This window comes from Taudactylus pleione, unplaced genomic scaffold (genome assembly GCF_031769625.1).
Source record: "Taudactylus pleione unplaced genomic scaffold, aTauple2 ptg000201l, whole genome shotgun sequence".
Taxonomy (NCBI): Eukaryota; Metazoa; Chordata; class Amphibia; order Anura; family Myobatrachidae; genus Taudactylus; species Taudactylus pleione.
The window spans coordinates 63,449,641-63,737,998 of record NW_028284603.1 but is presented as its reverse complement, the minus strand read 5'-3'; the positions used below and the strand labels follow the sequence as shown (position 1 = coordinate 63,737,998).

At 44.1% G+C, this 288,358-nt stretch overlaps 2 protein-coding genes and 1 pseudogene across 2 annotated transcripts; all 3 read right to left on the bottom strand.

Annotated features, from left to right (window-relative positions):
• Positions 1 to 68,274: 68,274 nt before the first annotated feature.
• LOC148518674 (U2 spliceosomal RNA) lies at positions 68,275 to 68,451 on the bottom strand (annotated as a pseudogene).
• A 68,550-nt stretch (positions 68,452 to 137,001) lies between these two features.
• GPATCH11 (G-patch domain containing 11) lies at positions 137,002 to 174,364 on the bottom strand. Its single transcript, XM_088477432.1, has 8 exons — positions 174,175 to 174,364; positions 167,246 to 167,472; positions 162,826 to 162,867; positions 159,647 to 159,767; positions 150,841 to 150,931; positions 149,857 to 149,964; positions 139,076 to 139,157; positions 137,002 to 137,616 (listed from the first exon to the last, which is right to left on the bottom strand). Exons 1-8 carry the CDS (start codon positions 174,240 to 174,242, stop codon positions 137,561 to 137,563), a joined length of 795 nt encoding a protein of 264 aa, XP_088333558.1. The 5' UTR covers positions 174,243 to 174,364; the 3' UTR covers positions 137,002 to 137,560.
• A 3,892-nt stretch (positions 174,365 to 178,256) lies between these two features.
• Positions 178,257 to 267,124, bottom strand: HEATR5B (HEAT repeat containing 5B). Its single transcript, XM_088477431.1, has 36 exons — positions 266,988 to 267,124; positions 265,417 to 265,575; positions 256,502 to 256,713; positions 250,540 to 250,648; positions 250,000 to 250,149; positions 249,327 to 249,498; positions 247,926 to 248,083; positions 245,280 to 245,529; positions 244,961 to 245,116; positions 244,618 to 244,868; positions 243,196 to 243,307; positions 242,373 to 242,525; positions 238,622 to 238,721; positions 237,001 to 237,110; positions 222,201 to 222,364; positions 221,160 to 221,335; positions 218,656 to 218,761; positions 217,386 to 217,576; positions 208,348 to 208,507; positions 208,009 to 208,198; positions 207,422 to 207,591; positions 207,072 to 207,216; positions 206,279 to 206,458; positions 205,576 to 205,827; positions 200,438 to 200,619; positions 199,689 to 199,757; positions 199,419 to 199,598; positions 191,937 to 192,174; positions 190,447 to 190,701; positions 190,182 to 190,309; positions 188,559 to 188,703; positions 188,082 to 188,354; positions 186,326 to 186,550; positions 182,667 to 182,818; positions 181,842 to 182,055; positions 178,257 to 180,026 (listed from the first exon to the last, which is right to left on the bottom strand). Exons 2-36 carry the CDS (start codon positions 265,540 to 265,542, stop codon positions 179,722 to 179,724), a joined length of 6,159 nt encoding a protein of 2,052 aa, XP_088333557.1. The 5' UTR covers positions 265,543 to 265,575; positions 266,988 to 267,124; the 3' UTR covers positions 178,257 to 179,721.
• Between the last annotated feature and the right edge of the window lie 21,234 nt (positions 267,125 to 288,358).

Sequence of the window (288,358 nt, the reverse complement as noted above, 5' to 3'; positions counted from 1 at the left end):
TGCCTCGTTGAAACAATCATCCAAGAATTATAAAAGATTCGCTGACAGACGACGGGTCGCAGTTCCTCTGCTGAGAGTTGGAGATAAAGTCTGGGTAGCTACTAGGAACATCCGACTGAAAGTTTCCAGTATGAAGCTGGCCCCACGCTACATTGGTCCGTACCGCATTCACAGAGTGATCAACCCTGTTGCGTATAAATTGGAACGCCCACCTCAATTGAAGGTATCTAATACCTTTCATATTTCTCTATTGCGACCTTTGGTGTTAAATCGGTTCCAAACCACCTCTCCTAAATTACCTCAAGTACAAACTTCTCAAGGTAGAGAATTCGAAGTTGGGAAGATTCTGGATTCTCGGTTCAGATCCAACATTCTCCAATACCTCATTGATTGGAAGGGTTATGGTCCTGAAGAGAGGGCCTGGATCAGAGCCACAGATGTTCATGCACCTCAATTAATTCGAGCCTTCCACATCAAATTTCCTGGTAAGCCTGGTGGGTGTCCGGTGTCCACCCTGAAAGGGGGGGTACTGTCAGAGTTCAGCCAGGGATTGGCCGACCCTTACCGTCCCGCCGGCTTCCTCTGACTTCCCGGGCAGTCGGGCGGCTGGCGCTGCGACATGGGAGAGGCTGAGCATTCACCCTGTAGCTGTGGTGTCAGGCGGCCCGGTGAGCGGGGATCGCAGTTTCCATCATGGGCGCCGCCATGACACTTTCCCTATGTCAGTACTTCCTTCCCTGAGTGGCCTGGCTGGTCAGCTGACGCTGTGGGCCTATCAGCAGGCTTCCAGGGGTATATATCCGGCTCCTGTGCTCCAGGTAGTTGCCTGAACAATCATTGTTGAGGCTTGTGTAACTAGAGGAGTCTCGTTCGAGGTTCCCGTGCTTCCAGTGTGTTTCTTCCAGAGCTTCTGAGCTATCTCATCACAGTGCCTTTACTATCAGCAGCCTGTGTGAAAGCTAACATCCATCTCTCCACAATGCCTTTACTAATCAACAGCCTGTGTGCAAGTTTAACCTCCATCTCACCACAGTGCCTTTGCCATCACAGCCTGTTTGCAAGTTAACCCTTCATCTCATCGCAGTGCTTTCACCATCACAGCCTGTGTGCAGGTTAACCCTTCGTCTCACCGCAGAGCTTTTACCACCACAGCCTGTTTGCAAGTTAACCCTTCATCTCATCACAGTGCTTTCACCATCACAGCCTGTGTGCAGGTTAACCCTTCATCTCATTGCACCCTAGTGCATGATCTCCGGCCGGCAATCCAGTATATACTTCGTGGGATATCCAGCTGTTACCTCAGCCTACCAATATATCTCCACACCTCTCTAGCCAGCACCTCAAGTGCCTTTCTCCAGCCAGAAGTTCTATCCCACTCCCCACGTGCCTATTCCAGGCATTACCCTTGGGCCACGGGTGTTTTTGATTCTCTTTTCCCTGCAGGCCTTGGTCACCAAGTCAAAGGACCGCGACCTGCTTACAGGGAGCCGCACAAGCCCATATCCCGCTTGGAGGGGTCACTGGTGAACACCTCCTTGTGGGTTAGACTCCGCACCATTGACTAGGTCTAGCCAACGACCAAGACTTGTGGATGCGGAGATCATACATCCAGGCCCCTCGCCTTCACCTCCTCCCGCAGCCTCTGATCTCGGCTTTCAAAAACCCGCCTCCCAGCGTGACAGGAGGGAGATACCGAGCGACACCTGCGATCAGCAAAAGAAGATCGTGGCTATTAGCGTCCACCACTCTGGTGCACCAGAGAGCGCACTACATCTATTTGGGACACTGCTATCTTTTATATTTTATTGTTTGAACAGTTACACTTTTCTGACTGCAACATTGGCCCTCATTCAGAGCCGTACGCTCTGAGCAGAGCGCACGCTCTGAATGAGGGCCGGGCTCCATGAAAATGGAGCGTCCTCCTGGACGCTCGTATAGCTGTGGGTCACCACCCACAGGCTATACGAGCGTGCATTGTGATGGCCGCGATGGTCGTGACCATCGCGACCATCGAAATTGCGAGCCGGAGCCTGCGGTTGAGGTTTTCAACCGCAAGCTCCGGAGTGATTTTGGCTCTATCAGAGCCAAAATCACTCCCACTGACATCACTAGTGATGTCAGTGGGCCGGCTTTTGACAGCACGCCCCCTTTGATCGGACACAACGAGCGAAGGACTTTCCTTCGCTCGTCGCGTCTGGCGCATGCGCACGACGGAGCTCCCTCCGTCGTGCGCATGCTCAGTCCATAGCATCGACCCACTTGCGAGCGGACAGCCGCTCGCGAGTGGGTCTGAATCAGGCCCATAGTTTGCTACAAAATGAAATACTGTTTACCTATAACTGGATGAACTTTTTTATACTTTTGTATTATTTGTGACAGCATATGCTGATTTGTTGAATGTTTAATAGACATAATAATGTTCAAATTATATTAAATCTTTACATACATTTACATGGGATCATATGAGTTTTGAGCGTGCAGCCAATATTTTTATAGCACTTATTTTGGAGATTTGGCACTTTCTTCTTGATTGGCAGCTGCACTCTACTAATAGGTTACATTACAGCACATACATATATTTTTACAGCCTCAGATTTATTAGCAGTCAAGCCAGGTGTAAAATCTCGTTCAAAAGGTTTAACTTCAACCCGTAGTTTTTGCAACTCGGTACCTACTTCCTCAATTACTAATACTAGTAGATCTTAAGAGCACTTATTTAACACGCCACACCATTTGACACAGAAATTTGGATTCCTGCGCAAATGGTTGGCGTGTTTTTGATCCTAAATCCATGCGGTATATGTTCTACCCGTGTAGAATTGAATCTATTTCACGTTTTTAATTTATTCAGCTTATGGAATTTGTCCAAAGGGGTTTGGGAGGGTATTTAGTCGAACTCTAATTAATTAAACAGTATTTTGTTAACCTCATCATCAGTGATTCAGCCTCACTTAATGAGTTATCATCAAAAGTCGCAAATCCATGAACCATTGTTCATGCACAAAACTGTTAAAAAATGGGAGCAAAGAACTAAGCACATAAACAAGAAGCACTCAGTACCTATATATAATCATAAGCAGCCTGAAACCAATTATCTAAAATCACCAACTACTAAAAGGAACAGTACATTGTAGCAAATCCACATCAATTTAAGCATTCCAATAGGAATGTGTTTGCAAAATAGCGGATTGTCTAAATCTCAGTCAAACACTTTCCATAGTAGGAGCAAAAAACCTTAAAACAAAAAAATTATGTCCATCACAATAATTTTGGCGGGTGCTGGTTTAGAGAGTACTTATCGTGTCCTCAGATTTAATCCAATGGAAAAACCGCACTCACGAGCCTTCAAATACTCCAGCTGCTGGGGTGCCACATCTCATGGAGTCCTGTATGTTTGAATTCCCAAATATAATTGTAGGTATATAAGAGAGCACTCACCAGACTTCTTAGATTTTATCACAAAAGATTTAAAGCATTTTTATTTAGTCCACATGTATAGTCGACGTTTCGGCTTCAAACCAAGCCTTTGTCAAGACTGACAAAACAACCCACCAACCATGGCAAACATCAAGATAAAAGTGTGTGCATCATAGGTACTATTTATACCATAGGCCTATATGTCATAGCTTACCATGTGGGACGCTACAGGAAGTGACATCATCGTGGCCAAATCCCTTTTCATGATCTCTACTTACTTATAAGTAAGTAACTATACGGGCAAGTAACTAGAGTGCAATCTATTTACCTCTTATCCTTCCAAGCGGTTTAGATCTACTTCTGTATCTTAACTGCAGCCGCTAACACCGGCGGTCCCGCTATCGGAAGTGCGGTAACAGGAAGTGACAGACGCGGATACGCATCATACGTCCCGCCCGCGTCATGGAACACATGGGATAATGGAGCGCACAAGTCAAATCTAAATTGCTAGACCACAATTAACAACTCTGGTGCTCAGCACCAGTGCTACGTTTCTGTATCAGGATTATCCCATATCCTCAGTATATAGTCCTACAAATACACACACATCACATAGACAGCACATATATAATACATATAAAAAATATATATAGAAAAACAAGTATAACCAAAAAACACACTTAATAGCTACAGGCTAACTCAGTTATTCTCTATCACAAACACTCTCGTTTAGCATATAGAGGTTATAATGTTTCAATTGTGAGAAATGAAGAGTCAACTACCTTGACATCTATAATGGTGATTATATACCGAGCACAAAAATAGGGGCTAAAAAAATGACTACAAAAGATATAAGGGTCTATTTACTAAGCAGTGTTAGGAGACAGAGTGAAAAGTGATAAGAAAGTGATAAGGTGCCAGTCAATCAGCTCCCAACTGTCATTTTTCAAACACAGCTTATGATATGACAGTTGGGAGCTGATTGGCTGGCACCTTATCACTGTCTTATCACTTTTCACTCTGTCTCCTAACACTGCTTAGTAAATAGACCCCATAGACTTTACAATACTTGAAAAAAACATTTTTAGCAGACAGGAAATATAGATAGAAATATTATATGCACAAAAATCATAGATAATAAAGTTAATCTGAAATAAGCAAAGAGAACTGATATAAACTATAACCAACTGGTATGGCATATAGAAATTATAACCAATTTTTTTTAGTCCCTATTTTTGTGCTCGGTATATTATCACCATTATAGATGTCAAGGTAGTTGACTCTTCATTTTTCACAATTGAAACATTTTTGTGTCACTCACTTTTTGCGCATTCTTTTCATTGCTCTAGCCATAGGTTTATGCTCTGATTCCTAAGATATTTATTCTATAATATTTTTCTTATAATTTGTTATCACCATGACACAATTATTAATATTTTTTTTGTCTTCTTTTCATTATGATTTTATTTCTCCTACTCTTCTTATTTTTTAACACCACACAATTCTGCATTGGTGTGATAATTATAGTATACACTCCTGCCCGTCCACTTCGCTCAACAAATGCATGCCGCCTCTCTTGCCAACTGATTATTTCCTCCCACTCTCACATCCAAGATTTTGCACGTGCTGCTCCCTACCTTTGGAATGCTCTCCCTCTCCCTATCAGACTCTCCACCTCTCTACAAATCTTCAAACGGGCTCTCAAGACCCACTACTTCATCAAGGCCTTCCAGCTCTCATCCTCACCCACCCCATGCCCTTTCCTGCTTACCTTCCCCTTCTGTGTCACGCCTGTCTGTCTGCCCCTCCCATTTAGAATGTAAGCTCTCACGAGCAGGGACCTCTTCCCTCATATGCTTCTTTTTACATTTTCTTCTACTCTTTACTCCCCATAAGAGCACCTAACACGTGACTGCCAACTCCCGGCAGCTTATTGTGAGTGCTTTAATCGCTATTGCAGCAATGTATATAAATTGTGTCCTTGTCCTGCACTGTAATGTACTGTATGCAACTAGTTTCTTGTTCACTTATTAGTTCTATGTACTATGTAAGGCGCTGCGGAACACTTGTGGCACCATATAAATAAAGGATAATAATAATAATCAGTACTTAACTTGGTATAGGTTTCAACGAGTCATATCTTCTTTCGCAACTAGATGTCACTAGAGTCTTGATTCTGGGTTACCACGATAAGATTATGTATTTCTTTTGAATTATGTTTTTTTATATGTCATTCAATATAGTTTTAACAATATGTAATATTTTTTTCACATTGGTATGTTTTAAATGTTTTTTTATTTTGCTATTTGTCACTCATTTTATAGTTTATTTCTGCTGCGAATTGCAGACTTGTTTTAATGAGGTTTTCACTTTATATTTTCCTCCCAGCAGCGGTGTCAGCCCCGGGACCTGGTGGACGTCACTTCTGGTATGATGTCATGACTGAAACCGGAAGTGGAGTGTTGGACGCCGGAGGAACAGGCAGCACGCTGCGGGATGAGCGCACCTGTTTGTAAGTACATAAATACACTGCGTATTATTGTTTTTCTGTGTGTCCTGATGACAGGGCTTTAACCCTGAAACGTTGTATTAAATCACCAGCTATTTCATGCTTTATATGTCCGGGAGTGCCACATTCTTCTTATGGTATGTGTGGAGGGGGCTCAATTCCCCAAGGTGAGCACCCTGGCAAGCTTCTCGTGAGCTCAGGTTTATAGGAGTGCTGGAAATTTGGAATTATATACAGTATATATAGATATATATTATTTTTCACAGGTTTTAGTTTAGCATCTAATTCACACAACACATACTGTGCTTACATGCACACAGCTGTTATCCCAGACGCACAACACATACTGTGCTTACATGCACAAAGCTGTTATCCCAGACACACAACACATACTGTGCTTATATGCGCAAAGCTCTTATACCAGACGCAGAACACATACTGTGCTTACATGAACAAAGTTGTTATCCCAGACACACAACACATACTGTGCTTACATGCGCAAAGCTCTTATCCCAGACACACAACACATACTGTGCTTATATACGCAAAGCTCTTATCCCAGACACACAACACATACTGTGCTTACATGCGCAAAGCTCTTATCCCAGACACACAACACATACTGTGCTTACATGCGCAAAGCTCTTATCCCAGACACACAACACATACTGTGCTTACATGCGCAAAGCTCTTATCCCAGACACACAACACATACTGTGCTTACATGCGCAAAGCTCTTATACCAGACACACAACACATACTGTGCTTACATGTGCAAAACTCTTATACCAGACACACAACACATACTGTGCTTACATGCGCAAAGCTCTTATCCCAGACACACAACACATACTGTGCTTACATGCGCAAAGCTCTTATACCAGACACACAACACATACTGTGCTTACATGCGCAAAGCTCTTATCCCAGACACACAACACATACTGTGCTTACATGCGCAAAGCTCTTATCCCAGACACACAACACATACTGTGCTTACATGCGCAAAGCTCTTATCCCAGATACACAACACATACTGGACCTCATTCAGAGCCGGACGCTATCAGCCGTTCGCTCGTACGCATTCGATTGTTTTAAACCACGCATGCGTCCGGTTCTCATTGCGCATGTGCGGTCGGATCATTGCGGTCATTTCTCAATTGCTCGTATACACAGCGAACAGGAAGTGACCTATGTCATTTGATTGACAGAATGTTCCGTTTATGGGTGGTAACGGGGGTGGAGATGAGAAAACGCAGGCGTGGCAAGGCATTTTTTGTGCGTACATGTATTATCTTGTGCGAACGTCCAATGTGGACGCTATTTTGTACACGTCACTGTGTGATCCAATTTCCATTAAGACTGCTCGCTCAGCTTTGGGTCTGGTATAGTCTACCGCAATGACGATGGTCTCCTCGTACTTCCCCGGACTCATCGATGGTGTTGCGATTAATCAAGTGAGGCAACAAAAACAATTAACTTTTAATTGCTAAACAGCTTCTAAGGTGTTTCACAAATAGACCTTTTTTAGTAGTTAAAAACCGAACGCAGGTGAACTACTCAGCTGCTAGTTTCTGGGGCATACAATCAATTAGTTAACAAATGTTTGGGCTTTTTGAGTGCTTTTTACATATTTGTAAGTGTTTATTTTGTAGACAAACAATATTGTACGCATGTTTTTGGGGTTTTTTTGGACCAAGAAACCAATCGTCCTTTTTTTTGGATAATTGTTAATTAAAACTAATAAATTGATTTTAACCCTTATTTTTTAGGCAAAATATTAAATGTTTATATTTCCGTTGTACTGTTTGTAAGTTTGTTAGAGGGATTACCTTTTAACCAGTTTGTGAATAAATCAACAATAGATTTTTGCAATTTTGTTTCCAAAGTGTAATAATTTTTTGTTTATTTTTGTGTCAAGTTTTTTTTTAAAGTAAACATTTTTTTTTTCATGGGACAAAATCTACAAATCATTTTGCACACACATCCACAAAATAAGTGGCATTTGAACAGAATTAAAACAAATAAAAACAATTCACAAGAAAGGAGATGGAGGTTTTTGCCATGCAGGAATATGGGGTAAACACAGAGATGGATTGTGGGGAAATTAGCCAGTGCTGTCATCGCCTTTTAGGCCGTTTGGCCGGGGGTTGGAGGGAGCCTGAACGGGTCCGGGAAGTCCTTTGGCTGGCCTGGCCAGAGGCAGATGTTGTGGCCTCTGAACTAGGCATAGGGCTAGGCACATTTGGAGGGATGGCTGTTGTTGTGCCAGAGGTGGAGGGTCCTGATGTTCCAGCAGGAAGGGAGGCCGGCTCCAACATGTGCTGGCAAACGAGCTGCTCCAGGGCATTTGCTATTCGCACGTTGGCCCCAGTATTTTCCGCAAGGGCCTTAGCAATGGTCACGTTGGCCGCAGCACTTTGCTCCAGGGCGTCCGCCACCCGTAGCAGATTGGCGTCCATCCTCAGCAGAATCTCGGTCTGCTGATCCGTTTTACCATTGAGATCAGTGAGGAGTGCTACTGCCTGCGAAGGGGAATGCCCTGGACTGTCCGCCACAGGGTCCCCAGCCGGATCTACTGCTTCCTCCCCTGCAGAGCCAGAAGAAATTCTGCGGCCAAAGCTCACCTCTGGAGCAGACTCATCTGCCTGTGTCTCTGTGAGAAAAATGAGAAAAGAGTAAAATTATAATCTAGATATTGTCAAAAACACATTTCTGAGTTGGTAACCTTACAACATTTACCTGGGGCAACATGAGGAGCCGCAAAGTCTGGCATGTCGGTATCCATGTTCGACACGCCAAACACCTCCTCATCCTGCACACACCCCTGGTCCAGCTCCTCCAAATCTGTGAGCTCAAATGACACAGGAGTGGGACCCCCACCTGTCCCCCCTGCATGCCTAGCCCTATCAGCCAGTTTTTGTTTAAGCCGATATTTGAAGTCGCTCCATCTGTTGGTTTAAAATTTGGCATTATTCCTGCAATATTTTGACCTGTAAACACTTTTTACTAAAATGTAGTTTTTACATACCGGCGTTTGACCTCCCGGGTTGAATGTTCAAACTCACCCACACCATTGACACCACTGGCTATGTCGTCCCACAGTTTCCATCTCTGGGTTGCACCCATATTCCTTGGTGCCTGTGCCAGGTTGTCATTGCACATTTGCACCAAAACCTCCATCTCCTTCCTTGTGAATTGTGGCTGCCTTTTTTTTTGGCCCTAGTTTGCCTACTAGGGCCAGCAGCCTCTTCCATGGCATCCTCCACACCTTTTTTTTAAAATGTTAAAAACGATTTTTAGTAAAATGTTTTAAAATGTAATGTTAAACATACGCATTTTCCCATAAAAAAAAAAACACTTACATGGTGCCTGTTGGCTAGTACTTTGCTGCTCTGTACTCATTTTTTTGGTCAATGTAGCAGACCGATTTTGGCCTTCAGTGATGTTTTTATACATGCGTCAGCATTATTCGGCCGCATCATTCCTTGTGCACTCCTATTGTCCGTCCTTAATTTGAGCGGGAAAATAAAGCCTATTTATTCTCTTGGTGTTACTCGAGTCGAAGTGGCATGTTTTGATTGTTGGAGGTTTAGCGTTGAAGTTGATTGTTGGCGATTGGTTTGTAGAAGGAGGACTGGTTTATTTTGATCTTTTGGCTTTTTTCCTTTGTTATTTTCCGTTAGCATTTTTTTATATTCTTCGGCTTTTTTGATTTGCATTTTTGAGTAAGTATTTAAAAAAACCACCGTAAAAAATAATAGTAAATAGTTTACATTTTTTTCTAATTTTTATTTTGTTTTACAGTTATTTTGGCAGTGACCGAGTGAAGTTTTTGAACTTTGGGATATTTGTCTGTTTTTGGTAAGTGTTTTTGGCTTCATGATTTTACAAATTCGATGTGTTGGTCTTAGCATATGTTTCGCTAAGTAATGTTGTTTTTTTTCTGTGAACAATCATGTCTTACCACTAAATGTAGCGTACTATTTAGCGAACTAATGTATCCTTATTTAACTGTAAAAGTAGCGTACTATTTAGCGAACTAATGTATCCTTATTTAACTGTAAAAGTAGCATACTATTTAGCGAACTAATGTATCCTTATTTAACTGTAAAAGTAGCGTACTATTTAGCAAACTAATGTATCCTTATTTAACTGTAAAAGTAGTGTACTATTTAGCGAACTAATGTATCCTTATTTAACTGTAAAAGTAGCGTACTACTTAGCGAACTAATGTATCCTTATTCAACTGTAAAAGTAGCGTACTATTTAGCGAACTAATGTATCCTTATTTAACTGTAAAAGTAGCATACTATTTAGCGAACTAATGTATCCTTATTCAACTGTAAAAGTAGCGTACTATTTAGCGAACTAATGTATCCTTATTTAACTGTAAAAGTAGCGTACTATTTAGCGAACTGTGTTTTCAATTTTTCTGTGTAAAATCATGTCTTACCACTAAATGTAGCGTACTATTTTGAGAACTAATGTGTGCTCCCTTCTCTATTTTTTAGAATACGAACTTTTTTTAAAATCATAGTTTTTTAAATTAATATCTTAAAAATGTTCAAATTTTGAAATGTAGGTTGATTTGCCCATGACACGTCCCAGGCCTGTAAGCATCTTTGGTTTTCTTGGAAAAGATAAGTATATTTTTCTTAACACATTTGTCTAAACCTATAACTACCTTGCTTAACATTTCTGGTTGATGTTGGTCGTATTATATTGGCCATGGTTCCAGAACCCGACCAACCTCAACTTCATCCCAGGCGTAGGCCTCGTAGGCGTGCAAGGCCCCAGATATATAGAACACGTGTCACCCTTTTTGGAATGCCAGATGATGAGGTGTTAAGGCGCTACCGTCTTCCACCACAAATCATCATAGACACTCTCTCATTAATAGAGAGTGATCTTGAAAGGCAAATTGACAGTCCTACAGCAATACCACCACTTACGCAATTAATGTCGGTGTTACATTTTTGTGCCTCAGGATCCTTTCAAACCACTGTGGGAATAGTCGCTGGAATTTCCCAATCCTCCTTTTCAAGGATCCTGAGGGCAGTGATGGAGGCCCTTTTCAAACACCTCCATCATTTTATTAAAATGCCATTGGATATGGGTTCCCTAAATGTGGTGAAGGCTAATTTTTATCAAATAGCTGGCTTCCCACACATCATAGGGGTTGTGGATGGCACTCACATACCACTTCAGCCTCCAGCAAGGCTGGAGGCTATATTTAGGAACCGCAAACACTTTCACTCGATGAATGTAATGGTGGTATGTGATGCCTCCCTCCAGATCCTGTCCCTGAATGCCAAATTCCCTGGCAGTGCACATGATTCCTTCGTCATCCGGCAATCAGGGATTTGGCACAAGCTGGTGATGCGTGGCTTCTGGGTAAGTTGATACCTTCTGTTGAAACCAATGCAAAGCTTCTTACACAATGGTCCTGATGTTTTTTTATCTGTTTTCACAGTAGACAGTGGTTACCCTTGCACGCCTTGGCTGCTCACTCCTTATTTGGCTCCCACACCAGGGCCACAAAGTCAGTATAATTCTGCACTTACAGCCACCAGGCAGGTGGTGGAGCGCTGTATCGGCCTTTTAAAAGGCCGATTCAGATGCCTCCACCGCTCTGGTGGCGACCTCATGTATTTGTCGGCTATGGTTTCGAAAATTGTGGTCCTGTGTGGGATATTTCACAACATCGCCATAAGGAGTGGTGTCCCAATGCAGCCAGAGGATGCCTTGCCTGAGGATGGCCCCCCCGAGGTTGGTCGGAGGTTAGTATGTGGGGGGCCGTACGCGATGAAGTTGTGGCCAGATTTTTTAGGTAATTATTTCCTCATAATGTTTAAAAATGCCACAATGTAGACATGTAATATTTTAAAGTACACTTTTAACTGATTTTTTGTGTTTTGTTTTTATTCCCTAAAATGACCATCAAAAACCATGCCTACTACCTGATCAACACAAATGACTTTATGTAGACACATTGGATATAACTTCGGGAACAATGATTTCTTCTCCTCATTTGTGGATTCATGTTGGCATGCTCCTTCAAACAGTTCCTGATTTTGTTTTTTGGGGGGTTTTGGTGTGTTTTTGACATGTGTGTGTGTGTTTTGAATTTTTGTATTTATTGTGTGTATTCACTTGGTGTTTATTATTTGTGTGTATTAAAATTTTATTTTACGTTCACCAACGATTTCCATTGTAAATTACAACCAAGTGTAACCTGTTTCTAAAAATGCAAAGTTGCTTAATGCCTAATACTGTAAGTTCTTATTTGGAAAAGTTTAGTACCCTGCTTTGTTGCTAAAAACAAACACTAAAGGTATTATGGTGAATCAGTATGTTTGCAATTGTAGGCCTAAGCAGGTAGTTTTAAATTTAACATTACCTACTCCAAAAAATAATCACATTTTGAGGTTACTTCTCCAAACCTATTGGTATTGTTATGTGTTTAATGTGCAAGCTTACATACTTACTTGAGCTTTCGACAAACGCATTTACATTTCTTTAAAAATCAGGGACAAATAGTAGACTTATGTAAGGTTCAACAATCTAAGATTTACACACAAGGAATGAGACTTAAATAAATCAAAATAAATTTTATTTTTTAAAACATTTTTGGAGGGAAACATAAAATAATTAGTGGCGCAGGCGCGCCAAAATGTGATCCAAGGCCACAAGTATGGCAACTACATGGCCCCTCAAATTCTGCAAGCCTGCATAAATTTCTTCGTTAAGCCTCTGGTCCTCTGTGGGTAAAAAAAATGGGCGGATTACTAAAATGACACCTTAATTTATATGTGAAATAACAACTAAAAAATCATACTATACAAAAAAAGGTGACCAAAAAAAAATACAAAACAAAAGGAATGCCAAACGAAAAGATTGTCGAAAAACAAAGACAAAAAATATTTGTCAAAAATAACATAAAAGAGAGTTACAACTACGCAAAAATACAACATTTGTTGGTACCGTAAACAAGAAAGACACAAGTATGAGTGTTTGGACATGTGTCATATGTGTAAGGGGAAAACATCCTAGACATTGTTTCACAAAGATATATATCAAAAACATTAGAAATACTTTACAATTTTGAACTGCACAGGCAAAAGGACAACATCAACCAAAATCAAAATAATGAAAAAACAGCCATAGTTTTAAAGGGAAACATACCGGTCATAATGGTGCCTGGTCCTGGAGCCCCAAAATCATCCTCATCAGAGGTGGGCCAGTGCAGCAGGGATGGAGGAGGGGTGATTTGGGAGGAAGTTGAGTGTGAGAGGGGGGGTTGAGGGGAGTGTGAATTTGGAGGGATGGGAATGTGAGGAGAGGGAGATGCCTCACGGTCGGCCAGGTCTGGGTTGGAGGGGGAATTTGGGGAAGAATGGGCAAAGGAGGTTTGGGTGGGAGTGGGGAATAGGGGACGAGCCCGACGTCGATGACGTTGGCAACGTTGTAGTCTACGCTCAGCTCCTAAATGATGTTGAAAAATTTATATTATTACATATTTCACTTTTTGTTTCAACAATTTACACACCAAAAAAATGTAACAAAAAAACAGGGCTATACAGTAAACATGCACACGCAGGTATGTCCAAAATAAAGAAACAGGGCTATACAGTAAACATGCACATGCAGGTATGTCCAAAATAAAGTAACAGGGCTATACAGAAAACATGCACATGCAGGTATGTCCAAAATAAAGAAACAGGGCTATACAGTAAACATTCACACACAGGTATGCTTACATTTTAAATATAATTAAAAAAAACACTTACTTTCCTGTATTTGCTGACGCAAATTGGCCAACAGGCGTGGGGATCTGCGCCCCAGATCGGACCACCTTCTTTCCAGTTGGCCGATATTCCTGTGGTAGCCGATCGTACAAAGGCGGCGCCGCACCTCCGCGTAGGTCAGCCGCTGGCTGGTCTGTGATTCTCCGGTCCATCACATCAGTGAGGACCAGGAGCTCACGTCTACAAAAAGCTGTGGCTCTCATGATGGCAATGATTTTTTTTCACAAAACAGTTTTGATTGGCTAATGTACTTTGTAAATTAACAGAAAGCATTCTATTGGTTATTGTATGAGTCAAGTGACCTACACCCTCACAAATATAATGTGAGTTATGATAGGCTTGATGCAGTGACATGCGTAAGCTAATTTAAATATTAATAAAAAAGATGAAAAATCGGGCTAGAAAAAAAACGAAAAACATGAGTAGCATTCAAACAAACTTTTCATTTTGAACAACCATCCCCTTGGTCCAACCGTACGTATTCTGCAGAAGCAATGACACACACTAACAATAATAAAGTTTATTGACATTGAAAAAAAAAAAAGGATTGCAAACATGCGAATAACAATTAAGCTAATTAATATAGTGATTGCTATTAATCGATTCAAGTATGTTTGCTGAATGAAATAGCAGGCAATCGAAAACTGACAGGGCCACTTCCGGGATTGACTTGTGCGAGCGTTCCCTGCAACCAAAGAGGAGACGGACGGTCGCTATTTCCAACGTTCGCTAGCTAGAGGAGGGGTTGGGAGAATATGGGGCGGAAGATTAGCTGCGAGCGAACATATGAGCGAGCACTTGAATTTACATTTTTTCGCTCATACGGCGGACGAGCGAACGGCCACTTGCGTCCGGGTCTGAATCAGGCCCTCTGTGCTTACATGCGCAAAGCTCTTATCCCAGACACACAACACATACTGTGCTTACATGGGCAAAGCTCTTATCCCAGACACACAACACATACTGTGCTTACATGCGCAAAGCTCTTATCCCAGACACACAACACATACTGTGCTTACATGCGCAAAGCTCTTACCCTAGACACACAACACATACTGTGCTTACATGTGCAAAACTCTTATCTCAGACAAACAACACATACTGTGCTTACATGTGCAAAACTCTTATCTCAGACAAACAACACATACTGTGCTTACATGCGCAAAGCTCTTACCCCAGACACACAACACATACTGTGCTTACATGTGCAAAGCTCTTTTCCCAGACACACAACACATACTGTGCTTACATGTGCAAAGCTCTTATCTCAGACAAACAACACATACTGTGCTTACATGTGCAAAACTCTTATCTCAGACAAACAACACATACTGTGCTTACATGCGCAAAGCTCTTACCCCAGACACACAACACATACTGTGCTTACATGTGCAAAGCTCTTATACCAGACACACAACATATACTGTGCTTACAAGCGCAAAGCTCTTACCCCAGACACACAACACGTACTGTGCTTACATGTGCAAAGCTCTTACCCCAGACACACAACACATACTGTGCTTACATGTGCAAAGCTCTTACCCCAGACACACAACACATACTGTGCTTACATGTGCAAAGCTCTTATACCAGACACACAACACATACTGTGCTTACATGTGCAAAGCTCTTACCCCAGACACACAACACATACTGTGCTTACATGTGCAAAGCTCTTATACCAGACACACAACACATACTGTGCTTACATGTGCAAAGCTCTTACCCCAGACACACAACACATACTGTGCTTACATGTGCAAAGCTCTTATACCAGACACACAACATATACTGTGCTTACAAGCGCAAAGCTCTTACCCCAGACACACAACACGTACTGTGCTTACATGTGCAAAGCTCTTACCCCAGACACACAACACATACTGTGCTTACATGTGCAAAGCTCTTACCCCAGACACACAACATATACTGTGCTTACAAGCGCAAAGCTCTTACCCCAGACACACAACACGTACTGTGCTTACATGTGCAAAGCTCTTACCCCAGACACACAACACATACTGTGCTTACATGCACAAAGCTCTTACCCCAGACACACAACACATACTGTGCTTACATGTGCAAAGCTCTTATCTCAGACACACAACACATACTGTGCTTACATGTGCAAAGCTCTTATCTCAGGCAAACAACACATACTGTGCTTACATGTGCAAAACTCTTATCTCAGACAAACAACACATACTGTGCTTACATGTGCAAAGCTCTTATCCCAGACACACAACACATACTGTGCTTACATGTGCAAAGCTCTTATCTCAGACAAACAACACATTCTGTGCTTACATGCGCAAAACTCTTATCTCAGACACACAACACATACTGTGCTTACATGTGCAAAGCTCTTACCCCAGACACACAACACATACTGTGCTTACATGCGCAAAGCTCTTACCCCAGACACACAACACATACTGTGCTTACATGTGCAAAGCTCTTATCTCAGACACACAACACATACTGTGCTTACATGTGCAAAGCTCTTATCTCAGGCAAACAACACATACTGTGCTTACATGTGCAAAACTCTTATCTCAGACAAACAACACATACTGTGCTTACATGTGCAAAGCTCTTATCTCAGACAAACAACACATACTGTGCTTACATGCGCAAAACTCTTATCTCAGACAAACAACACATACTGTGCTTACATGCGCAAAACTCTTATCCCAGACACACAACACATACTGTGCTTACATGCGCAAAACTCTTATCCCAGACACACAACACATACTGTGCTTACATGTGCAAAGCTCTTATACCAGACACACAACATATACTGTGCTTACATGTGCAAAGCTCTTATACCAGACACACAACACATACTGTGCTTACATGCGCAAAGCTCTTATACCAGACACACAACACATACTGTGCTTACATGTGCAAAGCTCTTATACCAGACACACAACATATACTGTGCTTACATGTGCAAAGCTCTTATCCCAGACACACAACATATACTGTGCTTACATGCGCAAAGCTCTTATACCAGACACACAACACATACTGTGCTTACATGTGCAAAGCTCTTATACCAGACACACAACACATACTGTGCTTACATGTGCAAAGCTCTTATACCAGACACACAACATATACTGTGCTTACAAGCACAATGCTCTTATACCAGACACACAAAACATACTGTGCTTACATGCGCAAAGCTCTTACCCCAGACACACAACACATACTGGACCTCATTCAGAGTCGGTCGTTGCGGCCGCACGGTCGTACGACCAACGACCGCAAAATCCGTTCGTACGGCAGGGCGATCGTAAACAAAGTGACGCCCATTCGTTAGCACTGCACCTCCTCTAGCTACCGACTGATCTGAACGAACGATCAAGTCAATCGTAGTCAGGCGCTGTCAGTCGCTGTATGCTAATTATGTTCTGATGTTTGCGGCCGTATGTGCTGTTTTGATGGTCACATGTCATGTTTACATGGACTATCGATCAGCTTGTTATTAGCTTGTTGGCAATTATATAATTAAGTGTTTAACTCTTGCTGTTATTTAAAACGAGTTTTTTCTCATGTGTCAATAAACTTTATTGTTCATTTCGTGTTTGTTTTCTCCATTCTTATTTTTTCACACAATCTTAAAAACAAAGTAAGGTTTATTAACTGTGAATGTCCGTTTGCTAATTGTGTTAACTTTATAAATGCATGTGCATTTTGCGTTAGGATCATTTGCACTCTTATGTTTGCAATTGCACACTGCATGTTGTAGCCAATCAAATGTCACCTTATTTTTCGGCACACATGATTAAAGGATTGGCCAATAGTGGTGTTTTGATGAAAGTGTAAATATTTTAGCCAATCATATTTTTTCTACCCCATGTATATTTCATGTTTTCTGTAAAAACACCCATTGCCATCATGAGAGCCGCAGCGTTTACCCGGAGAGAGCTGCTTATCCTGGTGAACATCATGGACAGGAGGATCACCCAGGCTGTGCCGCCCATTACAAATAGGGCAAAACGGGCTGCCTATGCGGAGGTGAGGCGAGCCCTCCTATCAGCAGGCTTTCGCCGAAATATTGCTCAATTAGAGCGTCGCTGGTTGGACCTGGGGCGCCGGTCGCCAGCGCTCCTCAGGAAATTGTGTTTGCATATACGCAGACATAAGTATGCGTTTTTTTTAAGTATTAATTAGTGGACTGTTAAAAATGTATGTTCCTTTGCCAATTATTTTAGCCAATGTTAAAAAACCCTCCTGTATGTTGTCCCTATTGTACAGAATGTGTACTTGTATTGTGTAACCGAAATTCAAAACTTTATGTTTGTGTTTTTATGTTTACATTTTAGAAGCCCAGCGGAGACAGAGAAGGGCACGGCGACAGAGAAGACAAGCTTCAAACCAGCAGCCCTCACCTGCATCTCCTCAATCCAGCCCTGCCTCCCCACCACCATACTCCCCCAGTAACCCTCCCTCCCTGTTCCAATCGTCCCCAAGTCTGCCTTCCTCCCCTGCCCACTCATCCCAAATGTCCCAAATATCCCCACCCTGTGATCTTTCTGCCTCCATTTCCCCTTCCACCATTCCCCCCTCTCCAGAATATTCACCCTCCCCCGAAGCTTCGCCGGCACCATCTGTTGGTGTATCTGATCACTCTCAGGGTATGTTTTTTTGTTTTTAATTTTTTGGGGTGTTGTTGTTAGCCATGTCTTTGTTTTTTTGTTTGTTTGTTTTTTTTATTTGCTGAATGGATGTTTAACATCATTGCGCAGTAATGCTGTTTTTCAGACTTACAACCTTATGTTTATTGTCTGGCCTATTTTTTTGTTTTGTGGTCCTCAAAATGTTTTATTTTTTTTTTATTTAAATATTTTTTGTAGTTTGAGGAACTAATGATTACATTTGGATTAGTATTTTACAATGTCCAAGAACCTGTCATCAAACTTGCCAAGGTGCTAGGAACCAGACTACCCTTGTTGATGTTGTGTACACTGTGTTTAAAATGTACTAATGTACTTAGGCAAAGTGATGTTTTTTATAGGCCAAAAAAAATTTTATTTTTGGTTTATCAACAACATTCTAGAAGTGAATACGTGCATTGTGTTTTAAGGATATGGCCATCATGACTTAAGAATACACCTCCCATTTTTTGTAACATCATCATAGTGGATTTTGGATTATGCCACATAGTTAGTGTTTACAATTTTTTGAACAACAGAAAAGTAGAAACCTATTAATAATGTTGTGTGTCTGATACTTTCAAACACACCGTAACATCAATGTGTTTAAACACTTTTTGGTACATTGAATAATGTATAATGTTCAAATGTTTCTAATTGTAATGAAGTATATAATCCGCATTTGTCACAATTTTTCAACAGATCTAACCCACATCCTGAGGGATATTCAGGAGGAGCTGCGCGAGACATCGGGCTACTTATTGCAGACCTACTGCTGCCTCCAAAGAATAGTGGGGCGTTTGGAGGATGTGTCGTTTTTTTTATGTTTTTTTGGTTACATTTTTATGACATTTGTATTAAAAAAATAAAAGTTGTGTTATTTCCAACATTTGTCCTCTTTTTTGCCAAACATTAAAGGGTGTAATTCTGCATGGGCAAAATTTTAGGAACAAATGTGGGTGCCTTTCCATAGTGTAAGAACTTAAAACATGTATTATTAAACCTTAGGAAAATTTGCTGTAATGTTGTTTATTTGTCAATTATGGTTTGGCATACATTATACACCTCAAAATGACTTACAAATTTCTCTAAAAAATAAGCAAAAAAATTTTTTGCATCATTTAAAACATTTATTACATAACAAACATGTTGCCAACAAGCTTTTAATGGTAAAAATAAAAACATAACAGATTCACACATAACAAATGTCCTAATGGTTTGGGCAAATTAAACATCTGGCTTAGTCAAACCTAAACAAGTTTAGTAAAAAACAAACTGATTTTGGAATGGAAAACATAACAATTACTAAAACAAAAGGCAAATTAACTAAACATGTTGGGGGATATCCATGCAAAATGTGTTAGTAGTCCAAAAACATACAGGGTATTGCCAATGGGTTCCATTTTTTATCCATGTTTTGGAAAGTGTTGTGATTTTCTTGGTCGGAAAAGAAAACAAAGGAAAAAGGGCCACATTAAAATACATTTAGCAAAATTGTATTTTCTTGTCAAAAAAATGTAAATATGCATACCTAAAAAAACGCAAAACAACATCATCGCGTCTGGCCCCCCCCGACATCATCACAACACCTTCCTCCGGGGGGCCATCCTCTGGCAAGGCCTCCTCTGGCTGCATGGGTACTCAACTCCTTATTGCAATGTTGTGGAAAATCCCACATAGGACCACAATGCGAGAAACCATATCCAGCGAGTACATGAGTGCACCACCAGAGTGATGGAGACACCAGAACCGGCCCTTTAAAAGGACGATACAGCACTCCACCACCTGCCTGGTCACAGTAAATGCGGCATTATACTGAGTTTGGGGCCCTGGTGTGGGAGTCAAATAAGGAGTCAGCAGCCAGGGCGTGCAAGGATATCCACTGTCACCTGATGGAAATGGGACACAAAAAGATATACATTTAACATGAGAACCTGTTTACACTATTACTAGAAAGACATACTGAATTTTTACTTACCAAGAATCCACGCATCACCAGCTTGCAGTGTGCTTAATTTGGGCCAAATCCCTGAATGCTGGATCACATACGCATCATGGCTGCAGCCTGGGAATTTGGCATTCAGGGAGAGGATCTGGAGAGAGGAATCACATAGCACCATTACATTTAGGGAATGGAAATGTTTGTGGTTCCTATATATTTGTTTCCTGCATGCAGGGGGCTGAAGTGCTATGTGAGTGCCATCCACTACCCCTATGACGTGTGGAAAGCCTGCAATTTCAAAGAACTTCTGCTTTACCACATCAAGGACTTCCGTATCCAAAGGCATACTAATAAAATGTGCTAGATGATTGAAAAATGCATCTAGCATATGCCTCAGGATCCGTGAAAATGAGGGCTGGGAGAGGCCACCCACCAGCCCCACAGTGGTTTGGAAGGACCCTGAGGCACAGAAATGTAACACCGCCAACAACTGTGTAAGTGGTGAGATTGCTGTAGGAATGTTTATCTGACTTTCTAGATCATTCTTTATTATTGAAAGAGTGTCTAGGATAATATTAGGAGGCAGGCGATAAGTGGTAACAACCACATCATCAGGCATTCCAAAAAGGGTGACACGTGTTCTATATATCTTGGCCCTTGCACGCCTCCTATGCCTATGCCCAGGAGGAGGCTGAGGAAGGTTGGTGGGGGTCAACATGGCCACTATTAGCTGTCCAACATCACTCTGTAAAGTTAAATTTATATTTTTAATTGGTTCTCCATAGTGTATTGTGAAATTTTGTGCAAAAATACTTAGCTTTATAATAATGGGGCATATTCTTACAGGGTCGGGTAGTGCCATCTTCGGAAATCACTACATGTGTATTTGTTGTTCGTTTTAAAAATGAGAGGGAAAAATAAAAATAAAACATTTTTTAAGGACAAACCAATATTACTACTTTTAGTGTTAAAACCATGCTTAATTTTTAATCTAGCAAATAGGAATTGTTGTTAAATGTACCAAATTAGAAGTTAAAAATAGAACAAAAAACAATATTCCACAAAAATTTTCTTTACAAACATAGATTAAACTACAAAATAACTGTATGTTTTAAAAAATAGACACTTACCTGATTCCAGACCAAAAAGGAGAGTTAAACATCTTTAAGAAATATTTAAAATAAAAATTAGATTAAAAAACATAAAAAAACAAAGATTCACATTGATGATCCAAGAATAAAAACAAACAAAATGCAGTAGGCTGGCACACTTACTTGATTCGTCAAATAACGTTGGATTTAGGAAGACAAAAGGCCGGCCAATCAAACAAAACAAAAAAATGGAAAAAGCCCAAAAACTAACGGTGTTTTGCAAAATCCAAAGCAATCAAATTTGACTAAACCAAAAAAAAAAACACAACCCCAAAAAAAAGGAACACAAAAACCAACACCACACAAAAACAAACACACCAAAACAAACACCAACACACAAAAAAAACACAAAAAAACAAACACACAAAAACACACACACACAAAAACAAACACACAAAAACACACACACACAAAAACACACACACAAAAACAAACACACACACAAAAACACACACACAAAAACACACATAAACAAACACACACACAAAAACAAACATACACAAAAACAAACACACAAAAACACACACACACAAAAACAAACACACACACAAAAGCACACACAAAAACACACACACAGAAACAAACACACACAAGCACCTCGCAATCAAAATCAAACAAACACCTCACAAACTACACACACAAGCACCTCGCAATCAACTTCAAACAAACACCTCACAAACTACACACACAAGCACCTCGCAATCAACTTCAAATAAACACCTCACAAACTACACACACAAGCACCTCGCAATCAAAATCAAACAAACACCTCACAAACTACACACACAAGCACCTCGCAATCAAATTCTAACTATTTTACTATTATCCAACACCTCCTGCACCACCAAACCCTCCAACTACAACCCACAAGTAAGGGAAAATTTGGCTTTGCCTTAAATAAAGAAACCAAACAGCAATTATTGAAACATGCAGGAAAGGTGTGCATTTGTAGTTAGGCAAATAGGGATGCATGGGTAACCAATCCAGGGATGCGATCACATCTAGCCCAACCCACGCAGTGATTAGGGAATGCAGGAAAGGTGTGCATTTGTAGTTAGGCAAATAGGGATGCACGGGTAACCAATCCAGGGATGCGATCACATCTAGCCCAACCCACGCAGTGATTAGGGAATGCAGGAAAGGTGGTCATTGTACATAGGCAAATAGGGATGCACGGGTAACCAATCCAGGGATGCGCTCACATCGGGCCCAACCCACGCAGTGATTAGGGAATGCAGGAAAGGTGTGCATTGTACGTAGGCAAATAGGGATGCACAGGTAACCAATCCAGGGATGCGATCACATCTAGCCCAACCCACGCAGTGATTAGGATATGCAGGAAAGGTGTGCATTGTACGTAGGCAAATAGGGATGCACGGGTAACCAATCCAGGGATGCGATCACATCTAGCACAACCCACGCAGTGATTAGGGAATGCAGGAAAGGTGTGCATTTGTAGTTAGACAAATAGGGATGCACGGGTAACCAATCCAGGGATGCGATCACATCTAGCGCAACCCACGCAGTGATTAGGGAATGCAGGAAAGGTGTGCATTTGTAGTTAGGCAAATAGGTATGCACGGGTAACCAATCCAGGGATGCAATCACATCTATAAAGAAGTCTGCAGAAGCAGTATTCTTCATGCTCTCTCACAGGTTAGCAAAATGGCAAGCGAGGAGCATGGTGAGCAGAGGCCAACTGAGACAGGTAAGTTCCAATCACATATTTTACACAACACAAGAACTGGTAATATTTCCCATACAATTGTTAAATTTTTTTACTATTTTTCAAATTTTTGAAGGTGCTGGGAATCAAAGTCCAGCAGTAGAGGAGGAGGAGGCGGGCCCTAGCAGGCCAAGGCCAAGAAACCCTCCATTTTCACGGATCGAGCTTGAGACATTGGTGACCATGACAATGGAGAACCTAGTCAATGCACCCAGAAATATGGGGGCTGGAGCCAAAGAGAGGATTTGGGAGGAGATATCCAGGGCTGTTAATGCTGTGGGGACAACCTACAGAATACAGAAAGTCGTAAAAAAACAGTAAGAAAATTATATTGTGAGTGTACTGAAGGCCAAAGCTGGATCTTATTTCTAAAAAATAACACTTAATTTTTCAAAAATAACATTGACAGCTGGAAGGATTTCAAATACCAACTGAAGAGGAAGCTACGGAGTAGGGTGGACCATGCTGCGGGGACAGGTGGTGGTCCCATCCCTGAGGAGCTGGCTTTGACAAGGTTGGAGACGTTGGCTCAGGGATGTGTGACGGAAGAGGAGATAGTCGGAGTGTCCACTATGGACACTGACATGGCCGACTTCAATGCTCCACATGTGCAAGAAGGTAATTTAATTTTGTAAGGCAAAAAGTATAAAGCTGAAACGTCTCTGTTTTTTTTTGTGTGGAAAAACAAATAACATTTTTAATTTTATATTCCAGACTCAGAGGAGGTAGTGCCTGCTCCTGAGGTCAGGTCTGGGTCCAGCACAGATGGGGACTCTGCAGGGGAGGATCCAAGTACTCCATCTGGGGACCCTGTGGAGTCGACTCCAGGGCAAACATCAGACCGAGCAGTGCCTCTTCTCACCAGGTTGGTCTCCCAAACTCAGGAGAACAGTTGTGTTCTTCTGAGGATGGAGACCACTCTGGTGAGGGTGGCGGTGGCCCTGGAGACCATTGCTGGGGCCCTAGATAATTTGGCCAATACCCAGGAGCAGGCCAACCCACCTGCCATGATGGAGCGAGACTCCCTTCCTCCCTGGACCACCACCTCTGGCAGCCCAACAGCCACCCCCGCAAGTATGGAGAGCCCTATGCCTAGGCCAGAGGAAATCCCATCTACCTCTGGCCAGGCCAGTCGGCGTGTTACACGCCAGTCGGCTGTCCATAGTTTACCTCTTCCTCCGAGCCGGCCCAAATGACGCAAGTAGCCCTGGATATCTCCTCCCTCACCTGTTGTCCAGTCCCCATATCTCTGGTCACCAATGTCTCAAGCTCTTTTTTTTTTAACCCAAAATTTAATTTATTATTTTAATTTCTTTATTTTAATCATATACAAATGTTGCCTAAACAATTATTCTTGACACTGTGATGAAAGGCAAATTTCACAAAAATAAAAAAATTTAAACCCAAAAATGTCTATCTTTACCTATATCAATGTATATAAGGTTTAAACAGTGTGATATCTGAAAAGGCTGCGACGCAAAACACAATGCTAGATGTTTTAAAAAGTGTTTGCGAAAAAAACTGTTTAAAAAGCACAAAGAAACATTTTGGTAACGAATTCACTAATGCACATGCAAGTGAAATGAGTTACAAGGTAATTAGCAGTGTTAATAGTTACAATGCAGCAATCTTAGCTGCTTGGTTTGTGTGGTTCCAAATCGAAACATCGCAGGTAACATCAGATTAACGATTGTACTGTTGTGGTTTACGGACGCTTCTTGCCTACCTTACCCTGGACGATCAGCCTGTTCGTAGAGTGACGTTTTCATGCATCCGCAATTCTTGGTCGTACGAAGCAGGTAATTTATGCACTCCCCTAAAACGCCTGGAAACGCTGAAGAACGCCTCTGTTTCCAGACCACCACCCCCGTATACTCCCACAAACGGACTTTCCTATCAATCAAATTTAGCAACCCACTTCCGTGTCGGAAGCCCTGCGACTGACAGTATTTGTGATCGGTAGCGCTCGTATGCACATGCGCACTGCTAGCTGTGTGCAGGAGCAGAAAGAAAAAAATCGTATGCGCACGACCACACGGCCGCAACTACCGACTCTGAATGAGGTCCACTGTGCTTACTTGCGCAAAGTTCTTATCCCAGACACGCAACACATACTGTGCTTACATGCGCAAAGTTCTTATCCCAGACACACAACACATACTGGACCTCATTCAGAGTCGGTCGAAGCGGCCGCACTGTCGTACACGAAAAGGGTCCGTATATGCAAATGATTCCCTCGCAAGTTACGTCCCTAAGTTCGGATCGGTAGATGGCCGACCAAGGGGAGGAAGCGGTCGGAAGACAAAAAAAACGCCCCCTTCTCTTACGCATTGCACGTCATCTCCGGGCATATAAGGATTAATCGAGACCATCGGCAATCATCGAAACTGGTCGTAGAGCTTAAGGTTGACCATACCCACTCTTAAGCTCTACGATCACGTCAGTGTAAGAACCTCCCATATCACATGTGCCATGACGCTACTTTGTTAATTATGCACTCCCATAATCCGTATGCACTCCCATAAAACGCCATTCACATAATTAGGCACGCCTGCGTTTGGATCTCCACTCCCCCGTTTACAAGCACCTTCCCCTGTTACCACCCACAAACGCCTCCATCTGTCACTCAAACTACCGACCTGGCTGTGTTCAAGGAGAGAGAAATTTCTCATCGGTGCGGCTAGTTTGCGCACGCACATTGCGAACTTTACTCATGCGCAGTATAGCGAACATCAGTGGCGTACAACCGTGCGGCCGCTTCGACCGACTCTGAATGAGGTCCACTGTGCTTACATGTGCAAAACTCTTATCTCAGACACACAACACATACTGTGCTTACATGCGCAAAGCTCTTACCCCAGACACACAACACATACTGTGCTTACATGTGCAAAGCTCTTATACCAGACACACAACATATACTGTGCTTACATGCGCAAACCTCTTATACCAGACACACAACATATACTGTGCTTACAAGCGCAAAGCTCTTACCCCAGACACACAACACATACTCTGCTTACATGCGCAAAGCTCTTACCCCACACACACAACACATACTGTGCTTACATGCGCAAACCCTTATCCCTGACACACAACACATACTGTGCTTACATGCGCAAAGCTCTTATCCCTGATACACAACACAAACTGTGCTTACATGCGCAAAGCTCTTATACCAGACACACAACACATACTGTGCTTACATGCGCAAAGCTCTTATCCCAGACACACAACACATACTGTGCTTACATGCGCAAAGCTCTTATACCAGACACACAACACATACTGTGCTTACATGCGCAAAGCTCTTATACCAGACACACAACACATACTGTGCTTACTTGTGCAAACCCTTATCCCACACACACAACACATACTGTGCTTACATGCGCAAAGCTCTTATCCCTGACACACAACTCATACTGTGCTTACATGCGCAAAGCTCTTATCCCAGACACACAACACATACTGTGCTTACATGCGCAAAGCTCTTACCCCAGACACACAACACATACTGTGCTTACATGTGCAATGCTCTTATACCAGATACACAACATATACTGTGCTTACATGCGCAAAGCTCTTATACCAGACACACAACACATACTGTGCTTACATGTGCAAAGCTCTTATCCCAGACACACAACACATACTGTGCTTACATGCGCAAAGCTCTTATCCCAGACACACAACACATACTGTGCTTACATGCGCAAAGCTCTTATCCCAGACACACAACACGTACTGTGCTTACATGCGCAAAGCTCTTACCCCAGACACACAACACATACGGTGCTTACATGCGCAAAGCTCTTATCCCAGACACACAACACATACTGTGCTTACATGCGCAAAGCTCTTATCCCAGACACACAACACATACTGTGCTTACATGCGCAAAGCTCTTACCCCAGACACACAACACATACTGTGCTTACAAGCGCAAAGCTCTTATACCAGACACACAACACCTACTGTGCTTACATGCGCAAAGCTCTTACCCCAGACACACAACACATACTGTGCTTACATGCGCAAAGCTCTTACCCCAGACACACAACACATACTGTGCTTACATGCACAAAGCTCTTACCCCAGACACACAACACATACTGTGCTTACATGCACAAAGCTCTTATCCCAGACACACAACACATACTGTGCTTACATGCGCAAAGCTCTTATCCCAGACACACAACACATACTGTGCTTACATGCGCAAAGCTCTTATCCCAGACACACAACACATACTGTGCTTACATGCGCAAAGCTCTTACCCCAGACACACAACACATACTGTTCTTACAAGCGCAAAGCTCTTATACCAGACACAGAACACCTACTGTGCTTACATGCGCAAAGCTCTTACCCCAGACACACAACACATACTGTGCTTACATGCGCAAAGCTCTTACCCCAGACACACAACACATACTGTGCTTACATGCACAAAGCTCTTATCCCAGACACACAACACATACTGTGCTTACAAGCGCAAAGCTCTTATCCCAGACACACAACACATACTGTGCTTACTTGCGCAAAGCTCTTATCCCAGACACACATCACATACTGTGATTACATGCGCAAAGCTCTTATCCCAGACACACATCACATACTGTGATTACATGCGCAAAGCTCTTATCCCAGACACACAACACATACTGTGCTTACATGCGCAAAGCTCTTATCCCAGACACACAACACATACTATGCTTACATGCACAAAGCTCTTATCCCAGACACACAACACATACTGTTCTTACATGCGCAAAGCTCTTATACCAGACACACAACACATACTGTTCTTACATGCGCAAAGCTCTTATACCAGACACACAACATATACTGTGCTTACATGCGCAAAGCTCTTATCCCAGACACACAACACATACTGTGCTTACATGCGCAAAGCTTTTTCCCAGACACACAACACATACTGTGCTCAGGGTTGCCTACCTTTAATATTCTCTTCCCGGGAGAAGCCCGGGTAAGAGAAGCAGCAGGGGGCCGACGGGGGCGGGGCTTGATGATTTGCGTCATTAAGCCCCGCCCCCTCACTGTAAAATTGCCGCGATTGGGCACAATTTACATAGGGGGCGGGCCCAAATGATGTGATTCATGCAGAATCACAGCTTAAGCCCCGCCCCCTTCACGGAGACCCGCGATTGCCGCGGGTATTCTCCTAATTCTGCCCACTTCACTAGGAAGTGGGCAGAATGCGGGAGAAATGCCTACCCTTCCGGGGGTGCGGGGGGTTACCCGAAAAATCGAGAGCCTCCCGCGAAAACCGGGAGGGTAGGCATGTATGACTGTGCTTACATGTGCAAAACTCTTATCTCAGACACACAACACATACTGTGCTTACATGCGCAAAGCTCTTACCCCAGACACACAACACATACTGTGCTTACATGTGCAAAGCTCTTATACCAGACACACAACATATACCGTGCTTACATGCGCAAAGCTCTTACACCAGATACACAACATATACTGTACTTACAAGCGCAAAGCATGCTTGCCAACTCTCCCTCATTGTCAGGGAGACTCCCTGAAATAGCAGCAATCTCCCTGTCTCCCTGAAGAGTCTACCAATCTCCCTCATTTCACCTTACCCCCATTTTGAAGCTATTATATAAAAGAAAAAACAGAGATATATACATTCAAATGGGATCATTAGTATAATTTCCCTGCATTGGTTATAAGGCACAATGATCCCTATGGTTACATGTATTTTCTTAGAAGTATCAGTGTGTTTTCATCAACAAGTAGAACTTACTAACTGCTTTGGGGCTCATTTACATGTGGATTTAAATCAATTTGATGACACGCCTCTTAGATGTAGCAGTACACGCCCACTTTACCGCCGCGCTCATAGGTGCTGCCTTCACAATCTCCCTGAAATGCTTTTTCAAAAGCAGGCAAGTATGGCGCAAAGCTCTTATCCCAGACACACAACACATACTGTGCTTACATGCGCAAAGCTCTTATCTCTGACACACAACACATACCGTGCTTACATGCGCAAAGCTCTTATCCCAGACAGACAACACATACTGTGCTTACATGCGCAAAGCTCTTATCCCAGACACACAACACATACTGTGCTTACATGCGCAAAGCTCTTACCCCAGACACACGACACATACTGTGCTTACATGTGCAAAGCTCTTATCCCAGACACACAACACATACTGTGCTTACATGCGCAAAGCTCTTATCCCAGACACACGACACATACTGTGCTTACATGTGCAAAGCTCTTATCCCAGACACGCAACACATACTGTGCTTACATGCGCAAATTTCTTATCCCAGACACACAACACATACTGGACCTCATTCAGAGTCGGTCGAAGCGGCCGCACTGTCGTACGCGAAAAGGGTCCGTATATGCAAATGATTCCCTGCAAGTTACGTCCCTAAGTTCGGATCGGTAGATGGCCGACCAAGGGGAGGAAGCGGTCGGAAGACAAAAAAAACGCCCCCTTCTCTTACGCATTGCACGTCATCTCCGGGCATATAAGGATTAATCGAGACCATCGGCAATCATCGAAACTGGTCGTAGAGCTTAAGGTTGACCATACCCACTCTTAAGCTCTACGATCATGTCAGTGTAAAAACCTCCCATATCACATGTGCCATGACGCTACTTTGTTAATTATGCACTCCCATAATCCGTATGCACTCCCATAAAACGCCATTCGCATAATTAGGCACGCCTGCGTTCGGATCTCCACTCCCCCGTTTACAAGCACCTTCCCCTACTACCACCCACAAACGCCTCCATCTGTCACTCAAACTACCGACCTGGCTGTGTTCAAGGAGAGAGAAATTTCTCATCGGTGCGGCTAGTTTGCGCACGCACATTGCAAACTTTACTCATGCGCAGTATAGCGAACATCAGTGGCGTACAACCGTGCGGCTGCTTCGACCGACTCTGAATGAGGTCCACTGTGCTTACATGTGCAAAACTCTTATCTCAGACACACAACACATACTGTGCTTACATGCGCAAAGCTCTTATCCCAGACACACAACACATACTGTGCTTACATGCGCAAAGCTCTTATCCCAGACACACAACACATACTGTGATTACATGCGCAAAGCTCTTATCCCAGACACACAACACATACTGTGCTTTCATGCGCAAAGCTCTTATCCCAGACACACAACACATACTGTGCTTACATGCGCAAAGCTCTTACCCCAGACACACAACACATACTGTGCTTACATGTGCAAAGCTCTTACACCAGATACACAACATATACTGTGCTTACATGCGCAAAGCTCTTATACCAGACACACAACACCTACTGTGCTTACAAGCGCAAAGCTCTTACCCCAGACACACAACACATACTGTGCTTACAAGCGCAAAGCTCTTATCCCTGACACACAACTCATACTGTGCTTACATGCGCAAAGCTCTTATACCAGACACACAACACATACTGTGCTTATATGCGCAAAGCTCTTATACCAGACACACAACACCTACTGTGCTTACATGCGCAAAGCTCTTATACCAGACACACAACACCTACTGTGCTTACAAGCGCAAAGCTCTTACCCCAGACACACAACACATACTGTGCTTACAAGCGCAAAGCTCTTATCCCTGACACACAACTCATACTGTGCTTAGATGCGCAAAGCTCTTACCCCAGACACACAACACATTTTGTGCTTACATGCGCAAAGCTCTTATACCAGACACACAACACCTACTGTGCTTACATGCGCAAAGCTCTTACCCCAGACACACAACACATACTGTGCTTACATGCGCAAAGCTCTTATCCCAGGTACACAACACATACTGTGCTTACATGCGCAAAGCTCTTATCCCAGACACACAACACACACTGTGCTTACATGCGCAAAGCTCTTACCCCAGACACACGACACATACTGTACTTACATGTGCAAAGCTCTTATCCCAGACACACAACACATACTGTGCTTACATGCGTAAAGCTCTTACCCCAGACACACAACACATACTGTGCTTACATGCGCAAAGTTCTTATCACAGACACACAACACATACTGGACCTCATTCAGAGTCGGTCGAAGCGGCCGCACTGTCGTACGCGAAAAGGGTCCGTATATGCAAATAATTCCCTCGCAAGTTACGTCCCTAAGTTCGGATCGGTAGATGGCCGACCAAGGGGGGGAAGCGGTCGGAAGACAAAAAAAACGCCCCCTTCTCTTACGCATTGCACGTCATCTCCGGGCATATAAGGATTAATCGAGACCATCGGCAATCATCGAAACTGGTCGTAGAGCTTAAGGTTGACCAAACCCACTCTTAAGCTCTACGATCATGTCAGTGTAAAAACCTCCCATATCACATGTGCCATGACGCTACTTTGTTAATTATGCACTCCCATAATCCGTATGCACTCCCATAAAACACCATTCGCATAATTAGGCACGCCTGCATTCGGATCTCCACTCCCCCGTTTACAAGCACCTTCCCCTATTACCACCCACAAACGCCTCCATCTGTCACTCAAACTACCGACCTGGCTGTGTTCAAGGAGAGAGAAATTTCTCATCGGTGCGGCTAGTTTGCGCACGCACTTTGCGAACTTTACTCATGCGCAGTATAGCGAACATCAGTGGCGTACAACCGTGTGGCTGAATCGACCGACTCTGAATGAGGTCCACTGTGCTTACATGTGCAAAACTCTTATCTCAGACACACAACACATACTGTGCTTACATGCGCAAAGCTCTTATCCCTGACACACAACACATACTGTGCTTACATTCGCAAAGCTCTTATCCCATACACACAACACATACTGTGCTTACATGCGCAAAGCTCTTATTCCAGACACACAACACATACTGTGCTTACATGTGCAAAGCTCTTATCCCAGACACACAATTCATACTGTGCTTACATGCGCAAAGCTCTTATCCCAGACACACAACACATACTCTGCTTACATGCGCAAAGCTCTTATCCCAGACACACAACACATACTGTGCTTACATGGGCAAAGCTCTTACCCCAGACACACAACACATACTGTGCTTACATGTGCAAAGCTCTTATACCAGATACACAACATATACTGTGCTTACATGCGCAAAGCTCTTATACCAGACACACAACATATACAGTGCTTACATGCGCAAAGCTCTTATCCCAGACACACAACACATACTGTGCTTACATGCGCAAAGCTCTTATCCCAGACACACAACACATACTGTGCTTACATGCGCAAAGCTATTATCCCAGACACACAACACATACTGTGCTTACATGCGCAAAGCTCTTACCCCAGACACACAACACATACTGTGCTTACATGTGCAAAGCTCTTACCCCAGACACACAACACATACTGTGCTTACATGTGCAAAGCTCTTATACCAGATACACAACATATACTGTGCTTACATGCGCAAAGCTCTTATACCAGACACACAACATATACTGTGCTTACTTGTGCAAAGCTCTTACCCCAGACACACAACACATACTGTGCTTACAAGCGCAAAGCTCTTATCCCTGACACACAACTCATACTGTGCTTACATTTTCAAAGCTCTTATCCCAGACACACAACACATACTGTGCTTACATGCGCAAAGCTCTTATCCCAGGTACACAACACATACTGTGCTTACATGCGCAAAGCTATTATACCAGACACACAACACCTACTGTGCTTACATGCGCAAAGCTCTTATACCAGACACACAACACCTACTGTCCTTACATGCGCAAAACTCTTATACCAGACACAAAACACCTACTGTGCTTACATGCGCAAAGCTCTTACCCCAGACACACAACACATACTGTGCTTACATGTGCAAAGCTCTTATACCAGACACACAACACCTACTGTGCTTACATGCGCAAAGCTCTTACCCCAGACACACAACACATACTGTGCTTACATGCGCAAAGCTCTTATCCCAGGTACACAACACATACTGTGCTTACATGCGCAAAGCTCTTATCCCAGACACACAACACATACTGTGCTTACATGCGCAAAGCTCTTACCCCAGACACACAACACATACTGTGCTTACATGCGCAAAGCTCTTATACCAGATACACAACATATACTGTGCTTACATGCGCAAAGCTCTTATACCAGACACACAACATATACAGTGCTTACATGCGCAAAGCTCTTATCCCAGACACACAACACATACTGTGCTTACATGCGCAAAGCTCTTATCCCAGACACACAACACATACTGTGCTTACATGCGCAAAGCTATTATCCCAGACACACAACACATACTGTGCTTACATGCGCAAAGCTCTTACCCCAGACACACAACACATACTGTGCTTACATGTGCAAAGCTCTTACCCCAGACACACAACACATACTGTGCTTACATGTGCAAAGCTCTTATACCAGATACACAACATATACTGTGCTTACATGCGCAAAGCTCTTATACCAGACACACAACATATACTGTGCTTACTTGTGCAAAGCTCTTACCCCAGACACACAACACATACTGTGCTTACAAGCGCAAAGCTCTTATCCCTGACACACAACTCATACTGTGCTTACATTTTCAAAGCTCTTATCCCAGACACACAACACATACTGTGCTTACATGCGCAAAGCTATTATACCAGACACACAACACCTACTGTGCTTACATGCGCAAAGCTCTTACCCCAGACACACAACACATACTGTGCTTACATGTGCAAAGCTCTTATACCAGACACACAACACCTACTGTGCTTACATGCGCAAAGCTCTTACCCCAGACACACAACACATACTGTGCTTACATGCGCAAAGCTCTTATCCCAGACACACAACACATACTGTGCTTACATGCGCAAAGCTCTTACCCCAGACACATGACACATACTGTGCTTACATGCGCAAAGCTCTTATCCCAGGTACACAACACATACTGTGCTTACATGCGCAAAGCCCTTATACCAGACACACAACACATACTGTGCTTACATGTGTACAGCTCTTATCCCAGACACACGACACATACTGTGCTTACATGCGCAAAGCTCTTATCCCAGGTACACAACACATACTGTGCTTACATGCGCAAAGCCCTTATCCCAGACACACAACACATACTGTGCTTACATGCGCAAAGCTCTTATCTCTGACACACAACACATACTGTGCTTACATGCGCAAAGCTCTTATCCCAGAAACACATCACATACTGTGATTACATGCGCAAAGCTCTTATCCCAGACACACAACACATACTGTGCTTACATGCGCAAAGCTGTTATCCCAGACACACAACACATACTGTGCTTACATGCGCAAAGCTCTTATCCCAGACACACAACACATACTGTGCTTACATGCGCAAAGCTCTTTTCCCAGACACACAACACATACTGTGCTCAGGGTTGCCTACCTTTAATATTCTCTTCCCGGGAGAAGCCCGGGTAAGAGAAGCAGCAGGGGGCCGACGGGGATGGGGCTTGACAATTCGCATCATTAAGCCCCGCCCCCTCGCGGTAAAATTGCCGCGATTGGGCACAATTTACATAGGGGGCGGGGCCAAATGCTGTGATTCATGCAGAATCACAGCTTAAGCCCCGCCCCCTTCACGGAGACCTGCGATTGCCGCGGGTATTCTATTAATTCTGCCCACTTCGCTAGGAAGTGGGCAGAATGCGGGAGAAATGCCTACCCTTCCGGGGGTGCGGGGGGTTACCCGAAAAATCGGGAGCCTCCCGCGAAAACCGGGAGGGTAGGCATATATGACTGTGCTTACATGTGCAAAACTCTTATCTCAGACACACAACACATACTGTGCTTACATGCACAAAGCTCTTACCCCAGACACACAACACATACTGTGCTTACATGTGCAAAGCTCTTATACCAGACACACAACATATACCGTGCTTACATGCACAAAGCTCTTACACCAGATACACAACATATACTGTACTTACAAGCGCAAAGCATGCTTGCCAACTCTCCCTCATTGTCAGGGAGACTCCCTGAAATAGCAGCAATATCCCTGTCTCCCTGAAGAATCTACCAATCTCCCTCATTTCACCTTACCCCCATTATGAAGCTATTATGTAAAAGAAAAAACAGAGATATATACATTCAAATGGGATCATTAGTATAATTTCCCTGCATTGGTTATAAGGCACAATGGCCCTCATTCAGAGCCGTTCGCTATTTGCGGTCGTTCGTTTAAAAACAAGGGGTGGCTATTCAAATGATCCGTACGCACATTGCAGTCTGTTCACACCTCTAAGTCTGAACGAACGAGCAAAACATACGCTCGTTTATTTGTTAAAAACGCCCCCTGGCCGCTTGCACCATACGTCATGTCCGCTATTTATTAGATTAATCGAGTACATCGACCAGCGTATGAACTGCTCGCTATTCTTGTGGTTGGTGTTTGCTACCACAAATTTGCGAGCAGTTCTGGCTATAAAATAACCCAGTGACGTGGACAATGACGCTGCTGTTTTAAATATACACACCCATAAAACGCCCGTTTTGACCTTTAAGCACGCCTGCGTTCGGATCTCCACTCCCTATTTTCAAGCACCTTCCCCTGTTACCACCCACATACGCCTCATTCTGTCACTCAAAATAGCAGGCACTCGCAATATAGCGTACAAACTATTTTCGGCCGCACTGACTGGTTCGCGCATGCGTACTAAAAACCGTACGCATGCGCAGATGTGCAAACATCGCTCGGAACGAGCGTACTGCCGCTAACGAGCGGCTCTGAATGAGGGCCAATGATCCCTATGGTTACATGTATTTTCTTAGAAGTATCAGTGTGTTTTCATCAACAAGTAGATCTTACTAACTGCTTTGGGGCTCATTTACATGTGGATTTAAATCAATTTGATGACACGCCTCTTAGATGTAGCAGTACACGCCCACTTTACCGCCGCGCTCATAGGTGCTGCCTTCACAATCTCCCTGAAATGCTTTTTCAAAAGCAGGCAAGTATGGCGCAAAGCTCTTATCCCAGACACACAACACATACTGTGCTTACATGTGCAAAGCTCTTATCCCAGACACACAACACATACTGTGCTTACATGCGCAAAGCTGTTGTCCCAGACACATAACACATACTGTGCTTACATGCACAAAGCTATTATCCCAGACACACAACACACAGTATTCTAATGTATTTCTCCAACATAAAGACACCATATTTGCATTTTTATGCGCAATCACCTTGTCCTGGAAATTTAGCATCTGAATAAAAATATTTAAAACATTTTTTTAGATTTTTCCTTTGATTTGAATGTTTATACTCTACATTCACAGAGCTTTCACCATCTCAACGGCAGGAAGATAACTTTTTCAAGGACTTACTATGAGTGCTTACATTACTTGTAAGAAGAGACAAATTGTAAAAAAAACTATTTTGATACAAAATAAAATGTCTAAAAATACTGCGACATTGATAATTTTTCAAAACCAAGTTGAAAACTCATCATTACAAATGTGAAAGTGATTTAGGGTCTATTTACTAAGCAGTGTTAGGAGACAGAGTGAAAAGTGATAAGAAAGTGATAAGGTGCCAGCCAATCAGCTCCCAACTGTCATTTTTCAAACACAGCCTGTGAGATGACAGTTGGGAGCTGATTGGCTGCACCTTATCACTTTCTTATCACTTTTCACTCTGTCTCCTAACACTGCTTAGTAAATAGTCCACTTAATGTTTGGTAAAATAAGAAATCTTTGTACCCTGCACTTTACATGTCTATTTCTTGTTAGGGGTTAAAGACATTGGACCTCATTCAGAGGCGGTCGCAAGCGCTGAGCGCTCGCAAACCGACTCGATGTTTTGGTCCTGCGCACGCACAGCGTCCGCACTGCGCGTGCTCAAGCCCCGGAGCGAGAGAGAAACTCTCTCGCTCCGGAGCTCACTACAAAAGGGGCGGCTGTCGATGTTGATCGACAGCTCTGCCAATTTTGTAGGCGGGGCGGGGGGGTGGCTACACAAATGGAGGCGTTCCTTATGGAACGCTTGCCGTTTTGTGGGCGGCCGCACTGACATCAGCAGTGATGTCAGTGGGGAGCTTCCTGCTCGATCAGAGCAGGAAGCTCCCTGGGGCTTGCGGTTGCCGAGACCCAACCTTAGGGTCTCGTCGCAAGCCCCGATGGTCGCAATGGTCTTGACCATCGCAACCATCACCCTGATCGATCGCTAAGCTTTGGTGGTAACTCACAGCTTAGCTAGCGACAAGGAGGCTGCACAGAAAAAAAAGAAGCACCCGCCCTCATTCAGAGAGAGCAATCGCTTCTTGCAATGAGGGCCATTGTTTATCAGTGGCAAATGCATGATTTCTTGAGGGGGGTTTCCAAATGCTTGATTCTAGAGTGAGTGTGGTCAGTCCATGAAGAGGGCATAATTAGCACTTATCCATCTTTGCATCATACAAAGTATATTGTGTGTCATAATTCCAAAATACAGTATACAGGACCAGCTATCACAGTAAGCCATTAAAGGCCATATTAAATGCGGCAGTAGGGCCATCCTGCCTTAGCTGAATGTTTTTGTTTCAGATGTGGGCACCATTTTAGAGTATGGGAGCAAGTACAGGAGTCTGGGGGAGCAGCAGAAAAACATAGCACTACCCTGGACATATACAGTATGTACATATTGGTCTCATTATGCACTGGATATTGTATTATTATCCAGTATTAATAATTATGCCTATAGATGGTCTATAGCAGTGTACCCCTAACAGTGCATGTTTTCCAGATCTCCTAGTTGGTGCATAGGTGTCTTTATTACTGCCTGACACATGTTACAAGATCCACAGGTGGTACTAATTATTTAATTTGTTTTACTGAGAAGAACATGCAGCGCTAGTAAAATTCTATTATATTACTCTTTCTACTGTGGTCATGGTATGGGCTGGGGAGAGGGGTTTCCAGGCAACCGGAACCCCCCCCCCCCCCCCCCTGCGTTTGCCTATGTGTATGGGAAAGTTTCTGCCTTCATCATCTTTTTGCCCCAGATTACAAAAAAACAATTGTTTATGAGGAGTAGGGGCTACATGATTATACTATAAAATTGAAAGGGTTAACATAAAAAAGATATATATAGTTAACACCTTTTCTTTGTATGATTGTGTTCGTATGTAGCTGGCACGTAAAGGAATATCACTGTGGGCTCTCTAACAATATACTGTATTTTATTTGCTTTTATTTGTGAATTTTATTTTATAAACACCACAGTATGCTACTATAATGACTTAATCTTCCATAGATAATGGGCCTGATTCAGAGCCGGACGCTCTGAATCAGGGCCCTCCTCCATGAAAATGGAGCGGCCTCCTGGCCCCTTGCATAGCTGTGGGTGACCACCCACAGCATATGCGAGCGGCCAAAAAGATGGTCGCGATGGTCTTGACCAGCGCGACCATCGGACTTGCGACGGAGACCCTGCGGTAGGGTCTCCCTGCCACAAGCCCTACAGTGATTTTGGCTCTATCAGAGCGAAAATCACTCCCACTGACATGTCAGTGGGGCCGGCTTCAGACGGTAGGCGTTCCCATGGGAACGCCTCCGTCTGGCCGCCATGCCCCCGGCATGCCCACCAAAGGGGGCGTGCTGTCAATCAACATCGACAGCACGCCCCCTTTGGTGCGAGACCCGGAGCGATGGAAAGCCCGGAGCGACCCGGGTCTCGCGCATGCGCACAACGGAGCTCCCTCCGTCGTGCGCATGCGCAGTGGGGAACATCGACCCACTTGCGAGCGTACTGCCACTCACGAGTGGGTCTGAATGACCCCCAATGTGTAGACGATAAAGAGAACAATACATTGGCTGTGTAAGGCAGACAATAGCATGGCCTCAGCTGAAAACTATGAAACATACATGTAAAATATAAAAATTATTTTGATGAAAATTCAATTATCAATCAGTCCAGGGTACTGTGGGTGTAGTAATGTTATTCCCTGTCTCCAAGGAAAATCTATGGGTAAAAATAAAAGTGACAATAACTTGTATAAATTGTTGGAAGTTCATATATATCAGATGTAATTGCTCAATCATTACAAATCCAAATCTAAAAATTAAATATTTTGCATAATGATGCCATAGATTCATGGTTATTGATGCCAATTCTTTTTTTATTATTAAATTATAGCAAGTTATCTAAGACAGAGTTAGAGAGAGTGAGGTAGAGAGTGAGACAGAGATAGAAAAAAAAAGAGAAAGAATGACAGTGGGCTCTAGTTACTACAATCCGCATATTGAATGCGGATTGTAGTGTGATATTACCGAGTGAATTTGCATTTACTATAAATCCCTTGCAGGGACAGAGCTTGCGATAAAGCTCTGTACCTGCGGATCCCATCCGCACTCTAGTCGCGGTATTTTTGGAAAAAATACCGCAACTAAGAGCCCGCGCATGCGCCGACCGACCACTGCTACTACCCCCCCACCGATGCTAAGCCCTGCCCCCTGGTGCTAAGCCCTGCCCCCTGTGATCGTGGACCCCCCGCGACCCCCCCCCCCCCCCCCGCGACCCCCCCTCCCTTCATTACACTTACCTGCATCCTCCTGGCCTCCGGTGATCTTCTACGGGCTTCCTGATCATGTGATCTCCCATACTGCACTGGGGCCCAATCACCTGATGACCGGGCCCCAGTGTACTATGGGAGACCAGCTGACCGGAGAGGAGCCATCACCGGAGGCCCGATCACCGGTCCCTGGATTCAGGTAAGTAAAAAAAAAAAATGTTTAATTTTTTTTTTTTTTTTTTTTTACAGGAATCAGCTTGCGGTCTATTTAGACCACACAGCTGATTACTGGTACCGGCTCCCACCTCTGCTCTCCCCGTTAGAGCAGAGTGGGAGCCCGGTAACCGGGGGAGACCCTGGATAACGCCACCTCCAGGTGGCGTTATTATCACAGGGCTTCCCCCGGTATTTTTTTACAATTTATTTTTAGTAACAATGGTCGGATCACATTTCCCATTACAATTATGGGAAATGCAATCTGCTTTACTAAAAATAAGTGATACTGGGGGTTGGAGTAGAATTTTACTAATTCTACTCCAATTGCCCTGTAATAACTACAGGTGAAACTAAAATAATGTGAAAAGGGTGTGAAAACACCCTTTTTCACTTTATTTTAGTAAAAATAATGTTAATAAATAGAGCCCAAAGTGTGTGTAAGAGAGAGAGAGTGTAATGCTGGGTACATACTGGCCTATATATATTGGCATATCAATTGATCAGCCAAAATATCTGCTGGCCGTCGGCCAGTTAGTACAGACAATATGTCGGTGAACCGCGTCGTTCACAGACATATCACATTGGTTGTGCTGCACAGCCAATGGACAGATATGTCTGCAACATATCTCTCCATCGGCAAGTGTGTACAGGCGGTCTGCAGACTGCCCGTACACACTGCGGCACCCTCGGGGAGGGAAGAGGCACCGCCCCCGATCCACCTTTCTGCAAGTGGGACCCTCGGCTGCTGGATAGATGTTGGCCATTCAGTGTGTATGAACAACCATCCTCTAAAGTTATATCTGCAGATCACTCGATCTGCAGATATATCTTAAGATAGAGATAGATTGTGATAGACAGAGAGTAAGAGAGATAGTGTGAGAAAGAGCGAGAGAGAGTAAGAGAGAGATAGTAAGAGTGTAAGAAAGAAAGAGTGATAGTGAGTGTAATACAAAGAGCGCTAGAAAGTGTGAGAGAGAGTAATAGAGATGGAGAGTAAGGGCTCTATTTACTACAATCCGCATTTTGAATGCAGATTGTAGTGTGATATTACCGTCTGAATTCGCATTGCGAATTCAGCCAATATCACAGGGATTTACTAAAAATCACTTGCAGGGACAGAGCTTGCGATAAAGCTCTGTCCCTGCGAATCCCCTCCGCACACTTATCACGGTATTTTCACAAAAAATACAGTGACAAGTGCCCGTGCATGTGCCGAGCTGTCATCACAAAGCCCCGCCCCCCATCGCTAAGCCCCACCCTGCAATTGCGACCCCCCCGACCTACTATTTTATTTTTATTTATTTTTTTGCAGTGTATCAGCGTGTGGTCTGTTTAGACCATACAGCTGATCACTGGGGCCGGCTCCGGGCTCTGTCTGATAGAGAAGAAGAGCCTGGATAATGCCACCTCTAGGTGGCGTTATTATCACAGGGCCTCCCTAGGTATTTTTTTCACAATTTATTTTTAGTAACTACCAGGCAGATCGCATTTCCCATGACAATTATGGGAAATGCGATCTGATTACTAAAAATAAGTGATAATTAAGGGTTGGAGAAGAATTTTACGAATTCTACTACAATTGCCCTTTAGTAACTTTAGGTGAAACTAAAATAAGGTGAAAAGGCTGTGAAAACACACTTTTTCACTTTATTTTAATAAAAATAATGATAATAAATAGAGCCTTTATAGGGAGTTAGTAAGATAGATAGCTAGATAGATAGATAGATAGATAGATAGATAGATAGATAGATAGATAGATAGATAGATAGATAGATAATGAGAGAGATAATTAGGGAGTGAGATTGGAAGAAAAGAGAAATATAGAGATATAGATTTTATTATAGAAATGTAAAAAATTAATATTTACTTACTTTTGAAATTTCAAATACTAAAATTAGGTTGACAATTTTTTTTGGAAGATTAAATATAGTTTAATTATACTATAGTATCATGTTAACTAAGATACTAAATAAATTATTTAAATAATAAAATACAAAAATCTGAAAAAAACTATGAAGATACAGTCAGGTGCATAAATATTGGGACATTGACAGAATTTTCATATTTTGGCCTCTATTCACCACCACAATGGCTTTGAAATGAAACAAACAAGATGTGCTTTAACTGCAGACTTTAAGATTTAATTTGAGGGTAATTACATCCAAATCAGGTGAACGGTGTACGAATTACAACGGTTTCTATATGTGCCTCCCACTTTTTAAGGGGCCAAAAGTAATGGGGCTATCAACTCAAAAGCTATTTCATGGACAGGTGTGGGCTATTCCCTCGTTATTTCATTATCAATTAAGCAGGTAAAAGGTCTGGAGTTTATGCTAGGTCTGACATTTGCATTTGGAATCAGTTGCTGTCGACTCTCAATATGAGATCCAAAGAGCTGTCACTATCAGTGAAGCAAGCCATCATGAGGCTGAAAAATCAAAATAAACCCATCAGAGAGATAGCAAAAACATTAGGTGTGGCCAAATCAACTGTTTGGAACATTCTTAAAAAGAAAGAACACACGGGAGAGCTCAGCAACACCAAAAGACCCAGAAGACCACGGAAAACAACTGTGGTGGATGACAGAATAATTATTTCCCTGGTGAAGAAAAACCCCTTCACAACAGTTGGCCAAGTCAAGAACACTGTCCAGGAGGTAGGTGTATATGTGTCAAAGTCAACAATCAAGAGAAGACTTCACAAGGGTGAATATAGAGGGTTCACCACAAGATATAAACCATTGGTGAGTCTCAAAAACAGGAAGACCAGATTAGAGTTTGCCAAACAACATCTAAAAAAGCCATTACAGTTCTGGAACAACATCCTATGGACAGATGAGACAAAGATCAACTTGTACCAGAGTGATGGGAAGAGAAAAGTATGGAGAAGGAAAGGAACTGCTCATGATCCAAAACATACCACCTCATCAGTGAAGCATGGTGGTGGTAGTGTCATGGCGTGGGCATGTATGGCTGCCAATGGAACTGGTTCCCTTGTATTTATTGATGATGTGACTGCTGACAAAAGCAGTAGAATGAATTCTGAAGTGTTTCGGGCAATATTATATGCTCATATTCAGTCAAATGCTTCAGAACTCATTGGACGGCGCTTCACAGTGCAGATGGACAATGACCCGAAGCATACTGCAAAGCAACCAAAGAGTTTTTTAAGGCTAAAAAGTGGAATGTTATGCAATGGCCAAGTCAATCCCCTGACCTGAATCCGATTGAGCATGCATTTCACTTGATGAACACAAAACTGAAGAGAAAATGCCCCAAGAACAAGCAGGAACTGAAGACATTTGCAGTAGAGGCCTGGCAGAGCATCACCAGGGATGAAACCCAGCGTCGGGTGATGTCTATGCATTCCAGACTTCAGGCTGTAATTGCCTACAAAGGATTTGCAACAAAGTATTAAAAAGTGAAAGTTTGATTTAGGATTGTTTAGTTTGTCCCATTACCTTTGGCCCCTTAAAAAGTGGGAGGCACATATAGAAACCGTTGTAATTCCTACACCGTTCGCCTGATTTGGATGTAATTACCCTCAAATTAAATCTGAAAGTCTGCAGTTAAAGCACATCTTGTTTGTTTCATTTCAAAGCCATTGTGGTGGTGAATAGAGGCCAAAATATGAAAATTCTGTCAATGTCCCAATATTTATGCACCTGACTGTAGTTTATATATTTGCAAGAACATATGTCAAAAATTATTTAAAAAAAAGGAATTTTGAGTTTTGAAAGATTAATAGTCATATATTTCAAATCATTCTGGCCTATCTATGACAAACTGTCAAATTATGGTGTTAGGCTTTTTTTTGGACAATGCTATGCTTCCAACTTTGTGGCAACAGTTTGGGGAAGGCCCTTTTCTATTCCAACATGACTTACACTCTCTCCAGTGCACAAAGCAAGGACTATAAAGACACGGTTTGATGAGTTTGGTGTGGAAGAACTTGACTCGCCCGCACAGAGCCCTGACCTCAACCCCATCGAGCACCTTTAGGATGAACTGGAATGGAGATTGTGAGCCAGGCCTTCTCGAACAACATCAATGCCTGACCTCATAAATGCTCTACAGAATGAAGGGGCACAAAATCCCCACAGAAACCCTCCAAAATCTTGTGAAAAGCCTTCCAAGAGGAGTGGAAGCTGCAAAAGGGGGACCAACTCTATATTAAAGTATATGTATTTAAATACAATGTCATTACAGTCCCTGTTGGTGTAATGATCAGGGGTCCGAATACCCTTGACCATATAGTGTATATATATATATATATATACATATATATAAATATATACATATAATATATATATATATGCATATATACATATATTACTTTTAGAGTTAAATAAATAGCAGTATAAATAATATACTTACCAGATATTCAAAAAGTGATCTTTAAAGTAAAATTTTCTCTTTCAAGCGTAGAATAAAAATAAAGATATATAAATTACAATCTTAGAAGGCACAACTTCAAATATTTAAATGAACTAACAAGTATGATCCAAAAACTTGTAAAAAAATATATTGGTATAGAAGTTTAGCAATTAGTGCTTATTCAAGGATGTAAGTTTAAATGGTAGGCAATTCCACGTATAAATTCCAAGCTATCCACAGTACTCAATTTTGCAACACATGTGCGCAGGGCAGTTTCACGTACTTTGGTGTCACGTTTTTCTGGGGTTCGAAGAACATTTGCTGTGATTTTTTTCTACAGTATATTGCTTGTTGCTCCATCAATAAACAATTTAACAGTCTGTAAACACCCAGTTTCTTCTTTCCAAGTTTATTATTCAAATGCCTGTGCTAGCCCTCTAATTTATTTTGAGTACGGGGAATTCCACCGACTATATTCTCATGGACTGACCACATTGATGGTGGAAAAAGAGAGGGCATTCTGGTTTGACTTCTAGAGCATTCACGCAAACGCCCCAGAACATAATTTTTCTCAAAATAATTAACTACTGGAGCAGCATTAGGAGGCATATCCGATTTCAGCTGCACAAACATCGATGGAATTTCATCTGCTGGCAGAAAGGCCTTAGTTTAAGAGCAAAATCATTATCTTATCCATACTGTGGAGACAGGTCTGAAGATTGAATTTTGCGCAATAAATTCTGTCCAAGATGAAAAAGACAACATTTGTGTGTACTACCTGGAAAATTTCTTTTGGCTGCCTGCATAGCTGCAATTTCAAAATCAGTCAATATAAATAATGGAGCAAACTGAATATCATAAACTTGTAAATCTTCAAAAAAAACATGAATAACACTCCTTACTCTTGCTGCTTAACAATCCATAAACAAGGGGAAGAATTCTGTGAGTGGTTTCCTCAATGCCAACCATAGCATGGATGGTATAAATTTGTTGGAATAAAGTAGGAATGTTTTAAAAGTTCTATCCCTAATCCAATAGGGAGTTGTTGTTTTTTTAAATTTATCTTTAGTACTGAATAACATGGTTCTCTCATTATGGAAAGTGATGTCTCAACCCAGAAAATTGGAACCGTTGATCTCTTACTTCTTGGGGTAATTCAATTTTCTCCAAAGAGCTAGGCTCTGGAGGGAAATCTAGTCTGCAAACCCTTTTTACCTGTTGCCTCAAAGCTTCCCTGTTTGGCATATATGCAGCACTGGTTGATGGCATTTCTGGTGTGACCCGCTGAATTATTTGAGGAGATTCATTGGTATCCTGGGCCCGTTGACTTATAGCTGCCCTAGCTACAGCGATACAATTTACTCTGGTCTTAGAACATGATTGTGTGTCCATGTGTGCATAAACGATGAGTTTTTCCAACTATCATGGTCTTTGCATGGGGGGGGGAGGGTTAGATTTAGGGCTCCCGGGGGGACAGGGTTAGGCACCCCCGGGGGGAGGTTAGGGTTAGGCTAGGGGGAGGGTGGGTTGGCGTTAGGCACCCCCGGGGGAAGGTTAGGTTTAGGCACTTAGAGGAGGGATTAGGGTTAGGCACAGTGGGGAGGTTAGGGTTAGGCACCCCTAAGGAGGGTTAGGGTTAGGGGGGTTAGGTTAGTAAGTACTTACCTAGGGACGATCAGGATTTCCAGCGCTGTCGGGCTGCCGCTGCCGGGATTTCTCCAGCTGTCTGCCTCACGCTGCCGGGATTCGAACTCACGGCCATGCGGCCGGCGGTATTTCATACCGCTTCTGACTGCTGTGGCTGTTGCTCAGCAGCCACGAGCAGTCTCCCACTGCAGTTCAGCACATGCTGTGTGCTGGGCTGCTGTGAGGGAGGGGGGGTGGCATCGGCACCGGGCCCGGGTAATTTGTACCTGCGCCATCCCCCTCTCGGTGCCCCTGTGAATAGTAACCCGTATTTATTCAAGCTATGTGCAGTGTAGACATGCAATTTCCCGGGGATATCGAGGCGGCTTAGGCATAAAGTTATTATATCACATATATCACCACATTCAAACATTTTTCCTGGACACACTTGGACACAGCGGATGCCGGTAACAGTATCTCATTTTAGATTGGGTTCACTGAAAAGTAAATGAATCCTGTCAATTTTTTTTGGCACTAACATGGAGAGCAGGCACTTCTGTTTTAGAATTATTCATTAAACAGCCGGATACAATATGAAAATCTTGTAGCAACTAAAGGAAAGTGGAGAATGCAGAGTGAGGATCAGCGAAGAAGAACAATAGTACATCATATGCCAATACCTTTAGTTCATGAGAGTAAATTTTCACCCCTTGTCAATCCTTACATAAATATTTATTTATTTATTAACAGTTTCTTATAGAGCGCAGCATATTCCATTGCGCTTTACAATTGTAAACATAAAAATGTAAAATAAGGGGGTCCAATACTAAGTTAAATAGGAGTGGGGAACAATGGGCACCCATGTCTCATACCACAATATAATTGAGAGGGATCAGTGTTCAATCCATTATAGTGAGAAACGAGGTGGGAGTCCTATATAATATTTGAAAGAGGTTAACAAAGTCAGAGCTAAAATGCCAGAGGTGAAGCACCCACAATAAATATGCCCAAGACACCCTATCAAATGCCTTTTGGCATTACAACTGTTTAAAATGTACAGTACGACTGTAATTAATTTGAAGTGACTTAGGGCCTGATTTAGAGCCGGACGCTCTGACCAGAGCGCTCGCTCTGAATCAGGGCCCTCCTCCATTAAAATGGAGCGGCCTCCTGGACGCTCGCATAGCTGTGGGTCACCACCCACAGCATATACGAGCGTCCAAAAAGATGGTCGCGATGGTCTTGACCATCGCGACCATCGGACTTGCGAGGGAAACCCTGCGGTCGGGTTTCCCAGCCACAAGCCCTGGAGTGATTTTGGCTCTATCAGAGCCAAAATCACTCCCACTGACATCACTAGTGATGTCAGTGGGGCCGGCTTCAGACGGTAGGCGTTCCCATGGGAACGCCTCCGTCTGGCAGGCACGCCTCCAGCATGCCCACCAAAGGGGGCGTGCTGTCAATCAACATCGACAGCACGCCCCCTGTGGTGCGAGACCCCGAGCAATGGAAAGCCCGTCGCTCGCCGGGTCTCGCGCATGCGCACGACGGAGCTCTCTCCGTCGTGCGCATGCGCAGTGAGGAACATCAACCCACTTGCGAGCGTACTGCCGCTCGCGAGTGGGTCTGAATGACCCCCTTAGTCAAGACAGCAACTAATTGATGCATATTGTGCACAGCAGACCTGCCTTGAACAAATCCTGTTTGATAGAACAGTAGTAGAGTGGGGAGAAGTAATTGTAGTCTTTGTGCTTGTATCTTAGAGAGAATCTTAAGATCTTGGTTTAATAAATAAATTAGTCTATAAGGCTGCTAAAGTGGGATTTTTTTGCCCAGTTTTGGTAACACCACATTGCTAGCCTGATTAATATCAGGGGGGGAGGGGGGTCCATGAACATCTAAGTATCATATAAAGATAGCAAATGAAGAATTACATGTGTAAACAACAATTTTTAATACCCTGCATGCAGGCCATGAGGACCTGGCATTTTGCCATTAGCTAAAGACTTTATGGTTCGAGATAGTTCAAGTTCTGATATAGAGTAAGTCAGTGACTCATGGTCAGAGTCTATAAAAGTTGGTCATTTGGTCTATGAAATTGTACTTTATAAAATAGGTTGCTACAGTATGTCAGTATCACCAAGAAGGAAGCCAGCGGAGGAGGTAATCAAAGCAATATGAACTGGTGCCCGTTGGCTTCTAACTACATTAACTAGGAGTTTAATTACCCCACCTAAAATATCAATGTTTTTGTGATGCCGGCCATGTTCCATGCATAAGGTGATGTACAGTCGCTTTGTTTCAACATAGGATTTGCAATTAACCACAGTATCAGACCTCAGTATGGTAGTATATGACTCTGACAATGTCAAACTCAGTTCCTGAAATTGCTGATTGAGTTGTTTTTGCTTACTGGCTACATAAGTAATGATATGGACATTTAAAACAGGTTTGGATGCCTCCCAAAATAAACTAATATCGTCCACATTTTGAATGTTGTAGTCAACATATTTTAAAAATTGCTGCTCTAAATATAAGTTAAAATCGGGTGAGGTATATAATATATGTCATAAATCTCCAATTAATGGAATATACCTTGACATTTGATAAAGATAAAGAAAACTACATAGGGGCATGGTCAGATAAAATAATATTTTCTACCTGAGAATCTTAGACCCTGGAAAGTAAACTAGTGAAGATTTAAAAAAAAAAACAATTCTAGTGGATGTGTGGTGTGGATGAGAATATAATGTGTACTCACACTCAACTGGGTGTCTTCAAGGATCTTTAGTTGTAATGAATCAGCCAGAAATGTTTGTGCAGATGGTGTGCTACCTCGCACTCTACCTGAGGATCCAAACCTGTCCTCAATGTGTTGCTAAAGTCTCTTCTTAACCACTTAACTCACAAATTCATTTTCCAAAAACCGCTCCAAAATGTCGGTTTCTTTTATGATTGAATTAAGTCAAGCACATAATTTATAATTTATCCATCACTATTTTATTTGAAAAAAATTTTTTTTTTAAAATACAGTATACCAGAAAATTAGCAATTTTTATGTTATACTGTAGTTATGGCCATTGACAGCTGTACCATTGATAGTTCAACCATCGTTAGAAGCCATCAATTGTTTAGTGATTGGTCGAGATCTGTGTAGACCACAACTGCCAATGTTTCCTAAACATCGATTGAGGGTTGCCATCGATGGTGCAACATTGATGGCTACCAGCAATGTCAAACCACTTGTTTTTAGTCAGACCATTGATGGTTTGCAAACCATCGATGGTCGGTTGCCATCCCCAATCAGAGGCTCTGCGACATCTATCGCTATATATAAATATATATATACAGATATGGAATACTTGGCACTCTTGCTTAATGCAAACAACTCCACTGGGTGCCCTCCTTCGTAAACAGATACAAAAAATAGCAATGTATAGGCGGCACTCGCAGCTGCAAAGTCAGTCAACAATCGGAGGTCCTGCTCCCCTCGAGTTCAACGTTTCAAATTTATTGTCAATTTTTCATCAGGAACATTAAAAACATACAAAATCTTACCTTAAATACATGTGTGTATCACCCACCAGACCATGTGCACACATCACCGCTTGTGTCCGGACTTCGGCTGACGTCACTGAGTACGCACCAAGTCGCGGCGGGTCTGATGCCAGATGCTAGAGAAGTTGCTTAGCAACAAAAGTTTGTGCATGTCCAACACCATGGTAACGGCTTAGGGCCCACACACAAGACTTGCGATGGGCTATCTGCAAGGGAGTAATAACACAACTAAGAACAAAGGCTGCATAAACATGGTGCACAACACATATAATCAAAGAAGCTGATAGCTATATCTAACTAGACATAATAGATTGTAAACAATTTACAAGAAACGAGACAAGGAGAGGTTCTCATTTAGGCCAAATGGTCTGACTGTATCCAAGTCATGGATCCATTTGACCTCTTTTTGCAATAACCTCTTATCGCGATCTCCTCCCCTAATTTCAACAGGCACAAAATCTATCATCTTATATTTTAAAGAAGCTAGACTGTGTTTGCAAACATTAAAATGCCGGGTCACAGGCTGTTCTGTTGGTCTGCCCTTTTCATCATCCCGAATGATGTCCTCATATACTTTGATGCCGACCACGGACTTCTGTCTGGGCCGGTTTGTGAATGATGAGGGTTGGTCTATTATGCCTATGTATTATTTGATCATAATTGACGCATATATGTCCTGATAACATGCCTCTGACTTGATAAAGTAGCATTGATATATACCAATATGCTATAATAATTCCGGAGTATTTTGTTAAGTTATGAGTTGATATAACTAAATGTGATCTGCATGTCTAATTTGATGCATTATTGTTGCATTGCCTCTTGTTTATGTGGTTATGTGTATATGTTACATTGTCGTCATGGCAACGGGTCGCACCTGTGACGTCACTAGTGGGCGGACTAGGGTTGTACCCGGAAGCTGTGGCGTCTTGCACGTGGTGGGGTGTAAGGGTATATGTAAGTACATTTTCTCAATGTCTCATTATGTCTTGAAAACGATGCAGTAAAGCATTGAAACGTTGACAATCATTCCTGTCCAGACTGCGTTTTTTGCCCTGGAGTGCCGCTGCTATGGTGACTATATTTGTTGGCTTCATAGCCTATTGCTGAGGGCACCCGAACTTTTTTATTGTATGGGAGTGCCATCCGTTACGTATTGTATATATACTGATATATATCGAACATATATATATACATATAACAGCTTCTGCTTACACACACACACATATATATATATATAGATAGATAGATAGATAGATAGATAGATATATACATAAGGATATATATATCGAACATATATATATATATATATATATATATATATACACACACACACACACACACACACATATATATATATATATATATATATAAAAAAGAAGTAGCGAGGGCACTAACCATTATTTATCAAAATAAAGGGCCTGATTCAGACCCACTCGTGAGCGGCCGTCCGCTCACAAGTGGGTCGATGTTATGGACTGAGCATGCGCACGACGGAGGGAGCTCCGTCGTGCGCATGCGCCAGACGCGACGAGCGAAGGAAAGTCCTTCGCTCGTTGTGTCCGATCAAAGGGGGCGTGCTGTCAATGTTGATTGACAGCACGCCCCCTTTGGTGGGCGTGCCGAGGGCGTGCCTCCCTGACGGGGGCGTTCCCATGGGAACGCCTCCCGTCAGAAGCCGGCCCACTGACATCACTAGTGATGTCAGTGGGAGTGATTTTGACTCTGATAGACCCAAAATCACTCCGGAGCTTGCGGTTGAAAATCTCAACCGCAGGCTCCGGCTCGCAAATTCGATGGTCGCGATGGTCTCGACCATCGCGACCATCACAATGCACGCTCGTATAGCCTGTGGGTGGTGACCCACAGCTATACGAGCGTCCAGGAGGACGCTCCATGAAAATGGAGCCCGGCCCTCATTCAGAGGGTGCGCTCTGCTCAGAGCGTACGGCTCTGAATGAGGGCCAAAGTCCTGTTTATTCACATACCACCAGTATCATATAGATGTAAAGTCTGACGTTTCGGTCCCCATATGAGACCTTTGTCAAGGTGCATCCATAACAATAAGTTATTCAAGCCATAAGAAAAGTGTAACAACAATCACCACAAAAGACAACATATATAACACACATAATGCTTACCAGGTGGAAGGCCAATCGATCACTTTGAGACTGCACACGCTGCGCTAACACGCACGCCCGAGTGGCCACGCCCACTAGCACAAACCAACTCCAAGCCTCATGTTGGAGAACCAATAATATGGCAGCAAACTACTGTGACATCATACAACAAGGTCACATGGGATAGGGCTGTACTAAACAGCATCTGCACACATATATCAATGTAAGTTAAACCACAACAATAAGTTGCTAGGCAACACAACGCGATGCGCAGTGTGGAACATCAATTCCCTGTCATCAATATTAAATTGGCCATAGTAATGCCCCTCTGCTTGATCATGTAATAAGGACTCACATAATCGATATGGCGCTCCCTATATATAAGCAAAATATAAGAACACATACATAATCATATAAAGACAAAAATTAAAAGATTTGTTATATATCAGCAATCCCTAAAAAAATATAGAAACACATTAAATAAGATTTGTTCGTTCAGGCCACGAGGTGCTACTGTGTCCAGTTCATATATCCATTTCTCTTCACGCCGTTTAAGTGCCAATTCCCTGTCACCACCTCTTGTTAGCGGAGGCTGCCAGTCAATGACCATACTCCGTAAACTGGCCAGTGCATGTCCTTGTGCCAAAAAATGTTTTGCCACCAGTTTGTTGGTGCTTCCCATAGTTAATGCTTGTTGCACTGAGCTTCTATGTTAGCCATCCGTTCACAGAAGGATCTTGTCGTAAGACCAATATACACTAAGGAACAAGGACAAGTAAGCATATAAATAACAAACTCACTGGTGCATGTGAGTCTGTGTTTAATTTTTATCATCCTGCCAGTTTGTGGATGCTTAAATGAATTTCCAGTAATTATACTGCGACACGTGATGCAATCAATGCAACGAAAAAAGCCTATGCGCATATCTTTCATATTGGAAGGCTCATTCCATATGGTAGGCCTCATCAATAATTGTTTGAGACTTACACCCTTTTGTAATGATAACAGGGGAGTCTTATCCTTAAATGGCAACGTGGTGTCGGTTCTTATAATTGGCCAATGTTGTGAATTGCCTTCTGTACACTGGTGGTATGTGTGTCGTACAAACTAGAGAAAATTATACGATTCTTCAATTTCTCACAATTGGTACGTTTATCAGGCAACTGTCAAAATTTTTTCTTTGCTTTAGCCAGGCAGGATTTGACAATTTTATGTGAGTACCCTCGTTGTAAGAAACGTAGTTCCATTTCATGCAACTGGAATTCAGCCACTTCCACTTCACTGTTGTTCCGCAACAACATCAAGAATTGCGAAATGGGAAGACTAGATTTTAAATGTTCTGGGTGAAAACTTGTTGCCAACAATAGCGTATTACGATCCGTTGGTTTCCGAAACAGTGTTGTGGCAATTTTGGTGCCCAACCTGAACACAGTCAGATCCAAAAAATCGACAGGGTCATTGTGTGCCATAAATGTAAACTTAATGGGGGTGGGAAAGTTGTTAAGTTCGCTCATCATAGTGACAACACCCTCATAGTCTCCAGACCAAATTATAAACAGATCATCAATAAACAGCTTAAAATATAAGATCTTATTACCATACTTGGGGAGGATATATGTCTGCTCAAAAAAGTGCATGTAAATATTCGCATACATCGGGGCCACATTCGACCCCATTGCTGTCCCTGATGACTGCATAAAGAAACCATCTTTATATTGGAAGTAATTATATTCAAGAACACATCTAAGTAGTACCAATAAAAATTCTACTGAGGGCATCACGATATGTTCCTTAATCAGTACAAGAGCCTTACGTACATGCCTCATGTAAAACAATCCAACATCAATGGTAACAAACATCATAGAGGGAGAGATCTCACCCACATCTTTCAATTTGCAAATTAAGTCACCCGTATCTTTGATATATGTGGGGATTTGATTGGCAAACACCTGAAGAAAGCCATTAAGATATTGAGCCAGTGGCTGTAAAATCGATCCCTGTGCCGAAATTATTGGACGTCCAGGTGGCTTCACCAAGGTTTTGTGCACCTTGGGGGATGTATACAAGATGGGACATACTGGAAACTGTACTTTCAAATATTTAGCGAGTGTCTCATCCAACCATCGATGTAAGATCGCATCATTGATAACATCATCTACTTTCTTTTTAATTTCATTAGTAGGATTATATGTTAATCTCTTATAGGTGATGTTATCAGATAATTGTCTACAAATTTCAGCATCATAGTCGACAAAATCTTGTAACACAATGGCTCCGCCTTTATCGGTGGGCCATATGACAAGATCACAATTGTTTTGTACATTTTTTAACGCCTTGCGTTCATCAATTGTCAAATTATCAAAATATTTTTTACAATTCGTTTTATGATCAACATTTGTTAATCGTTGAAAGGCCCTTATACTTGAATTAGTGGAATTCAGATCAAATAAACTTGGTTGTCTAAGAATAGGTAATATGTCATTATAGGGGAGTTCCTGCTTATCACAGAAAAACTCTCATAATCTGAGCTGTCTTCCCATTTTATAATGATCAACCGCCCACTGAAAATCACTATGCTTTTGAAGTGGCACAAACGAAAGACCTTTATTTAACAATGAGGTTTCACTATCTGATAAGGGGTATGATGACAAATTAAATATAAGATCACTTATTTTTTCCACCCTTCCTTTTTTATGTCCACCTCTTCTCAGGTGGGGTCTGACCCTCTGCCTCGTCCACTTACGGGCTGATGTTTGGTCCCCCCTAAAAAAGATTGTTTAAGGGGCAGGCTATCTTGCGATGTCAGACTCAGATGCTGATTGAGATGATTAAAAGTCTGGTTTGTTAAACCTCCTGGAGCGTATAAATCTTAATGGTCTACGCTGTTTAGATGTGTTAGAATCATCTATATACAGAATGCTGTTTATAGTCAGTATTAGCAGTCTCAAGTTTACATCTTTTAAATGCAAGCAATTCGCTGTTATAATTATCAAGATTAGTCTGTAACCTGTCAAACCATTTTTCAGTCTTGTCATCAGGTAGACATTTATAATAATTGTCAGAGAAAGTTTTAATCTCAGGTTTCAATATGGCTAGTTCATGCCCCACCTCCTCAATTACCAAGAGTAATAAATCCAGAGAGCATTTATTTAACACCCCGCACCAACGGCTACAAAAGACAGGGTTATTGCGGCCGATGGTGGGGGTGTTAGCAATACGGAATCCCCTAGGTATCCTTTTTGATCTAAAATACTCTGAAAGAAACTGCCCGTGTAGATTAAGATCAATTTCTCGTTTCCTTAGTCTAAGTAATTTGTGATAAATATCGACCGGGGTTTCAGCAGGTAACTCAGAGAATTCTATTTGACCAAAAAGAACCCTCTCAGCATCATCATCAGTTAAACTAATGAAGCGATTTTCAGCCTCATTCAGGATCTCCTCATCAAACACCCTAGAGGAAGTTTGGGACATGATCTATAGCAGATATGCTCAAGAACATCCACTAACACAGACAGGGAATTGGCACTTAAATGGCGTGAAGCGAAATGGATATATGAACTGGACACAGTAGCACCTCGTGGCCTGAACGAACAAATCTTATTTAATGTGCTTCTATAATTTTTTAGGGATTGCTGATATATAACAAATCTTTTAATTTTTGTCTTTATATGATTATGTATGTGTTCTTATATTTTGCTTATCTATAGGGAGCACCATATCGATTATGTGAGTCCTTATTACATGATCAAGCAGAGGGTATTACTATGGCCAATTTAATATTGATGATAGGGTATTGATGTTCCACACTGCGCATCGCGTTGTGTTGCCTAGCAACTTATTGTTGTGGTTTAACTTACATTGATATACGTGTGCAAATGCTGTTTAGTACAGCCCTATCCCATGTGACCTTGTTGTATGATGTCACAGTAGTTTGCTGCCATATTATTGGTTCTCCAACATGAGGCTTGGAGTTGGTTCGTGCTAGTGGGCGTGGCCACCCGGGCGTGCGTGTCAGCGCAGCGTGTGCAGTCTCAAAGTGATCGATTGGCCTTCCACCTGGTAAGCATTATGTGTGTTATATATGTTGTCTTTTGTGGTGATTGTTGTTACACTTTTCTTATGGCTTGAATAACTTATTGTTATGGATGCACCTTGACAAAGGTCTCATATGGGGACCGAAACGTCGGACTTTACAGCTATATGATACTGGTGGTATGTGAATAAACAGCACTTTATTTTGACAAATAATGGTGAGTGCCCTCGCTACTTTTATTTTCTACATATGTATGGGCCCTGGATGCTCCATGTGGTTACATTGAGGTGCACCCCTTTGGGTTGACGTTGGCTGCAGTGAGTGCGGACTATACTGGATTTATATATATTTATATATAAAACAGAAAAAAATGATAGGCACTCACCATTCAGTATAAAAGCTGATGTATTTACTCACAGGTACATAGTTACATAGTCATCGTTTCAGACCGCAGAGGTCCTTTGTCAAGACAGCACAGCCTTCACAAAGCTGCCACCAAGAGAACCCATGTCATAGATCACTTGTAGCCAACTGAAATCGCCATGCCAATTAATGGAACCACTCCCACCTATCACCGGGTATCAAACACCGGAAAGCACCCCTGCACTCATAGATAACAACAGACAATAGATAAACTCCAATAAGGCATCATCTTTAAACATATAAACAGTACTAACCAGCTCAAATGTCACACGCACGGGGAAACAGCATGTAACATATGTGTGTATAATCATAGCGCCAACCGGAAGTACAGTGGAACACATCACTCCCGGAAGTGTCAGTATGGGACAATATAGCAGCGCTAACTGGAAGTCATAGGCGTTCCACAATGTGGCACGCACCAATCCCGGAAGTAGCTGCAGGGACCACTAGAGCACCAACAGTGTGTGCTAAGAGATGTTAGGTAGTCATGGCCTCCGGGAATACATTAATACTACAATACATTGCTACTACAACAGGTAAATAAAGGTGGACATGGCAACAAATTAGAATAGAAGATAAATCAAAAAGCTTGGCAGCTACAACCAACTCGGCTAGTGCAATCGGCTACAGGAGAAAACCACACCCAGTGTAAACATATACATATAAAATGGAATCCTTAAGACATAAATATAACAATAACAAAAAATAATAAAGAATAAATAAATCCTAACCAGGTGAATACACATATTGACCTTACATATTACTGCATGCACCTAAAACAACTATGGTGCTCACTAATCAACTGTTCATTTGGTCAACAGCTGTAATCGGGGGCGCCGAGAGGGGGGGAGCGGGGACAAATTTCCCGGGCCTGGTCTTGCTGGAGGGGCCCGGCGGGGACTCAGGTCGGGCACCACTCTCCCCCCTCTTACATCACTCAGCAGCCCAGCACACACTGCTGTGTGCTGGGCTGCCCTGGAGACTGCTCATGGCTACTAAGAAGCAGCCACAGCAATCTCCTATGCCTGTGGGGGGAGCGATCAAGCTGATCGCGCCCCCCACTGGCAAAACTTTTTTCTTTTAGCTAAGGGAGCGTGGCCACGCCTCCTGCGATTAGGTCATGCCCCCTTTTTACCGGGGCCCCGTGCGGCCCTTGACGGGCCTGGCTGTAATCCAGCATTAATACAGGGTGCCAACATTGCTAGCTATACTGCAAAAATATAGATTTTTTTGTATATGCGAAATATTTAGATGTAATGAAATCAGAGAGGACTCTATTGCAGGAAAATGTAATATGGATGGTACTCATTCAGGCCTCTTGGAGCCACAGTGTCCAATTTGTATATCCATTGTGACTCACGCTTTTTGAGCAGGAGCTCTCTATCGTCCCCACGGGTAGGGTTTGGGATGTGATTGTCACAAGCCGGCCTGGAGACCCCAGAATCAGACCCCGTCGCTTACCTGTGCGGGCGCTGACCCGCGCTGTCTTCCGGCTCCCGCGCTGTACGCTCCTTCCTCTTCTCCCAAGGCAGTCTCCGCTGTTGTCCTCTGGAGGGTCCCGCTGCTGTGCTGCTCCCACGCCGGCTCCTGCTCACTGCTGGTCCCCGCTGACTACCTCCAGGAAGCGCTGTCCTCCGGTCCATGGGCGCGGCCATCTTGGATTGCCCATGTGACCCCACTACCACCAATGAGGAGCCTACTCCTTCTCTCTCAGCCTGTCAGCTCCCAGTGTCCACTATAAAAGGATCCCCAATGCTCACACAAGTTGCCAGTGCAACTAGTTTCTTAGTTTAGCTAAGTAGCCTTCCCACTGCGCTCCAGCCGTTCCACGTAGCCACTCAGCTACCAACGTCTACCCACGGTTATCCAGCCGCTCCACGTAGCCACTCAGCTACCAACGTCTACCCACGGCTAACCAGCCGCCCCACGTAACCACTCAGCTACCAACATCTACCCACGGCTATCCAGCCGCTCCACGTAGCCACTCAGCTACCAACGTCTACCCACGGCTAACCAGCCGCTCCACGTAGCCACTCAGCTACCAACATCTACCCACGGCTATCCAGCCGCTCCACGTAGCCACTCAGCTACCAACGTCTACCCACGGCTATCCAGCCGCTCTACGTAGCCACTCAGCTACCAACGTCTACCCACTGCTATCCAGCCGCTCCACGTAGCCACTCAGCTACCGACGTCTACCCACGGCTATCCAGCCACTCCACGTAGCCACTCAGCTACCAACGTCTACACACGGCTATCCAGCTGCTCCATGTAGCCACTCAGCTACCAACGTCTACCCACGGCTATCCAGCCGCTCCACGTAGCCACTCAGCTACCAACGTCTACCCACGGCTAACCAGCCGCTCCACGTAGCCACTCAGCTACCAACATCTACCCATGGCTATCCAGCCGCTCCACGTAGCCACTCAGCTACCAACGTCTACCCACGGCTATCCAGCCGCTCTACGTAGCCACTCAGCTACCAACGTCTACCCACGGCTATCCAGCCGCTCCACGTAGCCACTCAGCTACCAACGTCTACCCTAGGCTAACCAGCCGCTCCACGTAGCTTCCTAGCTATCTCGTTACTGCCGCATTCCTCAAACTCCTGTCAGTTCGCTGCACCCTCTCATGCGGAGAAACTTCATTAAGCCAAGCCTCCTCCAGCGAGCGTCTGCACCAAGTAATACAGATCCAAGGCCCAGTCCGGGAACACAGCTCCTAAATTCCACGCTTGTGACAGTTTGCACTGGCCAGATGGACTCGGCAAGTGGTCAAGGATCTGGGATAGAAGCCTCGCAGGATGTACTATCCCGTCTGGAAAGACAAGAGACCTCTCAGGCTCAGCTGATCCAATTTATCCAAGATATGTCGTCACGCCTGGACAACATTCAGTCCTTACTGGCTCATCCCGCTCCCGCTGGCTCCCAAGCCGCCTCTCCTCCTGTGGTGTCACCTGCTCCTCCGGTTCTACCTCCTGCTCGTCTTCAGCTCTCCCCTCCGAGCAAGTTCGATGGCAACCCCAAATTATGCAGGGGTTTTTTAAATCAATGCGAAATCCAATTCGAGCTACAATCCGCCAACTTTCCGACGGCCAGAACCAGGGTGGCATATATCATCTCTCTACTCTCTGGCCAAGCACTCGATTGGGTCTCGCCCCTTTGGGAGAAGTCGGATCCCCTGCTCTCCAACTACCCCGAATTTGTTGCTACATTTCGCAAAATCTTTGATGAACCCGGAAGAACCACCTCCGCATCAGCTGATATTCTATGCCTCCATCAGGGCAGCAGGACCATCGGCCAATACGTAGTCCAGTTCCAGACTCTGGCTTCAGAACTCAATTGGAACGAGGATGCCCTCATCGCTGCCTTCTGGAGTGGCCTTTCTGAAAGGCTCAAAGACGACCTAGCTTCCCGTGACCTTCCAACCAGTTTGGATGGGTTAATCTCTCTCTGCAACAAGGTGGATCTCCGTCACAGGGAGCGTGCCTTGGAAAGAGGCAGATTTGATCGTGGAAGGCCACGTCCAGTTTCCCGCTTACCCTCTCCTCCTCTGGGCGAAGAACCCATGCAGGTCAACCGCTCTCATTTATCGGCTGAGGAGCGTCAGAAAAGGCAGAGGCAGAACCTCTGTATGTACTGCGGATCTCCTCAACATTTAGTTAAAACTTGTCCCATTCGTCCGGGAAATGCCTCCTCCTAACTTATGAAAGAGAGGTTAAGTTAGGAGTTGCCATTGAATCACAAAGGAAGTCTGATTCCACCATCCAGGCTCATTTAAAGTGTCCTCGAGGTTCCAAAGCTGTATTAGCTCTCCTGGATTCCGGAGCTGCAGAGAACTTTGTCACTACTGAATTTGTCCAGAAGCATCAAATCCCCATGGAAGCATTGCCTCGAGTCATCACTTTAACCGCCATCGATGGTAGTCGCATTTCTAGTGGAACCATCACCCATCGTACAACACCACTTAAACTTACCATTGGGGTGCTCCATTCCGAACAACTATCCTTCCTAGTGATTCCCAAAGCCTCTCATTCTTTAGTCCTCGGATTACCCTGGCTACAGAGACATTCACCTCAGATCGATTGGACCACCATGCAAATAATCTCCTGGGGTTCCAATTGCTTCAAAGGTTGCCTTCAGCGGGTAATACCTATCAGATCTTCCGTTGTACGGGATTCTACAGACCTGCCCAAAGCCTACGATGGGTTTCAGGACGTCTTTAGCAAACAGAGCGCAGACCTGTTACCTCCCCATCGTGATTGGGACTGTCCCATAGATCTGATTCCCGGGAAGAATCCACCTAGGGGCCGAACCTATCCTCTATCTCTCCCTGAGACTCAGGCCATGTCGGAGTACATTACGGAAAACTTAAATAAAGGCTTCATTCGACCTTCCACGTCTCCAGCAGGGGCTGGATTTTTCTTCGTAAAAAAAAAAGATGGTGGCTTGTGCCCGTGTATTGACTACCGGGGTCTTAATGAAATAACTATTAAGAATCGCTACCCTCTTCCTCTCATTACAGAGTTATTTGATAGAGTCAAGGGAACCACAGTTTTTTCCAAACTCGACCTAAGAGGAGCCTATAATTTAATTCGTATCCGTCCAGGCGATGAATGGAAAACGGCCTTCAACACCAGGGATGGGCACTACGAGTATCTCGTTATGCCCTTCGGCCTCTGTAATGCTCCGGCTGTCTTCCAGTTTTTCGTCAATTAAATCTTCCGGGACCTCTTGTACAAGTGTGTGGTCGTTTACTTAGACAACATTTTGATTTTTTCTCAAGACCTCCAAACTCATCGAGACCAGGTCAAACAAGTCCTTCTGAGGTTGCGGTCCAATCAACTGTTTTGCAAATTAGAGAAGTGTCTGTTTGAGGTCTCAAGTGTACCATTCCTGGGATACATTATCTCCGGAACAGGCCTTCAAATGGATTCGTCAAAACTACAAGCCATTCTTGATTGGTCTCTTCCTTCTTCCTTAAAATCCATACAAAGATTCCTAGGATTTGTCAATTACTATCGCAAGTTTGTAAAAGGTTTCTCGACTCTGGTAGCTCCGATTACAGCCCTCACCCACAAGGGAGCAGATCCAACTATATGGCCTGTCGAAGCTACCTCTGCATTTCAACTTCTTAAGCAAGCCTTCATCTCCGCTCCCATCTTAAAGCAACCAGACTCCACCTGGCCCTTTATCCTGGAGGTGGACGCATCCTCTGAAGGTGTCGGTGCAGTGCTCTCCCAGCGATTTAAAGATGAAAAACTTCATCCCTGTGGTTTCTTTTCCCGGAAGTTTTTGCCTGCAGAGAAGAACTACACCATTGGAGATCAAGAGTTACTCGCCATGAAACTAGCCCTCGAAGAATGGCGATATCTTCTAGAAGGAGCTCATTACCCCATTACCATTTTTACTGACCATAAGAACCTCCTTTATCTTAAATCTGCAAATTGCTTGAACCCTCGTCAAGCCCGGTGGGCAATGTTTTTCTCCAGATTTAACTTCAAAGTCTCCTATCGCCCCGGTTCACAAAACCTCAAAGCCGACGCACTCTCCCGTTCCATGACGAGCAACCCTGATCTACCCATGGAACAGCCCCAACCAATCTTGAATTCCGCTTCCTTCGCCTCTACTCAATTATCTTCTATACCCCCGGTTGGGAAGACTTTCGTCGCTCCGGAACTCCGCAAGAGGTTACTGCATTGGGCTCATGCTTCCCGGTTCTCTGGTCACCTGGGTATGGATAAAACCCTAGAATTTATCCAGCGGTCCTATTGGTGGTCTTCGATGAAAAAGGACGTCAGGTCTTATGTGTCTTCATGCATCAAATGTGCCCAACACAAGATACCTCGGCGGGTTCCACACGGTCAACTCCAACCTCTTGCAATTCCATCTAAGCCATGGACTCACCCATCTATGGATTTCATCTCTGATCTTCCTCCATCTCGGGGCCACAACACAATTTGGGTTATCGTGGATCGTTTTTCTAAAATGGCTCATTTCGTACCACTTACTGGGCTTCCGTCTGCACCTCTACTCGCCCAGAGCTTTATAAAAGAGATCTTCAAGCTCCACGGCCTTCCTCAAGAGATCATCTCCGACAGGGGAGTACAGTTCGTAGCGAAGTTCTGGAGGTCACTCTGCTCAGCCTTTCAGGTAAAACTCAAATTTTCTACCGCTTATCATCCCCAGACCAACGGTCAGACCGAAAGGGTCAATCAAGACCTGGAACAGTTCCTGCGCACTTTTGTCTCCTCCTCCCAAGATGACTGGATTGAACTTCTTCCTTGGGCCGAATTTGCCCACAATAATCATTATCACACGTCCACCAGCTCAACTCCTTTTTTTACAGTTTTTGGTCAACATCCTCGAGTGCCAGATTTCCTTCTTCTTCCCACATTAGATGTGCCTGCGGCCAAAATGTCCCTTCAACGATTCTCCAACATCTGGGAAAAGGTTCGTTCCTCTCTGACTAAAACGTCAGCCCGGTACAAGAGATTTGCTGACCGCCAAAGACGAGCGGTTCCAAATTTCCGACCTGGGGATATGGTCTGGCTCTCTACCCGAAACCTAAGACTCCGAGTACCCTCGATGAAATTTGCTCCGCGATTCATTGGTCCATTCCCAATCATCAAAGTCTTGAATCCTGTGGCTTACAAGTTAAAGCTTCCTCCATTTCTTCGCATTCCAAGTTCCTTCCATATTTCTCTTTTAAAACCACTAGTCTTAAACCGATTTCAGAAGGTCCTGCCTAAAGCTTCTTGTGTTCAAACACAGCAGGGAGAGGAGTTCGAAGTTGACAGAATCTTAGATTCCCGTTGTCGATACAACCGTCTTCAATACCTTATCGACTGGAAGAATTATGGTCCGGAGGAACGAATCTGGATAAATGCCTCCGATGTCCATGCACCCCGTCTGGTCAAAGCGTTCCATGTGAAATTTCCTCATAAACCAAGGAAGTGTCCGGTGGCCACTCTTGAAGAAGGGGGTACTGTCACACGCCGACCTGGAGACCCCAGAATCAGACCTCGTCGCTTACCTGTGCGGGCGCTGACCCGCGCTGTCTTCCGGCTCCCGCGCTGTACGCTCCTTCCTCTTCTCCCAAGGCAGTCTCCGCTGTTGTCCTCTGGAGGGTCCCGCTGCTGTGCTGCTCCCACGCCGGCTCCTGCTCACCGCTGGTCCCCGCTGACTACCTCCAGGAAGCGCTGTCCTCCAGTCCATGGGCGCGGCCATCTTGGATTGCCCATGTGACCCCACTACCACCAATGAGGAGCCTACTCCTTCTCTCTCAGCCTGTCAGCTCCCAGTGTCCACTATAAAAGGATCCCCAATGCTCACACAAGTTGCCAGTGCAACTAGTTTCTTAGTTTAGCTAAGTAGCCTTCCCACTGCGCTCCAGCCGTTCCACGTAGCCACTCAGCTACCAACGTCTACCCACGGTTATCCAGCCGCTCCACGTAGCCACTCAGCTACCAACGTCTACCCACGGCTAACCAGCCGCCCCACGTATCCAAGGCCCAGTCCGGGAACACAGCTCCTAAATTCCACGCTTGTGACAGTGATCAATCAACATACACCTCAGTGTAGCTGCCGAGTGTCCCATAGCAGTAAAATGCTTAACTACTGGCTTATCCGAACACTTGGATTGTAATGCTGCACATATCGTGGAGCGTTGATGCACCATGCGGTCTACAAATGATCTTGTTGTCATACCAACATAATAGAGACCGCAAGGGCATGTTAGTATGTACATGACATAATCAAGGGTGCAGTGTAATCGATGCTGGATCGCTATCGTTCTACCATTATGTGGATGAGTGAAATGAGTTCCTGTCAACATGGCACAACAGGTAGTGCAATCTGCACATTAATAGTAACCAAAGCGATGACTTGGGAGCCAATGTGTCTTTGCCTCAGAAGGTTGTTGCATAGGACCATCACGAGTTGATGCAAATTAGGGCCGCAATGATACGCCATCATAGGTGGTTGTTTACTAATCCCATCAAAAGTGGGATCGAAAGTAATAATCGGCCAATGTTTTTTGATGGCCTTACTGGTTATATTGTCAGCTAGATTGTATGTCGCTGGATAGATCATCCGTGAAGGGTCAACTTTCTTTTTATTGGTAATATGTAAAAATCTCTGTCGTGCCTTAGCAAGGCATCTATCTATTACTGATGGTGAATACCCTCTCCTGCGGAAACTATCATGCATCTCAGTCAGCTGTAATTTGGCTTGTTCCGGAGAGGTGTTATTGCGTAACACCCGGATAAATTGTGATATCAGCAGAGATTCCTTCAGACTGCTTGCATGATAGCTTTTCACATGTAATAGTGTATTTTGGTCTGTAGCTTTACAAAACAAGGTTGAACTTAAGCCAGTACCTTTGCATGAAATAGTCACATCAAGAAAATGTATGGACTGCTTGTCCAGACATGCGGTAAAGCATATAGGACTGTCCAAGGCATTCAAGGTTGTGACCATCTCAAAGAACTCAACATCAGACCCATTCCAAATAAGGAACAGGTCATCAATGTATCTCTTAAAGAAAAAAATCTTAGTATCAAACTGACCCAGGATATGTTGTTGTTTATACAAATACATGTACAGGTTGGCATACGATGGGGCCAAATTGGACCCCATCACTGTGCCAGACAGTTGGACATAGTTTTCGCCACAGTATAAAAAACGATTAGAGCCAAGTACTAATTCAAAGAAACTCTATGGGAGGCCCTGTGTGTACACAAGTGCTTAGAAGAGCTCTGACTGTATCCAACACTGCAAAGTGTGGTATCATGAAATAGAGTGACACCACGTCCATCATGGCTAACCACATATCATCAGTCAGATTTTTAACTGCTAGAAATCTATCAAGAAAGTCAGTGGTGTCACGTAGGATACTCTCCATATGTTTAACATGTGGTTGAAAGAACTTATATATTAAGATGGCTAGCGGTTGCAACACAGAACCCTTAGCAGAGATAATGGGTCATCCAGATGGATCACCAAGGGATTTATGGATCTTCGGGAGTAAATATATTATAGGGCACACTGGATGTGGTACTTTAAGGTACAGTGCTACCCCTTCGTCGATCCACCCACGCTGAACTGCCCGGTCGATCACCATATCATCCTTTCGTTTGACATCCAACATAGGGTTGGTAGCCAACTTGGCGTATGTTTGTACATCATCCAACTGGCGATGAACCTCCCTGTCATAGGTGTGCCAGTCCTGAACGACAACTGCTCCACCTTTATCTGCTTGGCGTATTACTATTGATTTATCATGCATAAGGTTTTGTAATGCTAATCTCTGCAACCTAGTCAGATTGTCATACTTTTTATTTATCTGGCAAGACACAATGTCATGTTCAACCAATCGTAAGTATGTCTTGATGCTGGCATTGTTCGACTGCGGGTCAAATACACTGGGGTTTCTGAACTTACTATTGGTAGCCATGTCTTTCAAAAATTCAAGTAGATGCAATTTACGCCCAAATTTAAAGTGGTCAATATACCAATTGAATTCATTGTTTGGACTGTGGGTACAAAAGATAAGCCCAGTGCGAGAACTTTGCATCGGCAGTGGAGAGGGACCTACTAGATAGGTTATAAAAGGGTTCTAACTTTTGGGTCGCCCCCTTCCCCTCCTTCTGGTTTTTGCCATCACGTCTACTTGGGTATTTGGGATGTGTCTTTGGCCTGGTTCCTGACCTCTGCCTAAAAAAGCGGAACCACTAGTTGGCCTCTGGCTATTGGACTCAATCTCTGAATTAGACTGTGAGGGAGATGTATCAAATCAGGTAGGGGTTCTAAACCGTGTGAACCCCACACCCCGGCAGGGAGGATTTTCACCCCTGAGCCACCTATAAACATTGTGATTGTTAAGGTACTGAGATGGCTGGAATTGAAAAGTTTAATCTCCTCACGCACCTTTGTCAATTCTGTCCCCACTTCCTCGATGACAAGCAGAAGTAAGTCTAATGAGCATTTATTTAACACCTCACACCATTTGATACAAAATGCCAAATTGTTGCGCCCAATGGTGGGGGTGTTACTTACTCTAAATCCACGTGATATGTTTATTTCGGTAATAATCCGAAAGGAAGTGATCGTGCAAGGTCAGGTCAACTTCACGTTTTCTAAGACGCAGTAGTTTATGATATAAATCAGTGCTAGACTTGTCTGATAGGCTAGCAAATTCAGTATAATCAAATAAGACCTTATCTGCATCGTCATCGGTCAACGAGATAAATGTATTTTGTGCCAAGGCATAATCGAGGCATAATCGTTAGCCATAATCTCACACAACAGATGATATTATCATGGACCACATGTAAATAGATAAACAATTTGTAGATGAAACAAATGTCAGTAATTTTGCACCACCTCCTGCAAGCTGCTGCCACACCCACAAGATGGCTGGCAGCCTTCACTTCTCCATGCCTTGTCACTGCAGGTAATTAGTTTGAAACCTTCATTGAAATGCTAAGCAACCTTGATCAGAATGTTCACAGTGCCTACGGAATGTTCACACTGTCCACGGAATCTTCAGGAGAGGTTGCCATGGATCGTCACGGGCAAGAGAATTTTTGCAGTCACAACAGAATGTTGACAGACAATTTGAAAATACAAATTTTTAAACAACATTCTACTATGATGTCACAATCTTCTGATGCTTATAGGCATTGCACTTGATTACTGAGGTCCATTGGAGGGAGAAACAGATCACAAGATGTATTATATAAATGCTCATTCTAACAATTGGAAAAAAATAATGCTTCCAGCTGATCCGATGACAAACAAAGAGTCAAATTCAAGCCCCCGCCAATCCAAAATATAGAAAAAAAAAATGGTTGACAAAATGACTGAAATTTTCGAATTAGTCAATGTAAACATTTTCTTCCAAATTTCTATATGGGGACAAAGTTTGTAAAATATCCAAGTTGTCAGAATGAATAGAGGTTAAAACAATCAGGTACTATGTCAAGCGCTAACCTCTGAGGATAAGTATTCGTGCATGTAGTGTAATCACATCCAAATACCAGACACAATGGGGGATGAACTCATCCGTTATGAAAGTACTCAAATGAACTGAGGATGATGGTGTATATCTACTAACTTATTGTTATGATAATCCAAACAATCCTAAGGACATCCAAAAACGTTAATGTGATTTAAATATATTTATTAATAAAATTACACAGGAATAGTGTGCAAATCTGTTTGACCATCTATATGTGGCAGCTGTAGGCAGGGATCAAGTGGTGGGTTGTGTCCAGGTAAGTCACTTATGTAAACTTAGCATGCCCTGTATGATGATGAAGTAATGTCTATAGAGATGCGGCGTCCCGCGATCTCTATGGGCTGAATGCCTGGTGTCAAATAAGCCAATGGAGTGATGATAGTCGGTGGTATGTCGTTGCCCGGGATGTCTTCGGGCTAGGGGGGACGAACACGGGTCTGACCGGTGTGCCCCGGACCGTGCTGCCCACAGTGTGGATCTGATCAGCCGTGCGCTACTATGAAAGCGCCAGCCGCTCAGTCCAGCAGAGTCTAGGGAGGAAGCAAACCAGCTCAGGTGTGTGAACCTGACATTGGATGCCTCCTCCACTAAGCAGGAACTTACCTGGTCTAACCGCTCGTGAGTCGTCCTCGAGGGGCAATTCATGATTGCAAAGGTTCAATCTATGCATGTGGTTGCCATTGCAATGGTGCAAAAAGTGAAAAAGAGATGCCATGGATGGGGAAAAAATTCCAAATGCATTTGCAGTAGAAGCGTCCTGTGGGGTGGATAATCAGGACTTAAACTATAAAATACGTTCATTATTCAATTGATTAATCAATTACTCTGTAACAGCACGTTAAAGTTTTTTGAGTTCAGCCCAAGAAACAGGTCTGTACGGAGGCAGGAAAAAGAAACAGAGACACAGTACGGCATCATACGACACCAGAGAATCAGTTCTTGTTTATTATCACTAGTTACATGAACCAAGTGAAGTGTTAATAAGTAAAAAAGTGCAATCAGGTAAACACAGGACTAGTAGCAGGTGGGATTCACATATGATTGCATGACGTAAGACACAAGCAAAAGAGTAGTTTGTTGCATCTGGAAAAGAAAAGAGAGTCAAACAGTTAAATAGTTAATTTAAATTTTTGGATAACACATTAGGAATGGTGCACCAGTTGATGAAGTACTGCAATACCAGGTCAATGCGTGGAGTGGACAGAGCAAACTCTTTTTCCATCTCTCTGTTCTAAAAATTCATTTAATATATGGCCCCCATATAAAAGGCGTATCAGATATTAAACTGATAATAACAACTTGATCTTAACCAAAAGAACCCCCTATTAGCTCTAATGAGCAGCCTACAAGACCCTTATGATGCTCTGTCCAAGGTGCTTCCAGCTACTGCAGTGACACACAACAAGGCACGAATTTTTGCACCACTTTATTTTAGCATAGGCTACAAGCACTCGCACTTCGGAATTCCTTCCCATACTCTCTTGCTAGCTGCATGTTTTGCATTTACACCACCTCCTACAAGCTGCTGCCATGCCTTGTCCTTGCAGGTAGTTAGACAGTCTGAAACCTTCATTGAAATGCTAAGGAACCTTGATCGGAATGTTCACAGTGTCTACGGAATGTTCACGCTGTCCACGGAATCTTCAGGAGTGGTTGCCATGTATCGCCATGGGCAACAGAATGTTGGCAGTCACAACAGAATAAAGTGTATAATACCTGTGCACTGTGCACTGAGTAATGGTAATATATATATAAACCCACTTAGTGTCACTATGGTGAGCCGCTGCACATTCAGGTGACCAACCTAATGAGAATAGCAGTAATACAGATATTGGGGCAGATGTATGAAGCTCTGGGAAGTGATAAAGTGGAGAGTGATAAATGATCAGCCAATCAGCTCCCAACTGTAACTTTTCAATCACAGCCTGTAACATGACAGTTGGGAGCTGAGTGGTTGGTCATTTATCCCTCTGCACTTTATCGCTTTCCAGAGCTTCATACATCTACCCCATAGTGCTGTGCTCTACCTTGTGTAATGTTATGTTATGCTATGTTATAGATTAAACCTATATATTTTAATCACAATCTGTGACAACAAAAATTGAATAGGGACGCTAGTATATCAATAAGTCTTTGACTTGTGGCATTATAGTAATCACAGATATATTGTAAATGTCACAAGTATTAACCAGCATGCTAAAATAAAGCAAAATAAAATTCTGTAAAACAGTAACCAGATATCATTATCAAACACTGTGTAAGTGTATACATTTTCCCAGTCCTTAATAGTCATTGTTAACCCAGTCCTTTAAATGTCTTTTGATAGAGACAAGTCCCGATTATGATCAGACTTCTGATTTTTTTCTAATTTGTAAGGGATTGCTCGTATATAACCGTAGTAGCCGCGTCCCGCTGATGTTGGTATCAAACAAACCTGTGCACTAATCAGTGTGATCCAGGACCAGATATCATACTGTGGTTTGAAGCTTTGGGGTAATGCTGGGGCTCCAGACTGTGCTCCCTCTCTGGATTCCAGGCAGCCTTGGGTTTCGTCTCTTTCCAGATGTTCCCCGGGGCCTGGTTCTCATGGGGGTGCTGCTATCTTGGGAGGGGATATGGCTGGTTGGGGCTTGTGAGGGCCTGGCACTGGGTATCCCCTCCGCTACGGAGGATCACCTGGTATTCCCTGCACTCTGTCCCAGGGCCCATCCACACTGCTATAACTTTCTTCCGGGTTCGTACGTTCACGTGCTTGCTGCAGTGCTAGCGTTTGGGGTCCAGCTTTCTGCTGTCTGTATGTCTGGTGTATAATTGTTGAGTAGTGTGTGGCCCAACACATTTCAGCCGCCTTGCGGTTTTCCTCTGGGGAATGTGGTATCTTCCTCTCTCCCTTTGCTCTTCATATGCCTTTGTCCCCATTGGTTGTTTTGTCTATCCTTCCTGACTGTCCCTATTGGCTGTCAATCTTGTCAGTCTTCCTAGAGTACAGTATATTGGCAATCCTTCCTGGTTGTCCTCATTTGCTGCCAACCTTGTCAGTATATCAGTTGACCGTTATGTAGTTATAGTGTAGATAATTGTGCACCATAACTTTAAGAGTACAATGGCATTTTACTGAGAAGACTTGACTTGTTATTCAACTGTTCAGATGGCTGTGCATTATATTTTTATAGAAATGTACCTCTATTTTTGTGGTTTGCCGGTGTTAAGTCATAGTGATTATAATTATGAATACATTTTACTGATAGAGCTTGACTTAGCTATAGAAATTAATCTATTACTTTGTACTACCGAAGGTAGCTTGGTCTGTTTAATGATCAGGTTATATGTGGGTTGGTCTGCTTGTTGTTCCGAAAATAAACTTGGGTATAGGAGTGTGCAGTCATGGTGTACTTTATTTGGGTATTTTCATCCCTATTCCTAATGGTGGGTACACACCAACAACCGACCTATATTCTTGCTCTGTTGATAATTAATTCTTACTTTTCGTTATTGTTGAGGTTATAGTTATTATTATTAGTTGCAGATGGATGTAGTAATATGATAGAGGGCAGACAGGCTTAATGTTTCAATGGGGATATGTCCAAAGAAAAGTAGGATTAGGTGTCATAATGGGGTTAGAGATCTATTTATAAATAGAGTATGTGTGTGTATCATCTCGGTGTTTAGTTTGGGCCATAGTACTCGTATAGTACACCAGTTGCGATGTAGGATTATAATTGAAGTTCTCCCGGTATGTAGTTATTATCTATATGAACCAGTCATTCCGTCTGGATTGGGATATTGTTCATGCAACTGGAATATGTCAACTTCTCCTACTCCTTTTGTGTGCCATGTTATTTACTTTTTGCATATTATCGATTTTATCTCATTGTCAAGGTTGAGGGCCTGATTCAGACCCGTTCGCGAGCACATAGCGCTCGCAAGCGGGTCGATGGTAGGCAAGTGCGCACGCACGAACCACGGAGCAAGTGAGAACTTCACTCGCTCCGGGGCTCGCTACAAAATGGGGCGGCTGTCGATGATGATCGACAGCTCGCCCCATTTTGTAGGCGGGGAGGGGGATGGCTGGACAAACGGAGGCGTTCCCGAAGAAACGCCTGCCATTTGTGGGCGGCCCTACTGACATCATTCGTGATGTCAGTAGTGAACTTCCTGCTCTATTAGAGCAGGAAGTTCACTCAGGCTTGCGGGAACCGAGACCCGATCACAAGGGTCTCGTCGGAAGCCCGATAGTCTCGATAATTGCGACCATAGCCAGTCCACTCGCAAAACCTGTGGGTGGTCACCCACAGTTATGTGAACGGCCTGGAGGCAGATTTTTTTTAAATCCGCCCTGATTCAGAGTGATCGCTCGCAAATAGCGAGTGCCTCTGAATCAGGCCCTGAGTCCTGTGGGAGCAAAGGTTTTCAATTCATACATCCATCTTAATTCTGTCTCATTTATCCTGTGCATGTAGTTCCCTCCTCTCCAGTTGGGCTTTACCTCTTGGATGCCTATGAACTTCATTGACTCTGGATTGCTGTCATGGAAATCCCTGAAATATCTTGACAAAGGGGGCATGCTGTCACTCACCATCGACAGCACGCCCCCTTTGTAGCGAGACCCGGAGCGACGGCCTGGCCGTCGCTATCCGGGTCTCGCGCATGCGCACGACGGAGCCGGCTCCCTCGTGCGCATGCACACTGAGCCAACATCGACCCGCTTGCGAGCGCTCAGCACTCGTGAGCGGGTCTGAATCAGGCCCAGAGTTCCATTCAATAAAAACTGGAAAATCCTATACCATCAGAGAAAGACTTACTTGTAACAGTAAAGGAATTATTTAAGCCCGATGGTCGCGATGGTCTTGACCATTGCGACCATCTTTTTGGCCGCTCACTACATCCGGGGCAACAACACATGAGTAGAATCCGTTCTTGTGTGCTTTCATCTCTAAAGTTCTTTGTGTATATTTCTTGGGGTTGATGTGGTTCTTCACCAGTTTTTTCTTCAAATCAGGAGCTTTTCTAAACACTACTTTTGGCACTTTGTAAAAGGTCTGCCAATGTTTCGTCCTCCATCAGGATTGGCAAATGTCTTCTCAGGCTTGCCTGTATTTGTTTTGCCTCTCTCGAAGGGGGCAAATCAATTGGGTTTTTTTGGGTGTGCTATTTCACTGCCCTGTTTCTTTGCTGTCATCCTGGCTAGCCAACCTGCTGGTTAGGTCACAATTCAATTCTTCCACTTACAGTTTCATGTGAGCATGTAAAACTGGTGGGCGGCAATGAGCTTTTCTTCACACCATCTTGTATTGTGCGCCCAGACCCAGCGTCCCTCCGGCTGACTCAACCTGCGCTGAAGACCAGGCTGCCCTATTTTACCCCAGGTAACACCCTAATACTCTGGGGGTTAACTCGGCTTAACTAGGGAGAGATAGAGTAGCGGGGGGCGCCACCGGCTGCGGTCCAGGTAACTGGTGTGTAGTGCGGACAGTAAAACAAACACACCGCTGCTGGCGTGGCGGTGTGTTTGTTTTAGTAGCCAAGCACCCACGGCTGGAGCCGGGGTGGAGCTCACTCATGAGCTCCACCTTCTGGTTCTTGCTGTGGGTGAAGAGAGAGACGAGGAGTGGACGTCGGCGGGTGCAGGAGCGGGTATTCAAGTAAGTATTGTGTATTTGTTTTTGTCTGTGTATATGTAAGGGACACTCTAAAAGGGGCACTGCATAGGGGGACAATTACTGGGGGCACTGCATAGGGGGACCACTACTGGGGGCACTCTATAAGGGGCACTGGCACAGGTGGGACCACTACTAGGGGGAACTCTATTAGGGCACTGCATAGGGGGACTACTACTGGGGGCACTCTAAAAGGGGCACTGCATAGGAGGGACCACTACTGGAGCACTCTATATTGAGCACTAGTGGGGGCACTGCATAGGGGGGACCACTACTGGGGCACTGTATAAGAGGCACCACTGGGAGCACTGTATAAGGGGGCATTGCATAAGGGGGCACTGTATAAGGGGGCACTGCACAAGGGGCACTGCTGGGGGCACTGCATAAGGGGCACTACTGGGGGTACTGCATAGGGGGGATCACTACTGGGGGCACTATAAATTGGGAACTACTGGAGGCACGGCATAAGAGGCACTACTTAGGGCATTGTATAAGGGGCACTGCATAAGAGGCACTGTATAACGGGGCATTACATACAGGGCACTGTATAAGGGGGTACTGCATAAGGGGCACTACTGGGGCACTGCATAGGGGAGACCACTACTGGGGGCACTGTATAAGATATGGGGCACTACTGGGACACTGCATAAGATGCACTATTGGGGGCACTGTATAAGGGGGGCATTGCATAAGGGGCACTACTGGGGGCACTGCATAGGAGGGACCACTACTGGGGACACTGTATAAGAGGCACTACTGGGGGCACTGCATAATGGGCACTACTGGGCACTGAATAGGAGAGACCACTACTGGGGGCACTGTATAAGAGGCACTACTGTAGGCACTGTATAAGGGGGCATTGCATAAGAGACACTGCATAAGGGGCACTACTGGGGGCACTGTATAACGGGGCACTGCATAGGGGGACCACTACTGGGGGCACTCTATATGGGGGCACTGCATAGGGGGAACACTACTGGGGGCACTGCATAAGGGGCACTGCTAGGGGCATTGCATAGTGGGGAGCACTACTGGGGGCACCGCATAAGAGGCACTACTTGGGGCACTGTATAAGGGGCACTACTGGGGGCACTGCATAAGAGGCACTGTATAAGGGGGCATTACATAAGGGGCACTGTATAAGGGGGTACTGCATAAGGGGCACTACTGGGGGCACTGCATAGGGGGGACCAGTACTGGGGGCACTGTATAAGATATGGGGCACTACTGGGACACTGCATAAGATGCAATATTGGGGGCACTGTATAAGTGGCAGTAACTACTGTCCCTTCAGCCTCCGCGGTGGCTTGGGGGCGGTGCTGAGGAAGCCACACCCACACTGACTACTGTCAGTGTTCAGTGCAGTGTACTGTAAGGCTGCGCTGGAGTGGTGAAGTCACTGCCAGGCGAGTGGGAGCTGGTGGAGTTACAGCCAGGGGCTGTGTGTGTCAGTCAGTCACACAGTGTATGACTGTGAAGAGAGAGAGAACAAGAAGAGTGCTGCTGTCGAGTCAAGGTGAGTGGCAGCCGCTGCCTGAGGACCGCGAATGGCCTGCAGGAGCATGGAGGCCGGGAGCCAGTTAATCACCGGCGGTGATACAGGGCTGCCCACCCCAGTATCACAGCCGCTGCTCTGCCCACCCCAGTATTACAGCCGCTGCCCAGCCCTGTATCAGGCCTGGGCAGTGGCTGTGATACAGCAGGGCTGGGCAGGGCAGCGGCTGTGATACTGGGGTTGGCAGCGGCTGTGATACAGGGCAGGGGAGAGGCTGTAAAAAAAAGCAGGGCACAGGGAGAGGCTGCAATAAGGGCTGGGGGGAGAGCCTGTAATAAAGGCTGGGGAGAGCCTGTAATGAGGACTGGGGAGAGCCTGTAATAAAGGCTGGGGAGAGTCTGTAATAAAGGCTAGGGAGAGCCTGTAAAAATGGCTGGGAGAGCCTGTAATAAGGGCAGGGGAGAGCCTTGTAATAAGGGCTGGGGAGACCCTGTAATAAAGGCTGGGGAGAGCCTGTAAAAATGGCAGGGGAGAGGCTGTCATAAGGGCAGGGGAGAGGCTGTAATAAGGGCAGGGGAGAGGCTGTATAAAGAGCAGGGGAAAGGCTGTAAAAAGGGCTGGGAGAGGCTGTAAAAAGGGCATGGGAGAGGCTGTAGGCTGTGGAGAGGCTGTATAAAGAGCAAGGGAGAGGCTGTATAAAGGGCAGGGGAGAGGCTGTAATAAGGGCAGGGGAGAGGCTGTAATAAGGGCAGGGGAGAGGCTGTATAAAGAGCAGGGGAAAGGCTGTAAAAAGGGCTGGGAGAGGCTGTAAAAAGGGCATGGGAGAGGCTGTAGGCTGTGGAGAAGCTCTATAAAGAGCAAGGGAGAGGCTGTATAAAGTGCAGGGGAGAGGCTGTATAAAGGGCAGGGGAGAGGCTGTATAAAGAGCAGGGGAGAGGCTGTATAAAGAGCTGGGAGAGGTTGTAAAAAGGGCAAGGGAGAGGCTGTAGGCTGTGGAGAGGCTGTATAAAGAGCAAGGGAGAGGCTGTAGAAAGGGCAGGGGAGAGGCTGTAATAAGGGCAGGGGAGAGGCTGTAATAAGGGCAGAGGAGAGGCTGTATAAAGAGCAGGGGAAAGGCTGTAAAAAGGGCTGGGAGAGGCTGTAAAAAGGGCATGGGAGAGGCTGTAGGCTGTGGAGAGGCTGTATAAAGAGCAAGGGAGAGGCTGTATAAAGGGCAGGGGAGAGGCTGTATAAAGGGCAGGGGAGAGGCTGTAAAAAGGGCTCAGAGAGGTTGTAAAAAGGGCAAGGGAGAGGCTGTAGGCTGTGGAGAGGCTGTATAAAGAGCAGGGGAGAGGCTGTATAAAGGGCAGGGGAGAGGCTGTATAAAGAGCAGGGGAGAGGCTGTAAAAAGGGCAGGGGAGAGGCTGTAAAAAGGGCTGGGAGAGGCTGTAAAAAGGGCAGGGGAGAGGCTGTAGGCTATGGAGAGGCTCAAATATGATACATTTGGTGTTTTAGGCTCAGTCAGTGGGCTACATTGCAGTGCTGGCTATATATATTATGTTAAATTAAAAATAACAAAAGTGGGTACAAATCCCAAATCACCATGTCACCTGGCTTTCCCTTAGGAAGAGAAGGAATAATAACAAAACCAGGGTATATTTTGAATCTAACTTTACTATAGGTTCTCTCTTCACTAAATAATCAATACAGTACTATATTGATTATTTAGTGAAAACAAAAACTATAGTGAAGAGAGAACCTATTCCCTGGTTTTTTAATCAATCCCTTCCTAAGGGCATGCCAGGTGACACTGTGATTTGTACTACAAATGTGTGCTAAGGTGGGTACAGTACGCAGTGCACAGATTTATCTGCAGATGATGGTCATTCATACACCGAATGACCATTATCTGGTTCCAGACAGGGGGGACGTGTCCCGTCCCCCTCCCTGCGGTCTCCGCTTCATGTGTATGGGCAGCCGAGAGACCGCCCATACACATTGCCCAATACCATTGGCTGTGCAGCACAGCCAACGCAATATGTCTGTGAGCGACGTCATTCACAGACATATCACTGGAACTCACTGGCCAACGGGCACCAGATATATTGGCCAATCAATTGATCAGCCAATATATCTGTCAGTATGTAGTGTGCCCAGCCTAAGCAGTACTGATTTGCACTACAAATCATCAATATCATATGGCATTACCTTAGGAAGGGATTACAGTATTGGATTGTTTATTTAGTGAAAAGAGAACCTATACCTTTTTTTAGGTATATTTTATATGCTGCTGGTCTGGATATACAGTGTTATGCTTCAGATTGTTCTATTTTCCTAGTGCAGTCTGATGCTTATTATGAAATACAGGGCCTGATTCAGCAAGAATCGCAGCTCTGTAATCGCACATAAGGTAGCTGTGAAAATATGCTAATAAATGCTATTGCAATGCCATCGCACTGCCAACATAGAGGCGCCCACTTCCTCCCACTACTAAATTCGAACAGCCATATAACTTTGCAGTCCTGCGTCTACATCGGGAACATCGAGTAATATCGGTCCCTCAAGCAGATGTACAGTAGGCCTGACCTTACTTAGAAATTGCTAACCTCGTTGCACGTAGTTAGTCAAGCATGCCTGCGTTTCTTCAACCACTCTCCTGTCACCACCCTCAAATGCTGTCCTGATGTCACTCTCTCTGCGACGGCTCTGTAACTCCGTGAGCGATCACAGAGCAATCGCATGCATAGTACACAACAATCGGTCATCTGCATATGCTATCGCAATAGCGATCTTTACTGAATTAGGTACACAGTACATACTTCCCATATTCATATATGATGGTTGGTAGTAATCTCACTATTCAGAATTGTAAGAAATCCTAGACAGTGAGAGACCGGCCGGGCCCTACATAAATGTACCACAAGATCTTCACTGTGTGAAACTATTATGGAACAAGGAAATATAAAATTGGGGGATACTGGTCTAAAGTATAAGTATTGCCAATAATAAGTTCCTGGGATAAGAAAGACTTTCAGCAGAGACAGCTTTATCTAATGTTTGGTGCCAGCCTGGCACACTGGCACAGCCAGGTACTGTTGTTGGTGGTGGGGGAAATATTGTTAATGTGGTATATTAAGGAACATTCGGCATATGAAATGAGGGGGGAAGTCACTGAGAGTGACAGCAAATGGGGCTGGTTGCATTTCAAAGTTAATAGCTTGATGTTTTTATGGATTAGATCAAACGCCTAATTGAACATTTTGTGAAAGAAACTCAGAAGTCCTCTCTCAAGGGTCCCTTGTTAGTTTTCTATGTTGCTATACTGTAATGTGCAAGTATAGTTTGTTTATGTGCATGCCAAGCTTGACTTCAGTGTGAATTCATGTTTGGCATGCACATAAACAAACCATACTGGCACATTATAGGAAAGCAACCTGGAAAACTAACAAGGGTGCAAAGGTAGACTTCAGAATTGAGAAACTTTCTTCTTTCAATCTTTTACTGAATTAAACTCAAGGGGTAAATTCATACTTGCCTACCCTCCCGATTTGGTCGGGAGCCTCCCGAAAATCGGGTGCCGCTCCCGACCTCCCGGGAAGGCAGGCAATTCTCCTGGCTGCCGCCCAACCCTCCTGTCCCCCCCGCAATGACCGCTGCAACCCCCGCAGCAGAGGGGGCCGGTGACGCGATTCGCGTCATTTTGGTCCCGCCCCCTGCTACACAATGCCTATTTTATCGGCATTGCATAGCGGGGGCGGGTCCAAACTGACGCGATCGCGTGACCCTGCCCCCACCACGCTTTCAAGTGATGTCACCCGCCCGGCAACTCCCCCTTGTACCGGCCACGCCCCCCCTGTCCTGCCGATCTGGCTGCTCCCTCCCGGAAGGAGCAGCCAGAAAGTCGGCAGGTATGGGTAAATTTACTCAGAGGGTAGTTCTAGTTAAGAAGTGATGTTGCCCATAGCAACCAATCAGATTCTACTTCTCATTTATCTAGCACCTTCTAGAAGATAATACCTGGAATCTGATTGGTTGCTATGGGCAACATCACTTCTTAATAGAACTCTCATCTTAGTAAATTTACCCACAAATGTCTTTTACTGGCAACAGGCAGTTGATCTAATGGTTTAGCAACCCCTGTGATGTTCTATGTTGCTGCATAAAATTTGGATAGGCCCCTGCATTAGCCATATATAACAATGAGTAATGGTCTCTAGATGTTAAAAATTGTCTTTAATGTAATTCAAAATCTAGTATTTAGCAATAAGACTAATGCATTCATCCCAACTGATGACAGGAAAGTCTCAATATAAAGGACAGCTTTATGCTGCAGGTCAGAATTGTTTGTAATTACTTTATATTCCAGTGGTTTCTAAACTTTTTTGAATAACAGCACCCTAGAATATTAGCATTGTTTTCACAGCAACCCTAAGTCATACTTGCCTACTTTTGAAAAAGCATTTCAGGGAGATTGTGAGAGCAGCACCTATGAGTGCGTGTTACAGTGGGCGTGTACTGATTAATCTGAGAGGCGTGTCCTACATGTGATGGGCGTGTACTGATAAATCTGAGAGGCGTGTCCTAAACCTGACTTACATCCAAAGGTAAACCAGCCCAAAAGCAGTTAGTAAGATCTGTTTGTTGATGAAAACACACTAAGGGGGAGATGTATTAACGGCGACATCGCCGTTGCGGTACATCCCCCCCGACTTCGAGTACATACCGCGGTTCATTACCGCGGTATGTACCAAGGATTTCGCAAAGGACAGCCCTCTCGATGAGAGCTGTCCTTTGCGATGCGGCCGGGCAGAGGGACTTCCGGGTTGAACACCCAGAAGTCCTTCTGCGCATGCGCAGAAGGACGCGGGCCGCGGGGGCTCATGGGAGGGATCCGATCGGATCCCTCCCGGCCCCGAGCGTCGCGCTAAGAAGCCCATAGGCTTCTATTGGGTAACGCCTCCTGAAGGTGGCGTTACCTAGCGACGCGAAGCAGCAGAATGCAGCGCATTCTGCTGCTTAATACATACGGGGAATGCGGTAAAACCCCCGAAAACTGCATTTTCGGGGGTTTTACCGCATTTTGCCGTTAATACATCTCCCCCTAATACTTTTCAGAAATTCATAGGGATCATTGTGCCTTATAATAACCAATGCAAGGAAATTACACTAATGATCCCATTGGAATGTATATATCTCTGTTTCTTAATATAACAGCTTCATAATGGGGGTAAGGATGAAATGAGGGAGATTGCTAGACTGTTCAGGGAGATTGCTACTTTTCAGGGAGTCTCCCTGACAATGAGGGAGAGTTGGCAAGTATGCCCTAAGTTTAAGTTTGTTATTGAGAAATTCAGAAAAAAAATGAGTAAAATAGTAAAGTGAAGTAAATTGTGCTTATCTATCATCCTTAGGGTCAGTTATGTGGTGGTGGACAGGGTTTCACTTTTCTTTGTTCACATATTTACATTACATTGACCATAAATAATTTGATTTGGTGCTGGGACCACCAACCTAAGGTACCCCTGCAAGTGTCTCAGGGTGCCACGGCACACAGTTTGGGAACCACTGGTATATTCTTTTGCCAGTGATCCATGTATGCTGCATACCAGTCACTGGTGTGTAGGTGTTTGGTGGGAAGGTGGGATAAGAGGATGTCTAATTTTTTAAATACATGAGACAAGCCCCCTGTCACAACTACCAGTGATCCAATAATTTCAGCAGTGTAGGAATTTACATTCTGACAGTTGCAAGAATGCTTTCTGCACGGTAAGGTGGTGACAAGAGTTCTCCCTGTATTGTATATCAGTCACAAGAATGCTCTATATTGTATGGTGGTCAAGAAATCTCTCAAAACTACTTGATAGTCACTCAGATACTTTCTGTATTGTATTGGAGTCCAAGGGTGCTCTCTATATTATGTGGTGGTCACAGGGTTATTCTCCATTATGTGTCACAGTCAAAAGAATGCTCTCTGTATTGTGTGGCAGTCACAACAATTCCCTTTGTAATGTGTTGTGGTCACGTTTTATGTAGCTTTCACAAGGATAGTTACTCTGAATGCTTGCAGTAATGTGTGACAGACATAAACATGCTCTCTGCATTGTACATTGCTCATTAGGATGCTCTCTATTGTATTTTGGTCTTTTGGATGGTGTCTGCATTGTTTATAGATCACTAAAATTCTCTTATTATTATTAAGGTGACCACATCCCTATACTTATAATAGGCTGCTCACATCAGTCTCTGTCTTGATATTGCAGGCAGCAGCAGAACCACTTGCAGGATTGCATTGTCCTCTGATGAAGCAAATAGAAAATGTCGCACACCAGCAAAAAATCTGAGTGGAGCACACAACAGACAAAAACACAAGATGGAAAAAGAAGCTATTAAAAAAATACCCAAATTGGATAGATTTTTTCAATGAGTACAAACATTTTCGAGTTCGCAAACTGTGGAAACATCACCAAGTACAGACTGTATGGAAGTCCTTTCAATGCCCATGCTGGTGTCACGCTCAGAAAATGAGGAAGTATCAACGGCCTTAGTCACGGATAATATTAATAATGAAGATACCCTTCTGGCACTGCCAGCCAACAGCCAAACAAATATAGAAGTTAGTCAAGTTCCTGAACAAACACAGCCTCACCAGGATGACAATGTAGGCTTTCAATTACCAATTACTGCAGCACATCCCACGGACAGAGCACACTACCCTGTAAACATTGTTGATCCAGACATAAAAGCTTTCATCATAGAACATGGATCCTGCAGGCCTGTAGGGCCATTTCCATGTGATGAAAACCGTAAAAGTTTTACTGAGTTCCACTGTGAGAAACTGTCAGATTGTGGATTGAAAATACCAAGAATGTGGCTATTTTATTCACCAATTCTAAACAAAGTCTACTGTGAACCTTGTTGGCTGTTTGCAGAACGTAATAGAAAAGGATACCAAGAAAGCTGGGCATCATGAATATCTGCTTGGAAGGGACTGTCTCGAAAAGTGACGGATCACGAACACAGCACCATACATACAAGTGCTTGTTGCGTGTTTGATCAGTGGAGGTTGCATGGAAGAATAGACAAGGATATAGAGAGAGGAATACAAGATGAAAAAAACTTTTGGAAGAAAGTCTTGGATCATCTGCTAAATGTTACATTGACATTGGCAGTTTGTAATTTGCCATTCCGTGGCCATCATGAAGTTATTGGGCAGTCGTACAGTGGAAATTTTCTTGCAATTGTTGAGCTCTTGGCTGAATATGATCCTGTTCTTAAGGATCTTTTGGGGAAGGAGGTTGGTGCTGCTAAGCATAAAGTACCTAAGTCCAAAAATTCAAAATGAGTTCATTCAGGTACTTTCCTCACATTTGGAGAAGACATTGATGGATGAGATTGCTGAAAAATCATTCAATCCTTATGGACACGACGCAAGACATTTCTAAGTGTGATCAAATGAGTGAAATTTTCAGATATGTAACTGTAATTAAGGATGAGAGTGGCAGACCAACAGAGGTACTGATTAAAGAGACGTTTCTTGGATTCCGACGGATCACTGACCAAACTGCCTTGGGACTGTCTCACAAAATTCTTAATGGTTTACAAAAAAAAAAATTTGATGTGTCAAAATGTGTTGGCCAAGGATACGATGGAGCTGCAGCAATGAGTGTCATCTACAATGGTGTACAAGCTAAGATTAAAAAGGTAGAAGAAAATGCTTTGTATGTCCACTGTGCATCCCATAATCTGAATTTGGTTGTGAATGATGCTGTAGCAGAAATTCAAGATGTTCAAAAGTTCTTTGACATCTTACAAAAGTTGTACACTTTTTTTGCTGCAAGCATTAAGCGTTGGATTCTTCTCGAACCGTACCATGAATTTAAAAGCATGAATGTACATGGTCATCCTAAAGTGACATTGAAGAGATTGTGTCCTACTCCGTGGGCTAGTAGGTTTGATGCTGTAATGGGAGTGCTGCATCGATTTGTTGCAATGATGAGGGCACTAACACAGATTATTTTGGTAGGAAAACCAGATGAAAGAGCTGAGGCTAGCAGCCTGAAAAAAGCTATGGAATCTTTTGAATTTGTTTTCATCCTTGTTCTTTGGTACAAGGTCCTGAAATCAGTTCAAACAACTTCTTATTCCCTTCAGGCAGAAGATGTGGACCTATCAAAAGTGTGAACTTTCTGGCACAGGCTACCAATGACATGACTGAACTAAGAAATAATTTTCAGCCAACTAAGGAGGAAGCTGTGACATTAGCAAAAACTTGGAAGATTGATGCCAGTTTTAGCAGAAAACGCTCACGCGCTGTATCAAAACACTTTGATGATTTGGCCAAACACGAACCGTTCAAAGACCCCGAAGATGCTTTTAGAGTTAACGTGTTCTATGCCACACTCGATGTAGTTAACGCACAACTCAAAAACAGGTTTAAAGGTATGAGGGAAGTTGTAGATAGATTCGGCATTATTATACCTGCCAACTTGTTAAAGGCAATAGATGAAGTTGTAAAGTCGGCAACAAGATTGTAGAATTGTATCCAAAATTTTTGTCGTGCTCATTTGCTGAAGAGTTGCTAACCTTGAGAACTGCACTAAAGGTGGACATTCAGAATTTAAACAAGATAGCTGATTTTGCACATATTCTAATCGTGGAAAACTGTACTATTGCAAGCAGCTTTTGTAACATATGCACAGCTTTACTATTGTTCTTGACCATACCTGTCACAGTGGCTTCATGCGAGAGATCATTCTCAAAGCTAAAATTAAACAAGAATTACCTTCGAAGGAACATGTCTCAGGAGCGGCTGCAAGGACTTTCACTTTAATGTATAGAATGTGAGGCAGCTAGAAAACTTAACATGGATAAAGTTACTGATGACTTTGCTGAAGCTAAGGCATGGAGAAAGAAGTTCAGATAATTGTCAAAAGTCAAAAGGTATGTCTTTTTTGTTCTTCACAAGAAATGCTTTTTAGTTTTTAGTTTTACCAAAATGTCATTTGGGGGGGAAGGAAGGGGTGGGGGAGGCACCAGAAATGTTTTGGCAAGGGGGAGCAAAATTTAGTTATGCCACTGTAAGGGGCACTGCTGGGGGCACTGCATAGGAGGGACCACTACTGGGGGCACTGTATAAGAGGCACTACTGGGGCCACTGTATAAGGGGGCATTGCATAAGGGGGTACTGCATAAGAGGTACTACTGGGGGCACTGTATAGGGGGACCACTACTGGAGGCACTGTATAAGGGGGCACTGCATAGGGGGACCTCTACTGGGGGCACTGTATAAGGGGGCACTGCATAAGGGGCACTACTTGGGGCACTGCATAGGAGAAACCACTTATGGGGCACTGTATGAGGTACTACTGGGGGCATTGCATAAGGGGCACTACTGGGGGCACAGTATAAGGGAGCACTGCATAAGGAGCACTGCATATGGGGACCACTACTGGGGGCAGTGTATAAGGGGGCACTACATAGGGGGGACCACTACTGGGGGCACTACATAGGGGGACCACTACTGGGGGAACTGTATAGTAGGCACTACTGGGGGCACTGTATAAAGGGGCAGTGCATAAGGGGGCACTGCCTAAGGGGCACTACTGGGGGCACTGTATAAGGGGGCAGTGCATAAGGGGCACTACTGGGGGCACTATATAAGAGGCACTACTGGGGCACTGCATAAAGGGCAGTAGTACTGGGGGCATTAAGGTGTTCCCAGAGCGATGTAAAATGGTGGTGTGTCATGTTGACACCCGTTTTTTCAGTGGACATGCCCCTTGTGGCATGTTACCACGCCCACTTTTTCAGCACGCACATACTTAGAGGGGGGGCTACATATGACAGCTTGACCTGGGCTCCATATACCCTAGTTATGCCGCTGCCTACCACCACTGCTGCCACTGCACAGCCTGCTATAGCCCGCACTACCCCTTGAATAGAAGAAAGGGGGCTCGGTCACTACTACTGGCCGCTGCCCCTGACCCAGTTTCCATTAAGTAAATGGAGGAGGAAGCCAGGATCCGCATGGGCAGCTTCTTCACCAAACTACACAGGACCCGCCGTTCCCTACTGTATGTCACAGGTTCTCAAACTTGGTCCCCAAACATTGCATGTTTTCCATTATATAAAGGTCCCCGCGATCGGCGCCATTTTCACTCCGGCTGTGGAGAAAGAAACTAGCAGACATGTAGTCAGTCTCTGTCAGTCACTTGGAATATCAATGCATGTTACTCTACTATAAACTTCTCCCCACAGGTATTAGGATACGATGTGTTTATTTACACACACCATATTGTAAGAGGGTGCAGATATTTCAAATATTCATTCTGACATCGCTATATTTAATCCAATTTTATGCTCCATTGATGACAATTTTGCTGTTACCACCTCATCCTAATAAGTGGGTTTGATTTATTTCAATATCCTTATTTTGTGTTTGTTCATTTTGGAATATCAATGCATGTTATTCCACTATATAAAAAAAAATTTCCCAACAGGTATTAGGATATGACGTGTTCATCTATACACATTATATTGTAAGGGGCTGCATTGAGGGATCCTCCGTGAAGGAGGGCATTTTACATTAGTGCTTGTTATAATTCAATACATATTTCAATCATTGTTCTGAAACAAAAAAATTTCTGACCTATACTAATTTATGGTCATATTTATCTATGTTTATCTAAAGTACCTTTTATGAACAGATTGACCTTTATCTATAAATATTCGCCATCATCCAGAATTTTCAACTATATGAGTTTCCTCTAATAGCATATATCTGTCAATAAATACAGATAACGTATGTATGTTGTGTGTCAACCTTATATAGTATATGTTGTACGTCAACCCTATATTTTAGAAACATAACTATTAAAAGTTAAAATTTATTCTAAATTAATTTTTCTATTTTTCAATTATATTCTGAGTGCCTCCAACGAAGAGTCTTCTTTTTCTTCCTTTCCCATATATCTTGTCTTGTCATTCTGACTCTGGGGAGCACCGCCAACTATAAAAATTATTATCCAGATTACGGCACTACAATTCAACAAGTTGGTTTTCAATTAATACCTTCTACTATGTTAATTTTCTGTCAAAAATTCGAACTTGCTAGGGCAGTGTTAATTTAAAATCTCCACACAAAAATCGCCCTCCCATCTTTTAGTTGTGTCTAAAACTCAACTTCAACCACATATCACCGGTTTCACTAAGAGGCATACCGCTGAGAACCTCTTAGAAAAACTCAGGGAAATCATTGCAAAAAGGCTTACCCCACTTGGACTCTCCTCAGGATTTGTGATTTCTGACAATGCCACCAATATTGTGAGAGCATTATATCTGGGCGAATTCGAACACGTCCCATATTTTGCTCACACAATTAATTTGGTAGTGCAACATTTTTTTTTTAAATGACAGATGCGTGCAGGAGATTCTCTCGGTGGCCTGAAAGATTTCGGGACATTTTCAACATTTAGTAACTGCATTTCAGAGATTGCAGCATCAGCAAGTACTGTTGAATTTGTCCTGCCATCAGCTGAAGTAAGAAGTAGAAACTAGGTGGAATTCTACCCTCTATATGCTTCAGCAGATGGACAAGCAGCAAAAGGCCATCCAAGGCCACACAACAGCCTATGACATAGGGAAAGGAGTGGGAATGCACCCTAGTCAAGCGCAGTGGAGCATAATTTCCATGTTCTGCAAGGTTCTCAATCCCTTTGAATTTGCCACATGTGAAGTTAGTTCAGACACTGCCAGCTTGAGTCAGGTCATTCCCCTAATCAGACTTTTGCAAAAGCAGCTGGAGAAACTAAAGGAGGAGCAAAAACAGAGTGATTCCGCTAAGTATGTCGGACTTGTAGATCAAGCTCTTCATTTGTTTCGCCAGGATCCAAGGGTCATCAATCTCTTGAAATCAGATCACTATATTTTGGTGAACATACTTGATCCTAGGTTTAAGTCATACATTGTGTCTTTCTTTCCAACGGACACAAATCTGAAGAGGTGCAAAGAGCTGTTGGTGAAAAAATTGTCAGCTCAAGCGGCACGTGACACAGCAGCATCTCATTCAGTTTCTACGGCTGCCAGAAAAAAACTACATTTTCCTAAGAGACCCACTGCTGGTGATGCAGATCAGTCAGCAAAACCTAATGACATCTGGTTGGGTCTGAAAGAACTGCCTACAATTAGTGACATGTCTACCGTGACTTTGTCTGGTATGGTCACCATTCAGAGAATGGTGGATGATTATTTTAGGGATAGCATCCATATAGGCATGTCAGACTACTACTGGCAGGAAAAAGAGGTAATTTGGAGTCCCTTACACAAACTGGCTTTGCTGTACTTAAGTTTCCCACCCTCCAGTGTGTACTCTGAAAGAGTTTTCAGCGCAGCCGGGAACCTTGTTAGTGATCGGCATAGGGGTTACTTCCCCAAATGTGGAAAAGATGATGTTCATGAAAATGAATTACAAGTTCCACAAGGAAGACCTTTACCAGCAATTAAGTAAAAAAATACAGAGGCGCCTGTAATGGTGGATTCCAATGGGGACAAATTAATATTGTGTGAAGAAGAGGATGTACACACTGATGGGGATGATGATGACGATGACAACATCTGATCTTACCTATGTTGAAAAGCCAGTTTGTGTATGGGATCATTGCCACCAATGTTCACTGCGCATTGACAGCTTGTTTTGTGGGGGCCCAAACAAACAAATAATTTCAGCCACAAGTAGCAGTCCCTGTCGCTGAAGTGATTGGTTTGTTAAACTGTGAATGTCCTGTTTCATATACACAACATAAGGGTGGGTGGGAGGGCCCAAGGACAATTCCATCTTGCACCTCTATTCTTTGCATTATGTGCTTTTTGGGGCATTGCTGCCTGACATTTTTAATGTTATAGTTTATGAATGTGCAGAAATTGTGATGTCTACAGACAGCATCTACTGCATGCCCCTTTTTTGTTTAAATTCTGAACCACCAAATTAATGGGGTGGGCAATTATAAGGAGCAGCACAGAGCATATTCCTGCCAGGATGTGTGCAATAAAGTGCAAATACATTTAATACAAAAATTAGTTGTGTATATTGGTCACATACATACATATTTACATGGTACATACAGTGCGTAATGCAGGCTGAGGTAATCTGAAGCACGCCACCTGTTGTTGATAAATAACTTCCAGTAGGTCCAGCAAACATCACAGATGCTGGGAGTTCTAATTCAGCTGGAGAACTACAGGATGCTTTCCTCTGATGTAAACAGCAAGTCTTGGTCCCATTATCCCTAACAACCTCCTTGAGTACAAAGTAAACGTCTGTTTACAGTATGTTCTAGCAGCACCCACGCAAGCAAGGCCACCTCATTTCTATTAGATGTATAAAAATTAAAAAACCTCTACCAGATCAAAGATGTCAGGAACTGAAGAACTTAATCCTAGATTGATTTTCCTTCATAATTTTTTTTAAGAATCAAAACATTAAAATAAATAAATTAAAAACTAATCAATCCTTCCATCCTTTCCCTGTCTTCAGTCCATAAACATATTCCAACTCCGTCAGGCCTCTGACCTAGTTAAGGAAAACATTATTGGTTTTTAAACTTCCTAAGGGTCGTATAGTTTATTAAACTGCCATCCTCCCTACCACTGCAATGCCACTCTGTGCCATGTTGGAAGCTGAACTGCCACATGTTAGTGCCACACACTGCTGTCGCTTATCTTAGTCAGCCAGCTAGCTGAATGCAACCTTTTGGCCCTAAACTAGATTAAATCAATATTGTTAGCAGTGAGGTGGTAACAATTTACTGGAAATGACTGGAAATAGATGTTATTGAGGTTAATAATACTGTAGGAACAAAAACAGGCCCAAATGATGTGATATAAGCTGTTTTTATGATTTTGAAAAATATAGATCCAAAACCAAATCACGCAAGGGATGGCTTTGGCAAAACTAAATCCAGATCCAAAACCAAAACATGGGGGGAGGCGCACATCCCTAGTAATAATCTGTGGGGTGGGGAGTGAAGTGGGGAAATAAAGATGTGCAGTCTGCATGTAATAACCAGGGGGGGGGGCAGTGAAGTGGGGGAAAAAAGCTGTGCAGATGGCAGAGACTAGAATTAAGAACCAGGGGGGCGGCGAGTGACGTGTGGGAAAAAAGCTGTGCAGACAGATGGCAGAGACTGCCTATTTTGTCAATCCCGGGCACCACAATCTATGATGGCAGCCCTGGTGGCCGTGTGCAGAGCTGGATTAAGGGGGCGCAGAGGAGGCCAGAGACTGACCGCTGGCTGGTCCTGCATGTGACCATTGAGTTCCTACTGCAGTGTCTGGCAGTGCTATTGCAGTGGACACAGGGCCTGATTCAGCAAAGAACACACCCAGCAGCAGCGAAAATATGCTAATGAATGCATACGCACCGCCACAGCAGCACAAAATGCAGACACCCACCACAACATAAATAGATTAAGGGGGGGGTGACAGGGGTGGTCATCCCGGGGGCCCCCACACACAGAGGGGCCCCCACCACCAGAGCACGCTGACAGAGCACTTTCCCTCTGCTGTCGTGGCCGAAGTGGAGGTGGAGCCAATACGGCTAGCCCTGCCGTGATATGACAGGCGAATCGCAGCATTATGGCGCGAGGGGGCAGAGCCTAATGAAGGGAACGCAGCTACATAAAATGTATGTATACTGTTTTATTGTTTATATGGGTGTATGTATGTGTAGTATGTGTTTATGTGTACAGTATATACTGTATGTGTATGTGTGTTAATGTGTATATATGTTGTGTATATATGTGTTTTTGTGTATATATGTGTATGTATGTGTTTATGTGTATATATGTGTATGTGTTATTGTATATACAGTATGTGTATATTGTATGTGTCAGTGTGTATATATGTGTATGTATGTGTTAATGTGTATATATGTATTTGTGTGAATGTATGTGTTTATGTATGTGTGTATACTGTATATGTGTGTGTTAGTGTGTATGTTATATATAATATATAAGTTTGCTACATATATATATGTGCGGGTGCGTGTTTCACAGACACATGTATGTGTATATATATATATATATATATATATATAGTGTGGGTGTATATATATATATATATATATATATATATCCCACCAAACCTTCCTTGGAAAGAAGCAGGCAGCATTCCATCGGTCTTAATCAAACGATTTTAGTGCAAGCCGGCTTTGAAACGTTGACTGTTTTATATGCACGAAAATCGTTTGATTAAGACCGATGGAGTGCCGCCTGCTTCTTTCCAAAGAAGGTTTGGTGGGATATATGCTGTTATAGGATGGCACCCCGGCACTGATTGTATATACTGTATATTTATTTACACGGCTAAACCCGGGGCAAAACTTAATGCACACCCAGAACAATTGAATTGCAACACTGGGCGCTCATTAATTATCACGGCTTAAAAAACAATTGAATCGCCCCCTAGTCCCACACCCGAGTCTAGCTATCATATCTGCTCTGTTACTGGCATGTCAGGCATCATCCCAGCAGAAAAATCTGCTGCTGCAAACAGCAAACATCTACTGTGTGTTATATGTAGGTCTGAGAATACTCAGTGTAAAATTGAATATGAGATTACTGTGTTTGAGGTATTAAAGAGGGGGTTTAAGATTACTGTGTGTGATGTGACATATCGGGGGTTATGAGATAGATTACTGTATGTGTTATATGGGGTATATCAGATTACTGTGTGTGATCGAGGCCTGGCACCACAGGTGGAGGGGGAGGGCCGGGCTCTGGGTCAGTCCGGGCTCCATAGCAGCCGCAACCCCTGCACCTACGGTAATTACGCCACTGTATGGGGGTATGGGATTTCTGTGTGTAAAATGTTTATTGGAGATATGAGATTACTGTGAGTGGAGTTTTATGGGGTTACGGTATGAGATTACTATGTGTGAGGTGTTAATGGGAAATATGAGATTACTGTGTCTGAGGTGTTATATGATGGTTACGGTATGAGATTACTATGTGTGAGGTGTTAATGGGAAATATGAGATTACTGTGTCTGAGGTGTTATATGATGGGTACTGTATGAGATTACAATACAATATTGGAATAACCTTTGCGCAAGGGAGGAGCAGCTGGTAATCTTTTCCGTGTGTTATCAAACCGGATATACAATACACCTTAAATAATAATGAAAATCCCACGCCCCACTAAAGGGATACAATACAACAGTTCAAAGGGTATCAGTTCAACTATGTGGATATGCGAAAGTGTCTGTTGTCCACTGTTTCCAATAGTGAGTTGATATTCCTCTCCAAACATCAGAAAATCATCACATAAAAAGAAAACGACAGTACTTATAGTACCATACTAGAAGAAAACTAGATCTTTCTAAAATTAATACTGGATTAGCTAAATGGAAGGATACCTTTCCAGATCTAACTTTAAAATCCATTACAATATTTTTTGTCAAGCTAAATAAACAATTAGTCTCCGCCTCTTAGGCGGAAATGCACTACAAAATATTACATAGGGAATATTATACCCCAAGACTTCGATATCTAACTGGAGTATCAGATAACTCTAATTGTTTTAAATGCTCTGCATCTAAAGCCGATATTGTTCACTGTTTGTGGGCTTGTGATGTAGTTTTTGATGGAAGTACAATCCTTTAAGATATCGATGCCATGGGCCTTATGGCATTATTATCCTCCTTCAACCCCCTTGAGAACACCTAGAGGAGTTTGTTTATTGTTAGCTAGAATAGCAGCAGTTGCTAAAAAAACGATCCTAATGCAATGAATCAAAACTGGTCCCATCCCTTTAACACTTATGTTACCATGTCTAACCTATCTGTATCAGATGGACTGGAGTGAATGCTCTCTTGAAGTAGAAGCTAGAGCACAAAATAGTTTGAGATATGGCTCCCGTATGTTATTACTTTACCACCATTGACTAAGGACCATATGTGGAGAGTGGTGAGCTTGACCACTTGGTATAACATGGAGGTACTTGAAAAGGGAGCAGCACCGTTTTAGATGTGAGATACATCATTTAGGACCCTATTATTAGAATGGGGCCTACCTTATGTCATACTCCAGATTCTATATACAGGTTTGAATCACTCAGTATATCATGTTGTATTCCATGATGTGTCACTGTATAATACCGATTCTAATGTGAGATATTTGATTATAATCTTATTAGATTATTTGTTTTCCCTATGTCATGTCATGGATATACCTAGAAATGCTGTCTATCACTTTTGTTCAATAAAAAATATTCTAAAAACAAAAGTACTTATAGTGTCCTGATTTCTTCAATAAAATAGAGTAAGGTAGGTACAAGTCCTAAACCTCAAATGTTTCTTCTAATGTGCCTGTGAAATATCAGGAAAATGGAACACCCTTTTTGAACGAATATGTACAGTGATGGCGCTCACTTGTATGCTTACATAATTCTGTTACTCCCAGGCTCCCCTTCCCCAATCTACATTCCACACACCGTGCTAATCTCCTCTCCACATCTTGTACTGTGCTCCCCTTCTCCCATCCACATCCCATACTACGCTCCCCTTCTCCCATCCACATCCCGTATTACACTCCCCTTCTCCTATCCACATCCCGTACTGCGCTCCCCTTCTCCCATCCACATCCCATACTGCGCTCCCCTTCTCCCATCCACATCCCGTATTACACTCCCTTTCTCCTATCCACATCCCGTACTGCGCTCCCCTTCTCCCATCCACATCCCATACTACGCTCCCTTTCTCCGATCCACATCCCGTATTACACTCCCCTTCTCCAATCCACATCCCGTACTGCGCTCCCCTTCTCCCATCCACATCCCATACTGCGTTCCTCTTCTCCCATCCACATCCCGTACTGCATTCCTCTTCTCGCATCCACATCCCGTAGTGCGCTCCCCTTCTCCCATCCACATCCCATACTGCGCTCCCCTTCTCCCATCCACATCCCATACTGCGTTCCTCTTCTCCCATCCACATCCCGTAGTGCGCTCCCTTTCTCCCATCCACATCCCGTACTGTGCTTCCCTTCTCCCATCCACATCCCGTACTGCGCTCCCCTTCTCCCATCCACATCCCGTATTACACTCCACTTCTCCTATCCACATCCCGTACTGCGCTCCCCTTCTCCCATCCACATCCCATACTGCGCTCCCCTTCTCCCATCCACATCCCGTACTGCGTTCCTCTTCTCCCATCCACATCCCGTAGTGCGCTCCCTTTCTCCCATCCACATCCTGTACTGCGGTCCCCTTTTCACCCATATCTCATACTGCGCTCCTCTTCTCCAATCCACATCCCGTACTGCGCTCCCCTTCTTCTATCCACATCTCATACTGCACTCCCCTTCTCACCCATATCTCATACTGCGCTCTTCTCCTATCCACATCCCGTACTGCGCTTCTCTTCTCCCATCTACATCCCGTACTGCGCTCCTCTTCTTCCATCCACATCCCGTACTGCGCTTCTCTTCTCCCATCCACGACCCATACTGTGCTCCCCTTCCCATCCATATCCCATACTGCGTTCCTCTTCTCCTATCCACATCCCATACTGCGCTCCCCTTCTCCCGTCTACATCCCGTAGTGTGCTCCATTTCCCCTCTCCACATCCCGTACTGCGCTCCCCTTCTCCCATCCACATCCCGTAGTGCGCTCCCTTTCTCCCATCCACATCCTGTACTGCGCTCCCCTTTTCACCCATATCTCATACTGCACTCCTCTTCTCCAATCCACATCCCGTACTGCGCTCCCCTTCTTCTATCCACATCTCATACTGCACTCCCCTTCTCACCCATATCTCATACTGCGCTCTTCTCCTATCCACATCCCGTACTGCGCTTCTCTTCTCCCATCTACATCCCGTACTGCGCTCCTCTTCTTCCATCCACATCCCGTACTGCGCTTCTCTTCTCCCATCCACGACCCATACTGTGCTCCCCTTCCCATCCATATCCCATACTGCGTTCCTCTTCTCCTATCCACATCCCATACTGCGCTCCCCTTCTCCCGTCTACATCCCGTAGTGTGCTCCATTTCCCCTCTCCACATCCCGTACTGCGCTCCCCTTCTCCCATCCACATCCCGTACTGCGCTCCCCTTCTCCCATCCACATCCCATACTGTGCTCCTCTTCTCCCATCCACATCCCGTAGTGCTCTACCTTTCTCCCATCCACATCCCGTACTGCGCTCCCCTTCTCCTATCCACATCCCGTACTGCGCTCCCCTTCTCCCATCTACATCCCATAGTGTGCTCCCCGTCCCCTCTCCACATCCCGTAGTGCTCTCCTCTTCTCCTATCCACATCCCATACTGCACTCCTCTTCTCCTATCCACATCCCATACTGCGCTCCCCTTCTCCCGTCTACATCCCGTACTGTGCTCCGCTTCTCCTATCCACATCCCATACTGCACTCCTCTCCTCCCATCCACATCCCGTAGTGCGCTCCGCTTCTCCCATCCACATCCCGTACTGCGCTCCCCTTCTCCCGTCCAGATCCCATACTGCGCTCCTCTTCTCCCATCCACATCCCGTAGTGCTCTACCTTTCTCCCATCCACATCCCGTACTGCGCTCCCCTTCTCCTATCCACATCCCGTACTGCGCTCCCCTTCTCCCATCTACATCCCATAGTGTGCTCCCCGTCCCCTCTCCACATCCCGTAGTGCTCTCCTCTTCTCCTATCCACATCCCATACTGCGCTTCTCTTCTCCCATCCACGACCCATACTGTGCTCCCCTTCCCATCCATATCCCATACTGCGCTCCTCTTCTCCTATCCACATCCCATACTGCGCTCCCCTTCTCCCATCTACATCCCATAGAGTGCTCCCCGTCCCCTCTCCACATCCCGTAGTGCTCTCCTCTTCTCCTATCCACATCCCATACTGCGCTTCTCTTCTCCCATCCACGACCCATACTGTGCTCCCCTTCCCATCCATATCCCATACTGCGCTCCTCTTCTCCTATCCACATCCCATACTGCGCTCCCCTTCTCCCGTCTACATCCCGTAGTGTGCTCCCTTTCCCCTCTCCACATGCCGTACTGCGATCCCCTTCTCCCATCCACATCCCGTACTGTGCTCCGCTTCTCCTATCCACATCCCATACTGCACTCCCCTCCTCCCATCCACATCCCGTACTGCGCTCCGCTTCTCCCATCCACATCCCGTACTGCGCTCCCCTTCTCCCATCCACATCCCATACTGCGCTCCTCTTCTCCCATCCACATCCCGTAGTGCTCTACCTTTCTCCCATCCACATCCCATAGTGCTCTACCTTTCTCCTATCCACATCCCGTACTGCGCTCCCCTTCTCCCATCTACATCCCATAGTGTGCTCCCCGTCCCCTCTCCACATCCCATAGTGCTCTCCCCTTCTCCCATCCACATCCTGTACTGCACTCCCCTGCTCCCATCCACATCCCGTACTGCGCTCCTGTTCTCCTACTCACATCTCGTTCTGAGCTCCCCTTCTCCCATCCATATCTCATACTTCGCTCCTCTTCTCCTATCCACATCCCGTACTGGGCTCCTCTTCTCCTATCCACATCCTGTACTACGCTCCCCTTCTCCCAACTACATCCCATACTGCTCTCCTCTTCCCCTCTCCACATCCCGTACTGCACTCCTCTTCTCCTCTCTACATCCCGTACTGTGCTCCCCTTCTCCTCTACATCCCGTATTGCACTCCCTTCTCCTCTCCACATCCCGTACTGTGCTCCCCTTCTCCCATCCACATCCCATACTGTGCTCCTCTTTCCCATCCACATCCCATACTGTGCTCCCGTTCCCCTCTCCACATTCCGTACTGCACTCCCCTTCCCCTCTCCACATCCCATAGTGCACTCCCCTTCCCCTCTCCACATCTCATACTGGGCTCCCCTTTTCCTATCCACATCCCATAATGCGCTCCTTCTCCCATCCACATCCCGTACTGTGCTCCCCTTCTCTCATCCACATCCCGTTATGTGGTCCTCTTTTCCAATCCACATCCGTAATGTGCTCCCCTTCTCCTCTCCACATCCTGTACTGTGCTCCCCTTCTCCATCCACATCCCATACTGCATTCCCCTTCCCTTATCCACATCCCATACTGTGCTCCCCCTCCCTTATCCATATCCCACATTGTGCTCCCCATCTACATTGTGCTTACTGCTCTCCTTCTCCCATCCAACATGCCTCACTGTGGGCTCCCATACTTCCCCCTTGACACCTTGTACTCCACTGTCATGCCCCCCTCCTAATCCCACCACAGCTCATAGTAACAACACCCCCACAGCCAGCCGAGGCCCCCCTCACCTTGGAGTGCTCCCACTTACCTTACATAGAATGTTGCTGGCTGGAAAGGGGAAGTGACCCTTTGATGCTGCTGGGCAGTACTGGTGGAGACGCTGGCTGAGTGAGTAACACTGCGGTGGGGGCGGAGCTGCATGATGACTTCTCAGATCTCTCTCAGCCAGTGATCCAAAGAATCAGTTTAGACTCCTCAAACCACTGGCTGAAAGATCTGAGGAATCATCAGGTATCTCCGCACCCACCGCGGTGCTCAGCAACCACAGGTCCCAGCGTCACGGCAGTGAGTTTAAAATTGAACAAATATAGATTTAGGGCCAGCTGGTTCGGGGTTGGCCATGTCTGGGACTGGACCTGTATGTCTATGCAGCGTGTTGCTGCAGGAAACTGGAGCCCCCCAGTACTTAAATCAGCACCCTGCCCACAGGCCCAGTCTATCTGCCCCTGGGTGCTGGGTACAATACAGCGCCTCCCTGCCATACCGCTGCCTGTGTTGTGCCCCTAGGCCCCCCCCTGCCCCGGGCCTGGGTATGAGATTACTGTGTGTAAAATATAATATCGGTTGCGGTATGAGATTACTATGTGTGATGTATTATATGGTAGGGGTATGAGATTACTGTGTGTGATGTATTATATGGTAGGGGTATGAGATTACTGTGTGAGATGTGTTATATGGTTGAGGTATGAGATTACTGTGTGTGATGTATTATATGGTTGAGGTACAGTATGAGATTACTGTGTGTGATGTATTATATGGTAGGGGCATGGGCACAGAGAGGGGGAGGAGCGGGTACAGTTTACCCGGGCTTGCTAGAGGGGCCCGGCGGGGCCCCGGTCCGGCGTCGCCCCCCCCTCCCTCACAGCAGCTCAGCACACAGCTTGTGCTGGGCTGCAGTGCGAGACTGCTCGCGGCTGCTGCAGCAGCCGCAGCAGTCTCCTATGGCTGCGGGGGGGAGCGATCACACTGATCATGCCCCCCCTGCTTAGCACCGGGCTCAGGGGCTTACAGCGCCCCCTCGCCATGGTTGAGGTATGAGATCACAGTGTGTGATGTATTATATGGTTGAGGTATGAGATTACTGTGTGTGATGTATTATATGGTTGAGGCAGGGGCATCTTAAGAGAGGAGGTAGCCTGTGTGCACTCCCCGTGCGGGGCCCCCTCCTCTCTCCCCGGTGGCCGGCAACCGACTGCCGTGGCTGGCCAGCAACCAGAGCATTAGTAGATCCGGGCACTAGAGTGTGCCCGAAGTCTACTGCGCATGCACAGAACACTAGAAAAATGGCAGTGGCGGCCATTTTCCGGTGTTCTGAGCAGCGCTGACACCCGACGTGGGACCACGGACAGGTGAGTTTAAAATAATATGGGTGCAGGGTGTGTGGTGAAGGGCTCCCTGGACCTGGCGGCCCGTGTGCCCCGCAAACATTGCACCCATTATAGATACGCCACTGGGTTGGTCTGATATATTATATGGTTGAGGTATGAGATTACTGTGTGTGATGTAGGGGTGTGCACCGGCCACTTTTCGTGTTTTGTGTTTTGGTTTTGGATCTGGATCTTTCTTCGTGTTTTGGATCTGGATTGGTTTTGCCAAAACCACCCTTCCGTGTTTTGGGTTCTGGGTTTTGTGTTTTGGATCTGTATTTTTTTTTAAAAAAGCATAAAAACAGCTAAAATCACAGAATTTGTAGGTTTTTCTGCTCCTATGCTATTATTAACCTCAATAACCTTAATTTCCATTCATTTCCAGTCTATTCTGAACACCTCACACCTCACAATAGTGTTTTTATGTCCAAAAGGTTGCACCGAGGTAGCTGGATGACTATGCTAAGCGACACGAGTGGGCGGCACAAACACGTGACCCATCTAGGCGTGATACTGCAGTGGCAGACAGGATGGCAGTTTGAAAAACTAGGCCCCAAACTGTACATAATGCAAAGAAAAAAAAGAGGTGCAAGATGGAATTGTCCTTGGGCCCTCCCACCCACCCTTATGTTGTATAAACAGGACATGCACACTTTAACAAACCAATCATTTCAGCGCCAGGGTCTGCCACACAACTGTGGATGAAATGATTGGTTCGTTTGGGCCCCCACAAAACAAGCTGGCAATTAATCTGTCCCTGCACAAACTGGCTCTACGGAGGCAAGATGTCATCCTCATCCTCCTCATCCACCGATTCCTCACCCTCTTCAGTGTGTACATCCTCATCCTCACAGAGTATTAATTCGTCCCCGCTGGAACCATAGGTACATTCTGGAGGCTGGTCTCCCTGGAAGAGTTGATAATTCATTTTATGAACATCATCTTCTCCACATTTTGTGGAAGCAACCTCCTACGCCTTTCGCTGACAAGGTTCCCGGCTGCATTAAACACTCTTTCGGAGTACACACTGGAGGGGGGGCAACTCAGGTAAAATAGAGCCAGTTTGTACAGGGACCTCCAAATTGCTTCTTTTTCCTGCCAGTACAGGTACGGACTGTCTGACATGCCTACTTGGATGCTGTCACCGATGTAATCCTTTAACAGACAGACGCACGCTTGTCGCTGCTGCTTTGAGGATGCAAGTGCGGCTACAGCCCACACAATTCACAAAGACAGAAAAAAAAAAAGAATATTTTTATTGTTTGTGGAGCGCACTTTGAGGGTTACACCACCCTTTAACAGACAGACGCACGCTTGTCGCTGCTGCTTTGAGGATGCAAGTGCGGATACAGCCCACACAATTCACAAAGACAGAAAAAAGAAGAAGAATATTTTTATTGTTTGTGTAGCACACTTTGAGGGTGTCACCACCCTTTAACAGACAGACGCACGCTTGTCGCTGCTGCTTTAAGGATGCAGGTGCGGCTACAGCCCACACATTTCACAAAGACAGAAAAAAAAAGAACAATATTTTAATTGTTTGTGTAGCACACTTTGAGGGTGTCACCACCCTTTAACAGACAGACGCACGCTTGTCGCTGCTGCTTTGAGGATGCAGGTGCGGCTACAGCCCACACATTTCACAAAGACCGAATAAAAAACAAAATTTTTATTGTTTGTGTAGCACACTTTGAGGGTGTCACCACCCTTTAACAGACAGACGCACGCTTGTCGCTGCTGCTTTGAGGATGCAGGTGGAATCTAGACGGGATTTGGAACCGGGGACACACTACCTCCATCAATTGTCTAAATCCCACTGCACTAATGGCGGATACCGGACGCACGTCTAACACCAACATAGCAGTCAAGGCCTCAGTTATACGTTTTGCTTCAGGATGACTGCTGTCGTACTTCATCCTCATCGCTAGGGACTGTTGGAGGGTCAATTGTTTAGTAAAAGTAGTGATATTCCTACTTCCTCTCTGGGATGATGAACAACTCCCAGCAGCAGCAATAGCACTAGGAGGAAGTGGTTCTTGATCTTTCCCTATTTTATTTTTATCTGAGAAAGTTTGGTCCTCCATTTATGTTATATTGATATATACGTGCGGCTAAAGCGCACACAAACACAGAAAATATTTTTTTATTTTTGCTGGAGAGTAGTGCACTTTGTGGGTTACACCACCTTTTAAGAAATTAGCCAGCCGGCTCTTTACTTATGGGACACAGGCGCACGCTTGGCGCTGCTCCTTTGTTGATGCACGTGCAGCCACAGTGCACACAAGTCACAAACACAGAAAATATATATTTTTTTGGTTTGGAGTGTACTTTGGGGGTTACAGCACCCTTTAACGGTCAAGCCAGCCGGCCCTTTACTTATGACACAGGCGCACGCTTGGCACTACTTTGTTGATGCACGTGCAGCTACTGCGCACACAATTCACAAACACAGAAAATAATTTTTTTTTTGGTTTGGACTGGAGTGTACTTTGGGGGTTACAGCACCCTTTAACGGACAAGCCAGCCGGCCCTTTACTTATGACACAGGAGCACGCTTGACACTACTTTGTTGATGCACGTGCGGCTACTGCGCACACAATTCACAAATACAGAAAATAATTTTTTTTTGGTTTGGACTGGAGTGTACTTTGGGGGTTACAGCACCCTTTAACGGTCAAGCCAGCCGGCCCTTTACTTATGACACAGGAGCACGCTTGGCACTACTTTGTTGATGCACGTGCGGCTACTGCGCACACAATTCACAAACACAGAAAATAATTTTTTTTTTGGTTTGGACTGGAGTGTACTTTGGGGGTTACAGCACCCTTTAACGGTCAAGCCAGCCGGCCCTTTACTTATGACACAGGCGCACGCTTGGTACTACTTTGTTGATGCACGTGCGGCTACTGCGCACACAATTCACAAACACAGAAAATAATTATTTTTTTGGTTTGGACTGGAGTGTACTTTGGGGGTTACAGAACCCTTTAACGGTCAAGCCAGCCGGCCCTTTACTTATGACACAGGCGCACGCTTGGCACTACTTTGTTGATGCACGTGCGGCTACTGCGCACACAATTCACAAACACAGAAAATAATTTTTTTTTTGGTTTGGACTGGAGTGTACTTTGCGGGTTACAGCACCCTTTAACGGTCAAGCCAGCCGGCCCTTTACTGATGACACAGGCGCACGCTTGGCACTACTTTGTTGATGCACGTGCGGCTACTGCGCACACAATTCACAAACACACAAAAAATATTATTTTTTTAGCACTTGGGGGGAGCACCCCTGATGGATAGAGCACCCCCTGGACAACACTACAGCACCGCTTTAGGACTGGGACACTGCACAGGACTTTGGAGTGGACACAGCCCCTATGGAGAACTGACTGCACAACACAGTCCAGCCAGCCCCTATGGACTTTGAAGTAGTGGACACAGCCCCTATTAACAACAGCAGCACAGCACAACACAGCCAGCCCCATATGGACTTTGAAGTAGTGGACAACAGCAGCACTACACTACACTACACAACACAGCCCAGCCAGCCCTAACTCCCACCCTCCCTCTTCACTGTCCACAGCCAAGTGAGAAAATGGCGCCGACGCGGGTACCTTATATAGGATCCAAAACCCGCGAGACTCGGAAGGCGGGATGATGACGTTTTGCCTCGATTTCAGATCCGAGTCAGGCGGGAAAAGTCGAGCCTGACTCGGATCGGACTCGTATCGGGGGGGCTTGGGGGGGTTCGGATTTCAGAAATCCGAACCCGCTCACCCCTAGGGTGATGTATTATATGGTTGAGGTATGAGATTACTGTGTGTGATGTATTATATGGTTGAGGTATGAGATTACTGTGTGTGATGTATTATATGGTTGAGGTATGAGATTACTGTGTCTGATGTATTATACGGTTGAGGTATGAGATTACTGTGTCTGATGTATTATATGGTTGAGGTATGAGATTATTGTGTGTGATGTATTATATGGTTGAGGTATGAGATTACTGTGTGTGATGTATTATATGGTTGAGGTATGAGACTACTGTGTGTGATGTATTATATGGTTGAGGTATGAGATTACTGTGTGTGATGTATTATATGGTTGAGGTATGAGATTACTGTGTGTGATGTATTATATGGTTGAGGTATGAGATTACTGTGTCTGATGTATAATATGGTTGAGGTATGAGATTATTGTGTGTGATGTATGGTTTTTACTCTACAGTGATGCTAAAATGACATAGCATGGGTATTTTGATTTCAATACTGGTTTCACCGAGCCTGCACATCCCTAGTTTATATTAGTGTATGTTTTGTTAATCAGATGTATTTATTATATAACATGAACATGTGTGATTGTTATATTATTTTAAATATGAGTTTTATTCAGTCAGATGTAAACAAAATGTACAGGTTTATACAGCCGCAACTAGCATTCTCTTTAGTGCATATGTGCTTCTTTTTGTAGCTACAAGACTTGGTACTGTGTAAGAAAAGAGGCAAGGACAGGTGCTGGAGTGGGAGAGTAGACGAGGCATGGGGACAAGTAGGCGCAGGAAAAGTGTTGATGTTATTGCTATTTTTGTTATAGTGTTATAATTTAAGTTGCTAAAAAAGCTATAGAAATATATTTTAATAAGCGTGTATGTGAGGGGCTGGGTGGAGGGTATTGTGGGGGCAGGGGTGGTAGCTTTGCCTAGGGCACCTGGAAACCTTGCATCGACCCTGATTGAAATAGTGTTTAAAACCTGAATAAATAAATGGAGTAACCTTGAAAAATGACTCATATAGAAGGATATACTGAGCCCTATGAGTTGAAAGCGGCCACCCCACGGAGACAACAGCTATAGAGTTTGTAAATGGTAAACCACAGTCATAGAAAAAAACACAAATAACCAATTGAATAGCACCACAGCCACTTCCACTGAACATATGATGCATACATGTAACATGTAATTGGATCATATATGCTGTAAATATGAAAATGTTACATGTGTGTCAGACAATGTAAATGATAATATAAGGTGTGTGCTCAGTGTAACTTCCATCTCATTCCTAAGTGTCACTGTGTAATTCAGCAGCTTGTGAGACCAGGGCTGTGGTCCCTATTGAGCTTATGGCCTATATTGTGTCATAATGGTCACTCATTCATCATTACTTATGACATCACAGCACTGTGTGTATGCTGGATACAGCCACATCTCATCAGAGGTGTTTTTACCTTGGTGATTTCAGGTCACAGTATTTATTACAGAGATTTTAGTAAATGCTATAAGCATGGAGGAGGATGTGAGTAGTACTAGTTTGAAACCATCAAAGAAAACTAGAAAGCAGAGAAAGATTCCATCAGGTCTGAGTGAGAAAGAGGGACCCTCAGGAGGAGTGAAGAGGAAATTAGGGTACTGTAGCTCCAGTGGACAGGAGGGGAAGGCACGGAAGGTAGAGGCTGCCACCCCAGGACAAAACTGTCAGGGGCGACAGAGAAGACTGAGCAGTAGAAGGGAGGAGAGTGGCTCAAAAAAGGCAAAGCAAGACAGAGGGGACCCACCATCTCCCAGACAGGGATCAGAGCACGAGGAGCTGAAGAAACAACACAAAAGGAGACTCCTATGCGATGAGGAAATAGAGAAGAGCCAAAAGAGGGCTAAACTCATGGGTGTAACTACCATAGGTGCAAGGTGTGCAGCTAGCACCATTGGGTGTTATATAGGGACCCTTACTAACTTGTGTTATGGCGCCTTCAAACACCTAGTTACGCCCCTGGCTAAACTATTTCCTGGACAGAAGGTGAGCCGAGAGAGAGGGGAGAAACGGAGACGTGATTGTGGGGATGGAAGAAGAGAGGCAAAGATCCCTAGGGATGAGCATGTCAGCAGGCAAGGTAGGTGATGACATGGGAGAACTACTGTAATACACATATAATCAGCATTGTGAGTGCCAACCTCCCCTGTATCTTATGTATAACTTGGCTGCCACCTAAGGCCTTGTACAACTGGGACATTGTTGCTTGCTTTGAAAATATTAACTATATTTTTATTTTGTTTAAGGGGTCAGTATTGCATCAGTCAGGAGGCCCCTAACATCGCCTCTTTCCTCTCTTCAGTTTCATACTCTGCTGGGGGCTGGATGTTTTGGCAAGGTAGGTCATTTGCTTCTGGAGGTTTTCATTTCTAAAATTCATGCTGACAAGGATTTAAATAGAGGGCAAAGGGAAAACATTGGAACATTTTCTCCTTAGTCCTCTGACAATTAGAGGTCTCTAAGGTATTTAAGCAAACAGTATACAATATATATTTATGAGAATCAACCCTAACTGTGTAGCATCAGTATTTCCTCCCTCCATCCCTGAATAGCACATGGGGCCCTATCGTAGTAGTTATATATTCAGCAACATAGATGCATGCGTCTTAGTTTGTTTTAGTTTTTATTTCATTATTTGTTTTGCAGGTGATGTTGGCTACATGTCACAGCACCAACACATTAGTAGCTGTGAAACTCCAGAAGAAAACAGCTGCTAATAAAAAGCCTATACAGAGGGAGTGCCGTGTGCTGAACCTGGCCAAAGCCTGTCCCTTTCTCACCTCCGGTCTCTATTACTTCCAGACTGAGGTATGAAAATTAGGTTCCTTATTTTACTGATCACTGCACCAAAGTCTGATAACAACAAAAACTCTTTATTACACTCACAGCGATAGAAAAAGAACATATATTACCAGCTTCATTTATTATTATTATTCTGTGGATGACTGTCAAATCCATCTCCTCACTATAGCTTATCCTACCCCCACTGGGTACTAATAACTACCATCCTGTCCCAATAGTTACTATTGTCTCAGCTATGGCTCCCTTTACAGTGTAGGCATCTAAGCACAGAGCTCCCTATGCCCTCAGTTTCATGTTTGCACTTTCTCTATCAACATCCAATGTCCTTGTTCTGTTTCTATATATATTTATATAATTTCATTTATGTAGGATTTTCTATAGCTGCTGTCAGGTGCTGCAGAGTCCTGTGGCCACTTATAATCAGGCAATGATAATGATGATAATGATGATGATGATTGCTACTGATTTTCTGAAACAGGTGCATTGCTGCATGGTAATGGAGTTTGCCGGTGGAGGGACCCTCAGAGATCTGATGGCCAAACATGTCATCTTTGAGGAATCCGCAGCTGCGTAAGTCACATAGAGTACAGTGTATGATAAAGTAATGGTGTGAGGTTGTGTATCAGTCACTTGCAGTTTTCTCTACTCACCAGATAGTGTAGGGGAAATGTAATGCGAAGGTAATGACATAAAGGTGCAGTACATGATAAGGGATTGTGCTCCTACCCTCTAACAATATATATCTAGGGGGACACTGGTTGGTGAGGAGTCCACATGGAACACTTGATAATTGGCCCTGAGCACTCTATAAATACAATATGTGTAAGAACTGAATGCCTACCTCTGTGTGTAAGCAGGAATCGTTTGCATCACATTAGGCAATGCACATTAGGCCGGCCAACTGTGCTACAGGTCACACCTATACCTTCTACCTTAAATCATACTTGCCTACCCTCCCGATTTTAGCAAGAGGCTCCTGATTTTTAATGAAGCCTCCCGCTCCCCTGCAAAGTATACATCAACTCCCGGATTTTTTTATTATTTTTCTAACTTTGAATCGCGCATATGCGAGTCTTGGAATGCCAGGGGCGGGGCCTGCACAGGACCGACCACCGCGGGGTTGTAGGAAGCGGTGGCCTGATAGACAGCAGTGAGATCATCGGGCAGTGAGCCTGCTTGGCGGTATCGTCGGCATCGGTAAACAGCGGCGCTGCGGCTGTGGTGCTCTGATCAGCGGCACAGGTGTACACAGGTCAGCAGCAGGGGTGGCCTTTTCTCCCCCCACGGTGGCCTGGCCCAATGTAAGGAGAAGTATTATCATTAAAGGGAAGTGAATAGTGGCTAGTGGTGCTGCGTGTCACAGGCATTAACTGCACTTTGAAAGGGCACTCACTGACAGCCATCCATTTTAATCATTAAATGGATGGCTGTCAGTGAGTGCCCGTTTAGAGTGCAGTTAATGCCTGTGACAAGATATATATATATATATATATAATGGAGTATACAGTACATAGGAGGGAGAGTGAAGCAGCCTGCTCACAGCCAGAAGCTCAATCCGCCCAGCAACTACTGTCCTGAACCTCCAACCACTCCTCACATTGTAAGGTAGGACCCTCTCTCTCTCTTTCTCTCACCACACTCCCAGCATGTAACAGCAGTGCCAGACATTCAGAATGATATAATGTATTGACACCTATAGTCCCTGCTTGTAGGTTAGATGTGTTACATTACTGTAGTTTATAAGGACATAAAGCATTATATGCTGCTACACTACAACTCCAAGCTGGTGGTTGGGCATGCTGAGAGTTGTAGTCCACCAGCAGCTGATGAAGGAAAGCTTGGCTCCCCAGATGTCTCTGTGTTATCGGTCGGATCTCTCTGGCTGCTTCCTAATTAGTTTATTTCTACCTGACATGTGTTCTGTGGCTTAGGAAAGTGTGGCAGCAGACATCTAGTAATGTGAGGTTTTTTTGTGTGTGTGTGTGTGTGTGTGTGTGTGTGTGTGTGTGTGTGTGTGTGTAGAGCATCTAGTAATGTGAATGTGTCTATTGGTGGGTACACACTGGGCGATATTACTGAGCGACTGCACGATTACGACATCGTATTTGTGCAATCGCTCAGTAATCCTGCACAAATCGTGCACTTTTATGTCGGAAACGACCAGCGATGCGCACTCCCGCTGGTCGTTTCTGACATTGTCCATCGCCTGAACATGCAGCACAATCTGACGATAACGACAGATTGGCATGTTCAGGAATGATGGACAGTGCCTGCACTGAACGACTGATCGTTCAGTGCAGACACTACAGGGGATCAGGAATGACGGTACGATTATGATGTCGTAATCGTACTGTCTTTCCTGATCGCCTAGTGTGTACGCACCTTATGTGTAGGACATCTAGTAATGTGAATGTGTGTATGTGTAGGACATATAGGAATGTGAATGTGTGTGTGTGTGTGTGTGTGTGTGTGTGTGTAGGATATCTAGTAATGTGAATGTGTGTGTGTAGGATATCTAGTAATGTGAATGTGTGTGTGTAGAGCATCTAGTAATGTGAATGTGTGTATGTGTAGAGCATTTAGTAATGTGAATGTGTGTATGTGTAGGACATCTAGTAATGTGAATGTGTGTATGCGTAGGACATCTAGTAATGTGAATGTGTGTATGCGTAGGACATCTAGTAATGTGAATGTGTGTGTGTAGGACATCTAGTAATGTGAATGTGTGTATGTGTAGGACATCTAGTAATGTGACTGTGTGTGTGTGTAGAGCATCTAGTAATGTGAATGTGTGTGTGTAGATCATCTAGTAATGTGAATGTGTGTGTGTAGAGCAGGGGTTCCCAACCACGGTCCTCAAGGCACACTAACAGTCCAGGTTTTAAGGATAGCCATAGTTGAGCACAGGTGACTTAATTAGTATCTCAGTTATTTTGATTTAACCATCTGTACTTTAACATGGATATCACCAAAACCAGGACTATTAGTGTGCCTTGAGGACAGATGTTGGGAATCACTGGTGTAGAGCATCTAGTAATGTGAATGTGTGTATGTGTAGAGCATCTAGAAATGTGAATGTGTGTATGTGTAGGACATCTAGTAATGTGAATGTGTGTAGGACATCTAGTAATGTGAATGTGTGTGTGTAGGACATCTAGTAATGTGAATGTGTGTATGTGTAGGACATCTAGTAATGTGAATGTGTGTATGTGTAGAGCATCTAGTAATGTGAATCTGTGTATGTGTAGGACATCTAGTAATGTGAATGTGTGTGTAGGACATCTAGTAACGCGAGTGTGTGTGTGTGTGTGTGTGTGTGTGTATGTGTAGGACATTATTATTATTATCATTATTTATTTATATGGCGCCACAAATGTTCTGCAGCGCCTTACAAAGTATATAAACAAGTTGTAGACAAGCGACTTACAGAACAATACAATACAGGACCAGGACATGGATAATGTATATTGCTACATTAGCGACCATAACACCCAGATAAGCAACAGAGCATAAGCAACCAAGTGTTTAGGTGCCCTAGTGTTGAGTAAGAAGTAGATTAAACTAAAGTAGGGAGCAGCACAAAAGGGTAGAGGGCCCTGCTCGTAAGAGCTTACATTCTAAAAGGGAGGGAAAGACAAACAGGGGTGACACAGCTGTGGTAGATGGGGAGGAAGGAGCATGTAGCAGGGAGTTAGAATGATAGCTGGAAGGCTTTGATGAAGTAGTGGGTCTTAAGAGCCCATTCGAAGGATTGCAAATAGGTGGAGAGTCTGATGGGGAGTGGGAGAGAATTCCAGAGGTGGGAAGCAGTGCGGGCAATCTAGTAACATCTAGTAATGTGAATGTGTGTGTGTGTGTGTGTGTGTAGGATATCTAGTAATGTGAATGTGTGTAGGACATCTAGTAATGTGAATGTGTGTGTGTAGGATATATAGTAATTTGAATGTGTGTGTAGGACATCTAGTAATGTGAATGTGTGTATGTGTAGGGCATCCAGTAATGTGAATGTGTGTAGGGTATCTAGTAATGTGAATGTGTGTGTGTGTAGGATATCTAGTAATGTGAATGTGTGTATGTGTAGGATATCTAGTAATGTGAATGTGTGTATGTGTAGGATATCTAGTAATGTGAATGTGTGTGTGTGTAGGGCATCCAGTAATGTGAATGTGTGTGTGTGTAGGATATCTAGTAATGTGAATGTGTGTGTGTAGGACATCTAGTAATGTGAATGTGTGTGTGTGTAGGGGATCTAGTAATGTGAATGTGTGTGTGTAGAGCATCTAGTAATGTGACTGTGTGTATGTGTAAGACATCTAGCAATGTGAATATGTGTGTGTGTGTGTGTGTGTGTGTGTGTGTGTGTGTGTGTGTGTGTGTGTGTGTGTGTGTGTGTGTGTGTGTGTGTAGGGGATCTAGTAATGTGAATGTGTGTGTGTAGAGCATCTAGTAATGTGACTGTGTGTATGTGTAAGACATCTAGTAATGTGAATGTGTGTACGTGTAGGACATCTAGTAATGTGAATGTGTGTGTGTGTAGGATATCTAGTAATGTGAATGTGTGTGTGTGTAGGATATCTAGTAATGTGAATGTGTGTTTGTGTAGGATATCTAGTAATGTGAATGTGTGTGTGTGTGTGTGTGTGTGTAGGGGATCTAGTAATGTGAATGTGTGTGTGTGTGTGTGTGTGTGTAGGATATCTAGTAATGTGAATGTTTGTAGGGGATCTAGTAATGTGAATGTGTGTGTAGGACATCTAGTAATGTGAATGTTTGTGTGTGTGTGTGTGTGTGTGTGTGTGTGTGTGTGTGTGTGTGTGTGTGTGTGTGTACAGCATCTAGTAATGTGAATGTGTGTATGTGTAGAATATCTAGTAATGTGAATGTGTGTATGTGTAGGACATCTAGTAATGTGAATGTGTGTATGTGTAGAACATCTAGTAATGTTAATGTGTGTGTGTGTAGGACATCTAGTAATGTGAATGTGTGTATGTGTAGGACATCTAGTAATGTGAATGTGTGTATGTGTAGGACATCTAGTAATGTGAATGTGTGTACGTGTAGGACATCTAGTAATGTGAATGTGTGTGTGTAGGACATCTAGTAATGTGAATGTGTGTGTAGAGCATTTAGGTGGAGCTAGACACGCCCCTTGGAAGGAGCGGGCCACGCCCCCTCAACGTCGCGCTGCACGCGGCGCATTCTGCTCCCATCTGCAATCTGGCTGAAAGTGGTTTTCAAAAGTAGGCAACTATACCTTATATACTGTACATCAAAGGAAGAAATCAGTATAAAACCAACACAAATACAGGGAATACATATAAAAGCTACATAGATAGGGCCCTGGTCAGTATTAAATCCATGGCCCTAGCTGTGGTGAGGCAGCAATGCTGTCCACTATGCTGCAAAACCAGTTTCCTCATATGTTGAGTAATGTATGACATTTGTGCTTTGCTTACATTATAGTGTATCATGTATATTCCATCATGTCTCTCTGTCTCTTCCTATCAGGTTTTACTCTGCAGAGATAATTTGCGGAATCCAATTTCTGCATATGCATGGGATAGTCCATAGGTAAGTGCTCTATCTGCCTCTCAATCAGTGGCGTATCTATAATGGGTGCAGTGTGTGCGGGGCACATGGGCCCCTGGGTCCAGGGGGGCCCCGCACCGGCGCACACACTGCACCCAATTTTTTTTAAACTTACCTGTCCGAGGTCCCGCGTCGGGTGTCGCTGCTGCTCAGAACACCAGAAAAATGGCCGCAGCCATTTTCCGGTGTTCTGCGCATGCGCAGTAGACTCTGGGCACACTTTAGTGCCCGGAGTCTACTAAGGCTCCGATGGCTGGCTAGCTGCGTCAGTCGGCTGCCAGCCACCAGGGAGAGAGGAGGGGGCCCTGCACGAGGAGTGCACACGGGCCCCCTCCTCTCTTAAAACGCCCCTGCTCTCAGTATGCTGTTATCATTATATTATACTTTCCCTTTCTCTGTGGTTCCTCTGCTGTCCCACTGTAGTTATTATGCTTCTTGTTAAAATGTTTATTGTCTGCTAATTGAGTTGTACATTTCTTAAGTTGTGCAATTCAAAATACTGTTTAAGTATGAGGCCTTTTTCAAGATATGCTTGAAGTATGTAAGAACTACAAGTGACAATGTCCAAGAAGTTTATGACTGCCAAGGCTTGGTGACAGCTGTAGTTATACCATACTTGCCTACTCTGCCGGAACAGCCGGAAGGCTACCGAAAATCGGTGTGTGCTCTCAGCTGGCCAGAAAAGTGGGCAAGTCTCCAGGTAGACTACCTACCCCTGGACCTTCCCAACTCCCCCTACAGCGGGGGCGCCGATGACATGATTTGCAATGAATCGCGCTATCATGGCCCCGCCTCCTGCTTCACAATAATTGTAATTTTGGCATCGTGTAGCAGGGTGGGGCCATGATGAGGTGATGGCGGGTCATGTCTCACTCACTAAGCAGTGTTAGTGGAGATGCTGACAACACTAAATATAGGTCACCCTTCCTTAATAATAAGTTGCCCCCTTATCTCTACCTCTCTGACTACAGAAAGTAACAGATGACTCTGCAGTGACTGCATGTGGAAGCTGGCAGAGAGGCACTTGGTGGGGTGTGGGCAGTTGCAGTAGTGAATTTTAGGTGGCATAAGTAACTGTGATGCCCTTACTCATAGCCTTAGAGTTTCTCTCTCTGCTCATTGTGTCCTCTCCTATGTCCATTTCTGTCTATTTGTCACTATAACATGTACATACAGAACCTGTTATTCCTTTGTTTACCTCAGAGACCTCAAGCCAGCGAATATCCTAATCAGTAATGAGGGGCATGTAAAGATTGCGGATTTTGGCCTGGTTGTAGAGAACATCTATGGAATATCCAAAACTGCTGGTTTTGTCGGGACCATTAAGTATATGGCCCCAGAGGTAAGTTGTATCAGGAGGTGTTGTAGTAGCTTTGCCCACTAGCCCTAAAGTAATGAAGTATTCTAGTGATGTCTTAGAATTTATCAGACTACCTCTGCTATGGAACTACCGATCTCATCATGTCCTGTTACCAAAGCACTAAGGGCATTCTGAGACCTTTATTTCCACGACAGCTGAAGTGCTTCAGGTTACGTACATTGGGTCTGATTCACAGTCGTACAGTATTGTACAGCTACAGGGAAGCGACTGCGTGATACCATTCACCTTATATGCTAATGCAGCAGGAGGCGTTCTAGGAGAAAAGATGCTTCCTGCTAGAATCACCAACATCTGAGTGTTGCATCCTAATGCTGGGTACACAATGGGCGATAAATCGGATGTTCAATAAAACGGCTGATATATGGCAAGCGCATTGGTGGGTGTGTATCCCTGATATACATGTGAAAAACATCGTTCACGGCCATTTTGCATCGGTTGTACAGCACAGCTGATGGCCAATATATCGGCTCATCTGGCACTGTGTACGGGCAAGTTCAAATGTCCCCCCAGCTGTAACGTCAGAATGACACGTCAAGTGGCCAAACGATAAGTGTGTATACTTACCTGAATCAACCGCTCGGTCAGCATGACGGTCAATTGCCCATCAAGTTGACCTAGTGTGTACCCAGCAAAAAAACATGTCGCAGCCTATCAATCCGGCTGCTGCTCAGGGAGCACTGCGTGTGAGGTTGCAGAGCCCCTTCTGTACATGTACACACAGATCATGCTGATCTATGCAGTGCTTTGGTCAAACACGCTACTCACAGGCAGGTCTATTTATTTCATGCATTGTGCGGTGAGATTTCATTGTGATTTTGACCTATTTGACAATCATGATTCTTAGTAAATTTGTGATTTGTATTGGAGTCAATGTTAATGATACATTGTTCGGTCCGATGGTGTATAGTGCCAAATTGGTGTGTTAAGTCATGTTTCACCTGAAATTGGTGTTTTAATAAATCTCCAATTTGCAATATCACAACCAAATCGCAGAAAAACACCAAATGAACCAAAAATTAATCTTTGTAAATGTACCCCCCTTAGAGGTACATTTACTAGGTACTAATCAGCGCTTTTCAAAGACACTTTTCTGCTGTGCTTTCAGTCACTGGCTTTAAACGGGAAATAATATTAAATCCCATACAGGCCTGGTTTTGTATGTAACTGTATTGTCCCTTTACAACCAGTGGCTGACACCACAGAAGATGTGGAGACTGTGAGAAGCGCTGCTTAGGTAATTTGCTCCTTGTTCCTCACATGTACACATTACTTTATTTATTTTAGGCTTCACATAGAACTGAAGGTAAAATATTACAGAACTTGCTGAAATAAGAACAGATTTGTGTTATGCAAAATATTTACCAAAAGCTGCTCATCCCACTCTATCACATTTGTGGAAAAGTCCATTCCACAGGGAGATATTTCTTACAGGGATATAAGTATTTTTTTTTTTTTTTCTGTCTCTCACATCCCAGATCCTCAGGATGGAGCAGTATGGAGCGTCTGTAGATTGGTGGGCACTTGGCATCATCCTAAGCAGTATGCTGACAGGAAAGCCTCAATATGAAGCACCAGGCCTAAAATATTCATCCTACATGAGAAATATCACCTCTCAGAACACCTTGGATACAAAACAACTTACATACCCTGCTGCTGACCTCCTGACCAAGGTAATTATTTTACATTACAGGCGCGTATAGAAGGTGTAACCCAAAATATGCACTTTACCCTGATGTCACAGAACAATCACAATTCTACCATCAGCTCTGATCTTATAAACCTCACTAATTGTCTTGCTGTAAATTCTCATATAATAACTTTGTCCTATGGTTTCAAAAATGTACTTTCCCCCGATGTATCCAGCTCCAGAATAAGAACAGCGAATTGCGCCTTGGGGTGAGAGGAGACATCAGGGGTCACCAGTTTTACTCCAATACCAACTGGAAGAAATTGGAGAGGGGGAATATTACTCCTCCATTCCAGCCAACACTGGTAAGTATGAGACAGACAGACAGACAGACAGACACTTTTGTTACTTCTGTTATTATTAGGAAACTTTACATTTGTTTTTTCCCCTCAGAAAACTGATCTCCATCTACAACATCCAGAGGAGCCCATCTCAGTTTTGGTGTCCCCCAAGATGAGCTCCAGTCTACCGAAACATATCTGTATTTCTGGGATTCCATTCTGTCATCTGACCCGGGATAAGTGAATGATTGGAGGACTCTAGTACCGTTATCATATGTGTCAGGTGTGTAAATCACTGATCACAAAAGAGAAAATAATATACAGATATTAAGTACACATAGGGGTATTTACTAAAGTGAGAGTTTTTAGAAATGGAGCTGTTGCCCATAGCAACCAATCAGATTCTACTTAACATCTAACTAGCACCTTTTAAAAGATAATATAATCTGATTGGTTGCTATGGGCAACATCTCCACTTCTAAAAACTCTCACTTTAGTAAATATACCGCTTATTGTGTTTTTTTGTAATTGAAGGGTGACTTCTACTTATATACTGGGATGAGATCGGTTATGTAGAAGCCCCTGGAATTGAGGGTTTCCAAGTAAGAGGGTTTGTCTCATTAGGAAAATGACCCCAATCTTTCCTCGTACTACCCCTGACACTTTGTTACATTAAACATAGTATAAATTAAATTGAAAAATAGCCAATTTCAGTTAAACTTAATACAGGTTGAGTATCCCATATCCAAATATTCCGAAATACGGAATATTCCGAAATATTTTCAGCATGACTGAGATAATGAAACCTTTGATTTTTGATGGTTTAATGTACATAAACTTTGTCTAAGGCACAAATTATTAAAAAGATTGTATAGAATAACCTTCAGGCTGTGTGTATAAGGTGTATATGAAACATAAATGAATTTCATGTATGTACACAAACTTTTTTTGATGCACAAAATTATAAAAAATATTGTCTAAAATGACCTGCAGGCTGTGTGTATAAGGTGTATATAACACATAAATGCATTCTGTGTGTATATTTGGGTCCCATTTCCAAGACATTTCATTATAATATGCAATTATTCCAAAATACGGAATATTCCGATATCCAAAATACTCCTGGTCCCAAGCATTTTGGATATGGGAGACTCAACCTGTAATACACACTGAAAATATTAATGGAAGAGCTGACCTCTCACAGGTAAACCAAGTTGGTCTTGCCTTTTAAATTATTGCTGTTTTAAAAAAATATGGCTACAGCAGTACTCTACTGTTCCCTATACCTTGGAGAGCACTGTATGGAGATACAAGGATACAGGAGTGATTTGAACCAGTGCTTCACAGAGAAGACAGCCAGCCTATGTGTCAGAACCTAGGTTCTACTCAATATAGAACCAATAGATCAACTAGTATATATATATATATATTGTGGTGGTTGTGTGACACTGGTGCTATCCACATGTGATAATGGAAAGAGGTGGGGGAGGATGAGTAAATGACAAAAATATAATGGATTGTATTTAAAATGCTGTTTTCCTTATACGATACCTGGTTGCAGTGTTTTCAGCATGTCGTCATATAATATAGAGATAATGGGCACGATTCTATTCAACGTGATGTAAATAGCGCCGGGAGTGAGCTTCCGGAGCTATTCAATACACCACACTGCCAAGTCCGACTAATGATTCCTTCTCTCATCCCTCTGGGGATGAGAGAAGAAATCCGACAAAAGTCCCCGGCGCGATGCTGTTTTCTGCCCTTCGAGCCTGGAAAACAAGCTTCACGCCAGGAAGTTAGGTCGGGGAATGCCCGTTATCGCGCCTAAACACCCTGTTTAAGGCGCGAGAACGAGCCTTCCCCGACCTATTTACATTGCGTTGAATAGAATCGTGCCCAATAATAATAATACTAATTGGCATAAGTATATACAGTCAGGTCCATAAATATTGGGACATTGACAGAATTTTCCGATTTTGGCCTCTATTCACCACCACAATGGCTTTGAAATGAAACAAACAAGATGTGCTTTAACTGCAGACTTTCAGATTTAATTTCATGGTAATTACATCCAAATCGGGTGAACGGTGTAGGAATTACAACAGTTTCAATATGTGCCTCCCACTTTTTAAGGGGCCAAAAGTAATGGGACTATCAACTCAAAAGCTATTTCATGGACAGGTGTGGGCTATTCCCTCGTTATTTCATTATCAATTAAGCAGGTAAAAGGTCTGGAGTTGATTCTAGGTGTGACATTTGCATTTGGAATCAGTTGCTGTCAACTCTCAATATGAGATCCAAAGAGCTGTCACTATCAGTGAAGCAAGCCATCATTAGGCTGAAAAATCAAAACAAACCCATCAGAGAGATAGCAAAAACATTAGGTGTGGCCAAATCAACTGTTTGGAACATTCTTAAAAAGAAAGAACGCACCGGAGAGCTCAGCAACACCAAAAGACCTGGAAGACCACGGAAAACAACTGTGGTGGATGACAGAAGAATTATTTCCCTGGTGAAGAAAAACCCCTTCACAACAGTTGGCCAAGTCAAGAACACTGTCCAGGAGGTAGGTGTATATGTGTCAAAGTCAACAATCAAGAGAAGACTTCACAAGAGTGAATATAGAGGGTTCACCACAAGATACAACCATTGGTGAGCCACAAAAACAGGAAGACCAGATTAGAGTTTGCCAAACAACATCTAAAAAAGCCATTACAGTTTTGGAACAACATCCTATTGACAGATGAGACAAAGATCAACTTGTACCAGAGTGATGGGAAGAGAAGAGAAGGAAAGGAACTGCTCATGATCAAAACATACCACCTCATCAGTGAAGCATGGTGGTGGTAGTGTCATGGCGTGGGCATGTATGGCTGCCAATGGAACTGGTTCCCTTGTATTTATTGATGATGTGACTGCTGACAAAAGCAGCAGAATGAATTCTGAAGTGTTTCGGGCAATATTATATGCTCATATTCAGTCAAATGCTTCAGAACTCATTGGACAGCGCTTCACAGTGCAGATGGACAATGACCCGAAGCATACTGCAAAAGCAACCAAAGAGTCTTTTAAGGCTAAAAAGTGGAATGTTATGCAATGGCCAAGTCAATCCCCTGACCTGAATCCGATTGAGCATGCATTTCACTTGATGAAGACAAAACTGAAGGGAAAAAGCCCCAAGAACAAGCAGGAACTGAAGACATTTGCAGTAGAGGCCTGGCAGAGCATCACCAGGAATGAAACCCAGCGTCTGGTGATGTCTATGCGTTCCAGACTTCAGGCTGTAATTGCCTGCAAAGGATTTGCAACAAAGTATTAAAAAGTGAAAGTTAGATTTAGGATTGTTTAGTTTGTCCCATTACTTTTGGCCCCTTAAAAAGTGGGAGGCACATATAGAAACCGTTGTAATTCCTACACCGTTCACCTGATTTGGATGTAATTACCCTCAAATTAAATCTGAAAGTCTGCAGTTAAATCACATCTTGTTTGTTTCATTTCTGTCAATGTCCCAATATTTATGGACCTAACTGTATAATCTGTTATATGTCCTCAATTAGTAAGTGTTGCCACCTTACCAAAAAACAACAAGACATAGTGTTAACATAAAGTAACACATTTATTTATAAAAATACATAAAACGTACATGAAACATAAGGAATTGCAATCAAAATGCAAGAAAAAAGCGGCACAAATAGGGACTTTTATCAGATTGATGAATCATACACATCTCCCCATTTGCGACAACCACCTCCTTGCAGTTTTGGTAACTGAAAACAGAAGCTGGAATGTCAGAGTTTCGTCCTGTGTATAAATAACACCATGCCCGTTTGTTTCATCTCAGATGAATGCACATTTGCAGCGATCACATAAGCACCAGACTGATGTCAGCCGTGTATTAAATATAATTGTATCCACCTCTGCATAGACGGCAAATGTGTGTGAGGAGTAAGAGCATGGCGTACTGTACACTGCAGTGCATAGGCCACATCTCCCAATAGCTTATAGACGTTAGCTCACACTTTATACATTATTTTTCCTTGTCTGTACAACGATTACAAACAGGACTATAATCTTCTAATTAGAATTAGATAGACAGCATGACCACTCCTACTTTTCAATATTGCAATCTAGATGTGAAGATCTGACCAATGGGGCCAAATGTAATAGGGTGAGAGTTAGAAAATGTGAGTTTAGCAGTAAACTCTCACCCTATTACATTTGGCCCATGGTGTTTATTGTAGCGTACTTGTGGATTTCCTGGCTACCTCCTCAGAGACATGGCAGCCAGATGGACTCAGAGGGGAAGGGGGGTATCACCAGAGAGTGTATTTAAAATGCTGTTTTTCCTTATACGGTTGGGCGCACCACCCATGATGGCAGATTAAAGTCAGAGTCCTTACAATGCTGTACTGAGGGGAGGAATAACATAGCACCTCTTTATAATGAATTCATCCCCTAAGACACACTACAAGCAAATAAACATTATTTCTGGTGTTCTATAAGTCAGATTTCTAACTTTACATTTACACCAGTTTCTAATATAAAAATGACACAAAACCACTTAAACATAATGTAATATATGTAGAATACACTTTTTTAAAATAATTATAATATTTTATCAAAAATATAAACATGTGACCAGCGCTATAACATCAGAAAATGTAATAAGATTTGTCCAGCAGCCTTTCCAGGTCTGGGAGTATGTGTTATAATTTCAGCTTTAGGATCACACAATATCATGTACTCAATGGGGCAAATCTGTGTATAAGGTGAATATTGTCACAATATAGGCCATGGAATATGTCTTACCGTGCACTTACATCACATGCTGTAATGACTAATTACACACTTTTTTTTTTTACACACTTCGCAAAAAGTATCTTATTGTTACATAATTTATCATCATATGAGGCAAGACAACATTTCCACATGTGTCATAATAATGTTACTGAAGCTAATTATTGAAAAGTTTTTGCTTGATGTTCAATTTTAGATATTATTCAGCTCCTGTTTTTTGTTTTGTTTTAACAGGTGATTTTAACCAACATAACAATGGAAAAGAACTGGACGTTGTTTAGTGACCACCTACAGCACTTCACCTTTATATACATCTAAGACACATGTTTGCTGCAACTTTTCCGGGCTTACTCTGGCTCCTATGTAACCATCACAAGATTATTGGTGTATATACAGTTGGAGCTATATTCCATTCTAAGTCTGAAGATTATACCAATATTACCTTATACATTTTTACATGTGGTCTGTTGTTTATTACATTGGGGAATATGAGACATGACAGCTTCTGCTATACAAAGGGAAAATAAATGTCCCAGGTGGAGCTAAAATTAACTAAATAAGATGCGGCTGCCCATAAAGAAGGATCGTGCAGGACCTTCAACAATTCAAAAGGCAAGGACAGTAAGGACTGCGCAATAGCTACAACATACAAGTCTCTGTGCTAGATAAACAGCACATTTATTATAAATTCAAAAAATAAATCAAATATATGTAAAAGAAAAATAACAACATATAAATATATAAAACATCAAAAATCTTAGTATCCAGTTAGAGGCCTTAGGAAAATAAGTCCAAATTGTCTCAGATTGTGCTGGAGACTAAATAGATATAAAACACCAATGCTGAATGATTGTTCAAATAAGACAATTATGGTATGTAATAAGCCCGGCAGCAAGTTAGACGTCTCTGGTTGTTCTGTCATAGATTTCATATAAATGCTAATAGTATATAAGAGAGAATGTGATGACAGGAAACCAAGCACTGAAATGTTGCTCGGCTATTAGCATAACTGGGAATTAGTGAAATCAGTATCTCACCACTGGTGATTGTCCTGTGTGTGACTTTTTTTTAAGGTGGAGCATTTTGAGCTTCAGAAGACCATGTAATAGTACAATCCATGCAGGGTAGTGCTATGATTAAAGCAACAATTTTTGAAGGAAGAAATGGTAATAAATATCAAACCCAATGACATGCTGACCTTGAGGCCCTTTGGAATGAGACACTCGTCAAAAACTTTAGTTGTAAAAGGGACCAATTCCATCTCCTGTGGAGAGATTTACAGATCATGTTCCTCATCCCAAGCGATTGTAAATATTGTCATCCAGGTAGAATATGTGTTTTCCAGATAGAATACAATGGGCCAGATTTATTACAATCTGCTTTTTTAATACTAATGTGATGAATAATTTTTGCCTTAATTCGCAAGGTACTAATTTAGCAATCGCCCCTTGCCCAGAGACAAGTTCCAATAAGATCCCGTACTGGTGAAGAGTTGGAAGTAGAGATATAGCTTATGCTATTACTCAGCTTCTCTGCTACCTGACAAACCCCTCTAGCAAAGTCATCACAGTTATGGAACCATAGATAGACAAGCTGGGGGTTCTGCTGGTGTAACTGGTAGGGCAGGTGTTGCAACTTGGTCTGCATTGGCATCTAAAAGTTAGTCCAATTTTCCCTGAATTACAAACATTTCAGCCTACGTTCAGAATCGAATTAAGAGGGGTGGCACAGGGGGCAAATGCCCCAAGCCCACCTCTGCCACCCGCTGCTTGTGGAGTCAAAGCCTGAAACTCTGGAACCACCACCTGAGTCACACCCCTCCCCCTCTCCTGGCTTCTCTCTGCATTATAAGTATTGTGCTGTTGCTGAAGGGAGGGGGAGCCTGTGTCAGTGCGGCTGCGGAGCACAAAAATTGCACTGGCCGAACAGCGCAGCATAGCAACATGGTGTGACCCACAGACCTTAAAGCTGTTCAGCATCAGTCCAGGAAGAGTGCTGGCATTATTGGAGCACAGCAATTGCTACACTGACCCCTTCTTAAGGAGAGCTGAGCTGACCTGACAAGGTAAAATATGAATGTATGTTTGATGTTACATATACCTATAATCTCAGTTATCCTTGGCAGAGAGCCTGAATTATGAAGAAAGAAAAAAACTTGTGCTCTACAGTTTGTTCTAAGATTAAGGGGGGAATTCAATTTGATATGATAAATTCGTAAAGTTTTTGTGTGCAAACATAATGGTCTATTCGCCGGAATGAAACCCTTATGACTTGTACGTGCATTCCCATAATTCGGGCAACCCTACTATAAAACTAGCGAAAACACATTCTCCCAATAATACCCCTTTCACATAGAATTAGCGGGTCGCTCCCGGGATTTTGTACATGGTTCCATCCTGGGTGCAACCCGACTAATTGCCAAGTCGATGGTGTCACCGCCATCACGTGCTGAGGCGGCGCTTGGAGATGAGATCATCTCCAAGCGCTGGCTCCTCCTGTGCATTGAACAGGACCTGGGTCACATCGACCCAGATTACCCGTTCACACTGCATCAGGAGCCAGGTTGAAGCCAAGTTCAACTCTTCTCATGACCAGGGTTGAAATGCCGAGTGCCTCAACCGAGCTTATTTCAACCTGGCCCTTTCACACTGCACAGTAACCCGGGTTGCTACGTGTTCACATGCAATAACCCGGGTTATTGCTGCAAGTGTGAAAGAGGTAGCAGTTTTGCCTGTACCCCAAAAAAAGGTAAACTAAGTCTGTTAGTGGCCATAATCAAAGTATTTGGGGTTTTTGAATTGTGTCAAATGGCTGTTAAAAGCATTTTTCTAAGACAGTGAAAAAATTATAGAAAGTATGTATTTTTGGGCAAAATAAATGCTGTATGATATTAGATATCTGTCTGTTGCTAGAGATTTATTTTTGCTTCATAATCAATAAATATATATTGAAAAAAAAATGCTGTAGTTAAATTAGGGGTAAGTAAAAATGTAAGTATATTTTTGTGCCATTTTAGGCAAAAAAAATACCTGTCCCACTACTTTAAACCCATTTTCCAGCACTTTTTATCAGTCACCCCAAAAATGACGTCATTATTGGCCAAATAAATGTTTTGGCCCAATTAGTCATTAAGGAGGGTGCCCCAGTAGTTCTACACCAAGATCCCTACATTTGTACCTAAAAATAGTGATTTTGAAATGGTTTTCACCTGTTAATCAACAAACAGGAATGAATTTCTTGATGATGGCGATCTTCTTGTCTTTAGATGTTTCCCTCAAATAAAATGAAAAGTATAGCGTTGTCTGTTTAAATGAACTGTTCCACCACTTGTAACACTTGAAAGATCTTGTCCACAACTAATAGGTTCCCAATCAACAGATTATCCCCTTTAGGTTATATAATTACCAGATGAATATATGCATACTATATATTTATATAAAGCTCCTCATCCTCTGAACTGACAAATTATTTTTCCAAAAACCGCTCAGAAATTGTCTTTTTTTTTATGATTGAATTAGGTCAAGAACATCTTTTTAAAAACTTATCTAAAACAATGTTATTTATTTTTTCACACAGGATACCATAAAAATAGTAACTAATAATGGTAGCTATTGACAGGTGTACCATCAGCAATGGGGAAACCATTCATAAAAACATTCATTATTTGAGACTGCAGCCACCGATGTTGCCTTAACATCGAATGGGGCTGCCATCGATGTGCAGCATCGGTGCCTGTCAGCAGGGCAAAACCACTGTTTTTTTCAGACCATCAATGGTTTGCAAAACATCGATTGTCAGTGGCCATCCCTATTGTGTGTGTGTATATGTATAGTTATATTACACACAGTGTATATATATATATATATATATATATATATGTATATATATACAATTTCCGAAAATCCGGCACTCGGTAGTGCTAGTGCAGCTGAGTGTGCTCGTGTGATTGCTAACATATAGTTATAAGGGTCCCGAACAAAACAAGTCCCAACACGGCACTACTGGTACAAAATTATTGTATTAATGGTAGTTAATACATGTCAATACTTGCATCACATCTTCAACATGAATCATTAGTCATTTGCAACTCACAGACCACAGCAGCTTGAGGACGGAGTATTTTGATCCCGAAACGTCACGTTGCACATTATGCTGTGGATGTACCATTTATCATGTTGAAGATGTGATGCAAGTATTGACATGTATTAACTACCATTAATACAATAATTTTGTACCAGTAGTGCCGTGTTGGGACTTGTTTTGTTCGGGACCCTTATAACTATATATATATATATATATATATAAAACAAATAACCTCTGCCCTCCGCCACTCCAGTGCTCTCACTTAGCAGCTTGCTCCGGTGCCATCCCTAAGGGTCAGGAGAACCCCCACAATATTGACAGCAAAGACAATGGGCGGAACTCAGAGTCTCCAATCTTAAACAAATGACCCCATCTCAAGGGTGTTTATTAATAAAGTCAGTCGACGTTTCGGGGAGCGTCACCCCTTCCTCAGGACAAACAATCACAAACAATTGTTTGTCCCGAGGAAGGGGTGACGCTCCCCAAACCAGGGCCGCAACTAGGGGGGGGCTGAGGGGTCATGTGCTCCGGGCGCCATCCTGCAGCGTCACCGGCCACACACATTTCTGTGCCGGAGGACTGCAGATAGAGACCTCCGGTAGTGTGCGCGCCGGACATTGAAAAATCAGTGGAAGATCCCGCCCGCCCTCCTGCTGTCGGAAGGTAGGGTAAGCGCTCGGGGGGGGGGGCGGAGAGGGAGTGAGAGGGGCGGCAGTGCTGCACTGGGCGCACTGCCGTCTAGCTACGGCGCTGCCCAAACGGTTCCCTTGTATTTATTGATGATGTGACTGCTGACAAAAGCAGCAGAATGAATTCTGAAGTGTTTCGGGCAATATTATATGCTCATATTGAGATGAAGACAAAACTGAAGGGAAAATGCCCCAAGAACAAGCAGGAACTGAAGACATTTGCAGTAGAGGCCTGGCAGAGCATCACCAGGGATGAAACCCAGCGTCTGGTGATGTCTATGCGTTCCAGACTTCAGGCTGTAATTGCCTGCAAAGGATTTACAACAAAGTATTAAAAAGTGAAAGTTAGATTTAGGATTGTTTAGTTTGTCCCCTTACTTTTGGCCCCTAAAAAAGTGGGAGGCACATATAGAAACCGCTGTAATTCCTACACCGTTCACCTGATTTGGATGTAATTACCCTCAAATTAAATCTGAAAGTCTGCAGTTAAAGCACATCTTGTTTGTTTCATTTCAAAGCCATTGTGGTGGTGAATAGAGGCCAAAATATGAAAATTCTGTCAGTGTCCCAATATTTATGCACCTGACTGTATATATCGGGCACAAGGGAGGTAGAAGAGGTGGAGCTGCTCCTGGCCTGGAAGGAATAAGTACGAGGTGGGAGATAGCTGCCTGACAGAGAGCACCTGAACGGGGGAAGTGAGGCCGGGTGCTGGTGGGTGGTCACAGCAGCAGCCGTGGTTGGTTTCCTGGAGCCGCGGCTGGTGCATTCTGTGGAGGTGACGGCATCCAGGCTTGCAGCCGCGTGGAGAGGGAGATGTCGCCGGCCGAAGTCTCCTCACACAGCAGTTGCCGCAACTGGCTATCAGGAGTCGCTGCTGCTTACAGTGAGGTATCGGCTGCCCTGCAGCCGCGCCGCAGGGGGTGATGCCGGCATCCCAATCACTGCTGGCCACAGTGATCGGGACTCAGCAGCAGCCATGGCTACAGAAGCAGTGGCTGCTGCCAGAATGGATGTCAACCACGCTGGAAGGGGGGTGATGCCGGGTGCCCGATCATGTGGCCAGCAATGATCGGGACACAAAGGAGGGGGAGCCGCGGGTGTAGAGGGACCAGGAGATCCCTCTGAAATAGGTGGTTGCGGGAAGATTAGCTTCCTGCAGCCGCCCAGTGGGCATTTCTGACTGGTTGTATCAGATATGACCATGTCAGGTAAAGCCCAGTCTGGTATGGTCGTATCTGATACGACCATGCCAGGCAAGTGGTCAGGGCCGCCATCAGGGGGGGACAGCCAGTACTGCTGTACCGGGCCCGGACAGCTGAGGGGCCCGGACGCCGGCAAGCAGAGTTAATTGCTAATTTATTACCCTCATACAGGACAGCTGAGGCTGCTAAGTGCTGGCCGGAGAGTTCTGTTAAGAGTCATCACACACAGCTCAGCAGTGTGTGTGACTCATTCATTAATGAACTCTCCGGGCAGCGCTGCATGATCATCATACACACGCGGCACCAGTGTCCTGTTTCTGTTACTGTGAATCAGGAGCAGCTGCAGGAGGACCAGCTTATATAATAAAGGTAGGAGCACTGGGCCCCCTCACAGACAGCTCCCCTCTCAGGACCCTATCAAATTAGTTACTTCAATCACCTCTGCCTCCATAGTTGCTCCACCCTCAGCTCTCCTCCCCCTGCTCTCATTGGCCAGATATTGTGTGCACTGCACTGATTAAGGAAATGTGAGAGAGCAACTGCGGTGCACACACAGAGGTACCTCTGCCCCATCCCTCCCTCCTATACAATCTGCCCCATTGTCCCCTGTACTATGCCTATCTGCCCTCCCCTCCTGTACAATCTGTCCCCTGTACTATTGCTGAATCCTGCTCTGTCCCCCTCCCCCTCCTATACAATCTGCCCCACTGTCCCCTGTGATATTAATGAATCCTGCTTCTGTCTCCCCCCTCCCCAAATTTCTATCTCTGTACTCTCCCCATATGTGTCCATATCTGTGCCCCAGTTCCCTCATAGCTGTGCCTTTGCCCTCTCTCCATCTCTGCCTCTTCCTGCTTCCCATTTTTGACTCTGCTCCTATCCCATCTGTGTCCTTTACTTAAGTGTGCCTCTCTCTATTTGCACCTCTGCCCCTTGCCATGTCCGTGCTGGGCCTGATTCAGACCCAGTTGCTAAGGAGCGATCACTCGCTGCCGGGCAATTGTTGCTCAATGTGCATGCATCTAATTCGCAGTGCGCGTGCGCAAGCCAGTCTCTGCGATGGAAATTTACCCGCTACTTTGAGTGACAGATAGTGCCGTTTGTGGGTGGGTAACAGGGGAAGGTGCTTGTAACGGGGGAGTGTTGATGCGAACACAGGTGTGTCAGGCCAACAAAACGCAGTTTAAAGGGCGTGCATAATTAGCAAAGTAGCGTCATTGTACAGGTCACCTCCATGTATTTCAGCCAGCACTGATCGCAGTGCTTGCGGTGGGGTAAGTCTACCTCAAGGGCTGCGATCAGCTCCGATGGCTCTCGATGTTACCGATTCATCCAACAATCCCAGGAGATGACGTGTGTTGCGAGGGGAAAGGGGGCGTCTTAACACACTTGCGAGCGCTCAGTGCCGTAGCTCGCTAAGACATAGAGGGCATCCTTACGCGACGCAGTGCGATCACATAATTTAAATAGCCGGCCCTTTTTTTTGCAGCGAGCGAGCGCATCTTGAGAGCGGGTCTGAATGAGGTCCAGTGTTCCATACCACATACAGTAATTGAACCTCCGGATGGCAGGTTAGTACAGTTCTGTTGTAAATCATTAGGCTTTTCTCAATTTAAGAAACAAAAAATCTGTTTATTCTTTTTTAATATTTAAAGGAAATAAAATAAAAAATAAATATATATATATATATATACTTCAGATACCAGAGCTCAACCCCATCCCTTTGCGTCCACCAGACCTTTGGGGGGGGAAGAACAAAGGGGGTGGGGGGGGCCCTGCCTTTTTCATTTGTATCGGGCCCCACGATTTCTGATGGCAGCCCTGCAAGTGGTTAAAAGATTTTCTGTGATTACCAATAGTGTGACACTCCAGGAAACAAGGTGCTTAAAATCACTTTCCTCCACAGAAAGAGAACATTCAAAACTCCTTTTGATATTATAATTACCACAAAAAAAGGTACATCGCACTTTTCATCCATTTTGAGGATCCATCATCGTGTCATATTAGTGGATCCTCTAATTCACAGGTTCTCAATCTCGGTCCTCAGGATCCCAAACAGTGCATGTTTTCCAGGTCTCCTCACAGAATCACAAGTGAAAAAATTAGCTCCACCTGTGGATTGCAAAGGTGGAGAAACCACTCAGAACCCTTGGGACAGACCCCAATGGGCAACTGCTTCAAAAAATCCCTTAAAAAAAAAAGTTAAGTTGGGCTCTAGAACCCCAGTTAGATACCTCTTCTGGTGCTCCCAGATCATCTCGCAAGGAGTCTCGTAAGTTTAGAACGATCTTACATGAATTTCAGTTAATAGATACCTAGCGGTTGCAGCATCCTGCCGAGAGAGATTATACATTTTATTCTCCTCCTCATAAGTCATATTCTCGTATTGATTATTTTTTTATGGGTAATTCTCATTTAGATTTAATAGTAGATACGGAAATTGGCCAGATAACGGGCTCAGATCACGCTCCTATTTCCTTGCGATTGAGAGTCAGACATCCATCGCATCGTCACTGGCGTTGAATATTTAATGAGCAACTTCTTAGAGACACTAATTGCCGAGCTCAATTGCTAGAGGCTATTGATCAATATATAGGGCCAAATGTAATAGGGTGAGAGTTTAGAAAAGTGAGAGTTTCTGACACTTTTTAAACTTTGCCAATGTAATAGAGTCCAAAAACAAAGTAACAGAGCGAACTTGCATGTTTTTTTTAGACTTAGAAAACTCTCACGATTTAAAATCTCATTCAGATGATTTCCCATTTTGAAGATAAAACTCAACCAATGTGAGAGTTTACTGCTAAACTCTCACATTTCCTAATCTCTCACCCTATTACATTTGGCCCATAGAGTCTAACGTGACTGACAATGTTTTCCCGATTTCGATATGGGAGGCCCATAAGTGTGTTATCAGGGGCAGATGTATACAATTGGGATCACTTATTAAAAAGCAAAGAATGGAACGTAGGGACTCTTTACTTTCCAAAATTAAAACGCTAGAAGAGACACATAAAGGAACTCTTGCTCCTGATGTATACGTAGAATTACAAAGAGCTAGATATTCTCTTAATACTCTATTGAATGAGGGAGCTAAGACAGCTTTTAGACGCTGTCGCCATAAATATTATCAATTGGGGAATAAACCAGGGAAGGTTCTGGTGAGAGCACTTCGGGAACAGAGGTCTCAAACATATATTCAAAAACTTAAAAATAAGTCGGGTACCCTTTGCTCCTCTGACTCGGAGATTGCGAATGTATTTCAAAAATATTATTCTGATCTCTATAATTTGACCTCGACTCGATCTCCATCTGAATGTTTGCGACATGAGTTGGAGGTGCAGGGATATCTGGATGGCATTCAGTTTCCAGCTCTCTCTACTGAGGTGCTCCAGGCTTTAGACGTACCTTTTACGGAGGTTGAATTGTTGGATGCTCTTAAAGCGACCCCAAGTGGGAAAAGCCCTGGTCCTGATGGGTTCCCAGTTACTTATTATAAGGCCTTCCAGGATCGGTTGCTCCCCCTTCTTTTACGTGCCTGTAATGCTGTCTTGGCTGAGACTCCTTTCTCTGGCCAGTCCCTGGGCGCTCATATCACGGTTATACCTAAAGAAGGGAAGGATCCATGTCTCCCTGAAAGTTATAGACCTATCTCTCTTCTTAATGTGGATATTAAGTTACATGCTATAGCCAACCGTCTCAAGCAGTGGCTACCCAACATGGGCCCTGATTCAGAGCCGGACGCTCTGACCAGAGCGCTCGCTCTGAATCAGGGCTCACCTCCATAAATATGGAGCGTCCTCCTGGACGCTCGTATAGCTGTGGGTCACCACCCACAGCATGTACGAGCGTGCAGGATGATGGTCGTGATGGTCTTGACCATCGCCACTGCGAGCAGAAGCCTGCGGTTGAGTTTCTCAACCGCAAGGCCAGGAGTCATTTTGGCTCTATCAGAGCCAAAATCACTCCCACTGACATCACTAGTGATGTCAGTGGGGACGGCTTCTGACGGTAGGCGTTCCCTTGGAAACGCCTCCGTCTGGCAGGCACGCCCACCAAAGGGGGCGTGCTGTCAATCAACATCGACAGCACGCCCCCTTTGATCAGACACTACGAGCGAAGGAAAGTCCTTCGCTCGTCGCGTCTCGCGCACGACGGAGCTCCCTCCGTAGTGCGCATGCGCAGTGCATCGACCCACTTGCGAGCGGACAGCCGCTCGCGAGTGGGTCTGAATCAGGCCCATAGTTCATTCTGACCAGGTTGGCTTCGTGACGGGGAGAGAAGCCAAAGATAATACTATTAAAGTCATGATTTGATAGCATATGCTACCACAACTAAGATACCGATGGTACTTCTCTCCACGGACGCTGAAAAAGCTTTCGACCGGGTGGACTGGTGTTTTATGTTGGCAGTTTTGAGGCGGTTGGGCTTGGGTGAAATCTTCCTCCAAAAAATTATATCACTATACAGAGCGCCCTCGGCACGGGTCAGGGTCAATGGGGTTTTGTCGGACACCATACGTATCACCAATGGTACGAGACAGGGTTGCCCACTTTCGCCCTTACTTTTTGTAATTTGTATGGAAGCACTGGCGAGGGCAATCAGGAGTAATCCTAATATTACTGGCCTTCAGATTGGTTCTCAGGAATATCGTCTTGCTCTTTTTGCAGACGACCTGCTGGCAGTAGTAACAAATCCTGTGACCTCTCTCCCTAATTTGATGGAGGAGTTTGTTAGATTCGGTAGGCTCTCAAATTTCAAAATAAATTATACCAAGTCCACTGCATTATTACCGCTTCAACGGAGACTGTTTCAGCTCTTCCGACCTCATTTCCATTCACTTGGCATCCCACTCAGCTGAAATATTTGGGGATATTGATACCTAGCAGATTGTCCAATCTATATGATTTAAATTATGTCCCCCTTCTCAAAAAGATTAGATCTGATTTTTCTAGATGGCTTCCAAGGAAACTGTCGTGGCTGGGTAGAATGAATGTGGTAAAAATGAATGTACTTCCCAGATTATTGTATTTATTTCAAACTATACCTACAGCTTTACCGCCTCGCTTTCTCTCAATAGTTCACAATGTTCTGAGTGATTTTGTGTGGAGTGGTAGGAGGCCGAGGTTTAGGCACCAGGTTTTATTTAGACGAAAATCGCAAGGAGGTAGACAACTCCCTATGGTTACAGCATACTACCAGGCCACGGTCCTTAATAGAATTGTGGATTGGTTTCGTAGCTCACAAGAGAAACAATGGGTTGCTATTGAATCTGCCTCTACGAATTTATATTTATCAACTATTCCGTGGTGCAATAAAGTTGTCAGTTCAGATCATCCTACCGTGGGACCGACTCTTAAGTTGTGGTGGAAACTGAGGGGGAGGACTGGTGTTTCTTCCTTAGTTTCCCCCCTTACCCCTTTTATACATAATCCTTGTTTTACACCCGGAACCTCAGGTCATGTAGCGGTCAAATGGAGAGCCTTAGGTGTCACTAGGTTGGGAGGATTGGTCTCTGAGGGGGTAATTAAATCTTATATCACCTTAGCTAATGAGTTACAGTTGACTAAACAAGATTACTGGTTTTATCTGCAAATACGTTCTTTTATGTCCTCTTTAGGTGGGAGTGCCCAAATGGGGAGAACTCTGACTCCTTTCGAGTCTTTATGCACGGTTTATACCGCCCCTAAACATGTTATTTCTGTTATTTACCAAATTCTCCTATCCACTTCTCTCCCAGTTACTTCGACATACCAGGATGCTTGGGCTAAAGATATGGCCTCTAAGGGAATACAATTAAATTGGGATACAGTTTTCCAATACATTAATGCCTGTTCTACTAGTTTAGAAACTATGTAAACACAATTGAAGGTGTTGACGAGGTGGTACCGTTGTCCAGATGTTTTACATAAGTATTCCCCAGGAGTATCTGCTCTTTGTTGGAGATGTAAGAAAGATACAGGATCATTATTTCACATCTGGTGGGAATGTTAGTTAATTACCCCATTCTGGGAGGCAGTTATAGCTTTGGCATCAGAAATTCTTGGTTTTTCCGTCCCCACTGGCCCAGACTTCTGGTTACTATCCCACTCAGACATTCCTATTTCTCAATATAAAAAATCCCTTCTGAGACATATGAATAATGCAGCGAGAGCAGTACTTCCAGTTAGGTGGCATTCCCATTGTCCACCCACCATGTGGGATTGGTCAAAAATTAGATTTTTATATGTACATGGATGACATATTTCACTCTACCCCAGAAAAACAGTCTGCTTTTACTACCCGGTGGTTTAATTGGTTGGAATTCAAACTTTCTCCGTCATATAAGGAGCTCATCCCTCAGACTCCAGGCTAATGTTTATTATTTTTAGCTGCATAAGAGACTAACTGATACAAGGATTTGAGTGGATGCTGTGCTGCTACGCATTTGCTCTATTAACAGGAAGTAATTTGTATGTTTCTCAGGCTTGACCCGTTTGCACATCTTCTCACTTCAGTTCTTCCCTCTCCTTTTTCCCTTGTCTTTTCCTCCCCCCTCTGTATTGTCTTTATATTGGTTTTATGTTTTGACTATTTTGATTTTTGTATATTGTTGTTGCAATCTACAATGTAAGAGCAAGTATTTCTCTATATAAGTATATCTGTTGGGAATACAAATATTTCTTTCATTGAAAAATGTAAAGAATTTACAAAAAAAAAAAATGTTAAGAAAACCCCCCCAAAATACTTTGAATTTGGGGGCAAAAAAGTGCAAATTGGGGGACAAGTTCGCAAACTAGCGAAATAAGGTTCTGGGAGTGCACTAAGAAGAGGTCAAGTGTTTTTGGGATTGCAGGTGCATTTTTGGAGGTGGAATTTCACTTTATTTAAAAGTTCACTTTAGAGACATTAGAAGACGGTTGCACCCATTTTCAGGTAGCACAAATTTGACAGGACTACTTTATTTTCACCAAAAAATACTGCTTTAGGGCATTCTTCACCACTTGTGCAAATACGCTAATTAGTGGTAATTGTGCAACTTAAGTACCCCAATGTTTTTCATCTTTTTGGGGGGGGATCAGGCTGATTTCCCCGGTTCTGACACCACTTTCGCCTGTTCTGAGTTTGCGTCTTCGTTTTCACGTCTTTTGGAATTGAATACGGCGAATAGCGGGGGCGCACACGATTAGTTCCCGGTTTCTAAAATACGCGATGTAGGTGAAAAGTCTGGCAGGCGAAATTTTATCACGGTTGCGAAACTAATTGGATACCACCCTAAATGGGGAGCCCTGCTCGCATGGAGAGGAGCCTGGTGTGAGGACACTGGAGACTGTGAGCAGGGTGTGTATAAGACGGGAACAAAGCCGGCACGCACCAGCGGTTGAAGGAAATCTATGAAAGGAGCCCAGCACCGGACCATTAGGGCAATCCTGAGGGAGCCTTGAAAAAGGGGAGATCTATGCTGAGGCACTCACCGACATCTGTAGCTCACCCGTGGCTGTCAGCGCTGTGCGTATAGTGGCAGCTACAGATCTGCTTTCCCATGAGACCCACTGCCTTCCAGTGTGTGAGCGAGAGCAGACAGGGTGAAGCCGGAGGCAGGCAGGGAGACCAGCCTTCTCTACACACACCTCAGTAGTAGGAGGCGGCCTGGAGGTGGGATATGGACGGTGGAAGGTGAACTTCTTACCTCAGGAGTCTGGTGGCAAGGAGGTGCTCCGTCCATCCTCAGACAGGCAGAGGGAGGCAGCTGAAAAGGCAGGTCCTCCCCAGGGGAGCGGATAGACAGACTGACAGTAAGTGACACAACAACTCACCTTTGGAAGTCTGAAGCAGATGTCAAGAATGAGGTCTGTAACACCCGTAAACCCAGTCCCACACGGTATACCCACAGTTCAGCCAGCAGTCTTGACAGGACATGGTAACAAATGTCAGTTAGCCTAAATTCTCCCCAGTTAGACTGCATCAGTGCTATCTAGCTTCCCCTACGACCCTACAGGCAGGAACAGAATAAATTACCAGCAGTGCAAGAAAGGCTATATATTATTAACCAGCACAGGAAGGACTAAATATTATTTCCCAATGGATAATAACACGCAAATCCATTTTGTGAGAGATTCTTAGCCTGCAAGGATAGGAGCTGATAGGGAGAGAAAGAGAGACATTGCCCACTGCAAAGGATAACTAATCTCTACTGTGCAAAAGATACGTTACTGGTCGTTATCCAAGTAGCTGTAAAGGATTTTAGTGCTTGAAATCTCCAATTGTATCTGGGGCTCTTTCGAGTAGTTGCAGGACAAAGAGGCAGGGTTATTTATGTAATCTGCAGGAAATGAGTAAGCTAACATTTCTGTGCCAGATTGTTTTAATAACATATTGGTACAAAGGAACAATTATCCACTGTATAAGATAAATCATGTAACGGTGTGCAGCATCATCCTCGTCGAGATATAAATAACATTTACAACCAAGTTGGTACCAACTAAGGTAATTTCGTAAAGTGTACCACCTCTACAGGAAATGTTGGACTTTTGCTAGGTACAAGAATAAAGGGTGGTGAACCGCGCTCACTGATATGACTGTGGGGGTGGATTGAGGCAGGAGGGAGAGGGAAAGAGTAATGGGGGGGGAAGAGAGGTGGGGGGAGGGGATGTGCGTGTATCTGGAGGTATGGGGGTAGGGGGTGTAAGAGTGCTGCGCCTGTGGTAGGAGTACCTGTTCCTACCTAGTTTAGAGACTGGTAAAAGCTGGGTAAGGCGCGCTCTCTATATGGTGGGGCAGTGTGTAAAGTGCTTGGGTAAGAGTGATCTGTATGACAGAGAGACGTAGACGGTGGTGTTGGGTCAAGGTAATTTTATTGGTTTAAGGTAGGTAGGCACAATGCTACTAGAGGGTAATTGACCCAGGAGCAGTGGGGGGAAGAGCAGGATGGGTGCACGGGGGGGAAGGTGGGTAGACCCTTTTAGGGGGCTCCTTTTCCGTGCAGTTCTGGACCAGCACGTTGTCCCTGCTGGACCTTTGGTCGACAGTCTTAACGCCCGGCACAGTGTAGGTGGAAGTCTGGTAAGGATAGATGATGTGGCGGCGTCCCGCAATTTGTACAACTTACCTACCGGTAGGTGCCTGTGTAGGCGTTGCGATTTGGGGGTGGTGGTCGGCAGTCTCTGATGGTATACAGCGGCAGGTTAGATGGCCGTTCTGGTTGTGCTGCAGCTACTGGTGCGGCTGTGCCCCGTGATGGTGGCACAGTTGGTCTTGTTTGCGCTGGCAGGGTGGGTCAGCGTTGCTAGGTACATACTCACAGACATATTGGCCGATCATTTGATCGGCCAATATATCTGCTGCCCGTTGGCCAGTGTGTACCTACGATATGTCTGAACGACGTTGTTCACATACTTATCGCATTGGCTGTGCTGCACAGCCGATGGACAGATATGTCTGCAGACTTATCTGTCCATCGGCAAGTTTGTACGGGCAGTCTGCAGACATATCTGTCCATTGGCAAGTGTGTACGGGCGGTTTGCAGACCGCCTGTACACATACAGCGGCAGCCGCAGGGAGGGGGGCGAGACATGCCCCCCACCCGGACCCGCGGGCAGAAGCAGATGATGGCCGTTTAGTGTGTATGAACGACCTCATCTGCAGATATATCTGTATAGTGTGTACCCAGCATAAGAGTAAAGTGTTCTGTGAAATTCTGAAATATTGTTGCAATATGCTTACTTAAAAGTCTTAAGAGGTAAAACCAATTTTAATGTGAATGGTTGTATGTTACTTCCTTGGTCGGATGTGCTTGTTGAGCTAACCCATTTAAATCCTACAGTTTCTCAAGTTACTGTGAGCTCCTTGCATGATATTGTATGTTTAATAAATTGCAATTCATGTTTAAAACCAATCCAGTGCTCCTCTATGCCTGTACCTCCTCCTTACCTCTCTGAACCAAGAAAAAGAACCAAGAGACTTCGGATCTGGTAAACAGTATTACCCTGCACTATTTACTCAAACTGCTTGGGTGTCATATACTCCTTTAAGAAAGATGTATTTCATAAATGTCTCAGAATTATAAAACAATGGGTACATGTTCTGCTAAAAAAGTTATTGCTAAATATGCTTATGTATAAAGTATTCGACACAAGAACTGTTTCTTTAATCATTGTCACATATGTACTGTTTTTTTATTACCTCTAGCAGAGAAGTTGCTGACCTTTGACCTCTGATCTAAAAGTCACTGACCTGAACTCAAAATATCATTTGAGACATTAAATCTTTAATTCTCTCAGAAATCCGGCACGTCTTGGCCATCAACACTGCCAATTCTTCCGTGTACCCAATAAATTGTCCAATGCAAAGATACCTAGGAAAATTTGTTGGGCTACTATAATTCTCGGAGATGTGCACAGCTGAACATCGTGGCGGGATACTGCAGAGAATTGAAACCTTCCCCCCTTAGACTTTCCAAATGAACTTAAAAACATTAGTTCAGCCCAGAGAATGACTGCAATCTCGCTGCATAGGCAATGGGATTTTAAAGTGTGTCACTTCACTTCTGTCCAAAATGTGGGTTAAATGACAAAATGGCTATCCTTAGATATTATAAAAGGGATAAGGAGATTCCGGATTGGGTGTCATCAGCATAGAGGTGATAATGACGCTGAATTAGCAAATTAGATACTCAGGAGAGAAAATCAGACGGCCAAGCACAGAGCCCAGTGGGATGCCAACAGATAGTGGAGATGCAGGGCACTAGACTTTTACCCTGTGGCACGCTATTAAATTACAACATTACTTCTGGTATTTACATATTATGATTACCCGCACAGCCACAGACCAGGGGTGTGGGAAATAGACATAGTGCTATCAGCATGGGGCTGGATTTTCCTAGAGAAATCAGAGCCACAAAAAAAGTGGGCCCCCTTCCAGCTATAACCATGCCCACCAGCCTGGGGACCCCACACAACATTTTCCCCTTGCAATAGTGCCTAGTAAAGCCTAGTGCTAGTTAGTGGAAAATTTGTGGGAACCCATGCTCTTTGTCCCCAAACGTCTATATTAGGTTTATAGGACTAGTGCTGGTTATCAATTTTGGGGGGACCTCACTCTGTTTTTCTTGTCAAAAAAATACATAAAAGGCTCCACGGATCCATGCAGCAATTCTGAACCGCTGAATTTTGTGGCGGGATTGGGGTTCAGAAACAGACGAAGATCGATGTAGGTTCAGTTTAGAAGGTTAAAGCAAACTTTAGTGAATACAGTGGTTTGGACCATGAATCCATTAATCCGTGACAGATCCCATTGGTTTCTCAACTCCAGAAACACCACTGCTTACTAAATTTAGCCCCAGAACTGTTTAAAATTAGACAACAGAGTCCCTAAGTTATCTTAAGTCCAGTCATGTTCAATTTGCTTTGTAATGAGGTTTCTCTGTGGATAATTTTCAACCACACATGCATCCGACAGTACTACCCGCATTAGCCATCCCATTCTCTAATAAAACAAACAAAACAAAAACACACTGCCTAATAAACAAACCAGTAGTCAACCGTGAGCGGTGATAGTATCTTATCTATATATGGCTAGGATGCCAGCAATAGAGATGGAGAAGTAAGATAAGCGGTGAAGTAGCCACGCCTAGTATGATCTCTATAAACCTGGCTTATATACAGGGCCAGCGCTACCATTAAGCAGCTGCCTAAGGTCGCTGGCCACTAGAGGGTGCCACTGAGTCAGTTAAAATTCAAAATACCTTCCTTCACATTTTGCCAGCTGCAGCCGCCATTGTCATTCAGTCACCTCACCCAAACATCACTTCAGGCTCACTGGCATTGCTAGCCAGAGATCTCCCCACCACGCCCGCCCAGGCTGTCACTCATCGGTGAAGGCAGTGCACAGTTTACTGGTGTGCAAGCCCGCCCACTCGTCTATTCTCTCCTTCCCATAACTCCTCCTCTTCCTTTGCAGAAGACGAGGTAGAGGAACAGGCTTCCGGCCTGGCTGGGGCTGAGGTGAGAGTGAAAACAATATTAATAATTATTTATAAATAATACACAGCAATTACAAGTTTGCCTTAACCTGCTCCTGTTTGTCGAGAATATGATTTTGTTATTCCAGCGGCTTAATTCATCTTTGCCCAGAGCATTGCATTTCCATAAATGGATCCAGGCTGTCAGTGAAACACACATGATTGTCAGACACTCATAAAACATATTAATGTCCCAAACAATGCTTGTAGCTCCATTACCCCATATTAAGCCAGTTTCCACAACATTTGTCTTTCTAATTTGATTCTACCACCCTTCTCCCAAACTTCGTGAACACAAATATGTCGTACCCATGTACATTGGCAGTATATAATAAGTGGATAATTTGAAATGGAAATATACCATAGATCCTTGCCCCCTGCCCACCAGCTATTCCCTTACATGTGCCTCTAACCAGCAGCTTTAATCTCCCATGACCGTCTGTTAACCAGCTTATCTCTCACTATAACCCATGCCCACCAGCTATTCCGTCAGATTTCCCCTAACCACTAGCTTATCTCTCAATATAACCCATGCCCACCAGCTAAATCCGGCAGAATTCCCCTGACCACTAGCTGTTCTCTCACTATAACCCATGCCCACCAGCTATTCCGTCAGATTTCCCCTGACCACTAGCTGTTCTCTCACTATAACCCATGCCCACCAGCTATTCCGTCAGATTTCCCCTGACCACTAGCTGTTCTCTCACTATTGTACTCCACAGTATTACTGTAAAAAAAAATGTTGCTAGGATACATCCAGAAGGGAATGTGTAGGTAAAGCTGGTGGGCAGGTGCCATGTAGAGTGTAGGGAGATGGGTAAATTGTAGTATTTACATAATGGGATAAAGACAAATTCTTAAACAAGTCATCATTAAAAGTATGTTTTGGCATCTTATTGCAATAAGTTTTTTCTTTTTTTTTGCTCTGTTCTGCCATCTACCATTAGGAAAACATTATTATTTAAAGAATAATTTTTGTTATACAAAAAAATAAACTGTGTATGAGGGGCTACACTATAGGCATTGGATGTCGGGGGGTGGGGTGATAGACCAAAACTTTGCCTAGGGTGCCGTAAAACCTTGCATCGGCCCTGCTTTTATACAGTGGATTATAGTGTTAATATATGGGGAAAGATATACTTTAAACCATAGTACACATTTACAATGAATTTACCAAGATCACATTATACCATATGTATTTTCCTGTGGCACCATTACTTCACAGGTTACTTCAATTAAATAAAACATAAATACATGATGTTCAAAAAACATGTTTGCAAATTGACTTTGAGATGAAAGAAGTGTTATGACTAAAAGCAGCATCTAATTTGTGGACATCACAAGGAGAAACCTCAGAGCATTAACACAAATCTGAGAAAGTTGTGGAATTAACCTAACTGCCTCTCGGAGCGCTGGTAGTGTCACACAGTCACATGACATTTTGGTTAACAAAACAAAACTACAAAAATGTAAATTAAATATAAATTTAAAAACATTGCTGTCATAACTATAAAGTAAGATCTGGATACCTTTTAAGATATAAAGACATCCACAGCTGAGCCTAAGCAGCTTTCAGGGAGGCAAAGACCTAGAGAAACAAAAAAAATATGTGGAAGGGGTGCCAGTTGGAAAACTTTTTTATTTTATTTTTTTTTAATATAAAAAAAAAAGTTAAAATGGGTTTTTACTATTTGCATATTAAGATGTGTTTCAGAAAGAACTGAACAAACAGTTGCATTTTTTTTAAATATATAGAAAGATGGCAGTCATTCAGATCATTCTTTATTTAACATTAAGAGTGCCAGTGCCAATTAGCTAGCAATTCATGTGAACATGGAGTAGGAGTAGAATGTGTTGTACTTTAAACTGTTTATTATACTATAAAAAAAACAAAAACAAAACAAAGCAAAATAAAAAAAAGGATATAAATACATATAAATGTACAAATCTAACTTTTAAGTCCATTTTTGTGGGGTTTTCATCTCATTTGTCCCAAAGGTCTAATAAAGCAGTGTTTCTTAACTCCAGTCCCTAACTGCCGAAGTTTTCATGATTTCTTTAATCAAGCACAGGTGACTTAGGTCTACTTGGCCAAGTAATTTTACTGACAAAAACTCAATACATGAGGACATGAGATAAAAAAAAACACTGCTTTAAAAGGTTCTGTAAAACAAATCTAGACTGATGTAAGAATGAGTTTATGAAATTATGCTTAATAAAAGGAACAATTAAATATTAATGCCCTTTCCCCTAAATAAATGTATAGAATCCACTCTTATCTGCTGAATAACTTTCAAATCAATGTCTATCAGTGCCAACCACTGTCAGTCATGGTCTTCTGACGTGTCTCCTGGACAATTTGAGCACATGTCATCTTCATCTGCATAAGACATATTAAAAACAAATTCTGAATATTGCATATTATACTGAGATTATGTCAAAATGATAGCATTAATATTAATAGTTAACCAAACATTGGCGACACTGCACACTCAATACTCATTGCCTACATGCCTTCTCATTTTCAATCTTATTAATATCCATGTAACTCCTTTTTATATTTATACAGTTATTGTTGACCAACTGTATTATTAATACCCCTTTCTCTTCTTTTTGTCTAATGTAAAGCTTCTGATCTATGCATATTAATCGCTTTCTATTTCTGACGCAGCTTCGGATCACTCTGTGTGAACATCTGCCATCTGAGTAACCTCTGAGTAACACCCCGTTTTCTGGGACGCTGTCTGACGTCGCCCCTGCTCCTGGGAAGTGACTGGCAAACAACTAGAATATATAAATTAGATAGAATGTTTAATATAAAGGTCTCCATAATATAATAATCGGCGTGCATATAAATCTTGTGTTAATGCTTATCTGGATTGTAATTTTTTTCTGGGAATTGAGACCAACACACTCAGGGCCCGATTCATTAAGGATCGCTATTGCAATAGCAGCTCCGTAATGGCACGCAGGTCTGCTGCGAAAACATGCTAATGAATGCTATCGCAATGCCGATGCACTGCCAGCTCAGAGACGTCCACTGCCTCTATCTCACATCCATAATACCTTGCAGTCCTGCGTATACATCGGACCCTCACGCAGAATTATAGCAGCCCTGACCATGCAGAATTACAGCAGTCCTGACCTTACTTAGAAATTGCTAACCTCATTGCCTGCAGTAAGCAATCAAGCTGCGTATGTCATCGCAATGGCTAATTTATGCACGCCCAAGTAACAGCGTTCAAATGGACAGGCACGCCTGCTTTATTCCGACCACTCCCCTGTCACCACCCCCAAAAGCTGACATGACGGAGGGGGATATCCAAGATTGCAGTAACCTCACATGTGTCAGGAACCGTATATCTCTTATTTACCTGAAATGTACCTGCTATGATGAGGTCCTTTATTTTCTATTTTTGTATCGGTTATGATTTTCAGTTTAGCTTGCACTTGTTTATACTTTTACAATTTGTATTTAACTGCACTCCCGAGTTTTGCTATTGTGTTTATATGTTCACCATCTATATGACTGCAGAATTTGTGGATCCATATAAATATATGTTGATGATGCAGACTTGTGGTGAACAGACAAATACAGTAAATAATACCTTTTACTGTCTAATTTCATAGATATTTCAAGTAGGTAAAATGTCCTCGTCAATACTGATGAAAATAGTAAGACATTTGATCATGTATCTTATCCACATGATTCTACAGTTAAATGCCTCACAATAGTGTACATTTTTTTTTTACTAAGCACTTACTTTTGTAAACATCTGGAGAAGATTCCATCACTAGTTAAGAGAACACATTAAAAATTTAAAGCAGATTATAAATACCTTGATAAGATGTGCCACACCAGATGCAGTAGAAATGTTCCCCTCTTAAATAATTGGTCAGGAAGTGTAACTTTTCAAGGGTCTAGATACAGAAAAGTGTAGCTGATCAGATGACAATGATTTATACAATATCATTGAGTAAGGTGAATGCATAACTTTCGTGTATGCAATAAGAAGATCAGAAAAGATAGCTGCAATGAAATTTGCCTAAAAACTAGCATTATCATGGAGAGGGCTACAGCATTAACCAATCAGCTTCTAACTCTCACTTTACAGTCTGAGTTTAAAAAATAACAGGAGATGATTGGTTGGTACTTTATGTCTCTACATGCTTAGATAAATACCCCCCCTAAATCCTATCATAATTTAATCAAATTGGAGTTCTCAATGGGCTAATTACATCAACTTTTTTAAAATCGGATAAATAAAATGTACATAAAGGGTTACACTACAATTAGTGCAGATAAATACTGCAAAGCTGCACAATGACATCTGTACAACTTAATGCACATAAACTAGATCCCAATGATCCATGATATACTACTACTTTCAATTAAACCTTGCAAGAGACAAATTTCAATGATAAAATAGATTACTAAAACGACTGGACAGCAGTATGTTTTGCAGAACTCGCCTGTTTATGTTCCCTTATCTCAGTTTATGTTATATCTGTACTCAGTTGGTCGAGTCTGGACTGAATCATTGGAATGGTTGCGGACTTGTTCACCTGTTATGATGATGTCAACCTGGGTGTTGGACTGGTCGACTGTGATAGGTTTGTCAGCAGTTTTAATCAGGTGCTGGCTCTTGGGCCTGTGTGGGTTTTCTGTTCTGGCTGAGTCTCCCACAGGATTCCATGTCTTGCCTAGTCCCTGGTTTTAGGTGTTTGCAAGCTGCCTATGAATAACTGCTGGTTTCTTCAGTTGCTAAGTATTCTGGATACATTCTATTACATATTATTGCTAGCAGATATACACTTGGCTAATATACTACTCTGGATAGTCCATGTGTTTTTAAATGTCTTATCCTTCAGTTTGCTGTATATTTAAAGAAATTACTGAATTTTGCAATTACTCTGTTTATTGAATTATTCTAGAATTATTATTATTATTGCTTAAAAATGTATAGATTATTAATGTAGTGAAAACTGCATACCCTTTTCTTAGTTGTGTATAAGTAGCTAAATTGAACCCTTCTTTGTTACTAGCTTGCAGTGACGTTAACTGCAGGAGAGTATTCTGGTAACCACTGATTAGAAGTGCTACTTGTATGACTACATCATATAGCTTTAGACAGACTTCTTTTGTCTAGTCTGGGAAGCTAAGCAGTAAGGGCTTAGGTTTATTCCTGGATGGGAAACCTCCTGAGATCTAGGTGTAATTCCCTAGATATGTTCTAAAAGGCCCTGTACACGTAACGATATAGCTGATGATCCGACGGATTGGAACTATATAGCAGCTATATCGTTCCGTGTGTAGGCACAATATCGTCCATTGCGTGCTCCCGTGGGATTGCCCGTCGCTCCTCCAGATCTTTCTGCATGCACAAGAGATCTGGAGAAGCGACCAATGATGTGGGTCTATAAGCACAAAGTCCAGACGGCAGCCGGTACCTACGAACAAGTATATGTTCCGGGAAAGGGGGTTGTTATAGGCGAAGGGCACTTTGTTTAGGTTTTGACAGTGCAGGAGTTCATCAGGTATCATAACAGTTTGCTATTATTACTAGTTGTGTTACCTCTTTTGTTTGGGGAAATAAAAGAGCTCGTATAGCCTATAAAACACTTTGTCGGCCTTGGGGAGAGGGAAGTTTGGCCCAGCCTGACCTGCATCTCTATTATCTTGCAGCTCAGTTGACTCAATTGAGAGAGTAGGTTACCCCCATTAGATCATAAAAACCCTCCCCTGGCCCTCCTAGAGAAGGCTGGTATGACTTATTCTCCATTGCCATTTGTATTGGCCCAGGCCTCGCTCTCCCGTTGAGCTCTTTTGCCCCAACAAGCGTATAGAGTGTGGTGTGCTGCAGAAAAAGTGTTGGGGGAATCTGTAATAGATCCCTGCTTTCAACTCTGAAATAACGAAGCTTTTATAGAGGCTCTTGGGCTTGAAAGTAGTATCTTTGTGGGTGTCCTATGGTATGTCCACCATTGCTCTATTATATCATAATGGGAGTCTCCACTAATTTGCTTATTTATCCTCCACTTATGGTATTCCCTCCCATCTATTTTACAGATATCTTCAGCTTCGACATGCGCTTTGTGCACAATAGCCCCGGTCCTCACTGAATCTCCAGTCCGACTCCTAGTCCATACTCTCCCTGATCGGAGATCTATTTCCCAGGCTTACTCTTCTCTGCTATCATCTCGTGAGGCGGAGAGTTTGTGCAAACTTAGATTTCATTGGGCTGAAGATTTAGGTACTTTATCTGATGATTGGAAAATCATTTTGGGTTCACCCCAGAATACCACGGCATATGCTAGATTCAATTGTTTATTCTGCACAGGGTCTATAAACTTTACGAGTTTGGTGTGTCATCTTCAGACTCATGTCCTAAGTGTATTCAAGAACTAAGAAAAAGAAGCATTATGTTGGGTGCACGCTGAACCAAAAAAAAAATATAATTGATGTACATTAAAATAAAGATACACTATATTTTCTGAGAGACTGTGAAATATTAAAATGTTAGTGTGCAAAACTAAAGAACAGTGCATTAAAAATATCTATAAAAGATTCTTCCGGGTACTGTTCTTTTAATATGAACCTCAAGTATTTCACTAAATGAAAAAACAAGAAATATGGTAAGAACTTACCTTTGTTATCTCTGTTTCTATGAAGCCCATAGGGTCCACAGAGTTGACCTTGGGGTATAGCTGGATCTGGATCCACGGGCACCACGCAGTTAAAGCTTTGCTGCTCCCAGGATGCACTTGGGTCCATCCTCCTCTATACCCCGTCCCGAGCCCAGGCACCTCAGTTGGTAAGCAGCCAAGGCCGGAGGAGGAGACTAAACAGAGAGAAGGAAGACTGGAACACACAAGAAACCATACTCACAGAAATGGGAGACAGAAAACCGGTGACCAGCCACACAGCCCATATGAAGCCAGGTGCGTCAGGGAGGGTGCCCTGTGGACCCTATGGACTTTGTAGAAACAGAGATAACAAAGGTAAGTTCTTACCATATCTCTTGTTTTCTACTTCAGGGTCCACAGGGTTGACCTTGGGGATATCCCAAAGCAGTTCAACTAAAGTCGGGGATGCTCCTGTGCAGAAAGGCGAACCCGGCGCCCGAAGGATGCATCCTGAGAGGCAAAGGTGTCAAACGCATAGAACCTCAAAAACGTCTGAATGGAATACCAGGTGGCCGTCTTACATAGCTGAACAGCAGAGGCGCCACGTCTAGCAGCCCAAGAGGGACCCACAGAACGAGTGGAATGAGCCTTAACCGAGGCTGGCACAGGTAAACCCTCCTGCGCATAAGCCTCACAAATAAAGGAACAAAGCCAACGGGCTAACGTTTGTTTGTTGGCAGGCCAACCCCTCCTGTGAAAACCAAAGAGGACAAACAATGAATCAGACATCCTAACAGAAGCAGTCCGGTCCACATAGATTCTAATCGCACGGACTACATCTAAGGAAGCCTCACCAGCTGAAAGATCAGGAGACTGAAAAGCTGGCACAACAAGTTCCTGATTGATGTGGAACTTCAAAACAACTTTAGGTAAAAACTCAGGACGAGTGCGGAGCACCGCTCTGTCCTGGTGAAAAATCAGAAAAGGGGGGCGACAGGAAAGCGCCCCCAACTCTGACACCCTCCTGGCAGAAGCAATTGCCAGGAGAAAAACGGTCTTAAATGTCAACCACTTGAGCTCCACCGACTCAAGAGGCTCAAAAAGGAGGACCCTGCAGGACCCGAAGAACCACCGCCAAGTCCCAAGGAGCCACAGGAGGCACGAAGGGAGGCTGGATTCGGAGAACACCTTGGAAAAAGGTGTGAACATCTGGCAGTGTAGCAATCCGTCGTTGGAACCACACGGACAATGCGGACACATGAACCTTCAGAGAGGTAAGGCGTAAGCCTAGGTCCAAACCTGATTGAAGAAATTCCAAAATCCTAGAAACTCGGAACACCTAAGGATCATAGTTTCTGGACTCACACCACTGAAAGTAAGTGCGCCACACCCTGTGGTAAATCCATGCGGGAGTAGGCTTGCATGCCCTGAGCACGGTACTAATAACCGAACCAGAGAAGCCCAGAGACCTTAAGACAGCTGTCTCAAGAGCCACGCCGTCAAAGACAGCCGATCCAGATCTGGGTCAAGGCAGGGCCCTTGAGACAATAGGTCCTGACGCTGAGGAAGAATGTACGGAGCGTCGATGGAAAGGCTCCTCAGATCGGAGTACCAAGGACGTCTGGGCCACGCCGGAGCCACCAGCACGAGCGTGCCGCCGTCCTGCTTGAATTTCCGCAGGACCCGAGGAAGCAGGGATATCGGAGGAAACAGATACGCCAGGTGAAACGTCCATTTCACCAACAGCGCGTCCACCAGACATGCGCATGCGTCTCTTGTCCTTGACTCGTAAACGGGCAACTTGTGATTGTGACGGGAGGCCATCAAGTCCAGCTCCGGCAGCCCCCATCTGTCCACGAGTAGCTGAAACACCTCTGGGTGAAGCGACCAATCCCCGGGATGCACGTCGTGATGGCTGAGGAAGTCCGCCTCCCAATTGAGGACTCCGGGGGACTTCTGCATCAGATACCGCTGGTGCGAAGGTGCTATCGGAGGTAGGCGTCCTGGATATCCAGGGACACCATGTAATCCCCAGGCTCCATCGCCAGAATGATGGAACGTAACGTTTCCATCCTGAATTTGGGAACTCTGAGGAATTTGTTCAGAGACTTCAAATTGAGGATAGGGCGATGAGAACCATTGGGTTTCTGCATCAGAAACAGAGTAGAGTAGTACCCCATCCCTCGTTGTGATTGAGGAACGGGAACAATGACCCCTCCTTTCAGCAAGGACTCTATAGCCTCCTGAATCTGCAAAGCCTTGGTTTTGTCCTGAGAAGGACTCGTGCAGAAAAACTGGTGGGGTGGTCTGTGCTGAAAAGACAGGGCGTACCCCTGGGAGACCACTTCTCGAACCCAGGCATCCGTGGTGGTATTGTGCCAGCATTGGGCAAATTGAAGAAGTCGGCCCGTCCCATCAGGCACAAGGTTTATCCTCCTGCTTGGAAGAAGGGCGCCTGGCACTCCAGGCCTGCTTCTTGGGCTTAGAGGCGGACTTGGTCGCCGACTGCCTCGGGAAGGACTGACCTTTGGCCTTGCCCTGAACCCAACAGGACTGAAAGGTGGAGCTTCGCACCTTGGCAGGTGCTGAAGCCGAAGGGGGGAAAGGCTGATTTAGACTTCGCCAGAGTATCCACTATTTTGTCCAAGTCTGGACCAAATAGCAACACTCCATTAAAAAGTAAAGCCTCCAGGCCCTTTTTGGAGTCTGCGTCAGCTCTCCAGGACTGCAGCCACAAGGACCGACGCACCGACATAGCTGCAGCCGACACCCTAGAGGTCAGCAGGCTTGCATCCAACTATGCTTTCCCAATATAGGAAGCAGCATCTCTCATTTGTCCTATCAAGGCTCTCTGGATATCCGGAGCATCATCCAGAAAGGTATCCTCCAAAGCGTTGGCCCAGCTCTCGATGGCCTTAGCCACCCAAGAGAGGACCATGGACGGACAGGCCACTGCCCCAGAGAGAGAGTAGATAGACTTTAAACAAGTCTCCACTTTCCTGTCCGTGGGATCCTTCAGGGAGGAGATAGATGGTAAAGGCAAAGTAGCGCTTTTAATTAAGCGGGTGACATGGGACTCCACCGCAGGCAGAGTCTCCCATTTCCTGCAATGAGCTTCAGGAAAAGGATAGTTGGATGCCAACCGTTTCTGTGGTTGGAATCTCTTGCTGGGCAACTGCCAGGCCCCCGCCATATGATCCGTCAATTGGTTGGACAGGGGAAAAACAGTCGAAGCTACTTTGGCCTTTTTAAACTTAGGATACTTCGACCTGGGAGCAGGCGCATCCTCCTCTATATGAAGGATGGCCCGCACCGCCCTAACCAATGCCGGCACATTAATGGAGGACTTAGTCTCCACCTCCTGGGCCCCGGCATCCGAGTCAGAGTCCTCATGGACCTCTCCGTCATCCGAAGACGCGTCCGTGAACTGCGCCGCCAGTGAAGCCGGAACGAGTTGCTTGTACGCCTTTGGGGGCAAATCACTGTGTAACCGACTGAAAAGCCGATGACGAGGCCGCCAGGCTCTGAACAGAGCTGGAGAGGACATCCACCCAGGGAGGGGGTACCGCCTGAGGATACCCTTGAAAGGGTACCATTGACTGCTGCGTCACCGTGGGAGACTGCACGTACACAGGCAATCCCGCATAAGGACCCACAGTCTGAGACCCGGGAGGAGACTGCACCAAATGCGTAACACCCGGGGAACGGGGGATGGTAGGCTGGGGCAACGCCCTAGAAGGGACCGCAGTTGGGACCGCAAGCCGGTCTGCGATCGACGCCAGCACTTGTGAAAACATCGCCCAAGGAAGATCCTGCGCCACCGGGGGTTTAGAGGGACCAGGTACCAGCTGGCACCGCCCGCACAGACCGTCCTGAGACAAATCCACCCCATCAACCCCTGCCGAACAGCGCTGGCAGGAAAACAACACAGGAGCCACGGAGCGCTCATTCTCCTCATCAGACATGACACAATAGCTTTGCAATAAAAATGTATCACCGAAAAGAGGTGAGGCGTATAACACCTGCGCACTCCCAAGTATGCAACACAAACAGCCCACAATATGGTACTGTGTAGCACCCCACTGTATGTGACGGACCTCACAAATACGTAGATTTATATAAGTGAGGTACACAGAAAAAACACCCCTCCCCCACATACCTGCAGGCCTGTAGCAGAAGGAAAGGGATAGTGATAGCAGAAAATTAGCACAGACAGCAGCACTAACAAAAAGTCACATACCATGCAGGAAGATATACTCACTGCACCTTTCGCTACACTCAACCTCCCAGATTCAGTGTCTGGGAGGACTATAGCGCTGCGAACACAGGGCATGATTCAGAGCCGCTCGTAAGCGTTCGCTCTGAGCGATGTTCGCACAACTGCGCATGCGTATGGGTCTTAATGCGCATGCGCAAACCAGTCATTGAGGTCGGAAATCGAGCGCTTGCAAAGCAGCGAGGGGCTGCTAATTTGATTGACAGAATGTACCATTTGTGGGTGGTAACAGGGGAAGGTGCTTGAAAACGGGGGAGTGGAGATCCGAACGCAGGCGTGCCAAGCGGTAAAAAGGGCGTTTAATGGGAGTGCATAATTAGCAAAGGAGCGTCATCGACCACGTCACTTGGTTGTCTTTTAGCCTGAACTGCTCGCAGTGATTGCGGTAGGAAAAACCTACCACAAGCACTGCGAGCAGTTCAGATGCCTTTCGATGTACCCGATTAATCTAATAAATACCGGAAATGACGTGTGATGCGAACGGCAAAGGGGCATCTTTAGAAACTAGCGAGCGCATTTTTCGTTCGCTCGCTCAGACATAGAGGCGTCAAACCGCAATGAGCGAGCGCTCAATTTAAATAGCCTGCCCCTTTTTTGGAACGACCGTTCGCAAATAGCGTCCGGCTCTGAATCAGGCCCACAGTCCTTTTGCAGGGGAGAGGTAAGCAGGGGGACCGGTCCACGCACCGCCTGGGAAATCTGCGCTGCCACTGAGAAGATGGCCGCCGGAGAGCTCTGAGGAGAAGTGGCCGCAAGAGGAACAGCCCAGCGACGCCAGCACGCATGAGGGAAGGCGCGCTGGGCTGAGGGGAGGAGCCGTTAAACCAGGGAAAGCTTTAACTGCGTGGTGCCCGTGGATCCAGATCCAGCTATACCCCAAGGTCAACCCTGTGGACCCCGAAGTAGAAAGCTATATTGCATATGTACCCTGTGAGGACTGTGCCTGCAACTGTTACATTTGTATCTTTGTCCAGTGAATTTACTCTGATCGTTATTTTGTTACTAATTTCACACTGCAATATCTCCGTAGTGAATATTAGATGAGATGTATTAGGTTATTATTGTAAATGGTAACCTTAATGTCTGATATCAATAATCTAAATCAAACACAATATACGTGTTAAGGCATGGTTCCCAAACTGTGCGCCGTGGCACCCTGGGGTGCCTCGGGACACTTGCAGGGGTTCTTCAGGTTGGTGGTCCAGCACCAAATCAAATTATTTATGGTCAATGTAATGTAAATATGTGGACAAACAGAAGCACAAACCTGTCCACAACCACGTAACTGACCCTAAAGATGACAGGAGCACAATTTACTTCACTACATTTTTTCTGAATTTCTCAATAACAAACGTTTGGCTTAGGGGTGCTGTGAAAACAATGCTGTTACACTAGGGCGCTAGTTTGGGAACCTCTGTGTTAAGGGATATATTCCCAAAACAATAGATGATTATGCACCATACATAGATCTCACTACAATGTGCCCCGGACACTGATCATAAGCACTACTATCACTCTGTGTATGCATTGAGTGAATATCGTCCTATCACTTTCCAATGAGGCTATCTTCTTCTATTTCCAGCCCGCTATTAAGTCTATCCGGGCTGTGGCCGCGTCTATTGATTGCACGGGTACCGGGAGACTCCCACTATGCTCTCCCCGCTCTGGGGTGACTATATAGTCAGTGCTGTGTATATCCGTATTAGTGGCACTTGCGGTGGTAGGCATATATTTATGTCATCATCACACTGGACAGATTAGACATCGTTTAAATCATATTATCATGCACATAAAGGTTTTTAAAATGAACAGTAGCTATGCTGAAGCCGACGGCTGTTTCACCACAGGCTCTCAAGGCTCATGTCCTAAGTGTGCTGCCTCCTCTGCTAATCTTTGGCAGCTTCCTTTTGGTCTAGGGTGGTTGCCTGTACTCAGTATACAGGAGTATTTGTTCCCTTGTTGACCCCTCACATATGTATTTCTGGCCTTGATCTGGATGAGTCTCTTACCGCCCCCTACTAATATACTGTATATGAAAAATCTTTTATCACTAGCCCGAGTGAGTATTGCTGGAAACTGGATGGCCTCCGATCCTCCCTCCTTCCCCTCTTCGGTAACTTTAGTTAACGTTACAGTGTCCCATGAGTGTTTCATGTATCAAAACCTTCCCACCCCCTCTGCTGACCGTCCTTGATGTTTTGGGTTATATTATATTTCTGTGCCTCCATCAGGCCGCTCCTCGCCTTCTGTCATACTATTGCTGATACTTTATTGTGATTGCAATTTTTATTGGTATTAGACTATATTGTATTTCTCTGATGCATATGTAATGCTTGGCCTGTATAGCACAGTTGTTCTCTACAACTGTACATTTATTTTTTTATTTTTTTCTTATACTGTTTTTGTTGTTGTTCTGTTATTGAAAAATTTTCAACAAAAATACTGGATTAAAAAATATGATTGGACAGCAGGTTTCCTTTATTTGTGTAAGTCTGCTTTTCCAAGATTTCTACTGTTCACGAAAGGCTTAAAATATGGTAGTGTCCGCTGCAATCAAACTTTTCCATCAATTATATTATTAAGCCAGCTCTCTTTATTACTCACTAACGGGTTCGGTCGGTGGTTGAGTTTTGCAGCAGGATTAAAAAGGTACCATAACGGTGCAGCTACCTGATTTTTATAATCTGTACAATCCTGTCACACATATTGTATAGCCCTAACTTGTGTAATACTATGCTTATTCTCCTAACAGCCACTAAATACTATTAATATTTGCATCTCAAAAGAATGTCATTACCATAATGGGAATAGCCAGGAAATCCCACTACAGAGATGATAATATGACGTACCCAAAACAGAATTCATAGCACAACATTCATCAACCTGTCACAATAATTTGAACTTCATCTACATAATGCTAACAGACTTGATTTGGCCATGGTGGAAGGGAAAATGCCTATATAGGGGATGGAGGTGCATTTCTCCAAAACATGTCAGTTTGAATCAGTTGAATTATTAGACACAAAGGCCCTCATTCAGAGCCACTCGCTAGCGGCAGTACGTTCGTTCCGAGCGATGTTCGCACATCTGCGCATGCGTACGGTTTTTAGTACGCATGCGCGAACCAGTCAGTGCTGCTGAAAATTGTTTGTACGCAATATAGCGAGTGCCTGCTATTTTGAGTGACAGAATGAGGCGTATGTGGGTGGTAACAGGGGAAGGTGCTTGAAAATGGGGAGTGGAGATCAGAACGCAGGCGTGCTTAAAGGTCAAAACGGGCGTTTTATGGGTGTGCATAATTAATATAGCAGCGTCATTGACCACGTCACTTGGTTTTTTTTAACTCAGTACTGCTCGCAAAATAGCGGTTGAAAAAACCAACCACAAGAATAGCGTGCAGTTCATATCCTGTTCGATGTACTCGATTAATCTAATAAATAGCGTACATGACGTATGGTGCGAGCGGCCAGGGGGCGTTTTTAACAAATAAACAAGCGTATGTTTTGCTCGCTCGTTCAGACTTAGAGGTGTGAACAGACTGCAATGTGCGAACGGATCATTTGAATAGCCACCCCTTGTTTTTGAACGAACGAACGCAAATAGCGAACGGCTCTGAATGAGGGCCAAAGTCCACTATATTTAATTATGCTGAATATTTAATCATTAACTTAGTGTAAGGTGAGATTTGGGATACAGCAGCATCTTGTTAAAACTTACACTGATCTCCTCTTCCTTGACTTCATCCTCATCCTCATCCGTTTCTGCATCCTCTTCCTTTGGATTAGTGACAGGCCAGTACCAAGCCTCCCGAGGACATGTTATGGCCTGAAATAAAGATTAGATTTTATTTTTTAAAGTAAACAACCTCATCAGTTTACAGACTCATATTGAGTTTTTAATCTTATTTGCAGAAGATCTGAACTTATTATTTATTTAATACATAGCCCCAAACTGACTATAGAATGATTTCCAAATATTATTTATTCAATTTTCTGGGCTGCCCTGCAGACAGAACAAAGTATAATTTCATCAGCTTTCCAGCAAAATTAAAAATGAAGTGATCCAATATGAAAAATAATTGTTATAGCACTGAGGGAACAGGGATGGATGGAGGGGGCATGTGTGGCACAAAGCGCAGTAGGCTTTGTGCCAGGGTCTACTGGCATTGTGGAGATCACCGGGAACATGGTACCCGCACTATGTTCCTGGAGACATCTCTAGTGCACATTCAAAACTCACAGGGAAAATGGGTCCCAGTGATTTCAGTATGTAGCACCAGCCGATTCAGGACTCTGGAGAGGAAAGTATAATAATTATATGGGTGTAGTGTGTGCCCCCCTGGACCCAAGGGCCTGCGTGAACCGCACACCCTGCACCTGTATAACGGTGAACCAGCTCCTGCCAGACACCAACGAAAACTGAGTTACCTTCAGGCTGTGGGTGGGGTATAGGGGGAAGGGCCAGAGCCATATGGACCCTGAAGAAGAAAATAATAATTGATGTATTTGGTGGCCTTAGCAGCTGTGGTATAAACTACAAAGCACTACTGCGGCCTTTGGAAAAGAAAGATTGTCTGGGAACATGGAGCCATCCACAACAGCACTAAAGCTAAGTGATGTAGCTGTGAAGATTAATGTACACATTGCTGTCATATGGGGATTTTGAGAAAAGCAATTGACATTACTGCAGCCATTCGCTTACCTTCTGCTCATCTAGCTGCAGGCATGCTCTCTGGCTTTTACGAAGGTCACCTTCTAGTTTCTGCTCCTCTTTTTTACTTCTCATTCTCAACCTACCAGCAGATGTAAGGCAAAAGATATTTATTTATTCTGAAGCAAAATAAATATGAAGCTAAATATAATTAGGGAGTTGGGGGGCAGGCTGGTAACATCCAGTTATACTTAAAGATATTTAGTAACACAAATGGACTGTGGACACATTGGTCAAGAGTTTGGGATCACTTAGCGCTGGAGGCATTTTCACGCTGAATGTACGCCAGACGATAGCATAGTAAAGTGGCGTTACAGCTTTAGTAATTGATCCAAATGCAAAACTAAATTTGAAGACTTTTGGAGGATGGCCTGGTGTCAAGAAGGGCATCAAAGAAGCCACTTCTCTCTAGGAAAAACATCAGGGACAGACTGATTATTCTGCAAACGGTACAGGGATTGGACTGCTGAAGACTGGGGTAAAGTTATTTTCTCTGATGAATCCCCATTCAGATTGTTTGGGGCATCTGGAAAAACGCTTGACTGGAGAAGGAAAGGTGAGCGCTACCATCAGTCCTGTGTCGTGCCAACAGTAAAGCATCCTGAGACTATTCAAGTGTGGGGTTGCTTCTCAGCCAAGGGAGTGGGCTCACTCACAATTTTGCCTAAGAACACAGCCATGAATAAAGAATGGTACCAAAACATCCTCCAAGAGCAACTTCTCCCAACCATACAAGAACAGTTTGGTGACAAACAATGCCTTTTCCAGCATTATGGAGCACTTTACCATTAGGCAAAAGTGATAACTAAGTTGCTCGGGGAACAAAACATCAAAATTTTGGGTCCATGGTCAGGAAACGCCCCAGACCTTAATCCCCATTCAGTGTTCTCCCCAGAAAATGTTTCCAGCCGGGTGGCATCAAGAAGTTGCTGGGTGGGGGACTTCGCAATAATAAAATGTTTTAAACCCTGACCTTATAATTATTTAAACTTGAAATAATATATATATATATTAATTCTCCTCTGCTTATTAGAGGCCAGTCGTCTGATTATGAAAAAGCTGCAAAGTCTGTAGGATCTGGTCCTTTTTATACAGCTCCCAAATACTGTCCCCACTTGCAGGCTCCCAAAGTGCCGGGTGGTAGGCTGTGTCTTGCTGGGTGATGCACCCGCAAAAAACAGCCTGGGTAGAACACTGCCATTGAGAACTTGTGGTCAATCCTCAGGAGGCGGGTGGACTAACAAAAACCCACAAATTCTAACAAACTCCATAGTAACATCTGACAAAAAGGTCTAAAAACACTGAAGCAGCAGACTCTGAAAATCAATACTTGTGTCATTCTCAAAACTTTTGGCCATGGCTGAACACTTCACATCTAAACTGCAGTGCTGCAAGTAAGAATTAAACTTACCGGGCCACCAATAGTATGGTAACTTTGTTTGAAAGAGACTTTGGGTCTGAATCTGAGATGTATGCTAATGTAACCGCAGCTGCGATTTCGCATGGAACGTAGCTGCGAAAATATGCTAAAGTTTCCAAAGCTTACCCGAGCGTAGGGCCTAATGCCTAGATCTCCCCCATCTTGTGTAAAGACAAGTTTCAACTACTTTTTTTTTTTACTGCGGTAGATCGCTAATTTTCAAAATGCTATGCTGTGTTGGGCTACAATATTATTCCTACACTTTCTAAGCATTTAATTTCAAGTGGATACTAGCTAAAAATATGCAATATCATTTTCAAGTGCAGATTTTACTATAAAAAACGACCTCAATTTTTTTTAAAAAAAAACATTACATTTTAGCATTTAGAGAATGGCTGATTAATGCTAAAGTAAGAACCACAAAGTGTTTCTTGGTGGTGTAGACACAGAGTGGCCTATTTATCATTAGATAACTATTTGGGGGATATTACCCAAAAACTGTGCATTTCTATGCGGGCTGCTGGATTTACCTTACTTGCCAACTCTCCAGGTTTGTCAGGGAGACTTCCTGAAATAGTAGCAATCTCCCTGCCTCCCTGAAATAGTAGCAATCTCCCTGACTCCCTGAAATAGTAGCAATCTCCCTGACTCCCTGAAAACAGGATTTTGGTACTTACCGATAAATCCCTTTCTCCGATTCCACAGGGGACACTGGAGTTCAAGACAGTGGGGTATAGACGGTGGTAGAGCAGAGCCTGGCACTTTAAATAATTTAGAAGTGTGACTGGCTCCTCCCCCTCTATGCCCCATCAGCCCCAGTTTAAGAACTGAGCCCGAGAGGAGACGGAGGACAACAGGAAAAAAAAAAAAAAAAAACGAGGAAAAGGAGAAGACCACAGAACGGAACAAGACCGACTGAAGTAGAACAGAGGAACCCACTGCAGGGAACCCTGCAGTCACACAACTATAGAAACCAAACAAAACGGCAGGTACGCAGCGCTGGGCGGGCGTCCAGTGTCCCCTGTGGAATCGGAGAAAGGGATTTATCGGTAAGTACCAAAATCCTGTTTTCTCCTTCATCCACTAGGGGACACTGGAGTTCAAGACAGTGGGGACGTCCCAAAGCCAACCTCCCGGGTGGGAGCGCGGAGAACTTGCTGATCCCTTGGCCAAACCGAAACAGGGACCGCCAAGAACCTGAGGCCCAGCGGAAGCTGAGGAACAAGTGTCGTAGCACAGGAGACAAACACTACTCCTCACTAAACAGTCACAGAAAATTCCACAACTTACAGTGCAAGTCAAAAGGAACAGAACAGCTGTTGAGAGAACAAACACAGGTGGGAAACGTCAGAAACTGTAATCTCAGCTGAAATAGACCAAACCGGACTGTTGGTGGCAGAGAGCCCCAACAAGAATCCATAGGAGAAGGGCAGTAAACGAGCACAAACTCGAGAACCTTACTAGAGTCTAAACAGGCAGCTGCAGCAGCCGCAGACAGCAGAATCCCAGCACTGCTGGACATAATCGTATATATAAAAGTATAACATAGAAGTCTCCAACGAGTGGAGATCCCACTGGGCGTGAGACCGAGGCGAAAGAGAGAGAGAGAGGATTGAGACTACAATACCTTTCAGAGGGTCAGACGGAAGTACAACCCATTTTGAAAACAGGGATAAAACAGGAGCTGAAATGCTGCCGTTAAAAGGAAATAACAGACAAATTCCAACATGATGTAAGTGCGTAGTCAGTACCAACTGCTGGCCTGAACACAGTATGAAAACAACCAGGAATCTAACAGTAAAACAGCACGAATGCAACAGCCACCCAGGGAGAGCTATCAATATAGGGAAGCATCCCATACAACAAGGCCAGAGCACTAAGACAACCATGTGAGTGTGATAAAAATATCAACAGATACTGAACAGGAACCCAACCAGGTCCCCTGCGCGGATCACACTTATGTAAAGATGTGCAATAGCCTATAGGTGTGCTTCGGTCCAGAACCTTAACAGGTTCTAGTAGAATAGTGTCGCCAATCCAGTGTTGTAATTATGCACCACCCACACTCCAGGAAAACTCTAAAGTGTAGAGCCAACTGATTAAAAGAGCGGATGGCTGCTAGGACAGCAGCTAGGGTGCGTAAGGGAGAATAAAGCTATGTATGTCAGGTTGCATGAATTAGGAGCATCATCCGAGGCATTAGTAAGCTCTTACCTTTGAGCGACCAGAATCCCTCTGGACGCTATGTAGAATGTCACTGACCTTTGCCATCACACAGCAACCCGCCACGTTAGGTATAGAGAGTAGCTTCAGTGGGCTAAGACCAATTGCTCTACAGCACAGACTTCAGTCTGGAGATGTGCAGTAGAAAACACTGTGGAAACTAGCAAAATTTTAGTCGAGACAAGAAGGTCGTAGAACAGGACTCTATACCTGAGCCTGGTCCATTAGAGACGTGTATCTGTATAGCAGTGTTAGATTATACATACAACCCCAAAAACGGTCTGCTAGTTTAAGTATCCTTGCATAAATATTTCTATTGGTGAAGTGCGTCTTATGCCCACCAGTCTAATATAACTCAGGTCTGACCCTGCCTATATCGGCAAGTGGCCCTAGGCCTTCCAGATATGAATTGTACCTAAGGGCACTTTAGACCCATTTTATTGAGATATGCTACAATAATATGTAGTACCGGAATAGATACTGAGAAGAGTACCTGTACTTAGACATAGAACGAGTTGGTTATCCCAAGTAAAGAAGGGAGATATCAATAGTGATAACCCCAGTAGTTTAAACAAAACACAGGTTTTTGTTTCCCAATTATTAGGAAATATTCATACAAGAAATGGGCGTCTTACAAGTTTACTACCCAGTGCATCACTGTAATGATAATAGGTCCCCCGAAACGGGGTGCCGTATAACTGGCAGGAATGGAACTAAAACTCCAGGAGGGTGGAAGTACATAACTTTATATACATGTGACATGTCTAGGATCCATACTAGAAGCAATGCCTTAGAGAATTGTGACTATCACCATGTAAGCTGCAGCACATGACTAGTTTATAGAGCCACCCTATAATATTAATATGTAGGGATATAGCCTACAGCTTCTGGTAATCCCAGGCGGCTTCCCTTGTGTGGATTATAGGTAAACCTAATGATTGTGGAAGTATAGGCATTCTACCCATATACACAAATATATATATGTATATGCACACACACAACCCAATCCCCAGGGAGAGATAGTGTAAAGCGTAGTCATTATACAAACTACCGCATCAGGAGAGTCCAGCCTCCAAACGCAGCCTCCTTCTATCAATATGCTAGGTATTAGACATAAATTGATAAGAACAGATCCTACCGCTGCTCCTACGGTAAGGAAAGAAGCGATATCCACAATTGGATACGCTTACCTACATACAAATTTAGTAGGTGACGTAACATTTTAAAATTAGAACATGAGCAATAATTGAAGCCATGGAAAGAATTGAGCCCAAGGACAAAATCACTCCAGCATGTGTGTTATACAGCAGGGCTAGTATAAAACACAATAGACATACATAGACTGCTCATGTGCCGCAGGTGGCCGTCATTCTGCTACGGCGTAGGGGCAGGATATTTTAGCAGTGTGCTGTCCCAGACTGGTTTCGATCCTGGGACCCTTCTGTTACTGGCGTACTCGCCTTTTCAGATGAGCCATCTTAACACCAGATGAACCCATTTTTTGAAGTGAGAATCAACAGGAAGACCCCAGCGCTGTGAGGCAGCAACGCCAACAACCACACCAGCTGCGCGTCACTAACCTCTTCCTGTATGTGCTGCCAAAGGGAACACATGATATAAAAAGATGCACCTATGCATACCTTCTAAGGTAAGCACAGAAAACAGGGGAGAAAGGTTTTAAGACCAGCCTAAAATGGTATCCACAAATGCATGGGAAGCCAATGTGAGGCATAAGCCTGGGGATGGGACGCAAAAATGTGCTAACCTTGGGTGAAGGGTATGCTATGACCATAAGTTCTGGCAGCAGCACCATAACAGTGGAGCTAATACACCATGAGGCCATGATACATAACAGGCCCTTAGATTAATCTAGGCGCCCTATGTTACAGAACGAAGGGGAGCCTGACTGGGTAAACCAAGCGGCGCTGCAATTGGCAGGACTGCGTTTGTGCACCGGTCCTGGAAGAATGTCAGCACATCGCTTCTAGCCGTGATGCATAGGCTGAACAACTGGCCCCTTTCAGAACCGCTTAACACGGTGTCATAGTGGAAAAGCGGGATAGGGCTAGTCTACCGCTAGCGACCAGCTATCCACTGTAGCTAGTACTAAACTCCTGTCATACAAGGACAGGCAACCCTTGCTGAAGCACTCGCAGTGTGGTAGGCGTAAGGGACGCGCGCTAAAGCACTTCCTGCTACAGGTAGTGCCTGAGCTATACTGCTTGTGTGCAGCAATAACTACTGTCCTTAAAAGGGAAGCAGGGAACGCTGTTTGATCATGAATACCACGCTGTGTGTGCGCAAACTGCTACACTTCTCAGCATAGCGCTGCTAGCCCCCTTAATCGTATAAGCGGAGTAGTTGAAGGTCCGGTCAGTGCCGGGAATACGGGGAGCCATCAAGGCTCCTGACGCAACACTGCGCATAAACCAACGTTTTTCCTGCAAGACAGGAGAGGGGCTAACTCTCGGGAGCACTGAAGTTGTGCTGCTGTGGTAGCAGCGTGACGTCATACAGCGCTGCATTGTATAACGTAAGGCTATTAGCTCTATGCTATGCAGTAGCTAACAGGGAAGCCTGCTCAGCCCAGCCAGGAGCTGCGGGACGCGGCATCTCCTCCTGATATTTAGATGAGGAGAGAAGCTGATAGCTAAGGCAGTGCTGCCAGCACAGGGAGAACATACAAACTCCACACAGAAATGGCAGCGGCAGGATCCGAGCCTTGCGCTGGTACTATTAGCCTGTTACTATAGACTAGGGATAACAGGGAAGCCTGCTCTGAGGAGAGCTGCTAAATAGCCAAGGCAGTGCTTGTGCTTCCTCCCTTGCGGCGTACATGCTATGCTGGTACCTGTAGTTCTTCTACTGTGGATGCTTCCATGTGCTGCAAAACAAGCTGTAGCATAGGGACACCTTGCTGTGTGTAATGTCTCCCTGATGGTACACACTTGTGCCTGCCTACCTCCTAAGCTGGAGATACCCTAGCCCGCCTGTTATAGTGCACACAGCCCAGTTGGAGTGCACTTATCCGGAGAGTAAATCCAGAAGTCTTGCATAGCGGGTGCACAGGGTGGGAGGGTGAGCGGTGCAACGGGGAGCTAAACGCTGCCATCGCGCCACTCCCTATAATCAGAGACCCGGACACTGACCACTGTAAGCCGTGTCCAGGACTGGCCGGCTGCACAGAACAGGCAGCCTGATAGAGGAAATGGTAGGCGTCCGCATGCGGCAGGCGTTCAGCGCGCCTACCCCAGCGCTACACATGTACCTTCTGTAGCGAGGTCTTGGCAGGAGGGAGAGCCCGACTACAAATGGCGCTGCTAGATAAGCAGGACGCGCCATTCGGAATAGGCGGCTGATGCTATGGCCGCTGGTAATAAGCTCCACCCCCGCTAGCCGAGACCGCGATGTCCTGTCAGCGTTACATTAGTAACTGGCCGACTATGGATAAGCCCTAGACCCGGACACTGCCTGCTGAGAGCAGCGGCGGGTGCTGGAAGGAGCCATTAAGTCGCGACAGCCCTGCAGCGCATTCTTCGGGCCCACTTAGCACCTTCTGTTACCCGATAAGGGACTCGGGTGCGTGCGGGGGGGATTGTCGGGTCTCCTAACAGTGACATTATGTCACTGAGCCCAGCTATGCATCCACTGCTCCTGCTATCAGGAGCAGTGGTTATACTTACAACTGCTGCGGCCGGGATGCTGGGCTGAGGGGGCGGCGAGGAACCCGGACACATGCCGGTGTCAGCAGTGGCGGGTCCTCGCAGAGTCCGATGACTCCAGGTGTGTGCCCCCTCCTCTAGGTCACCGGACACAGGCTGCAGTAGCCGTGTGGTGCCTTTCCCGGCGGCTCCCACGTAGCAGGCAGACTGCCACAGTAAGCAGCCTGCCTGTCCTCAATGCTTGTCTTAAAAACTAAAACTAAATAAGAAAGGCTGGAGACAGCCTGATGTGCGACCGGCTCTCTCGGGCACATTCTAAAAACTGGGGCTGATGGGGCATAGAGGGGGAGGAGCCAGTCACACTTCTAAATTATTTAAAGTGCCAGGATCTGCTCTACCACCGTCTATACCCCACTGTCTTGAACTCCAGTGTCCCCTAGTGGATGAAGGAGAAATAGTAGCAATCTCCCTGACTCCCTGAAATAGTAGCAATCTCCCTGACTCCCTGAAATAGTAGCAATCTCCCTGCCTCCCTGAAATAGTAGCAATCTCCCTGCCTCCCTGAAATAGCAGCAATCTCCCTGCCTCCCTGAAATAGTAGCAATCTCCCTGCCTCCCTGAAATAGTAGCAATCTCCCTGCCTCCCTGAAATAGCAGCAATCTCCCTGCCTCCCTGAAATAGTAGCAATCTCCCTGATTGTGCATTACCCCCATTATGTACTTGTTATATACTTAGTGCCATTACCCTGCATTGGTTATAAAGGTACAATGATCCCTATAACTACGTGCATTTACTTATAAGATTTCACTTGGCCACTTTTATGGAACCCCTTGTAAAACACAAATCACATGAGCTAGCCCTGAAAAGTATCAGTGAACTTACTAACTGCTTTGGGGCTAGTTTACATTCGGATGCAAGTCAATTTAGTTGTAAAAACCTCTCAGATATAGCATAACACGCCTACTTTACCACCGCGCTCATAGGTGTAGCTTTCACAATCTCCCTGAAAAATGCTTATTGCAAAAGTAGGCAAGTATGCTTTACCAAGCCACAAAATGCAAAGCATCTAGAGTTTGGCGCCCATAGGTATCCTATAGTAACCTATGGGCTATCATTTCACAAATTCTTCCGGAGAGGGATCCTCTCAGTTTGTCTGCCCCCCCCGTGACTCATACACCAGGTGAGCCAAGGACCCAAATCAGGAAGCAGTGTGATAGCTTTAAGCCATCACACTGCTTCCAGCTCTTCTCCAGGATGGGCTCTTATCGAAGCCCGTCTCCTGGCAAGAGACAACTATATCCATTTTCACGTTGCAGATTTACGTGAGAAATATTTATCACATCTGCTCAGAGCTTAGGTGTGCTAGAGGGAGAAGGGGGCCCAAACCAGTATCTTGTCTAGGGCCCCATGGGATCATGATGAGGCTCTGAGTACAAGGAGGTGACCGCAGTATGTTTTTAAATTAAATTGTTGGTGGTGTGAGGACACTACCTGAAGTCGTCAGCTGCCCTTTCTTCTGCCTGTTTTCTCATCTGGATCTTTCTCCTGTAGTTTTCTAATGTTTCTTCTGCTTTCCTTTTCTTCATCTCTTCATGGCCAATACCACTACGTCCTGTGTGCAGGCGTAAAGGAGAAGTTGTTGTCACATTGACATGAATAAATAGAAAATGAACATGGTCTGGTGTCTGATGTTTGCCTGACTTGGGCCTGTACGACCACACTGCCCTGTCATATCAATCATCCAGCATCACAGATCTGAAGGTTCTAGAGTAACCTTGCCACTCTGAGCTTTTGAAGCCAGTGATGTCATGTGATCTACGCAACACAGGTTGTGATCGAGACACTAAAGGCCAAAATGCAGTAACAGAGAGCTATTTAAGTCAGGGGCGGCCAAACTTTTGGTGATCTACTTTCAAAGTTGAAATTCTTTTGTGATCTACAAAACAGCCACATTTGCACACGCTGTAGGCCTGCTCCCGAAAATGGAGGCGTGGTGTTCAGAAAAGGGGTCGTGACCTCACAGCAAGGGGCATGGGAACTGTCCCACCAAAATCACACATTGGCTTCCACAGTAAAAAAACCCAAAACACATTTTCCCCCTCCCCCCACAGGAAAAAAAAAAATATCCCTCACCTAGAGCCCCCCACAGAAGACTGAACTGATGTGTCTGGGAGAGATTGAGCTGCCTCAGTGCCGGACCGCCAATCTTGATCGGTCCAGGGTACTAGCGGCAGTGGTACTGCGCCTCCTTTTGTGTTTGACACTCTCAAGCCAGTCCTGCCCCCGTAACCCCTTTAATCCGGCTCTCCGGCACTGGAGGCTGTTACATGTGGCAACCTCAGCCAATAAGAATCAGCCCGATTCTTATTGGCTATTGCAGTCACAGTGACAGCCGACAGACACAGCCACGGCTTCAGTTCGGCGCAGCTGAGCTAGCAGATAAGAATCAGCCTGCTTCTTATTGGCTGCTGCTGGACAACCAACGCGATCGACACTTTGGCCACCCCTGCCTTAAGTGGTCAGGCAGTGTATACAAGAGCATAAGAGGAGGGGGCAATGATAGACGTATGCATGTATAGGGTATGGCTCTTTCATAGAAACTCTTCGAAAATTGTTTTTTGCTGCCTCCTTAATTAAGAAGTCAGTTCAGTCGAGGATGATATATGGCAGATTCATAATTGGCTGTATAACCACATAAGCTAAGGGCTTTGAGCTGACTGGTGCAGGTGTTCAGACATTACGGTTGGTTGGACGCCCACTTTCTCTGGTTTACATTGTCTCTATAACTGTATATTTCACGGGATGAAAGACAGCCTATCTTTGCCCCTGATGCAGACCCTGGTAATGTAAGCTAAATCTGACGTTTGCACTGCATGTAAGGGACAGGCATAGAAAACAAAATACAGAATGTGTATGTCTGACAGCACCTGATCCCCTACTAAAATAACTAATAATGAAGACTGGTGTGACAGAACAGAATAAAGTAATCCACAACATATCACTCTTATTTATTCAAATTACAACACAAATAAAAGAAATGAATGCCTGGTAGCTTGTTTTTCATCATTGTTCATATTTGCCTATGATATAACAAAGGTGACTTTCCCATGGCTTTTAACTAACACTCTCTGCCCCATAGCTCCCCTCTCCCCACTAAGCGGGTGCTTTACAAGGAGACTCATCTGCTGGGAACTCCTCCCCTCCATAAGACATTTCTCAGTTCTGCAACCAGACTGTAGCTACAGCAGACTGACAATCACTATGTCACCAGTGAGTATGCAGACCTCTGGACACCGGGATCCCAACATGTGTTTAATGCTCCTTGGAGCGCTAACATAAGGAAAACTAAAATCATAACAGCACCATGAGAGGAACAAAAGCCATTATAGTGATGGTGGGGATAAATCCCTCGAATTACAGAGGGTGTCTGGCAGGCAGTGGCATAACTAGGGTATTTGGAGTCCAGGGCAAGACGAAAAATGGAGACTCCCCCCACCCCTATGTGCGCACTCGTGTCGAAAAAGTGGGCATGTCCACAAGCGGCGAGGCCACTGAAAAATGGGGGGTGTCAACATGACACACCATCATTTCTCGTCACTCAGCGAGCATTCCTTTCCATTGGCACCTTAATGCCCCTAGTAGTAGTGCCCCTTATAAAGTGCCCCATGTTGTAGTGCCCATTATGCAATGCCCCTAGTAGTAGTGACCCTCATGCAATGTTCACAGTAGTAGTGCACCTTATGCAATGCCCAGTTGTAGTGCACATTATGCAGTGCCCACAGTAGTGCCCAATATATTGTGCCCCTTATACAGTGCTCCTTATATTTTGCCACTTATGCAGTGCGCAATATATAGTGCCCCCAGTAATACTACTTATACAGTGCCCCTTATATAGTGCCTCTTATGCAGTGCGCAATATAGTGCCCCCAGTAATACTACTTATACAGTGCCCCTTATATAGTGCCTCTTATGCAGTGTGCAATATATAGTGCCCCCAGTAATACTACTTATACAGTGACCAATATATAGTGCCCCCAGTAATACTCCTTATACAGTGCCCCTTATATAGTGCCTCTTATGCAGTGCGCAATATATAGTGACCCCAGTAGTACTCCTTATACAGTGCCCGTTATGCTGTGCCCCTGTAGTGCCCAATATATAGTGCCCCCAGTAGTGCTCCTTATACAGTGCCTGTTATGTAGTGCCCAATATATAGTGCCCCCAGTAGTGCTCCTTATACAGTGCCCCTTATGCAGTGCCCCCTATGCAGTGCCCCCAGTAGTAGTGCCTTTTACATATAAAACACGCAGACAAACACAGACAGACAAAATTACACGTACCTGAATCTCCGCTCCTGCCCCCGCCGCTGTCCGCTCCTTCGTCCTTCCGCTCACCCAGTACGGGAGCCGGAAGGCGGAGCTTATGAGTGAGCTCCAGCCCATCTCCAGTCCTGTGTGCAGCAGCCAATGAGAGTAAAACTCTCACTGGCTGCTAAAACACACACACCGCCGACGTGTAGTACAAGTGTACTACCAAACGCCAGCAGCTGTGTGTTTGTTTTAGTGTGTAGCACACAATTTCAACAGTTTCACTACAGTTACTAACAAACAAAAAAATCTGCACAAACTAGTAAGAAATAAAATGAACAGGTCGCTGGGTTTGAACCTTACCAGTTTTAATGTTTAGAGGAATTGGTTCAACGATACCATCACCTGCACAAAAAACACAAACAGAAAAACATGTTGAGGAATATTTATTACTAGCAAGATCAGACTATTTTACAAAGACATCAAAATATGGTACCCAGTGAAATACTTCTGTTTAGAGCTGTAGTTACAAAATGCGTTTCCCCAGGAAACGCAAATAAAAACAGCTTGCAAACGGTAAATGAGCACGGTCCAAAGATGCCTAAAATACTCCATTGAATCAAGATGAAAAACTGCAAGAGCAGGAAAATATAAAGATGAACAAACGGTCACTGAACAGTGCTTCCCCAGGGCAATCACAACTTCTTTATTGTAGAAATTATGTTGGGCCATTAAAGAGAAAGTAGCTAGATTCAACGTAGGTTGGGAATATTACGTAAATAAGGGGGAATTCAATTAAGTGCGAGTTTGGTCCCGCAAGGTGAAATCACTGCAAATTCGCCATGCAAATTAGATTTGCAATTCAATTCCAAACTGGCTTTTCGTTTTCAGAGTAAATATGCCTGTTTTTGTTGGCACCCCCGAGCAGGTGAAAAGGTGGGTAAAAATCTGTATTTTAAGGTAAAAATGTTGGGACTTGCTTCAGAACCCCTTGGCCACCACCCCCTAATGACTAATTAGGCATTTGGAAATTTTCAATTAGCTTAATTGGGCCAGTAATTAATTACATAATTTTAGGGGTGGAAATAAATGGCCTCAAATGACCCTAAAATAATGCACCCCAAATTTAATGAATTTATTTCAAAGAAACATAATTGCTTTCGATCGCTCTTTTACATTTTTAAAGTTGCCTCAAATTACCCCAAAGCATCTTATTTTCCTACTGTTTTTACATTTTCCGTTTAACTCCTTTGTAATTAAATGAAATTCTACGGCTTTATACATTTATTGTACTTTTTTTTAAAATGCACAAATCAGCCACTTGACACCTTTTAAAAGCATACAGTACTTTCCTTATGACCACTAATACCAATTTTTCCACCAAAAACCAGGGTCTGACCTGGGGTTTTGGACATGGTTCCAACCCAAGTCAGAACCCGCTTACACTACACCTTCAATCCGGGTTATTCCTGGGTCAGCCCTGATCACACTGAACCTGGGTCTGCTGTGCTAAACTTGTGAGGTCATAAAAAGTGGAATATGGCTACTCCACAACCACCAAGCAGCTAATTTTAGGCATGATCCAGGTCACATCATTTACACTGCACCATTATCCAGGTCCATCCGGGTACAACCCTGGTAACTACCTTGTTTTTCAGATACCTTTTTCCATTAAGCCGCTACCTGGGAAAACCCAGCAATAACCTGGGTTATTGCAGCAGTGGAAAATAGGTATGATAGTCTTCTACATGATTCTGCTAACAAACTTTTCACTTTTTTGGGATCCAAGAAGGTCTCCCCACTTTTTCATGCAATTTCCCCTGTTCATTTTTTGGACAAAATTTGCACTCTCACTGCGAGTAGTGCGAATTAGCATTTCTAATTGAACTGTGCGTATCTCGGGTGCGCGCATGAAGGTGAAGTATGCAAATTATAAGGCAAAGTGTGCAAGTTTTTTGCATTTTGCAAACTGTCACCCAATTGAATTTCCCCTAATAGTGTATAATATTTACTCTGTATACACTATCCTATATTTGTCAAAGATTACTTTTTAAAAAAAAAATAATAATTAGATCTATCTATACATGTATATATAAATAAATATATATCTATCTATCTATACACACATACATACACACATTATATATATATATATATATATATATATATATATATATATACACACACACACACACTTTAAAAGATATCAAATGTGCAGCTTTGGGTTTATTTTTTGTTTCTGAAGATTACAGTATGTTCTGTTTTTAACAGTCAATACTTTGAAGATACAGTAGGACTATTGCATAATATTTTGAATTAGGCAGCTCTAACTTTCGCCTAGCACTGCTTTGTAGACTACCTCAAACATGGCAACTCGGTCAAGGACATTAAAATATTTGGCCTGAAAACTATGAACCTTGGCATCAGAGGAGAAGATGCAATTAAAGAACCTTTGAAGAAAGAAAGTTACTGGACCTTCAGATTGAGCAGTATGGCCCCAAATGGAATGAATGAGAACATCAATTTTTTAACGCATTTTTATAATTGCTGTCATATTATCAATATTTTAATGCCCCCTCTCCTTTTTACACCAATATGCACATTGTAGATATTATTTTACACAATAAGTTATTCACATAATAAGGTATAATTCACAACCTCGTTTTGACAGATCACTGGTACACTAATTTTAAGATATATTTTTAAATCATCAATAAGATTATTACTATTACTCTTGATGGTACAATTTTTTTACACATTCATCTGGAAACACTTAATAAGTAACACACATACACGTGTTCTTAGTGTATTTATTAAATTATGTTTTCACTATATTTGTGAAAATTGTCCACAGATTTTATAATTCATGCTTTACACTTTTATGTTATTATATTTTAATTACATTTTAGCATTATTATATTTATAGATAATTTAATGATGTTCCACATTCATTTGATTTAATAGTAATCTTCTGGTATATCTCATATAATTTACCTGTCTGTTTCATTTATTATTTTTCATTGAAATAGTTGCAATATTAATTGAATTTATTAACTACCTAGTACAATATAATTATTATTATTGGTTATTCATACCATGATTGCGGCTAAGTGATTATTATATTTAACTATATATAGAGCGATAATATATCTTGATAATATTTACCATCGAAATAATGTTATGTGTAAATTGCTGGATCTATGTTTTCAATTTCAAGACTTTGTTGGTATTTTAATTGGACGAGTACCATGTCAATCACTTGCTATCACAGATGAGATGTTTTGAGGCAAAGCAAAATCTGTTTAGCACATTGCCAATCAAACATATGAATCCCCGCTATTGGTTGCTGTCCAATCTTAACTGAGGCATTGAGATCCTGGGGATTAGACGACTTGTGAACAAGCCATACGGTGAAACACACGTCAACTCCTCCCTCTTCCGGTCAGCTGACCGGCAGATACCTTACGGGGAGACATCTCTACTTCAGTCTGGCATAGCTGACACGGGACTCCCTTACCCGGCACGGCCTGTATATATACACAGGCAGGTCTCTTCACAGGCAACATTATGATTTTCTTTCTTCAGGTGGTAGCCTGACTGATCTGGGTGCATTTGGTCCCTGCAATACCGCAGGGCACCAGGGGTCATTTAACTCCCATTATAAAGATCTTTAACAGCCGTCCACTGTACTATATTTCTCTAGACACTAGTCTCCCCACTCTCTCATCACCTGTCCAATACTTGGCACTGTGTAACAGGTGAAAGCAGAAGTGGGGGACACTTTTTTTTTTTTTTTTGCAGATAAAATTAATTTGTTGCTAGATATTATAGATATTATAAGCTATTAGGATTGATGTGTCTGTGCGGACTTTCTTGATATATTACTAATCTACTGCAATAAAAGAATATTTTTTCTGCAGCTAAAATGAGAATTGTGCAATTTTAAGATATCCAATATACGCTGTTTGTGCGGCTAAATGGGATCTGTGCAATACAATTTATCTGGGATTTCATACTATTTATGTGAACTTTGAAAATCAATTTTAAATCAAGCCGGTTGATTGGCATTTCTGCGGGCATTTTCTTGTTATATTATTAAGTGGTGACTATAATATTTATAGCAACAGTGAAATACAAATTATCTTATATTATCAAAGGAATATTATCCTATAAATCTATATTAGATTATGTTTTGCGCAGGCAAAAATATATCAAATATTATAAGCGCAATTATTGCAATCCATTTTTTCCTTTTTCCACCAGCACTTTGTTATATAACAGTGTGTATACAAGGCAACACTGCCATTTGTCTGTGTCCACAGGTAATCTTTTTTATTACTGTAATAAATACATAGTTGATGTTAAGATTACTTTTACAAATTTTCTGTGGTACTAACCATATTTTATCTTTGAGAGGTATCTATTAATAAAAGTTAAGTTTTAATAATTATAACAACACATAGGTTCTATATACAAGAGTGCCCCAACAAAGGATATTTTTTTCTTTATTCACTGTTGGTATAAATATTACTTACAGTTATCAAATACAATAAATCCTGTGCAGGAATCCATCCCAGAACCCCCTTCCCTAGGATCATACAATAAAACCATCATCCACAGAGCAGGAGCTGAAATACAGCTGGGGAAACAACTGGAACAGATAAAGGCTCGGAGATAAATTAATCTACGATCTGGTGTATGATTAATTAAAACCAAATGTAATGTTATACTGGTGAATTCTGCAGTCAATGTTAGAAGAATTACATCCCAACGATAACTGTACCTTTTTTGCCAAGTGCTTGGCCTTTTTTGTACCCCATCTTCTGCAGTAAGGCAAAGCCTTTGTTTTCATTGCTGAGAGCCTCACTCATTACTGTATCCCGTCTTTCTTTTTCTACCTCTTTGAAACTCTTTTGTCTGTTTTTTATATTACTTTCCTTATGTTTTTCTTCCTTTTGATAGGATTCTTTAATGCTCCTTGGCACAGGAATTCCGGGTCGAACATCCTGTCTGAAACATACATAGACATTTTAATTTACACACACAAATACTTAATAGACACATTACAATACAAAATATATAAAAAAAAATTTTGAAAAAAAGTTAATATTACAAATACACCATGGTGCTATCTACAGTCATGTGAAATTTCTGTCTTAAATACGGAAACATTATTAACAATCATTTAGTCTTCACCAAGTCCTACAATTTGATAAAGCTTATCTCATGCGACGCATAACCTAGTGGGCATGGACATAGAGGATGGCGCAGACTACCATAGCTACCGAAACAGGGCACACACCACCTTTGCCAGCCGTTCAGGATGCCAGAACGGGGCACAGACCCCATTCTAGATATCCAAAACACCTTATCCAGCCAGCGAGGGTACCAGAATGCGGCGCTGACCACTTTAACCAGCCATCCCGGGTGCCGGAACAGGGCAGACTACCATAACCAGCCGTTCCGGGTGCCGGATCTGGGCGCAGACCCCTTAAGATAGCTGTTCCAGGTCAGCTTAGGGGGTGTGTGAACAGACTCGAGGATGGAGGGCTGGACATGCGCAGTACACATCCTGCGCAGTCCTCTAACAATCAGAGATGTGTGCTAACCATGACATACTCAGATGGAGACACAATCGGAGATGTGCTCTAAGCATCGGGTTACACAAACTGTAATTGCTTAAACACGCTCTCAAAAGTGCACTCTTTGGAAAAGCCCCCATCGTTGGTGTGAAAAGCGTCAGGGGATAACTGTGGATCCTAAGATCTAGTCTGTGACACCTGTACGTGTGCTGCTGCTGCCGGGAGCTCCAGAGATACGGACGCTTATATGCATTTGCCAGACGTGATCCGCAGAAGGAGGGTTTGAGGCAGAGATTACCTTGCTGCCCCCTAAGGATACTCTTACTGGAAGATACGAGCTTGGAAGGTCCCGTTTAGATTTAAGACATTTTACTTCCTTGGATTTATCCCTCCCTCAACTGTGTTAGAGGGAACAGGCGGCTCACGCAAAGAGGGGACCTGCTAATTACATCAATACAGGTCCCCTTATACGAGTTATTCAGATACATGTCGGACATTTGTCCTTAATCAATTGCAGCCAGCATCGGAAACGACATATTTCAATATCGCTACGAGTTTTTCAGTGTGGGCACAGTGATCATTTGCCAATATATATTTTTTAATAAAACTTTTTATGCATATCCACCTCCTACAACTATATTAATAATATTTGGATCCTGAGGTCATATTGTTTTTTAAACAAACTAATTGTTATCCATATTATTGGGAGATTGATGTATATGTGTTATTTTAGATTATTGACCGGTCAATGAAATTTATTCGAATGTATTTGTGATAATAAATGTGTTTATTTATTTTGACATTTTTGATACTTTCTGTACTAGTTTATTTATCAATTAGTGCAAGGGTTTTTTTTCTGTTGGTATTGTGGAACACCTGGTTTACAGGTGTTTGTGTGCAACCACAAGCACATTGATTCTTTGCTACTGAAGTGTTAGAAAATGTATATTTATTCATTCTTTATCATTCAATTAGCGCCAGGTTCTTTTTCTTAAATGTTATCTAATTTACTAACCTTCATTTTTCGATCGTTTCTAAAGCAGATGCAAATGAACGGGTATAGGCAGCGTGTTTGTGTGTAAAAAATGTGTATTTACTATCCGTCAGGTTTCAGTTTAAATTGATGATTCCGTTCGGTTTGTGCTGCTGTTAAGTCCATTGGTTTTGACCATTCCGATCAAAATCCCCTACTTTTCAACAACCAGCACCAGGCTGACACTGTATTAGGGGGACTTACAGCATGGGGTCCCCCTGCCAGAACGGCAACCAGCCCCAAACTGGTCACTCCAGACTAGAGGAGAGGTGTGAAGGCAGTTGAGTGAGGGTAGTGGTGGTGGGGGGTAGTCGGCTAGAGAAAGGAGACAGCATTGTAGAGTTTGAGACAGGTCAGGCTTACTGCATGGCTACTCGATTTGCGTCGATGTTCCCGATGTTTATGCAGGAACGGGACATCGGAAAGATATGAGAAGGCAGCAGTGGGCGTTCCTATGCTCGGGTAAGCTTTGGAAACATAAGCATATGTTTGCAGTTGCAATCCAGGTGAAAGCGCAGCTGCGAATGCATTAGCGTACATCTCTGAATTAGGCTCTTTGTCAGGGGCAGTGTCTTTATGGAAGAAGCTCTGCAGCTGAGAAGGCAGCCAGCTTGCAGTGACACGCCCAGGCAACGGATTTGTTGTGCACCCTTCAGGCCACTTCCCATACATCACCCCAGAACACCCATCGCATTGCCCTGCCTTATCTGATATCAGGGGCTCCATGCGCAACAGTGAATTTGTGCACATTTAGGGTGATGTATGTGCTGTAGGGGTTTTCAGAATAATTTGTACATGTACAGTAGAAATAATTGCCCAATTGTACAAACATAAAAGTCATTTAAAAGGCTAAATCAAACTTAAAATACCCAGGCTTTTACATATACCCTCAGATCTGTTCACAACTGAACTCATCTGCTATATGATAACTACTCTATGGGCCTGATTCAGAGGTGGCTATAATGCAAATGTTCACATAGTTGAGTAATCATTTTCGCACATACCGTAGTTTAAAAAAAATCAAACACACCTACGGCGCTTGCGTCTCATGTGATGTACACATAGAAGCACAGTTACGATCAGTATGCACGCTCTCATGTGATGTACACATAGAAGCACAGTTACGATCAGTATGCACGCTCTCATGTGATGTACATATAGAAGTACAGTTGCGATCAGTATGCACGCTCTCATGTGATGTACACATTGGACAGTTGCGATTAGTATGCACGCTCTCATGTGATGTACACATAGAAGCACAGTTGCGATCAGTATGCACGCTCTCATGTGATATACACATATAAGCAGTTACAATCAGTATGTACGCTCTCATGCGATGTACACATAGAAGTACAGCTGCAATCAGTATGCACGCTCTCATGCAATGTACATATAGAAGCACAGTTGCAATCAGTATTCACGCTCTCATGTGATGTACACTAAGGCTGGGTACACACGTAAAGATTTTCTGTCCAACCATCCAACTAGCTGATTGGTTGGAATGAAAATCTGGTAACGGATGGGAGTAAATGATGATCAGCAATTATTGTTATTATCCTTTATTTATATGGCGCCACAAGGGTTCCGCAGCGCCTTACAAAGTACAAAAACAAATGAGCACACAAGACAACAGTTATTAACAGTACAGACAATGCAGGACAAGTACATGATTTATAAACAATGCTGCATAACACCTAAATAAGCAGCAGGGTGTCAGTAAGCAGTTTTAGGCACCATTGTAAATGAAAGTAAAAGTAAGGCAAGAAGAAGCACGTGAGGAAAGAGGGCCCTGCTCGTGAGAGCTTACATTCTGAGGGGAGGGTCAGACAAACAGGGGTGACACAGATGGGCTAGAGTGAGGAAGGAGCATAGAGTAGTGGGTTAGGATGAGCGCTGGAAAGAATTGAGGAAGAAATGGGTCTTGAGGGCCCAGTTGAAGATTAAAAGCCAGGAAGCCAAGTGATGGAGGAATTTTGCAGGAGCAGTGGTGTCAGAGGGGGAGATCCAGGGTTTGGTGATGGCAAGGAGAATCAAGGCATTGCAGATTAAGTGCCCATGAACAGGGACCAGTTTATTATAGACAAAACTGGCTTTCCAGAGGGAACAGGAGAGAGGGACAGAGTTAAGAGGTGAGAGAATGAGATTATTAGGGTTGATGTAGTGTGGAGGTGATATTGATCTGGAGAAGGGGGATAAGGAGTGTGGGGTTATGTGGCTGGCTTCTGAATGAGGAACGGTGACAGCAGGTGATGGGTAAGGTGGAGGTTTAGTGTGGTGTAGCGGGGGAGAAGGATAGGTATCTTGGAGAAAAAAGAGGGTGCAGGGTTTAGTGGTGGTGCAGCAGGACCATGGTGGAAGAGTAGTGAATAATACTGGAGTTGTGGGAGATGCAGTTGAGAGACTAGTATGTGATGAAGAGAGACAGAGGAGGGGGAGAATGTAGAGGGGACTATGGATGGAGAAAAGAGGTGAAAACTGGTGGTAGTGGAGAAAATAATGTAGCAGCTGAGTGAGGGAGGAGAAGAAGAAAAGAGACATCGTGTAGATGAGACAGTCGGGGGGGGGGGGGGAGAGTCAGTAGTAGTAATGAGTGTCAGATGAGGAAGCAGTACAGGTCAAAATCAGATAAAAGGAAGAACAATGCTGGAAGATGTAAAGGCACAACTACAATAGTATATTATAACCAAAAAGAAAGAGTATAGAGCTGTTAAAGTAGCAAGACTTGAGAATTAGTCTAAAGTATGAATATATATATATATATATATATTAAAAAAAAAAAAAAAAGTATACGTGTGAAACAATGGTAGGTACTACAGTGGTATAAAGATAAATTGACAGTGGTATTGGAATGATTTAAACAATGTAGACAAGAAACGCAAACATACAAGTATTAAATGTTCAGTAAGCAGGTAGTTGCTAAATGCCAGAAAACAGATGAAAATGGTCGTTCAGACAAGTTTGAACAAATTGTTTAGATCAAACATTTAACAAACAGCTTTTGTTTATTTTCCGGCATTTGCGAGCAAATTGCTGATTGTCATTTGCTTTCATACCTTACCAGATTTTCATTCCAACCAATCAACTAGTTGGATGGTAGGACAGAAAATCTTTATGTGTGTATGCAGCAATAGAAGCACAGTTGCGATCAGTACACACGCTACCAGATATGCTGTGCGTTCTTGGGTGGTGACTGGGAGGTGGCTAGTAGTGCATGCATACTCAGGGACGTGTTATGGGAGCGTCACAGGTCTGTCAATGAAAGCAGATGCACTCTGAGATACACGGTCGCAGACATAGGGCCTGATTCAGCAGAGGACAGTTACTATCGCAGCGGCTAACATGGTAGCAGCTGCGATAGCTCTGTTATGGTAATGCAGCAGGAGGCATCATGCCTCCTGCATGCATTACTGATCTGAGCTGTGTCCTAGAATGCAGCATTGGATCATCTTTGATACCATCAGCCAACTGAGTGACCCAAGCCGGCCATCACAGATGCACAAAAGGAAATCTCTGTCAGCCGACGGAGATCCTGGCCTCTTCGCTCCCCCTTAACGTTTTGGAAAACGGCGACCGTCAACACCCCCTCCCTGCACAGAAATGCCAGCAGACTGTCAATCACTGACAGTCTGCTGCCAGACTGCGTGGGGGATTGCAGACCCATACTGCACATCGGGAATCTGCGTAAAGAAGAACACTGTGTCCTCTGATGAATCAGGCCCACGGGCCAGAGTCAGATGGAGAATCTGCACCTGCCAAAGGGCTGGTGTAAATTTTGATGGTGCAACTACAATGCATTTTCCCTTGCAGCTGAATGGGTGTAACTGGACAGGCACAAGGTGCGCACATGTACAGTAAGGGTTGTGAAGGTGTGTTGTGGGCATGTATTTCTTAATGTAACAATACAGAAAGCAGGAGATCTCTACAAAGGTGAAAGTAAGGTGATCGCGTTTACTTCTATATGATTGCTGGGACAAGCTCTTATCTGTGCCCGTGTCCAGGAAAATTCTAGTAATATATTTATGCAAATAAAGAATCCTAATTGAAGCAATATGACAAACTTAAAAAAGGAAAACATCACACACTGTTCCAGCGGTACATGGAAAGAACGGTTGGCTTAAGGTGGAACAGCTGGCTAAGGTGGTCAGCGCCTCATTCCGGCAGCCGGAACGTTGGTGAAAATTGTCAGAGTAGTGTTTAGGCAACCTGGAAGGGCTGGCTAAGGTGGTCTTTGTCCCTTTCTGGCTCCCGGAGCGGCTAACTAAGGAGGTCTGCACATTATTCTGGCACCTGGAACGGCTGGCTAAGGTGGTCTTTGTCCCTTTCTGGCTCCCGGAGCGGCTAAGGAGGTCTGCACACTGTTCTGGCACCTGGAATGGCTGGCTAAAATCTTCTGCGCCCCTTTCCAGCACCTGTGACGGCTATCTGAGGTGGTCACAGTACCATTCCGGCACGTAAAACGGCTATCTAAGGTGGTCTGCGCCCTCGTCTTAACCCGTAACGGCTAAGGTGGCCTGCACCGGTTCCAGCTATCCCACTCAGTTTAGGGTTACACCGATTCCCAACATTAACAGTGGGCAAGTAGTAATTTATTCTGAACTATATTATATTAAAAACATCTGCTCCCCCTCCCTGTATGCAGCAAGTGTTAACATTAGATGTAGCAACATCCGCTCCGGGAGTAAACGCAGCAGCAGGCTACGAGGCTGTAGCATCTCTATGCAGTGTCCTGTGTTACTGTGCAGGGCAGACACTGATATCCGGTCAGTCCGGCAGCTTCGTGCGGGTACCCAGCTGTGATCTCTCCCTCCCCGGTGACAGCATGTCACTAACACACCCCGGACAGGCAGCGGCAGTGATCGCTGTACAAAGCTGATCCGGTCCGACAGGTAGCCGCTCTGAACGCTCCCTCCCCGGTGACAGACTGTCCTTGACACACCCCCGGACGGGGACGCGCATTACACAGCTCAGCGGAAGAGGTCGCTGCAGGGAGCTGGTGCGGTCCGGCATTCCGGAACCTAGTCCGATCCGGCTTTCACCTAATCCCATGATTTCTCCCCCCTCCCGGCGCTGCCCACTGACTGGGAAGATGCGGCTTACAGAGAGCTAATGAAGGCATCGGACATGTAGTCCTCTTCTTCCTCCTCGTCTTCAACAGCGTTACTCATTGCCCGGACTCGTTATACTACCGGATCGACCAACGTTCATTAAAAGAGCCACAGGCAGCTGGCCGGCCAATAATCACAGTTACACACACACCATGCGCTTCTGCAATCTCCTTCCGACCAGAAGTGGCTCCCACGCCACGTGATCAACATGAAGTGAAGCATGTCGCCATTTTTAGTACAGGCAAAGAGTTGGCACGTTCATAGGCTGCATTTGGAATTGAAAGTCAATAGAGCTTATACTGGCTGATTTACTTTCAGCAGGTAGTGTGACTGCATTATACCAATCTCATAACGATGGGTGTTTTTTTTTTTTGATAACAATATATTTACAAATAATGTTATATAAACAAGCAATTTTCTAATTTGCATGGTATGTTTCATCCGCTCACCATATTAGTGTTTAGTTTTTCTACCTTCAGATAACTAATTGCTTTGTACTGTATATGACCCAGTGAAACCTTTCTGAAATGCATTGTCTCATCTCGTTTGCTGGTTACCAAAGTTTTTCTTTTTTTTTATCACATTGGCAGACTTGTTTTTTGCCAGTTATGACCTAGAATTTCAACTTTTCTGCACAAAATGGTATCCAGTATGCAGATCTGAGCCTAAACAGATGGATAAAAGAAACAGAAAAAAACCCTAATTATATTTAAAGGACATGTATTTTACCTCTATTGGATAGTATCTGAAAATGTACATCATGTTGACTTCCACTGTAGCTGTTAAAAAGTAATACATTGCCTCCACACAAATTATTGACATTCATACTACATATTAGGACAGCGTTCAGATTTAATTTTATACAAGTCAGAAAGCAGCCATGAGACTGACGTCAGAGGCTTGCCTCGGTGTATGAGTTATCCTTAGTGAAGATGAAATTAAAAAAGGTTCATGCTATTTGGGACATCTGTTTGCCTTTTCACTTCTTATATACGGTTACATATTTACGTTTGTGGATAATAGTGTGATGTAGTTATTGGGTGATTTTCAGGATTGTTTATGCAGTGCCATATCTAGGGTAGTGCGACCAGCGCCATGGCACCGCAGGACAGGGGGCGCTGTTTGGGCATGTCAATTTTTCTGTTTATCATAATTCTCACTTCCTCTTTTTTTATCCCCAGCATCGCCTGGCCTCCCCTATCTCTTCCCTGGTCATTCCCCATGAAGCCATGGCCCTTTTTCAGGTGCACTATCTTATGTCCCTACTTATAAAATGGGTGGGAGGGGGGGGCGGCCAATGCGCTGTTTGTCACAGGGCACCAAAATGTCTAGTTACGGCTGTGTTTATGTCTTCAGCATAAGGTGGTATGTCATGAGTGAAGTGAGATATACACTAGCAGATCAATTCTGCGGATACGATAAACGCTCTGGCCCGTCAGCGATTATATGATCAGTGTGCACCCATACACACCAAGCAATTTTTAGGTCAGTGTGTGCCGTCGTCAGACCGAAAGCTACCTGGTTGATCCTATGAGTAGCATATGCTTGTCTCAAAGATTAAGCCATGCATGTGTAAGTACACACGGCCGGTACAGTGAAACTGCAAATTGCTCAGTAAATCAGTTATGGGACTGGTAGGTCAGGAACAAAATAGCGTGTGCAGCACATCAGATCCTGACCTCCCAATCTGACCACTGCAGGAGTGTTTGAAGCAGTTTATGGCTAATGCTTGAGAATGTAAGCTCTTGCGAGCAGGGCCCTCTACCCTCTTGTGCTTCTCCTTACTTTATGTTCATCTACTTCTTACTCACCACTAGAACACCTAACACTTGATGCCTATACTTTGTTGCTTAATTGGGTGTTATGGCCACCTATGTATCAATGTATATTATCCATGTCCTTGTCCTTCATTGTATTTTTTACTGTAAGTCACTTTTTGGTTATGTACCTTGTAAGGCGCTGCGGAACACTTGTGGCGCCATATCAATAAACGATAATAATAACGCTCCTGCATACACACTACATATATCGGGCTGATCAAACCATTATTGGCTGATCGGCCCTATGCATAGTGTGTACCTGGCTTATGTATGGGAAATAACAAGCATTTGGCGACTGTAGTTGTGTGTAATTCCAGAACTCTCTTGAAGTGGCATCACCAACACTGGTGGGAGAGGTCACTCTTCAGCGATGGATAGATAGAAGTTTATCTGTTAACTACATTATATGCCAGGATACATGCAGCGTTTGTTAGAGGTTTATACTTAAGCAAGTACAGCAAATAAATATGGCATGCATCAAGTACTTTGGTCATGCTTGTTTTATTTGTACTTTGTTGCTTATAATCAAACATGAAAAAAATTACATTAAAACATAGTGATTAGTACCACAAAAGTCACATATTGATCAGTTAATTGCATTGAGTAAAAGCAAGGAAAATGTTAAACGGCCATACATCAGCATCTATCCGGGAAATTCCCCATTCTCCCGATGCCTGGGTCAGGTGATCTGGACAATCTAGATTCGCTGACTCCGACCCAAAAATGGAATCGGCTAGTCTGGTATTTTTAATATGTTGTATTTTGCCAATCCCACCGAGAAATCGCCAATCATCTGAGTCCACCTATCGGCATCGGGGATTAGATGTATGGCCCGTATTAATTTTGTGCTAAACTTGAAGTGTTTTTTTTTCCTTAAGAAAAAAACAGATACCAAAAGTGAGTAGTTCTTAGCCTCCTCATGTAAGCACTATGCTTCGTATGGACATAACAGGCAGCACTATCATAAAATGTTCAATAAGCACCATGCCGTTAATGCTTTACTGGAGGTTATTTAAAAATAGCAGCCAAAGCAATGTATTAAATACATAAATAAAAATAAAAAAAAAAGCCTGATTTTGACATGACTGCAACTGGATATGCATGTTTGTAAAATAGTTTGAACATACCAATATTCCCAAATTAATATCAGTGCATGTTATACTAAATTCCCATACACCCAAGTTTATGTCACAATTATGCTCTAACCACACCCCCATCAGATAGGCAACACACACACTTGCCAGCAGTTTTAAACAAATCTATTCCATAAAGAATGGAATGCTGTTACTTTCATATGTGAGGGCCAGATCACAAAAGCTCAGAGATAAACTGTACAATTGGGGAGTTTCCATTAAACTGATTTCATAAGTGTCTTTTTTTGCACACCAACAATCACAAGCTGTATGTAAAAGATGAATATACTTTGTACAATGACTGATCATCCAAATTAAAAAAAAAATAAAATATATATATATATAAAAACAATGCACACATTTCTAAAAGCTGTTGGGGTACACCTATGTGGGCACGCATGTACAGTATGTGCATATCTATATTGTAGCTCATGATACATTATCCCATAGTGTACTCATAAGGCAGGGATGGGGAACCTCAGTCCCAGGGGGTGGTATAAGGCCCGCGGAATCATTTGGTCTGGTCCTCTGAGCTTTTTTTCTGCTAGCCTCATCTGGCTAGCAGGGTGCCTAGAATGGCACTCTGCAGCAGAATCTATGCAGCAATGCCTCCTGGGGTGTCCTTAGGATGCTGCAGACTGTCACACTGCTGCCCTTACAGCTCCCCGGAGCATCCTCAGGATGCTCCGGGCATTGCTGTAATCACTGGCGATTGTGACCCCACCCTCGTATGATGTCACACGGAGGGGGTGTGTCCTGCAAATGTTTTTTTATATCAAAATGGCCCTCAGCAGAAAAAAGGTTCCCCACCCGTCATAAGGTTTCATAGTAATATAAAAAAAAAATCGAGTGAAAAACAAAAGTTCTAAGAGAAGCAGAGAGATTGGGAGTATTGTCACCTTTGCTATTGAGACTGAAGGCTGCACTGCACCATATGTCAATGTATACAAACTTTGTGTGCTACAGAAAACCTATACTTAGATCATGCTCCTGATACAACTTCTGTTACCAGTCCAAATAATGTTCCTGTACCATGTCACATGTGTAACAGGTCTGATTTTATACACGAGTTGTAGATCGATATCTACAGTTAATGAGATAAATGTAAAGCTTCAAATAAATTCATTTTGAATATTCACACTTTGTAATAATATATCCAACACAAATTTATATTGCACAGTAACGCAAGAGACACTTTAATACATTATATAAATAACCAAAGGTTGGAGATGGAACATACTTAATGCTAACTGTAATAGAACAAGAAAAAATAATGCAAAGTAAATTTACAGGCTGAGTTAGTGAATACCCATACTAGAAAGGACTTCTGCCCCTTATGTCCACAGATATTCCGCAACTGCTGTCTGTGAAGCGATAGACAGATGCTATTTTAATATTCTATATAGGCTACTCAAACAAAGTGGATAACATTTGAAGTGAGAGCTCATGTGTTTTTGCATTTTAAAGGGGGCAATTCAATTGTTTTGCGTGCCATTAGCTCCCGACTAAGTGATGGCAGCCATTCTATTGTTTGTGCGACCAGCCCCACACTGGTCGCACTCTCGCGCCTAAATGCATGGGATAAGCTGCGTAAAGCGGCTTCTCCCATGCTAAGTGCCGGGCGTGCCCGACACTCACGCCCAACCCCAAAGCCCTACATTAGGTGGATTTCTGCTCCCACCTCAAGAGAGTGCGAGCAGAAACCCACGATAAGAGCAGCCTCGGGCATGGGCGCCCAAAACAAATTAATAGCTGCCGGTGAATTTAGATTGGAGCTACAGGTGCCCCCTAATGCTATTAAAAACCAAGCGAAGCTTTACATTGGGCTGTGTTTGGGGAAAATGTATCAAACCTTCTAAAGAGGACAAGTGTAGGTGTTGCCCATAGACACCGATCAGCTTCTAGATATCATTTTATAGAATTTAATAGATAAAAGCTAGAATGGAATTGGTTTCTATGGGCAACACCACTACTTCATCAGTTTAGAAGGTTTAATAAGTGTCCCCTAGAGAGTTCTGTAATGCCTACTGCATCTCTGACCTTTAAACAACACAAGAAATACATCTGAATATATTTTCATATAGCAGAAACATTTCTATTCCAAATCTGAATGAATTATGTTCATGGTGCCGCCCAGCTTTAACGCAGGTGTAACTCATGGGAGGTAGGTTGGTTTTTTATGAATCAGCTATTTTCAAGGGGACAAACATGGTCACAAGATCCTGTTTTAGGATACAAATTACACATGGCTGGCAAGAAGTACATTTTCATTCAGAGACTAATAATACCAGCATTCTCGTTCTGCACACATCAAAGAGAATAGAAAAAAAGTGCATTACGAACAAATAACTCTTGGGGTTTGCTTCTAAGCCATGAACTAGTAAAAGGTAGCAATGTTGCCCTGGAAAGGAAAATGGTTGTTAATGTTATTAATGCTAGAAGTGTTCCTGATGTTACTTACACCTATCACTGCCAAATCTAGAAAATATTTGAAAACGATGAATTTCTTCCTAAGGTGGTTTTTAGCAAGTCAAAAAGCTAGTTCCAGAACATTTTGCTAAACTCCTGTCCACTGAGGGGTCTCCATTAGAAAAAGCTGGTCTTGAGTTTGATGGTAGGCGCACTCTGTACGGTAGGAGCAGGCATTTGGGAGGCAGCTCTGGCTTTGCTTGCTTGGTTGGCTCTGATGGCAGTTTCTAGGCGTGCCTTCAGATCTGGGGCAGCGCCCATTACAGTCTTAAAAGCATATGGGTAAAGTGGCCCAATCCTCATCAAGTCTTGCAGCGCAAACTCGTGAAGGTCCTTTGATGAGGGTGAAGCAGAACTGAAAGTGTTGACATCCAGCAAGTAAGAAATTAGTGTGGGAACAAGGAGAGCAAGAAGCTGGACTCCTATAGAGGAAAAACAAAGCAGTCAACTTAAAGTACAGAGTTGTATATATGACAATAAGCATTAATCCTGCATCATACAGGATTTACCAATAAGCATGTTTTCAGCACACCGCTAGCAGGACACACATTACTAGATAGATTCTGTACTTGCCAGTCTGGCTCTTTGCCAATCCTGTGTTATAACACTTGGCTGGGTTTAAAGGGAGAGTGGCAGTGATCTGTGAGTTGGCATAATTGAAAAAAAAAAGACTTGCACAATAGGATGTAACTAACACAATCATGAAGATTAATTGGAACATCCTCTACATTTCACAAGCAAATAAAGAAAATGCTTCTAACCTTCCTAAAGGATGAATGAGATAATAGACAATAAATAGAACAAAGCCAAATAGAATTGGTCGAATCCTCAATCATAATAAATGAATAAACCACTTACAAAACTAAAATATTAATTTTCTGCAGCCTTAACACCCAGCAATAAGAAGCAAGAGAGAGTTTAAACCCTCCAGAAACGTACTGATGTGCTATCGTATAGAACAAACCCTTCACCTGCCAAACGACTTCAAAAGCTAGGAGCTGAACACTTTGTAAGGGAAGTTCTTTCATGTACAGAGGAAAGAAAAATAAATGTAGGGGTATTGCACTGTATTCTAACTAACTTCGACTGACTTTATATTGCCAGTTGACATCACAGGCCGACCAGGTATGATAGTGAGGGTGGTGTTACGCATGGAATGACAATGTAATATTAAAATATTAATACACTTTTGTGCAAAGAATATACCTGGAAGTAAGTGGCAGATGGTGTCTAAAATTAGGGCAGCACAAAATATACAAAGAGTACTGTTAGTCATACAGCCTAAATGATCTGCATAGTGTACCACACTAGCTAACTAGGCTTCCCCACAGTAGTCTTCCAGTGTCTCCTATCCTCCACAGTAACTCACTAGCAGTGCTCCCGACTCCTCACTGTAACTCTGCAGCCAGCCTGAACCTCTACCACCTAAGCAGTCTGGGGAGAGGTTTCGAAGTATTGTCGGGATTGTGCTGTGTGGTCTCAGGTGGAGGCAAAAAAGCAAAATCTAAAGCTGCATATACACACAACGATTTAGTAAATGAATGATTTTAGTAAACGATTTTCATTAATTATTTCAAGGGAAAAATGAACGAAAATCGTTTACTAAAATCGTTCATTTGCTAAATGTAATGAATGATTTTTTTGAACTACAAACGATTTTTGCATATTCCCTTACTGAAAATCGTTGAGTTGGTCAGTCTGACTGACCTACAAACGTGAACGTGCATGAATGATAATCGTTCATCGTTGTAACTCAGAAAGTGAACGATTTTTTCAACGATTGAACGAGATCGTTATCAATAATCGTTCAAAAAATCGCTGTGTGTGTATGCACCTTTAGTCACTGTCTGTGTGGCTTATCCTAAGATCCAAGGGCGGCTGTTGTAGAGCTATGTCTCACTGACTAATTTCAATGAAACCTAGCACCCCCCCATTTGTGAATCATTTTTTATATTGAATCATTATGTTTTGACTTGTTAACCATTTTGGATTACTATAATATCAGGTTTGCTTGAGCAAGATTGTTTTGTATAACTGGTTTATTAATTTACATTTATTATGATTGAGGATTAGTCCAAAAATGTATATCCAATTAAGATTTTTTTAAAAATGTTTTAATGTCTCTCTTGTCCTAGAGGGTGCATGGAAATAATTATATCTTATCTAACACTTGGTGCCTCCCTATCAGAAGCCAGACACAAAAATGAGACTGTAAAGCAAAGAAATTGTTTACTCACTATTTTTCTCTTCTCCTAATGCCACCAGTCTTTCTAGTACTTTTATTCCTTCCTGAACAACCAGCAGCTCCGAACTGTTATTCGGTTTTTTCATTTCAACAGCCTTCAGATTTTCAACCATGATGGGGGCCAAAGCATGTATATATGGGGTGGAGAGAGCTCGATTGGAGTGTTGGAAAACTGACAGCAGGAGTTGGTAACCTTTTGCCTGAACCTATAAAATCGGAAGCACAAAAACATAACTTGCTACTATTATGAATGAGGTACAATACAAAATGTGAGTAGGCAGTAGGGGGTCACAACTTCACTGATGGTTTATGCACCTCCCATAGGTGTGCTGGCACTTCGATAAAGCCCCTGTTTAACTCCCCTTTTTTCACAACAAAGCTGAACGTAACACAAATGGTAATGAGGGACAGTTGAACTCTTAAAAAGAGGAGGCCACATAGATACTCAGCTAACGGGGTATATGTAATAGCTTGCGGACTGCAGGCATCGTCGAGTCCCGTGCAAGACTGCCCGATGTTTTAAAGTGGCAGTCACATTTAAAACGACTGCTACTTTAAAACAATGGGCAGTCTTGCATGGGACTTGACGATGCCTGAGTCCGCAGGCTATCACATATACCCCCTCAAGTCTGAAACAACACAGAACACAACCACAATTAGCATCTGAGATTTATCCAACTGAAAAATACCATAGTCTCCTACCCTCCCAAAAACAAGTTAACACAAGTAAAATGTATTATGTTGTTTTAAGTGCAAAAACGGTAAAGAGTCCATGTATTGTAGGTCTCGTCATAGGATTTCTTTCTTGTAAACTAACCCAGGGGTCATTGGAGGTCATGGCTGCTTTGAATCTGTTGATGCATCCAGTCTGTAATGACCGCACCCCAATTATCTCTGTGCTTGCAGACAACAGGAAGAGTACAACTGCTGTCAGTATGCTCACTTCATCCGCTGTGTGCTTGGAGTCAACTGGTAAAAAAGAAACAAAAATAAAACCTCCACAAACATTATAATTCCCTAAACTTCCTTACATCGTTTAGTCATGTGTATTAAGATAAAATCTAGGGGTCAAAATAAACTATTCCATAGGATCGCTAATCACAATGTGTATTTAGCAATCCTTTTTTTCATGCACATTGTAACTATGTACTGTATGTATGTACTGTATGTACGTACGTACGTAGCAATCAGTCAAGAGGCCACAAAAAAATGTCACTTATTCCCTGCAAGGACTATTGCTACAGTAACTACCTATTGACCTTCCACCTAACTGCTGTGCTATATAACCAAAATACTACCAATCTGACTTTTTGACTGTAATTCCCTACAATGGTTCTCTAACTTTCAGAAAAAAAGTAAAACATTTTTGAATGCATAACACAACTTTTATATCAGCCCTAGAACACTGCCAAAATGTCCCCTTCCTGTACCATCAATCTCAGACTGAACTCCTATTAGTAACCTCATCACAAGCATGCTTACTTGAGTCTAAGAAACCCAAAACCATTACCTCACCTTGTCTACCAAATCATTATACAGTCTCTCTAAACTCATGTATCCACATCCATCTGTAACTAATGCTGGGCATACACTATACAATTATCTGTCAGATATCTGTCTGGTTGGAATGAAAACCTGGTAATGTATGGGAGCAAATTACATACATCATTTGCTCACAAACACTGGAAAACTGTCAAAAATGGTCGTTCAGACAAATTGGTTAAAACACACAAATTGAACCAATTTGAACAATTGTTTTTTGTCCGTTTCCAGTGATTAAGATCATATGATCGCCGCTCCTATACATTAGCAGGTTTTCATTCCAACCAGCCAGATTGGACAGATAATTGTATAGTGTATGCCCAGCATTAGATGTAAATCTTGTTACCCAAATGCTAGAGTTCCCCTATGGTGTGGCAACCACAAATTCTCTGGTCATCCATAGGGGACACAGGCTTCATCACTAATAGGTGTATAGGTGAGCTGGAGTCGGAACACCACAAGTTTCTCTTCCCAGCAGCCCAGGCTCTCTCTCCCCAGACCAGAGGACCAGTTTGGTTTGGTGCCTGCTAGGAGCGGGCACGGGTTTGCAGGGGCTGCTTTTAAGCAGCTTCATTTAAGTTTCCTTTATATTCTTTTAGTGAGCAGGTAGTAAGTCATCGTCCTATAGAAAGCCTTCACTGACGCTTCACCGAGCCCCAGCGCCGGTGGTCGCAGCACTTGAGCACTGGCGTCTGGGTCAGTGACCTCGGCCCGGCTCCAAAGCGCACACCACGGGAGCAGCAGCTGAACACAGTGGGGAACAGGTAAGGTGGCTCCCTGCTTCCTTGTCTACCTGTATACCTAACTCTCTTAGTCAGGTTATACATTCAGCTCCTTCCACCCCTGTTGGGGTTTGGTTTGTTGAGCACTATTAGAACATTCAATTAAATGAAATAAATGGTCTGTTTGTCTCTGTAGTAAGTGTCTCCTATTTCTCACCTGTATGTAGCTTCCAGTTAGTTGATTATACTACTGATACTGATTACACTAGCGTGAACACCAATTTCTCTATTGGCATTCACGAGTTTATTTCACTTTCTACATAGCCCCACTTATTTGATATATTGTGGCGCTTTAACATTCTTTGCACCACCCCGTACTAACACACCACTGTTTAGCAACCTTTGTGTGTGGTGACATCTTTGAAAATATCTTCCAAGGGCAAAGCATCCAGGGAGGAGGGTGCTCCTGTGTTGCATAACAGTAGGACCTGTGCTGAAATGCTTTCTCCTCAGGTTCAAGTCCAGAATGGTTTCCGTGTCCAGCATTACACAGTTACACAGCGGGATATCCCTTTAGCCACAGCTTCCAAACAGGAACCAGCATGGCTTCCATGCTTTCACATGTAATGTTGCAGTTAGTAAATCAGCTTGCCATCCCAAGGCCTGCTAATCTACTTGCAGGCACGGGCCAGATCGCCAGAGTTCTTCCTTCTTCTAGGGTGATTCGCAGCCTGCAGCTGTGGAAACGCCATGAATGCAGTCCTTCACTCAGTCAGTGCAGGGTCTGGTGCAAGGGTCGACATCTCTCCTGTTGAGGCCATGATCAAGGGCTCTGAGCAGACATCTAAGTCAGAAGCCCTGGTATTTAAACATCAGAAGAAGGTAGCTCAACTTGAAAACCTCCTAGCGGAGGCTCGGGCTCATTCTAACAAGCTCTTCCAAGTCTCTAAGCACATTGCTGCCTTTAATCTGCTACCTGCTGCGGATAGAGTCAAATGGGAGTCTCCTCCTCCTTCCTATCCCAAACACGGACTTTCCTTAAAGAGTTGACAGATATTAAGTTAGATAGCTTCCTTAAAGCGATTTTCTGTAATGCTGAAGCAATTGCACGCCCAGCCCTTGTGTCCGCTTGGGTGTCTATGGCCATCGGACACTGGGGAGATTCTGTAGAAGACGGCCTGTTTTGATGTCCACAGATCGGAGTTGTTGTCTATGGTGGAACATATATACTGGATGCATGTTCATATCTAGGCGTGGCGGGGGCATTGACACAGACATTCTAACCTCTAAGGTGTTGGCTTCTGCTGTGGAAGCCCGGAGAGTGCACTGGCTTTCTACCTGGTGCGCCAACACAGACTTTAGGAAGGCCCTGGAAGCTCTACCTTTTTCGGGAGAGGCATCTTTGGCCCGAAACTGGACAGGATTGTGGCTACAGTTGCCGCTTCCAGGATGGCTTCCCTTCTCTATGCGGCAGCTCCTAGGTCGCAAACTTCTAATTTTCGCTCCTTTTGACCACAAGGTAAGGCAAAGCGTCAGGCTTTCTCCAGGTTCCAGGGTTCTTCCACTAAGGGCTCAAAGTCCAGAAGAAAACAGACCTGATCCACCAGACGTCCTCCTACCAAGCTGACCGACAATCCTGCCGCATGACCAGGCGGGCACCCAGAGAAAAAGAGATGTTTTTACCTGTTAAATCCTTTTCTTGGAATCCATAGGGGACACAGGGTGTCTACCCTGATGCACCTGGCTTGCAGGGTCTTTGCATTGTTACCAGTTCCACTTTTCACCTCCACTGTTGTGTTTTGTACTAAGTGTATGCCGTTCTACCTTCTCCTTCCTCTAAGCTCCTTGTCTTGGGCGTGTTAACTGAACTGGTCATCTGGTCTGGCGGCGGGTTATAGGGAGCCTGGGATGCTGGGTAGAGAAAATAATTATTTGGTGCCCAGACTCCAGCTCAGCCACCTATACACAGTGTTCAAGCCTGTGTCCCCTATGGATTCCAAGAAAAGGCTTTAACAGGTAAGAAAATAATTCTCCTTTTCTTATTCCATGTAGAGTGTTCAGCACCTATTGTTCCTGCAGACTTTTTAAGATTATTGTACTTCTAATATATTCTGTAGTGCTAAACGTACTGGGATAAATAACTGTATAAATTAAATAGTAATATATCGAAGTTTCCTCCACTAATGATACAAAGCTATGGATTTATTATTACCTGGCTGAGAACACTCCAGTATAGATGCCAAGGTGCTACGCATCAGATCCGTCCACTTCTTCTGAGTTTTTTCTGTCTTTGCCAATGGTGAAGTGACAATCACCTTTATCGCTTGTAAGCAGGCACTCACAGGCAGGGGGACCTGATTATCGGGACACTTTATCGCTGTCTCCTTCAGAACTTTTGTGACCAAGTAAAGAATGGTAGGCAGTATTGTCATGCATCCTGCAAAGAAGACTCTTATTGAAGATGGTATATTGCATAGATGTAAAAAAATATTATCAATTTATATTGGATCTGAAATGTAGTGTGGGAATTGAAATGAATGTTAGTATCGAATAAAAGATAAACAGTAGTAGCTATCATGTTGTGTGGGGATTAATAAAAACAAACAAATAAATACCATAATTTAGAACAGAATGATAACGGATATGTAACATTAGTTCCGAAGTCAATATATGAAATAATTATTTTAAATGTCCACAGTTTCCAGGTATTAGCCAGGCAGCCTTGGAGATTCAGGATTTTGGGACACTTTCCTACGGTGACCTAATGAATTTGCACCGCAAAGAGATAAGGGCGCTAAGAGCTCATAAAGCAAGTTTAGAGCATTCAAATGTTACAGATGTGTCCTCATCCACCCTTTTTATTTCAGTACCATATGAGCCGTCCCCATATGTAGCTATAGGTACTCTATAAGAAATTGTGCATCTTATGGTGCATACACACGGTCAGATTTTCCTTTAGATATGTACAATAACGATTTTAAAAATCGTTCAATCGTTCATATCTGAAGGAAAATCTGACATATCTGACATGTTTTTTAGATGAACGATGCGTGTTCCCGCTTGTCAGATAACGATATCTGACATCTGATGTGTTTGCAGTCAGATTTGGATGATTCCATTCATTTTAATACAGGCAAAAATCGTTCACATCGCTGCTCAAATCATTGGTAAATCGTTCATCTGACATATCTGACCGTGTGTATGCACCATAAGTAACATCGCAGCTGCATACAAAGAGTGTACCAGAGACACTAGATTTGTACTTTTATTGCAAATAAATTGGTATAACATGTGCAGATTAAGGATAACACATGGAGTGAGGCATGGTGCGGTCACTCATATCAGAATTCGGATTTTGCTTTTTTTACCCAAATTCGTCACTAAAGCTGGGTGCACACTAGGCGACCCGCCAATGTGATACCTGTTGGTACGACGATCTGGCGGTCGGTACACACTGCACGATATGGTTAAAGACAGCCCAATATATAGTCCATACGCACCATTCACCTTCCTGGCGTCGGCAGCTGGGTCGCTCTGTCGGCCGCACATGCATGGCCAACGGAACGACCCCGATATTGGAGCGAAAGAGCGTGCCTAGTGTATACACACTAGACGATCCGGACGATATGTTGGTCCAAGTCATGATATTGCCCGAGAAATATTAGTGTGTATCCAGCAAAAGTCGCACACAGAAGCACAAGTAAAGCCAGTCCCAGCAGCTCGTGTTCGCCTACAATGTGCTTTTGATACATTAGTGATGCGACCAAGCTGCATATTTAAGGACAAAGATGCTTGTCGTGGCAAAGTCACAAAGTCTGTGGAAAGCCATACAGGGCTAATTGGTGCGATTTGAGTAAAGGTGAATGTGGACACATCTGTACATGATCAACCTTCATCCACATTCAACATGTTTCCTAGTTTAATCAGAGTTATTTGCTCTTTAGAGTCGGATGTTATTGAAGATTTACCTGCTGGTGAGCACAGAGGAGGAAGCTCAGCTAGGATGGTCACTGTAGATGCTACAAGGCGTGCACTTTCTTCTGAAAGCTGCTGATGTTTGGTGACAACATGGCTTGGCGAGTCAGACATCTTGGAACTGAGCTGTGGCATATGTCGTACCAAGATGAACATTAGCAGCTCCATAGCAGAGAAGACCAGGGACTTTCCTGGGATCAGACCACCACTTTCCTCACCTTCACCCAAATTTGTCTGCGTTTCCTTTTCGCTTGTGTCATCTTTGTCTGAAAAATATGGAAAATGGCTCTGAACAATAGTGTAATTCACTGTGATAGTGATATAATTAGGACTGGGCTGATATTAGGTGCATGAGACATTGGATGCCTACACCCCAACAGCTGGACTCACAAATGCAGCGAAGCTCTTTTGATGCTCTGCATCAAACTTTAAATTCTTTTTAACAAGCAATCATTAGCCTTTGGTCTTACATTGAACAGTTCTTTGCTCCTGTAATTTGCCATAAGCAGCTCCCACAATCTGCTGCACTACTTTAGTGACTAAAAGCTGAACAGAGGATGGGTCACAAGTCAGCAGTAGGCGATGAAGAACATTTAGGAGTTCCACTCCAATCACCTAAGACAGAGAAAGCAAGCATGCTGTTATTACAAACACAAACTAGTACTTTTGTTACATTAAAAATAAAATAAAAATGATTCAAATGTTCAGATGTGTCCTCATACACCGTGGCTTCAGCCATGCCAAAGAGCCTCTCTCGGCGCACGAGGTCTAGGGCGACTCAGCTGTGCCAAGCATCTTTCTCACTCAAAATGTGCATCTTATTAAATACAAAAGAATCAACAAAACTATTTTGCTAGATTACACGGATCAATTTGAGGAGGCTCGGATTCTTTCGGATTTTCCCCGTCAAAAATCGGGTCTCAGAAAGAGGCAAAACGTCATCTTTCATGGACAAACATCATCAAACTTTTGTCCAGGAATGATGATGTTTGTCCATGAAAGATGACGTTTTCCATGTTTCTGAGAGCTGATTTTTTGCGGGAAAAATTCAAATTTGGCGGGAAAATTCGAATTTGGGGGAAAATCTGAACTACTCCGAGCCTGCACATCCCTAATTTGATGTGCGGCATTTGTACATCTGTGTGCGACAGAGTCTGAATTTGCATACAAAGTGCTATGATGCAGTGGCCGCAACTTTTTCTCACTTTAAGTTTCATTGTGTGCATGTTTAAAACTAATTTTTGTGTTGGTAAAGTCGCAGCCCAGTGTCTCCAGTACACCGAGTTGTTTTTTGTTGCGTCTGCAATGTGAATAAGGCGCTACACGTCTCGGAGCAGCTCAGTTGCGCCGAACACCTCGCGTCATTTGGCGTATAGATGCTAGGTGTTAAAGGACACATCTGTAAGTGGTAAAAAAAATTATTAAGAAAGCTTCACAAACTAGGCCTCAAGGCACTGTGACAATAAAACACTTTGCGAGTCCATTGTGTCTTAGTAAAGCACACACACACACATTTTAAATACACAAAAAGATCAATACCATAAGAGGTTAATGGCAAACTTCAGCATGGGCAGGGACAACCACCTAACAATCAAAAAGAGCCTATAGCAGCAAAGTAAACAGTCAAAAGTGTTGTGTGCAGGAGTGTTTCTGTATACAGGCAGAACTTTATCATGGTTTAAACACAAAGAAGTAGTCTGTTTTATGTTAAGAGGCGACCCTGTGAAAATTTAAGTGTCTAAATTAAGCTAACAGAATACCCATGCGCATTTTTAGAGGAAGGGACAAAAAGGACAAAAGTAAATCTGTAAGAAACATTAATACGAATGTCCATGGGTACGTATGTACCATATCTGGCATTATGGACAAGCCTAAAACGGTTTTCAAGAACCACAAAATAAACTAGGGCATTTGCGGCTATTGTGAAGTCATGGACCATGATTGAGGAGGTCTGGTCATAAAAGGATGACACCTTGACCTCCAAAAAGACAGTACAACTTATGGGTGACAAATATAATTAACATATTATAAAATAAAATAGATAAAAGATTTTGTATTAATATATAAAACTAAATGTTTTGCTTGAAACGTACCTGGTCCTCTGCTATGTGACTTCTGGCAAAAGGAGAATCGAGAAGAATGTGTAGAGCCTGAAGACAAGCTGTGACATGTTCAACAGGCTCCTCAGGCCGGGGTGCACAGAAGAACTGGATGCTGATGCCTTTAGACGGACAAAATATACATTATGCATAGATATACATGAGGACACTTGTATATTGTTGACAAAACAGAGCTAATTTCTCATTCGTACAAACAAAACACAACATAATTGAACTAACAAAATTTATTTTGCTGTACCTAAAATCAGGTGCATTCTATCTTTGTTGAGCTCCACAAGAGACTTTGGACTGGGTGGTGTTCCTGGCGCCTGGTTCAATGCTATAGCAGGGTTGCGTTTCTGGGAGTTTGATATTTTCCCTTCATCTGCGATGTCTGAATTATTAAAACCAGTGGAATTAAGCCAGAGAGTCACTGCATGCAGGATAGGAGCCCAGGAATTGCGATAATGTAGTCTTGCTGTATCAATGGTTTCAGGAGTATAAAATGCTCCACCTGTTCATTACCATAGATTAAAAAATATATAATTAACATACTAGAATAGTAAACTAAACGTTTTTTTAAGATGTGTTTGACTAACTCTTCATCTCCTATTTGTCAATGTTGGAAGTGGCCAGGGACAGAACAACCTGTAACCGTTCAGATCATCAGAATACCCAAAGCAACACAGAGTATTTCAGTAAATCAATGTTCCGACTTTGTGAGAAGGCAGTTAGGGCTGCATGTAACAGGCAAGTATATGATGTGAGGGGGAATATACAGTCTGATAATTATAAAGTGGAAAGATTTGAGTCCCTAGCACCACAGGGTAGGTAAACGGATGATGGATGGGTATGTTGTGAAGTACACTTCAATTTAACAGCTTATACAGTACATCCAACCTGTTCATCATTGTGTGTAGTCAGTATGTCGACATTCAGAATGTTGACATAGATGTTATGCCAACAGTGAACATGTCCCCAACATTGTGACTGTGAACAGTAACAATAGACATAACAGATTTAGGCACAGGGTTAGGGTTACAACAGTTGGAAAATGTTACATCGACATGCACAATGTAGACAGTACAACCATTCAGAATGTCAATATGGACGTTATGTCAACAATGAAGAGGTCGACATTGTGAATGCTGTGGTTAGGGTTATTGTTAGGCTATGGTTAGGGTTTGATTTGGGTTATAACAGTAGGAAAACATTATGCCGACTTACACAATGTCAAAATAATGACCATGTCGACATTCTTGGATTTTGCTTTGTTTGCATCAAGCCCTCCGCAGCCTTGTGTAATGATGAGAAGCTGTTTTCTGGTTACCCCAAGATTTATGCTATCTTGATTTTATGTAATATTATATATACATATATTTTTTTTTAAATACATTTTGTTCTCTCCTTTATCCTTGATTGGGATACATATATATTCTTTATCCATCTGAGGCATTAGCGCCATTGCTTTTCACCTACATAATTTTATTTTCTTTACTAGCATGTTAAGTTGGTGTTTCATTCAATAAGGTGTTTTAGGAGGCTGCTTATACCTAGTTTTGCGCAAAAGTATTGATTGCCCTTAAAATTTTTGTGATTCATGTCGACATTCCGAAAGTCAACATTTTGTACCACACCCTTCATTGCTATACTGGATTTCTTGTATTGTAGTATAACAATACTTTTAACAAACTAGTTTTGCTACATTTTTATACTAAAATAGTAAATGGGAAACTAGAGAACACTTACCATCTGGAGGCAGCTGGCTGGCAAACTCAGGTGGCAAGGTAAGGAGAGCATAATCTTTCAGTACCGCCAGCCACAGCCGGCTAAGGGTTGGAAGTGCTGACTCAACCAATGAGATGAGGCTGTCAGGGGGAAGCTCATCGATGTTATTGTAATCATCGTCTTCATCGTCATTGGTCTTCATTGCCTTACTGGGCTTACTGTCTGCTTCTTTTTTAATAGTCATGGCAACAACATAAACCTATCACACACGGTTGAAAAAACGATTACAGTTATTATTGAAATTATATAAAACATGAATAGCAGCACTGCATTTGCAACATAGTGAAAATAATAAGCTTAGAGGAAACAATAAGCTCAACCACTGTCTAATAAATAGGTCCAAGCACTGGAAAATGATGCATCAACAAAGTAGCACTGAAATAATACATCACATAAGAGCAATGCAAAATCTGATATGGGAGCTTAAAATAACATCAAAACAAAATGCATCTTTATTGATGTTCCTGTAAATAACAAGAGATATGGTAAGAACTTACCTTTGTTATCTCTGTTTCTACGAAGTCCATAGGGTCCACAGGGTTGACCTTGGGGTTATAGCTGGAACAGGATCCATGGGCACCACACAGTTAAACTTTTAGCTCCAAGGATGCACTTGGGTCCTCCTCTATACCCCGCCCCCGAGCCACAGGCACCTCAGTTGGTAAGCAGCCTAGGCCGGAGGAGAATATGGAACAGAGAGAAGGAAGACTGGAACACACAAGAAACCATACTCACAGCAATAGGAGACGGAAAACCGGTGACCAGCCACACAGCCCATTTGAAGCCAGGTGCGTCAGGGCGGGCGCCCTGTGGACCCTATGGACTTCGTAGAAACAGAGATAACAAAGGTAAGTTCTTACCATATCTCTTGTTTTCTACTTCAGGGTCCATAGGGGGTCCACAGGGTTGACCTTGGGGATGTCCCAAAGCAGTTCAACTAAGGGCGGGGACGCTCCTGTGCTGAAAGGAGCACCCGGCGCCCAAAGGAAGCATCCTGAGAGGCGAAGGTGTCAAACGCATAGAACCTCAAAAACGTTTGAATAGAAGACCAAGTGGCCGCCTTACACAGCTGAACAGCAGAAGCGCCACGTCTAGTAGCCCAAGAGGGACCCACAGAACGAGTGGAATGAGCCTTAACAGAGGCTGGCACAGGTAAACCCTCTTGTGCATAAGCCTCACAAATAACGGAACGAAGCCAACGGGCTAACGTTTGTTTGTTGGCAGGCCAACCCCTCTTGTAAAAACCAAAGAGGATAAACAAGTAATCAGACTTCCTAACCGAAGCCGTCCGGTCTACATAAATTCTAAGCGCCCGGACCACATCTAAGGAAGTCTCACCAGCTGAAAGATCAGGGGACTGAAAAGCTGGCACAACAAGTTCCTGATTAATGTGGAACTTCGAGACCACTTTGGGCAAAAACTCAGGACGAGTGCGGAGCACCGCTCTGTCCTGGTGAAAAATCAGGAAAGGAGGGCGACAGGAAAGCGCCCCCAATTCAGACACCCTCCTGGCCGAAGCAATTGCCAGGAGAAAAACCGTCTTAAATGTCAGCCACTTGAGCTCCACCGCCTCAAGAGGCTCAAACGGAGGACCCTGCAGGACCCGTAGCACCACCGCCAAGTCCCAAGGAGCCACAGGAGGCACAAAGGGAGGCTGGATCCTGAGAACACCCTGGAAAAAGGTGTGAACGTCTGGTAGTATTGCAAACCGCCGTTGAAACCACACGGACAAGGCGGACACATGAACCTTCAGAGATGCAAGGCGTAAGCCGAGATCCAATCCTGACTGAAGAAATTCCAAGATCCTAGAAACTCGGAACACCTGAGGATCATAATGTCTGGACTCACACCACTGAAAGTAAGTGTGCCACACTCTGTGATAAATCCGTGCTGAAGCAGGCTTGCGTGCCCTGAGCATGGTACCAATAACCGAACTGGAGAAGCCCCGAGACCTCAAGACGGCTGTCTCAAGAGCCACGCCGTCAAAGACAGCCGACCCAGATCCGGGTAAAGGCAGGGCCCCTGAAACAACAGGTCCGGACGCTGAGGAAGAAGGTACGGAGCGTTGATAGAGAGGCTCCTGAGATCGGAGTACCAAGGACATCTGGGCCACGCCGGAGCTACCAGCACGAGCATGCCGCCGTCCTGCTTGAATTTCCGCAGAACCCGAGGAAGCAGGGATAGCGGAGGAAACAGATACGCCAGGTGAAACGTCCATTTCACCGACAGCGCGTCCACCAGACTTGCGCCTGCGTCTCTTGTCCTTGACCCGTAAACGGGCAACTTGTGATTGTGACGGGAGGCCATCAAGTCCAGCTCCGGCAGTCCCCACCTGTCCACGAGTAGCTGAAACACCTCTGGGTGAAGCGACCATTCCCCGGGATGCACGTCGTGACAGCTGAGGAAGTCCGCCTCCCAATTGAGGACTCCGGGGATGAAGACCGCCGAGATCGCCGGAATGTGACCCTCCGCCCAAGTCAGGATACGAGACACCTCCGACATCGCTGCCTGACTGCGAGTTCCGCCTTGGTGGTTGATATACGCCACCGTGGTGGCGTTGTCAGACTGCACCTGTACCGCCCTTCCGTGAAGAGCGGGGCCGGACGACTGCAGGGCCCTGTATACTGCCCGCAGTTCCAGGATGTTGATGGGGAGAAGTGCTTCTTCCGCTGACCAACGACCCTGAAGCGACAAAGAGCCGGTCACTGCCCCCCAACCCCGGAGACTGGCATCCGTCGTGAGCAGGACCCAGTCCGGGATCCAAAATGGGCGCCCCTCGACCAGATGAGCTGTCTGAAGCCACCAAGCCAAAGATTGCCGAACGTCCGGAGACAACACCAGCACCTGAGAGCGGATCCGGTGAGGTAACCCGTTCCATTCTGATAGAATCAGCCCCTGCAGGGGCCGGGAATGGAACTGGGCAAATTCCACCATGTCGAATGTCGACACCATGGACCCCAGAACTCTCATAGCCGAATGGACCGACAGGCGGCAACGGCTCAGGCAACTGTGTATCCGCAGCTGTAGGGAGGCGACCTTCTCCGGAGTCAGGAAGATCCTTTGCTGACGCGAATCCAGCAGGGCTCCCAAATGAACCATCCGCTGTGATGGAATCAGGGAGGACTTTTTCCAATTTATCAACCACCCATGTGCTTGCAGGCAAGCGATCGTCAGGTGGAGATGTTGAAGCAGTACCTCCGGGGAGCTCGCCAGCAACAGGAGGTCGTCCAGATACGGCAGCAGCCGTACATTCTGGTTCCGAAGATGTGCGGCCATGACCGCCATAATCTTCGTGAACACCCTCGGTGCTGTGGAGAGACCAAAGGGTAGCGCCCGGAACGGATAGTGGTGTTGAAGGATAGCGAACCTCAGATACCGCTGGTGTGAAGATGCTATCGGAACATGGAGGTAGGCGTCCTGGATGTCCAGGGACACCATGTAATCCCCCGGTTCCATCGCCAGAATGATGGAACGTAACGTTTCCATCCTGAACTTGGGAACTCTGAGGAATTTGTTCAGAGACTTCAAGTTGAGGATAGGGCGATGAGAACCATTGGGTTTCTGCACCAGAAACAGAGACGAATAATACCCCGTCCCTCGTTGTGATAGAGGAACGGGAACAATGACCCCTGCTTTCAGCAAGGACTCTATAGCCTCCTGAACCTGTAACGCCTTGGTCTTGTCCTGAGAAGGACTTGTGCAGAAAAACTGGTGGGGTGGTCTGTGCCGAAAAGACAGGGCGTACCCCTGGGAGACCACTTCTCGAACCCAGGCATCCGTGGTGGTATTGTGCCAGTACTGGGCAAATAGAAGAAGTCGGCCTCCCACTCTGAGGTCCCCCAGAGGGAGGCCCGTCCCATCAGGCCGCAGGTTTATCTTCCTGCTTGGAAGAAGGGCGCCGAGCACTCCAGGCTTGCTTCTTGGGTTTAGAGGCAGTCTTACTCGCAGACTGTCTCGGGAAGGACTGACCTTTCGCCTTACCCTGAACCCGAAAGGAACGAAAAGCCGAACTCCGAACCTTAGCAGGCAGTGCCGCCGAAGGGAGGAAGGCCGACTTGGATTTAGCCAGGGTGTCCACTATTTTGTCCAAGTCCGGACCAAATAGTAATTCCCCATTGAAAGGTAAGGCCTCCAGACCCTTCTTTGAATCAGAGTCCGCTCTCCAGGACCGCAACCACAAGGATCGGCGGCCAGACACCGCTGCAGCCGATACCCGCGAGGTCAGCAGACTAGCATCTAAAGAAGCTTCACCAATGTAAGAAGCAGCGTCCCTCATTTGTCCCAACAACGCCCGCTGGACATCCGGAGTGTCGTCTGGGAAGGTATCTTCCAATGCATTGGCCCACCCCTCAATGGCCTTGGCCACCCAGGAGATGGCCATGGACGGTCGGGCCACCGCCCCGGAGAGGGAGTAAATAGACTTTAAGCAAGTCTCAACTTTCCTGTCCGTGGGATCCTTCAGCGAGGATATCGACGGTAATGGTAAGGTGGCGCCCCGAGTTAAACGGGTGACATGGGAATCCACCGCCGGTGGAGTTTCCCATTTTTTACAATGTGCCTCAGGGAAGGGGTAATTAGAAGCCAACCGCTTCTGAGGAAGGAATCTCTTACTGGGCGCCTGCCAAGCTACCGCCATATGATCCGTCAACTGATCCGACAGGGGAAACACCGCAGAAGCCACCTTAGTTTTTTTGAAACTAGGAAACTTCGACTTAGGAACCGGTGCCTCATCCTCTATAAGAAGAATAGCTCGCACCGCCCTAACTAGTGCTCGCACATTAATGGACGACTTGGTATCCATTTCCTGGACCGAGGCGTCCGAGTCAGTGTCATCAGGGACCTCCCCATCATCTGAGGAACCCTCTGAGTCCGATACCTGAGCAGCCCGTGTCATGAGTGGGCGTTTTGAAATCCTAGAAGGCATGTCAGTCTGCAACATTGACTGAAAAGCCGAGGAAGCGGCCGCCAAATTTTGCACGGAGTTGGAGAGCACATCCACCCATGGTGGAGGAGTCGCCATAGGGGCCTGAAAAGGTACCACAGGCTGCTGCGGCACAGGGGAAGCCTGTATATACATAGGCAACCCCGCATAGGGACCTACTGATTGAGACCCAGGAAGACTCTGCAATAACTGCGGGACACCCGGGGAATGGGGGATGGTCGGCTGGGGCACCGCCCTAGTAGGGAGAGCAGTCGGGACCGACAGACGGTCCGCAATAGACACCAGCACTTGAGAAAACATCGCCCACGGTGGTTCCTGCGCCAGAGAAGGTCTGGATGGGCCAGGAGCCACCTGGCATCGACTACACAGGCCATCCTGTGACAAATCCTCCCTATCTACTCCTGCAGAACAGCGTCCGCAGGAGGCCAACACCGGAGCCACTGAGCGCTCAACCTCCTCGTCTGACATGACAGAATATATTATATATCTGGCACCAGGGTAGAAGTAAAACGCACTCACCGGTGTGCTGAACAACAGCCCACAATATGGCACTGAGTAGCACACAACTGTATGTGACGGACCTCACAAATACGTGATCTATATAAGTGAGGTCAGTAGAAACGCCCCTCCCCCACACACCTGTAGGGCTTGTAGGAGAAGTAAAGGGATAGGTATAAGCTGACAGTAAGTAGAAAATAAGCACAGACAGGCAGCACTAGCAAAAGTCACATACCATGCAGGAAGATATACTCACTGCACCTTTACACTACAATCAACCTGCCCAGATTCAGTGTCTGGGAGGGCTATAGTGCTGTGTACGCTGTCCTTAATCAGGGGAGAGGTACACAGGGGGACCGGTCCGCATGCTCCCTGAGATCTGCGCTGCCACTGGGAAAATGGCCGCTGGAGACCTCAGAGGAGGAGTGGCCGTGTAACTGCAGCTCAGCGACGCCAGACTGCGTGCTGAAAGGCGCGCTGAGCTGAGGGGAGGAGCCGCTGACAGGGAAGGCTTCCTCCCCTGGCTGGCCATAACCCCAGGGATGCTGGTTTCCCGCTTGCCCCTTTATCCCTGGTGGTCTAGTGGTCCCACGAGTTATGGGGGGGGCCCGCCGCCACTGCCAGCAGCCTCCGGTCTGTCCCCAGGACCGGAGGCTAAAGGACTGCATTTAAGGCATACCGCGCGCCGCCGCTAGCCAGCGACGCGCGGCTTACCTGAATCCCCGGCGACTCTGGCAGCAGTCCTGGGAGGTAGACAGAGTCCGGCTAGTACGGACTCTGCCCTCCCGCGGCGATCCCCAGATCAGTACTGGCGTCGCGGCGCCAGTCGGGGATCAGAGCGGCAGCGTGGGCGTCTGTACAGACAGCCCTTCGCTGCCGTCCGTAGTAAAAAGAGATTAAAATAAATAAAATCTAACTTAAAATAAAAAGCTTCTGGGGGCTGCTCCTGCAGCCCCCCTGCGCGGTGACCGATTCCGGCCGGGCACCAGCTTACACTGAGGTGCCTGTGGCTCGGGGGCGGGGTATAGAGGAGGACCCAAGTGCATCCTGGGAGCTAAAAGCTTAACTGTGTGGTGCCCATGGATCCTGTTCCAGCTATAACCCCAAGGTCAACCCTGTGGACCCCCTATGGACCCTGAAGTAGAAAATGTATAATTATCCTGTAAATCTGTATAATAAATAATATATGTATAAACAGCATGCTCTGTTGCCAGGTTGCACCCATTGTCCACATTTACCCAAAGTAGAGGAACCCGTGGAGTTTTTGGTCCCCTGATACAATCATAGCTGCGAAAGCTGCCAAACCCAAGGATGCAATCAGTACTATGAAACAGTAAAACGCGTCATCGCAGCTTCATCATTTACAGCAGGAATACATTATTCTACTGTCTATTAAAAGTAAAGCGTATAGGAACCATTTCCTTTTTAATTTGTTTAGAGTGATTTCATGTACTATATATACCCCAACATTTAAAACTGAATGTTATTAATACTTCTAAGAATCTTATTGTAAATAATTGTTATCAACTGATTACAATGGGTCATCATTTATATGAATTAGTACAAGTGTGGTTGCCAATAGCAACCAATCAAGTTTGCTCTCATTTTCCAAACTGCCCACAAAAACGAATTAGAATCTGACTGATGCGCAAGGAAAAAAGGCACAGCACACAGCAGCTAGTCATTAAAAACAATGTCACACAATGTGTAGACTATTAAAACAAGTTATATTATGTAGCAACCACTTTAATCGAAATCGATTTTTGGTTAAAATGACTTTCATGAAACAGCTAAAAATTAGTCTAAGTAGCCTCAATGGCTTGAAGATACACAAACTACTAAACTAGCAATAGTAAATGTAGAAAACCTGCTACCCTGTTATTTCAGGATTTTGAAGAGAAAATAATAATCAGATATGTGAACTGATTTCATGTTTGCAATATGTATTCATAGATAAGGCCACCAATCAATATCATCTTACAACTAAAATAAGTTGTGCCTACCTGTGCCCAAGCTTTGAGTACAGCCAGTTTCTCCATAGTTATGGCACTCTCACGGTAAAGCTGACTGGATGCTCCTTTCCCTGTTTGTGCCTTGTCCAGCGAAGAAACTAAAAGGTTGTGCACCCTGCGAAGGTCATTCAGGTCACTCACCACTTTGCTCCCTATCCAGGAGCTACACACCTGACAAGAGACCCACACAGACGGTTATTCTGGCAAGTACCAAAAGGAGATTCATCTTTTTCTGTAGACACGCATACAATAGATCTATACCTGGCAGGCTTTTGCTGTGATATCTGAAGGCGTATCCTGTGAAAATGCTGGTCTTAAAGCAGCTCCAACCTACAAAAAAATAAAAATGAAATACAATAAATTTCTCAAATAGAAATTTCTCAAAAGGTCTATAAAACACTATATTGTAAAATAAAAGAAAAACACACACTTAAATAGAAACTTTAAGGCTAATAACATCATGTGCAATGAAGCTTGGAGATAGTCATGTTTTACAACTTTTGTCATCAAGTTCATCAGAGCATTAAATTTGGGCAATAAAACATAATAAAAGTTTTATAGCACTAAAATAAAATTCAAATGAAATTATTACATAACCCAAAAATTGGATGTATGCAAAAGACACATGTTAACATTAATTGACTAATACAGCTCAGGTTATTGAAGTTGGGAAATAACCAGGAAAAGGTCATTATCACACTGAGAAGGCACGGAAGAATTCAACCTCCTAATTCAATAAGAACCTGTGACATTAGGGAGGAGTATTATTTCAAAAGAACAATTGACATCACTGATGTAGGTAGAGGACACAATGGCATCACTGGTACCCAGTCAACTGATTAAATGCGTTCACACCTATCATTAGCCCTCAAAATGGCCATCTCCGCTGAGTGTGAGCAACTATGTAGAATACATTTTAGTGTTTGGTTGTCTTACACACAGTGTAAAGGCCTACAAATTAACAATTGTCCTGGTTTTATTTCAAACTCTGAGGCGCTCTATACCCTTACATTGGCCTGATACTGTTCCAAGATTACATGTCCTGGAAATTCAGGCTCAGGAACAGAAGCAAACTTCTTGATGATATCCTCCAGTGCTTGCAGGCCAGCCATACGGAGCTGATTGCTGTGATCAGTGGCAGCCATGAAAGCCATCCGAATAAGATCAGAGAGGTGTAGGACCAAGAGGTCATCTGTGAAATTAATCAGAATAAGAGGCTGAACTATATAAACTAGAAATTATGTTAAATAAATTATAAATATAAAATAACCTTTGCGTACTACCAAAGAGTACCTATACATTTTAAAATGTTAAAGAACAATTCTACAAACTAAATTTTTTTGAGTAATTCCACTGGATGAGTTAAATGGAAAGATGAACTCTTTGTTGTGGCATTACGGTGATAGTTTTTAAAGTGAAGGATGCCAGCTCATTTTTAAACTTATATTTCGCTAAATTTCATCTTTATTTGCTGTACATTTAGATTTGTAAGGATATAAGGAGACTTACCGTATGTTCTTACCTGTTAAGTCTTTTTCTTCGACTCCATAGAGGGCACACAGAGATAACACTGGATATAGTCTGGAGAAGAGAGTCTGGGCTGAGCCATCTGCCTTTGGAAGAGGACAGACAAGGCCAAAACCTGGACCTTCAAGGAAGAGAGCCTAAGGCCCAAATCCAGACCTGTTTGCAGAAAGGAAAGGATCTGGGAAAGGCAGAAAGACCCCTAGTCGAACATCAAGAAAAATAGGTATGTCAAACCCGGTGATAACAAGGCGGCTTCATAGCCTGCAGCATGGTCCGAACGACCCTCCTGGATAATGCTTTTGCTTTTAGGATGGATGTCTCAAGAGACCAATCTGGAGTCACCAGAATCAGAGTGCCTCCCTCCAGCTTGAACTTGCGGAGGACCCTAGGAATCATTGAGATTGGAGGGAAGACATAAATCAGAGGGAAGGTCCAAGGAACAGCTAGTGCATCTAAAAGGGGGGCTTCTGGATCCCTGGTGCGGGAGCAATATCTTGGAAGCTGATGGTTGTAACGAGACGCCATCATATCGATGTGCGGCAGGGCCCCAGCGATGGACTAATAAGCTGGAAGACGTCTGGATGCAGAGCCCACTCGCTTGCTTGGTTGTCCTGATGACTTAGGAATTCCACTCAATTTTGAACGCCCGAGATGAAGACGGCGGACAGTGCTGGAAGATGACATTTCGACGAGCGAAGAATTCGGCTGTCTTCCTGCATGGCTTCCTGACTGCGAGTGCCGCCCTGGTGGCTTATGTAGACCACCGCAGTTGCATTGTCTGACTTTACCTTCACCGGACGTCCATGAAGGAGGTGCTATGCCTGACACATAGCCCTGTACATGGCACAAAGTTCCAGGATGGAAAGTTGGCTCTCCTGACGCGTCCAAAGGCCCTGAAATATTAGATGACCAGTTACCACCCCTCACCCCCAAAGACTTGCATCCGTGGTGAGTAGGACTCAGTCCTGGATCCAAAAGGGACGTCCCTTGTCCAGATGTGAAGGCTGTAGCCACCACAGCAAGGACATACCTCCTGAGGAGGAATTAGAATCTGAGCCCTGAGGTTTGGACGAGTTTTGATCCATCTCTTCAGAATGATTCTTTGGAGAGGCCGAGAGTGCAACTGACTGTATTCCACCCTATCAAACGCTGCGACCAATGACCCCAGAATCTGCATGCACGAGTGTATGGACACGACGCTGATTGAGAAAGGTGCGTATACTGTAAGATCTTGTCCGGAAGGAGGAAGACTCTGAGCTCTTGAATCCAATAAGACTCCCAAATGGAGCATTTCATGGGACGGAGATAGCGTGGATTTCTTCCAATTGATTATCCATCCGTGAGATTGTAGGAGCTCTACCGTCAGATGGATGTGCTCTCTGAGAACTGTCGGAGATTGTGCCAAAAGAAGCAAGTCGTCCAGGTACGACAAAATTCTGATGCCCTTGCGGCTCAGTTGTGTTGCCACTACTACCATGACCTTCGTGAACACACGAGAGGCAGTGGACAGACCAAAGAGTAACGCTTGAAACTGGTAGTGTTTGGTTTGGACAGCAAACCTGAGAAAATGTTAGTAATTGGGATATGCAAATAGGCATCCTGAATATCCAACGATGCCATAAAGTCTCCAGGTTCCAATGCTAGAATGATGGACCGAAGGGACTCCATGTGGAATTTGGGCCTCCGAAGAAATTTGTTCAAGTGTTTCAAATTGAGGATGGAGCGAAAAGAGTCATCCGGCTTCTGAACCAGAAATAGATTAGCGTCAAAGCTTAACCCTTTCTGGGACGGGGGAACAGGAATAACGACCCCTGAGACGATGAGAGCACGAATAGACTCCCTGAGAGCTTTTGCCTTTTCAAGCTGTGAAGGAAGGCTGGTGGAAAAGAACTGTAAAGGCAGTCGCTGTCTAAAGGTGTGAGCGTAGCCTTGAGACACGACGCCTCTGACCCAAGCATCCGTTGTGGTCTGCATCCACACTGCCGAAAAACGAAGAAGCCAGCCTCCCACTCCGAGGTCCCCCAGGAGGAGGCCCGTCCCATCATGCGGCAGGCTTGTTCGCTGGCTTGGCAGCTGGACGTTTAGTGGACCAGAGTTGCTTACCTCTGGGCTTGAAGCTTTTAGAAGCAGAACCCTGGCTTCTGGAAAATGGCTGACCTCTAGCCTTGCCTTGTGGACAAAAGGAACGAGATGCTGAAGTCCTAGGTCTCGGAGTGGCGAGAGAATGATAAGAAAGCGGATTTAGATGCTGCCAACATAGCCACTATCTTGTCCAATTCTGGACCAAACAGAACATCACCCGAATAGGGAAGGGCTTCCAGGGCCTGCTTGGATTCCATGTCCGCCTTCCAGGTGCACAACCAAAGTGCTCTTCTTGTTGCAACTGCAGAAGCATAAATCTTAGAAGTTAAAATTCCTGAATTTATAGCTGCTTCGGAGAGATAAGGATCTGCCTCTCTAACGTGTGCAACCATAGTAACCAAGTCACCTCTGTGTGCGCCAGAGGCAAGTCCTTCCTCCAAAGTTTCTGCCCAGCGGCCCACAGCTTTAGCCACCCAAGCCGATGCCAGGGCTGGCTGGCCGAGCCAGAGCCCCTGCATTCACATAAATGGTTTTTAAGAAATTTTCCAGTTTCCTGTCTGTAGGATCTTTAAGAGATGCCGAATTAGGGATAGGATGGAGGGATGACCTAATAAGACGAGTAATGTGGGCATCCTCCGGGGGAGGAGACTTCCACTTAGCCCTATCAGCTGCGGGGAGAGGGTAAAAGGTAGCAATACCTGAAAGAGTCTACTAGCGGAGTCCACACCTCCGCTAGAAAGTCTTCTAGCAGTGCAGAAGATGGAAATTCCGCCACTGTCTTTTTCTGTCTCTTAAACACAGGTACCTTGGATCTAGGAGGTTGCTCAGAGTCCTCCACTAAAAGAATAGCTTTCACTTCTCTAAAAAGAGCCTCTACGTCTACTGAGGACGTCTCCACCTCTGTAGCAATGAAAGCACTAGCCTCGCCATCTAAAGATATCTCTGAATCTGAACCTCTGCCAGATTAAGGAGTGGAACTCGCGTGGAGCAGGTCTATGCCTAGAAGCCTTATCCTTATGAAGCATCTGCTGAAAGGATGTGGATACCTGAGCCAACCCCTGTACTGACTGGGCAAAGATCTGCATGCTGGGTGGCTCAGCCATGGGAAGCTGTGGCACAGCGACAGGGACAGGTGGTACTGAGACTGTCATGCGGTCTACAAACTGTGACATTACCAGAGTCAGTTGTGACGTCCAAGCAAGTTCTTGACTAGAATCCATGGGCGCAATCACCTGTTGCAGGGCCCCAAAGCAACCGACACACAGACCATCATGCTCCGGATCTTGAGGAGAAATGACATTAAGACACTTCTTACATGAACGTAACGCTGTAGCGCCTACCTCCTTGGTAGTCTTATTTCTAAATATTCCCACACAATGTAAAAAAAAATATATATATATATATATATACACACACACACACACACACACACACACTCATCCCTGCAAGTGATGTTTTTCAGTTACCAGTAACAGCAGGTACAGACACACAAGTAAAAGTACACTTACTCACATGCACACAGACCTCTTAATGCAGAAATGTGGGCTAAAGTGGCTCAACAAACCAGCCTAAACAGCTGGAAGGAGCAATGAATTAAGCGCAGCTGCTGGGAACAGGCTATTAGACGATATTGGAGCCCATTTTCTCTCTCTCCAAAGCTGAGGCAGGCTATGCTGTAAAATGGCCACTCAGCATCTAGGAGGGAGAGGAGAGAAGGGAGCAACTGCCTGGGGATTTCTGGCCCTGTAGGTAAAACGTGTCCCAGGGTTGGGGGTGGAGCGAACAGAGAAGCACCCGCCTCCTCCGTCTGGCATAACCCTCAGGGAACATGGCCACCACTGCTATTAAGCAGCCCCTGCTCCATATAGTAATTCCTGGTGGTCTAGTGGTAAGCGCAGTAGACCGGGAGCCACCACTGCCAGCACCGCTGGTGGTCTACTGCGACGGCTGTGACAGCCGTGAACCCGTGGCTTCCTGCATGCAGGGAGCAGTCTTACCTTGTCCCCAGTGAGTGCTGGCTGCAGCTTGGAGCTCCAGAAGTGTAGGAGTCCACGGCTGAATTCACTGACCCAGTCGCCAGTGCTGCAGCCAACGGCGCTGGAGCAGCAGTGGGGGCGACCTATAGGACGCCTTACACTGCCCACTGAGTAAAAACTAATTTCAAATAAAATGATTAAAATAAACTGCGAGGAACCACCTAAAGAAGACCCCCTATAATCTGGTGCCCTGCTCCTGCCGGAACCAAACTCAAACTGATGGCCTCTGGCTGGGGGCGGGGTATTGAGGAGATGAGCCTGAGCTTGTGGGTATTTGCATTTAACTATTTGCTGCCCAGACTCTCCTCACCAGGCTATTCCCAGTGTCATCCCTGTGCCCCCTATTGGAGGAAAAAGAAAAAGAAAATGCTCCTTAAATTCAGTTTTTGGATCGTTAAATATCATCTATAACATATGTCAGATAATTGGGCTGAGGATTTTATCCGTTGTGACCACTAGCTTGATAAAATAAGCAAAAAGGAACAATCAGACTGTATTCTTACTTTTGGGGCTTTTCAGTTTCAGTGTGCGAGCAGCAGCTAAATCAAAGTGTGCCTTGTTAGCATTTTCACACAGCATGATAATCCGGCACAGGCAGTCTGCAGCAAACACACGTGTTGCCCAACGAGGGGCTACAAATGGTTTCGATTTATCATCATCTCCAAGTGTAGTAAACATGGTGTCGTCATCCATTTCATCCTTCTTCTCTGACTCTTCGTCCCTTCCTCCAGCTACCAGACCAGCTGTACCCACATCTAAATTGATAAAATGTAAATATATGGATTTTATCTAATTAACACATGAATTAGTCAATTATCAATTATTTAGTAATGCTATATTAAAAGTAAACTATCTTAACAAACATTTGTGATATGTCAGTGTGTGATATCCATGTGGCAATAACAAAATGGCAATTAAGACTGGTTCTAGCTGCAGAGGTTAGAGACAAGTGTTTTGCGATCCTCTCAGGTGTACTGGAGGAGAAAATGATGCACATCACATCTTCTTTGCATTGTGCAGAACTGACACCCGGAAGTAAAGTGATCGTGTAATGCGACTTGTAGCGCACGGAGGATAGATGTATGTGGACACATCTGTAGGATTGCAGTCAGCACTGTGTAGGACAAGCGCAATCTTTTGCATGTCAGCGGAATTTCTCTTTAGATTACTAGGAAGAATACTGCACAGACATAACAAGATACATACCACTGGAGGCTGCCAAGACATCCTTGCATAATAGCAACCAATGAGACAATTTATCCACAGCCAAAGAGGAGAGCATGTGGCCCAGTGTGTCATGAATGTCGGAGCACAGTTTGCGATCTGTTTCCCGGTCCAACATTCCAAACAGCACTCCTTCCAGACCAGTGTCTGTTATGTTTATATCTGAGAAGAAATATGTGATCACTGCCCTGTATCTATAGTCAGTGATTTAAAACCAGCTTCTATAAGTATTACTGTCTGATCTAAAAGATAGCTGCTCCATCTGTATGTACATCAGGTGAAGTCACATGACAAACTTTTCAAGTTATAATACAGTTTATGCTTAGAAGCTGGAGTATATAAATGGTTTATGTAATACATTTCATATGTAATATTATAATAAAGAATTTTAAACAATTACTATTCTTAAGCATGTTTTATTCAAATAAAGAATGATTACTTATTTATGTTTTAAACTATATAATCCAAAAGGTGCCCCATTTGCTCATGATTGTACATAATTAATTTACAATTAACATGTATTGAAAAAAAAATTATTCTGTATAAAATAATTTTCGGGCACATTTCTAAAACTGGGGCTAATGGAGAATAGAGGGGGAGGAGCTAGTCACACTTCTAGATTTAAAGTGCCAGGCTCCACTTTACCACCGTATATACCCCAGGGTCTTCAGCTCCAGTATCCCCTGGTGGATGAAGGAATAATTTATATGCAATGAAAGCTCAATTGAACAATGAGACTGACATTCTAAGACTAAATATGGATCTTCCCACTTACTGAGACCACTGCTTTCCTTATCTGCTGCATTCTTTGCCAGGTTCATGGCGTATTCACACACTTCTGCTGCCTCCCTCTGTGCCAGCTGCCTGAGACAAGCTACGGCCGCGCGTCTTAACAGCAAATGGGAACTGCCTAGGTGAACCTACAAAGTGAAAACATTCCCAATATACAATATTGACTAATAACATGATAAAATTAGTAGCAGCAAATATGCACTTGTTTCTACTGTTAGGAGTATAAAATGGAAAATCACAACATACAAGTACTGCAAAAAAGAGACCATGAAAATCAAAATACATTCATGCTACTATCACATGAAGACTAACTGAAGACATGAAAAATCTTACGCAGAGACATGGGACCAGGCTGGAGAGATTGACGTGACGAGGAGCAAACATGTGAAGTTGCTGGAGGCAGGAGATGGCAGCGGCCTGGACCAGTGAGTCTGAGTGATCCTGCATGATTGCACAGCCCACAAGACATGAAGAACGGATGGTAGAAATAGTGGGCCCATTGCCTGTGATAAGACATTATCATCTGACTGATTATACTGGGGTATTCATTCATTTCTGAATCAAGGTTTTTATTTTTTATTAAGTATTTTTAGTCAACATTTTCCAAGTTAATCAAGTTCTTTAGGTTATTTATTATATTTTGGCCTCAAATAATCAATGTGTTACTATAACTCTGAAGCAAGGTATGTTTATCAAATGCATGACGTGCCATTAACACAGTTTGTTCTAGTTTTGTGAGTTATCTAAAACAGTCTACAAAGTGCTCCTTGTGTCTGATATGTGGATTAAAGATTAATTCAGGTGAAAGTAAACCAACCAGAAGTAGGAGGATACGGAGTTATATACAACTTGTTACATAGCTAGCTTACAGTGTCCAGCTTCCAATGCTATCGAGCTATCATTGTGTCATTACTACTGACCTTGCAGCTCTGGACCCACTGTTGTGATGATAGCTCCCAAGCACCGGCCTAAGCACTGGTGAACCTCTGTATGTGAAGGAGGGACAGTCAGCAGAAGTGTAAGCACTAAAGATAGTGTTGGTTCTACATAGCCACGATACATCGGACCACTTGAGTCAACAATCAGCGCAAGTGAGTGGAGAGACCAAGTCTAAAAAAAAACAAGATATATATTATACAATCCTTCTTTTATATAATACAGTGTAATAATATATACGTCCATATATTACAAACATGCAGAATGACGGTCATTCAGGTTAAGCTAGATGATATAAGGCCATGAATAGAATACTTTCTCACCTGAACTTCTGGTGAAGTGCCATCCTGAGCCAGTGCCAAGAGAATGCTGACACTGGTCTTCAGATGCTGCCCTGACCCAATTCCACCAACATAACGGTGCAAACAGCCAAGAGCAAGCGAATGGCCTGTCCTCGACACTACATCACGCGCTGACTTCAGCCTAGATTATTTTAACATGAGAAGAAACCAGAGACTTTACATAATATAAAGTATATGTACATACTACTGTATGTATAATACTGAAATTCTAACAGGGCCAGAACATGAAACTTATAATTTAAATGCATGAAGAACCCTGCAAATTCTCTATAGGCAATGGTGCTGATTCTGAATCACATAAAAGTCACAATGCGCACGGAGCTTAGCATACTACGCTTATGCCAATGAAGAAAATTGGTTACTGGGCATGCGCCGGATCAGGATCGAAAGATCACACTACAGTATTAGTGCAATGGTAATTTCTGAGAGGTAACTGGGAGGCGAAAATGTAATGGCATAGAACTCTTCCGTCTATTGGGAGTGATGGATGATTTCTGTGCGCTTTCACAATGAGCAGATGGTGATAGGAAGTCTGTTTTAGACGGATCTTTTGCACCCAGCATGGGGTGACAGCTCAGATACTAATGATAGTAGAAAAAATAGAAACGGCGCATATAGGTCTAACCGGACCCAGAAGACACACTGATAATAAAGGATAAATTGTTTATTATAACATACAAGTGTAGATACTGAATAGTCGATACTGGAGATGGATTGAAAGGTCAATGACCACAATAAATTACTGCAGAAAATTAAACATAATCATAAAAAGGAAAAAACCTCACATGTATTATTGAAGATTAGAGCACCAGCTGTGTACTCCAATCACATGTATTAAACTAAAGTGCTGTTAATAAATACACCTCTATTACATAGAATAAAATCCTCTTCAGGAATAGATGAATAAATGGCCCATTACTGGCATAAAAATGATAGTTCCATTATTGGGAATCCATATTGACACAAATTTTGTATCCAATCATTGGCTGTGAATGCGAAAATGTAACAGATAGTGGAGCCAATGTTACCAAAAATGTGTTCCTCGCTGAGGTAAAAAGAAGGGTGAGTATTAATGCATATAAATCCTCCTCTAGCCCACCTAGGATTAAGGCTGGGGGATATGATGTGGATATGTCTCTCACCTAGTGTTCTTAGACACTTGCTGCTGTGCACTGGATCTGTGCCATGGAGAGTAAAGCAGTGATGCCGTCAATGCGCAGTGTGGAAGGTAATAAGTCCCGTGTCAGCGCTGGTTCAATTGGCGCTAGCTGGTATGTAGCTGCGACTGTTCACCAGAGGATCCTAGGCCGTGATGGGAAGGCTATGGCTCTACGGAGGCACTCACATGGAGTATATCAACTCCGGAGCATAGCGTTGTCTGCGACTCCAGCAGAGGGGATGGAGCTCTAACGGCTGGATTGGAAAAACGGCTCTGCTGCAATTTCACAGGTGCTTCAGCAAGGCATGAATGCAGGTTAGTAGCAGGGACACCCTTAACGCGTTTCTTTCTCTACTGAGAATTTCTTCAGAAGGATGTCTTAGGAGCAGGAAGGTGTCATATTTAAGGAGGAAACCTGCCAATCAATTTCATTCATTAGTCCAGACAGCACCTGCAATCTATTTTGTCCCTGTGTAATCGGCATTCCTAAACCCAAATGATTTGAATAGTTCTTTTTTCATGTTTGCAATCCACATATATCTACTCTGCATTCACAGGTTAAGTAAATGTCAACAGAAACCCATATCAAATCTGTCAAAATAGAATGCAATCAATGTATAATTAAACATTATCTGTAAATGTTGAAGCACATGCAGATCGTAGATCTATCTATATTATTTATATGTATATTCCTTGTCACTAATAAAACATTGTGCATGTTAGTCAACATTATATAGAGAGTAAGAAAATACTCCATATTGCAGGAAATATATATTAACTCTAGAAATTATTACTAAACGTTCATGTATATGCAAAGAGGTGTATAAATACCAAAATATAATTCTGGCACGAATAAAAAAAAAAAAATATATATATATATATATATATATATATATATATATATATATAACTCCTGAGGACCAGCTCATAAACAAAATATCTAATAGGTGTAGGGGAGAGTGTAACAGCATCCTGTTAGAGATGATTAATCACACTCCCTCCGACGGCCAAAAGACAACACAAGTTGTCCACATAACGAACTATGATAATAGTATAGAATGATACTAAGGAAAGGAGCAACAAATAGATAATATAAGGTCCCAAGGAAATAGGGAATATAGATAGATCTACGATCTGCATGTGCTTCAACATTTACAGATAATGTTTAATTATACATTGATTGCATTCTATTTTGACAGATTTGATATGGGTTTCTGTTGACATTTACTTAACCTGTGAATGCAGAGTAGATATATGTGGATTGCAAACATGAAAAAAGAACTATTCAAATCATTTAGGTTTAGGAATGCCGATTACACAGGGACAAAATAGATTTCAGGTGCTGTCTGGACTAATGAATGAAATTGATTGGCAGGTTTCCTCCTTAAATATGACACCTTCCTGCTCCTAAGACATCCTTCTGAAGAAATTCTCAGTAGAGAAAGAAACGCGTTAAGGGTGTCCCTGCTACTAACCTGCATTCATGCCTTGCTGAAGCACCTGTGAAATTGCAGCAGAGCCGTTTTTCCAATCCAGCCGTTAGAGCTCCATCCCCTCTGCTGGAGTCGCAGACAACGCTATGCTCCGGAGTTGATATACTCCATGTGAGTGCCTCCGTAGAGCCATAGCCTTCCCATCACGGCCTAGGATCCTCTGGTGAACAGTCGCAGCTACATACCAGCTAGCGCCAATTGAACCAGCGCTGACACGGGACTTATTACCTTCCACACTGCGCATTGACGGCATCACTGCTTTACTCTCCATGGCACAGATCCAGTGCACAGCAGCAAGTGACTAAGAACACTAGGTGAGAGACATATCCACATCATATCCCCCAGCCTTAATCCTAGGTGGGCTAGAGGAGGATTTATATGCATTAATACTCACCCTTCTTTTTACCTCAGCGAGGAACACATTTTTGGTAACATTGGCTCCACTATCTGTTACATTTTCGCATTCACAGCCAATGATTGGATACAAAATTTGTGTCAATATGGATTCCCAATAATGGAACTATCATTTTTATGCCAGTAATAGGCCATTTATTCATCTATTCCTGAAGAGGATTTTATTCTATGTAATAGAGGTGTATTTATTAACAGCACTTTAGTTTAATACATGTGATTGGAGTACACAGCTGGTGCTCTAATCTTCAATAATACATGTGAGGTTTTTTCCTTTTTATGATTATGTTTAATTTTCTGCAGTAATTTATTGTGGTCATTGACCTTTCAATCCATCTCCAATATCAACTATTCAGTATCTACACTTGTATGTTATAATAAACAATTTATCCTTTATTATCAGTGTGTCTTTTGGGTCCTGTTAGACCTATATGCGCCGTTTCTATTTTTTCTACTGTTTTATTCCTTGGAATAGGGGACTGGAGGACCCTTGGGACGGCTGCTGGTCGTGATAAATTGCAGGGAGGTGGGCGCTACAAACCCTTCCATTCCAGATACTAATGATGACAGTTGCGGCAGCAGATGCAAGAACAGTGGGAAGAATAGGCTACCACATGCAGCCTCATGGATTTTTATTGTACAACGGCAGAATCTTGCATTGCCAAAATGCTGTAATTTTGGTTCTTACCTGATAAATTATTTTCTCTGATTGCATGGGGGACCACTGGAGAGACACTGGGGTAAAGCTGAGCTGTAGGAGTCTGGGCACTAAGAGTTAAAATTATACAGCACAGGCTTCTCCTCCCCTCAGCTCCACCCCTGGCAGACAGTTTACACTAGCAAAGTACAAAAGGACAGAGAGAAAGAGAGGAGGAACTTAAGCACACACAAAACACACACAAACGGAAGGAGGTCAGCCAGCGTGGAGCACCACAAACCAAAACAACAACCCAAGCAAAGCCAGGAGTATAAGGGAGGAAAAACAGTGTCTCCAATGGAATTAGAGAAAAAGATTTGGGGGGGACACAGAGACAACTGGGACATCCCAAAGCGGTCTACTAAGGGAGAGAACACTCATGCGCTGTGCGAAGAACCATTCGTAAGAAACTAGCAGCCCTAAAAGTGAAGGTGTCAAACCGGTAGAACTTGATAAAGGTGTGCACTGAGGACCACGTGGCAGCCTATTCCGATGAACCGCACGAGCCACCCAGGAGGTCCCCACTGACCACCTCGAGTTGGCAGTCAAAGTCAGGAAGAGGCAAAATTTACCAAAGCGTACACTTGACAGATAACCGCCTTAATCCAACAGACTGTTGTTTGATTGGATCCTCTTTTGACGATGGTATAGACCACAAAGAGTACATGTGCCGAAATCCTTAGATCTGTCAACATAAAAACGGAAAGCCCGCACCATGTCCAAGGACCGGAAGGATGTCGGAGGGTCTCCCTGATGCTTAACAGGAAGTGAGGGGAGCACAATTTTCTGGTTAATATGAAACCGGGAGACCACCTTCGGTAGAAAAGCAAAGTGGTCCGCAGGACCACTTGGTTATGGTGAAAAATCAGGATAGAAGACCTTTGGGCCGAAAATATAGCCAGGAGTAACAGAGTCTTCCACATAAGCTATTGAAGGTCCACAGATTCAAAGGAAGGATGCTGAAAAGCCCAGATGACCAGAACCTGGTCCCAAGGTGCAACCAGTGGGACTAAGAGGGGTTCGATATAGATTACCCCCTGCAGGAAGGACCACAATCCATCTTTGGAAGTAAACCGAGGGGGGCAGAAACCTGAACCTAGAGAAAAAAAGACAGACTGAGGCCAATATCCAACCCCACCTCCAGGAAAGACAGAAATCTGGAAAGACAGAACACCACAGAATCCAGTTTCCGGAGATCACACCAGGAGAAGTAGGCTTTCCACACTCAGTGATACGCCATAGCGTATAGGTTTCCTGGCACAAAGCATAGTGCGCACGACAGAATCCAAGAAACCCCTGGCCTTCAGGACTGTTTCAGCAATCACCCTGTTAAAGCCAGACGAGGAAGATCCTGATGCATGAAGAGACAGTGCGAGAGAAGGATCGGCCTGAGAGAAAGGGGCCAAGGAGGACCACAGACATCCACCTGAAGTTTGCATACCACATCCAGCGCAGCCAATCTAGAGCTACCACTAGCTTGCGTATGACCCAAGCAAGTATGGGCACCTGAAAGAGATGAAAAGGTGCAGGGGACAGACAACGCATCCACCAGAAGAGCCCCTGGATCCTGTGTCCTGGAGCTTACAGGGTCAGCTTGTGGCGCAGACAGGATGCCATCATGTCCATGGACCTCTGGATGAAGGGACCCCTGGGATGTAGACTGCTGACAGAGCTGGGGGGAATCGTTCTGCTCACCGAAGGATCCTGTGTACTTTGCGTATGGCCAAAGGCACCTTGATGGTTGATGTAGGAGACTGCTGTAGCATTGTCTGAGCTGACCTTCACTGGATGGTCTTTGAGAAGGGGTCTGGCTTGGCACAAGGTCCTGTAAATCACCCTGAGTTCCAAGATGCTGATGGAAAGCCGGGAACCCTGTACAGTCCATCGGTCCTGGAATATTGATGCGAGAGTGGTAACTGTGCCCCAACCTTTGAGGCTGGTGTCTTCTGTAAACAGAGTCCAATCCTGAATAAGAAATTGACTGCCCTTGTCCAAGTGAGAAGTCTACAGCCACCACAGTAGGGAGTGAGACACCTCCAGAGAGAATGTTGGCAATTGGCACAGAATCTGAGAGAGTGACTTGTTCCACCTGGCAAGAAGCTCTGATTGGAAGGTCCTGGAGTGAAACGGTGTAAACTACATTATGTCGAAGGTGGAGACCAGTCTGCCGAGAACCTTCACGCCGAGGTATACAGACATCAGTCATATCTGAAGAAATGACTGCAGTATTGTCTGCAGGGAGACAATGTTGCCCCTATGGAGGAAGACCTTTTGGGACTGGGGAGCTTATTCAGAGGCGGCCGTACGGTCTACGACCGCACGGCTGCCTCGATGTTTGTGCAGTGCGCATGCGCACGAGGGAGACGGCTCCCCCGTGCGCATGCGTGAGACCCGCTACGACCGACAGCGCTGGTCGTAGCGGGTCTCTTTCCAAAGGGGGCGAGCTGCCGATGTTGACAGCTCGCCCCGTTTGGAAGGCGGGCCGGGGGGGTGGCAGCCCAAACGGAGGCGTTCCTATGGGAACGCCTGCCGTTTGGGGGAGGCCCCACTGACCCCACTGACATCACTAGTGATGTCAGTGGAGATCTTCCGGCTCTGACAGAGCCAGAAGCTCTCCGGGGCTTACGACAAGTGAGACCCTACCCTAGGGTCTCGTCGTAAGCCCCGATGGTCCCATCACCCGAGCGGTCGTTAGAGCTGTGGGTGTTAACCCACAGCCTAACGACCGCAACAGAGGCGGGCGGTCAGGATGCAAGTGGCCGCCCAGTTTCTGAGCGACCGCTTGCATCCTCCGACCGCCTCTGAATGAGGCCCTGGGTATCCCCCAAGTGTAGCATTCACTGAAAAGGCATGAGACTGTATTTGTGCCAATTGAGGAGCCACCTGTGGGACTGTAGGACCTGAATAGTCAGCTGCAATTGTTCCTGCAAGATGTCTGCAGACTGAGCAGCAATGAGAAGATTATCTAGATATGGAATTATCCAGATACCTCGAAGCCGCAGAGCGGGTGCAATCAGACACCTCACCTTGGTGAAGACCTGGGAAACTGTCAAAAAAAAACTACGGGCAAGGCCCGAAACTAGTAGTGGTCCGAGAGGACAGTGAACCACAGAAAATGCTGATGCTCCTCACAGACAAGAATATGCAAATGAGGGTCCCTGACATCTAGGGACAACAGAAAATCCCACGGTTCCAGAGAGTGCAAATAGATCTCCACTTTGAACCTGGAACCCTGAAATGAATGTTCAACTACTTCAGGATCAGAATGGGGCAGAAGGAGCCACCTGGGTTTCGGACGAGGAAGAGTTTAGAATAAAAACGTTCATAGCCAGAAGGGACTTGAACGAGTTCTGCAAGGCCTCGGCCTTGGAGTGATTGTGCAGCAGACTCGTGGTGAAGGAACAGCCAGAAGGAACCTCCCGGATATCCAGGAAATAGCCCTGTGTTCCAATGTCTCACAAACAAGAGCCAGATCTGGTTGCCACCACTCCTCAGAAAAAAAACCTGAAGACGGCCTCCCACCATAGGAACACACAGGTGGGAGTCCAGCCTCCCATGTAAACTGTTTGTATAAGGGCTTGGGGGATGAATTGTGACCCGCTCAGGACTGTCTACTCCTGGCCTAACCACCTCTAGAAAAGGAACCATGACCCAGAAAGGAGGGTTGAAATCTGGGCCTTCCCTAGGGATGAAGGACCGAAAGGAGGAAATGGTATCGCCGTCACCCCGCAAGAGTGGGAAGCCGCTTATCTGTCTTCATGGGCTCCAGTCACAGACACAGCTCCCTGCTTGCTATGGAGTTTGTGTGGGCAGAGCTACTGTCTGCAGCGACAGAGCTCTGTTCTCCGAAGTCCAGGTCTTAACTGTCGGTGGGCATGAACACTCCTAAACCAGCTCAACATCACAATATAATAAACTAAAATAATAAAAAAATAATAATAAAAGGAAAAACTCCAGCGGCACCAGCAGCTGAAAAACGTGCCCACTATCTTTGGACACTAAGGAAAGCACTGCCTGCCCTGGGTAGGGGGTGGGATTTAGGGAAAGAGAAGCCTGTGTTGTCTGAATTGAACTGTTATGCCGGGTACACTAGACGATGTCGTCCAATCCAGCGGATCGGAGCGACATATCAGGCACATAGTCAGCGACATCCTCCGTCGGCCCTGCATGCAGGTCCGACAGGCGATATCATTAGCGAGGGCTATGCTGCCGAATGCAGCATGGCCCCCACCGTCGCGGTCGACATTGGCACTTGCCGATGTCAGCACACCCGTCCGGTCCAGTCGCTGACGAGGTCGGACACACTACACATTGTCTAGTGCAGTGGTTCTCAAACTCGGTCCTCAGGACCTCACACAGTTCATGTTTCCCAGGTCACCCAGCAGGTGCACAGGAGTATTCATTACTCACGGACACATTTTAAAAGATTCACAGGTGAAGCTAATTATCTCACTTGTGATTCTGTGAGGAAACCTGCAAAACATGCACTGTTTGGGGTCCTGAGGACCAAGTTTAAGAACCTGTGGTCAAGTGTGTACCGGCCTTTAGTGTCCTGACTCTTCCAGCACCAGCTACACCCCAGTGTCTCTCCTGTGTCCTCTATGGATAAAGAGAAAAGTAATTTATAAGCCAAAAAGGGGAGCGTCTAGAGTGGTTTGGACTAGCCGATGTAACTTGACGAGTTCAGAATAGGCACACACTAGTTTTGCAGTGAAATTAGATATAATGGAACAAAGTGGTGTACAAAATTTTTATCACAGAAAAAGTGTTTGGATTGTCCACAACAGCTGAAATCTCAGCGATCATGTATCCACCCGATGTGCTTTGCAACCTTCCATTTGCACTTGCTCTTTTCTAGTTACACTTCCTAATGTAATAAAAACACAGAAAAGCCCTAATGCCTCTTCATTCTGACATAATTGAGGCTAAATTAAAATGTATACACTTTTCAATAAGAATAAATGAAAAACTTAATGAACAATTTTTTTGTTTGTTTGTCACAGTGATCTATTAATCACTATAGATTTTGAATGGTAAGAATGTAAAGCCAGACTTAGGCATGTTTAACTATGTTCTACTATGATGCAAAACAATTATCACTAATAAATTAGTTATAATGATTAACCTTATTGTGATTAGTTTTTATGATACCCTTGGTTGTCTGAGCCAAACTAATTGAGCAGCTGATGGAATGCTGGCGACAGATTGCAATCCAATCTTTGGGAACATGTATACTCACTTGTCAAAACTGAACTGTGCCATCCTTGCAATGAATGTCACCTCTCCAACCACCTGTGCCATCCTGCCCAAAGCCTCTCCAGCAGCACATCTGAGGATAGGATTAGGGTTGTCCAAGGCACCCATAACCAGAGTCAACGCAGACTTTCGTACTTCCTCTGGACCTAGAGAGCTTTTGTTTTCTGCCAGACCCTAGGTACAAGAGTGTAATATATGCAAAGTTTTAGCTACATATTGTTTTTTTAAAGAATATTTTCCTTTATTACAAGATTGGCTAAAAGTCAATCCAGCATCAGCATATCCGCTAAACCCACTGTAGTAGTAGCAACACAAAATAAAAATGAAACAAGTCAATTAATAAAAGTGACATTATAACACTACAACTATAACATGTACATATATTTAAAAAAAATATATAAAAATTTTCTACGTTAGATAAAAAAGAAAAAAAAAAGAAAATATAGATGGACAATACCTATACTACTGTAAAACATTTGTGCACATAGCAGTTTTGCCAAGAACATGACCATATAAAAGTTGAATCTCCCATATCCAAAATGCTTGGGACGAGGGACATTTTGGATAACGGAATATTCCGTATTTTGGAATATTTGCATATCATAATGAAATATCTTGGGAATGGGACCCCAATATACACACAGAATGCATTTATGTGTTATATACACCTTATACACACACAGCCTGAAGGTAATTTTATACAATATTTTTAATAATATGTGCCTTAGACAAAGTTAGTGTACATTGAACCATCAAAAATCAAAGGTTTCATTATCTCAGTCATGCCAAAATTATTCCGTATTTCGGAATATTCCATATTTTGGAATATTTGGATATGGGAGACTCAACCTGTATAACTCCTGAAATCTGTTTTTAAAAACTTGGGCTGCTTATTTTAATTGCCATCCTATAATCTCCTAGCTTGTACAAGATCTCCTAAAATGGTAACCTAGATCTTCTCCATTTTTTTTCCTCACTATATTTCTACATCATCTCCCCCCACTCAGTCCTGCGGGCTGTCACTCTGCTCTCCCCTCACCACTACAATAACTATAAAATTGATCCTTATTAGCTGGTTTACAATTTTATTTTGACATTAGTTATTAGAAATCTGTCTGTCCTTTTCTTAGTACTTCTTTTATGTACTAGACTCTAGTGTTTGGCATGGCTTGTATACTCATCCGCATGTATCTTGTTCCATTGGATCTTTCGTTAATTAAAAATAAAGAAAAACAATTTTGAGTAATCTATACCTTAAGTGCACTAAGAACAGCTGTGAAGATATTGAGTTGTACAGATTGCTGACGGACTCCTTTAGCTTGCTTCACACACTCTGCAAAATGATCCAACATTTGTAATCTGTAGGAAAAAAATAATGTTACAACTAAACTGCTGCAAAATGTCCCCATTTAATCTATATCAGTGTTTATCAAACTCAGTCTTCATGGAATCCTAACAGTGCATATATTCCAGATCATCTAGCTGAGCACAGGTGCGTTAATTAACACAGGTGGTACTGATTATTCCTGAGGATGCTGTGAAAACACACTCATTATGGTTCCATGAGGGCTGAATTTAAGAAACACTGCGGGAGATATATTATAGCGGCACTTATCGTTCCGCTATAACGCTGCCTGCTTTGCCTCTTTACCAAGGCGAAGCAGGAAGCACTAACAATGGTAATACATCTCATCTCTTCAGCCGGAGCGGGGGAGTGATGACTCCCCCTCCGGCGATCCCCACTAGAGCCCACAGCGCATCAGCCTAGTGCTGATGCGTTGTGTCTCACTCCGGGGAGGCTCCACTAAGCATGAGCGGGATCTCGCAAGCATCGCGAGATTCCAAGTGCAGCCCTCGGAGCCGGCAGCCCCCGTAGCAGGGACAGCACTGTCCCTGCTTGTGGGGATAGGGCATCGCCAAGCTGCAGCTGTCGAGTCCGAGTCCCAAAACAAAAACTAATGTGAACTCATTACTTTAAATTTATTCAGTGGAGGGATGGGATCCCATCAGTGAACCTGTCCCTGCATGTGTTTCTTAATACATAATGGCGATTCATCATTTCTTACTGCTGTGATAAGCGGAAGATAAGAAATTATAATTATTGGGTTTGAAACACAGTAATTAAAAATTATGTCCCTTAGTGACCACAAGAAAATGTTACATTCTGCAAATGTGTGTAATTTTTTCTTTCAACACTCAAAAGTTAATTTATTGGGGTGTTTTCATACAGATATTGCTTTGTTTTGGTTACACAATAGAATACATGACTTTTTTTACATTTTTTTTTTCTGAAACTTCTCTTTATTAAGTTACATCAAATGGAAAATACATGTAGCACAATCATGTTCATCATACACAATTTCCTTAATATCTGCAAAGGCTTTACATGATCAAATAAAAAATTTATATAAAGATTAAAAAAAAAAAAAACAAAGGACACAAATTACGCAAATTGGCAACATCTAGATTCGCATCTAATACCTTTCTTAACTTTATATCGTTTAAGGTGTTATTTCTTCCTATTTCTAGTATAATATCTTTTCATCCCCAGCTTTGATCCTAATCACTCCATCAAAACTATTGGTGGATCTCCCAAAGTGACCCTTGTTTCATACCATTCCGAATTCTCAAAACACTTATGCAGTTGAAATTATATAGATTCAGGAAGTGAGTTTATAAATCCTTCCCAAGCTTCAAACAACTTTAATATATTTTTCCCTATGCATAGCAGTTTCTATCCATTCCATCCTAAATACAAAATAATAATTTTCTTAAAAAAAAAAAAAAAAAAAAAACGGTGGGTTGAGTTCAATCCATTTTTGTAACATACATTTTTATGCCACTGCCAATACTATTGTAAGCATTTTTCTGCTTCCTTTAGTGCATTTTAAGTCAGAATCTAATATTCTCAAAATTGACCATTTAGTTGTATAGGGAATAAATTCTTCTAAATGTGTATATGTGAAGTTTTTCACTTGTTCCCAAAAATGTTTTATCTCGGAACATTCCCATAAACAATGGTATAATGCAGCATTCAATTCCTTACATTTAGGGCATTTACTTGATTCAGCAAGTCCCATCTTATATATCATCTATGGTATACATTCAAAATAATTTCCCTACATCATATAGATGTTAAAGTTTTATGACAATATTCTAATGATTTTTGCAATTTATTGTAATATCAGGAAAAGTATCATGCCATTTTTTAATTTCTCTCTCCATTATGGAGGTGTCTAGCAAGTTTCTCAATAGATTGTAATGTAGGGTTATAGCCTGTCTGGCTGTCAGTTGTTTATTAAATATTTTATAAAAATTATTATTGATATCCTTTCACGATAATTCCTGTAACATTTCTCAAGTATAATGAAGGAATATTGCAAATCTATCCTTCATAGTAACATTATATTTTCCTCACTATACATCAATTTCCCTGCTACGGTATTAATTAAGTCCCTTATATTTATAATTCCCTTTGTTTTCCATCTCTCAAAGGGTTCAGCTGCTGTAAATGGTAACACCTTTTAGTGAATTCCCAATACCCAAACTCCTCTATACCCAAGGTTCTAGTATATCCCCCGCATTTGCAATCTGCGATTCATATACATACCTTAAGTTAAATAGTAATTTGCAGACTTAAATGTGGATTTAAATTTACAAATGAAAAAACAAAAAAGCAGGTTATGCCACAGTCATCGTAGTGCTGTATCAGCTTACCATCTTACATGTACAACAGTAAAACATGTACAACACTAACCTGTGCTTGAATGACACATGAGGGAACACCACACCAAAGAGAGCCACAGATGCATCAATAACAGAAACACCAAGAGGAAGGGGCCCTGGCACAGCCTCACCAGCTGGGATACGCAGGTAAATAGAGGATGGATCATGCTCTAGAGCTCCACTCCCAGAGGCACTGTTAGGTTGAAGCTGCACAAGATAATAAGTAAAATTCACATCTCAAAACTTAACATAATGTTTTCAGGCAAAATAAACTACCTGAAATATCAAACACATGGGAGTCAATTCACTTAGGAGCAAGTTGGGTCCTGTCTGACGATTCCATGGCAAATTTTCAATTTAATTCCAAACTCTAGATCAATTATCCCAGCTAATTCACCTTTTTTATCCACATCCCCCTGAACAGGTGAAAAGGTGGGGAAGATCTTTATTTTAAGGTAAAATTGAGACACAGTGCAGTGTAACCTCTGGTAAACCCCTCACAAGTCCCGCAAATCAGCATTTGTAATTGAATCTTGCATTTCTCTGGTGCGTAAATTCACACGATGCGTGCAAGTATTATGGTGTGACTTCACTTTCACGACCTTGCTCCTAAATGAATTTACCCCAAGGCAGGGTTGCATAAAAATCGGATTTTAAATGAAAAAAAAATCAAAAACGGATTTATTTGCTTTAAATTAGATTTTTTGGAATTAAATAGGATTTTTTAAGTAATATTTTTTTAAAGTAAACGTTTTACATTTTTAAACATTTAATTAAAAAAAAGTAATAAAAAAAAACCTATTTAAATCAAATAAATCTGTTTTTGATTTTTTTTTAAATCCAATTTTTTGCAACCCTGCCCCAAGGTATTAAAACATAAATAAATAAATAAAAAAAACCTGTTGTTCATGAATGGAACTTTTTATATTAGCTAGTGTGGCCAATCATTAGTTATATTGTTGAGAAACTAATAAATAAGCTTAAAAAATAATTTGCAAATACTAGTGTTAATTCAATTACTTGGTTCCCTACATAGCCATCCCAAGAGAATAGCGAAGACTAGTTTCCTTGCCTGGTCCTCAATGGATTTGTGGTCGGTCTCTTGCAGCCAGGATCCCAGCAGAACACTGTCATCATAGTGACACAAGGAGCGCAGCAAAGAAGTAGTAGTGTTGGAAGAGTTGTCAGTTAAGGTGAATTCCGCCACCAGCTCACGAAGAAGCACATTGAAGTTTCCTAGAAATAGTGATATCACAAAGGAAATTACAGGAATTTAAGTTTATACTGCTAGAGGTGCAAAGTAGACTCACCCTGACGTGACAAACATTAGAGCAGACTATATAAGATTAAAATATGAAAACAAATACAAAAATTATAGAATATCCAAAACAGTGTCTACTCGGTTCAAATTATCACAATACAGTTTTGCAAATAGTTATTAAAAAAAATCAATCCAGTAAAGAAGCCTTTATTTATAGTACAGATGTAGAAAAGGAGTCTTATATTCTTACCGGTTAAGTCTTTTTCTTTGACTCCATAGAGGGCACGGGGAAGACACTGGGGTATAGCCTGGAGGAGAGTCTGGGCACCAACTAGTTAATCAAAATTACCCACAAGTCCAGGCTACCCTCCTCTATACCCCGCTCCCAGCCACTGGACCTCAGTTTAGTTTGCAAGCCCACGGCAGGAGCAAGGAAGAGGAGAAGAGAAAGAAGGTCAGCATACAAAACCATACCTACCATGGAAAGTACAGCCGGATCGGTCATTAAGGAAACATCCCCCGGCAGACAGGTGCATCAGGGTGGGTGCCCTGTGCCCCATATGGAGCTGAAGAAAAAGTCTTAACAGGTAACAACATAAGTATCCTTTTCTTCTTTCTCCACAAGGGAGCACAGGAATGACAATGGGACATTCCAAAGCAGTCCCCTATGGGTGGGGACACTCCTGAGCTGCAGTGAGCACAGAACGCCCGAAGGCGGCGTACGAGGATGCAAAAGTATCGAAGTCATAAAACCAGGTAAAATAATGATCAGACGACCACGTGGCAGCTTTACAGAGTTGTTCCACAAAAGCCCTACAACGCGCTGCCCAAGTGAAATTGGCCGTCACCATGGCTGGGACAGGAAGGTTCGCCACGGAATAAGCGGAGTAAAGTGGAGCCAGTGGGCCAAGGTCTGTTTAGTGGTCGGCCAGCCCCTCTTATGAACGTCATATAAGGCTAACAGAGAATCTGACTTCCAAATCTCTCTGGTCCTTCTGACATAAACATGGAAAGCTCGTAACACATCCAAAGAAGCCTCTGGCTGAGAAGAATCTGCAGACTGGAAAGCAGGTACCACAATCTCCTGATTTATGTGAAAACTGAATACCACCTTGGGGAGGTAGCCCAGGCAAGTCTGCAGCACCGCCCTGTCAGAATGGAAAACCAGTAATGGGGAGCGACAAGATAGGGCGCTCAAATCCAACACCCTCTGAGCAGACGCGAGGGCCAAAAGAAAAAACAGTTTTCCATGTGAGCCTATGCAAATCCACCGTATGCAGCGGCTCAAAGGGAGCCGACTGAAGAGCTCGGAGAACCAAAGACAGGTCCCAGGGGCCACTGGAAACACAAAATGATGGCTGAACATGGAGAACTCCCTAAAAAAAAATGTGTACATCCGAAAGAAGATCTATCTGCTTTTGGGAGAGAACAGACTAGGCCGAAACCTGGACTCTTAAGGACAAGAGCCGGAGACCCAAGTCCGGACCGGTTTGTAAGAAGGAAAGGATACGGGATAGACAGAAACACCGGGGGTTAAAACCCCTAGTCGAACACCAAGAAAAGTATGTATGCCACACCCGGTGGAAAATACGTGCTGAAGATGGCTTTCTAGCCTGCAGCATGGTCCGAATGACCACCTTGGAAAATCCTTTCGCTCTTAGGACGGATGTCTCAAGAGTCACCCCGTCAAAGCGAGACGGTTGATACCCGGATGGAAATCCGGACCCCGAGAGAAGATCAGGCCACATAGGAAGACGCAGTGGTGCGTCTATGGATAATCTTAACAGATCTGCGTACCACATGCGTTGAGGCCAATCCGGTGCCACAAGGATAAACGAGCCACCCTCCGACCTGAACTTGCGGAGAACCCGAAAACTCATTGAGATCGGAGGGAAAAGGATATTTTTAGGTACTTACCTTTCAATTCTTTTCTCTGATCCATGCTGGGGGAAGCTGGACCATGGAGTTGTACATGGGACTGCAGGAGCTGGCACTTAAACTAAACCTGTAACTTTAACCCTGAGTTCACCCCCTCTGCAATCCCATGACTTCAATACAACTTCAAAATTGCCTGGTAAGGAGAAACAGTAACCCAGTGAAACGGTTAAAAGCAAAATAAAAACAGAACCGCAGGGACCAACTGGTCAAAAAAACGCAACACGACTGAACGTGAGGGAGGCAACACAGTGTCTCCCAGCATGAAAAGGATTCAACGGTAAGTACCCAAAAATCCCCTTTTCTCTTTCTTCAATGCTGGAGGACACTGGACCATGGGACGTTCAACAGCTGCCCCTAGGGGACGGATCGCTCAGTCTGCCTGACCGGAGAACTCTACGCCCAAAGTGGGCATCGCCGGTGCCAAACACACGAAACCTGTAAAACCGAGCAAGCGTCTGGACAGAGGACCAGGTAGTTGTGCAGCAGACTTGTTCAGCCAAGGCCCAGGAGGTCGCCACCACCCAAGTAGAATGAGCAGACAACCTGGCAGTTGCAGTTTGTCCCGCATCAGAATAGGCCGAGAGATGACAGAGAGGATCCATCGTGAAATGATCTGCTTTGTAGCCGGCCAGGCACATTTCTGAGCATCGTAGAGAACCAGTAGGGAATCCGTCCTACGGAGGGCAGAAGTCCTGTCCATGTATATCTGCAGGGCCTGACGACGCCCAACAGAGCCAGTTCGTCCTGGTAAGTTTCTGATGAGGAAAACACAGGAAAGACAATATCCTGGTTTAAGTGGAAAGCTGAAACGACCTTCGGTTGGAACGAAGGAACTGTTCGGATAACAGCCCGATCATCATGGAATATGAGGAACGGCAGCTTGTAAGACAAGGCCCCCAACTCTAAGACCCACCGAGCTGCGGCAATGGCCATAAGAAAAACCAATTTCCACGTGACAAATCTAAGGACAATGGAATCCAAAGGCTTAAAGGGAGCCTACTTAAGAGCAGAAAGGACCAAGATCATATCCCACGGAGCCACTGGTGGTTAAAACGGTGGTTGAGGCCGCAACACTCCTTGCTAAAAGGTCCGAACCTCTGGCAGAAGGGCCAGACTCGCTTGAAAATAAAAATCGACAGAGCCAAAATCTATACTTTCAAAGAGCGAAGCCGCAAGCCGGCTTCCGGATCTCCCTGAAGGAAAGCTAAAAGCCTCAAAGGCGAAACTGGAATGTGTGAACTTCGCGCCGTTCACACCACAAGATGTAGATCTTCCAGACCTTGTGATAGTTGTGCAACAAAACCGGTTTCGAACCTGTAACATAGTACGGACAACGGAATGGGAAAACACCTTCGCTTTTAAAAGCTTGGTCTCAAAAGCCAGGCCGTTAAAGGCAAATCGAGGAAGGTCCTCGTGCCAAAACGGACCCTGCAGGAGCAGATCTAGTCGCAACGGAAGGCACCAACCTGAACCTACGGCCAGCTTGAGAACGGCGGCAGTTTGGAGCCACGAGGATCACCGGAACGTGTTGCTCCCTGATCCGCTGGAGTACACGAGGTAACATGGGAATCAGAGGAAAAAGATATACCAGATGAAAGCTCCATGGAATGGTCATGGCATTCACTGCGAAGGCCAGTGGGTGCCTTGACCTTGTACAAAAACAGGGGATCTTGCAGTTGTGCTAGAACGCCATCAGGGCCACCACCGGAAGACCACCGGATGGAGCGACCACTCCACCAGCAGAAAAATAGTCCTGCTGAGGAAGTCCACCTCAATTTTCCACGCCCGGAATGAACACCGTTGCGAGTGCCAGAACATAGGCCTTCGCCCAGGCTAGAAAGCAGGCTGCCTCTGCCATTGCTGCCACATTGTTGGTGTTGCCCTAATGGTTCACATATGCCACAGCCTTGGCATTGTCTGACTGGATCCACGCCGGCCGGCCGGCCAGCCAGGATGGACTGGGCTCCCAACAGAGCCAAATAGATCGCATGGAGCTCCAGCACACCGATTGGTAGGACAGTCTTTGATGACGTCCAAAGACGCTGAAGACGAATACTCGACGCCACAGCACCCCAACCAATGAAACTGGTGTCTGTGGTCACAATGACGCAGCTTGGAGCGACCAAGGAGCAGGTAATCCGAAACCCGCCACCACCGAAGGGATTGCAGAGTGCTGTCCGACAGAACCATAAGTTGAGAGGAAAAGTCTTCCGTGCGCCCCGACCAATTGCGGAGAATTTCCTACTGGAAGTCCCGCGAGTGAAAGCAGGCTTACTGGATGATCTCGAAGGTGAAGGCCATTGTAGCCAACAGCCTCATGCATAGCCAGACGGAAAAGCGAGGCACAGACAGCACTGTCGTAACCAAATCCTGGAGTGCCCGGGCTTTGGACTCTGGCAGGAAGACACGTTCGAGAGACGTAAAGAAAATAACTCCCAGAAAAAGCAGGCACTAACAAGGCTTCAGGTGAGACTTCTTGGAGTTCAGGATCCAGCAGTGATCCTGAAGCACCTGCACCGTGCGGTCCAGATGGACCTGCAACTGGGAAGCAGAATCTGCTTTTACTAGCAGATCGTCCAAATAGGGAACAACTGTTATCCCGTCTTGGAGCAGCAGGCATGCCATCGCCGCCATGATCTTGGTGAAGACACGCGGAGCTGTAGCCAAACCGATTGACAGGGCCTGGAACTGTAGATGTGCTGGGTCGACTGCGAACCGGAGGAGAGAGTGATGATCTGCCCAAATGGGAACGTGGAGGTACGCGTCCCTAATGTCGAGGGAGGCCAAAAATGTGTTGGTTGACATTCTCTGGATCACCGATCGGAGAGATTCCATGCGAAAACATTCCACCCACAGTCTGGTGTTCAGATCCCGTAGATTCAAGATCGGGTGATAGGTGCCATTGGGCTTCCGAACAAGGAACAGGTTGGAGTAAATACCCAGTTTCCTTTCTGACTTCGGAACCGGAACAATGACTCCTTCCAAAAGCAGAGAACCGTTAGCCTGGTCCAAGGCCCCCCTCTTCTCCGTATCCCGAGTAAGAGTAATTGTGGAAAACCATTGTGGCTGCGGACCAGACGTCAATGCCCCTCACCCAGGCATCGACCGTCGACTCCACCAACTGGTCCCTGAATTGGAGGAGGCGGCCGTCTACCGCTGACAGAACTGAGTGGGCAGAAACCCCGTCAGGTGCTAGGCTTCTCAGGAGCCTTGCTCCCGAGCACCTCTAGGCACCAGAAAACCTGCCCTGAGGAGCCAAACCCCTGCTGGGGAAAAACCGGCCCCGGGCAGACGGTCATCTAGCAGATGCTCCACCTTGAAAGGAGGAGCTAAAAGCAAGAAACCATGGTCCCTGCTATTTTTGGGCCACTACAGGAAGAAAAATGCATTTCCCTTCGGTGGCTTGGGCAATGATAGTATCCAACTCCGTGCCAAACAGAACCTCCCTCCCCCCCGCCAAAGGGGAGAGATTCAAAAGAACACTTGGAGTCGTCATCCGCCTCCCAGACCGCCCTTTTAGCCAAGACGGCTGTAGCAGAGGCCCTGGAGGCCACCTGAGAACTGTCCTGGACAGCCTCACACACTTATTCAGCTGCCCTAGGAAGCTATTCCGCCAAATCCAGTAAAGCCTCTCTGGACAAGTCACCCTGAAGTCCAGCAACTAGTTTGTCGGCCCACGTCTCCATGGCCTAAGTGACCTACGCTGAGGCCAGCAAAGGGCGATTAACTAGTCCAGAGCTAATAAAGAGAGACTTAAGGCAACCTTCCAGTTGCTTATCCAGTGGATCCTTAAAGGACGCAGAACCCTGACCTGGAAGCACAGTGTGCACAGCCGCCTCAACCTTGGGAAGTTGCTCCCACTTGGTGACATGGTCCGGCGGAAGCAGGTAGAGGGACGGAAACTTATGAGGAACTGAAAATTTTCTTGTCCGGGGCCTTCCACGCCTCTTCCATGAGATTCAAGAGCTCCGAGGAAGCAGGGAGTATAACAATCCTTTTGTGCTTACGCTTGAACGGTCCCCCCAACTGCGCTGAGTATCTAAGTCCAGGCAGTTCAGAGACTGCAGCACTGCAGTAATGAGGTCTTCCACCCCTTGACCCAAGGAGGGCTCCGGATCCTCCCCTTCGGAGACCACCTCCTCTTCCGGTAGTTCACCCTCCTCTTCCACGGACTCCGAAGCAGCAATCGGCCCCCTGGAAGAAGGTAGATGCTTATGCGCCTTACACAGCTGAGGATCCTCAAAGAAACGTTCCATATAAGGAAACTTACTCGAACCCACCGCCGTGCGCTCCATGGTGCAAAGCCAAGGAGGGTCGGACCCCAGTAGGGGGACCGCACCCACCGCAGCTGTTGAGCCTGATCCTCCCGCTGGTACGCCATCAGCTACACCAAGTCGGAAAGTGACCGACCCATAGTCCGCGCAGGCTTGTCCGTGGCGGACAGGGTGCCTCCCGACGCCTGCGCGCCACTAGCTCCCCCTGACAGTCTGCACACAGCGCCCGAGTCCAAATGTCCACATGGTAATTTCACACGGTCAGCGCACCCCCGCTGCGGCTGCCTCCCTCCAAGCTGCATCTCCAATCCGCCGCTGCACTCACCCTGTGTGCTGCGATAGGCAGCGCACAGGATCCTAACGACAAAGAAAAATAAAATGATTACAAATAAAAACAAAATAAATAACTACAATGGACCCGTGTAGAACTCCTCAGGCACTTAAATCACACTGAAGTCATGGGGTTGCAGAGGGGAGTAGCTTAGGGTTAAAGTTACAGGTTTAGTTTAAGTGACAGCTCCTGCAGTCCCATCTACAACCCCATGGCCCAATGTCCCCCAGCATTGAAGAAAGAGAAAATGTAAATTAGATGGAAGTTCCAAACAACTGTCAGCGCATCTACCAGGAGAGCTTGTGTATCGCTGGTGCAGGAACAATATCTCGGTACCTGACTATTGTGATGAGACGTCATGTCTATGTCCGGCAAGCCCGGCGGAATAGCAGTTGTAATACATCTGGATGCAGCGCCCACTCGCCTGCGTGAACGTCCTGACTGCTTAGGAAGTCAGCTTCCTAATTCTGAATTCCTGGGATGAAGACAGTGGACAGTGCTGGAAGATGGTGCTCTGCTCATCGAAGAATTCAAATAACCTCCCTCATGGCACCTTGTCTGCGAGTGCCGCCCTGGTAGTTTATGTAAGCCATCGTGGTTGCATTGTCCGAATGTGTCTTTACCGGACGGCCATGAAGAAGGTGCTGTGTCTGACACAGAGCTTTGTATACAGCCCGAAGCGCCAGGATGTTGATGGAAACCGGACTCTCCCGAGGCGTCCAATGACCACACGTGAAGGCTTGCATCGGTGTTGAGTAGGAAGTAGTCCTGAATCCAAAAGGGGTGACACTTGTCCAGATATGAACTCTTGAGCAATCACAGCAGTGAGAAACGTACCTCTTGTGGAAGAGTCTGTGCCTTGTGGTTTCGGGCGTGACTTGATCCATTGCTTTAGAATGACTTCTTGAAGAGGCTGGGAGTGGAATTGACCATACACCACCATGTAAAACATTGAGACCAATTACCCCAGAATCTTCATGCACGAGTGTATGGACACCCAACGCTGGCTGAGAAAGGTTCGTATTCTGGTCTGTAAGGTCAAGATCTTGTTCTGAAGGGAGGAAGACCCTTTGAACTTTGGAATTCAACAAAGCTCCAATATGGAGCATCTCCTGGGACGGAGTAAGCATGGATTTTCACCAATTGATTATCTATCCATGTGACTGTAGGAGCTCTACTGTCAGCTGAATGTGATCCCGGAGCACTGTCGGGGACTGAGCCAAGAGCAGCAAGTAGTCCAGGTAAGTTTCTGACACCCCTGCAGCGAACATGAGTTGCCATGACTTTCGTGAACACACGAGGGACCATGAACAGATCAAAGGGTAAAGTCTGAAACTGATAGTGATTGGTCTGTACTGCAAAACGGAGCAAGTGTTGAAAGTTTAGACCAGCGAGCGCTCAATCTATAACAATAAACTATATGACACGCTACACAATGTAAATCTATGTCTGTCGTGGTTCCCCACATAAATCAATGGAAAACCGTTAATAAAATTAATACGATATGTATAATGACAATATCTGATCAATCAAGAGCGTAGAAATACGTTTAATGTTATGTACAATTCAGACAGAACAGTCTAAATGTACAGTTGTGTAAAATAAATGAGATGAAATAAACGGAATAAAATAAGAAATAACAACGATGAGTAAATAAATATGTATGTGAACCAAACTGAGCAAGAATTCTGAATGGATAAATTAAAATTAAAAAAAATAAATACATCTAGCACAATACACTAAATTTGAAGAGCTGATCGTGGCATACCAATCTATATGCAATTTAAATTAAGAAAAATGAATGCAATAAACAAAAAAACACACGTGACACATAAGGAAGGGGAAGGAGAGTGGACAAGTGAGGAAGATACAGTAATTAATGTATCAGAAAACAAGTATTAAAATAATCCAGTCGAATAGCAAAGTTTAAAATGTTAGAATGGCAATGTCTTGTGATGCAAAAATTAGTTGACCATACAACTAAAGGATAAAAATGCTGTAGTGGTACATTAGTCTTGATGCACCATATAATATCCGTGTCCTGTAGACATCAGGCTAATGTGACTGATAAAGTCCGACATACAAGGGCATGAGCCTCAGCGGCAGCAGGGCAGGTGGAAACCGTTCGCCAGAGATAGAAAGGGGGGATAAGCTTACCGGCTGATAAGAAGGTAGGCACCACTGACAGGGATCCTTACCAGCTTCCTCCGGCAGCTAGTGGCGGTGAGCCTGCGTCACGATGTTCTTCCTTGATCCAGGATTCCACAGGGGCTGGTGTTTGCTTGACGGTCAGTGTGCGTGTCTCCAACGCGTTTCGGCCGATAATGGCGGCCTTTTTCAAGGATAATGGTCACTACATTACATTTTAAAACCAAGCACCTTAGGGATGCCTCCAAGCTACAATTCATAGGTATCAAATTAGTCAAACCCAGCTGGAGAGGAGGAGATTACAACAAGAAACTAAGTAGATAAGAGATCAAATGGATAAACGATCTCAAGACCATAGCCCCTCTAGGATTAAATGTGGATCTAGAAATCCAGACCATCTTATGACCCGATATGCTGCCCATAGTAAGTTATGTCAGTTCTAACTATACCTTTCTGCCACATACTATCACCGTTAGTTAGATCCCTATCTGGTATTGTAATATAGCTAAATACTTTCCACTGAGCCACAAACATATTGATAGAAGTCCATTCTCTATAAAGGGGACTATATAACATATTATACATGTGAATTATATACAGACATGGATAACCCTCGTACTTAACTATTTATACAGGCTCTACAGGGTTTGTATCATATATATTAAGAGCCTGGGCTCTCCAGGCAGGCACAGTACACCCTTCTGTATAATATTACCATTAGGGATATTAATATTAGTAAGATATGTTTGTGCAATACCCGTTTTAATTATAGTTTTGATTATCAGGGGGTTTCTTGGGCTCCCGATATAACAAGGGTCCATTCTCCTTCCCACTCTGATGTATTCTCCAAAATTCCTTGTTTTGTTTCCCTTCACCGTGGCTCACTGCACTTACTGCTCTCAAGTAATATGTTTCCCGTGCTTCCACGGCAACAACTACCAGGAGGCGCGGCTTATCAACGTCCTCCAATCAGGAGATCGGAGGAGTGTCTTTCAGCTACATAAATATAGACACGCTACAACGGACCATTATCCTTGAAAAAGGCCGCCATTATCGGCCGAAACGCGTTGGAGACACGCACACTGAGCGTCAAGCAAACACCAGCCCCTGTGGAATCCTGGATCAAGGAAGAACATCGTGACGCACGCTCATCGCCACTAGCTGCCGGAGGAAGCTGGTAGGGATCCCTGTCAGTGGTGCCTACCTTCTTATCAGCCGGTAAGCTTATCCCCCCTTTCTATCTCTGGCGAGCGGTTTCCACCTGCCCTGCTGCCGCTGAGGCCCATACCCTCGGTCGCTGCGGCGTCAGGTGCACCCATTAGCCTGAACGTACACGGGGGATTTAGTGAGTGAGGGCGTCCACCACACCGTCAGCGGGCACGCCATCCCAAGTGCAGGTGCTGGTGAGTTGTCCCCGCTCGAGATTGCTCCAGGCTGACCAGGTACGCTCCTGCCAGGGCACCTCTAGCAGGCATCCGGGCAGCAGTGAAGCAGATTGTGCGGGCCTTGGCTACTGCAGAGCCAGGGTCACCCTTATTCATTTTCCCACACACCAGGCTATCCGGATTCAAGTACCTTTCAGGACTGACTTTTATTTGTATGTCGGACTTTATCAGTCACATTAGCCTGATGTCAACAGGACACGGATATTATATGGTGCATCAAGACTAATGTACCATATGTACCATTTTTATCCTTTAGTTGTATGGTCAACTAATTTTTGCATCACAAGACATTGTCATTCTAACATTTTAAACTTTGCTATTCGACTGGATTATTTTAATACTTGTTTTCTGATACATTAACTACTGTATCTTCCCCACTTGTCCACTCTCCTTCCCCTTCCTTATGTGTCACGTGTGTTTTTTGTTTATTGCATTCATTTTTCTTAATTTAAATTGCATATAGATTGGTATGCCACGATCAGATCTTCAAATTTAGTGTATTGTGCTAGATGTCTTTATTTTTTTTAATTTTCATTTATCCATTCAGAATTCTTGCTCAGTTTGGTTCACATACATATTTATTTACTCATCGTTGTTATTTCTTATCTTATTCCGTTTATTTCATCTCATTTATTTTACACAACTGTACATTTAGACCGTTCTGTCTGAATTGTACATAACATTAAACGTATTTCTACGCTCTTGATTGACCAGATATTGTCATTATACATATCGTATTCATTTTATTAACGGTTTTCCATTGATTTATGTGGGGAACCACGACAGACATAGGTTTACATTGTGTAGAGTGTTATATAGTTTATTGTTATAGATTGAGCGCCCGCTGGTCTAAGCTTTATGCTTGCTTATTGATGTGTTTACTTTTGGGTTAAGTGGTGACCCGACCATTAAGCTGCTCCCATTTATACTACCAGGCTTGTTGATTAGAGCGCACATACCCTATTTTTACTGTTAAGTGTTAAAAGTTAGCTCGTATAGGCATATACAAAGAGATATCCTGGATATCCAATGATGCCATGAAGTCCCCAGGCTTAAAGGATAGAATGAAGGACCGAAAGGACTCCATGCAAAATGGGAATCCGGAGAAACTTGTTGAGGTGTTTCAAGTGGTGGACGGGTCGAAAAGAACATGGGAGGTGGATCCTGTCGAAAAGTGAGAGCGTAGTCCTGAGACACGACTTCTTTGACCCAAGCATCTGTTGAGGTCTGCCTCCCACCCCGAGGTCCCCAGGGAGGAGGCCCGCCCCATCATGCGGCAGAATTGTCTGCTGGTATGGCAGCTGGGCGCCTAGTAGACCAGGGATGCTTACAGTACCTGTAGGTTTGGAACTTTAAGAGACCAAACCATGATCTGTGGGAAATGATTGACATCTGGCTTTGCCCTGCGCATGAAAGGAACGAGAGACTGAAGTCCTAGGTCTCGGCGTGGTTACTGACGGTAAGAAGGCAGATTTAGATGCTGCCAGCGTAGTCACTATCTTGTCCAATTTCGGAACGAACAGAAGGAATGGGGAAGGGCTTCCAAGGCCTTCTTCGATTCTGTGTCAGCCTTCCAGGTGCGCAGCCAGAGCGCTCTTCTGACTGCAATTGCAGAAGCTGAAATCTTCTAAGCGGCTATTGATTCAGGTATTCTGCCTCTGAGCGATAAGAAGCTGCCTCTCTAACATGCGTCACCAAGGAGACCAGGTCACCTCTGCACATACCAGAAGAAAGCCCCTCCTCCAAAGCGTCTGCCCATCGGCCAACAGCTTTAGCCACCCAAGCCCATGCAAGGGCTGGAAGAGCCAGAGCACCAGCATTAACATAAATGGATTTTAAGAAATTTTCCAATTTGCTATTCGTAGGGTCTTTAAGAGTTGCCATGTTAAGGATAGAAAGGGGGGGGGGGGGGGAATGACCTAATAAGACGAGTAATGTGGGCATCCACTGGGGAAGGAGACTCCCACTTGGCCCTATCCACTGCTGGGAAAGGATAAAAGGTAGCAATGCCCTTGGAAGCCTGAAATCGCCTGCTAGGATGAGTCCGTGCCTCCACTAGGAGGTCTTCTAGCTGCGCAGAAGATGGGAACTCTAACTTATTTCTTCTGTAGCTTAAAAACAGGTGCCTTAGATCTAAGAGGTTGCTCCGAGACCTCTACTAGTAAAATGGATTTTACTGCTCTGATAAGAGCCTCTACGTCTACTGGAGAGAAAGCATCATCTGGGACGGAAGAAGTCTCAACATCAGAGGTAATGGAAGCACTGGCCTCTGAAGACACCTCGGAATCCGAACCTCCACTTGTAGCAGGCCTGCGCCTAGGAGCCCTATCATTATCTAGCATCTGCTGAAAGAACGGGGACAGCTGAGCTAACTCCTGGACCGACTGTGCAAAAGTCTGCATCCAGGGTGGTTTTGCCATGGGAAGCTGTAGCACAGAGACAAGGACAGGTGGGACTGAAACGGTCCTACGGTCTACAAACTGGGTGAGCCTGGAAGCGCACACCGGTTCCAGGCAGGATTCAATGGATGCAGTCACCTGTTGCAGGACCCCAAAGAAACTGACACAAAGGCCATCATGCTCCGGATGACAATAAGACCCTTTATACATGTGCGCAATACCAAATCATCTAGCGCTTTGGTAGTCTTATTTCTGGACATCAAGAGTCGTAGAAATCAACAAATAGTTGAAAATATGCAAAGCGATAAGGGTACTTTGTACATATAAAAAGTAAATATACTAGAGCTGTACTCACCCCTGCAATCGCCTGCTAGGATGAGTCTGTGCCTCCACTAGGAGGTCTTCTAGCTGCGCAGAAGATGGGAACTCTAACTTATTTCTTCTGTAGCTTAAAAACAGGTGCCTTAGATCTAAGAGGTTGCTCCGAGACCTCTACTAGTAAAATGGATTTTACTGCTCTGATAAGAGCCTCTACGTCTACTGGAGAGAAAGCATCATCTGGGACGGAAGAAGTCTCAACATCAGAGGTAATGGAAGCACTGGCCTCTGAAGACACCTCGGAATCCGAACCTCCACTTGTAGCAGGCCTACGCCTAGGAGCCCTATCCTTATCTAGCATCTGCTGATAAGGATAGTGAGCAGAAACCCAGCAGGTACAGGAACATAGGAAAGTACAATTACTTGCATACACACAGACCACTCAATGCAGAAATGTGGGCTAATGAAGCTCAACAACCCAGCTAAAATTAGCAGGAAGGAGCAATAATTCTAGCACAGTTGCTGGGAGCAGGCTATGAAAGGAGACCGAAGCCCAGCTTCTCTCTCCAATGCTGAGACAGGCCATGATGTGAAATGGCCGCTCAGCGTTCAGGAGTAGAAAGAGTAGGATTTAGCCTTGCTCTCACTGGCCGCAGAGGAAAGCACGCACCCGGGTTAGGGGGAGGGGCTACAGGGAAGCACCCTCCTCCCCCTTTTGCCATAACCCCAGGGAACATGGCAGCCCCTACTATTAAGCAGCCCCTGCCCATAAAACCATCCATGGTGGTCTAGTAGGAAGCATGGGTGACAGGGAGCCCCCACTGCCAGCATGTAAGGAGCCGCCTTACCTTCACCCCCGGTAAGCGCCGGCTGCGGATGTGAAGGAGTCCGCGGCCGAAGCCACAATCAACAGTGCTGCGGGCGCTGGGGCGGCATCCTATAAGACGCATTACACTACCCACTCCATAGGCTGAATAAATTAAAAGTCAATAAAGTAACTGCAGGGTACCACATGAAGCAGCCCCCCTATAAACTGGTGCCCAGCTCCTGCCGGCACCACACTCAAACTGAGGTCCAGTGGCTTGGGGCGGGGTATAGAGGAGAGGTGCCTGGGCTTGTAGGTCATTTTGATTAACTAGCTGGTGTACAGACTCTCCCCTCCAGGCTATACCCCTAGTGTGATCCCTGAGAAAGCTCAGCAAAGATGTGTTACAGGTTGAGTCTCCCATATCCAAAATGCTTGGGACCAGGGATATTTTTGATATCGGAATATTCCGTATTTTGGAATATTTGCATACCATATTAAGATATCTTGGGAAAGGGACCCAAATCTAAACATAGAATGCATTTATGTTTCATAGACATCTTATACACAGCCTGCAGGTAATTGTATACAATATTTTCAACAATTTTGTGGCTCAAACAAAGTTTATGTACATACATGAAATTAATTTATGTTTCATATACACCTTATACACAAAGCATGAAGGTCATTTTATACAATATTTTAATAAGTTTGTGCCTTAAACAAAGTTTGTGTACATTGAACCATCAGAAAGCAAAGGTTTCACTATCTCAGTCATGCTAAAAAAATTCTGCAGTTCGGAATATTTGGATATGGGAGACTCAATCTGTATATGAAAAAAGAAAACATGGATGGGAATGACTCAAAATCATACAAAGTGACTATGGATGGGAAATAAAAATGCCTATCAATAGAGATCTACAAACTGGACATAACACTGGTAATGATCTCACCTTCATATGTCTTAGGCGGCAATAGAGCCAATATGTCATACAGTCTGAGACGGACCATAGCGGCACTCGCTTTCAGGTGTGCACCATGAGCTTTAATCACGGAAAGGATACTGCAAGTGGAGAGGGTAGAACAAATCTGTCAAATACACCCACACAGAGATCCTGTTACAGTTTACCAGTGCTGTCCAAGACTTTCCATGAATAAGGTGGCATTTCTGTTGAAGCTATGCGCTCACAAGTCAGACACTACTGAAAAAATTTCATGAATTCCAGAAAACTGGGCTCGGCGTGGGACACCATACATTTTTTAAGCCACACCTAACAAGAGGGACCCAATTGGACCTAGATCTATAATTACAAAAATCAAGTGAACCAATAAAATATATCTGCCCCACAATGGAGCATATAGTTCATTAACAAACATTTCAAAATATAATTTTTTTATTTTTAAATAGAAGCTGTTTAATGAATAAGTTATGTAAATTATTAAAGTAGAAAATCAAAATGATTTACACATTCACACAGGTGACATCTATAGGCCATATATTACAGCTACGGACAAGTTAAGACTTGGGGGCAAATCATATAGGCCTTTGCTGCCCCTTGTGTCATAATCCTACATCATTTGTTACTTGTTGCAGTATCTAATGAAACAAAAGAAAAAAAAAAAATTATATATATGGATCATTATTGTGTGTGCATGTACAGTGGAAAAGTACAGCGTCCATTTTATTTTTCAGCATGTGTTATGATGTACAGACAACTGCACAGCACAATAATGTTAATTTCATTGGTCAATTGATTAGCATGCATTTTGAAGAATGAAGACTATCACATTTAGAACAGGCCGATCCTGAAAGACTGCAAGTGTGCTGTTATTTAAATGACAATAAAGAATATATACAGGCACTGGAAAAATGGAGAGCCCTATAAGTCAAAAATGTGACGAGCAACTTAAAATATATACAAGTGATGGATTATTCCAACACATGGCACCACTACTGGCAGAAACATTGGAAAATCTTTTTTTTTTTTATTTCAAATGTGTCTACTCAGGAACTTACACCTGATACAGCCTTGCTACTAATCAAAGGAAGAAGTCAGATATTTTGAAAATAAGGTTCAAGACTAGTGTATTTATTGTTCAGTAAATACAAAAATCACACACACACACACTTTAGGAAAGTGATCATTTCCCCATATTCATCCTCCTTCTACCATTTCACATTTTTAAACTCTTTTCTCCCAGATGTTAATATTTGCACTCCTCCTCCACACTGCCTTCATTCTTTCCTTTCTCCTCTATTCTTTATCTCACCAAAGCACCACATTCTCCAGTCTTGTTGCTCCACCTGACACTTTCTCCATCCATTCGCTGTCTACCATTCCCTTCTTTTCTTGTCCAAGTTACCTATAGTAATATTGTTTTGGTTCACATTTAACTTTAATACTACGGTTTAATATTTGATTTAGAGTGAAATACTTTTTAAATCTATATTTTATACTTCTATTACTTGTTTAGACTTTTCCGCCTGTTTGACCTACTGTATATAATACGCAACATATTGTTTCACATGTATCTGCACTGCGCAGTTTCCTGGCGCTGTATGTGAATACTTACTGTGACATCATGGTCATAGCACATTCAATGGGGGTCATTAATTTCCTGATCACATCCTCTGTAAGCAGCTCAGGGCAATGAGCAACAAAACTGCGCATAGCTTGAATGTAAAAGAGAAAGTTTTCATGTCAGATCAGTACAACAACAAGAGAAAACAACTAAGCAATTGATAAGTAAATGAACATGACATCAGTAAGCTAACTGCTTGGGAACATTTGCTAAAAAGCCTAAAGAGGTTTCTATGAAGAAAAATCACTTTAGGTCAACTACAATTCCATAGAATCTCAATTTCAGTACAAATGGCACAGTGGTTAGCATTGCAATGGAACCATGGTTTAATTACAACTAGTCAGAAATCAATTTACTAAAACTTCTAAAAATGAAAAGTTGAGTGTTGCCCATAGCAATCAATCAGATTCTACCTATCATTTCTCTATTGCATCCTAGAAAATTATAGACTTTGCTTGGTTGCTATGGCTATGGGCAACACACCCACTTTTCATTTTTAGTAAATCTACCCCTGTGTGTGACGTTTGTATTGTTTAAACTGGGACTGGAACTGATGTGTATTATTTAATATTCTCTGTGCACGTCATACAGTATATGGGTGCTCTATATAATGAAAATAAAAAATTAATTACATGTTAATGAGAACATGCAGTTTAAAAAAAAAATACAGAGTCCGGGGTTTATTTTTCCTTAATGTACACATTACCATACTGTGAATGCATACAAAAAAGGAGAAGGCATTGCTAAATGGGAGAATTAACTTGATATATATTTTTCTTTTCGTGTGTTTAGAACCACAAAAAGACTTCTCATTTGAGTATTTTCACCAAGGAGCTTGGTACAGATGTGTCTTTGCACATCTTTGCTTCAGTCTTGCCAAATAGCTCCTCTCAGCGCACCAGGTCCTGTGAGACTCTGTTAGCGCCGGGCGAGTCTCTGAATCAGCATGCGAAGTGCTACGATGCAGCAGCCACAGCTTTTTTCCATGCTACTTTCTGTTAACAGGCTCAGGGGTCTATGTACTAAGCCAGGGGTGGCCAAAACGTCAATCGCGATAGACTGGTCGGACACGCGACCTGTTGATCACGGTGGACGTCCAAGGGCAGCCAGCAGCAGCCAATAAGAGTCGAGGCAGATTCTTATTGGCTGCTGCACTGCCTATTCCATTTCCTGGCCGCCAGCTGAGATTTTGTTGCCAGTGGGCGCCCGGCAGCTCCTTCCTGCAGCGATGCTCTGCCTTCCGGCTCCCGCAGTGGGTGAAGAGAGAGACATCATGACGTCTCTCCCATAGTGTTGAGCGCGAGGAGCAGTGGGATGGCGGCGGGCGCAGGAGCGGGGATTCAGGTAAGTATAGTGTTGTGTGTGTCTGTGTCTTTATGTGTAAGGGGCACTACTACTGGAGGCACTGAATAAGGGACACTACGGGTACTGAATAAGGGGCACTACTACTACCAGGGCACTGAATAAGGGGCATATTACTGGGGCACTGCATAAGGGGCACACTGCATAAAGGGCACTGATACAGAAGGCACATCATAAGGGGCACTACTAATGGGGACATTGCATAAGGGGCACACTGCATAAGGTGCACTACTACAGGGGGCATAGCATAAGGGGCACTACTACGGGGGGCATATCATAAGGGGCACTACTACAGGGGGCATAACATAAGTGGTACTGCTACTGGGGGTATTACTACTGGAGGCATTGCATAAGAGGCACTACTGTGGGCATTATTTGGATAAAGGGGCACTACTCTGGTGTAATGTGAATCAGGGGCACTATGTGCAGTGTAATGTGAATGTGTGAATAAGATTGTGCTACTGTGTGGAATAATTTGAATTGGGGATACTGTGTGTGATTTTGGCAGGACAGACCCCACACTCCCTGCTGCGAGGCCACGGAGCCTTTTGCATGCCACGCCCTTTTTCGGGGCTCGGTAGATCGCGAAAGGTTTTTAGCTTTGTAAGTAAATTACAGAGTCCAAGAGTCTGACCACCTCTGTACTAAGCCTTTGAATGGAGACAAAGTACCAAGCAATCAGCTCCTAACTGTCATTTTTCAAACACAGACTATAACATGACAATTAGGAGCCGATTGGTTGGTTCTTTATCCCCTTTCACTTGTTCTCTCTCCAAGGCTTAAGTACATAGTCTCCTGAGTTACACACAGATATACAAGTGCTGCATATCTAAGACACACCAGGAGACCTTGCTGATTCATTTGTCGAATCGTTTTGCGACGTAGCCACATTTTCGTCAAATAAAGGTGTCCGACGCTAGCAGAGTTGCACGGGACCTGGTGGATCACACAAGCCAGGCATGTGGCAGAAGCAACAGATATATTACTTCCACAGGTGGGGCTGAGGAAATTCTGCATTAGCAACCCCCCGCATTTATAGATGCAAACAAAAGCAGAACACTCGTGAATCCAGCTTCTTAGCGGAGTTTATCGAGTTTTGTATTCTATTAGTGACTGTCTGCTAGGCTCATCTATTGTCTCCTCTATCTCTCTATAATTAGCTTGATTGGCTGAATCACTGCAATTGCAAGATTATATTATCATCAGATCTATATCATATAGGATGGCTGTCATGTCTCTGATATGTGCAGTGGTACTTGGTACCCCCCCACCCCCACTCCAACAGTTCCCACTGCAGCGACAGAGACATGACAGCTTACAAGAGGACCCCTCTAGGTATTGTGGGACAGGGGTGGTGACACGGAAAGGGACGGAGGATGGAGGCGGGGACAGAGGTGAAGCATGGGCAGTCCCGGACCAGTCATAAGACGGGTCCAAAACTACTAGTTTATACAGTAATACTGTAGAACTAAATTGCTCTTATTTATACAAAGCATACTCCACTTCAATTTCTCAAGTGCATTATGTGTCCACTATATTATTCACACAGCTGGGAAAAATAAATGAACTCTCACTTCAACGATAATATACTCATTCACTATTGAAGTTGGTTGCTAAATATAATAACTGTCACCTTACCAGTCAGCCAAATATATCACTTATTAATAGCACAAAAGTATCACAAAAGGCTTATACTGGTGTGGTTTCGGTGGCTGGATGATGGCATTTCTGGTTATTTTACAAAGTACCACCTGCCATGCTCCAAGGAACAGCTGGGGCTATTCCCCAATATGCAAAAATGTATACAATGAAATAAAATTATCATAAGGTACATAATTCATTTTTGCAAAGGACAATCTAAGTGGGGAAAACAGTGCCAGGATCACAGCTGGTGTCTGATCCTTTTTAAACTAGTTACCAGCTCTGCACAGACCTCTCACTGGAATATTTTCCACTCCTCCCCAATAGGATGTATAATATATGTACACTAAAAAAGTTAACATGTTTGTATACTCTTTGGGGAAAAACAAAATTCTTCTTTGTACTCTAGCAAATAAAAAAGTTCACCTTTTGTATACATACAAGTACTAAGAGGTTATTTACCATTAGAAACTGTTTATTCCATGTTAGTTATTTCATTTATATTGTAATTCACAGAGGAATACTGCACAGGCCATTAGAAAATCCAAAAGCAAAGTAGTGGAAGACAGTTACAACCAAGGGAGTATGTCCCATCAACCAATCAAGCTAATTATAGAGAGATAGAGGAGACAATTGACGAGCCTAGCAGACAGTCACTAATAGAATACAAAACTCGATAAACTCTAATAGCAGGGCAATGTTCTTAAGATAAAAAAGCCCCTTTACAGCAGCTTCGTACCACAAAGTGCTCCAGCGCGGCCCTCCAGGGTCACCTGCCAGGTAAAAGAGTCTCCCCTAGCTTTCTCAGCCTCCAGTTCCTTCAAGGAACGAGGAAACACGTTTCTCCACAACAGAAGCATTTTCGGAAGATGGTAGCGTACAACTGAGGGCCCTGTGAATCAACATTTGCACAGAAAAGATGGGACACAAGAAACTGCAAGGAACCATACAAGTATTTATCATGGGACATGTAAATATAGGCATAATATTGTGATGTTAACAAATGTATAAATTCCTGTAAATAAAACAGTGTTATCTGATGTCATTGCTATAAAATAAGTAAGTTCTGATATTATTATTAAAATGTTTATTAGGAAACCTTGAGAAAGAAATAATGCACCCTTAGCCTAGTATAAATTATTATGCATATCAGAAGTCACCTTGGATTTCTATGACCTATAAAAAAAAGCACTTGGCCTACAGCATGAGTTTTTATTTGGTCATAGACTTCTTCTGCCACTTGTGTGATACCCATATCATTTTATCACATATATAAGCTATTGTATCCAATGCATACTTAAGAAAACAACCACCCAAACATATACGTAAAGAAGATAGGGCTAAATATAGGCAAATACACAAAATCAGAGGGATATAAGTATGGCATATGCTACATGATAAAAACAATACAAGTACAGACTAATGTAAATAACAGATATAAAATGGGAAAGGTATTGGAAGTATATACAGATGGCGTAGCTACAGACAAAGCTAGCAGCCATTATTATTCTCTTATAAGGGCAGTGAATAATTATATTGGGTTTGATCTAGATAACACATACCTAATGTCATCAGAGCCCCAAGCAGCAGCCAGCCAGCCTGAGTGCGCTGCAGTGACAGTCTGCTGTTCTGTGATGCTGTGCGTAACAGGTCCTCAGCTATACTCACAACCATCTGGAAGACAAAGCATAAGCAGGTTTCATATAAAAGGCTTCCATAAATCATAAGGCTGAACTCCAATAGTTCATAGACATTATATTCCCACGTTAGTTGTCTAAGTTAAGCTAATAAAGCAAAATATATTAAATATACAATCAAAAATCACCACACCCAACCTGATGAAGGTCCCTCCACTATGATCCCAAATACATGCTCAATGTAGTTAGTTCTCATACTTCCTAATGGTGAGGACCCAGAAGGTTTCTATAAAGATATACACCGATCAGCCACAATATTAAAGTCACCTTCCTAATATTATGAAGGTCACCCTTGCGCTGCTTAACAACTCTGGCTTGTTGTAGCATGGACTCCACAAGAGCTCTGAAAGTGTCCTGTGGTATCTGGCACCAAGCTGTTATCAGCAGATCCTTTGTCCTGTAATTTGTGAGGTGGGGCCTCCATAGCTCGGACCTGGCTGTCCACATGATGTAAAACGCGATCCATTAAGCCAGGCCACCTTCCTCCATTGCTCCATTGTTCAGTTCTGATGCTAACATGCCCATTGTAGGGTCTTTCGGCAATGGACAGGGCTCAAAATGGGCACTCAGACTGGTCTGCAGCTACGCAGAAAGCCGTGGTCCACTGTGTTCTGACACCTTTCCATCATAGCAAGCCTTCACTTTTTCCGCAATCTGTGTTACAGTAGCTCTTCAGCGGGATAGGACCAGACAGTATAGCCTTTGCTACACATGTGCATCAATGAGGCTTGGGTGCCCATGACCCTGTCGCCGGTTCACCAATTGCCCTTCCTTGGACCACTTTTGGTAGGTATTAACCACTGCATACTGGGAACCCCCTACAAGACCTTCCATCCCATTGGAGATGCTCTGACCCAGTCGTCTAGCCCTCACAATTTGGCCCTTGCCAAAGTTGTTCAGAGCCTTATGCTTGCCAATATTTCTTTTCCTGTGTTTGCAACACATCAACTTCAAGAACTATGTGTTCAATATATGCCTAACATATCTCACCCTGTACAGGTGGCATTGTAGCGAGATAATTAACGTTATTCACTTCACCTGTCAGTGGTTTTTAGGTTATGGTTGATCTGTGTTTGAGCACTGAAAATTCAACAGTATGGATAGAAATTAAAGCAGCACATATCCAAACAAGAGCCATTTACAATTTGTACCCCCATGTACATGGCACAGACGCATGGGACTTATGTCTTGGGACACCCTCCAATGTATTAGTGTGAGTAACAGGAGAGTATAGGCAATCCTTAAAAATAACCTTTATTACATAGGGTTAGTGACAAAGTTACTTACCTTCCCTTTGGAGTGAGGAATTCCCAGGGGGCACTGATGTACTCCTCCAAGCAAAGCAGCCATAGCAAAGCTGTAACCACTAACAGCTTCTGGGGAGTTCTTAAGATTATTGAGCCTCTCAGCACACCTGTCCAGAAGTGGGGTCAGCTGGAAGGGTAGGGCCACAGCAACACAGCGCAAACACCATGCTGCAGCAAGCCTGGCTGCCATGCTGGGGTGCAGGAGCACAGAGGTCACAGTATCCAGGAGCCCTAAGTACAAAAATAAAGTTCAACAAAAAATTCTGTAACACATATCAAAACGTAAGTATGCCTATAAGTATTCTGTGCAAATGTGCAGTTACCTATGGAAGGCTCTTGTATAAGAGGAGATGCAGTGGAGTTCAGGCTTTGAACCAGGCTGCCCAGCTCCTGCAGAGCACACACCATTACATGCTGACTGGCAGAAACATCTGCGGTACCTACTTTATTTTCATTATTTGCATCATTCACAACAGCTTCTGCAATACATTCAATGCAAACAGTGAGATTATTACACAAATAAACCCACTTAAAAAAAGTTTTTCTATGCAAATTTCTATGCCGTGAAGTCACCAAACATATTGTAAATTTAAATTTGTTTTGTTACATCACTAAAGAACAATATATATAAAAAAGTCTTACCCACAGATTTCATTTGTTTGCTAATGGCTTGGCAGATCTCTTTAGCGGCTGCATTTTGAGCCTTCTCCCCAAGCAAACTGCCCACAGTGGCCCGCAGAATAAAGGACACACATCGTCGGGAGTAGACTGCTTCCACATGTGTCTGAGTGGCTCGGGGATGGGACACAAGGTCTAGAACGTGAGAGAGGAACGTGGCAAAATTGCGCTCCAGCCACTGCCCCCCTAAAGCAGTGACAAATATTACATATGCCTGTAGGTAAAACAAAGTCAATGTTTTAGCAATATATACATATATTTATTCTCTTGTTGCAATGTTTCTGTCCCCACCCAACATTGCTTTGCTGTAATTTATGTGCATGTTGTGCCAAGAGTGTATAACATTTATATCACAAGGCAAAAATAGGAAACATCCAAGTCCTGAAATCCTATACGTTAGGTTTTAGGAAGTTAAGTCTAAATTATTTCATTGTCAACGACAAGCTGGCAACTTCCTCTGTAACTGGGATCACTGTACTAAATAGGCTCCCCCCACCCCCATACTCTCTAAATGTTTTAGTTCTATTTGTCAAAAAGAGTTTAATAGGGGAAAATAATTAATATTTCCCTAAAACTACTTTTTTTTTTTTTTTTCTTTCACTATCCGCTTTCTCTTTCCAACCTCTTCATTCTTCTCACTCCTTCGTCCCGTCCTCTGGTCTGGATCTCATATTAACGTGTATGGGTACTATCTGTACAATGTTTGCATTTGCTTAACTGCAGAGGTTTGTTTTGTATGCAAGTATTTTAGAATTCATTTTGCGGTTTTTAATTTGTATGTTAAAAACTCATTGTGAGGATCCTGTGCTATATGGCCTGACTCCTCTTCACAGTAGCACCAATACACCATATTGATGTTTCTAACTTACAAATGCTTTTATACCAAATTTACTGCATTTAGGCCCTCATTCAGAGCCGCTCGTAAGCGGCCGCTCGCTCGTTCTGACCGATGTTCGCACATCTGCGCATGCGTACGGATTTTAATACGCATGCGCGAACCAGTCAGTGCGGGCGAAAATCGTTTGTTCGCTATATAGCGAATGCCTGCTATTTTGAGTGACAGAGGGAAGCGTATGTGGGTGGTAACAGGGGAAGGTGCTTGAAAACGGGGGTGTGGAATTATATCGCAGGCGTGCTTAAAGGTCAAAACAGGCGTTTTAAGGAAGTGCATAAATAATACAGCAGCGTCATTGACCACGTCACTTGGTTTTTTTTACTCCGAACTGCTCGCAAAATAGCGGTTGAAAAAAACAGCCACAAGAATAGCAAGCAGTTCATACGCTGTTCGATGTACTCGATTAATCTAATAAATAGCGGACATGACGTAGGATGCGAGCGGCCAGGGGGCGTATTTTTCAAGATTCCAACCGCAAGTTTTGCTCGCTCGTTCAGACTTAGAGGCGTGAACAGACCGCAATTAGCGAACGGATCATTTGAATAGCCACCCCTTGTTTTAGAACGAACGACCGCAAATAGCGAGCGGCTCTGAATCAGGCCCTTAGACACCAGTAGCTACAGGTGACAACTGCAAAGTGTACAAAACTCAAGTAATGGCATAAGCATGAAAAAAGTCATCTTTATTCAGCCTTTTAAAAGAAATATCATAGTCAGGGAAACCAAACAGTCCACATGATACAGTATGAGCTAACAGTGCCCTTAGTCACAGAAGTATTTGTGCTAGGAGTCAACTCATCACCCATATCTCCAGCTACCAACCTGATTTCTAACTGAGGGGGAGATGTATCAAACTTTAGAGAGAGATAAAGTGGAGACATTGCCCATAGCCCCCACTCAGCTTTATTACTGTCTTTTTATAAACCGTGCTCAATAAATGTTAGCCGGAAGCTGATTGGATGCTATGTGCAACTTCTCCACTGTATCTCTCTCAAAGGCTTGATACATCTTTAATACATGATTAATAATCACACTTAGAAGATACACAGGAAAGCCAGGCTCATGAGGCATGAGCAATCTCGGTCCTGAGGCTGACTGCAGTGCAAGTACACTTGAAGAATTAGCAAAATCCATTAGAATACGATCAAAGTAATAGAAGGCCTGACTCAGAGGAGTAAGCAAACCCGATGGTTTGCGTACTACCGCGATATTATAAGATTGTCACATGCGCTGCTCTTCAACTGCGAGATCTCTCGTAGTTCCCCAAAGCAGCAGCCTGATTGATAGGTTGCTGTCGTTTGGGGGAAGGGCCGGTCTCTGTACCAGAAAATGCCCCCCCCCCCCCCCTCCTCCGTTTTCTGGGAGTGCCGAGGCCAGGGTCTGCTTCTTCTGGCGCAGACTTCCTGGCCTTGGCTACGGAGCTGTGAAGGGCAATCTGAATAGCCTCAGGGTTACTCAGATTGCGGACGGTCTCGCAGAAGAGCCAATTCTGTGTCTTAGGACTCAGCAATCGGATCTGCAATGCTGTCTTGAAACATCTATTTACACCAGACGTCTCCTGCTGTATTAGCATATTAGTTGTACCGTAATGCACAGCCGCATCCCTGTAGCTGTGCACTACCGTACAATTCTGGATCATTTGTGTGTAAAAGCCTTTAGACCTCATAAACGTAAAAATAAAAAAATATCTAAAACACAAAAAAGTCTATGGCTGACCTGTGTCACACCAACTCGCACTTCACGACTGATTGATCCTCCACCCTTTAGCATTTCTCCTCCACTCTTAAGGAACCCAGAGCCTCCACGAAGAAAACCGGTGGCCATCAGCTCCAGTACCTCTTCTAATGTGGCTTTCTTCACATTCTGACGCATCACTGTAGTAATAAAAAGAACACACTACAAATGATGCCAGGTAAAGAAGCTATATAAGTAAATATAGGACTGTTGTAAAGAACATATTTTCAGTAAACACAGAACTCTTCTATTCTATTACAGAGAGCAGTTTTAAATAGTTACAGAGTATCCAAATACGAAGGGCAACAATAGAATGTATTTAAAATAGTTGCAATTCTCAGGGCCAGTGCTACTATTAGTCAAACCTAGGACGTTGCCTAGGGCGCAAATTGTTACTAGCTGCCTAAAGCCGGGCACACATTTGACGACCTGTGTACCCGGCCGACGGCAGATGCAACGAACATATGGTGCGGTCCGTTCACGCCACACGATATGGCGAATGACCGCACGATATATCGTTACCCCGCCGCATCCAAATGCATGGGGGCATGGGGTTGTCAGTCATATATTCAGATCGAGCAGCATGTACGGCCAATCTGAAGATGAGACAGACGACCCAGCAGGAGTCCACATAGTGCATACACACTGGGCGATTTGAACGATTTAACGTTCCGATCCATTGGCAAACGACAAATAGTTTAAAAAATCATCCAATGTTTACCCAGCTGAAGACAGTGGATGAAAGACAAAAGTTCACTCATCTAGTGCTTTTAAGGCAACCATTGCTCACCCACAAAGTGACCGCCGTAGAAGGAGAAGCAGGAAGCAGTCTCTTACATGTGAAGCTGTCGGTTGCTCTTCCTCAATGTCACTGTTTAAGCTGGGAAAGTTGCACTTGGATATGTCAAAGCTAATCACCATGATTCCAATCTAAGAAGCAGAGTATGCCGCCCCATCTCCTGCCCTCCTACGGTATGTGAGCGGTGGGGTGCCACCAGGACTTGTCCAAGCACTGGGCACTGCTTTATAACTACCTTTATAACAGGTTAATACGTTATAAGGTAGAAATTGTGGACAAATACAAATTGCAGTAAGTACTATTCTCTTATTCACTCCATTTTATCCTGTTTTATGTATATTATTGTACGTTAATTTTGTTCAATACTGTTATAAAACAAAAAGATCTCAAGTCTTCCAATCCTTATAGTAATATTGTAATTGGTTTATAACAAAAACTGTCCCCACTCAGACATTATAAGCACCAATTTGTATATCTAGGATTAATCACTTGCAGTTGCTATGACAAATAGTTGTTGTCCTTAGATAGACTATAACAGTAGACCAGAGCTATTTGTATTTTAGCAGAATTGCTGTAAAACCTACCTGCTGCCTGTTTGGGCATTAATGCTGTAGCCATAACCGTTCCCAGAAGTTTAGACACTGCAACTCTGACGCCATAGTTAGAACCTTCTAGTGCCTTGAAACAAAGCGTTGCTACATTCTCTAGCTCAGCAGTCCACATAAACACGGCCTCACTCTGAAGCTCCAGCAAGCACTGCGGAAACACACAACCTACTATATGGATATGCTTTCAAGAACTTTTTCTTTTTTTCAAATTCATGGACAGACTCCAAAATTCCAGCCCACAAATATTACATTAAGTTCTCCTGCAGTTTATATATTATATTATATACATACACACTATGGGAAAACAAATCTGGTTATTATTTCCATCCTTATATAAGAACCTTACCCCCCTCATCCTAGTAGTAGGTTCAATAAGTAACTTTTGTTTGATAATTCCTGTGCCATTCTCATCTGCCAGGTATGAGAATCTAAAATGAACAGGCACAGGATGGACAGGGGGATTACTTTCTCACAATGTCCTACAGGTGCTGTATATTTTAAGGATGTTTTGCATCTCACAGCCAAGCGTTCAGTAGAAGACAGTAATTCGTGTTTCAGTGATATGGTAATTACAATATACTGTATATATCGTACACACATACATGCGAAAATAATGTGAAGGAATGAAAAACATTGCTACAGAATTTACCTTCGCTACAGCGCAACGGACAGCCATGGACCTGTCTGTCAAAAAGGATCGTGTGTTCTTGTAAATGTCCCTGTGGCTTGAAGCTGCAGCCCCTCCAAGACCACTAAGCACTTTCTGCAAACTCATTAGGATTTCACTGCGTCCCTGCGACTGGACAAAAACACACACAATACATTTCTCAACTTGCAAAATTAAATGTTTTGAAAACTTGGGAAGATTAACCTGGCTGGGTCTATTTGATTTAATCATAGTACAAATGTCTTAGTTACGATCCCCATTGAACTTGCTGGGAGCGGAGTAGTCACAGCACTATTGTGAAAATAGTAAACGGTGACCCCCCATCCACAAATGTTTCACCATGCAGCATCAAATGATACCCATGTAAATTAAGGAACATACACTCATTCAATGACAAAAAAAGATATCTTTATTAATTAACAGTTGAAAAGTAAAAGTACCTCCCTAACTAGTAGTCTGACAATATTTGCAGTCTAACTTGTGTTATATTACAATCCTGCTAGATGGCAAAAGGTTACTTACCTCAGCACTCTTCAGGGACTTTAGCAGATTGTTTACAGTGTCATGAAATGAGCTGCCCAACATCCTGCCCATCTTTTCATAGAATGCTCCTACACATGCCACAGCGGCCCTGGAAGAAGGCAGACAGTCACAGTCAATGCTTACTTTAATGTGAATCCTTATTAATGGCAAATTAGTACTGTGCTATATAGTGTACCGTTTTAAAAGGGATTTTCCATCGGAACAGCCCAGTTTCCGAAAACCAATAATAGAGACATTGCAGCGAGCATCTTCTTGATGTAAATTTACTAGTATATATCTTGTTACATAAAACAATGAAAACAACATATATAGCTACACTACAGCTCATTAAATTCAATACAATCCCAGATTCATACATTTCTCTGTAAAGGATGAACTGGATGCGTGTGTTTTGCACAGACATGAGGCCACCTGCTGTGACTTGCAGGTGCAGCATTCCCCGCTTAGCAACACCCCCTGGTCACAATACCATGCCCCTAAGCACAAGACCACCGTGCGCAAACCTCCCTCTTCCTGATGTAAAGAAGTTGGGAGGTATGCCAACAGCCGGATAATGTCGTGATCCCTGAAAAAAAAAAAAACATATAACGCCCGCAAGGTCACGAGGTGCTCATAATGATATCAGATACATGCCGAATGCGGTTTTGAAACCGATTCGTCAACACATACACAGTGGAAGAATTCCTATGATCACCTTGTATTCTGATACTGTGAACACTTGTGAAAACGTGTAAAGTGGTCTCATAAATGGCTCCCAGGAAGAAGTTATTAATCGAAAAAATGATCTGCCATAGTCGCTTTGAGACATGCAGGGCATAGTTTGTGTGAAATTGCTCACCTGGAGAATGTTTCTACTGGTGGCGTGCAGTGCGCACCTTCAAGAGATACGCCGTAAACAACAATGTATGTGATTGCCTACAACCTGGACAACCTCGAGTAACCACAAAACAGGAGGAAAAGTGTATCAGAGTGTGTTTCAAACAGGACAGATTCCAAACAGCTTGTCAGATCCGTGCTGCTCTGATGGAAAAGAGGAAGAAAGGCATGTCAATCGTGACCATTAAATGCAGTCTTGTAGCCAATGGCTTGAAGGGATGTGTTGCTGCATGAAAACCATTGCTTAGGCCCATAAATAAATAGAAGAGGCTATTGTGGGCAAAAAAGCACAGAAGCTGGACCACCAGTTAGTGGAAGAAGGTTCTTTTCAGAGACAAATCAAGGTTTGAGGTGTTTGGGTCCAAGAGGCGCAAGTTCGTTCATCGTGCGACAGGTGAGCACATGCTTCTTGCTTGCATTCAGCCCACGGCCAAGCATGGGCAAGGTTCAATTATAGTCGGGGATGTTTCGGTGGTGGTGCGGCTGGTGACTTTGTAAAATTCAACGCAGTCATGCCATACCTTCCAGTACCTGCCTTATTGGACGTGGTTTCACACTACAGTAAGATAACGACCAAACATACATCCAGTCTTTTTAAAAAGTATGTTCAGTCAAAACAACAACAACAACAGATGCTGAAGAACATGGCTGGGCCACCCCACAGAGTCCTGATTGCAATCCAATTGAACTCCTTTGGGACCATCTGGACAGGTGAGTTCAAGATGTGCAAGTAACGAGCCAAAAACACATTTGGGAGTTGCTACAAGATAAGTGGGCTGCAATCGAAGCTGAAACTTTAGACAAGATGACCAATAGTATGCCACCGTTTGCACTGCTGTGATTACCGCTAAGGGGGATATGTTCAGTAACCCAGCACAGGGGATGCCGGAGCTTAGAATACCTGAGTCGGAATCCCGACACCTAGCAGAATCCCGGTGCCGGTATCCCGAAGGTAAGTAGCGCGGCTGAGTGGAGGATTAGGTTCAGGCAATAGGGAGGCAGTGTTAGGTATCCTAACCCTCTCCCTACCCTATCAACAGGTGTCGGTATCCTACCCTGTCGGGGTGCCAGTGTCGGGATTTTGACCGCCGGGATCTCAAGCGCTGGCATCATGTACCCATCCCTCGCTAAGAGTGGATACTTTGATGAGAGAGAAAAAGTTAAGGAAATCAAAACTTAATTTATTGAGAGCAGTACAATAATGAGTGTCTGCAGGCAACATTGAAGGTTGGTTGAGGTTCCTTGTAAGTTTGGGGCTGCATTTCAGCAACCTTGTTTATGTGTGTCGTAAAGAGCCCCCAGAGAAACAGTGCGGCGTAGAGAAAAAGTCTTGTCCAAGGAAATCTGCAGAGGTCAGCACATCTAGCAGAGCCAGGTCATCCCAGTCCTGGGAAGCCGACAAGAGAGGAAAAAAACAGAAATACAATATCCTATCCTGGTGGAAGCGAAAGGCCAAACAAGTGTCGGCTGGAACATAGAAACTTTACAGAGAATTGCTGTATCATCATGGAAAACGAGAAAAGGCAGCTTGCAAACCCTAAACACAGAAACATGCTGAGTTGAGGCTGTGAGGGGAGAGAGCAGGAAATGTACCCACTGTTTACTTAACCACAGATATGTGGACAAGCAGTAGTGGGCAAACTAAAGATTACATGACTGTGACAGCCCACTGGGTGAGTGAATCGCCTTCATCATCATCAGCAGTATCTAACAAACAATGCCAGCTCATTCAGAGGCAGGCTACTATGTGTATCACTGGCTTCACTAAGCGGCATACCGCTGACAACCTCTTAGAAAAACTAAGGTATGTCACAGTAGCTCTTCATGTTGTCTAGGGAAGCAGAGTTTCTTATGTGAGTGACAGGCTGGCACCCGGAGGAAAGGAGAGGATTAGAGAGGGAAGGCGATGGCCATAATTGCTGCTGACTCTACAGCACTGACAGGGGTGAGTGCATTGCCAGAACCGAGACATCCTTCAATCCCTTTTGTGGACTGCAGTGGCTTGTGCCCTTAGGCAGCTGCCTAAAAGCTGCCTAATAGTAACACCTGCCCTGGAACTGCCACATGTTTGTGCCGCCCACTGCTGCAGCTCAGTCAGCTAGCTAAGTCCAACTTTTTGAACTAATTGAAGATCCACTGAACGGAAAGACTCCATTGAAGCCTGTGTGAGAGCCAATAGGACTAGGTTAAGATTCCACCCCACCACACGAGGACGAAATCGTGGTGGAAAACGCACCACACCTTGCAAAAAGGGATTGGAAACAAAAATGGCAGCTGCTCAATCAATCTAGCAGTACTAATCAGGTGCATGAAAGGGAGGGGTCATACTAAGTAGCAAAAGGAGGGGGATTTAACCCCCTATTGTACCTCAGCACACTGAATAATACCTGCAACAATATATGAAGACTATATGGTCATAGAAATTCAGAGATATTAGTTCCATGTATTTGCAAATACATGGGAGGCTGCTGGGCCACGTCACGGCTTCTCTGTTACCAGCAGTCCCTAACACTAAGGGGTTCACGTCCGGGGCGCAGTGCACCCCAAAAATCGTCCAGCCCAGGACCCCCCCAGGGCATCACACGAAAATGGAAAAAGAGTGACAGTGCAGTGTAAAGTATAGCTGTGTGTGAGTAATCATTAAGTGTGGAATGAGAGGTTAAAATTAGGGATGTGCAGGCTCGGATAGGTTCGAGTTTGCACGTGGAGTTCGGATTTTTCCCTCCAAAAAAACGGAACTCAGAACGAGGCAAAACGTCATCTTACATGGACGAACATCATCATTCCTTGTCTTTTGTCCAGGAATGATGATGTTCGTCCATGTAAGATGACGTTTTGCCTCGTTCTGAGTTCCGTTTTTTTGGAGGGAAAAATCCGAACTCCACGTGCAAACTCGAACCTATCCGAGCCTGCACATCCCTAGTTAAAATATATGTGAAAAAATACATGAATAATAAACAAACATAAAAGGTGATGTGAAAAGCAACTATGTGTATTAAGTGGTGATGCCCTGATGCCCTGAGGAGGCCCAGCCAGACCAGACCAGACCAGAACCCCTTAGTGTTAGGGACTGCTGGTAACAGAGAAGCCGTGACGTGGCCCAGCAGCCTCCCATGTATTTGCAAATGCATGCAACTAATATCTCTGAATTTCTATGACCATATAGTCTTCATATATTGTTGCAGGTATTATTCAGTGTGCTAAGGTACAATAGGGGGTTAAATCCCCCTCCTTTTGCTACTTAGTATGACCCCTCCCTTTCATGCACCTGATTAGTACTGCTAGATTGATTGAGCAGCTGCCATTTTTGTTTGTTTGTTATGAGTTGCATGAAGGAGCCAGCATTAGTAGGGCATGCTGGTTCTAGTAGTGCTAGTTGGAGTTCCCAGGGGTGACTCCCAGGTAAGCTGGCTCTCAATTTGGATGCATTTATGTATGTGCCTTTATCATGAGGCCTTACATTTGACAAAATGATATATGTGCCTTTATCGTGAGGCCTTATAATTGGTATATTTTACATTTGGGGTGAGCGTTTGGGCGTAGGGCCCCCGGGACTGGTCTGGCTGGGCCTCCTCAGGGCATCACCACTTAATACACATAGTTGCTTTTCACATCACCTTTTATGTTTGTTTATTATTCATGTATTTTTTCACATATATTTTAACCTCTCATTCCACACTTAATGATTACTCACACACAGCTATACTTTACACTGCACTGTCACTCTTTTTCCATTTTCGTGTGATGCCCTGGGGGGGTCCTGGGATGGACGATTTTTGGGGTGCACTGCGCCCCGAACGTGAACCCCTTAGTGTTAGGGACTGCTGGTAACAGAGAAGCCGTGACGTGGCCCAGCAGCCTCCCATGTATTTGCAAATGCATGCAACTAATATCTCTGAATTTCTATGACCATATAGTCTTCATATATTGTTGCAGGTATTATTCAGTGTGCTGAGGTACAATAGGGGGTTAAATCCCCCTCCTTTTGCTAAAAAGGGTTTGGACCCTGGAAAGAAAAGCCGCAGGAACGAAAGTGACAGGGTCGAATCTTGTACAGAATGAAGTTGTAAACCGGCCTCCAAACCCTCCAGAAGGAAGAACACTGGAATTGTTGGGTTGCTGGGTGGGGGTTTCGGGCTTACTTTTAAAGCTACAGTTTAATATAGGTGCCAACTCCATCCCCAACCTATAATCCCTTGGTCCAGTGTTCCCCAGCCTTGCTGAAAGTTTATATATGTCTGAGTGTACATTATATATACATATACACACACACACACACACACACACACACATTTCTTCTTCATAGGAGGAAACACAAATCTTTTAAATAGCATTTATATTGTGGTTTTGATGCATTTTTTTTTTTTTTTTTTTTTTTTACTAAAAGAACCAAACAAGTAACATTTAAAATTCAGATTTATATCTTCATATCTATAGCATCTCTCTTGGAGTGAACTACTGTATTACTGTAAATAGGAAGTAGGATGGTATCAAGACTTAAACCTCTCCAGAAACAAATCCTCGCTGTCAATGATCCATATACCACTGTAAAGGTAACATTTCATTCAATGTATTCTATTGTGGTTGCTCTGGAGACTGATTGACAGCCTGATTGCAGGCTGTATGCTGGGTACACACTCAATGATGTGCACCCAGCCCATGTGTTGTGCGGCAGGTCCCGGCATTGGCAAGTGCGTACACACTTGCCGATGCCGGGAGCGACGGTGAAACAGTCGGGTACACACTGCCCGATATGCCAAATCGGACAATATATCATCTAGTGTGTACCAGGCTTTAAGGCTACTACTAAAATTAATATGGCTCAGTTTCGTAGCATCTTGACAAATTGGCACTTGCTAGCAGGAAAAGTAATGCTGTATCGTCAAGAACATGATATTCCATAAGCAATGGAAAAACAATGAGCTTTGCATTGCATAATCAGAAAACACACTAGATCTATACAATATGAATTTGTAGCACAGGAAGATAAACACTGTACAATAAATTTACAGTCTTTCAATCCAAATAGTACAACAATCCTAAATAACCATGCTTTAAGACTTACAACTTGGTTGGTAGATAGGCGGCAGAGTCGTCTTTGCTCTTTATCATTTCATTGCACTTATCTAGTGTTTGAAAGACAGTGTAAGTGTCTCCTATACTATAGAGAGTGGCAAGATTCTTGGCTAGCAGTTTTCGGGTGGGTGGTCCAGGGGAGCTGCTTATGAGCCCGGTGAGCTGTTCCACAAGTTTTTTCTGGTTCTCTTTGATGTCGGTCTGTGATAGAAATGGGCAAGGTACATTATAATAGAATTATAATTCCGCTGTACGTATTCTAAAAAATGAATTTAAGTCCAATCTCTTAATAAAAAAAGGATTATAAGAAGACCAATAAGATTAGAAATCCACAAAATTAGCTAAAAAAGTGAAGGGAAATATTAAAGTGTAAACCCTTAGTAAACACGTGATGATATACAAATGTTATTTTAGTACAATAAATTTGTTAAAAAAAAAATCACTACAAGTTACCATGACGATTGTAGAAGGTCGGCAGTCAAAATTATTTTTTCTTAACTCTGCAAAAACTGGATTTCGGTACTTACCCATAAATCCCTTTCTCACATTCAATGAGGGATACTAGAGTTACAATGGGGTATAGATGGGTGATGAGAGAAGCCTGGCACTTTTATACAGTAGGTTTAAGAATTGAATTAGGCTCCTCTCCCTCTATACCCCACTGTCCTGAGGGCCTGATTCACTACGGATCGCAATACTGCGTACGCATGCACTTCAACTGCGATAGCATGCTAATCCACTGTGATCGCAATGTAAACTCAGCACAACATAAGGACGCCCACTTTACTTTACACAAATCCGCAATGCTTAGAAGAATAGTGAAACCATCGGTACAATAGAGTACCATCACAGCCTCACACACACTTGCACAAGCCCGTGCCCTACTCAGAGATTGTCAACGACCACGCACACTATGAGACCTCACATGCGTATGGCATCGCAGTGGCTAATTTATGCACCCCCTGCAACGGCACTGGTACATCTGCGTCTCCCTGACCACCACCCCTCGTCACCACCCACCAAAAATGATTCCTGTCAATCACCCTGGAGCCTCTGCGATCGCAGTCCCAATCGCAATAGCTAGTACGCACCGATTGCGTGTGTATTAGCAACTGCGATCCTTGCTGAATCAAGCCCTCAATTAATATTGGCCAAATCCGAGTAGAGACGGAAATCAGAGAGAATGAGAGACAGAGAGAGAGAGAGAGAGCGACTGAGGGGAATTTAATTAGTCGAGAGTTTTCAAAAGGCGAAAAACTTTCACTTCTCCTTATAATTCGCTCACTTCGCCTTCGCACACTCACCCGAGATACGCGGAATTCAATTAGAAATGCGAATTTGCACTACTCGCAGTGAGAGTGTATGAATTTTGTCCAAAACGTGGACAGCAAAAATAGCAAGAAAAAGTGGGGAGATCTTCCTGGATCCAAAAAAAAAGTGTGTGTGCTGAAACAGATCTAGGCGGAGCCCAACCATTGGCTACGTAAGCCTGACGGATGACAAGACGGATCCACCTGGAAATGGTCTGCTTGGAAACAGACCAGCTCAGGTTATGGTTCATTGGAAGGGCACGAACTAAATACAAATACTCGGAAGAGGTGTCATCTGATGAAAGAACCGGGACCACAATAGGTTGATTGATGTGGAAGGACAAAACAACCTTAGGCAAAAAGGTCACCTTCGTACGGAGTTCGGCCCGGTCATCAGGAAAAACAAGATAGGGAGAATGGCGCGACAGAGCCCCAAGTTCAGACACTGTCTGAGTGGAAGCAAGGGCCAAGAGCAAAACTGTTTTCCATGATAAATGTTTGAGAACCACATCTTCGAGAGGCTCAAACACGTCAGATTGCAAAAACTGTAAAACAAGGTTAAGATCCCATGGGGCTGCAGGAGGAACAAATGGCGGCTGAACTTGAAGGATCCCCTCCAGAAAAGTCTAGAGATCCGAAAACAAAGCCAACTGGTGCTGGAAAAGATGGATAAGGTGGAAACTTGCATCTTTAAAGGGCCCAGACGAAGGCCTGCATCGACCCCAACCTGAAGGAACAGGAAGGGTCAGGAAAGACGGAAGAAGGTTGTCAGAAAACTACAGTGCTCACTCCAAGAGACATAAGATCGCCAGATGAGATGGTAACCGGCTTTCTAGCCCGAAGCATAGTGGGAATCACTTCTTCCGAAATACCCTTCTGCATCAGAATCTAGGCTTCAACAACCATGCCATTAAACAAAGCCGCTGTAATGAAGGGACCTTGTTGTGACGGCAATGGCCAAGGGTTATCAGCGAAAAGCTGAAGAAGATCCGACTACCAAGCCAGTCAAGACCAATCCAGGGCCACCAGTATTAAAAGCTGTTGTCTCGCGCTTGATGCCCCCAGATCTCACGTCCTGGAACAATACTTTGGAAGCTGGTGATTGTGCCAAGACATGAGATCTATTTCTGGTCTGACCCAATACTGAACCAGCTTTTGGAACACTTCTGGATGAAGTCCCAGTTCTTTACCCTGGAGATGAACACAACTGAAATGGCTGGAACGTGCCTTTCCGCTGACTGTGGGATGCAGGCAGAATCCTGCATGACTAGACGGCTTTGCGTTCCCCCTTGGCGATTTATGTACACCATGGCCGTGGCATTGTATGATTGGGCTCAAAACGGTTTTCCCTTTACAATATGAGACACCGCTGATAGCATGTGAAAATTGCTCTGAGTTCTAGAACATTGATCGGTAGAAGGGCCTACGTCTACTGGAACAGTAGATCCAACTGAAAAGGTCTGGAAATAAATCTGCCAAATTAAATTGCCTCGAAGGAGCCTACCATTCTGCCCAGTAATTGGATGCATAAATGAACCGACACAACCTCTTTTTGAGCACCAACTGAACCATGGCCTGCATCTTGTCTGGAGGAAGAAAAATTCTTTCCAGGGAAGTGACAAAGATCATGCCCAGGAACAGAAGGTGCTGAGACGGTACTAGATTGGACTTTTTGAAATTTACAATCTATCCGTGGGTAATGAGAACACAATGTGTCAAGGTCACATGATTCCTCAGTGCAACAGTCGATAGTGCCTTGATTAGGAAGTCGTCCAGGTATGGTAAAATGGCCACGCCTAGAGGTAGAAGGTGAGCAATTATAACCTTCCTTATCTTCATAAATACACGGGGTGGTGATGAAAGGCCGAAAGGACAAGTCTGAAATTGGAAATGAGAGTGCAGTAACGGCAAAACTGAGGAATGCTTGATGAGGTTCCCAAATCGGAATGTGCAAGTAAGCATCCTGAATATCCAAGGACACCAGAAACTCTCCAGCTTCCATGTCTGGTATCACAGAGTGTAAGTATTACATCTTAAACCGGTGAAACATTAAATGAACATTTAAGGATTTGAGATTCAAAATAGTATGCAGAACCACCACCCCCTAGCCCCTCAAGCTGGCATCCGTGGTTGCAAGAACCCAATCCCAGATCATAAAAATAAATGAGAAAAAAAAATAAAGGCTGATAGCAGCCCAAAATAAGCACCCGGCTCCTTCGGGCACATAATCTAAACTGAGGCCAGTGGGGTATAGCGAGGTATGTGCCAGCTTAAACTCTTAAGAATATTAAAGTGCCAGGCTCCACTCATCACCCGACTATACCCCAGTGTAACTCCAGTGGATGAAGTAGAAAAGGATATGAGCTATATTATATAGCACGTTAAACCAAGCACTGTAAAGTGTTGTGAAATTACTTTTATGGCAGCATGGATGGTGTAGTTGTTAGCATTATTCTCACAGAACTGAGGTCTTGTGTTTGTGTAGAGTTTGTATATTCTCTCCTGCTTGCGTGGGTTTCCTTCCATACTGCAAAAATTAAATATACTGGTAGGTTTGGTTCCCAATAAAAAAAAAATAGTGTGTATGTGTGCATGTGGTAGGAAACAGATTGTAAGCTCCGCTGGGACAGGGGCGGATGTGAATGGCCAAATAGTCTCTGTAACCTCTGAGGAATATATGCAGGTTATATAAATAACTGGTAATAAATAGTAAATATTATAATCATCAGCATTTTTTTATAGGGCACCACAAAAGTTCTGCAGAATCGTACAGAGCAATAATACAAAACAGGGTAAACAAAGTAACATGACATGGACAACATAAATATGTATACATATCACGCTCACTATACACACACTGCCATGTGGCAGGAGGTAAAGGGAAAACGCATACAATTTATACATTCGGTAACAGACATATTAGGCTTCTGGCCAGGGCCATCCATATAGAGTGTATGGCTACATCTACTGCTAATCTGAAAGCTAGGTGTGTGTATTAAAACACCTTTCCCCAGAAATAGCCGAGTGCTTCACAAGTATTATTTCTAAATACATAATCTCATGAGAATGATCTGAGGCTTCAGGATTGAGAGCTAAACTTTAAGGAATATTTAGGATCAGTGAGCTTCCTCAGGTAACCGGTTAAGACTGTGGAAAGTTTGTATGAAGTATGGCTATAGAATCATCTTGATGGGTTAACTTTTGGAACATGTCCAAATTCTATATTGTCAATACATGTAGGGGCAGATGTACTAAGCTCTGGAAAGTGATACATTGGAGAGTGATAAACTACCAGCCAATCAGCTCCTAACTGTCGTTTTTCAAACAGCCTGTGACATGACAGTAAGGAGCCGAGTGGCTGGTAGTTTATCACTTTCCAGAGCTTAGTACATCTCCCCAGCTATAAAAGGCATACAGTATCACATTTCTATACTTGTCATTTCAAAATAAAACGTACAAAAAAAAAAAAAAAAAAAAAAAGCAGATCACAAAGCTGATGAGGTGTTTGAAAGAATAGACTGGCTGTTATAGCATGCTTCTTAAACACTACAGGCTACACTGAGCTGGATGTCTATAACCCAACAGCCACAGCTTTGGTGAATGGTTTTCTCTCGGCTCCAGTGGATACACAAAGTTATACTAGATTAGGTTGTCCTCTATAATCCTTGATTTCAATTACACTTCAATAAGTACTTCCAAGTAAGATGGCTAAAATAAAGAAATGTTTTGACTGATGACAGGGAACATAACATGGCATTAAATTATGTTTCGGTTGTTTTCAAATATGAAGCTCTAGGATGTTCAGCATCATGCCTCCTATGGGAATTAGTATTTTAGACAACTCTCTTTGCGCACACATACTACGCAGCAAATATTTCAGTCATTACACAGAAAATATTTTAGTCATTCACATGGTTGTGGTATGTTAGGTTGATATTCATCATGTCAACGTGCATCAAATCGACATGCGAATACTGACTTGATCGAAATGCCGACATGCTTAGAATGTCTCAGTATTATTAAATTAGAAAGAGCTAAAAGAAAAAAAAATACTTTTTCGGGAGCACTATTTTCAAATAGAAATGTACAAAATGAATATGAAAGATATGATTAATATTAAAATATACCCTTTATTCTAATCTAGAATAATAGGGCAAATAGACTCAGAAGATTCGTTAGACCACCAATACGTGTGTGTGTATATATATATATATATATATATATATATATATATATATATATATACACACACACACACACACACACACACATATATATATAAACACACACACACACATATAATTTCGAAATATTACATTAAAATATTTTCAGAAGACAACAAATTGCATTATAGTAAATCTCTGCGAAAATACACACACATATACATTATATATATATATATATATATATATATATATATATAAAAAAAATATCATACAAACTCGGCCATCTTGTGCTCAAGCTTGCATAAATTTTAAACATGAAACTGGGTGCTGCCTTAAAGATGCAGGACCACACCCAGGGCTATGAGCCCAAGATGGCAGATCAAGTTCATTTATCTGAGAATCAGTGTAGGGACTGGCTAGATGGGAATGACCGTGAAGCGGTGGGCAGCTTAACAAATTATTGCAATATTTTGGAACCAACATTCCCTATGTTCAAAGGAGTTGCAGTTAGAAAAGCATGTGAGTGCCGAGTTTGTATGATATTTTTTATGTAGATGGTGTGGCCACATACCAAGGGCACCCCAGATGGTCGAGTGCCGTGGAGTGAGTGAGTGAGTGAGTGTGTGTGTGTGTGTGTGTGTGTGTGTGTGTGTGTGTAATAAGTATTGAATACATCAACATTTTTCTCAGTAAATATATTTGTAATGGGGCTATTGAACTGCCATTTTCACCAGAATGTCAGCAACAACCCATGCAATCCACACATGCACGGAAATCAAACCATAGATGACCATAAATTAAGTTGAATTATGTGTAATAATGTGAAATGACACAGGGAAAAAGTATTGAAAGGGAGGTGCAAAGAGGCATGGAAAGCCAAGACACCAGCTGAAATCTATCAGTAATCAGAAAGCAATCCTGCCCCTTGTCAGTGCAAATTAATATAAGCTGGTTCAGTACCAACTGATGGCCTATAAAATGGCGTCTCGTTACTAAAGTGTCACACAAGAAACATCTCATGATGGGTGAAAGCAAAGAGCTCTCTCAAAACCTTTGCAACCTTATTGTTGCAAAACATACTGATGGCATTGGTTACAGAAGGATTTCTAAACTTCTGAATGTTCCAGTGAGCACTGTTGGGGCCATAATCCAGATGTGGAAAGAACACAATTTCACCATAAACCGGACACGACCAGGTGCTCCTCGCAAGATTTCTGACAGAGGAGTGGAAAGAATTATCAGAAGACTTGTCCAAGACCCAAGGACCACTTGTGGAGAGCTTCAGAAAGAATTGGAATTAGCAGATACAATTGTTTCAAAGAAAATAATAAGTAATGCACTAAACCGTCATGGCCTGCATGCACGCTCACCACGCAAGACTCCATTGCTGAAGAAAAAGCATGTTGAAGCTGTTTAAAGTTTGCTGCACAACATTTGGACAAGCCTGTTAAATAGTGGGAGAATATAGTCTGGTCAGATGAGACCAAAATGTAACTCTTTGGATGATACACACCATGGGGGTCATTCAGACCCACTCGCAAGCGGCAGTACGCTCGCAAGTGGGTCGATGTTCCCCACTGCGCATGCGCACGACGGAGGGAGCTCCGTCGTGCGCATGCGCGAGACCCGGACTGCGACAGCCAAGCTGTCGCTCCGGGTCTCGCACCAAAGGGGGCATGCTGTCGATGGTGACTGACAGCACGCCCCCTTTGGTGGGCGTGCCGGGGGCATGCCTGCAAGATGGATGCGTTCCCATGGGAACGCCTACCGTCTGAAGCCGGCCCCACTGACATCACTAGTGATGTCAGTGGGAGTGATTTTGGCTCTGATAGAGCCAAAATCACTCCAGGGCTTGTGGCAGGGAGACCCTACCGCTGGGTCTCCGTCGCAAGTCCGATGGTCGCGATGGTCAAGACCATCGCGACCATCTTTTTGGACGCTCGTATATGCTGTGGGTGGGCAACCACAGCTATACGAGCGTCCAGGAGGACGCTCTATTTTAATGGAGGAGGGCCCTGATTCAGAGCGAGCGCTCTGGTCAGAGCGTCCGCCTCTGAATCAGGCCCCATGTTTGGAGGAGAAAAGGCACTGCACATCACCCCAAAAACACCATACCAACAGTGAAGTTTGGAGGTGAGAACATCATGGTGTGGGGCTGTTTTTCAGCATACAGTACCGACATACTTCATGTGATTGTAGGAAGAATGAATGGAAAAATATACCAAGACATTCTTGATAAAAATCTGCTGCCATCTATCAGGATGCTGAACATGAAACGAGGGTGGACATTTCAGCAAGACAATGATCCCAAACACACAGCCAAGGACATTCTCAATTGGATTCAGAGAAAGAAAATAAAGCTGCTAGAATGGTCCAGCCAATCACCTGACTTGAATCCAATTGAAAATCTATGGAAAGAACTAAAGATTAGAGTTCATAAAATAAAGACCCAAGGAACCTTCAAGATTTGAAGACTGTTTATGTGGAAGAATGGGCCAAAATCACACCTGAGCAATGCATGCGACTAGTTCCTACATACAGGAGGCGTCTTGAAGCTGTCATTACCAATAAAGGCTTTTGTACAAAGTATTACATTTCTGTAAGCGTGTTCAATACTTTTTCCCTGTGTCATTTCACAACTTAATTTATGGACATCTATGGTTTGATTTCTTTGCATGTGTGTATTGCATGGGTTGTTGCTGACATTTGGTGACTTACAGTACTATACAATACAGGACCAGGAACATGAATATACATTGCTACATTAGCAACCATAACACCCAGATGAGCAACAAAGCAAAGTATCCAAGTGTTAGGTGCCCTAGTGGGGAGTAAGAAGTAGATGTAAGGAGAAGCACAAGAGGGTAGAGGGCCCTGCTCGTAAGAGCTTACATTCTAAAGGGGAGGGGCAATTATTGAAGGCAATATTTCTGCTGCTATGAGTAAAACATATCACCAGTTGTTTGTGGACATGAGATTATACCTTTGGAAGGTGGCGAATATTTTTTTTTTTTTTTGCATGCCTTCAGTCTTATAACCATTGCTCCGTTTCTGATGAAGCCAGTTAGGAGCAACAAGTTGGAAGTTTTTACTGTTCATTCTAGCACCCTCCACCTGTCACAATCCATGCAATTCCTCTTTCCTGCCTGGGGTGTCACTCTCTGCTCTGGTGCTTCTAGCACACTCAGGTCTGTATCTCAGCAGTTTGTTGCATCAGTTGAGTGTGCTACAAACATCAGAGCAGAGAGTGACACCCCAGGCAGAGAGAGGAACTGCACGGGTTGTGACAGATGCAGGGTGCTAGAATGGACAATAGTATGATGCGCCTCTGTGTTCTGTACCATTAACAATGTTAAATTGTTGAATTTATGGCCAATTATGTAGGATTTATTTTGTAACTATAAAACATTGCAGAAATATACATTTACCTTGTTTGCTGCTACGAGCACTTTATCCAGAAACCGCAGCCACTCAAAAACAAAGACTGATTTCTTGGCCTCTGTAACCTGGGCCAGAGCATCTTCTTTAAGGAGTAGACTGTGAGCCAGCTCCATATCTGCGCTGATAAAAGGTTCAATGAACACGCCCTACAGGAGAAAGAACCACTTATTTAGTCATATTTTCTTAAGCTCTTCAAAATTGCCATTTTTATGTATTAGCTCCAATAGTAGTCTTATTGTAGGATAACCTACACCCTGAAATCAAGTCATCAGACATGTTGCTATAGTACAATACAGCATAACATTTTGCAGCAGAAGACCGGGAAGAATTATGAGTATTAACAATACAAAGAGGCCCATATACAACAGCATTTGAGTTGTGGCCTGAGATTTAAAGCAGCATTTTTTTCTTTAAATGCAAAACAAGGTATATAACTGAATGAAGGATCTTCATTTCTTAAGCATATATACTAGGGCCTAATATGCATGCTTAAGGAACCAGGCAATAAAAAAAGCTTTGTGGTAGAAAGTGTCATACGCATCATAAGTACCACTGGAGCAAGTAATGACATCTAATGTAAGTAATGCCAGTTTTACCTGGAATCTCTAAATCCTAGTAAGATTGCAGGCTGTAATCCACGACAAATGTATATATATTAGTAATGGATTCCCTCTCATATCTATTCGTCACTAAGGGGGAAATGGATCAAATCTTGGAGATAAAAAGTGGAGAAATGGCTCATACCAACCAGTTTCTGTCATTTGTTTCTAGCACGGTCTGCAAAATGACAGGTCATTGGTTGACATTTTCTCTCTCTCTAAGATTTCATAAATCCCTTCCCCTAAATGTGAAAAGGAAAGACCAGTGTTCTGTCTGTGAGGAATCACATTCTCCCTGTGGCTGCGTGGGTTTCTTCTGGATGCTCTGATGTCTACCCAGTCCAAAGACATAATGGGGCAATGCCTGATGTGCATGATTAAATAGTCTCTGGAAAAGATGCCAGTAGTATTTATTTTAGACTCACTGACCTCACTGCACCTGGGATTTGTAGCAGATATAAGCAAATTCTGCAAGCATGCAGCAAGCACAGAAAAACTTGTACATTGTTGGTAATGTTTGCAGTATTATATTCTGATGAACATCAGCTTCCTTATATTACTACTCTTTAACATGCATTTCCCATCTGACAATCAGGGGCCCCACAATAGGTCTCATATCACAGTTAGGGCATCTGAGACTGATCAATTACAGGACAGAAACATCATAACAAAACAGCAGATAAACAAATGACTAGTGGTCTAATGACACAGACTGCACAGCTCATTGCACTTTAAATGGACGCAACAAATGAATAATTGTATATCACAGGCAGTATTCTTTATCTGCCAGTGTGAGTGTATATGAACCTAGAATGGGTAATTTATATATACTGTATTACTCAGACCCTTGTCTCCAGCTTGTCAGTCTAGCAATGGAGACACAGCACAGCCATCCATTACAATCCTTAAAATCTGCGGCTACATAAAGAGGTGGTAATGTGTCATAGGGGGCTCATTACCTTGGCTGGAAGCAGTTAGCCCCTGGCCTGTGTGTAGATACTTCCCCCGGCTACAGCACTAGGACTGTCACACAGCTCAGCTCCTCCGCCTCCAGGAAGCCCCTCTCTCTGCGTCCTAAACCCAAACGTCACCAGGAGCAACCTCATCCATATGCGACACACTGGCGGCGAGCTTACTTGATGACGTTCCACCTCCAAGACACGTGAAAGCTGTAAAGGCCATCATAGGTACTGGCAGCGGTGGTACCAATATCTTGCTAAGACAAAGCTAGGACATTTACTACAAATGAATAAATATATTTGCAACAAAGAAGTATTAGTTTGATACCACATGTATTTATTGATATGTTACTACATGTGCGTACTATTCATACTGCAAAGATATGTCTGGCAAATTTGACAGTAACTGTAATGGCACTTATGGGGATTTTCCCATTAGAGCAATGGCGGATGCTTACTACATGATCTAATCCAGTGACCCAGTTAACTTCAGGGTGCCAGCTTTCCCAGTTTTTGCTATGGTGAGTCAGTGCTTGTTTATGCTGCAGATAAGTGACTCTAGTATAGGGGGGTCAGCATATGAACATCCATACTTCACGCGTGAAGCTCTGACTGCTTCTGTCACTGTGCATGCTCTCATGCTCTCTCTGGCACAGGGCACCAAAAAGTCTAGTTACGGCTCTGTGTGGAAATACACTTTTTTGTGAGAACGTTTCTTTTTTAGCAACTTACAGTTTTCTAATTTTATATCCTAATCCATAACAATCTTTCCAATGTATCCCTTACCAGGGATGTATCCAGAAGCTAACCACGACATAATCATTGATTGCCTAACTGAATATAGACCCTGCAAGATATATGATATAGGGGTCTATTTACTAAGCAGTGTTAGGAGACTGAGTGAAAAGTGATAAGGTACCAGCCAATCAGCTCCCAACTGCCATCTCACAGGCTGTGTTTGAAAAATGACAGTTGGGAGCTGATTGGCTGGCACCTTATCACTGACTTATCACTTTTCACTCAGTCTCCTAACACTGCTTAGTAAATAGACCCCCTAGGCTCTATACCAGTGATTCCCAACCTTGGTCCTCAAGGCACACTAATACCCCTTTTACACCGGAGCTAAAACCCGGGTTTTTGAAGGGTTAACCCGGGCAGCTCCCTGGTGTAAAAGGGCAGAGGGTTGGATCGCCGGGTCGAGTAACCCGGCAATCCAACCCAGGTAACTAGCAGGGTTTAACACGGGCGTAGCCCGTGAAACCCTGCTATGGGAACAGCGCACTCCGGGTCACGATGACCTGGAGTGCGCTGCTAGCCGGCCGATTGGTCCGGCTTCAGTGGCGCTTGGAGATGACGTCATCTCCAAGCGTCCACTTTCACTCAGCAAAAGCCGGGTCTATGCAGACCCGACTGCGGTGTGAGCGGCGCTGACTCGGGAATATCCCGAGTCAGCGCCGGCAAAATTCCGGGTCTGATCCGGATAGGAACTTTGTTCCAACTCCGGGTCAGACCCGGAATTTAGGTGGAAAAGGGGTATAACAGTCATGGTATTAGTGATATCCATGATTGTGCACAGATGGTTAAATCAATATAACTGAGGTACTAATAAGTCACTTGTGCTCAAGTATGGCTATCCTTAAAACCTGGACTGTTAGTGTGCCTTGAGGACCGTGGTTGGGAACCCCTGCTCTATACCCATTACATTTAAGAGAAAAAGAACAGGCTCTCAAAAATTAGGGGCACTCTCGAGTTTATATGTACAACTTAACTTTTAATATCATTAATAAAAGTACTGGACACACAACATGTAGTGAAGATTGTGCTGAAAAAGTGTGCAAGGTGTCACATGTACCACAGCAGAAGGCATGGACATGTGTGAAAGCGGCAAAATTTGTTACACATATATAAGCATCATACATGACAACACAATTGTAAACATTATTAAAATACACCAGGATTAAATCGGGAGACTGTCCTCCAAGTAAACTGCTCTGATTGTTATCAGATGCAATGTTGCTGCAAATATTTGAATAAAGCAATTATTACCACTGTATAGTCTCTTTTTATATAGATATAAAGTAGAATGGTGTTAGCTGCGTTCCGGATTCTGCTCCCTATTATCTGTCAATTAAGACAGTGAACAGTAGAGAGATCGGTGCTAGACACCATTCATTGAGAGTTTCCCACTCCTATCAATTCTGCTGTCAGCTGTTATGCCTTTCAGGTGTTGAACAACTGATGAGAGAGATTATACTCCGATCAGAAAGGGATAAAATTCTCAAGAGTGGTGAGAATTTTTGAGAGCCTATTCTTCCTTTCTGTCTCTTAAATATACAGCTAGTTGCTCTTGGGGAGCACCACCACCACTATTTGAATTACTTTAATTAGGATTTTTCTATTGATATGTATATTGGGACTTGAGGTTACAAAGAGTTGGTGCAGAAATCAAAAAGACCCCCTTACTTTCTATATCCAGTACACCATGTTTCCATACATAGTTGACCAGTGAAGTGGAACTGCTCCCACACTCCTGAGATGGCAAACATAAATCTGTCCAGTAGTTATCATGGGTTTTGCCGCTTTACGCGACTAATCCCGGTACATTTGGGCGTCCTCATTGGCAAAACATTTTAATTAATTTCCCGTTGGGCGCCCAAAAACAATTGAATTCCCCCCTGTGTGGTATAGATTGAATATGCTGCTAGGCATATGATTTAACTAATGATTTTATTTTAAAAAATATGCCCTTGTACACTGCATTAACCAGCTGCTCAACATGAAAATCTTCACTGTTTACAGATTCAAAGGAAAGTTTACATGAAGAATATCTTCAAGGGTGTGATTATGCTAGAACTGGCTGGTGTTGTTGGTGTATACATGCTTTACCACAAAATTGATTCAAGCCAAGGTTAGTCTCTTTACTGGTCCACACAATGTACAAACCAATTAGTTTATTGTGTGATGGATTAGACATTTACACAGTGTATTGGGTTTACAAATACAACATTTACGAATATAACACAGTTATAATTACTGCAATAGTAGATGTTTGTTTTGGGATTGATTTTTGTACTCTAACAGTATCATCAGGCCAACGTTTTAGAACACCACAATTGTTTGGCATGTATAATGGTGATTTAGTAGTGGAAGTGCTTTGGTATGAAAGGAAAAGTGTTCCCCATTCTAATGGTTAAGCTAATTGAAAGGCATATGATTCTAAAACACCAGTCTGACGTTGCACTAAAATTCAAATTCATGTTTAGTTTATGAGACTTAGGGCCGTATTCAATTAGCCGCAATAAGTCAGAATCTGCAAAAAAATATCGCCGATTGCGACTTTTCGCCAATGTGTCAGTTTCCTCCATATTCAATTCCAAGGAGTTTCCCCGGCGCGAAAACGCAATTCAATGTAATAGGTGAAATAGATTCGCTATGAATAGGTGTCGAAAAAAAAGTGCAGAATTGCGGTTTTGCGGTGCAAAGGTGGGGAAATCGCCCTGCACCCATGGGACAGCCCCACAAAGGTTAACTGCGTTAAAAAAAAAATGACTTTGAAAAAGGGGGTGAAAAGTTCAAAGTTGGGGTACAAACTTAGAAACTAGCGAAATCAGCTATTGGGGGGTCTGCAAGTATGGGGGAGGTGTTTTTTTGATTGCAGGTGCATGCTGAAGGTGCGTTTTTCACGGGTGTTTTTACTTTTTAACCATGCTTGCACCCATTTTCATGTATCCCAAATTTGATGGGACTAGTTATTTTCTCCCAAAAAAACTGCTAAATGCTATTTTTCGCCACTTGTGCAAAGACACTGTATAGAGACAATTGAAAGCACTTAAGTACCCCAAATAGCTCCAGAGGGGCTAATCGGGGACACATATAGTGATCCCCAATGTTAGTGCATCTTTTGGGGGGTGTCAGGTTGGTTTCCCAAAAACTGACAGCGCTTTTCGCATGTTTGTGTTTCGTCGGGTCGCGTCTTTTGGAATTGAATACGGCGAATAGCAGGGGCGCGCACAATAAGTTTCCATGGCTAAAACACGCGAAGTAGGCGAAAAGTGCGGCATGCGAAAAGTACGGGACTTTTCGCCTGGAATTGAATATGCCCCTTAGCAGGAAATTTATCAAGCAGTAATTTTAAAATTTTGCTGCCCATTTTTTCACGAGGCCAGCGCATCGGGGGTTAATGCAGGACAGGGGAGGTAGGCTCTCCCCCAGCAGCCCCTCCCCCAGCCCATACGGCGATTCCTCGTTAAGAGCTTTCCTGATCCTGGGCTGCTGCTCCTCCTACCCTTCTCCCTATATGAGACGCTTAGTAATCATTATTGCGTGCTCTGCTGAAGCTGCTGGTCTCAGGAGGTTTGGGACTAGTCTCCCTGTATACCTCTCCCCAGGGGCCAGGTTATACAGCGCTTAAATCCTACCAACCTATGTGCTTGTATAGTTGTGAGCCCATTGTAATTATATTTATATGCATTGTATGTGACTTGTGCTAACTCTGCCCGTGGTGATACACTTTCACTTTCTGACAGTTAGTTATTCCTATCACTACTTTTTCTCCTTAACCCTCAACTACCAGGTGTGTATGGGTTCTATAGTACTTCACATTTACTTGTACTTGTTGAGGCTGTCACTTTGCGTTGTTAGCTTTACACTTAATGTGTGCTATTTATTGCCTATAGGTGCATACACACTAGACGATATGCTCCCTGAGCGATATCGTCTAGTGTGTCCCCGGCAGGCTGTGCTCAATGTCGTTCATGACATTGAGCACAGCCGCTGAACGATATCATTAGCGATATCGTTCAGCGCCGGGCTCTCTCACCCATTCCCTGACATGCAGCAACCTGACGAGGTCGTCAGGTTGGCCTGCATGTCAGCCCGATGAACGAGGATGACGAACGACCCGCGGGAACGCGCGTCGTCGTCATCGTTCATCTTTTTTGTGTTAAACATGGACGATAAAGTGGACGACTGAACGATAACGATATCGTTATCGTTCAGTCGTCCACTTTAATCGCCCAGTGTGTACGCACCATTAGTCTTCTGAAGATAAGGATAAACAGGAGGCTGAGGCCCCTGTGCTGATTACAAATCCTGTCTTGCGGGTTTGTCCCTTCAGGATTCCATACAGGATGGTTTGTGTGCTAATTGTTATAGATTTACTCACCAGTCCGTTTATCAACTCCCATGCTGCCTCTTACCATGGGGTACCCACAGCTGTTAAAACCTACAATTTCTGTACCCCCTATGCAGTCTCCTTGGATCAGGGCTCGAAGTGAGCCGGTATACAGGGGTATACTATACCGCTACTTCAGCCAGTGTTTCAACGGCGCTGGGAGCTAAAGAGCAGCTGCAGCATAATGTGGAGCTGTGTCCCGCTGGGGACACCTCTCCAAGCAGCTCTGGCCCGACCTAGCATGGATTGAGGGTCCCGGCACCATGACAGATGCGGCCACAGTATTGCAAACCCGGCGCCGGTCGTGAACCAATAACGGACCGGCGCCCGAATCAAGAATTATCTGCTGTGGTCATTTTAAATTGGTGCCGGCCACTGGCCAATCATGGCTTGCGGACCGGCATCCAATCAGAAGCAGACACAAGGCTGCATCTGATTGGCTGCTGTTCCGTGCTGTGATTGGTTCAAAGCCGGCACCAAGTCTATAGCCTGGAAGGAGGATGCAGATCTGTCAACGGAGCTCCACCGCCTGCTGGGGAAGGGGAGGAGAAGCTGCACTAGACTCTGTCAGCGCTGACTCCGGACTTGGACAGGTACAGGGGGTCAGAGATGGGAGTATTTAGTGTGATATCTGGGGGCAGGGGGCTGTATTCATGGCTCTAAGGAGTGTTCCATGGCTGTATGGAACACTCCTGTGCAGGCTCCTCCCTGGCCATGAAAGCAGACTGCAGGCTAAACGTAGTGACTCAGTGGCCATGTGCTCTGCCCACGCTCAGCCAGGGCTAACTCTCTATGCAGCATGAGGAGAAGCAGGGTGATGGACCAGGACCTGCCCACATGTCTGGGCTCCTTCATACTGTTAATATTCTACTAGCAGAGCAGCCTGAGGTCAGGTAAGTATCACCCATGCCTGGCTCCTCACGGGGGCAGGAGAACTGTAGTGATCAGAGGCTTCATGAGTACAAACTCCTTTCTCCTGTTACGCCTATGCAGAACAATTCATCTTTGTTTATCATGATCTTTTGCTGCAGTAGAAGAATAGCAGCTGTGGGGATCTTCAGATTTATACAGCATATGTGTGTACATGTCTCAGCAAGTCACTGAGTGTAACAGACTGTAAGCTCTTCGGCCCAGCACAGTACAGATTCTCCCCCCCCCCCCCTTTGTACTATGAATGTCACTGTCCTATCTCTGTGTAAGTGCATCACAGCTGTGTTGTGTGATGTTTTAACAAGTCCCTCCTACACTTTGACATGGTTCTGTATTGCAGCTCCTCAGGCTAGGTAGTGTGGGGTGCAGGATGTGGGAGTGGAGAGTAGGTAATGTGGGGTGCAGGATGTGAGAGAGGGAAGCATGTAGTGTGGGGTGCAGGATGTGAGAGAGGGAAGCATGTAGTGTGGGGTGCAGGGTGTGAGAGAGGGAAGCATGTAGTGTGGGGTGCAGGATGTGAGAGAGGGAAGCATGTAGTGTGGGGTGCAGGATGTGAGAGAGGGAAGCATGTAGTGTGGGGTGCAGGATGTGAGAGAGGGAAGCATGTAGTGTGGGGTGCAGGATGTGAGAGAGGGAAGCATGTAGTGTGGGGTGCAGGATGTGAGAGGGAAGCATGTAGTGTGGGGTGCAGGATGTGAGAGGGAAGCATGTAGTGTGGGGTGCAGGATGTGAGAGGGAAGCATGTAGTGTGGGGTGCAGGATGTGAGAGAGGGAAGCATGTAGTGTGGGGTGCAGGATGTGAGAGAGGGAAGCATGTAGTGTGGGGTGCAGGATGTGAGAGAGGGAAGCATGTAGTGTGGGGTGCAGGATGTGAGAGAGGGAAGCATGTAGTGTGGGGTGCAGGATGTGAGAGAGGGAAGCATGTAGTGTGGGGTGCAGGATGTGAGAGAGGGAAGCATGTAGTGTGGGGTGCAGGGTGTGAGAGAGGGAAGCATGTAGTGTGGGGTGCAGGATGTGAGAGAGGGAAGCATGTAATGTGGGGTGCAGGATGTGAGAGAGGGAAGCATGTAGTGTGGGGTGCAGGGTGTGAGAGAGGGAAGCATGTAGCGTGGGGTGCAGGGTGTGAGAGAGGGAAGCATGTAGCGTGGGGTGCAGGGTGTGAGAGAGGGAAGCATGTAGTGTGGGGTGCAGGATGTGAGAGAGGGAAGCATGTAGTGTGGGGTGCATGATGTGAGAGGGAAGCATGTAGTGTGGGGTGCAGGATGTGAGAGGGAAGCATGTAGTGTGGGGTGCAGGATGTGAGAGAGGGAAGCATGTAGTGTGGGGTGCAGGATGTGAGAGAGGGAAGCATGTAGTGTGGGGTGCAGGATGTGAGAGGGAAGCATGTAGTGTGGGGTGCAGGATGTGAGAGAGAAGCATGTAGTGTGGGGTGCAGGATGTGAGAGGGAAGCATGTAGTGTGGGGTGCAGGATGTGAGAGGGAAGCATGTAGTGTGGGGTGCAGGATGTGAGAGAGGGAAGCATGTAGTGTGGGGTGCAGGATGTGAGAGAGGGAAGCATGTAGTGTGGGGTGCAGGATGTGAGAGAGGGAAGCATGTAGTGTGGGGTGCAGGATGTGAGAGAGGGAAGCATGTAGTGTGGGGTGCAGGATGTGAGAGAGGGAAGCATGTAGTGTGGGGTGCAGGATGTGAGAGAGGGAAGCATGTAGTGTGGGGTGCAGGATGTGAGAGAGGGAAGCATGTAGTGTGGGGTGCAGGGTGTGGGAGCAGGAAGTAGGCAGTGTGAGATGCAGGATGTGAGAGAGGGAAGCATGTAGTGTGGGGTACAGGGTGTGAGAGAGGGAAGCATGTAGTGTGGGGTGCAGGATGTGAGAGAGGGAAGCATGTGATGTGGGAGAGGGGAGTAGGTAGTGTGGGGTGCAGGATGTGAGAGGGAAGCATGTAGTGTGGGGTGCAGGATGTGGGAGCGGGGAGTAGGTAGTGTGGGGTGCAGGGTGTGGGAGCAGGAAGTAGGCAGTGTGAGATGCAGTGCGTGGGAGAGGGTAGTACACAGTGAGAGGTGCAGGGTTTGAGATAGAAGCAGAGGCTGAATCTTATTATCAAAATCCCCAAAGCTTGTGGAGGGGGGGTTCAATTAAAATTTCCATACCACCTCTTCAAAATTCCCACTTCGAGCACTGCCTTGGCTGGATGTTTATGCACATCAGAATATGGCTCAAACGTCTGCCGCCATTCAGCAAAAGTTACAGGCGGGCAGACCATTAACCACCAATGCACATAGACGGACTGTATTATCCTCTCACTCCACCCAGCTTTTGGATTCTGATGCATCATCTGAGGAGGCAGATGACGCACAAGGTTCTCTCTCTCTTCAAGTCACACTCTGGTGAGGGGCACCGTCAATCAACGGTGGATGTTCCTGCTTTAGTGAGGGTGGTTAAATCAATCCTGAATATAGAGGATGATTAACCGGCCCTTAAACCCCGTTGTTTAAACATCAGAAGGTGGTTAAGGCTGAATTCCCTCAATCAGAACAGCTCACTGAGCTCATGGGAGAATCTTAGGGTACTCCTGGCAAGTGGTTCTAGGTCCCAAAGAGACTAGCGTCTTTTTACCCTTTCCCTACTAAGGAGTGTACTAAGTGGGAAGACCCTCCCACTGTTGATTAACGTGTGGCACGCTTAGTTAGAAACTCTATACTGCTTTTACGTATACAACCTCCCTTAAGAAAGCCACGGATAGAAAGCTAGAAACTTGTCGTCTTAGGTCAGGCTACTCACCTTCTGGCGCTATCACTAGGCAAGCTATGGCTGTGCCCCGAGTGGCTAAGGCTATCGATGGATGGGTAGGGGCACTGGAAGAGAGCCTGTCATCAGACGCTACCAGGGAACAACTGACCTTTATCTCCCATATTCAGGAAGTGTCCTCTTCTTTGGGAGAACCTGCGCTGGATACTGGACTCCTTGCCTCTCGGGCATCTGCGGCTTCGGTAGTCACACGCCGGGTCCTTTGGCTACTGTCCTGGAAGGCGGACATAGGATCCAAGAAGGCACTCGAATCCTTGCCGTTCTCTGGAGACAGGCTGTTCGGTGAAAAATTGGACAAGATTGTGGCTACCGTGGCAGCCTCTAAATCATCCTTTCTGTCTTCAGCAACTGCCTCTAAGCCTAGGCTGCCCACTTATCGGTCCTTTCGCCCCCAGGGTAAGGCAAGAAGACAGTCTTTTCCCAGGCAGTCTAAGACCACTAAGCCGCGTGTTAAGCAGCCTTGGTCGGCCAGACATCCAGCTTCCAAGCCAGACGACAAACCTGCCGCCTGATGGAGCGGGCCTCCTCCTGCGGGATCCCAGGGTGGGAGGCCGACTTCTTCAATATGACGACTCTTGGTGTCAAACAACAACAGACGCCTGGGTCCGAGAAGTGGTCTCTCAGGGGTATGCCCTCACTTTCCGGAGGCGTCCACACCAGCAATTTTTTTGTACAGGTACCCCATCAGACCCTATCAAGGCCCTGGCCCTCCAAGAGGCCATTCACTCCCTGCTCAGTTCAGGGGTGATAATACCAGTCCCTTCGGTTCAGAGAGGAACAGGTTTTTATTCCACTCTCTTTTTGATTCAAAAGCCGTATGGGTATCATCGGCCTTTCTGAATCTCAGCTCCCTCAACAGTTTATCAGAGTGCCCAAGTTCGGTATGGAAACTTTACGATCAATTGTCCTGGCAATGGAGCATGGGGATTTCGTGGTTTCTTTAGACATTCAGGATGCATACCTGCATGTACCTATTACTCCATTATCAGTTTCAGGCACTACCCTTAGGTCTGCCAACAGCTCCTCGGGTCTTTACCAAAATAATGGCGGTTATGGTGGCACACCTCAGACGCCAGGGAGTCAGAATCCTGCCATACCTAGACAACGTCTTCTTGGCAGATTCACCGGTTGTGTTACCGCGTCATCTCCAGCTGACCGCGGGCTGTCTGCAAAAATACAGCTGAATCATCAATTGGAAAAAGTCCTCCCTATCTCCGACACAGCGGATCATACATCTGGGGGCACTTATAGATTCTCGAATACAGAGGATCTTTCTGACAGCAGACAAGATTTTGACACTACACTTGTGTGTGCGCAGCTTGCTCCACAATCGGAGGGTATCCATTTACTCAACAGTGCAGGTCCATGATGTCCACATTCGATATTGTGGAAAACGCCCAGTTCCACTCAGAACCTCTGCAGCAACTGATTCTCTCCCGGTGGATTGGACAGTATCATCTTATCGGGTCCCAGACGATCCTTCTCTCTACAGAGGTTCGGCTTTCCCTCTCATGGTGGCTACAGATGTCCCATCTGCACAAGGGTTGCTCCTTCTGGATTGCAGATTGGGAACTTCTCATGACAGATGCCAGCCTTCGCAAATGGGGGGCATCATAATTCTTCTCAGGTGGCGGTGGACAACTCAGGAAAGTCGCCTGCCCATAAACATTCTGGAGCTTCGAGCAGTGTACAGAGCAATCGCTCAGGTGCAGAATCTCCTCCACGGCAGGCCGGTCCAGATCCAATCCGACAATGCAACTGCGGTAGCATACCTCAACCATCAGGGAGGCACGCGAAGTCGGGCAGCCATGTGGGAAGTGGCAAACATTCTGGTCTGGGCCGAAGGTCATCTCCCAGCAATCTTGGCAGTGTTCATTCCAGGAGTCCTCAACTGGGAAGCGGACTTCCTAAGGCATCAGGACATACACGCTGGAGAGTGGGCTCTCCACCCGGATGTCTTTCAACTCCTGGTGGACAAATGGGGCCTGCCAGACGTAGACCTCATGGCTTTACGTCACAACCACAAGGTCCCCAGGTACGGGTCCAGGACCAGAGAAACCTCAGCCACCTTCGTGGATGCTCTGGCAGTGAGGTTGGACTTCAGTCTCGCATACCTCTTTCCTCCGATTTCCCTCCCTCCCTCTGAGGATGCTTCAAAAATTCAAGAAAGAAGACGGCACAGTGATACTAATAGCTTCAGCATGGCCCAGGCGGCACTGGTTCACCGACATACGGAGTCTGTCCATAGACACTCTGTTTCCACTTACTCTTCGGCAGAACCTGTTGACGCAGGGCCCTTGCCTGCATCCGGACCTACCTCGTCTGTCTTTGACAGCGTGGCTTTTGAGCCTTCCCTCTTAAGAGCCAAGGGTTTCTCTCACTCTGTGGTCTAGATGATGCTTAGGGTGCGTAAGCCTGCCTCAGTCCGCATCTATTACAGAGTACCTCCCTAAAGTGGATCCCAGTTCCATTTGCGTAAAGAGATTGTAGTTCCGGCCTTCCAGTCCTCGGATCTTTCTGCAGGTGAAGCTTCCTTGGATGTGGTTTGTGCTCTTCGAATATACGTGTATCGTATGCATTCCTTGAGGAAATCAGTCTCTTTTTGTGTTGTATGGCTTTCACAAGCGAGGCTGGCCAGCTAACAGACTCTGTTTCGATGGCTTCGCATGACGATCTGTCAGGCCTACACGCAAGCTGATCTTCCTGTTCCAAACATGGTCATGGGTGGTTCGACATGGGGGGCGGGGTATATGTGGGGGAGGACCGATGCATCCTGGGAGATAAACCTGAACTGTTTAGTGCCCGGACCTCTCCGACCACACACACCCCATGGTATCCCTGTGGATCCTATGGACCTATGTAAATAGAGTTAACAAAGGTAAGTTTATCATAACTCCTAATTTTTAAACCTGAAATGCAGCAAATCACCATGCAGATTTTTGTTACGTTCCGGTTACAAAAAATTGGATTTACTCAGCTGCATTTTCACAAACCCTGCCTGAAATCCCACCAAACGAGGTGGTTCTAGCAGACAGATCATATTGCATACGTCTGTCCTTTTGGGACACAGGAAACCTATAAAAATCTACCCATACCTCATACCCTTCTCCTCCCACTAGCCATCCTGACAAATAGGACAGACAAAACCTACACTTGCATGACACTCACACACAAGTAAGATGCAGAACAATTGAACAAAAATAAAAAAAAGACTGACCAATAAATTATAGAAATTTAACAATACAAAACACAGTTACATGAAAAATCTTTTAGTAATCAATAGGCAGCTTACAACACTCCATTAATCTCTTCTTTCCTGAAACCCTTTGTTGGCAATTTGAGTTTTAGCTCTCCAAATCGCTGGTTAATAAATCCAATGGTTTGGAGGCCTAAATTGCTGGCAATATGCGGTGGGTGTAAGCTCATTGGAAAAACCGACCATAAAATAGCTCCTACAGATGTGACTTCATACACATTTCCTTTTTGCGCCAGACCTCTGGTATGACTTAGATGCTTCGCCACGAGTAACCATTCCCTGACTTTTTTATTTTTCTGAATTTTTAATTTTATTCTCATCATAGCTGCATACAAAGTTGCAAAACGATGCTCATTCGTATTGGTCCCCATATTTTTGCCTTTTTACCCAGGTTAGCATCCAAGTCAAACACAGCAACTTTATGCAGTGCCAGCCCCAGTACCCTTGGTTACCGTGCATTGTAATTTTGTTGAATTAGTGATGTAAGACGTATCTTTGGGGGAAAAAATTGTGGCGGGGCGCATTGTGCAGTTTAGTCGCAAAGCCTGTAGCACGCACAACACGGGACTATTTTGTATGATTTTAGGATAGCTGTATGAGGACATATCTGTAGCTTTATGACCGTTTTGCAGATTTCTCTAGCTGACAAAGGGCAGAAAGTTTACATTTATTGTAGACTAAAGCTGGATACACACTGTAAAAAATTTTTATTTATATGGATGAACTCTGGCCCTGATTCAGAGCCGCTCGCTCTTACAGTGCGCTCGCTCTGAATCAGGGCCGGGCTTTCTTTTTTTTTTTTTTTGGAGCGGCCTCTGGGCCGCTCGTATAGCTGTGGGTGGCCACCCACAGCTATAGCGAGCGGCCATGATGATGGTCAAGACCATCGGGCTTGCGACGAGACCCTTGTGGTAGGGTCTCGTTCATCGCAAGCCCCAGAGAGCTTTCGGCTCTAACAGAGTCGGAAGCTCTCCACTGACATCACACGTTTGGGCAGCCACCCCCCCGGCCCGCCCACCAAAGGTGGCAAGCTGTCACTCAACATCGACAGCTCGCCCCCTTTGGTGCGAGACCCGGAGCAACGGACTGCCCGTCGCTAGCCGAGTCTCGCGCATGCGCACGACGGAGCCGTCTCCGTCATGTGCTCTGGGCCACCATCGACCCGTTTGCGAGCGCTCAGCGCTTGCGACCGGGTCTGAATCAGGCCCTCTGTCCATGCGAGGTATCGTCCCGATAGTGCAGAGTACACACTACAATTATTCCTTCCGATCCTCCGTTTTATCTCTCATCAGTCTGAAGGAAATATTGTGCCCCTGTACACACTGCACAGATTTATATATGCACGCCCAGAACTACCTGAAGACCTGTTGGCAGATCGGTCATCAGCACATACACACTTGCATCTTATGAACTTCCTAGAAGATGCGATCATTTGATGAGACCGAATTATCAGAGGTATAAAGAGATTGTACATGCATACACATTATACAACCCTCTCTCAGACCCTCAATGCCTCAGATGGTCTGATAGATAACTGTACTGTGTGTACCCATCTTTAAAGCAAACAATTGAAAAAATAATTAAATTATATTTTCTGCTCTTATCCGGTACCAATATCTGTGATAGTCTCCTTCACCAGCAAAAATGACAGGGGTCTGTTACACCTGTAATTCATTGTATATTTGTAATGTTAAAATACTTGATGTAATGTTCATTCTAGCAGCATGCACCTGTCACAACCCGTGCAGTTCCTATTTCCTCCTGGGGTGTCACTCTCTACTCTGGTGCTTCTAGCACACCCCGTTCTGTAGCTCAGCCGTTTGTTGCATTAGCTGGGTGTGCTAGAAGCACCAGAGCAGGGAGCGACACCCCAGACAGGAAAGAGGAACTGCACGGGTTGTGACAGGTGCAGGGTGCTATAATGAACACTATTGATGGCTATGACACTATGACATCAAAGCATAAATATGCGTACACATACGTTTACTTCATTATTTGCAGAAACCTGCTAATTTAAAATAAAATAAATGTAATCTTTTATTTGCTGTTTACTAGATTTCAGGCATACAATGAACAGAAGATTACCCTCAGTTTTAGAAGGTAATTTTATTAATCTTCAATTTCCTTGATAAAATGTTGTGAAAGATATTCTGTAGTGCATGAAACTGGAAGGAGCTAATCCTGCCGCTTTATTTCAGTGACTAATTATGCGAGATGTGTATTGGCTTAGCTGGTACCATAGCCTTGTATGTGCTTTGCTTATGTCCGACATTTGTACTTACGGCCTGATTCAGCAAGGATCACAACTGCTAAAGCGCACGCAGACGGCCGATTGTTGCGTACCGTGCATGCGTATGTATCGCAGTGCGAGTGCGCGAATTAGCCACTGCTATCTGGACTGTGATCGCAGTGACTACACAGATCCATCGCAGAGTGATTGATAGGAAGTACCACTTGGGGGTGGTGATGGGGGGTAGTTGGAGAAACACAAGTGTGTCAGTGTGTATGAACGCCGTTACAGGGGTGTGCATAAATTTGCCACTACGATGCCATACGCAGCTTCAGCTCTCACTGCGTACCGGAAGGTTAGCAATTTCTGCGGAATGTCTGACCTGGTGTAATTGTGCGTGAGGCTCCGATTGTACTCGATGTTACCGATGTTTTCGCTAGATTGTGAGAGAGGGGAGGTGGGCGTCTTTATAGTGGCCTGCGATTGCATTCGCTTATTTCCGCAGCAGAACTGCGTGCGCGATTGCTACCACAATTACATTTGCGATCCTTGTTGAATCATGCCCTTAGTCAGCACAAGTTTTTAGCCTGAAAACTTTGTATTCAAATGTGAAATATATGTAGTAGTGTAAAGTTGCCCACACACATAGCGATTTTTTACCCGATCTGGCCGATTCCGACACATTGGCACGACAGATCGGGTAAAAAATGCCCAAATAATGAGTCCCCACTCACGATCACGAAGCGATGTGCGCCCCCGCAGGTCGCACATCGCAATGTCAGATCTGCCGTACTGTACGGCAGATCTGACAATCTAGGAAACAATAGATCATAAAAAAGTCTGGCTGCAGGAGATCAAAAGAAGATTGGACAGCATATCGTGTGCATATCGTGTGCTGAGCTGCCGGGGAGAGTTTCAAGGGAAATCGGACACATCGTCGGATCATAAGTATATCGGTATGCGTGTGGGCACCTTTAGGAGTTTAGAGGATTTGCACTTTGGTCCAGGGACTGAAAGGGATCCTGTTGAGATTTTTTACATATCATCTAGCATAAAATAGAAAATGATTAGCACAGTGTAAAGTACGTCACCACTGACTCCTCAGTTACCCTACACCAAGCTCTATGGATTATACCAACTTACTGCTATCTGCACCAGCTTCAGACTTGCAATAATTTATTTTATTGGTGTATGAAATAAGTGATGCTTATATACAGTTATAGCCCTTTCCTACAGTTTCCCAGCTGTCATCATTCTAATACCTTTATTTCATTAAGGTATAATGGATTTGTACTAAGATTATTTACATCATTTTGGGAGATGATACTTGCTAGGACACCATCTATAGTTGTATCCCGGCGGTCAGAATCCAGACGCCGGCATCCCGACAGTGTTAGGATACCAACACGTGTCAATCAGTATTCTAACCCTCCCCCTCTCCCTACCCCCCCCCCCCCCCCCGCCTGGTGCCTGACCCTAACCTCTCCCCCCTAGTGCCTAAACCTAACCTCCCCCACCCCGCATCCTAAACCTAACCCTCCCCCCTTAGTGTCTAACCCTTTCCCTCACCATAGTGCCTGACCCCTAACGCTAACCCTGCTACTTACCTTCGGGATTCCGTCACCGGCATTCTGAACGTGGTAATATTGATAGAATCCCCTTTATACAAGTGCACTTCTTTTAAACCATAAATAGTTTTGGACCCCAAACGTTATTGTGTTCTGATTCCTGTAGGTATTAGTAAAATAAAAGAATTGTTTCTTTGGGGTACATTTATTTGGGTACCAATGTGCTTGTCTGTTGGACATAAGTGTTTTGGTCATTGCTCCTCTTGTTTATTTTATTGACGGCTATTATTATATTTTTGTGCCATAAATACCTTGTTGTAACTGTGCGTGGAGGTTATTTGCACCATTTTGTTACCAATTTTGGGGGGAAATAAGTTACATATATTGGATGTCATTTTCTATTTTGTAAGGTCCTAATAACTAGTAGTAAGTCCCAAAATGTTGGGGTGTCTAGTTGCAGTCACTACACTTGTTTCTTTGCTGGCCCTTTCTGACGTAATACTCATCCATTGTTCAAACAATTATTATTGTGATATCCGTATGAATAATTCTGAACACTTCCTATAATGTTCCCTAGAGCTGCGCTCCCCATTATCTCACCAGCTGAGTGCTCATCCTACAATATGATAGCCATAGCGACCTCAGCACTTACTCACATGTTGATTAGTAGGCAGTTTGAACTTCACTGTGATAACTGAGATGAGGTTGCACAGCTGATTCAAAAATATTTATATTGAAGAATGTGTGCACATGATGTGTTATTTATCTTTTGAGTAGTGTATTATAAATCCAACGAATGGGCTGGAATACATGGGATACGGGAGAAGGATGCACTTGCATGGAATACAAAGAACTAGTAAGTTTTGTATTATTTTTTTGTTACATGTTGTAGATGACTTAAATATTTCCCTTTATAGATCAGAGGTTATACTGACCAGTGTTAATTTTGTCAACGAAAATTGACTCATCACAAAAAAAAAGTAACTTTTCGACCCGACCGTCTCAGATTTTCATGAAATTTGGTAGGATGATAGACGACCTAAAGTAACTTTCAAATGTAAAATTTTAGCCCTCAGCGATACTCGGTGTTCATGCTACAGGGTTGTAAAAATGTAAAATTTATGCTTGCCAGGTCAACTAAAACTTTGCTTCTAATTGTGATAGAACTTTCATGTTGGTTTTGTTTTGAAGCTAAGGGACCACAGTCTTCATAAAGAATAGTTTTATATTTAAATATTGATTTCTACATTTCAAGGTCACATGATTTCTACATTTCAATGTCACATAATGTGACCTTTGACCTTGAATATCTAAAAAAGTGTGTGTTTACATTTTTTGTACATAAAGTATGTTATACACTTAAATACAATCTATCTTTGGTATAAGTTTTATTTTGGGAAGACTTTGGGAAGAGGAGTAAAAATAATCTGAAATTTATACATATCACAATCAATAAAATAACTTAACGTGATTACGAGATTTCTGTACCATAGAATGATGTATAATGCTGTATACAATTCTGAGGAAAACTTACAAGTCAGTGCCTCCTCCTCAGCAATGCTTTTTTTGTGTTTTGGGTGTCCACAGCAGGTAGTATGTAGGTTCGTCCAGTTGCAGTCCGAGGATCATTCATAGTGAGAACTTGTTCTCTTGGAATGTTCAAGATGTCTGGCTGATGAGGGTACACATATGATGGTGATGGACCATTGGGACGTAGAAAACTGATACCTCCTGTGATGTTGCATTCATAGTCATGACACAACCCAACCACCAACCATCATTATAGATGCAAGTGACAAAACCTTTTATTTCTTCCAAATGCAATGTTTCATATGGAGTGTTTGTTTTCTTCACTTCACTGGATGAGTCTGTAGAAAACATCTTTATTATTAAGCTATTCCGTGTTCCTGGTATGAAAGCATGAAATGTTTGAGTTCCAGGTACTCTTCCAGCTTCTTCATGTCGGTTGTGTAGCAACTTTTCATTCTCTGTTATTTCTTATACAAAGTTCATATTCTTGATATTGTCATTTACCAATCAAACAGTTGTCTTGGAGTCGTAATTTGTTCTGCATAAAGACGTTGTAAACTCGCCCTAGCTGCCAGTCTCTTGACAGTTCCGCCAAGTCCATCACAAGTGCCACTCAGCTGGAATCCCCATATCAACTAGAGGATGTACCAAGTTTGAATTTTTATTTCTGTTTTTGTATTGGGCTGCACACCCATCTGAAAAATAATATATCTTATTTACATTTTTTATTTGTTGTTTTAGAAATTGAATCAGATGTTTTTGGAATGTATATACAGCTACTGTATTGTGTTGCCGACCATCTGACAACTAAGTTTGTACATGATAATTTCCCTGCTCTCATTTCTCTGTAATAAATGGCAAATGGGTGAATTGTGGATTGGGCAATATTCCAGTGAAAACCTTGCACCTCATCTTGTATGTCACGGCCAGGGTTTCTTGACATGGTAGTCACTGGGTATTACCTGTGAGGTCGTTATGGCGGGGGGTCTCTGGCAGCGGTACTGGTGTTTGGCGAGGGGCATTGGCTGTGCGGGCATATTGTCACTAGGCCTGGTGAGGTCTGGTGGTGTTTCCGTTCCGTTGGCATGGGCGCCACCATCTTGCCTGCGGCCATGTGATTCCGTCTGTCCACTCTTGGTAGGTCATGTGCTCATTCCAGCCAGTCACAGCGTGGCACTGAGTATTTAGGAAGGTCCAGAGCTTTCCTTCCTTTGCCAGTGCAACGTGTTTCTCAGCTGCGGCTGAGAGAGAGTACCTGTGCCTTACCTGCCTGCTTGTATAGGCTTCTAGCCTGAACCTTGCCTGCTCCAACCTGCTGGACTTACCCTGCACCCTCCATATACCTTCTCTCCTGCCTGAGTACCTGAACCTGCTGTTTCCCTGCACCTTGCTTCATTTCACTCCCAGCTGGACTTCACTACCTCTGCCTGCATCAGTTACAACTCACCAAACCTGCATTCAGTTACAGCTCATCAAACCTGCATTCAGTTACAGCTCATCATACCTGCATTCTGTTTTTAGCTCACCATACTTGTATACTGGACTGTTCCTGCCTGTCACTATCTGGACATTTTCTCATTAACCCCCACTACAGGTATCAAGTGCACTTTAGTGCTATACCTGGACTTTTTCATTTGCCATTCCCATGTTTTCTAAAGTCACTTATTAAAAACTCCACTTTTTCATTTAAGTCTGCTTCTCTGTCTGTTCCTATCACCACCCCGGGTCAACAACAAATTCAGAACCTCACAGTTTGCACTGGCCCCATGGATCCGGCCACGGATCAGGAGTCTGGAATGGATTTACTTCGCTGTATTGCTGGTCATTTAGAAAACCTGGAAGCTATGCAACATCAAATGGCCCAGTTCCTACAGGAGATGTCTAAATGCCAAGATAACCTGCAAACCTCGTTAATCACCCTTGGGATATCAGCAACTTCACCTCCTCCTGTGCCTGGTAATACAGGGACTACAGAGTATCCCCTTGTCTACATCTACCCATGCCAAGCAAATTTGACGGCAATACTAAGCTCTGTCGTGGTTTCTTAAATCAGTGTGATATACACTTTACTTTACAGCCTGATAACTTCCCCACCGCTAGAACCAAAGTGGCATACATCGTGTCCTTGCTGACCGGCTCGGCTCTGGATTGGGCCTCCCAACTCTCGGAGCGTTCTGACTTGCTGCTGGATAATTATACAGACTTTGTATCTTCATTCAGGAGGATTTTCGATGAACCTGGACGCACAGTGTCAGCATCGTCCAGCATTATGACCCTGAGACAAGGAACCCGTCCTGTCAGTCAATATGCTGCACAGTTTCAAATCTTGGCATCAGAGCTTAAGTGGAATGAGGAGGCCCTCACCTCAGCCTTTTGGCATGGTCTGTCCGCAAGATTAAAAGATGTTCTGATTACCCGTAAGCTTCCTACCAATTTAAATGATATGATCTCACTCTGCAACAAAATTGACCTATGCTTCAGAGAACGTCAGGCTGAAAAGCACAGAACTGACCGGCAAAGGTCATTTACGACTCCCTTGCCTACCTGTCCACCCCATTCTCCTATAGATGAGGACCCCATGCAGGTGAACCAAACCCATCTCTCCAAAGAGGAACGCCAGAGAAGGATGCTAAAAAACCTCTGTCTGTACTGCGGAGATTCGGGTCACCTGGTGGCCTCCTGCTCCCGCAAGTCGGGAAACTCCCATTCCTAACTGACCTTGGGGACATCAAGTTAGGAATTATTTGCCCGTCCCCAAATACTAAAGATTTCAAGATTTCCTTAGCTTTGGATCTCAAGCCCAACCCTGTCTTCGTCTCTGCTCTATTAGACTCTGGAGCAGCCGGAAACTTCATGACTTCCAGCCTAGTTGATAAACTACAGATTCCTTGTTCATCTCTCAAGCAAGCAATTTCCCTGACTTCTGTAGATGGACATCCTCTAGCTAAAGGAGTGGTCACCAAGGAAACTCAACCAGTATTAGTTCGTGTTGGGGCACTCCAGTCCGAGTCTTTCAATTTCTTAGTGATACCAGAGACTTCTCAAGAAATCATTTTAGGACTACCCTGGTTACGCCAACATAATCCCAGGATAGACTGGTGTTCAATGCAGATTCTTTCATGGGGAACTGACTGTCAGAAATCCTGTCTTCCTAAAATACGACCTGTAAGAAAGACCATCTCCAGCTATACCCGAGGAGTACCAGATGTTCTCTGATGTTTTTTCCGAGCAACAGGCGAACGTCTTACCTCCCCACAGAGAATGGGACTGTCCTATCGAGCTGCTGCCTGACAAGATGCCACCCCGTGGTCGCACCTATCCTCAATGCGTGCCTGAGACTTAAGCCATGTCAGAGTACATCCAGGACAACATAGCAAAGGGGTTTATTCGACCTTCCACCTCTCCCGCTGGAGCCGGCTTTTTTGTTGGCAAGAAAGACGGAGGTCTAAGACCTTGTATAGATTATCGGGGCCTCAATGATATAACTATTAAGAATCGTTATCCTCTTCCCCTGATAACAGAATTGTTTTACAGAGTTAAAGGGTCCATCATATTCTCACAGCTGGATCTGAGAGGGGCTTATAATCTCATCCGCATTCGTGCTGGCGATGAATGGAAGACCGCCTTTAATACTAGAGATGGACACTTTGAATACCTTGTAATGCCCTTTGGGCTGTGCAATGCCCCTGCCGTGTTTCAGGGCTTTGTTAATGAGATTTTCCGGGACCTGTTGTACGTCTCGGTTGTAGTTTTCCTGGACGATATATTGATTTTTTTTCGTCTTCTGTAACAGAACATAATGAACATGTGAAGGAAGTATTGTCCCGTCTGAGAAAGAACCACCTTTACTGCAAACTGGAGAAATGTGTCTTTGGGGTT

What these genes read in the sequence shown, in the direction of transcription:
- GPATCH11 (XM_088477432.1), bottom strand. Translation starts at nt 174,242, where the DNA reads ATGAGTAACGCTGTTGAAGACGAGGAGGAAGAAGAGGACTACATGTCC. An exon ending in CCAAGCACTTGGCAAAAAAG is followed by an intron (nt 162,868 to 167,245) that starts GTACAGTTATCG and finishes TTTTTTGTGCAG; the next exon opens with GTGATGGTATCGTTGAACCA. An exon ending in TCAAGGAAGAGGAGATCAGT is followed by an intron (nt 139,158 to 149,856) that starts GTAAGTTTTAAC and finishes TTCTGTATCTAG; the next exon opens with ACCCTTGAAAAGTTACACTT.
- HEATR5B (XM_088477431.1), bottom strand. Translation starts at nt 265,542, where the DNA reads ATGGAGCTGGCTCACAGTCTACTCCTTAAAGAAGATGCTCTGGCCCAG. An exon ending in TTCCTCACTCCAAAGGGAAG is followed by an intron (nt 243,308 to 244,617) that starts GTAAGTAACTTT and finishes TTTGTCTTCCAG; the next exon opens with ATGGTTGTGAGTATAGCTGA. An exon ending in GCCTGGTCCCATGTCTCTGC is followed by an intron (nt 207,217 to 207,421) that starts GTAAGATTTTTC and finishes TTCACTTTGTAG; the next exon opens with GTTCACCTAGGCAGTTCCCA.